The sequence below is a fragment of the Etheostoma spectabile genome, unplaced genomic scaffold (genome assembly GCF_008692095.1).
Source record: "Etheostoma spectabile isolate EspeVRDwgs_2016 unplaced genomic scaffold, UIUC_Espe_1.0 scaffold00018250, whole genome shotgun sequence".
NCBI lineage: Eukaryota > Metazoa > Chordata > Actinopteri > Perciformes > Percidae > Etheostoma > Etheostoma spectabile.
The window spans coordinates 132,815-345,032 of record NW_022604179.1 but is presented as its reverse complement, the minus strand read 5'-3'; the positions used below and the strand labels follow the sequence as shown (position 1 = coordinate 345,032).

The 212,218-nt window shown below is 39.4% G+C and overlaps 14 protein-coding genes and 2 long non-coding RNA genes across 28 annotated transcripts; 9 read left to right on the top strand and 7 right to left on the bottom strand.

Moving 5' to 3' along the window:
* The first annotated feature begins 516 nt into the window (after positions 1 to 516).
* LOC116679860 (unconventional myosin-X) lies at positions 517 to 53,409 on the top strand. 2 transcript variants are annotated; one of them, XM_032509346.1, is made up of 43 exons: positions 517 to 932; positions 13,673 to 13,771; positions 25,611 to 25,769; positions 26,860 to 27,047; positions 27,993 to 28,127; positions 29,495 to 29,619; positions 29,777 to 29,790; positions 29,911 to 29,995; positions 30,861 to 30,967; positions 32,028 to 32,157; positions 32,250 to 32,368; positions 32,480 to 32,626; positions 32,728 to 32,828; positions 33,326 to 33,392; positions 33,621 to 33,713; positions 33,819 to 33,887; positions 33,972 to 34,054; positions 34,764 to 34,866; positions 35,390 to 35,470; positions 35,579 to 35,703; positions 35,842 to 35,974; positions 36,143 to 36,249; positions 36,338 to 36,641; positions 36,750 to 37,610; positions 37,800 to 37,923; positions 38,036 to 38,177; positions 39,470 to 39,574; positions 39,684 to 39,779; positions 39,871 to 39,964; positions 40,207 to 40,262; positions 40,605 to 40,747; positions 41,163 to 41,357; positions 41,511 to 41,668; positions 41,761 to 41,881; positions 42,317 to 42,465; positions 42,595 to 42,743; positions 42,838 to 43,045; positions 43,133 to 43,269; positions 48,997 to 49,120; positions 49,370 to 49,720; positions 50,501 to 50,677; positions 50,790 to 50,981; positions 51,517 to 53,409. In XM_032509346.1, exons 1-43 carry the CDS (start codon positions 912 to 914, stop codon positions 51,619 to 51,621), a joined length of 6,282 nt encoding a protein of 2,093 aa, XP_032365237.1. In that variant the 5' UTR covers positions 517 to 911; the 3' UTR covers positions 51,622 to 53,409. The 2 variants fall into 2 exon arrangements, with proteins under 2 accessions (XP_032365237.1, XP_032365236.1); XM_032509345.1 differs by having other exon boundaries at positions 36,750 to 37,658.
* Positions 53,410 to 55,308: 1,899 nt separating this feature from the next.
* LOC116679863 (pituitary tumor-transforming gene 1 protein-interacting protein) lies at positions 55,309 to 64,545 on the top strand. Its single transcript, XM_032509351.1, has 8 exons — positions 55,309 to 55,410; positions 55,546 to 55,631; positions 56,477 to 56,529; positions 56,742 to 56,850; positions 59,745 to 59,847; positions 61,088 to 61,153; positions 62,381 to 62,427; positions 63,248 to 64,545. Exons 1-8 carry the CDS (start codon positions 55,310 to 55,312, stop codon positions 63,283 to 63,285), a joined length of 603 nt encoding a protein of 200 aa, XP_032365242.1. The 5' UTR covers position 55,309; the 3' UTR covers positions 63,286 to 64,545.
* LOC116679868 (uncharacterized) lies at positions 57,189 to 59,200 on the top strand. The gene is made up of 2 exons (XR_004329523.1): positions 57,189 to 57,515; positions 57,566 to 59,200. It is a non-coding gene; the product is annotated as an uncharacterized LOC116679868 (long non-coding RNA).
* A 1,738-nt stretch (positions 64,546 to 66,283) lies between the features above and the next one.
* Positions 66,284 to 70,007, top strand: LOC116679867 (small ubiquitin-related modifier 3). The gene is made up of 4 exons (XM_032509353.1): positions 66,284 to 66,450; positions 67,356 to 67,484; positions 67,653 to 67,724; positions 67,972 to 70,007. Exons 1-4 carry the CDS (start codon positions 66,430 to 66,432, stop codon positions 68,032 to 68,034), a joined length of 285 nt encoding a protein of 94 aa, XP_032365244.1. The 5' UTR covers positions 66,284 to 66,429; the 3' UTR covers positions 68,035 to 70,007.
* Positions 70,008 to 72,130: 2,123 nt separating this feature from the next.
* On the top strand, positions 72,131 to 79,644 carry LOC116679862 (thrombospondin-type laminin G domain and EAR repeat-containing protein). The gene is made up of 13 exons (XM_032509350.1): positions 72,131 to 72,484; positions 73,594 to 73,817; positions 74,324 to 74,685; positions 75,083 to 75,173; positions 75,287 to 75,443; positions 75,565 to 75,696; positions 75,778 to 75,848; positions 76,419 to 76,577; positions 76,685 to 76,886; positions 77,006 to 77,238; positions 77,959 to 78,137; positions 78,274 to 78,375; positions 78,608 to 79,644. Exons 1-13 carry the CDS (start codon positions 72,400 to 72,402, stop codon positions 78,759 to 78,761), a joined length of 2,151 nt encoding a protein of 716 aa, XP_032365241.1. The 5' UTR covers positions 72,131 to 72,399; the 3' UTR covers positions 78,762 to 79,644.
* Positions 79,645 to 80,124: 480 nt separating this feature from the next.
* On the top strand, positions 80,125 to 92,821 carry LOC116679861 (ubiquitin carboxyl-terminal hydrolase 40). 3 transcript variants are annotated; one of them, XM_032509348.1, is made up of 31 exons: positions 80,125 to 80,862; positions 80,979 to 81,046; positions 81,141 to 81,254; positions 81,882 to 82,046; positions 82,854 to 83,000; positions 83,234 to 83,377; positions 83,512 to 83,640; positions 84,003 to 84,119; positions 84,252 to 84,359; positions 84,504 to 84,704; positions 84,864 to 84,999; positions 85,184 to 85,265; positions 85,473 to 85,644; positions 85,738 to 85,822; positions 85,909 to 85,979; positions 86,097 to 86,509; positions 86,594 to 86,744; positions 86,858 to 86,963; positions 87,143 to 87,196; positions 87,400 to 87,488; positions 87,655 to 87,741; positions 87,834 to 87,870; positions 88,052 to 88,116; positions 88,774 to 88,848; positions 88,934 to 89,170; positions 89,539 to 89,657; positions 89,786 to 89,851; positions 90,004 to 90,214; positions 90,568 to 90,663; positions 90,746 to 90,840; positions 91,137 to 92,821. In XM_032509348.1, the coding sequence occupies exons 1-31, from the start codon at positions 80,667 to 80,669 to the stop codon at positions 91,243 to 91,245; spliced, it is 3,945 nt and encodes a 1,314-aa protein (XP_032365239.1). In that variant the 5' UTR covers positions 80,125 to 80,666; the 3' UTR covers positions 91,246 to 92,821. The 3 variants fall into 3 exon arrangements, with proteins under 3 accessions (XP_032365239.1, XP_032365240.1, XP_032365238.1); XM_032509349.1 differs by having other exon boundaries at positions 84,861 to 84,999; positions 86,858 to 86,918; XM_032509347.1 differs by having other exon boundaries at positions 84,861 to 84,999.
* Positions 92,822 to 93,681: 860 nt separating this feature from the next.
* On the top strand, positions 93,682 to 94,962 carry LOC116679866 (fatty acid-binding protein, brain). Its single transcript, XM_032509352.1, has 4 exons — positions 93,682 to 93,875; positions 94,010 to 94,182; positions 94,265 to 94,366; positions 94,681 to 94,962. Exons 1-4 carry the CDS (start codon positions 93,803 to 93,805, stop codon positions 94,729 to 94,731), a joined length of 399 nt encoding a protein of 132 aa, XP_032365243.1. The 5' UTR covers positions 93,682 to 93,802; the 3' UTR covers positions 94,732 to 94,962.
* A 2,444-nt stretch (positions 94,963 to 97,406) lies between these two features.
* LOC116679799 (trichohyalin) lies at positions 97,407 to 129,968 on the bottom strand. The gene is made up of 53 exons (XM_032509241.1): positions 129,514 to 129,968; positions 127,563 to 127,742; positions 127,390 to 127,473; positions 127,203 to 127,307; positions 126,943 to 127,098; positions 126,630 to 126,773; positions 126,370 to 126,513; positions 125,926 to 126,069; positions 125,706 to 125,825; positions 125,372 to 125,491; positions 125,219 to 125,263; positions 125,057 to 125,110; positions 124,924 to 124,950; positions 123,193 to 123,339; positions 122,391 to 123,100; positions 121,595 to 122,171; positions 120,128 to 120,187; positions 119,846 to 119,983; positions 119,107 to 119,493; positions 118,391 to 118,881; positions 117,727 to 118,201; positions 114,893 to 115,618; positions 114,368 to 114,460; positions 113,973 to 114,092; positions 113,553 to 113,648; positions 113,221 to 113,256; positions 112,833 to 112,877; positions 112,452 to 112,496; positions 112,136 to 112,201; positions 111,799 to 111,891; positions 111,420 to 111,515; positions 111,182 to 111,232; positions 110,919 to 110,984; positions 110,586 to 110,627; positions 110,436 to 110,483; positions 110,269 to 110,337; positions 110,115 to 110,162; positions 109,742 to 109,783; positions 109,595 to 109,663; positions 109,069 to 109,119; positions 108,898 to 108,942; positions 108,465 to 108,503; positions 108,306 to 108,338; positions 108,182 to 108,229; positions 108,007 to 108,069; positions 107,829 to 107,873; positions 107,616 to 107,657; positions 106,772 to 106,819; positions 100,153 to 100,188; positions 100,001 to 100,042; positions 99,877 to 99,921; positions 99,756 to 99,791; positions 97,407 to 99,623 (listed from the first exon to the last, which is right to left on the bottom strand). The coding sequence occupies exons 1-53, from the start codon at positions 129,521 to 129,523 to the stop codon at positions 99,538 to 99,540; spliced, it is 6,828 nt and encodes a 2,275-aa protein (XP_032365132.1). The 5' UTR covers positions 129,524 to 129,968; the 3' UTR covers positions 97,407 to 99,537.
* Positions 129,969 to 132,712: 2,744 nt separating this feature from the next.
* LOC116679857 (adapter protein CIKS) lies at positions 132,713 to 137,085 on the bottom strand. Of its 6 annotated transcripts, none has more exons than XM_032509338.1 (10): positions 137,036 to 137,085; positions 136,571 to 136,832; positions 136,341 to 136,468; positions 134,756 to 134,900; positions 134,359 to 134,555; positions 133,699 to 133,787; positions 133,549 to 133,617; positions 133,228 to 133,332; positions 133,070 to 133,144; positions 132,713 to 132,956 (listed from the first exon to the last, which is right to left on the bottom strand). In XM_032509338.1, the coding sequence occupies exons 2-10, from the start codon at positions 136,804 to 136,806 to the stop codon at positions 132,786 to 132,788; spliced, it is 1,215 nt and encodes a 404-aa protein (XP_032365229.1). In that variant the 5' UTR covers positions 136,807 to 136,832; positions 137,036 to 137,085; the 3' UTR covers positions 132,713 to 132,785. The 6 variants fall into 6 exon arrangements, with proteins under 6 accessions (XP_032365229.1, XP_032365231.1, XP_032365232.1 ...); XM_032509340.1 differs by having other exon boundaries at positions 134,359 to 134,522; XM_032509341.1 differs by having other exon boundaries at positions 134,756 to 134,858.
* Positions 137,086 to 137,748: 663 nt separating this feature from the next.
* On the bottom strand, positions 137,749 to 161,978 carry LOC116679832 (tyrosine-protein kinase fyna). 4 transcript variants are annotated; one of them, XM_032509302.1, is made up of 14 exons: positions 161,777 to 161,958; positions 158,149 to 158,290; positions 155,765 to 155,870; positions 149,770 to 150,026; positions 147,362 to 147,458; positions 146,055 to 146,153; positions 145,758 to 145,861; positions 144,738 to 144,887; positions 144,427 to 144,591; positions 143,534 to 143,713; positions 143,076 to 143,152; positions 142,273 to 142,426; positions 140,517 to 140,648; positions 137,749 to 139,322 (listed from the first exon to the last, which is right to left on the bottom strand). In XM_032509302.1, exons 4-14 carry the CDS (start codon positions 150,014 to 150,016, stop codon positions 139,114 to 139,116), a joined length of 1,614 nt encoding a protein of 537 aa, XP_032365193.1. In that variant the 5' UTR covers positions 150,017 to 150,026; positions 155,765 to 155,870; positions 158,149 to 158,290; positions 161,777 to 161,958; the 3' UTR covers positions 137,749 to 139,113. The 4 variants fall into 4 exon arrangements, with proteins under 4 accessions (XP_032365193.1, XP_032365196.1, XP_032365194.1 ...); XM_032509305.1 differs by lacking the exon at positions 158,149 to 158,290 and having other exon boundaries at positions 161,777 to 161,978; XM_032509303.1 differs by lacking the exon at positions 155,765 to 155,870.
* On the bottom strand, positions 153,763 to 154,680 carry LOC116679833 (glycine-rich RNA-binding protein 10). Its single transcript, XM_032509306.1, has one exon. It carries the CDS (start codon positions 154,478 to 154,480, stop codon positions 153,950 to 153,952), a length of 531 nt encoding a protein of 176 aa, XP_032365197.1. The 5' UTR covers positions 154,481 to 154,680; the 3' UTR covers positions 153,763 to 153,949.
* Positions 154,874 to 157,624, top strand: LOC116679834 (uncharacterized). The gene is made up of 2 exons (XR_004329517.1): positions 154,874 to 155,890; positions 156,647 to 157,624. It is a non-coding gene; the product is annotated as an uncharacterized LOC116679834 (long non-coding RNA).
* Positions 161,979 to 165,930: 3,952 nt separating the features above from the next.
* LOC116679854 (myristoylated alanine-rich C-kinase substrate) lies at positions 165,931 to 168,709 on the top strand. Its single transcript, XM_032509334.1, has 2 exons — positions 165,931 to 166,332; positions 167,373 to 168,709. The coding sequence occupies exons 1-2, from the start codon at positions 166,237 to 166,239 to the stop codon at positions 167,946 to 167,948; spliced, it is 672 nt and encodes a 223-aa protein (XP_032365225.1). The 5' UTR covers positions 165,931 to 166,236; the 3' UTR covers positions 167,949 to 168,709.
* Positions 168,710 to 173,356: 4,647 nt separating this feature from the next.
* On the bottom strand, positions 173,357 to 178,428 carry LOC116679850 (collagen alpha-1(X) chain). The gene is made up of 3 exons (XM_032509330.1): positions 178,333 to 178,428; positions 177,813 to 177,958; positions 173,357 to 175,832 (listed from the first exon to the last, which is right to left on the bottom strand). Exons 2-3 carry the CDS (start codon positions 177,940 to 177,942, stop codon positions 173,998 to 174,000), a joined length of 1,965 nt encoding a protein of 654 aa, XP_032365221.1. The 5' UTR covers positions 177,943 to 177,958; positions 178,333 to 178,428; the 3' UTR covers positions 173,357 to 173,997.
* A 16,241-nt stretch (positions 178,429 to 194,669) lies between these two features.
* LOC116679801 (transforming growth factor-beta receptor-associated protein 1) lies at positions 194,670 to 202,811 on the bottom strand. 2 transcript variants are annotated; one of them, XM_032509243.1, is made up of 11 exons: positions 201,983 to 202,811; positions 201,617 to 201,811; positions 201,271 to 201,425; positions 199,610 to 199,692; positions 199,098 to 199,445; positions 198,896 to 198,953; positions 198,664 to 198,807; positions 198,351 to 198,485; positions 198,122 to 198,266; positions 197,625 to 198,046; positions 194,670 to 197,513 (listed from the first exon to the last, which is right to left on the bottom strand). In XM_032509243.1, the coding sequence occupies exons 1-11, from the start codon at positions 202,668 to 202,670 to the stop codon at positions 197,367 to 197,369; spliced, it is 2,520 nt and encodes an 839-aa protein (XP_032365134.1). In that variant the 5' UTR covers positions 202,671 to 202,811; the 3' UTR covers positions 194,670 to 197,366. The 2 variants fall into 2 exon arrangements, with proteins under 2 accessions (XP_032365134.1, XP_032365135.1); XM_032509244.1 differs by having other exon boundaries at positions 194,670 to 197,510.
* Positions 202,812 to 204,055: 1,244 nt separating this feature from the next.
* LOC116679805 (four and a half LIM domains protein 2) lies at positions 204,056 to 206,643 on the bottom strand. The gene is made up of 5 exons (XM_032509250.1): positions 206,135 to 206,643; positions 205,743 to 205,917; positions 204,788 to 204,957; positions 204,434 to 204,620; positions 204,056 to 204,289 (listed from the first exon to the last, which is right to left on the bottom strand). The coding sequence occupies exons 1-5, from the start codon at positions 206,294 to 206,296 to the stop codon at positions 204,138 to 204,140; spliced, it is 846 nt and encodes a 281-aa protein (XP_032365141.1). The 5' UTR covers positions 206,297 to 206,643; the 3' UTR covers positions 204,056 to 204,137.
* Between the last annotated feature and the right edge of the window lie 5,575 nt (positions 206,644 to 212,218).

The following is a 212,218-nucleotide window of genomic DNA, read 5'->3' as shown; positions in this document are numbered from 1 at the left end:
CCTCTTTCCCCCTTTTACATCTGGTGTATGAAATCCAAGTCTCTGGTGCTGCTGATGGACAATCTGGTTCATGCAGGATCAACACCTGTAATTGGTCCAAATGGGACAGAGGCTCTGTCATCTGTTCTGGTCACCAACCAAAGTGCTCCATGGTGGTCTAGACAACACAAAAACTGGGTCCTTTTCCTGATTGGAGAAAAAAAAATCCAGATGTTGTCAGCATTGCCTACAGCAACAAAACTTTAAACCACCACCCTACATCTGCCGTGTGTGTGTGTGTGTGTGTGTGTGTGTGTGTGTGTGTGTGTTTTTGTATTGGAGAAGGCTGTCTGCACCGCCCAGTCGGTGTATGCAGCGTCAAGCTTGTTCTGCCCCCGGACTGGTCCTCTCTCTCAACCCCACACTATTCTCATCGCCCAACACACACACATGCATTTATGCACTGATCACACACACACACACACACACACACACACACACACACACACACACACACACACACACACACACACACACACACACACACACACACACACACACACACACACACACACTGAACACTGAACGAGGCAGGCCTGGAAAACCGGGACGCTTCAATTAGCGCTCCACGGACGGATCCCTGGCGTGGACATTTTTAATTTTTCATCACAGCCTCCTTGGATTTTTATTCATGTGGCTTTTTGCGCATAGAGCTCGAACGCTGTTGAGGTGTGTTTGAGCAACTGAGCCATTTCGGAGATGAAGACAAGCGCTCGGTGAATGGGAAACACCAACCCGGAGCCACCGCTACCTTTTCCACATCTTGACAAACACGCTCACCCTTCCGTTGGCGAAATTTGCGCACCCGAGACCGGAACCGGTGTCTGAGCTCTGCGGGGCCGGGCGCGCGTCGTCTGGGAGGAGTAGGGAGGATGGAGGCGTTTTTTACAGAGGTAAGCAATGGAGAATATGTCACCGTTATCGAGATAAACATTAATGACAGATTGAGCCTTTCACGGCGTGATGCAGTCCACATTTGCACCGATGCACGGCCTAGGCTGTATGGTGGAAGATGCTTTTACGGGTTTTCTTTTGATTCACAACGGGTTTGGTTACAGCAGGTGTTGCTTTGCTTCCGTCGACTGGAACCATTCCTCACCCATCTTAACAGAACCCACAAGGAATAGGCCTGTGCCTTAACGGCACGTCTATATCGATTAAAAACTAAACTAAACACCCCGTTTATTTTATAATCACAGAACATCGGAGCCTGATTGCCGGCTTACTGGTAAATTCATTCAGAGCAGAGCCGCAAATAAATTGGCCAAACGAGAGCTGACACGGGCTTTTGCCTCCATACGGCTGGCTCACGGATTAAACTCAATCTGTTAACGGAGGGTAGATCGTGTTGACTAGGCTTCGGCAAGAGCCCCCCCCCACACCAAGAGACCCTTCCTGTGCTTTTTAGTGCGCTGTGAATGGGATAGAGCATGGGTGGGTGTGGGTCGGTACATGGCTGCGGTAATTGAGAATGGAGGTGAAGGAGGAGGAGGGGGGGGGGGGGGGTGATGGGTATATACATACTAGGTGAGACAAATGGTTAATAACTGCTCATTCCAGTGCCACTGCCTACTGGGAAAAACTCATCACAGGCTTTCACCTCCAGCCTCCTGGAATTTATCTGATACACCATTATCATGTTTGTAAAACCAAATCTGTGGGGGTTTGCATTCAGGTCCAGAGGGATGTTTGGGCAATTTACCTTTCATATTTCTATTTCCCATTCTTTCTTCCCTCCATTGTACACTGTCACTCCCATCAGGAGAAACCTCTGTTACCTCTTCCCCCTCCCTCCATTTCATTTGTGTTTTGGTCAGTTCACTGCACAACATTCAGTAGCACATGCATCCACACAATCTCATGAAACACCGTCTCGTCCGCTGGCTTTAATGCCATTATCCCTCCTCTCCAAGCTACTTATTCTGCCCCCTCTTAAGTTAATCTGATATGGGTTTAAATGCCTCTCACATTGGCAGTGATGTCATACCATAGTGGGTGAGTGGTTGTGTGAGTATTTGTGCGGGTACCAGACCTGTGGTGAGCACTGTTGTCCAAGGCCCTTCATTTTCTCGCTGTTGCTGGGAAAACAGAGGTGTGATCAATTGAATCCTGGTAATCATGTGTCATATTAAAAATAAAAAAAAGGTCACAACAACTGTTTGGATGATCATACAGCAACAGCTAAGTGTGACAACCATTTCTCCTGCTCCATTTTCCATCAGTCTGTTTGTGATAAATTGATCATGTAGCATTGATTAGCAGACCCCCAGCCCCACCAACCCTGCAGCCCCACGCCGCACAGACTCTGAAAGCCTATGTGAGACCTGAAAATGGAGTGACTTATTGAGTTATGATGTTCAGGCCTATATATGGTCCTGCATAAACTGCATATCTGATACCCAGAAATATGACTGCACAAAGTAGGGTGCAGAGTAATCAATCCTCTCGGGTGGTGTCTGTCCAACATCCATTTAGTTTCATTCCTCCAAAATTTTCATCGCTCCATCCATCAATTTTACATCGCTTCATTCCTCCACTTCTCTCCTTTAAACCAGAAATAGTGAACAGCTGACCTCTCTCTCTCAACTCAGGCAGAAAACATGATAGCTGGCCGACCAGCCAAGCATAAGATGTCAGGTGGCAGTAGACTACTGTATAATCCCCTCATATTCAAACTGGATTGGTTAGTAGTGGATAGTTGCAGGGACATTATGTGTAAAAAATAGTCTTCTTCTGGTTAGGTTAGCTGAAAAACATGCATGTGAAAAGTTAGAGCATACTACTAGGGATAGAAAGGACCGACAGAGACTCGGAGCGGAAAGTTTCATTAGTGTCAGTTTAAAATAAGATAATTTGTTTATTAGTCCCCAATGGGGAAATTACTGCACTACACTCTGTGTACACACTTTTTGTTAGCACTCACACACAGGCCTGAAATACACACACATGCTCAGGACCTATACATGCACTATACATGGAGAGATGTCAGAGTGAGTGGGCTGCCAGCTGAACCAGCGCCCTGAGCGGCAGTGCCCAGGAGGTGAACTAGCATCTCTCCAGCCACCAATCCACGCTCCCAACTTTTTGGGTCCATACGGGGATTTGAACCAGTGACCCTCTGGTTCCCAACCCAACTCCCTATGGACTACTTTATTTAGTGTCATACATGACACTAAATAAACTGTAACTTCTTTTCTATGGCTTCTTCTATTGAACAAGTTGTTGTGCCGTTAGCAGTCTAGGTAGGGCATCTGGTATGTGCTCACAAAGAGCAGTATTTGGAGAAGTTGGAGATAGCAGGATTGGATACGGACCCTTACCTTCTTCCTCCGTTTTCACGGACCTCATTAACTCGCCGAGTCTGGCTGACTTCAGAACACACAATCTGTAACACTACGGGGTATCCCCATATACTGGTGCTGACCTCAAAGCTTTTAAAAGTATGGATGCTTTACCAGTTTTTTGTAGCTGGCTGGGTTACAGGTACGATGCTATGCTAACGGTGGGGGGAGGTACTGTACCTCATAATGGTAAAGATAAGACATCAATCTAGGGTTTATTTTGTATTAACATCTATTCTTTACTTAAAGAGGCTGTAGGTAAGACAGGAGGGGGCGGGGTGGTATAACTGCATGTCAATCACTGTTCCTTGCATTCATTCTCCCTCGTGGGGGGAGGGGCTTAGGAAACCGTTTGGGCTTTAGCAGAAAGGGGGCCAGGGATTGAGAAATTGTCGATGTTCAAATTCTTTGGCTTAATCCTGAATCCTGCAATGTTTTTCTCAATGACATGTGGGCTTGAGTTCCTGTACATGGGCCTAAATGTGTGTTCTGAGTAAAATGGATCATTTTGTGTGTGTGTGTGTGTGTGTGTGTGTGTGTGTGTGTGTGTGTGTGTGTGTGTGTGTGTGTGTCATAGATCTGGGCTGGATTACAGGTGCAGAGAAAACATGAACTGGTAACCGGGAGATAGACAGGTGTGAATGTGGAAAGAACAGCTTTGACACACGATCTCAAGCCTGCTGTCACTGTTGCTGTATCATATCTGCCTGTTCATAACCTCATTTTCTGTCCTGTCTTTGCCCAGCATACAGTCCTCTCTTCTTCTTTACTCTGGCGTTTCCCTCCGTCTGTATAACCCAACAGGCTGCACATAATAATTTACTACTCAACTGCAATTTGTTGAGTGGCCACACTACATAGCATATTGGGAATAGCTATTGAGCAATAAAAGCTTCCTCACACTGAAGTTGATTTTTCATGCAAAGAACAGTAAATGAATCCTCTGTATGCATTCTGTAGGCTGCCTGCATATAAGCTGTGAAACACTCTAAACAGACTAGCAAATCTCAAAGCAGCTTCCATGTTTGAACGTAAATGGTCTAATTGCAGCAAAATTCAGTCCTTTCTTTTATGCAATGGATTTTGATGTAACAGGCTTATATTCATTCAGCAGTCCATAGATTGTAATCCAAATTATGCAGGATTTTGTACATAGTGCATGCTGCAGGAAGCTGGTTCAGTGGAGGGAACAGTCACTGGAGATGTGTGACCTATATTCAGCAGCTCCAAACACATTTGTTCTGCTCAGGAACTGCATCAGCTTTGCTTCTCTCTCTCTCTCTCTCTCTCTCTCTCTCCCTCCCTCTCCCTCTCTCTCTCTCTCTCTCTTCTTTTACCATCCCTCTGATGCTCTCTCTCTCCGCGTGGCTGCTAACTTGGTGCTTCTCCACCTAACCAACCACTTTCGGTGCTCCTCTGCCAGTCTTCCTACTTCTCCTGGCATTTTTTACCGCTCTGTCTTTCCTCTCCTTCCTCCTTTTATCCCTGGCCGCCTCACTCTCCTTCTTGTTCTGCATGTGTGGGTGTGAGACTACAGTTTTGCGCCAGTAAAACCACATTAAAGCTTTTTTTTTTTTCTCCCAGAATCCTTTACAGCTGTGAGGGAACTGGGCAATATGAACCCAAATGTATTTATTTCTATAGGCTCACTTCTGAGTTTAAAGTTGATTTCTTTGAATTTCCAGACTTATACACTGGCTTGTTTGATTGGTTAAACTAGGGCTGCAACTAACAATTCCTTTCATTATTGAATACAATGTTAAATACAATTTTTTTGTAAAATTATTCAAATGTCTATTTATTTAACTAGCAGTCCAAAATCCCCAAATATTCAGTTTAAATGACATAAAAAACAAAAGCAGAAGATACTGACATTTGACAAGCCAGAACCAATACATTTTAAGGATTTTTGTTGAAAAAAGATGACCTAATTTTTTATTTGATCATCAAACTAATTGCTGATTAATTTAGTTCCAGCTCTAGTCTAGTTGTAGTACATGAATCAATTTTTGCAGTATGACTGAACTTAATAACAAATCAAATTTGAAATAATATCAAATAAAATAATAAAAAATATATGTTAGATTAGATAAAGTAAATTGGAATAAAATGATACAGGACCGCGTAGCTCACAATCTGCTGCCCCTGAACACCATCTCCCAGCATCCATCAATGCTTGGAGGAGAATGGCTGTTTCCATGGCGCCCTGTTTCCACACTGTTGCCGTGGAGTCTGGTTGCCAGGGTGTTGTTGTGGTGGGGGTGGGGGTGGGGAAGGGGGTTTGTGACTGTAGTTTAAAACAAGATCAGAGAGAAATGTGATAATTAGCAGGCTGCTCAAAACTGGCCTCTCAAAGAGGATTTACACTGTACACACACACACACACACACCACACACACACACACACACACACACACACACACACACACACACACACACACACACACACACACTAACAGCCGCTTGCAGTCTTTATCCCTGTTTGTAATTTAGCAGTTTACTCTCATCTGGTTTACTTTGGATAAATCATTCATGGGTTTGTTTTGGAAATTAGGACAGGTCAAATGGTTATCTGTCTAAAGCTTCAGATATTCCAGAATAACAGTGAAGCAGTCACAAAGGGAACACATTCCACTCATGCACTTACAGTACAACTCTGTGGTACTTCTGCATCTAAAGTAGCTGTGTGAGAGAGCTTTGACCTGATGCCTTCTCTGTGTGTGTGGGTGTGTGTTTGGGCCACATTGATCTCATGAGGATAGAAAGAAGAGAACATTTTGAAAAGATTTGGCTGTGCTTATTTTCATTATTGATCAATATGTTATATTTTCTACTCAAAATTATAGTTATTTCATCCATCCTATGGGACCTTTGATTAAAAGAAATTATCATTTGCTTGCGGACACAATTATCTCTTTTTGATATATTGACATATAGAAGTAATTTTCCAGAAAGGTAAACATTTCATTTTTGAGTTTGTGCATGTCTCCTCATGCCCCCTCCCAATTTTTGTATGTAATAATAATAATAATGTATTATACCTATAGTGTTGAAGTTTAACTGTAATCTCTTTCACTGACGGATGTCATATAGGGAAGGTGACACCCACAGTCACCCACCCGCAAACATAAACACATGTTGTTGCTCTCCTTCCAACCACCATAATCTGCTGAAAGCCTTGCTGTCCGGATTGTATTATCACCTTTAATGGAATATTACTGACATAGTTTAGGTCCCTGACACAGGCCGGGCTGCGCTAGAGGAGAAGGATCAGTGAGCTTTATCACAGTAGTGATGTAAAAAAAACGGGGAAAGCAGCGAGTCCCTTAAACCCAAACACACACACGATATTCACCTGCTACGATAGCCTCCATGACAGGCAAGGCTTCTAACAGGGCTTTCATACCAAAATAAGTACACAGAAAGGGTATAGACACAAATACCCTGACCTCCACAGTGTCAAAATGGATTCTGACATTGACGGGAGGCGGAAGTTATGACAGAGGGATAATGGAAAAGTTAATTTTGTGCATCTCTGAATTTTTTTTAATCTGAATATAACTACTCTCCAATCCTACTGGCACATGAGAACAACATCCAAAGCATGATAGGAAACATACAAGATAAGAATATTATTATTGTGATGATTAACATTTCAGTAGCAGACCGTAGTAGCATCCTAGTGAGCTGCTTTGTGTGGTCCTCTTGATTTTTCGTTTTACACTGCACAAACTGTTCGCTCTTGTGAGGGTGTATATCCAATATAAGAAGTCAAGTGCACAACATGCTTCACATTCAATTGGTTTATGTTTTGAAAACACTTGCAGCCAAAGAAGATGTTGCCTTACTCCCTTTTCAGAAATATGCGTTTGAACATTACAGTATAAAGCTATAATTGGAATTGAAGGCACCATATAACATCAGTTACAGAAACAAGCTCTCCATCCGGGATTGACAAGAGCCATATTGGCCAGAAGCCCCCCCACCCTCCCCTTCTCGCCCGATTAACTCATATAAGCATTACAGAAACAACCACACCCACATCAGCTCTCCTGTAAGACATCCGCCATTGTAGGCAGAGCAGAGCTTGGTGGAGTTCCGCTGATTTTGCGTTTTGTTCAAAATATATTAGAAACTTGTTTACCAGATTCTGTACCTCAAGTGTCAAAAAATGCCAAAACACAGAGAAGAAAGGAGAGGAGTTTAACAGAAAGGCAGCTGAACAGCATTGAATATATAATCATGTTGAATTATTGATGGCTGGTTGTGTTTTTGTGAGTCTTGGATGTGTCTCGGGTGCTGTTTTAACATTGTGGTGGAAGTAACTGTAGTTAATGAGTACACTAAAGCAGCCAGTCAGAGAGACAGAAAGTCATCTCTAAATGACCTTTAGTCTCCAAAGATCCCACTGTGTCCTCCCACCACCATGCTGGTCTTTAGTTTCCTTCCATTAGCTGGTGACTGATCAGCTGTTTCTGTCATCATTTATTCATCTGTCTGTCATTCTGTGTCTTTCTCAGCTTATTCTACCTTTAACAGTGACTCCCATTTTCTAGTTTTTGTGTATTTTCTACTATCATGACCTCTTTCTGCCTGTCTCTCTCTGTTCTCCTTTCAGTCGACGACAGCCAGGTTGTCAGATCGGCTACAATGAGTTACTCTTTTCTTTTTTTCTTTCTGTCTGTCTCTGTCAAAAGTTTGTCGCAGGCTGTCTTTGTCTTTCTTTGTCTTTTTTGTCGACCAAAGATTTGGACACATTTTTGTCATGAGTGTGACCTTTTGTCTCAGACAGCCCAAAGTCACACAGTGTAAAGGTTTTTTTGTTCTCGTTCTGAAATTACATTCCCCTTCTCTTCTTTTACCCTAATTGCTCTTCCCTTTTCCTTTATCAACTGTAACACCTTGGTGAATATTTGAGATAGTATATTTCCCTGTAGTAGATCACGTCTTGACTCAGAGTGACCTTTGTATGCATCTGTATGCCCATATGTGTTGTAATGTGGTGACGAGGTGTATTGATACTCAGTTGAGCGACTGTGCAGTTTGAAGTTAAAATGTGTGTATCCCTGCAGACATGAATCATATGTTTGGGTTTGTTGGGGCGTGAGAGGGAAGGGATCCTTCATTGGAGACTGTCTTTAGGGCGACGCCTTAATCAAATGGCACGGGCGTCCATGTGATCGCCCAAGCAGAAACAAGGCTTTTTATCAGACACACACACACACACACACACACACACACACACACACACACACACACACACACACACACACGAACAGCTGTTCAAGCGTCCGAGCTGAATGCTCCGGGGATGCTCTCTTTTGTATGTTCAATAATGAAAGATTATTAAATGGTCAGGATTTTCTTAATAGTTCACCCATTTTTCTTCTTGGTATAATCATATAATGATAATATAAACATCCCTGCCAACCTTTGCTCTGCATATAAGCCTTGACACATGGAGGAACAGTAGAGGTTAGGTATGTTTTAACCCATTAATTACAAACCTTCCTTTTACTTTTACTTACTTACTTTTGAATAAAAGTATAGATTTCCTTCTTTCCAGGGTTCTGTTAATGATTGTACAGCTTGAAAATGAAATGACTGAAATAGACAGACAGTCCTTCATACTGAATATGCTCTTGCCTTTATTGCTTCGTAGAAACCTTGGTTTTGTCTGGTGGTAATGCAGCTTCAAACAGGGTCTGTCTTTGTTGGGACTATCCAGGAGTTCCCAACAACCAACATTTAAGAGACAACTAGCGTTGCATTCATAATCTATGTTCTCAAAAAATCAAACAAAGAAAAAAAACGGTAAGCAAACATGATTTTGGTTATTTATTCCATTTAAAATTCTGTCAGGCAATCCTGCAAATCAGATTCTCCCAAGCTCAGCTGTCAGCATGCGATTTACTTCTTTCAAACAACTGTTTACTGTAAAATATAGGTTAGTGTTATACAAGGCAAAATCCTTTTCTTGCTTCAAATAGATTTAAAAAAAGGAATGCATTTGCCATTTCCTGAATAGCTGCCAGGTTGAACAAGTGGTGCAGAATAGAATCATGTCTGACTGAAAGAAAAAAGCTATCAATCATCTAATGTACTGTTATAGCTTTTAGGAATGAATCTACCGTTACCAAAGCACCAATTATGTTTTTCTAACTTGCACAAAGAAATTTGTCCAGTAGCATTCCTTGAGTGAGATGTTTTGGTACTCTTTCAACTCCTGTTGATTAGAGAGACTGGTGGGAGATATGAGGTCAGGGGTCATATTTGAGCGTAAAGTGATAATTAAGGCTTAATGGAGCTTGACGAAAAGGTGATGGACAGAGCTGGAGGCCCTGGTTTGACTGCAGTTTGGTTTGAATTTCATAGTGAGAATCAAAGAGGGAATATTTTCACCATAAATGGTATTTACATGCACACAGAAAGCACTGGAGTTTGTTGTCATGCAGGACCATCCCTGGCTGTCTGGGAAAGTAATAGATGGGGGGAGGGGAGAAAGAATACAAGGGGTTTGGTGGGTGTAGGTTGTAACACCGGCAGGTCATTTATAACCCTCTGTGTCCTCACTGCTGCATTTTCCCCAGAGATAACACGTGGCTTAGGCAAAGTACATCGATCTGGGACCAGAGACCAATTTATTCAAAGAGGAGACAGATAGAGAGCGAGACAGAACGCAAAAAACATGCATTATATTCTTATTCACGGAGATCATTCGGAGAAATTGGGGAGAAAAAGAAGAGTCACATACTAGTCCACGTGGGGTCAAAGGTAATTTTATAAGTTAAAACAGGATGAAGTGAGGTACTTGTGAGTATGGAGCCTTAGGCTGGGGTGGTCATCAGGTCAAATCACAGCATCGCCATCATTATAATGGCTCTGTGTGCTGGAATCTGACAGGCAGACAAGCTGGATTTAGGGACAAGGAGGGATGTCTGACTGCAGAGAGAGAGAGAGAGAGAGAGAGGAGAGAGAGAGAGAGAGAGGAGAGAGAGAGAGAGAGAGAGAGAGAGAGAGAGAGAGAGAGCTGAGGGAGGCTATATATAGAGAGAGAACAACAGGAAGGCTCTTATTTTTGTTAAAGAGTTGGTTCTTCTTACAAAATTTACAAAGTCTTACTTTAAAATTTTGAAAACAAAATAAAATTATTTGAAAAATGTTTTTTTAATTACAATTTTAAAAATACAATCATTTATATAAGACTGTTTCAAAGTACGCTGCCACAGGCTAAATTACATATAACTAGGGTTATTTGTGGCTGGGTCCACTACAGTAAGACATACACTGTGTACTGTCAAACTCAGTCATTTTTTTCAGCTAGCCGCATGTTTATATGGACGGCGGTTCAATACGTTCGGTCCACACTGAAATATCTCAACAACTATATAATAGGTTGCTATGAAATTTTGTACAGAATTTCACGGTTCCCAGTGAATGAATCCTAATGACTTTGATTATCTTCAGCCTTTTTCCTCTAGCTACATCATTATGTGACCAACATTGGATTTTGTCCAATGCTTAAGCTGTACTTTAGTGCGATTTAGCTATAGTAAGAGAAATAAAAAAAATACATTTGTTGATTTATCTCGTAATAAGCTCCACATAAACTTGCCTCATTGAGGACATTTAAGTCGATTTTAAAATAAACTGCATGTTACAGGTCACGCAAATTTACTCCAATCTTTGCGTCATCATGCCTCATGCATCTAGAATCACTGGCCAATCAAAAGTTGAATTCCTGAGCCATAAATTGCTCCATTTCTAAATTTACAGTAATACACACAAGGGTTTTGCAGCAACAGCCTTGCTTGGTCTTGTATAGCCAGTGTAACTTTGTGTGCGCATCTTAATTTCTGCCATTGATACAAGTTTATTTTTCCCTGAAAGGCCAAGCACGATTAAGTCTGTATCCAAAAACCATTCAGACATTTGTTCCCCTAAGCCTTACCTTGAGCTACCCAACAGTGTGTATATATACATACATATACACATATATATATATATATATATATATATATATATATATATATATATATATATATATATATATATATATATATAGTGTATTTTGTGTGTGCACATAGACTGCTGTGTGTGAATGATTTCTGCCTGGTTAACCCCACAGCCTGGAGACTGTGACTGTTTTTAAAAAACAAATTATCATCAGTGTGTGTTTGTGTGTGTGTTTGTGTGTGTGTGCGTGCTTGCGTGTGTGTGTGTCAGATTGATATATAGCACAAGAAAAAAATCTGAAAGATACCAAAAAAGAGAAGGGAGGGTAAAATAAAAAAAGAGAGATAGGTTTTCAGGGCATGCTTGGAGCTGAAGGACCATCTCTTGCTAAAACAAGTAATTTCCAGCCATCCTCTGCTGCTCAGTTCTTTCACATGCACACACATTTGGTGAGTCTTCTCAGGGCTCAAACTTCTTGTCAGGCTTTAGACTCCAGTAATTATGTCTGGAAAATTGGGTTCTTTAACAGTCATCCAAAAATGATCAAGAAACATATGGATACACATCGTAAGAGCCAATTAGTGCCCTTGGTATTAATAGGAAACAATCTTTGGTTTCTCAGGTGCAACCTGGAAGCACATACAGTTTTTGACCACACAGAGCAACACACACACACAAACACCAACACCACACAAGCATATACAAGCAGTAATTTGTCTGGACTACCAATTTATATCTCTTGGAAACAAAATGGAACCAATGGTGTTAACTGCAAATATTACTTTGACTTTCATTGCTTTAAAAGGTAAAAAGTGTGTCAATTACTCTACCAGTGGAACGGCACCTCAGGGGCTTAAAGCTCGGGCTTAGCCTCTACACACATTATTGTGAAGCCTGTGCACTCAAAACCTGGCTGCACATCAGTGAATTGTTTGGACTATAAAATGTCAGACAACTTATAACCCAAGATGATGGCTGTAAATGTCTTGCTTTGTCAGACCAACACCCCAAAACCCCTAAAACAATAGATAATAATCAGCAAATCTTACAATTTAGATGCTGATATTTTGGAATGTTTTGCTATAATTGCTGGAATTGTTTCTGGATTATAAAATCGACATGTGGTCCACATTAGTAGCTCTGTTAACTGCAACGTCTTCTTGTTTCCTATTCTGTCCCCTCCTGTTTCCTTTCTCTGTCACGCTGTGCCCCTTTTAAGGGTTGGAGGTCAGTTACTCCCTGAAAGAGTGCTTTGTCTGTGTAAAAAGGTCCTGGATGAGCACATATCCTCTGACCTTAGTTCACACCACACGCACACAACACACACACACACACACACACACACACACACACACACACACACACACACACACACACACACACACACACACACACACACACACACACACACACACACACACACAGATGTCAAGCATTGTTGCTTCACCTTGGTGGAAAGTCCAGATGTTACAGTCTTTGTCTCTCATTAAACACACGTGTGACATCTGTCTGTGCACCCATGCACACTCATCATACATATGTGTAATGTTACCTGTGAATGAATGAACTATTTCATATGAAGTGCTGTTCGACACACCGTCACGCAATCTCACTTATCGCAAGAGGATTTTATGCCATGGGTTTCTATGGTTAGCTTAGCTGACTATTACTGTATCATACAGAATCATTATGATACATCAGTGGAAAAGTCATCAATTCAGCTCTTAAAGCACAAGGAGATAATCTTATTTTACTGTAAACCTTGTTGCAGTAAGACATCTGAGTTGCATGTGCTTGGCTGCTGTCCACAGATACAGTTGGCTATGATGTTGTGTATTAGCGAAATCAATGCAACTCACTTGAAAGGCTGACTTTCTTACAGTCTTTTATTGTCAATCATCACTGGAAATCTTTTTTAAAGATTTTTTTTGGGCATTCTCAGCCTTTATTTTTGACAGGAAAGCTGAAACTATGAAAGGGCAGAGAGAGGGGTAAGGACATGCAGCAAAGGGCCCCGGGCCCACTGCGTTCAAGGAGTAAACCTCTATATATGGATGGCCGCTCCACCAACTGAGCTGTCTGTCCGCCCTCATTGCTGAAAATCTACGGACAGTCAACAGTCAAGCTCTGCTGAAACAACTTCATGTGTACACCCAAACACATGTACCTCTCAAATCAATAGCACACTGCTTTACTAACTCTGACTCCACTACAAGAGCTGAATACCTCCACTCTGTTCACCAGGACGTTCAGCATTCATTACGTACATGAAAAAGAAATATGTACGTACTTGTTGCGTTACCTAACTTCAGTCCTTGTGTGTGTCTGTGATCCAGGGGGCCCGCGTTTGGGTCAGAGAGAAGGAGCAGCTGGTTCCCGCCACAGTCAACTCCTGTGGAGATGGAACACTTATTGTCACAACCGACTATGGAGAGGTAAGAAATGTACACATACGCACACACGCATGCACACACAATAGAAAGTGTTCATCCTAGTTGAGTTTTACAATTCTTGCCCACCACAGAGCGCCTCTCCTGCGTGGCTGCTGACAGCACGGTCAGCCGATGAGGCTTTGACACTCAAAAATAGAGGAAGTTGTACCAGCGCCTGGTACTAGTTTAACCTAGTTTTTTTTAAAATTTCATATCCCCTCTTGTTTCCATCACAGTTAGTTTTGTTGTAATTCTGAAACCCGACTCAGTTTGTAAAGGTTCACAGCGTTGCACAGTGTGATTTGACTGTCAGTCTGATGATTCGAATCATCAACATTAAGGAGGCATACCTAAAAAGTTCCCAGCTTAATTTGAACCAGGGGTGTTGCTGTTCATGGTCGGCGCCTTAGAGAGGCAACCACGTTGCCTCAGTTACACAGGTTTTACCCTAAAACTGTGTTGATCTGGAAACATTTTAATTATTTAATGAGAAGGGGGCTGTTTATTTAGCAAACAGTATAAAGGGAAGCAAATTAAAAACACTCTCCTGACTGAAAACACATTTGCTGTTATTAGTTTAAATCAGACAGGTGAAGTAAGCAGTGACAGCATTAGATTACTGCTGAGCGAAAGATGCAGTATGCTTTTAATCTGGACGTTTTTTTTTCTTCAGAGTGAAGTTAAAGCAGCTAGGCTGGTTCATCCTCTCCTATGTGGATCAATAGAAACTCCTGGTCATGATGCTCCACTTTCCTGCTTCAGTTCCTTCCTCCTCCTCCTCTTCCTCCTTATACATATGCAAAATTCATCTCATGACACACATTCGGCATCCAGGGGAGAGCTACGGTAGAATAGATGAAGAGCATTATGGGAGCACACATGCGCATTTCAGGATGTCAGATGTCAGGAGAGTGTTGCCTGTAGTTGTTTTAAATGGCAAAGCCAGGCGGCTGCACCAGCCCTTTAACACAAAACTCCCTGCCAAAATAATGGAATGAATGAGTAAATCTCATTATGAATGTGTGTATGCGTGTGTGTGCTCTTCTAATCTGTGTCAGAGCAAGGGCATGCACACGTTGGATTTAATGTTTTTTTGATTGCTGATGTGTTTGGCACACACACATATACACAAACACACACACACATGCGCTCCAGTTGGCAGCATTTAGATGGACCTAATAATAGACTTGGTTCTTTGGCCCAAATTCAAGAGTCTCAATCCTCCCTTTATACCCCCAAAGAACATCCACATCTAGGCTTCTTTCACAGATGTACAACGAATTCATGTTTGGCCTTTAAGACACAAAATGGCCAAACGCTGCTCTTAAAAGCAGCGTCTTTCACCCTTCTTGTTCAGGGACACAGCAATGACAGACAAGCGTTTCCCAAAATTGAGGATTAGTTATATGAGCGGGCATTCACTTTTCTCTGGATTATGAATGTCCTTAACATCCCCGACCCCCATCCAGCTCGCTCTCTCTGCTAGCTGTTGGTGTTTACTGTAAATGTAAGCTCTGCAGGAGTTGGTGAATATTTGATAGAGAATCAGCAGGATGAGTGGCTTTACCCTGTTACAACAGGATCTGATCCATGCAAACAGTCCCAGTCCCCTCACTCCCTGTTGCTCTGCTCCTGGTTCCCATGATCATAAATACATGTTGATTCTAGTGAACCCTCAAAGCAGTTTAATAGTGGCTGCAGCGGTGGCTGGTAAAACAAGAAACATGCCATATATAACAGCATTTGACATTTCTTTTTTTGGGGGGGTCTGTATTACTTTCCTTTCTCATATTTTGCTCCTAGTTGCCATGCCACTCTGGTTCTGTAATCCACAGGCCCTGACCCAGTTCACTACATTACCAATTCTGGGTTACAAATGCTGTGGCTGCAAAACTACAAGCCTTAATGTCAAATCAGCTCAACTCACAACTACCAGGGGTATATGTGCAAGCCTTTACATCATTCATAGTAAATTTTACTCTGAGTGATTTTTTTTTTTTAGGAAACAGACAATATCCTACAAAACCACTGATGAGTTTACTGTAGATGTTTGGAGTGGCAGGCTAATGTTGAATGTTTTGTTTCTTCTGTCTTCTCATGTCAGTCATTTGTGACTGTACTGACTGATTATTTTGAACTTGTTACAACAGCAATGCACTGCAGTAGACAGTAGTCTATTGATGGCTTGGTACACAATCACCCACATATTAGCCTCTCTTCTCTGTTATATAAAGATGTCAGCATCTTTACTAAATTGCAATGTGGGAAGCAAAACAAGCCATTGGCAAATCACAAAGGTTCGACATGTATTGCTTGATGGAATATAAAGAATGTCTCAAATCTTTGATATTACTTGCAAATTAAAAAGCTTTGCGGATCTTTCTGTTGATGCTCAGTATGCACATTACAAAAGCACAATGGCCAGAATCACCACAATACTTCTTTTTTTTAATAGAAATAGTACTTTGAATGTCCAATTCAACTCATAGAAGCATCTCCGTGTAAATTACATGTATAGCAGCATGGCACTCAAGTCCAAGTATCGAGTCTCCACTTTTAGCGCAAAATAGTGTAAACCTTTCTGTATGTGATCCATCCATCCATCAATCCATCCATTCATCCATCCATCCATCCATCCATCCATCCATTCATCCATTCATCCATCCATCCATCCATCCATTCATCCGTCCATCCATTCATCCATCCATCCAGCCCAACCAACCAATACCAAAATTGATATTTGACAATCTGATTCTGCAATAGCAGCCAATATTAATTAAATCTGGTTATCAAAGGAATGACAGGAAGATACTGAGCCAAAAACGTTATAGTTGAAAAAATGAACTTGTCAGTCTTTTTTATTGCCATTTGTAACAATAACAGTGTTTCTTTAAAAAAAAAAACTTTATTTCTTGACAACAATAGCTTGTTAAATATCGGCTGACACGGATACAGGTACTGTGTGTCTGCAATAAGTCAATATACTGTCTGATTTATTGGACGGGCAGTACAAGAAGATTAGATCATCCTTCTTCTGGGACTGTTCTGGGTTGCCCACCCAGTTGGATGTGCCCAAAGGGAGGCCTCCCAGAGCTATCGTTAAGAGATGCCTTAACCGACTTAACTGTATTTACAGTATCATTCTTTCAGTCAAAATCCTGACCATGAATGAGGGTGAAGGGTAAATTAACCAGTAAAACTAAACCAATCTTCTTGGATTGGTAAAATGTCCGATCATGCACAATATCTCATTCATGTAAAGCTCACTGCATGGATAATACAATTAGATTAGATTAGAAAATATAATGAACCTGTGGTGAATCTAGGTCAGCAAAGAACTGGATATAGATAAATATAGAACCACTATAAGACTCCTGTAGTCATGATAAAACAGAGCTCCTTCTGGCGTATGAAATGTGCCTACAGATTAAAGTGAAACAATTAAATTAGTCTCTTTTAAAAAATGTACTGGTTCTTTTTTCTCAAATGTGAGGATTTGTTGCTTTACCTTGTACGTTTAATAGTAAACTGATTATAGGATTTAAAGTTTTCCTATGTTCTGACATATAGAAACAGTGATTAATTACCAGATTGATCCTTAATGAAACTAAACATGCAATCCTATATGAAAGTTTGTATTTCCAACCTCTTATTTATAATTAGACATTCGGCAATTCTGTTCCTGACAGAAATCTTCCTAGTCTGGTTGCCTTGGATACAGCCACAGAGTCAGCATCAGGCGCCACTTATGCTGTGATTGTAATGTCCCAATGCGTATCTCTATAGGACACATTTACACCCACACATGAATGTAGGCTTTTGTACATGTGAAAAAATGTAGATGCTGACAGACGTCAACACAAGAATAACACACACCTGCATCCTAAACAGTACACACGCAAACACAAACATGCATACGTATAGACACACCCCCAGGTTACGCTAGCGATTAGTTATGAACGGTGTGTGTTATGTGACCTGGATTTCAGTTGCTTGCGTGAAAGCGGCTGCGAAGGCTCACGCGAGTGCAGAACATGCTGCAGGGATGCCTTAGTCCCTGTGCACACACAAAATGATTATGGATGGACATAGACACACACACACACACACACACACACACACACACACACACACACACACACACACACACACACACACACACACACACAAGCACACGCACGCACACACACACACGCGCACACACACACACACACACACACACCACACACACACACACACACACACACTGAAAAAATTATACACTGTCAAATGCGCCTAATGAAAAGTGCAGAAATGCTATCATATAATGAGATTAAATTTGGGACACAAAAACACTAATATACAAACACACACACACACACACACACACACACACACACACACACACACACACACACACACACACACACACACACACACACACACACACACACCTCCCTATCTGTCTCTTGCTTTCTGTTTGTCTTTCACCATCCCTGTCCCAATCTCTGCAGTAACCCTTATAAGTGGAAAATGAAGCAGAGATCTCCCTTGGGGTGGGATGAGTGTGGGTTGCCAAATCCTGAAGGATGATGACATTTGAAAGGTGTTATACACCCCAGTGCTGAACGGGTGCTTTGGGGCAGTGAAGGCATTAATGGAGTTTAAAGCTTGTTTAAACTCCATTAAAACCTCCTTTCCCCAATCCAACTTACCAGGGATGCACTTTTAGAGGTGTGCATCGGAAGTTTGGAGTTCATTTTACACTGCACATCTCCTTCTTATGTTACCATTTTTTTTAAGGTTTTTTATTGTCCTAAAGTTCTTTTCAGTGATGCCAGAGCCTATGTTCTAATCAACGCTGGTGTTGTTGACAAATGCAAATTGATAAATGAAGAATTTCACACAACTTACCATAACTTTTACATAAGGAAATATGCTTTGTTGACCCTTTGCAATGTTTTGGATCTCAAAGGGTCCAATGCAGGATTCTTTTTCAGTTCATTAACCTGGCTCCTGTAGAAAGTACAAAAGAGCTAACTTTGGTTTGAAGATAAAGTCACTTGCCCAGCACTTCTGGCTGCAGCTGCTCCTTTAGCCTCTTATACCCTCTGAACTTAGCCATGACCCATGGAGGATTGCCAAATCAAATCCCAGGTCAGCCAAGAGAGCTGCAGGTGCATACAGTACTGTTTGATACTGTATCTTGAACTGAATAGAGGTCTGCAGCACATATAGGTCACTGTGCCCTCCGCTCTCCCTCTCCATGCTCTATCTTTATCTCTCTTGTCCCCTCTCCTCCTCACCCTGACTGCTGCTAATACGTGGAGTCAGATGAAGAGGCTTTTCTCCCCTGGCTCTCTTCCTGAATCATGCAATGCAGCTTCAGACATCAGAGGGCTTTACAGGAAGCGACTCCATGCACCGTATGTTTGTGTGAAAGTGTGTTCACTCGAGCAAAGCAGGTTAAAAATGCCATGATTTTCCTGCAAGTAAGAAGCAACAGAAAATTGTAAAAGGGAAGAGGCCGAGTGTGTGTCTGAGAGAGTAAATAGTATTTTCAATAAATCCTATGAAAAGAATCAATCCTACCAATTAGTAGGGTATTGCAATATAGCTTATTCTTCTTTGCTATAAAACCCCATCGTGCAACACCACTATCACATTTCTTGACAATCCATCCAATAATTGTCAAGGCATTTGTAAAACGAAAAACCTCAACTTCATGATAGCGCTAGGGAAAAACTCAGAAGATCACCAAAGTTATTAGGATTTCTTTTAACCATGATTGGCAATCCATCCAACAAATGTTGAGGTATTTCACCAAAGATTCATCCTCTGGGGTCCAGGAATGTCTTTATAAAATGGCATGGCAATCTATCCAATAGTTTAATTTCATTCTGGACCAAAGTGGTACACTGACTGGCTGACTAACTGTGTATTAATCCTCAACTGAAAATAGTACCCAACATACAGTATACAGTATTTAGTCTTAGTTGAGCAGCTACAATGCCCAGACATTTTAGGAAATGACTTGGGCCTAGGTGTTGTTAAAAACATGAAACCATAGGCTACAAAAGGGAAAAGTGTTGACAACAGTCATATTAATTATTAAAGAAGATAAATTTTAATGTTTCGCCATACGTCAGTGTTTTAACATAGATGCGTTCACTACTGTTGACAGGTAGCGTGCTTTTCTTAACTTCCGGTTTCTTTTCTCTACTTCGTGCTCATTCACAGATTATTTTCTCTGTAAGCCCTCTGGTTTCTTGGAGAGTACCACAACGAACAATGTGTTGAGCATAAATGTCTCTGTGCATGCTCGTAGCACGCGCGCCATTGATGGCAAACTGCGCACAGTGTGGAGCTCAAGTATGCTGAGACAGACTAACGCTTTGTTGGTTTTGGTCTTTTCATGGAATGTTTTTTTGCCAATAGCAGAAATACAGAATAACACCAGCTTTTTTTCTTCAACAAGCTTCCTCTCCCCTACATCATGTCAAAGTGAGAGATGTAACACTGAAGAGAAATCCGAGTTGGTTAACCATGCTCTACATCTACATTACTCTTATTCTGTGTCTCTCTCCCCCTTTCAGTCTATGTCACTAATTCCATGTATTTCTTCTGTTCCTCTTTCCAGTGAGGAATTATTGAATATGAGGCATCTCATTTTAGACTCTCTGGGTAGTCAAACTTATTGTATGTTTGCATGCTTCACATCCAGTACAGGTTGTCTGTGTCCTTTTTGTGTTGTTACAGTAATGTGGGCCAAGACGCACACAGAATGTGTGTTAAAACCCACCAGAGGGCAATGGAAGATGAAGATGGAGACATTTGCAAAACCCTTTTTTTCTCTTCCACTTCAGCTGCGTTTTATTTCAGTCACTGACATACTTTCTCATTTCATAGCATCCCCCCTCTCTCTGAATCATCTGCATTTTTGTCTCAAATGGTTTTTCCTGAACATTTTTGCTTTATCTGCTGTTAAAGGCCTTTATATTTGAAAGCATGCATCTTTGACATTAGAAGCTATTGTAAAACCCAGGAATTTATTTTCTTTAATCTTACAGTTTAATGTTTTTTTCTCTAGAGACCACCATTGGAGACTCATGATGAGTACTACTCAGCTTGTGAAAACAGTTCTTTACAGTAATCTCTTTTTGGGCTCGGAAGGGAGCTTTCTAAAGTCTGAGGAAATAATACTGATTATTTTTATAAATGCCGGCTGATACCAGCAAGCCTGTGTTATGAACTGTGGGCATGTACTTTGAAAAACATGGGCTTATACCAAGAATGGGAAGTCTAACAAAGAAATACTATTAAATTCAATTATGGGAAATGTAGGATGCAGTGTTTTTTATTCTAGTCACTAAAATGAAGCAAAACTGCTTAATAAAAGAGGATTTCTAATAACCACTGGTTATCCCCTGGTGCTGACCATTATAATGATAAGTTTTACAGAAGGAAATGAGACAGGTGCTGTGATGAATTTCAACAACCGAGACCCAGTCCTCCATTTCAGTTGTCCTAGTGACCTTCCTCCCTTAAATGTGCTGATTTGTGCGTGTGTGTGTGTGTGTGTGTGTGTGTGTGTGTGTGTGTGTGTGTGTGTGTGTGTGTGTGTGTGTGTGTGTGTGTGTGTGTGTGTGTGTGTGTGTGTGTGTGTGTGTGTGTGTGTGTGTGTGTGTGTGTGTGTGTGAAGCTTTATCTTCTGTCCCCTATAATTTACCCTGGATTGCAAAGGCATGCTTGACTTTCTGATTGAAATGGCTCTCAGTAAGCCTTTAATTACAGGCAGGGGTCTCAGAGCCATTTAGGCATTAAGTGAGTTATGTGTAAGTGAACATACAGAGATCCATGTACATTAGATAGATAGATAGATAGATAGATAGATAGATAGATAGATAAATAGATAGATAGATAGATAGATAGATAGATGGATAGATCAAAGTAACCAAAAATAAAAAGTACAAGAGGACAAATATAGGAAGAAAAAGGAAGTCATAGGAGGTTGAAATGTATGAAATGCAGTGTGGATAGTGCATTCATTTGCCCCTTGCAAATGAATGAAGAGTGGGATGATGAGTGATGGTGAGGTAGGGAGAGATTGAGAGAACAGAGAGGGACATGACAAAGAGGGGGAAGGGATAAAAGAGGAGTGATACAAAAAGGGAACGCGAGATGAGAGAGACTGAGGAGGGATGTTTGAGACATGAAGGCATGCACAGAGCAAAAGACAGATTTAATAGGGTGAGAAAATGAAGAGAAAAGCCTTATCTAAAACCAATGGACTAGGATGTAAAATGAGGGACTTTCTGTCTTTTTGTTCTCACATATATAAGAATGCACCCCTGGCCTAGATATATTACAGTCAATATGAAATCATATCTGCATGTGCAGTTGTCCAAGCCATGACTAACAGGCATGTTAAAGGAGAATTCCGGTCTATTCCAACATTTACAGTAGCTCTGTTGTTTTTAAAAATGAAAACAATCGGTGCTGTCTACACCGTGTTGTCCTCCTGCTAGAGTTAGCACCCAACAGGCTTAAACAGGGCAAGTTTTAAACGTGTTTCTAGACTCTAAACATGTTCAAAATGTCATTAAAAGTACCTCCCCATGTGAAAGGATTCCTTCCGAGTGAACACTGCGAATCTGACTGCTGTAGATGTGAAAGAAATGTATGAAAGCTGTGCTAATTCAGCTGTGTTTAGTTCTGGTGTTGATACTGCAGTTACACAGAAAAGACAAAAATATATAGGCTGTCAATTAAATGATTAAATAAGGTAGTGTCTCCAAACTTACCTTTGTTATAACTTGTCTCCTACTAGTTGTACTACAGCACTTACTTTAAAAAAATAAGCATATGCTTATTTTTGAAAATTATGTTTTTATCTCTTTTTGGTGTTTGGTGTAGTTTGTAGACGGTCCCGAAGCACTCCTCGCGGTATCAACACAGGAACTAAACACAGCTGAATAAGCACAACATTCATGCATTTTTCACAACTACTGCAGTCAGATTCAGTGTGTTCACTTGGAAGAAATCACTGCACATGGTTAGGCACTTTTAATGACATTTTGAACACGTTTAAAACTTGCCCTGTTAAAGCCTGTTGGGTGCTAACTCTAGCAGGAGGATAACACGGTGTGCGCAGCACCGATTGTTTTTGTTTTTCTCTCTACTGACAGCACTCCAAATTCACAAACAACAGAGCTACATGTTGGAATTGACCGGAATTGTCCTTTAATGCATCTCATCACACACACGCTAACACAGATACACAGATTTTAAAGTTGCCTGTGATCTCAACTTAGCATTCAAGGTTGAGGGTAGTAGCAGGAAAGATAAATTAATTAAACTGAGTTAACTTATTTTTTGGGGGGCTACAGAAACAAGCTGGGAACACAAGATTGATATCAAATTTTAAGCAAACTTGTTTGTTGTTGTTGTTATTGTTGTTGTTATTATTATAGTTAGTGATTACACACTAAGTTCACAGTACATCTTGAGTTATAAACTTTGCTTAAAATTGAATAATTAACACTAGAAAATGCAACCTGCTTTTACTGTCACCGGCTGGAACATATCTATATATTAGTAATTGTGCTTGGGTAGCAGCATGTCTGTGCCATGATTGAGTACAACGTTTGTAAAAAGGTAAAGACCAAGAGTGAAGTGGACAGGGTCGCAGTAAAGATAGTGAGCTACATAAGTCATGCTCTCACTAATGGAGGACGAGGGATAATGGGGTCATTTCATCACGGCTGAGTGAGTGTGGAAAGGTCAGTGACTTGATGGGTTTGACCCTCATCAACAGTTACAGAGTATCCACAAGGCGTCTATACTTCTACAAGACATGAAAGAGACGATTGGAAGTGCACAAACTGCAATTGGTTTCTATTTGTCGGCCACAAACAACTTTTTACGTGCAGACATGTTGGCAAACAAGAATACCGCTGTGAGTTCATTCGCTCTGAGAGAGCTGTCTGCACGCAACAGCTCTGTGCAGTGGAAGACACTGTTTCTGGAGTGAAATAGATTTATTTAAGAACAAGATGTCTGAACGCCTACAGCGCGCCCCTCTGCCACTCACAACAGACTCCCAACACATCTGTTACAGCAACACACACACACACACACACACACACACACACACACACACACACACACACACACTGCAGAGACTGGCTGACATATTAACAACCTGGTCTTGTAAAGGCCGTGGTTTCTATTTTTAGATAAGTGGATTTTGCTGGAATAAATGAACGACCTTTATGCTAAAATAGAATGACATTAGTTCGTGTGTGTGTGTGTGTGTGTGTGTGTGTGTGTGTGTGTTTGTGTGTGTGTGTGGAATGGTTGCAAAAGAGAAAGACCAACTTAGCAGCATGTGTGTGTGCATGACATGGGCAGCCTATACCAAACTGCTTTCACCTATCACGTCCTGCCAGATCTGTTCCTCTGTCTCTTCTTCTCTGCTTTTTTTTCCTTCTTCTTCTTCTTCCACTCCCACAGACGGGTTTCCAACCCATCCTGTCCTCTGCTCTCCCGTTGCTGTGGCGATGGATAACATAGATGAGGTTGGGGTCTGGTTAAAAGAAGAGCCATAAAGCTCAGTATTCTCATCACGTGTAACATGTTGCATCACAATGAGTCTGTCCATTCTAAAAATGGAAACGTTTGCAATGTTGACATCTTTAAAGGGACAATGTGTGCAACAGTGGCTTACTATTTACTCTGAACATCCTTTCTAATCCAGTAGGCCTCATGACAACTTAAACTCAAGTGTTATATCTACATTGAAAGAAGTATTGTGGCATATTCATTTTTTGCTTATTTAACACCAGCATAATACATGATGCAATGCAGTCATTCTTAGTGCAATTCAACACAGGACATCACACAGTTTCAGTGTGTTTGATATATCACAGGAGAACATCACTTTAAAATACTAATTGTGTTAATGGATAGTTCAACATTTTGGGAAATAGGCTTAGAATAGAATAGAATAGAATGCCTTTATTGTCATTATACACAAGTGCAGTACCTGTGCAATGAGATTGAAGCAACCCCTTTACGGTGTCGACACGAAATATAAAAATACAAAATATATGGAAATAAAATATAAAAATATAAAGTGTAGGTAGGTAGTACAGAGTGGAGTGCTGAGAGCAACTATATACATATATAAAATAGCACACATTGTGTGAAAAGTAGTTATTGACAACAAATAAAAAGATATTGCACTGTAGCAAAATACACTTTTGAGCCGAGAGTTGGATCAGCAGATCGATACCATTGCCTTGTCTGTACAGTAAATTTGATGCTACAGACAGCAGCTGATTAGCTTAACTAAAACTAAATATTATGACTAGCCTAAACAATATCCCTACCAACACCTGACCCATGAACTTATTTTATCCGATATGTTTAATTGTTTACATAAAATCAAGCTTAGTATCTACAAGAAGTGGTAGGTTTTGGGCTATGCAGAGGAATACGAAATCACATTTATGTTGATTAAAGCTAAGCTAACTGGTCTTGACAGAGAGCAAACCCAGCAACCGTCTGTTGGGTCTCGTTGAGCCATAACTGAGTGTCTGTCGCAAACCTGGTTCTGTGATTTTGCAAGTGTCAGGAATTGCTGTCACTCATCAGGCCTCTTTGGGAGCATGACTCCAAAATATTCAGGTGTTTTCTCAGGATTATAGAAAGCCACGGTGGGAAATGTAGCAAATGTAGGAAAGTCTCTAACTGATGTGGAAATTGATGTACCAGGCCAAGGTAAAAGTGGGTACACACAAAAACAAACATTAACAAATGTAGAGATAAATGATAGTCTGTATGTCTTGTTGTCTTCCAGGTGTTGTACCTGCAGCAGGCTGAGGTTAACAGGGAGCGCGTGTATGCTATGCACCAGTCCAGCATCGATGGGGTGGAGGATATGTCAGCACTGGCTGAGCTGCACGAAGCCGCCATTATGCACAACCTGTACCAGCGCTACCAGAAGGATAACATCTATGTAAGTGCATTCAGACAGACACGTGTCTATGTGTTTTTAAGCATGTGTGAGATGGTGAATGTATGTTACCAAGCATGTGTTTACGTTATGTTTGTGTCTTGATGAGCCCCCCTCTTCATTTTCCAGAAATCTTCACATGCATGAGGCTTTTAGTGGGAAACACTCTACTCTGAGTGGAATGGGTAGAGAGGCTGAGGAGAAGGAAAGGCTTAGAATGTGAGAATATTGCGGTAAATAAAATCAATGGTTAAAACTTTAAACAAACTAAACTCTACTTAAAAAAAAATTGTAATCCTTAAAATTTTAATCTTGGTTGATTTGGCGACATGTGAGATGACAACCATCACACTTTTACTGCTCATTATTGCAGTATAGACTGAAAAGACCATATTATCTGTTTGTGGTCTTGGAATGGATATTAGGATCATATAGAACTAGTATTTTTATGGTGAAAGTCAGACATCCGTAATGCCTGACAACCTGAAAGACAGATAAACATACAACAGAACAATAACAATCTCTCTGGGTGTGACCTAATCTAGATAATGAAATATTACTCATATATGGATTTCCCTTAAGATGATCATAAGAAACGGCCCTGCATGGGTCAGCCCTCTGTATCATTGTGTGCCTATGCATTTATGTGTATACGTGTCCTTCAGCACAGTTTTGAATGTGTAGCAGATAAATCGCACAGACAGGGTAATATGACACGATGGAGCTGACCTGCAGTTTTTGGTTTTTAGTGGAGAAGGATGGAAAGCAAGGTGATGGTTACAGTACAAACAGCTCAAAAATGCAAATCTATCTCCTCCATCATCTCACTGATTTGAACTCAGCTTTCAAACCTTATTTCTGTTGTTTGGTCAGTCCCACTGTCAGATCTCTACCCTGCTGTGTTCCTTATCCTCCAATCCAGATTAATATCAATACAAGACTGCTTTAAATGTCACATATTGGTACTGCATGTGTTCCTGAGAGCTTGTTGTTTGCATATCTATAACGAAGCAGATAAACAAAAGATACCAAAGGCTAAAAAAAACCTGATACAGATACACAGCCTAAATAGTTACTTCTTGACTGTGTCCAGACTAATATCGGCAGCATCCTGGCAGCCGTCAACCCCTACAAGCAGATCTCAGGTCTGTATGACCCAGAGAGGGTGGACCTGTACTCCAAGCACCATATAGGGGAGCTCCCTCCACACATCTTTGCAGTGGCCAATGAATGCTACCGCTGCATCTGGAAACGTCATGACAGTCAATGTGTCCTCATCAGGTGAGTTTCAACCACAAAGGAGTGAATATACTGGTTTACCTTTAATAAATGCTTTCATTGGACAGAAAGTGCACAATGGGATATTAATCATGTTGTGGATTTTCACGGGGGTGAGATGTATCCAATGAATTAAATTGCAGGGATTCTTTGTCCATCTTTTAGTCTAATTCTGAAGCCATCAATCATCTTAAATCCTGTGCCACAGGGGACCGCAGCCTATCCCAGCACGCATTAGACGAGGGGGTAGTTACGTTTTTAGAAAATCTAACAATTCCTACTGTCCTACTTATGCAAAATACACACGTATTTTTTAATGTATCTAAATGTTTGCTTCATCTGGTTCCTTGTCAACAGTTGTTAGTGAAGATTAATACCACCCCTCAGCCAGGAGACAGTTAGCATAGCATAAAGACACATTTTTACACTTTGTTTTTTGTACGTTTTAAACAAAGGAGATATTATATGTTGATTAGTGAGCTTTAAAGGAATTGGTAGGTGGATCTTTTTCAGCTGTTAGTACCCTGCCAATGCAGAGCCACTTAGAAAATGACAATGAAAATCAAGGTAAAGGCTGAAAGAAGTAAATTACCATTTCCATGTTTCAGACGTATTGATTTATGTCAGTTTAGAGAGAGATTGCATCTGCCTTGTTGGTGAAAATTAATAAAAGGCATTAAAGAAACGGCATTCCTCCACCTAACCACTCCGTAGGGTCAGACATCTGATCATGCTTTCAATTACAATTACACTCGGCTTTGTCTCTCCTGACATTCTAATTGAGACAGTCTGGGAGTTAATGCAATATCTGTGAAGCTATCAAACCTTGATATCAATTAAATGACCAGACCAATTTGAGACATGGGAATGTCGGAGAAGGTCACAGTGTACTTAATTTAAGTGGGTTGTGTGTGTGTGTGTTTGTGTGTGTGTGTGTGTGCGCTACAGTGGTGAATCAGGGGCAGGAAAGACGGAGAGCACTAAACTGTTGCTTCAGTTCCTGTCGGTGATGAGCCAGAATTCAGCTGGGACTTCTCCATCGGAGAAAAGTACACGAGTGGAGCAGGCCATCGTACAGAGCAGGTACAGAAGATCAAAATGAAGACGACAGAAACTTTCCTGTTCCTTGACTATTACTGCCCGAGCTGTTTTAGGGTCTTTTGGAACAAGTCTGAGTCCAGTCTAAACTTAATCGAAAGAAGGCTAGGGTAAGCTTTAAGTTTTGTTGTAGTAAAACATCATTAGTTTAGTAGAATAGTACAAAAACTCACACATTTTCCAAGAAGAAACCTTTAGATGTCCATGTTTTGTCCAATTTCTGTAACTTCCCCAAACCCAGTCTAAATTAATTTGACAGTGGTATTAAACAGAGAAAAGCAGTGTCCTCACATTTGAGAGGCTTTTGCATCAAGTGTTTGGCGTTTTTGCTTAAAAAAGGAAAACGATTACTCAAATTAACTTGATTGTTAAAAATAGTAGCAAATTACTTTTTTGTCTATGGACACATTTTCCCAGCTTTAATCGTAACCATTGAAATCACATTGAATTTGAATATTTTGAATAATAATGTAATATTAATGTTTTCACGTCACTAAGATCAAGTCCATTCAGTGCATAGCAGTAATAATTAAATATGTAATAAGTGTACCCATGTAAGGCGGTTTTATTTGTCTTTTAATGTTCCAGGATTTTAGCAGGTTGAACAGACTTAGGGAGAGTCTTAGGTCAAATCAAGCCTTTATGGAGCCAAAGAGCAAATCCAGATATGGTGGGAGAGCTAATCCGTGTTTGTATTGGGCACTAATGGATGTGTATACACGTGTATATTACATGAAGCAGAGCATTGCTGAAAAAGAGCATGAAGTAAACAATGTTGCTTTTGAAGAAACATAGTGAATAGCCTTAGCAACGGGTGGGTTATTCACTATATTCTGTACTGCATCAACACATTCTCATGAACGTGTTCAGATGCTATTGTACGAAAAGTTATGCACTCTAAAACGTATTAATATGAAAACTAGGAGACTTCCAGCTGGTCACATGACATTGGCTATAGAGCTTTGTGCTGCCGACTGCAGTGCTCCGCATTGCACTCCGTCAGGTAAGTGGTAGTTGGTGGTTCAGTTACCCAAGAATAGGTGACTGTGAGCTGGATAAAGAGCGTCGCAAGTTACCGGTCATGGAGCTCCGTCAGATCAGCAGTTGGTGGTTCAGTTACACCAGAATAGGTGACTCTGAGCCGGGTACAGAGCACTGCAAGCTGCCGGTCATTTCGGCGAAGATTACGGTTATGTTTAGGCAAAAAAAAAGTTTAAATCATACAAATTACAGTGCTTAACTTTTACGTAGCTTTTCAAACATATGGTTCATGAGAACAGGCTGACTGCATGCACAGATATGTTACAGACTAAACAAAATGCACTAACTGCAGGTTTTTACTCTCTGTGCAGTCCGATCATGGAAGCGTTTGGTAATGCTAAGACTGTTTACAACAACAACTCCAGTCGCTTTGGGAAATTCATTCAACTTCACTTTTCTGAGGGCGGCAACATCCAGGGAGGCTGCGTCATTGACTGTATCCTTATATGTATTTAAAAATACTGTAAGTATCTTTGTATCAAATGTGCCAACATTTCTATGTGCTTTTATTGAATAAAAAGGTGTGCTAAAGGAGTTGGCTATTGTGAAGCACTCACATTTTATTGTTGTTTCCTTGACTCTCTATCGTTCAGATTTACTGGAAAAGGTAACCATGTCTGCAGCCTGCTCATATCAAGTTATAATTCATTCAAGTGATTTGTCAGTTCTGCATTTTAACTCAGAATGAAATGGTAATGGTGGCTTTTCTGCTTTGGTTTTGCTTTAGAACCGAGTGGTGCGACAGAATCCTGGAGAAAGAAACTACCACATCTTCTACGCTCTGCTGGCGGGAGCTAACAAAAATAATAAAAGTAAGAAAAAGCATACAAATGTTCAATTATCAACAGTGTCTTAAAAGTGCTCTAAGCGTGTCGCGTGTTTTAGGCTACAACATTTGTCACATACAGCAAACATCTCCTCACTATCTGCAAGTTGCCTGTCCCCAGAACACACTGTAAAAAAAACAAATTGGCCAACCTGCACCACAAAACATACACAAACAGCGTTCTATTCAATGATCAACAAGAAGGATTTGGGGGTGGGGTTGGGGGATTAGTGTGCGGAAGCACAGAAGGGAGGGGCAAGCTAGTCTCGTTTTGTTTGAAAATACTTTGAACGTCACCCAATAGAGCACCTTTAATTAATGTGTCTGCTGTATTTTTAAAGCTACATTGTGTTAGAATTTCTCCCATCTAGCGGTGAAATTGTATATGACAACCAACTGAATATTACTTTGTAGCCCCTCCCATTCGGAACGCATTTAAACTCCTACGGTGGCCAAACGCAAAATTAGCATCCGTGAGAGTTCCTTCCAGAAACATGGCAGAATACATGGGAGCGAATTGCTCCTATCTATTCTGAATGATTCTGAATGGCAGGTTCTACGCTTATGAGAAAACTTTGGTTAGTTGGTGGAAGTATTTACACATGAATGAGCACATATTTGTGAAAGAACAAAAAAGTTTTTTGCTAAGAATCAACTCAAAGAATTACCCAATGGAGCTTTAAAAAGAATTCACAGTACATTTACAACAGATGGCAGCAGATCATGTTATAATAAAGCATGTTTGTGTAATTTCATTGCAACATTTCCAAACTACTGTATATCTAAGTGCAGTTAAGTATCTCAATGTGCATCCCTCCCAATATCACCCTGACATATATTTCCTCTATCAGGCCTCTATTTCCTGGAGGACCGTCCTGAAGCTTTCCACTACCTCAGCCAATCAGGATGTATGAAGGACAAGAGCCTGAATGACAAAGAACTGTATAACAGTGTTATGGTCAGTTTGACTGCATTTACAGCCACACTGGTCAACAGCTGTCTATGCACATTAGTTAAAGGGGACATATTATGACAAACTCTCCTTTTCACATTCATTTGGGTAGCTTGAGTGCCTACCAACCTAAAAACTGTCAAATAAGAGAACCCAGTCAGATTTTTTTGTGTACCTAGATCAGAAAACGTTGAATTCAGATTTGACTCCCCTTCTTATGTGGCGTGCAGGCTCTTGAGAATATACTACCCCCATCCGAGTATCTCCACCTACTGCTTGAGAACTACCTTTAAAAATGTGTGCCATATTTTTCTTACAAGCCGGGAGCCGGGATGAGGGGTGTAAAGAGACAAGCGCTAAAAGGTAGCGTTCAGGCATATCCAGGCAGACAGTGTGAGAAAAATATTGTGTTTTTGAACATTAAAGTGGAAAGTGGAAACCCAAAATACCAGCATGAACCTGAAAAGGAGAATTCACACTGTATGTCTCCTTTAACTAGTTAGATGATGACCTTTTCTACATTACCATGGTAACAACTGACTGTAAAATTCCCCAATATGTTTTTACCTCTGCCAGGTTGTTTTCCCTCTGTTATTGTATTTGTCAGCAGGATATGAACAGATTCCCATTAAATGTATTACACAAAAGCATACTGAAGGACATAAATGGTAATTGTGATCTGAATTTGAATATTGTACAACCATAACTACAAAAGTAACAGATTTAGAGACCTAATGGCGAATCCTATGGGGATATGTGCAGCCCGCAAATAGCATAATATAAAACACAACTGATAGAAATGGTGTCACATAAAAGTCACCAAAATCTGCACTCCTTACTAGCTTTTGAAATGCCTTCTACAGATTTCTTTTCCTTATAAACAGGGAATCTGTCGATTTGTGCAATAAAAATAAAAAAACACCATTTATCAAACCTTTGTAAGTTAGTGCATTGATGCCAAATCAACAACAAAACTATATTGCTTTTATTTTCTCACTAAGTGTTAAAAGCACCTCTTCCGTTGGTAGCACCTCACTTCTTTTGTCGGACTTATTTCTGCATGTAGGAGGCGCTGAAGGTGTTAGAGTTCACAGAGGAGGAGATCAGAGACATGTTTAAGCTGCTGTCAGGAGTCTTACAGCTGGGGAACATTGAGTTCATGACTGCAGGAGGAGCCCAGATCACCACCAAGCAAGGTCAGTGCACTGCTCCTGTAAAATTAGTTGGGAAAAGCAAAACTCAGAAAGATGTGTGGCATATGTGTAAGACATCTTTGTCCATCTATTAGTGGTCACTGATTCCAGTGAGCTGCTGGGCCTGGATGCCTTCCAGCTGTCCGAAGTCCTGACTCAGCGTTCTATAATCCTCAGAGGAGAGGAAATCTGCTCCCCACTCACAATAGAGCAGGTCAGCATATATCACACAGAAATCCACACATTTGTTCTCCCCCTGTTGATTGATCTCTGGTTCTTCCTGACACACTCACTCTCACCTCGGGTTTCCATGTCATCCTTACAGGCCGTGGATTCCAGGGACTCTGTTGCCATGGCGCTATATTCCCAGTGTTTCTCCTGGATCATCCTCAAAATCAATCAGAAGATCAAAGGGAAGGAGAACTTTAAATCCATCGGCATCCTTGACATCTTTGGCTTTGAGAACTTTGAGGTCAGAACTTTGACACACACACACACACACACACACACACACACACACACACACACACACACACGTACAGATCTGTATATAAGACGTGTCTGTGCTTCCAGGTGAATCGGTTTGAGCAGTTCAACATCAACTACGCCAACGAGAAACTTCAAGAGTACTTCAACAAGCACATCTTCTCCCTTGAGCAGCTAGAGTACAACAGGTGAACTTCTACATACAGTATATCTTTAAAGACCTGCATTAAAAAAGACTTGCATACAAGGTAGTCAATTTGTTAGTGACTTAATCAGTTAGATGACTTCAATATAACAATATGAAAAATATTAAATATAATTTTAAGGGATCAAGTAAAAACAGCATTAGGTCCAAATCTTGTGCTATACAGATAACACTATTATTATCTAACTTCTGCTTAAATTTTACACAAATCATGCAAGTTTGACAACATTATTTATATTTATATTATTTATTGTTAGGTGCTCAACAGTGAAACAAACACAACATTGTAATGCCAAAGTAATTAGATTGCTTTTCTTTTTGCTAAATGAGCACAGACATTCAGGTGGCGTCCCAGATATTTAGGTTGTGTGTTTGAGCTTTTTCAACCAGTATATACAGGTTGTGCAGTGATATGAAGTTACAGTAAATAAATACTGAAAAAAATTTGAATGTATAACTGTTTGTGTTTACTCTCCACAGGGAAGGTGTCCAGTGGGACGCCATAGACTGGATGGACAATGCAGAGTGTCTTGATCTTATAGAGAAGGTAGGATATTGACACGGCATCATAACTTGTAACGTGAACAATGTTTAGAGCTATCATAATGTCAGTTAGTGACTTTTAAGTTGGGCTGAAAAGAGTTAAAATAAAGGCTTGGTTGGACGCCTCAGATACTCTCTGGAAACTGATTTAATAATATTGGACTGATGTCTTAGAAAGTGGTGCAGATTTCATAATGCTGATGCAATCATCATGATGTCCCCCCCCCCTTAGAAACTGGGCTTGTTGGCACTCGTGAATGAAGAGAGTCGATTTCCCAAAGGAACTGACTTCACTCTGCTGGAGAAGTTGCACAGCAGACACTCAGTGGGTTATTTACACTGACAGCATTTATTATTTAAAAGAATGTTGGGCTCAGTATTAAACGACACATTATATGAACTTTTTGTGCAATTTTCCTTTTTTCTGCAGACAAACCCGTACTACGTCAAGCCCAGGCTTGCTGATCATCAGTTTGGTATTAAACATTATGCCGGGGAGGTAAGTCACTTCATTTCAACATACTGTATTTGTTATTGCAGTGAAGTCTGGGAGATTTATGACGAACCTTTCTGTCTATGTCAGGTCCTGTATGATGTTCAAGGGATCCTGGGAAAGAACAGAGACACCTTCAGAGACGACATCCTAAACATGCTAAAGGACAGCAGGCAGGACATTCCCTTACACTAAACACATAGTTTATCGGGACTGTTATAAGTTCTGAGATTGTTTTAAGTAATAGTTTAATTTTTTGTCACTCATTAAGCTGATATGAATCTTTGATGCAAATTTGTTCTACATATTACAATCACTAGTAGTATGTAGCTGTGGCTCAGTGGTAGAGTGGTCGCAATTGGAAGGTTGGTGGTTCAATCCCTGGCCCTGCAGTCCCACAGTGTAAATGTGTGTGAGTGTTTATTGGATGAGCAGGTGGCACCTTGTACACCAGCCTCGGCCACAGTGTATGAATGTGTGTGAATGGTGAATGGTTCCTGTATGTAAAAGTGCTTTGAGTAGTCGTTGAGACTAGAAAAGTGTCAGTCGATTTACATTTAGTATTACAATTTCATTGTTGGGTAATAACTATAATCCAAAATAATTGAAATGTCAACTTTTTAGGGACTGAAACATATAGGCTTGTGTCAATGTTTGACGAGCTTTGAAAAAAGTATCAAGAACCTGAACCTTCTAAAATTTCATCAAGAAATGTTAAATTTTCACAGTGTCATACAAAGAGTATAGGAAAACAGTTAATACGTTCCTTTGATTTCTGTTGTCAGAATTGTTTCTTTCAGAAGTTGATCCTCATTATTATTTCTACTGATATAATTTATCAAATGTAGGTGTGTAATCCATCCTGTTTCTGTTGCCTCTCAGACTGGACTTCATCTACGACTTGTTTGAGAAGGTCGGCAGCAGGAACAATGAGGAGAAGATGGGTACGGCCAGACGCAAACCCACCGTGAGCTCCCAGTTCAGGGTGAGTGATGCCAGCAGTTTATTGGATACCCAACGTAATATGAGCAACTCCTAACGTAAGATGGAAACGTCAGCATCACAGGGAGCGGAGAGAAAAGTTGTTTCTTAGTCTTAAAAATGTGAGAAATTTGTGTAAATGCCCTTCATGTTTCCCCAAAGCCTGAGGTGATGCCTTCAAATGTCCTGTTTTGTCTAACACACACAGTCCCAAGGCCAAAGATATTCACTTTATAGTGATGACAGTCAAAGAAAAGCAGTAATTCCTCACATTTGAAGAAACTGGAAGCAGTTCATATTTCATTTTTCTTTGATAGATAGTTTAAACGATTGTTTCTATTGCTCAACTAATAAAATTGGCTAGCTGTTTCAGCCCTACTAAGACATTAGAGCCAAAGATGAACTCTTTCAACAGACCATTTTCCTCTCTTACCGAAGATTGAAGGAGTAACGATGGCCATTTTTTTCACTGCCATACGAAAGAAATGCACAAACATTTGATTATTTTCCTTTCTCTATCTCCTCAGGACTCCCTTCATGCTCTCATGGCCACTCTGAGTGTATCTAACCCTTTCTTCATCCGCTGCATTAAACCCAACATGGAAAAGGTGGGTCTGCTTCTGTCTAAGATCTCAATCTCAATTCTGTCTTGGAGCCTGATTGGCAATGACCTAATAAAGTTCAATGTTAATTAATCTTACTTATTTTACTTGTAGAATCCAAGTGTGTTTGACCCAGAGGTCGTTCTGAACCAGCTGAGGTATTCTGGGATGTTGGAGACTGTGAAGATCCGTCGGGCCGGGTTTCCTGTCCGCAGAACTTTCAAAGATTTCATCTCTCGGTAGGTATCTCTAAATCTACCTTGATCTTATCTTTTATCTTATGTGTGTGTTTGTGTTTTTTTTTGTGTACAATTGTCTTTGAATTTTTATACATTTTTTACTGTTTTTACACGTCCTTTTTCTTTTCTGCCTGCCAGGTATAAAATCATTCAGAAAGATAAATCGTCATTATCATCATCAGTAGCAGCAGGCGATGATAAGAAGAGAAGTACAGACCTTTTAACCAAATATGACAAGACCAAAAAAGAGTGGCAGTTGGGCAAGACCAAGGTAAGATGAATAGTTTTTGGCAAAACCCCATTCAGACTCAAGAAAGCTTTCCTGACAGATGTTTTGAACCACCACCACTTGTAACAATACATGATTAATTTGCCGTTTAATAGGTTTTCTACATTGCATTAGACATCTTCCAGGTAACTTTTCTCCTTTGTTCTGCAGGTGTTTATGAAAGAGTCTCTTGAACAGCGTTTAGAGAAAGACAGGGATGAACTCCGACGCCAAGCTGCCATGATAATTCGAGCCCATCTACTCACTTTCTCTGCCAAGTAAGACCCTCCTATAAGGAACTAAAACAATTTGTGTGCCAGTTGTTATTCCCTATGTTTTATATATTTCTTTCCATTTTGTCCACAGGAAGCACTTCAAGCGTGTACGTGCCAGCGTGGTCACCCTCCAGAAACACTTCAGAAAGCACATCCAACGCAGACGGTTTGTGAAGAAACGCAAAGCAGCGCTGGTGCTGCAAAGACACAGGCGAGGTCAAGTGGCACGTACACGAGTCCGAAAACTCCGAGAGGAGAAAAAGAAGAAGGAGGAAGAAGAGAAAAAGAAAGTGGAGGTGGAGGAGAAGAAGACGGCAGGCGAAGGGGAGCAGGAGGAAGCGAATGAAGGAGCAGAGAAGAAGGCAGAGTCGTCAGAGGAAAGTGCTGGTTCTTCAGTGCGTTTTCTCTCTAACTCCTAAACACTTATATACATGATCTTATTCTACAGAATAAAGCAAATGTTGATGCCTAATATGCCTCTTCTTTATCCTCTTCCTGTTTAGGATGAGGCCAGACAGATGGAGGAGATCCTGCAGTTGGAGCGAGAGATCGAGCGCTTGCAAAAGAAGAGAGAGGACGAGGTGTCTCAGCTGTGTGAGTCCTCCAAACAGGAGCTGCAGCTGCGCCGGGATGCTGAGCTCAAACGGATGAAGAAGGAAGCGTCTCGCAAGGCCACGGAGCTCATCGACCTCCTGAATTTCGGAGGCGTGGACCCTTCGCTCGGACCAGTCGCAGCCAAGCAGGCCGCCGAGGCAACAGCTCCAAAAGCTGCGAGAGCCACCAGAGGTGCGTCCAAAGAAGAGGAGGTGGACGAGGGCTTTCATGCTGAGGAGGAGTGCATCCCTCTGCCTGACTTCCCTCCTCCTGCTGAGACAGACGCTCCTATCGATCAGGACATATTCGCTCACCTCCCACCTCCCCCTCCTGCTTTCGCAGAAGGGACAGTGCCTCCTGCACCACCTCCTCCCCCTCCGCTGCCTGCAGGCGATGCGCCTGTTGCTGGAATCCTCACCTCATCTCCTCTCCCTCCGCTTGAAGATGGCTCCCCTGTCATTCCTCCTCCACCTCCGCCTCCCCCTCCTCCAGGAGAGGGGGAGAAGAAAGATGGAGCCAAGGCAGACCCAGAGTGGAAGGTGAGCATGGTGGAGAGCCTAGGAGACGGGGAGGAGCCCATCTACAGCATGCCGGCCGACACCGAGTCCGATTACGACCAGGAGGAGGAGGATGGGTCCGTGACAGCCGGAGACGACAGCTCCATATCCGGGAGCAACCGCGGGAGCACCACCGTGACAGATGAGGAGCACCCGAGGAAGTCGACCTGCACCAACACCAGCATCGAGTCCTGCAGAGGCAGCTCTGACTCTGTGAGGACACACACTCACACGCATCCTCACACGCGAGCACGCAGATATGTATGAGCAGCTGTGCAGTGCAGATTTAAAATTGTACCCATTGTTGTTATAAATCTATTAATGTAATGTACTCATAAACATTTTCGTGTTCATTTGCTATTATATAAAAGTGATAATTGATGTTATTGTATGATTCTTCAGTATGCAGACAGTGACGATGAACACGATGGCATGATGGACACCGACGAAGAAGTGACTAATGGCAGAGTGACATTGCTGAATGGAAACGGACCACCATATTTCCACGGATACCTCTACATGAAGGGTGGGTATATATTATTTAAACTCAAAAGATGGCTGTCTCATTTTCAAGTTAAGCCATCTCCACCATTTGAATTGCATTATCATGAGAATATTTTTATTCTCTGCTCCCTCAGCTGGTCTGATGATCCCATGGAGGAGGCGGTGGTGTGTGCTGAAGGATGAAACCTTCATGTGGTTCCGGTCCAAACAGGAGTCTCTCAAGTCTGGCTGGCTCTACAAGAAGGGAGGAGGGCTCTCCACTCTCTCACGGAGGTTGTTGTAGTTGTTACTGAGTGCAGACTGCATGCTAATTAAACCACAATCTCTGTTGGAAATGCTGTCCAGTACAATTTTTAATGATCATTATGTAAATGACCATTTGTGTTGGATGAACCTGTGTCCTGTTGAGGTGTTGGATCGTGCGAATGTCTAACCCTATGCATTGAGCCCTCTGCAGTGCTGAAAGACTTCAGGGTCCCTCTCAAGACAGTGTACTGTGACTTAAATTCATAATCTACACCATAATCTAATCTATAGTTCATAATCTACAAGAGTCAAAAGTTAAACATTTGAGTTAAAAGGTTGAAAAGGACTTGAAAAAGTCCTTTTCAAAAAAGGACTTAAAAAGCACTATACAAATTCAATCTATTATTATTATTATTATTATAATAATAAACATTATGATTATTATTAAAAACAACCTACACCTATATATCCAAATATTAATAAGAAAAGAATAAAATAAAACTATAAATGGCACATAACACAAACAAAGTGATATGCATACAATTTACACAACACATTTTAAAATAAAGTAACTTTATTCTACTTCATATTGAAAAGGTTTTACAACAGATTTTGTGTATAGTTACTTCCACCTTTGTGTACATGTATGTACAGTATGACAGAGGTATCCTATTTCAAGAAACTACTTCACTTTGTGTTCAAGATAAAAATGTTGTCTATTATTTATAGTCAAACCTTATGAATAAGGTCTGGAATAGCAAAAATGTAGAGGAGCACCTTCAGGACTCAAATTGTTTGTTTGAGATGCTCTTTGGATAAAACAATCATATATAGCTAAAACCCAGGAAAAATCCAAGGCACTCTCACCAGAAAAATCAAAAAGGCTTTATTGTTATGGCTTAGTCATCTTAAACCTTTAAAAACAACTCTGACGCGTTTCGGCGCAAGCCTTCGTCACAGTCAACAGTTTTAAAACAGGAAAAGACTTTCTTACAAGCTTTCAAACCACCAATCAGAAGCCGCCATTTGGCAGAGGCTGGTTTAAGGTTGCAGTATTATACAAAGACCACTAGATGGCCTACTTGACACCTAATAGAACAGAATATTCGTGACTACACACACACGCACACACACACACACACACACACACACACGCACACAAATTAAATATAATGCATGCATTTCTACAACACATTGAAAAATAACACATTGAAAAATAAAGGATATGGTTTACAGGAAGACACTAAAGTATAGTCTAGTGGCCTGCAGTTAGGTCTAGAATAGATTGTCTTGGCCTTGTTTTTATTGGGTTCTCTTCTTAGAAACTGGAAGATGCGCTGGTTTGTACTGAGGGACAGCAAGCTGATGTACTATGAGAACGACAGCGAGGAAAAGCTGAAGGGAACCATCGACATCCGAGCTGCCAAGTAAGATTTCCAAATAAGTCCGGTGACAAAAAAATACACAATCCTTCCTTCACTGTTTGTGTTTTCAGCAGCTGCATGTTTCAGACGTGCACTGTTTGTGTTTTCACAGGGAGATAGTGAATAATCACGAAAAAGAGAATGCGCTGAACATTGTGACGGATGAGAGGACCTATCAGGTGTTTGCGGAGTCGCCAGAGGATGCCAGGTGTGATGGAAACTTAGGGATCTTTTAGATAATGACAACAGGTTACTGAGTAGATTCATATTTTTAAACTTGTGATGTTGTTTCTGTGCAGTGGGTGGTTTAATGTGCTCAGTAAAGTGCGTGTGTGCACTCCTGAGCAACTGCTGGAGATGTCCCATGAACAAGCCAACCCAAAGAACGCTGTGGTAAGTCTCTGACAACAACATGCCAATAACCTACAGTCATTCCTCTGTCACACATACATACAAACATAAGTTTTCTGACTTTTACTGTATAATGTGGCCTGTTTTTTAAAAAGAAGCTCTCCCTGAAGTTAAGTTCACTTTGGGTTAAGTTAGATCACTTTATTTTTGTTAATATGTCACTGTAGCAATATCGCACCATTAATTCACATTTTATTTCTTGTTTACCTCCTTTCATCCTTCAGGGAACTCTTGACGTGGGGCTTATTGACTCTGTTTGTGCTTCAGACAACCCTGATCGGTAAGTTGGATCAGTCGTCATGTTTTTCAAATCCTTTGAATTTTACAGCAGAATTTAATAAACTTTGATTTTGACGTCAGTCCCTCCAAATGAAAGAAAAAGACAAGCTCTTTACACTACACACTGTTTCTCACATTCTCAAAGCATGAAGGAAAAAAACTGTTGTAGCAAATGCATCTATCCACTGAGTGTAGTAACAGACTTGTCATCTCTTTGTTCCTTTTACCTGGAAAACCTAATACGCACTTACTATCCATCTTATTCATACAACCCTTAAGAATCAATAAGTAACTTAAGGTGGATTTTTTTAATTTTTAAGAGTCTATCTTTTGACTTTTGCAGGCCCAACTCTTTTGTCATCATTACGGCCAACCGTGTGATCCACTGCAACAGTGACACACCGGAGGAGATGCATCACTGGATCAGTCTGCTGCAGAAACCCAAAGGAGACGCCAGGATAGACGGCCAGGAGTTCCTTGTCAGAGGCGAGAATTCAAATCATAATTTTTTCATTATTATAAGCCATGTCACATAGGTACAGGTACAGATGGTGATAATTGGTGTTTTACATTGTGTGTCAGGGCCTTAGAAGAGATGAGAAGTCTGTTTACAGAAGCTATATTTACCATTATAATTTCATAAATGAGACTCTGTTTATGCATGTTTATTTCCTTTTTTGTAAGCTTTTTAAAAATACGTTTTCAAACATATATTCTCAAGTAGAGACAACCTGATATTGTGACTGATTTTGGCTAACAATATCTCAATATGAGATTTTGTCACAGTACAAATAGACTTGGGGATAAATGATGACATTAAACCATTGCATAACTCTGCTGTTCCTGTACAAATTCCTTCACTTTCCCTCCCCTATCCTCTCCCTGCCTCTTCACCGTTCAGGCTGGCTCCAAAAGGAGATGAAGACGAACGCTAAGAGCACCTCCCTGAAGCTGAAAAAGCGCTGGTTTGTTTTGACCCACAACTCCCTGGATTACTACAAGAGCTCAGAGCGAAGCTCCTCCAAGATGGGAACTCTGGTCCTAAACTCCCTCTGCTCTGTCATTCAGCCGGATGAACGCGTCCACAGGGAGACAGGTGGGAAAAGAGAAGGGAAGGAAAAGGCAGAAAGGGCAGGTTTAATCCGGGATTAGACATAGGAGGCTTGAGGCTACATGTAAAGAGATAATTCTGGTTTTAACATTCATGTAGGAATGTATTAAGCTTGCTGACTGAGTCCTGCTTTTACAGGTTACTGGAACATCATTGTGTACGGGAGGAAGCATTCTTACCGCCTCTACACCAAGATGCTGAATGAGGCCATGAGGTGGACAGCCGCCATACAGGGGGTCATAGACAGCAAGACCCCCATAGAAACCCCGACTCTGCAGCTCATCAGAGACATCAAGGTAAAACACACACATACACACACATCTAAAATCTAGCACTTTGAAATCCATCAACACACACACTAAGTGGAATTTGACCTTTGACCTCTCAGGAGAACAGTGTGAACCCAGACATTGTGGAGCAGATGTACAGGAGGAACCCCATCCTCAGATACACTCAGCATCCTCTGCACTCCCCTCTACTGCCGCTCCCTTACGGAGAGGTCACCAGCCGTAAGTAAATCTCCACCTCAGCAACCTAAAACCCTAAAAACAACTTTTCTTCTTCTGTTGCTTCCTTGTCTTCTCCTTCTGTTTTCACAATTTGTGTGCATTAAAAGCTTCCGTACATTTTACTGCCCTCTGCAGGCCAAAACCACTTTAACCATAGTCTCTATGCGCTCATATAATGAAACGATAACTATTGCTTCCGCAAGCAACCCAGAACAATTTGCAGACTTTCACAAATAATTGGCCAATTATCAGTTCCCATCTGTCACATATCATTTTTAAATTACTCTAAACCTCTAAATCATCACAATGATTCTCTGGTGTCATTGTTATTGCTGCCATCCTTGGTATGATTTATAAGCTACATGTTTTTTTTTCTTCTTCATCTTCTTTTGTCTCTGTTCACCTTTTTCCATTTGTATCTGTGTTTGTGTGCAGTACAAAGGCAGCAGGGCTATGCCAGTCTGCAGGATGAGGCAGTGCGAGTTTTCAACTCACTGCAGGAGATGGAGACGCTGGCGGACACAGTGCCCATCATTCAGGGCATCCTGCAGACTTGCCAGGACCTGCGCCCTCTCAGGGATGAGGTACTTTATTTACTTTGTTCTCTTTTCCACCACAACACAAGAACATAATGTTTCTGCAGAAGTCTGACATAAAATGTTGATTCAAACTTTACATTTTTCAAATTGCCCCTCCATATTTTGGTTCTTCAGGTATATTGTCAGGTGATCAAGCAGACCAATCATGTGCCTCAGCCTAACAGCCCAGCCAACCGGGCACACTGGCATCTGCTCACCTGTATGAGCTGCACCTTCCTACCCAGTCGAGTCATTCTCAGATACCTCCGCTTCCACCTCAAGAGGTGTGTGTGTGTGTGTGTGTGTGTGTGCATTATGGATTTATTTATATATATATCATTCATGAAATAAATGTATAATAAATGTGATCTGTGTCAGGGTACGAGAGCGTTATCCCGGCACCGATATCGAACGTTACGCCAGTTTCATCGGGGAATCTCTAAAAAAGACCAAGAGTCGTGAGTTTGTTCCCTCTCAAGAGGAGATCGCCGCCCTGCTGGTGAGACAGGAGATGAGCACCACTGTCTACTGCCACGGAGGAGGCTCCTGCAAGATCTCCATCAATTCACACACCACAGCTGGAGAGGTGCGCACATGACACATGATCATCCTCTCAGTCAAACAAATGTAATTTTATGGCCCATTTCAAGACGTTTTTCTGTTGCTGCTGTAGGTTGTGGAGAAGCTGATCAGAGGTTTGGCCATGGAAGAGAGCAAGAACCTGTTTTCTCTGTTTGAACACAACTCCTGCACAGACCGAGCTTTGGAGAGCAGAGTGATTGTGGCCGACGTTCTGGCCAAGTTCGAAAGGTATGCATACCGCTGCCGTTGCTGTTTGGTGGCCTTGATTGTCATTTAGTATGGATTTAGGCAAGGCAAGGCAAGGCAAGGCAGCTTTATTTGTATAGCACATTTCAGCAACAAGGCAATTCAAAGTGCTTTACACAAAATCAGTTAAACAGATAAAACACAAGTAAAAACAGTTAAAAATCACAAGCATTAAAAACCGGTAAAACACATGAATAGACAGTTAAAAACAAAGAGAAACATAAAACACAAGAATAAAATTTACAGTGCAGCATAAGAAATTTAAAGAAATGATTAGTCATTTAAAGAAAGGCAGCATCAAATAGAAAGGTCTTCAGCCTTGATTTAAAAGAACTGAGAGTAGCAGCGGATCTACAGGTTTCTGGGAGTTTATTCCAGATATGAGGAGCATAGAAACTGAAAGCTGCTTCACCCTGTTTAGTTCTGACTCTGGGGACAGAAAGCAGACCTGTCCCAGATGACCTGAGAGGTCTGGGTGGTTCATAGTGTAGTAGCAGATCAGCAATATATTTTGGACCTAAACCGTTAAGTGATTTATAAACTAGCAAGAGTACTTTGAAATCAATTCTTTGAGACACAGGAAGCCAGTGTAAAGACTTCAGAACTGGAGTGATGTGATCCAGTCTCTTGGTCTTAGTGAGGACTCGAGCAGCAGCGTTCTGAATCAGCTGCAGCTGTCTGATTGATTTTTTAGGGAGACCTGTAAAGACCCCGTTACAGTAGTCAAGTCTACTGAAGATAAAGGCATGGACAAGTTTTTCCAAATCCTGTTGACACATAAGTCCTTTAACCCTTGATATATTCTTAAGGTGATAGTAGGCTGACTTTGTAATTGTCTTAATGTGGCTGTTAAAGTTCAGGTCTGAGTCCATGACTACACCAAGATTTCTGGCTTTGTCTGTTGTTTTTAACATTGTTGTTTGAAGCTGAGCGCAGACTTTTAATCGTTCCTCTCTTGCTCCAAAAACAACCACCTCAGTTTTTCCTTCATTTAATTTCAGAAAGTTCTGGCACATCCAGCCGTTATTTGTTCGATGCACTTAGTCAGTTTTTGTATTGGACTATAGTCCCCTGGCGATAAGGTTATGTAAATTTGTGTGTCGTCCGCATAACTATGGTAACTTATTTTGTTTTTCTCCATAATCTGAGCCAGTGGAAGCATGTAGATGTTAAACAGAAGAGGCCCCAGAATGGAGCCTTGCGGAACTCCGCACGTCATATTTGTACGCTCAGATGCATAATTACCTATAGACACAAAGTAATCCCTATTCTTTAGGTAGGATTCAAACCAGTTTAGTACTGAGCCAGAAAGGCCAACGCAGTTTTCCAATCGGTCTAGTAGTATATCGTGGTCGACCGTGTCAAATGCAGCACTGAGATCAAGTAATACTAAGATTGAAATTTTGCCATTATCTGTGTTAAGGTGGATGTCATTAAAGACTTTGACAAGAGCCGTTTCAGTGCTGTGGTGTGGTCGGAAACCCGACTGAAAGGTATCAAAACTGTTGCTTAGTGACAAGAAATGGTTGAGTTGTTGAAAGACTACTTTTTCAATGATTTTACTTAAAAACGGAAGGTTTGATATTGGCCTATAGTTGCTCATTAGTGACTTGTCTAGGTTGTTCTTTTTAAGAGTGGCTTGATTACTGCAGTTTTCAGGGCCTGTGGAAAGATACCTGAAAGAAGAGATGTGTTCACAATCTGTAGAAGATCAGAAGTCAAACAATTGGAAACATTTTTGAAAAGTCCCGTTGGTAGAACATCAAGGCAACAGGTCGAGGTTTTCAGATGTTGAATAATGTCCTCCAGGTTTGTATGGTTGATCGTGTGAAATTCTGTCATATTGGAACTATTTTTGCTTGAACACTGTGACAACACATATCCTGGACTTGATATGGAGGCACTGACTGTTTGTCTAATCTTTTGAATTTTGTCTTTGAAGAAGGAGGCAAAGTCATTGCAGGCCTTGGTAGATAAAAGTTCAGATGCTACTGGTACTGGAGGGTTTGTTAACCTATCAACAGTAGCAAACAAAGCACGGGAATTATTATTGTTTCTAGAGATAATATCAGAGAAAAAGGACCTTCTTGCATTCCTCAGTTCCAAATTATAAATGCGAAGTCTCTCTTTATAGGAGTTATAATGGACCAGGAGATTTGTTTTTCGCCACCTTCGTTCAGCTTTCCTACACTCTCTTTTTTCTGTTCTCACCAGTAGGACATTTCTCCATGGAGATCTTTTCTTACCAGATACAACTTTGACCTTAGTGGGAGCAATGGCATCAATAACATTTGTGATTTTACAGTTGAAATTATCTACAAGCTCACTGACTGATAGCCCAGAGAGGGCTGGTGTGGAGGAGAAAAGCTGTATAAATGTGTCACTGGTGTTTTCAGTGATATACCGTTTTCTGATTATCTTTGTTTGGACACTTTTGGGCACAGAGATAGTGCCGTTAAAGAAAACACAGGAATGATCTGAGAGAGCAACGTCAGTCACCACAACCTTGGAAATGTTCAGACCTTTGGAGACAATCAAGTCCAGAGTGTGCCCCTTATTGTGGGTGGGCTCCGTCACATGCTGAGTCAGTCCATAGTTCTCAAAAACACAACACAGCTCTTTTGTCCCCCTGTCCTGGGGGCTGTCAACATGAATGTTAAAATCACCCGCAATGATTACACAATCAAAGTTAATGCAGATAATAGACAGCAGTTCAGTGAAGTCATCAATGAAGGTTGCACAATATTTAGGTGGCCTGTAGATATTTAGAAACATCGCTTGAGGGGAAGATCTTAATTGAAGAGCAACATATTCAAAAGAAACAAAATTTCCATAACATATTTGCGTACAGTGGAATGAGTCATTAAACAAAATGGCGACTCCACCTCCTTTCTTATTCACTCTATTCTCACTCATAAAACTGAAGTTAGGGGGAGCTGACTCGATGAGAACAGCAGCGCTGTTATTATGGTCTAACCAGGTTTCAGTTAAAAACATAAAATCTAGATTGTGCTTAGTAATAAAATCATTGATTAAAAATGATTTTCCTGCCAAAGACCTGACGTTTAGTAAGGCTAGTGTTAGTGTGTTTTCATTTTTTGGGACAGGCTGTAGCTGACGAGGAATGGATGCTAAATTTGCTAAGTTTGCAGTTAAGTGCTTATTCACCATTCTTTTCCTATTACCTATCACAACAGAAATTGAGGAAGAATTGAATCCACAGGGCCCGGGCTTGTCTTGAAAAGAGTCATTAGTATCACTAGTCCTGCAGCCAAGGCCCGGCACATATCAGATAGTGCTTGCCAGATTTTGCACACAAGCGTCCTTATCAGTCTGGGGGGGAAGGAGTTTTCTGACATCCTGGTAGTGGTGCTTGGCGTTTTACTTTTGCCCGGGGTTGAGCCATGGGGGTAGGAAGGGGTGCATAATTGATGGGGGAAATAAGGGAAAGGGTGTGTGGAGACATCAGTAGAGACAGCGATGAATCCTCAGAAGGTTCGGGGTTGGGAAGGTTTGAGGGGTGCTGGACGGGTGAAGAGGGGAGTGGAGGTTTCGTGTCTCTGCTCTCTGGTCTCCCATGGTCAAATCTTTGCACAGGCGGGGGCTGTGCTGGATCACTGCCGCACTTTGTTGTGTCTTCCTTTTGTTTTGTGACCTTGGCAGAGGGAGCAGATGTGTAGCGCAGAAAGTAAAGCAGATTAGAGGTGAACAGCTTTACTCCTGGCTTGTTAAGGGAAAGTCTATCTGCTTTAAAAAGATGTCTGCGCTCCCAGAAAATGTTTAAATTGTCAATGAACTTCAGAGAGTGGACGGTACATTCAGTTGAAAGCCATTTGTTTAGTCCCAACAGTCGGCTGAATCTCTCATCTCCTCTTCTGACTGACGGTATAGGACCACTGATAAACACATTTGCGCTTAGGGGGGTGACTGTGTCAAGCAGTTCCCTAAAGTCCAGTTTCAGCAATTCAGACTGTTGCTTTACAACATCATTTGACCCTATATGCAGAATAATGTTCTTCACAGTTGGGTGTGCTGCCACGATATCTGGGATTTTTTGGGTCAAGTCAGACACCATGTCTTTGGGAAAACATAGTATTTTGGTGTTTTTACTGTTTTTTAAATCTTTTACAGCAGAGTCACCCACAATCAGGGTTTGAGGCCCAGTTGTTAGCTTTTTACTTTTTGAATTGCTCTCAGTCCTTACCCTGCTGTGTGGTGATGAGACGCAGTCCCGGTCATCAGATGACTGTCCAGCGTCTTGCAGCAGAGGAGCAAATCTGTTATCCAGTTGCACACCAGGTTGTTGGGGGGGCATTTTGTTGCTTATTTTCCCTTTTGCAGCTGTCCACGGCTGTGTCCTACTAGGTACAGGGGTTGAAGAGGCGCTCTGCCCAGATGATAATGCAGGCCAGCCGGTCATATCACAAATCTCAGGGCGCTGTGCCCGGCCCGTTAGTCGTCCTCCCATTTCCCAGGAAAATGATTTACTCTTAGGCTTCGCACCAGACAAGTTCCAGGGAGGACCGCCACTTGTTGATTTATTACCAGTTCCACCCTCCTGTTTCTTTGTAGTCTTGTTGGTGCTAATTAGCCGTGTGTTAGCATACTTCTGTCCATTGTTATGGGTCCATGGTAAAGTGGTGTCATTTCCACAAGATCCGTTAACTTCCACGTTCACTTCTAGAAGGTGAACCTTGGTTTCCAGAAGTGCAATCTTCTGAAGGAGTTTGTAGTAGTCTTCTACGGAGAAAGGAGGCATCTTGCTGCTAATTAGCTTTAGCTACAATCACTGTAGGACAGGCTTGAGCTATTGGTAGGCCACGCTCACGCAGAAAAATTTTAAAATATGGCAATAGCCTACTATGTCTACAAAAAATGTATAGTCCAGTGTTTTTGAAGTGTCCAAGAGCCGCTGCTCATAGTTTCTCAGAGGAAAAGCACGATTATCAGCAAAAATATGCAAGCAGAAGCAGGAGCAAGCAGCAAAGCGTCTGCACTGTAAGAAGCAGGAAGCAAAGTAGAGTGACTTCCAACTGGTTAGTTTTGCTGTTAACTGTGGTGGAATTTCCAGAAACACCATGTTGTTGGTAAGATGAGACAAGGGGAAAACATAGGTAACACCAGGCCGCTCCTACATCACAGCTCAGGGATCGGCCGTACTCCATCACTTAACCTGTCCTGTGTTCAAGTATGAATTTATGTCTGTCTCTAAAAGTTGAGGGAGTTGAAGCAGGTGCAAGCTAAGGTAATGTTGTGTTCTGGGACCATCTCCTTTGATGGTCAATGGAAAACAGGCTTGGGGGCCATACACACCTTACTAAAAAAAACATACACATGCAGATAGTCTTTCCCCAGATAGAGATAAACTGGTCTTGCAATACTACATGATTTCGGGGGTTATCTGTCTTTGCGGTGCCTATGTTATGGCATTATTAATATCTTTGCTTAGCTCAAACTTGACAGCCTCAGCAGGAGATGAATGCCTCATAGAATTACACAGAGTTGGGATGGCACTACGCTGTGGTTAAACTGTACTTCTAAATCTTATATCTCTTCAATCGAGTTTTCATTAAATGCTTTTGTGTAAATCCTCAAAAGTCTACCAAACTTTCTTCATTTATACAGAGTTGAGTTTTCCCTAACATAAACAGTATGTTGGGATTGTTTTGATCTGTGGTTACTTAACCTGTGTGTACTGTGTTTTTCCAGATTGGCAGGCAGTGAAGAAGAGGAGGAGGAAGGAGAATGGAAACTCTACTTCAAGCTCTACTGCTTCTTGGATGTAGAGAGCATGCCAAAAGAAGGAGTGGAGTTTGCTTTCATGTTTGAGCAGGTGAGCTGCCGGACACAACTTTAATATTATCACATCTCTAAATTGAATTCAAATAACATGCATTAATCTGTTAATACATTAATCTGGCATCTAAAAAAACTACTTATTGAGATTCTTTTAGTAGTAATGTTATTAAATCAATGTATTAGGGTACTTATGTTACTCTTGCACTGCTGCAAAATGGACAAATAAAAGCCTGTATAATAATTTTTTTGTCTCTTGCTGTCAATCTCTTGTTTATTCTCTCAGGCTCACGAGTCTTTGATAAGTGGTCACTTCCCGGCTTCAGAGGAGACTTTGCAGCACCTGGCTGCTTTACGTCTCCAGTATCTCCACGGCGACGGGGCAGGTCGGGCTGGGTGGAGCCTGGGAACCGTTTATCCAATTGGACGTCTCCGCAATCGCATCATTCACTCCACCAAGCCGGGCGTGGGGACGGCAGGTGGAGCCGGAGGAGCTGGAGTAGGAACAGGAGATGGGAAGGGAATAGCAGGAGGACAGGGAGGTGTCGGGATCGGGGCAGAGAAACGAAGGACCCCGAGCTTCCTGGACGGCACCCTGAGGAGAAGCTTCAAGACTGGGTCACTGAAGAAGCAGAAGGTCAGTGGTGGAAGTAGAGTTTTAGCCCATTTACTGCAATGTACTTGATATTACACCTGCATGCATTCAAAAACGGTCCGAATTTTTTTACACATAAATCACTTTTGGTCGTTTAAAAAAAGATAACATCTTCAACATTTCAAGAAACTTGCCAAATGTTACTTAAAAAGAACAAATCAAACAATTTTTAAATAAACTCAATACATTTTTATTTCAATTAAATTAAGATGATTTCTTCAAACGTTCTCCCTCAGCAAAAATATTGATGCATTAAAAATGTGACTAGTTTTTTGTGTGTATGGATTAACATTAGCTAAAGGTAGTACACATGACACCATTTAAGTCTTAATATAGCATACAGTTCACTTAATAGCACAATTTAAAAAGTTAGATGAATGAACAGTACCTTTTACTGTCTCTTAGCCAAGCCGTCTCCTTGAGAAAGACTTTGTGGAGGCTCAGGGCGACTTACTGAATTGGACAATCATTAAATATGTAATCCATAATATTACAGCAGCGCCACATGGAAATATTTATTCTGAATATGTCATATCTGTGTTGTGATACATAGTCCAGGAGTTGTCTTTTCCCAGTTACTGTGACATGTGTGACGTGATGGATCTTTGCATTCTGCTGTATTACCTTAAGCCTTGTTCAGGTTTACTTAATGACAAATGGACCTCCCAACAAACTGGATTACTTTCTGATCGACCGACTGAATGATTGATAGTTTGGTGTGTTGAGGGTTCTTCATTGATTGGCTGACCGGTGTTGTTGCAGGTGGAAGAGGAGCAGATGCTGGAGATGTGGGTGAAGGAGGAGACGTCCGCCACACGGACCAGTGTTCTGGAGAAGTGGACCCGGCTACAGGGCATGCCTCAGCATCAGGCCATGCTTAATTACATGAGCATTATCAAGGAGTGGCCTGGATATGGATCTACTCTGTTTGATGTGGAGGTGAGGAAGTAGTAGAGGAAATGATGAATTACAGAGATTTGTGCAAAAAACATAAAATCCTGGGAAAGTAACTAGTTCATTTCTCTTCTCTTTTGTTACCCCTTCTCTGTAGTGTAAAGAGGGTGGTTTCCCTCATGATCTGTGGCTGAGTGTGAGTGCTGACAATGTATCAGTATATAAACGGGGTGAGCCTAAGCCACTGGAGACCTTTCAGTACGAACACATCACCTTCTTTGGGGCGTCACAACCCTTCACCTACAAGATCATTGTGGATGAGAGGGAGATGTTCTTTGAGACGCCACTGGTGAGAGCTCATTGTTCATTGTCTACCTTTTTTATTTATTTTTTATTTATCTCCTTTAGAGCTGAAACCACGTTATTATCATTACTTTTATGATTGATTGTTTGGTTGATATAATGTTGGAAAATGGAATATCTTTTTTGACCTGATTTGGATCCGACTGGGAATTTTGCTCATTCAGTCATTAAGTTGTTAGTTGTAAGTCAGTTTAACGTCATTTTTCAATAAAAAACAAACAAAAAAACAACGACCATCACAATATCACAATGTTAGGTCTTGTTTTTATGATTATTATATCGGGGAGGACTTTTATATTTGCCTGCTTGGCCCACTTCTTTTCTATGCCCTAAAAGTCAGAATATCTTGGCCCCTGCTACTTTGATTTTGATAATACTTTTTTTATTGTATCTTGTGAGTCCCCTTTTATGGACATGCAATAGCAATACCTCTTTCATTTTGCCAAAATCTGATTACTTAAACACATCCAGATTGGGACACATAAATTAATAACCCAACACTTTGTTTTGTGTCTCTTTAGGTTGGAGAGATCACCAAGATCATGAGGGCCTACATTAACATGGTGGTGAAGAAACGTTGCAGCACCATGTCAATGATCAGCATAACCAGTTCCTGGGTCAGGTGATTGCCACAAACCAGTCAGAGCCCTCGGTTCATCCAGTGGCAACAGATGCCTCGGCCCCAGTGCATTGGTTGGTTGGTTTTTATGGAGGCAGTCACATCAACCAGCTATTCTTCAAGGTTGAACCAAGAGTGGTGGATGATCGAATGGCGTAAAGCACGATAGAAGTGGACACAGAAGCCAAACGCACATTCTACTGGCCTGGGTCTCACTTGGGATAGGGGGGATTAGGGCGCTATTTAAAAATGTGCATGACAAAGAAATCAACCTGTATTTTGGGACAGTCCTTCAAATACATAACCCGCCAGTTGTAGTCCTGCATGTAGATGTTCAAGCACACTCCAAACTTCTCTCTGCTTCCCTTCCGGACAGATTTCAGTAATAACAAGCACAACTCAGCCACTCAATCCTAGGCTGCCCCCCACCCCTCCCACCGATCCCCCAGTGCACTGCCAGACAGAAGAAAGCAACACTTTCTCAGTTAAATCTGTTTCCTTCTTACTCCTCCAATTTCAAAGTCTCTCTCTGTCTCTCTCTCTCTTTCTATTCACATCCTCGCTGCTGTTGCATCTTTGTTTGCTGTGGGTATTACGTTATTATGCTCAATTCTTGCTTGCTTTCTCTCTGTCGTTCTCTTTCTGTCGTTTATCTTTCACATCAGCTGTATCGCATCTGTTTGTGACTTGAGAAAAAGGACTCAATTGATTCTTTTTCAGGGCTACTAAAGGGGGGAAAAAAAATAAACTCCCCGCCCAACATAGTGTTCACACGCTCACTCGTCAGTGCCACTGTGTGGCCACAAGAAGAAAAACACAGCCAAAGGACAAGGCTTTAAATATTTCTGAACAATATCAAATAGATATTCTTGGGAAGAAAGAGTAGAGGTTTTGCATTGGATGCTCTCTGGTCATGCTTGACGTGGATAGCCAGTGCATGGATAACAGCCTCACTCTGCCCTACAAGGAAAACAATATCAACCAGAATAGTATGAGACAAAACATTTCCCTATCTGTGTCTACGTAACACAAACTACATATATCTACTGTTTATTCACATACATGTACACATAAACTGAACCAACATGTGTTGTTTTGTACTGTATATCACACATTATAAGAGGTACTATTGAATGCCACTGCACTGTACAGTATATAGATGCCATACTAAATGCATTGCCACACCTCTCATGTAAAATACATGCAAGTGAATGGTGTTAATGGCCACTGTATGTCTGAATATGATGCCAACACTGTACATCATTCACTGGCTGTGCCATTATGTGATGTGACTCACAGAGAAACAAATAGTAATGAGACTGGCTGCTGTGGCGACCATGTTTTCACAGTGTTTTGATGATTTTATCTTTGTTGTTATCTGTGGGACTTACTCTGCAGCATTAATTACAGCCATACAATATTGTATATCCTTGTCTTCTCATGCTATTCTCACTTTATTTCTTTTATGAGATCAGTGACTTGGACAATAATGCATAGGAACTCTAGTTTGTCTGTGTTTACCAACCTGTTTATGAACATGCGATTTTTATTACTGATACTGTTGTTACTGTACTGTATGCCCTCTGCTATCATAACCACCCTGAAGTGCTGTGTGTGTGTGTGTGTGTGTGTGTGTGTGTGTGGGCGTGTGTGTTTGTGTGTGGGTGTGTGTGTGTGTGTGTGTGTGTGTGTGTGTGTGTGTGTATTTATGATGTAACAGGAAAGAAAAAGGAAAATAAGAAATAAGTGTGATTATAATGAGTGTATTCCTTGGATATAAGACGTATTTACATGACTAACCTTTGCAAAGAATGGTGTTGTGATTGTGAGTTAAAGGGAAAAGCATGGGAATGTTAGGGTTAGTGGTTATTTATTATTGTGCTGTATGTATCGCAAGGTGTGAAGAATAATGTATTACATATATAATGGAATTTTACAGTCTCGGTGTAGGAGGAACAGGTAAGACACTGTGAGGATACAAGCTCAGAGATGGTTTAAATTGTGCACTGGGTATGCTGACAGTCATCACTGCTTTGTGTGTGTGTGTGTGTGTGTGTGTGTGTGTGTTTGGACTTAAAGTGAAGTCACTGTTCTGTCACCTGACTCTGTGGCACTCCAGGGAGACCAAAGCATCCATAACACACCCTGCATCAAATATCCAGGGGGAAAGCTTAAATAACACTGAAAAATACTGTCTCATGTCCAAACACGATCCAATTAATTATCTAATTTGGCTAATTTGGCTTGGCTAATTTGGCATTTTTAGCTGAAGTTTCTAAACTAGTTTCTGTGTCAACATTTGCTTTGAAAACAGTTATCGTTTGCCAGATATTTCAGTAAAGGTAAGGTGAAAGTGTCTGTTGTCTATCTGGAGTGCCAACTTCAGGGCTGTAGCATTTGGAAATACTGAGGACATGAGAACAAGATGTTCAACCCCCCAACCCAACCGCTATTGACAATTAGATCAGCCACCAATAAACTAGATCTTAATTTGAGACATTTTATCTTCTTAAGATTCATACATGGATATTGTTAAGGATTTAATTTCCAACATGGTCTTAATGCTGTTTCAAACCTGCCCCATGTTACCTGGAATAACATTCTGTTGGAAATGGCAATGTATTTATTTATTTGGCCTGCAGGTTAAAAATTATATTGAGTCTTAAAATACTGGAATTAGCCAACCAAATACACCTTTTCCATTGTAGAATTTAACCTCCCTTCATCACCTTTGCTAAAATGCCCCCCAAATTCCTCAAATAATCCCCAAGGACATGAGCTCAGTGTCGTCAATAGAAGCTACAACCCTCGCTGCATACGATCAGCCCATTGGGATCCTACCTATAGAGTTAGAATGAGCAGAACTCACTCACAGGTTCCTATTTGAACTTTTGGTTATTTTAGTTTTAACTATAATGAGAGGAGAACCAGAAAACCCATAAGCCATAATTAAGGAGGAACCTGGAGCTGTCTGTTCTGGTTATTCTACATGGTTCTGTCTGTTACTGATATTACACTGAGTATGGAGAAGTTGCCCCATAGTGCTGAGTGGGATCAGTGTCTTTTGCTAAAAAGAGAACAATAAATTGAAGTTAGATTTCTGATTGCAAATCAGTTCAGGGCAACTTCATCACAAAGGGTCCTGTTATCAGCCGCAGGCGGCCAGAGTGGGGCCCATTCTTATCTTATGTTATGCCTATTATCATCATTAACATTATAGTAAAACATTGTGCTTGTTATACAAAAAGAAAAGAGAAAGAGAGAGAGATATGTGTGTTGTTCTTTATTATTTGTAACTGGCTTTACAAAATTATGCTTTAATAAATTATTGGAATTATTGTCCTCTATTTTATGTTGTCTTTGCGAATTTATTTGAACACACAAACAGTGGTAGAAAGTAACTAAGGGAATGTATTTAAGCACTGTAGCTACTTAAGTACAATTTTGAGGTACTCCATTTATATTTCCAAATTATACTACTTTAGACTTCCACTACATTTCAGAAAGCAACAGCAGCATTAATTTCAAATGATTCACTAACCTTATTTCACACAAAAAAGAGCAAAGGTTAGAGAAAAGTCACAAATCTTATGAACTCACTACCTGACTATATAGGCTATAAGGTGTTAAAACTAGCAAAATGAGTAAAATGCTGCTTAGAATTGAAGAAGAGTACTACAGCATCCAAGGAAAACATGCACACAGTGGCGCACACACACGCATTCCTCTCCTTTGTCGTTGCGTCGTTGGTGCGTAACGAGTGTGCGTCAGGATTCGGCGTTTGGCTCCTTCTCGGGTAAGTTCACTTCTCGAGTTTGAGCAACCAAAACGTTTCCTGTTTTTGCTCTCACGGGTTTTTCAAATCTTCTCGGACAAAAATTTTGAAGAATAACATTAATCGCAACAAGAATCTGGAATTCTCTTTTCGCAGTGGTGTGGCGATGGATTCACGGACTGCTCTCCTACTTCTCTTCGGTTTGGCGACAGTTGTCGCTCAGTCTTCCTCACCTGGCATAGGTAGGAGGAAGAATCATTAATGGCTGATCTGTGCTCTCCATTTGATTTAATCGCCTTTAGCTGCTTCGTTATTTTTACGAGGTCTCAGGTAAAAAGTAACTGATGCAAGTCCACACCTGATTTATTGAGGCTTTTCTTTGGCAAATCATTTTTCATAGTTCTCTTGGGTCTTACACTTTCTGTTGAACAGTGGAAATAGAACAGGACAATAAGCAACCAAAATCTTTAATTGAGCTTCCATTGTTTGTATTTCTCATAAAATGATTACGAAAAGTAGAGGCTATGTTTCCGCTTATAAGAGACACATGAAAACAAGATTATCAGTGATTGCATTGATATAATTGTGCTTCTGCCAGTAACATATCTTTGTGTATTGTTGAAACCTCTCAGCAGGAACAACGAGTTTTCAGTTCACAACCCCCCCTCAGGTTTTTTTGTTTGAGGAAGAAACCAGCAGGAGTAGCCACTAACAAACCAACCACATGAGAATGAGACTTTTGTTTACACCTCAATTTTACAGAAACCAATTTTAGACAAACCCAGCTCTTGTCTTGTGCACTGTGCTGATAATAATAACATAACTGGTCAGAAGCCTTCTTGTGTGTTTACTGTGCCGTGTCTCCTTGGAAAATGTCCCAGGAGGATTAGCAGTAGTTACCAAAACCACAGTGAGCACAGGCCTCCTTTAATCTGTTTCTCATATTTTCAGCTAATATTAGAGGAATTTCTCTACTGGGGCAAACACGTTTGTACCTCCACCATCATGTTGACAGAGTTTACTCCTTTATTTACTTTCTGTAGATTATTTTGGTTGTTTCAACTAACCAGACTTTTCCCCCCTACAGTGTGTGAGGCAAAGAACGGGACAAGCTGCGAGGAATGTCTGAGCAATGTGACGGTAAGTCCTGGGGAAGAAAATCTTTTGTGTGTATGTGTGTGTGTGTGTGTGTGTGTGTGTGTGTGTGGCTCCCCCTTCACCTCCACACCTGTTAGACTGGTTTGATGCGTAATAACCGTGTGTGCATGCTACAATTGCCCGAAGTATCTAACAATTCATTCTTTGTTCAAATAATAAAGAGGTAAGTATGTGCTTTTGTATTTTTTTTACAGTGCTTGTGGTGTCAAACAACCAAGGCGTGTGTCACATATCCAGGGAGGACCATCCTTCCACCCCATGCCCTCTGTCCACTGAATGAAGCCCGCTGGGGGCTCTGCTGGAGTAAGAGAGCAACACACAACACATACAATCAAACTTTTTTCTACGTATACTCAAATATACATTTTAAAGAAGACAAAAGCTTGTGCTGCTCAGGGCAAGGTAAACAGAATTGCCAATGGTAATAGGTTGGTAATAGGTTACTCACTTATTTGTCTGATGGGTTACGTAAGGTTAAGGGAACCCATAACAATTTAAAATGATATAAAATAGAAAAAGCAGTAAAGCAGTGTCTTTGCTTTTGTAAATGAATTCAATAATTAATCCATTTAAAAATAATAGTTGCTGAATTTTCTGTTAATCAACTTATAAATTAATTGACTAATCATTTCAGCTCTTCTCCGATGGCTGTAAGATAGAGATAGATAGATAGATAGATAGATAGATACTTTATTGATCTCCAAGGGGAAATTTAAGGTCCCCATAGCTTAAAGACATTACACACATATACGTCATAAACAGGATGATAAAAACAAATCCACATGAATAATATGGACAATAAAAGAAAAGATACTAAATACAAATCCACATGAATGGACTAAGGAATGTATAAGCATGAGATGCTTGCAGTGACAGGGCAGGGACTGACCCTGTAATTCAGTATGCATGGTAAGCTAAGGTGCTCTATGAAAGTGTGTGTCATGGTGGAAGTGCAAATAAGTCCAATAGTGCAAGGATAAAGTCTAGAAACCAGCATTAAACATCAACAATATAAGAGAAAAAACTATAGCAGTGCAAGGATAAAGTAAAACAAAAGACAGCGTTACATATTGGCATTATAAGGGAATAAATTAGATAATAGGATAGACACAAATCAACAGTCGATATTAGAGGTTTGAAGTAAGAGGGTTCAAGTATTACTCAGTCTAGGCTGGGTGAAGGTGGGAGGGAGGGGTTGTACATGGGCTAATATCGCCTGTAAACAGTGTAAGCTGTAAACAGTGGGCCAGTGGACAGTCAGTAAATAACTATTGTTATTGTTGTTGTTATAGAAGGTAATGGAAGTGGTGGAGGTGGAGGAGAGGCCCTTTTGTGAAGCAATTTACAGTTGTATGGCCCTGGGGACAAATGTCTTTCTCAGTCTGTCAGTTGTGTTGGGCGGTGTGCGTAGTCTTAAGCTGATCATGCTCTTCTGCCTTGTTGTAGTGCTGTGGAGTGGATGACATTGTCCAAAATTGTTGAGCAGGGTCCTTTTTTTTATCTGATATTAAAGTGATGCGCCCACAACAGAGCCAGCTTTCCTTGCTCTGAGAGATATGCTTACATACATGCAATTTACACAGAAAAGTTAAAGTGTCGGTATATTTAACCTTTTGCAGGAACGCCCTGATTACATTCACACAGTTACACAATCATACCTGGAAGCTGCCCAGTACAACCACAGTCTGATCTGCTGGCCACTGAGCAGCTCCACTGGAGTGTTTGGAGGTTAAGGGCCTTGCTCAAGTTACATATATATATGTAACTATAGTATAGTATAACTTTTTAACAAGGTAACTTTTGCAACTAGTCCTCTTTTGCAACTTTATAACCACTTGATAACCACTATAGACGGTTATAGACGGTTTACAAACCAACTAGTAACACTTAAAGTGTTAGGAATAATCATCAATTTACCATCTAGTAATGATGGCTATTATAAAGTGTTACCAGAACATGTTATACACATTACAGTGCGATATGAATATGCTAAGATATATACTTTATTTATATGTGGAGCAGTTATATTTGGAAAAATATATAGTGCAAGTACAATAGTGAGACATTGCTCACAATGGACAAATGCAAGGGTCCTTAACGTCTTTAGGCTAAAGACCTGGAGCTGAAAAAGAGACAAAACAAGGACCACCTACTAATACAGTATTGTATAAAATTAAGTTGTATAGTAAACTGGGCCTACAATAATGTGTAGGGTGGCCCAAAGCCTTTACACATAGCTTTTTATGGTGCATACAATCAGGGTTCAAAATTAACTTTTTCGTCCGCCAGCCAAATGCCCAGTGAATGTTTAAATTTTACCAGCCACTTAATAGATTGCCATTGCTTTTTGGCTAATGAATGAAGCAAATATACCAGCCACTTGCATATTCAACTAGCATTTGGCTAGTGGATTTCCTGAAGTTTGAACCCTGCATCAATACTAAACTATTAAATGAATTGCAGACATTCATATAGTTATACATCATGCTTTAATACATGTGGCACGGTGAATACTTAAGCTTAACTGTATCCGTGGATGGCTACCTCAGTTGCTAGCTTACCTATAAACCAGTAAGCTGATTTATCTTTGCCAATAATATGTTGGATTCATCTTAATGTATATTTTTGAGACATTTCAATAAAAAATAATGAACAAAAAACGTTCTGAAAAATGATCAAATAGTAATTTGGGCCCAAGACCCCCTGTTGAAGATCATTGGTCTAATACAATCCAATATATTTAAGAGACACATTTATGGTGCTTCATATGGTTAATATCCATGAGCCTTGGCAAGCACATTGAGGTCAGACTGCAGCAAAATGCTGCTTACACATTAACACAGAATATAATTAAACATTCTTCTGTTAAACTTTTGATTCACATTTTACTTCACATATTTCCTTTTACTTCTGAAAGCAGAATCCAGGACTTATACGTATGTCTTTCACTAGACTGACCTTAATGTCTCCAGTCTAAAAAATAACATTTCAATCAAGCAACATTACAAGTGGTTAAGATCAGTTGTATTCACCTTGCAAAATACGTAGAAAAAATAGAACGATTACAGTGATTCATGTCAGGGGAAAAAGCAAGAAAAGAAAAGGTACAATACGTATTTTTTCTATCATGAAGGTAGGTTTTTGACTGTGGATTCCCTCTTAACTTTGTCATCGTGTTTCTCTGTCTTGGTCTGTAGTGAATTTCCAGACATTGATAATCACCTTGGCAGTGCTCGGAGGAATTATCATCATCGCCTTCCTGGTCTGCCTGTTCTGCTGCTGCAAGTGTGAGAACTTTGGGTAAGTGTGCAGTGAGCTAAACAACCCTTATTGCTCGATATGACTGATGCTGAAAGGAATTTTCAACTATATTCATAGAGAACTTATATCATTAACTTTAAGTAGAAAGGAAAACTTGGACAATACTTATGTCTTGTTGCTAAATGACTATTTACTGTAACATGTCTCTTTTCTAGCATTTGGCATTAGACATTAGGCATGAATAAAGTAATATACAGTACACACATACAATAACTATAACAGCAATTGTATTTAAATAAGAATTCTTTCAAAATCGTAAGAAGAAACAATGTATCTATAGTAAAACTATTAAGATGTTTATCAGGTTCTGTGCTGGGTATGAGGTTTTCTTGGTTTTGGAAGTTAACCCCTGAACCCATCTCTACCACTCACGCTGTTCATTTATGTTTCTATGCATATCTAATCCAATCACATTATCAACATAGGCATCACACAGCCTCTTTAGTCAGTGGAATGGGGACAGTAGCATCTCCTGGGTGGATTATACTTGGAAATAAGTCTGCATGATGATATGGGATATGGGGGATATGGGGTGTAGCATGGGCTAAAGAAGAGCACATTAGAACTCTGGATATGTGACACACGCCTTGGTTGTACGACACCATAAGCACTGAAAAAAAGATGGCTAAAGAAGAACACATTTTGGAGCGGTTTCAAATCACAGGGCGGATACACAAATTATGTTTCACTTTTGTTAACATTGCAAGATAAGACATTTGTGTTGCATTCATGCAGTGTTGGAATAATCGGAAAAAACAAGTTCCCAGCTGGGAAAGTCGTACGTTGAGAGATAGGGCATGCCTTGGCGGAGGCCTGTGCTCTCTGAGTGCCCTTCTAGTTGTATCCGTGGCCTGTCAGAGATCAAAGTTACAAATAGTTATGTTTAGGTATACTGTAACTACAAAAATGACTGTGGTTATGTTTGGTTAGAACTGGTTAGGTTCAGGTACACACACACACACTTATTGTCACAGGTGGTAAAGTATGGGTTTGGTGTGTTAAGGCCAAAGTAAGAACTTACTGTTGGATGACTGCCTTTGTTAATCTCTCATGACTTCCTTCATATAAGTCTGGAGCTAAATTTATCACAAGGTAATGTTATGATTTGATTTCTGTTACGTGTGAACTATGTGGGGAGATTTTATTCTAATCGTGAAGATAATATGGCCACATCTTTTTTTAATCATAACCACACTTTGGTCTTGTGTTTGTGTGTCAGATCCAAGAGGTCGGAGGCCAAGATTCAGAAACAGGTCAATAAGACGAAAACCAAGCAGGAAGAAAGGTGAGAAATATTGTTCTGTGAATCATTTAGGGTGTAACACAGTTTCCAAGCCTGACTTGGTTTCTTCTTTTGTGAGTGTATATGATGCATCTCTATCTATAGTTTACCACCAGTGGCTCCCCTGTGCACAAAGATGTTTCAAGAGACATTAAAGCATTTCAGTCTGATTGTCACGCTGCATCTTAACTAAACTGTTAAACACAATCCGACCCCCCTCTCTCTCTAACGCCACCATCTTCTCCAAGCTCTCCCATCGCGGACGATTTACAGGTTTATCAACGACACAAGAACAGTTTCTTCCCACAGAGCTATCTCCCTCATGAACAAAAACAACTCACACTGCTTTGAAATAGAAGGGTATAAAAAAAAGTAAAGGTAAAGGTAATGCTGCTGAAATTTATTTCCTGCTATACTGTGGTCCCATGTTAATGTTTCCACGTACACAGTCAGAATCCAGCCAACCAGGGTTGACAGGGCCTGGGTCTATGCACATCTTAGACTTAGACTTCTCTTTATTAATCCTTTTGGGATGACTCCCGCGAGGAAATTGAAAGTTCCAGCAGCAGTTTTAGCAAGAAAAAGAAATAAAAAAGAGATAAAAAAGACAGTATAAAGACAACAAAATAACAATAATAAAAATAACAACAATAAGAACATTCGTCAAATAAACAAAGAAAAGACCATAAATAATTATTAAAGTGTCAGTGTTGAGTCCAGTGTTAAAGTGATAAAGTGACCAGGTGTGAATTTAAGTCCAGGTGTGCATGTATGTATGTATGTATGTATGTATGTATGTATGTATGTATGTATGTATGTATGTATGTAGGTATGTATTGTCCTCTCTGCCCTATTTCCTCCTCCCCCCTAGTGAGGAGTTGTATAGTCTGATGGCATGAGGGACAAAGAAGGGTGCATCTTAGGGTGCGTCTTAGAGTGCATCTTAGAGTGCATTTCAACATTTCTCTTGTTACAGCTCTCATCTGGTCTCTGTCTCAGTGTGGGAGATTCTCATCGTTTACAACCCACAGGACAGTGGACACGCCAGGTGTCCCGGTTACATTGTTGGTCCTGATCCATATCAGTGTTTTCCTTTATAACATACTGCCTACGTCACAAGGTTACCAGCCCAAACTGGTTTGGTGGCCACATAAGGAATGTTTTAGGAATGTGAAAAATATTATTGTATAGTCATTGTGTTGCTCAGAAGACAATGTTTTGTCCCTATAGGAGAACAGAAATGAAACAGAGACATGAAGAAATCCGGAAGAAATATGGTGAGCTCTCTCACTCGATAACATCCCTTTTTCTGTCTTTTTCATATAAATACCAACATAGTGCAGATGTGTTTCTCTGTTTTGTAAATGCTTAATGTAGGCTTTAAAAACTTTAAAATCTTTTTCTGGTTTACACTTGACAGAGGTTGTTAAAAAAAACATTTAGGAAAATTTGCTTATTTGCTTTTTTGCCCAAGGTTAGATGAGAAGAGTGATACAACTCTCATGTTTGTACAGTAAATACAGCATGAAGCTACCGCCGGTTAGCTTTGTGTTAGCCCTAAGTTTGGAAACAGAAGGAAACAGCAAGCTTGGCTCTTTCCAAAAGTAACAAAATCCACCTACCAGCTGTTCTAAAGCCAAAGACATTATATTTAGTTTGTTTTATCAGTACATAAAACAAAGGGTGAAAACTTCATGTTACAGGAAGTTAAGTATCAGATTTCTTTGTCAAGTGAAGTAACTTCCTGGAGTCTCCTCTGGTTGCCTTGCAACCTTACAGCGTCCCTAAAAAATGTTGTTTTTACACTTTGGTTTTGGATTTATACAAGTGCAGTATAACTCCTCAGTGAACTTTAGATTTTATTTCCTTCAGACAGAGCCAGGCTGGCTGTTTCCCCTTGTTTCCAGTCTTTAAGCTAAGTAAAGCTAACCAGCTGCTGGTGGTAAAGCTTCATAGTTACCTGACAGACATGAGGATGCGGATCCTCTCCTCTAACTTTCAGCAAGAAAACAAGTAGGCCTTCACGTATGCCTCAACATCTCACACTACAATTTTCAATCAATGCACGACTTTACTGATTTTGTTATTTTTCTCCAGGTCTAAGTGGGCAAAATCCATATTCCAAATTTGCATGAGAGGATCTGTAAACTGAGATTTACAACACGACCATTTTTTTTTTTTCTCACACAACCACCCATCAACATCCTGTCTAGTGGTTGTGAAAAGGAGATGTGTAAATTAATGTAGACTATAACTTAAGACAATTTGAGAAAGGTGACAGTAGTTTGGTTAAGGCAGTCTCATCTGGCTTCTTCCAGCCAACAGGAATGTTGTATATGATGTGATGACATAAGAGGCTGTATCCAAAGGCTAGAATGGACACTAGAATAGGCAGAAATGTTCTTCAAGACTATAATAGTCAATCCTGTGGCTCATATAGCATCAGTCTACTTGCTAGTTGTTAGAGACTAGACTGTAATGTTTTTAATCAATTATTTAAGCCAAAAATACTTACCTTTATGGGTCCGTCTGGTTGATCTGGCAGCCATTGTTGCCGGCTGCACAGTGTATTCCGGCGACCTCTTACTTTTAAGTAAGCTCACGGCTTGGCTTGAAAATAAGGGGTATGTCGCCCTTCCCCTTAGCCCTACCCCTCGATCAAAAGGGGTATTGGGACAGCCCTTACACTCACATTAACGCGCAAAACTAATGGGAAGGGGAAGGGGTAAGATAGAGAAATGAAATTCCGCCTAACTCTTGAGGTAATCGTACAGAATAGAAAGAATCCAGTTTGGTTGCTGTTTAATTCTTAATTCTTTCTGCATATTGTAGCAGTGTAACCTCCTATCTCCATGTTTCATCATTTGAATTTCTTTTCATAAATCAATGCTATTGGCCTTTTTCGTATGTGTGTTTCACAAATATTTAAACAGTGGCGAGGCAATTTTGTCCGACTTTGTCAAAAGTTAAATAGCTCAAAAAAATATTTTGAATTTAGCCTTTTTCTTCATTTCCTAAAAAAGCAACAGTTTTGGACATACAAGTTTTTCGCCCGAGAGCGACGATATGCACAATTTCAGATATGATCCATTTTGCTCCTTTGTGTTGCTGCTGATTTAGAGATATACTTAAGAAATGATAACCTATTTTTGTACTTTGCGTGATTTTAAATTGACATATTCCTATTCTGAATGTAGGAGGCCATGTTTATTGTACCTGCTGTATGTTCCACTGACAGAAATTGTTTTTAAGGTATTATGTTTGGTCAAAATTTAATCTTCACCCTTGCATCCAGAATTTGTAAGTAATCATTACCTTAAGTTGAATGTCTGCCTAAATTCACCTGTATATCCTGCATAAAAACAAAAGCCCAATAAAAGATTTGTAATTCATAATTCCTTCAGTGGTGCTGGACTTTTGTTGTTTCTACTATGCCTGTATTGCACTTTTACACAACATTTGCTTCATATTTAGTATTTTGAGCTATAAAAAAAGTGAAAGTAAATTGATTAAAACTGTAATGGCTCTCGTACACAATGCATCACTTGGGAAAGTTTAAATGCTGACAACACTTTGGAGGCTGAAGGCTGACACCTGCTGTGTGATGATGGATGATGTAGATTTTTTTTATATCTTGTCCCATTTTAGGCCAAATACTGATCATTTATGTCAGAATTTATCCTTAGCATAGATCAAATATGAAATGAAAGAACTCTAATAATAAATCAGCCGGCAATAATGTGCTAGTGAATTTTCCAAAATATTTGACATTGCTGAATCATATTTTTGTAAAGAGGTGATTGATATTACCAAAGACAATTAACAAGTTCTAGTGGTGACCCACCACAGTGATGGCAAATGTAACTCTGTACTGTTGGCATTAATATTTACATTTCTGAAAGAAAAGTTTTGTTTTTATTGTCAAATACTAGTTGGAGTCAGTACATTTTAATGTGCTAATATGATATATGATTATTAATGCAAAACATTTCATTTGTTTGGTTTTCGATAATACTTTACTGCAACTAAAACAGGGATTATAATAACTGTAATTGTTATTTCAAAATACCACATGGCACAAAAGCTTTAAGATGATAGAGGTATTCTACAAGGTTGTCCAATCAATCTTTTTTGCTGTAAATACTATAAGGTCACTAAACATTCAGAAATAACAACAGAAACAATTAACAGTATTAAGGTATGGAAAACAAAATGGATGCAGCTGATTAATGATGTTGCAGTATTTTTGTGTTACATCTCAGAAATGAGAAAGGCAAAGGGTTGTCTCAGAGTTATCACTTGTTAGAGGTCTGTGGTTAAATTGTAAAAGAAAAAAGCATCAAAAGATGTTTTTAAATACTTTACCTTTACTTTTTATACCCTTCTATTTCAAAATGTAAACCTGAAAAAGATTAGTCTCTTACCATGTACGTGTGTGCCTTGTATTTATTCTTAGTTCTCAATTCAAGACCTGTTAAAATGGCACAATGCAGTCAGTAACATGGGAAAGGAATTCAAGTTGTTAAAACTACCTGTGCCAATAACATTCTGAAGAAAAAACGACATGTTTAAAACTTCCTATTTTTGCTGGTGTATCAGGTAATTCTCTCTCTCTCTCTCTCTCTCTCTCTCTCTCTCAGTTCTGTGGGTGATGATGCAATTTTCAAAGCCATAAGGGAATTTTAGATTGAAATGTGAAAAGTATGTTGTACAAGCAAATCAATAAAATAAAATAGATCAATGTCATTCATATGTGTGTGTGTGTGTGTGTGTGTGTGTGTGTGTGTGTGTGTGTGTGTGTGAAATATATACACACATACAAGGTTCAAGGTTCAAAGTTATTTATTAGTCATGTCGTCATTTGTCATGTCATTGCAATACAATTCTTAGGCCCCACACCCTATAGTTCAAGTTAAGATGTTGGGCTAAAATATAAATCAGGTAATATAATTTTCGTAAACATTACTGCTAATTAATAAAGCTGAATGTAATGTGTGTGAATAAACAGTTTTACAAATACATGCTAGTGTACGAGTATTACCTTCATAGGTTCTTTACTTCGCGTGCTCGAGTATTTTGCCCAGGTGCGCGCTCACGTGTCCGCGCTCCCGCGGTTTAGTAGTCACGTGGTCCTCTCAGAGCCAATCGTTGATTTGTAACTTCGATCCAAAGCGCGCACCCGAGAGCGGAGGAAAAGAGAGGACAGAAGGCGGCACAAAGACAAATATAGCTCAATTAACCGATTATTTTGAAATCCCGCACACAAAAATACAGCCAGGATGTCAGAGGAAAAGCCAAAGGTAAGATATAAAGGTTTAAAGAGCTGTAGATGTTTAGTGATTGCTGAGTCGAGCTCCTGCCAAACCATTTCTCAGATGTGCAATCTAAAATGGCCTGGTTTGCACGTTTCTCTGAATCGGCGCAGTGTTTGTTTCGCAAATGAATGAGTTCACGCACAATGTACATCAATATTTACATTCACATGCGCTTACACACGGCTCTGTAGATGTAAATATGAGGTATTCCGTCCCGCTATCTAGAGTCACAACGATTGTGAGCAAAAATGTCAACTACAATGATTGTCATTTGCGGATTTTTTCTTTGTCGAAACGGGACCACGCTATGTCCGCAAAGCCGCAAATGCCGCTACTGCAGCAGCAACAAAAAAGCGCTAATGGAGGTGAGGTAACGTACGCATATAAAACCTAAAGTAACATAGCCGTGCTGTTCGAGTTGTTTTAAATGTGGCAGTGCTTGTTTTGCCTCAGCACAGCAGAACAAAATTGCTAGCAGCGTTAGCCGGAAGCTAAACTCAGAATCGGTCTTAAAGGGCTGTCGTGCCAACCACCTAGCCCTGAGCTAATCATGCTAACGTTAGCATCTGTGACTGAAGCAACATACTATTGTAACCTATTTAGCTGCCTGCATTATTTTGCTCAATGTAAGTTTGTTTTGGTTAAAATATGTCTACGAAACAATGTAACAACATTCCTTTACCACACATCGTGTTTATATCGTGAAATGTCTTCTAAGCAGGCTATATAAGCTTGAAGTCTGGCAACGTTTACGTTACTGACATAGCTACGTCTCTATTTTTTGTAGTGTATCTGTTGACTCTCGTGTAAGCTCCTGATTGTAATGTCTGTGGTATCTTTAACTTGTAACCTGCTGGTTTACATGATGTTAAACATGGTTGTCTCTGCAGGAGGGAGTAAAGACTGAGAACGATCACATCAACCTTAAGGTTGCAGGGCAAGATGGGTCGGTGGTCCAGTTCAAAATCAAAAGACACACACCGCTCAGCAAACTAATGAAGGCGTACTGTGACCGACAGGTGAGCTGAAAGCCCAGTGACTGATTTAAAATGTCTTCCTCTCTAACAACTCCCAACAGCATACAATTATTTGTGATTTGCTGCAACACATCAGGCAGCCACCCCATTAGTTGTACACTTCACAACAAAGTCCTTTACACATCCTCATGTCTGTTGTTGTTCCTGCAGGGTCTCGCAATAAGGCAGATCAGGTTCAGGTTTGATGGCCAGCCTATCAATGAGACGGATACACCTGCACAGGTAAGATGTTATGCTCTAGTCACCAGTATATTCTCTTTAAACATTGCAGAAATGATCTTTATACTTGACGGTAACACATTCGAAAAGCCTGTCACTATTGGAGACTTTTGTTTAACATTGACTCCACAATTTAGATATTCTGCCTCTCTGAATAGTTTTAAATCATAGTTTTGTTTTACATTTTTTTACCTGTTCAATTATTGTTCATATCCACTAACTGGAATCTCTTTCCCTCTGCTCCTTTCAGCTGGAGATGGAAGATGAAGACACCATAGATGTTTTCCAGCAGCAGACAGGCGGGCACTGCTAAGCCCTCCCCACCTCATTGACGGCCACCCTCAGACCACGCCCTCAGCCACCTTTACTGTCCCTCCCCTCCCCATCGCTCCTCTCAGCCTATTATTATTATTATATTATTATTATTATTATTATTATTATTATTTCTTCAGTTTAAAGATGTCTGTCATGGTTTTTCGTCAGTTGTATGGGGAGAGGGGGCTCCTCAGCTGTTTATGTACCGTCTCAGCCAGGACTGAACTTTTGTGCGTGTCAACAGTTTCTCTGCTGGCCAATCAGGACAACATTTCCTCCTGGTACCGCATGCTGTGATTGGACCAACAGCACGTCACAGCTGTTCCTGGTTTGTCAGTGCTTCTCATTCACTCTCCAGTGAAAGCATAGTATCCAGTAGTTTGTCACGGTTTTCATCCATCGGGGTTGAATGCGATGCTCCCCAAGTTTGTGCCCGGGGTCACAGTCAGTGGGCATGAAAATGTTTTGAAATGGAAGCACTATCTGAACTTAATACACACCCGCCTTCCATTTCACTTTGCTTTCATGTGTTTTTTGTCTGAACGGTGACTCCTGCTCCTCTGTCAAAAAGGTATTTTAATTCTCTGCATTTTAGGTGCTTTTGCTAAGGAGTTCTGCAATGTTTTTGTATTTTTTTTTGTTTGTTTATTCTTTAAGTATTAACACCCAGGGGTCTTGTTGATTTTCCAGTACAGAAGTATCAGAATGGATATTAGATAAAAGTTGTGTGGCTTTTCCAATACTCCAAAGACCGAACTTCTGTTTCATATTTGATGTACTTTGATCTCTCTAAAAGCAAACTGAAAGGTCAAAACTGTCACATTTTAAGGGAGTTTGTATTTCATTATTTGCTTCCTCTTTCATATCTACTTATTAAGAAAGGTTCTCTGTGGGTATCTGTAGTACAGACTTTTATTCGCTCATCCAGACAAATTCCTATTTAGGGGAGGGAAATATAATTTCTCTTTTGGTTGGAGTTGGTTGGTGTCTTCCTGACTGCAGTTTTGCCAACAGTGAAGATTTATACCAAGTGGTGTTAAGTGTCTCCAATATTTTAAAGTTCAGAGAATGATGCATGCAATTTGTTGCATATCGGGAGGTCAGGGAGGCCAACCAAAAGAGTTTGAGATAAGTGTTCTGTACCCACAGGGCCCCGTTCTTTGTATGCAGATAATGGCCTAACGTAAGCTTGGAGATTTCAGTTGGGTCAGGATTAAAATGTTTGTTGTTGAAGCAAGTAGTAAACCGTTTTCACAATTTTAATTTTCAGACAGGGCTACATCTTTCTTTAGAGGCGCTCATTGATTATTGTCATAACTGAACAGGGTTTGAGTTAAGCAGTCATGAAACAACAAAATAAAAGCAATGTCATTTTAAAAAGTAACTTGTTTGGCGTATTATAAACTCCTGTTTAGACAAATTGATTTACTAAAGATGCAACATGAGCTGCAGTTGCAATTGGCTATATAAATAAAAACCAATACATTTAAATATTTGACAAATGTTTAAAACAGTTTTATCTGTACTGCTATCTGCTGTGTCAAATATTCACTACTGTTTATTTGGGCCCCAATGAATATATAACTACATTTTATTTACTACCCAACTCTCATCCCTCACACAGCCATTGACAACAAGCATTTGACAAAACTGGTACAGAGATGTGCTAAATCTGCGTGTGATCACTCTATATAGGACGTGCCTCTGCACAAGCTAATCACAAGTAGCAATCTTGGTTTTAGCTTTCCTGTCTCACAAAATAAGAGCACAGTTATCAAGACAGCCTTCACTTCCATTTAAAGAACCGAGTTAGCTGGACAAAAATCTTTTGAGCTGGCTAACAAACAAGCTAAGCCATGTAATGTACAAAGAACGGGGCCCACTTCTTGTCATGTTATTTGTTTCTACTGATTTGTACATTATTTGTGGTCTTTTACTACTGTATACAATAAATATAGTTTGGTACTCAGATTTTTCTGTCGCATGTATCATTTTGTATTTGTGTATTCAAAAAAAATGAAAACTAAAATGTTTATTTTAAGCTTACAATTATCACTGGGGATAGGATGGTTCTTCTTTCTTTCAAAAAAAATAAAACCACTGTATACTTGTTTATAATACAAAAAATCACCAGGCAGCTTTAAAATGAGAAAATTGACCAGTTGACCGGTATTTATCCAATCTATTTTAAGAGTTAACTGAAGGAGCCTGCACGACATCCTCTGAAAGCTCCTTCCATGCCTTTACAGCGCAGGTAATAAATGAATGGCAATATATTTTAATCATTTAATAGGATTCTGACTCAAAACCAAATAATGCATCATTTATAGCCTAAATTAAATGACCGTCCCTTGATGTGCTTCTATAAAAAAAAAAAAATATATATATATTTATCTATGAAGCCTTTTTAAATGCAATCATTTAGCCTCACTGTTGGCTGCTGTACTGTACACTTTGTCACTTGTCAGCGCATGGCTGTCATTGAATTATAAATAGTTGGCATGTGGACCATTATGCAAAACAGGGTTTTGATTCCCACTGAGGCCCAGTCTGCTAAAAATGTATGCCCAAGTACTTGAGATTTAAACATTGCGTGGCTTGAGGAAAATCAACAGCTAGGTGGTGCCAGTGAGCTATGATAGTCATATTTTGTGTCTGGTTTGGTTTAATTATGTCATAAAACAACATCCACATAACACACTTAAACTGATATGAAACATGGGCATGCGGGACATAAGTAAGTAATAAAAGCAATAAAGGAGTTCTGCATAAAATTGAAGAATAGCACTGGATTTAAACAAAAGTTAAAATAACTTATTTCTGAACCAAAAACTTTAGATTTCACTTAAAGAGACAAAGGAACCCTAGATTGAATGCAACAGGCTATAAAAAGATATGCTGATGTATGATAATTTGGCCTGATTTAGAACCTTAGATCTCATCTGACACACTGAGTGAATGGTTAGGCTATTCAGTACAACTGGAACAGTGATAAGACTGACAGCAACAGTCGATGAGTCAAAGCAGGAATAAGGAAAAGCATGTGCACGAGTGGACAATGTACATGTACTTTTCTGCATTCAAACAGGGCCTTCTGAAACTCCATGCCTGGAAGGAAGAAAGATTAACGAATGAATAGAGGGGAGATAGTTGATATCTTTTATCCTGATCTGTGTGTAGTCTACGATCTTAATGTGGGCGAGAAGAAGAGAGACAGAGTGCATTTGCCTTGTAAATGTGCCGGTCGGTGGATGAGAGGATTCAGAGAGATCAGACACAAGCCGAGATGCCGACGTCTCTCAAAACACACTGATTATTACATGAGCACCTAGTAACCAACAAACCAGGGTCAAATAGACTTTATAATGCTATTAATATGTTGGGTGACCATCAACATTTTGTATTTAAGTAACTTTGTATTTAAGAGTCAAATTCCTATGCTTTACAAGTCATGTCATGTCAACTTTATTGTCAATTCTGGCAGACATACAGAGCAATTGAAAATACACGTACAACAAGTATAATATAAAAGATAAGTAATATGTACAAAACCCCAAGCAGGTTAAATAATGTAATAAAAGTATTATGTTTTATTATTGAGACTTCAAGCAATATGTGTAGATCTTTTAGGAAAACATCCTGGTTTGAGACTTTAATAGCTGGGTTTATGCACATACCTCGGTTTATCAGGTAATAAACTATGGGAGAACAGCTAATATGATAATAGCTCAGCTCATACCCATCTATCCATTATTAGTGGACCAAAGGTCACATTGTTTTTAGCTTGCCTTTTAATTTTGTTATGTCTGTTGAGGCCCCTTTCGTGTAATACATGTCTGGAGGAATTTTTCTTTTGACAGAATTGTTTTCATACTATTACATTAAAATGTTCTGCTGGTCTGTCAGTCAGTCAGTGGGTCATATACAAGCATGCACACACATACAGCAGCAGCAGCGGCAGCTAACCCCTCTGGCAGATCTGTGTCATCAGAGGCAGTTGAGGGAGGATGAGTGACAGGCTGGTTAGTGATTTGCATGTCTGTGGTGTTTAAAGGGAGCTGCAGGTGCAGGATTCTCCGCACAGATGAATGGATTCGTCTCCGAGCCCAGATGCTCTGGGTTTATTTTTCTGCTCTTTGTGAATCTTAGGTAGCTTGCTTAGCCTTTGATGACTTTAAAGAAGGTTTGTTGGCTAGACATTTTACTTTGGTTCTGAAGACTCACTTGGATCAATATGAAGAACACACAGTTGCCCGGTGTGTATTGTCACTTAAGATAGAGACAAAAGGAGCAACACAGAGAAAAACCTTTGAAATGGAGACATTCGGACCAACTGCCAACTGAATCAAACAGGCTTTTTGGGATGACATCGCTCATATTTATGCACTTCCTTCTCCTGGGGTTAAGGGCCATTGGCACCACCGCAGACACATGGAGACGCTGCACAGGTATAGTACCATTTTATTCTATTTTAACCTCAGCTTTCCTCTCCATTACCTCAGCTTACTTCAACACATCTGATGTTCAGTTAATGATTTGTTCAGTGGGATGGTTTATGGGTTCATCTAAAAACCCGGGAAACCCCTCCAGCTAAAATTCTTTTGGATAATTCCAACTGTCTATGTCTGCTTACAGTACAGTGGGTGGGTGTGTGTGCAGTATTGCTAGAATATTAACTTAAATTAATATCCACACACAAGTACAGACATAGGATGCGGTTAGGATTCCACAATATACGTACATCAGAATATCAGGACGAGCAGGATGCATGTTTATCCGATGCCTCATCAATTCCAGAGCAATTATCTTCTATTATTCGCTTTCTTTTTTTAAATAACAACCCCTCCTAAAACCTCCTGTAGCTTCACTTCCACCTGGGGCTATTTCTCACACACCAAGGGGGGTCAGGGACTCCCACATTAATTTATTTATTAGTTTATAGCAGTTGTACCGAACCTTTTTAACGTATGTCCCCTTAAAACAAAGCTGTGTCTGCTTGTGACTACTTTGTCAGTGGTAGAAGAAGTGTTCAGATCCTTTACTCAAGTGAAGGTACTACTACCACCACACTGTAAAAGTACTCCAAGAAAAAGCCCTGCATTGAAAATGTTGTACTTATAATCAGGAAAATCTACTTAAAGTATTAAAGGTAAACATACACAAAGTGTCATGTCATCAGATTCTATTACTGATTAAGTAAGTGCTTACTGGGTAAGCAGCTTTTTACTGTATATGCCCTGTAACTCACGATTATTTAAAATAGATTTATCTGCTTTTCCATTTTCTCTATGAATCGTTTGGTTTGTAAAAATACAGAACATTGTGAGATTTGTTTGTCACAATTACCCAGAGCCCAAAGTGAAACCAGAGATTTTGCATGAAAAAACAAGTGTAAGTACCTCGACTGTAAATACAGTGCTTACTCTGATTCCACCAATGCCTATGTATCACTTTTTGAAACCTGTAGAAAAATCTTAAGTGAAACATAATTTGAGTAGCAGATAAATTGATGGGGATCCCAACCTCCCTGACCTCTTTATTTGCTTATTGTCTGCAGATTTCCCCCCCCTGGATCTTCTGTCTTTTGTCCTCGAGAGGGACACCTCCAAACTCGTACCAGGGGTGCACATGAAGCAGGCTGGAGGAGCGAGGGGCGTGCATTTCTCAAGCCCTCATAGCTCCATGAGCTTTCCTTCTTCCCAGCTGCTGGTGAACTGCGACCTCTTCCCTAAAGAATTCTCCATTGTTCTGACATTAAAAGTCAGTAGCATTGCGCCTAAGGTGAGCATTCACATTTATCAGAAACACCCAGTACTGAATGCCACTGGTTGAAGAAGTACTCTGATTTTTACTTAAGTGAAAGTACCCATACCAGAGTGACAAAAGACTCTGTTACAAGTAAAAGTCCATGCAGTCTATGCAGCATTGTGGCTGTGGACGTGATTGTAACAATGCACTGTACTTTATAAACTCATTAAAAGTTTTTAATCTATTAATCTGAAAAGTGACCGGTAGCTATGACTGTTAAATACATGCATTGATTTGAAGTGTACATTTCTCCTCTGAAACGTAGTGGAGAAGAAAAAAAAATGCAATTGAAAGTATAGGGTTGCAGCTTACAACTATTTTCATCAGTGATTAATCTGCAGATTATTTTCTCGAATAATCAATTTATCATTGTTTAAAACTGTACTTAGGTACAGTACTTGAGTAAATATACTTTTTTACTTTTCACCCTTGCCATACTGTACAGTGTGTCTAAGTGGTTCTCCCCATTTGCTTTTCAGAGAAATGAATACATCTTTTCGTTAATGGAGCCAAAAAAAGTAGAGAAAAAAAGAGTGGGGAAAAAGGAAGAGGAGAGGGAAAAAGGGAACATTTTGCAAAGGAATAAAGAGAGGGGTGTCAGTGGAGAAGAGCAACATAGGGAGAGGCGAGTCACGAGTAATGAGGAACATGGACGGGTCATCCTGGGACTGAGGCTCTCGAGAAAACATCTGCACTTCCTTTTTAGAAGTCACAGAGGGGGGGTAGAGCGTTGGGTGTTTCGAGGCGACCGGCTGGCTGACAACCAGTGGCACACTCTGGTTTTAGTCGTCGGTAGTCATCACGTCAGGCTCACGGTGGACTGCAGTTCATCCCTGGAAATGTAAGTTCATATTTTCTTACTTGTTTTTCTCTGTTTACTGGGTGGGTCTGTCTCCCACCATCCTCTCTTCCTGTTGCCTCTGAATTCCCTTGAGGGATAGTAGATCCTTCACCACAATACAATGGCACTGCTCCAAATCTGCTCAAGCCCGGCAGTCATATCACAGTGTCCTGACAGTATGTGATAGATGTTTTTTAGTGGAAACTGCCTCTGGCACACAGGGGAGGAATATCAGCTCCCATATGGTGCCTATGTAATACTATTCCCATCTTAGTCCTACAAACAGAATAGACTACTTTAATTACAGATGCTGCATGTTCATTCATAGAAGGAAAACACCTTACTTCAGCTATTAGAAATAATAATTAATCAATATAGTTTTTTCTATGGCAAACAGTGTTCCCTCCAGGCCATTCCCCTCAGACCTCAACATTCAGGGATCGAGATTCCACATTGGTAGTAGGGGAAGATGGAAAGGCTTGTATTCAGTAAGATTCCTATTTTGTTATTACTAACTTTCATGAGAGATAAGCTGCTAAAGCACCCTTTTTTCTCTGAAACAGTTCAATCTTTTCCTTCACATCTGCTGCCCCATGTACAGGGTATGTTGCGACAGCTGGTTTTGGTGCCAGGTTTGGATGCCACCCATCACATCTGCCCCTCTTCCCACCCCCAACTAGCCGTTCTGTCGGTACCACCGCTTCTCTCAGACCTGCCTGTCATGGGGAGGGAGGGAGAAGACCACGTAACTTCTTATGGTAACTTGCAGACACATTTCACAAGACATTTGATACAGTCTGATTAAAAAGACATGCCATTTATGTTTTCTTGCTTCCTCGCCTCCTTGATTGTCTTTGTGTTTTGATCATGAACTGTCAGAAACAGAGGAGCAAGTATCAGTGGGGTTGGAGCGGCCATGCTCAGAGCCTCTACAAGGCCAGATGTGGTTCAATCCGCTCAGCAAAGGCCTCTACCTCTGCAACGGCATGGTGTGGATCACCGTGCTAGAGGGTGAGAATCCAACCATCCGATCATGAGCAAGTTGTTACTCAGTTTTACATTAAAACAATTCTCGCCTCTCCTTTTACTCAGATCATAAACGACTAGACTACTTGTTGGAACACCAGGTCCTCACTACCAGCTCAGAGACACATGATGTAGAGGTATCCTTCCATTTTGTAAAATATTATCGTACATTTGTTGCATCTAAAGGCTCGAGAGAGGGAAAATATTTCATCTTTAGGGAAGTCTTGTGTTTTTTAGGATCAGGGGTTACCAACCTAGGGGTCACGAGATAGAGCTATTGCGTCACATGATGAATACGACAATAGACAATTAAGTGTATTTTCCAGTCTTTATATTCTTTCATTTTGTTTTTGTCTGATGAAACACAAGATACGCATCATGTGACAAGGGGTCATGAGTAGAAATTGATTTGTATTAATGGATCACAAGAACAAAACAGCTTAGGAACAATTGTTCTACAGCACTTTGTTCCTTTGCTCAAATTTGAGGTTTTTGATAGATAGAAAGCTGTCCTAACATTGAATCTGGTCAATCTTAGTTGGTTGTGATTGATACTTTTCTCTGGTGCAATCCTACTTTTGATTTTCAGCATAAACATCTTGTGCAGCCTTGATTTTTCACTTTTATCTTGTGATTTTCTTCACCCATACATTAGCTGTCCAAAAAGTACTTTTTTTTCATTGTTTTGTTTTTCATCCAATCTTTAGGTGTTCCAGGTACCTGGCATAGGTCTGATGGCTGCTATGGCGCATAGGTCGACCTCTGGCTCGGCGGTCTATCTGTGGAGCCGCACAGGTTTCCAGCTCTACCAGAACATCAGCACATATGAAGCTCTGGCTTGGAGACACTTCAGCATGGGAAAAAAGGTATATGACAAAAAAAGAAGAGATGAGTTATTATGAATAGAGTTTATCCACTTGGTGAAAGGAGTGTGGAGAGCTGATATTCCTTGTGTTTTGTTACTTTGATCTAGATATATCTGGTGGTGTCTAACTCTGGAGGAAGGCCAGACAAGCCTCAAAAATCCGAGACAGACTATTCTGTTATTTACAAGTGGAGCAAAAGAAGAAAGCGGTTTGTGCGGTTCCAGACTCTGCAGACCCACTGTGCACGGGACTGGGAGGCCTTTAAAATCAACCGACAAACCTATCTTGCTGTGGCCAATCACAGACAAGGTAAAAACTAAATATCCATCAAATCACTACTTGTTATTGTTAACCTGCAAAAATCCTGGCATGACATTCAATAAATATCTAACGTGTGGCATTCTCTCTCTTTCTGGTTTGACTTGCAGGTGATAAAAATCACACTATAGACAGCGTGATATACAAATGGAACAGGTTAACAAAGTCTTTTGAGGTTTACCAGATGCTGCTGACGTCAGGGGCCTACGACTGGGAGTTTTTCACAGTCGGACCATACCATTTCCTGGTTGTCGCAAATGCCTTTGATGGAGTGACCACTTCTGTAGACTCAGTCATCTACGTTTGGGTTAATGGAAGCTTCCAGGTGTTTCAGACAATTAAGGTACGTGGATGAACATAAAATGGCAAATAAATGGAGAATTGGCCTGAAAAAAAAAGCCTGAAAAAACTCTATCCCAATCTACGGTAAATTTGGAAGGTGTTTGAGTGAGGGTGTAAATTACACTTAATAGCTCTTCAATGTAGCATTTTGCTGCATGATTCATCTTCTCTCCACCTGGGCTTTGATTTCCTCTGGTGAGATGTGTATCTTTTAGATGAGATCTTGTCTGTATGCACAGAAGGAAGGGAACACAAACGGGGAGAGATAAAAGGGTAATGAAAGAGAGATGGGAAGCAAGGAACGGGCGTGTCCATGCATTTAAGACAGGGCGCAAAAATAGAATGTGCGGTTTCCCATGATTTGCTTGAACGATAGCAGTGCTTTGACATGCAACTGATAGTGAATCGTATATTTGAATTTAGCCACATTTAAGGAGGTAGTGTTGACACATTAATAGTTACATGAGAAACCATGAGGAGATGATTTAGGGGAACTCCACAGCTGGATGTTAGGCTTGTTAAGAACACCTGGGGGCATCTGCAAATTAATCATGTAAAATAATCCACAAAAGAGTGGAAATGTATAATTTTGGCACTTGTTTGACATGTATTACTTTCTTTCCTGTTCAGCTCTCTGTCATTGTTCAAGCAAGCAATAGCCAAAGAAGTAGGTAACTTTACTCAAGAAAACCTTGGATGGTTTCTCTCTTTGTCAATCTAGACGTTCTGCGCCACAGACTGGGAAATGTTTCAGATTGGCAGTAGAGTCTTCTTAGTTGTCGCCAATGGACACAGATTCCATGGTAACAGACCAAGTCGATATGACATCAACTCCACCATCTACGAACTGGACATGATTGGACAGCTGTTTGTCCGCTTCCAAGATATTGTCACCTACAGGTACAGATGTGCAAACACTTCCGTATGCCAGGTGCACGTATACAGACAGACAATGAGAAGACTTCCTGTGTAATGACGTGTTGTTTGCTGCCATTTCAACCTCTCACCATCACCACATACCTTTCTGTCTCCCCAGTGCAGTGGACTGGGAGTTCTTCAGCCTTGGGGAGGAATACTATTTGGTTGTCGCTAACTCCTTTAATGGGGAATCCTACTCTCTCAACAGCATTCTCTACAGGTACTCAACTTGTTAACAACACTCCTCCCAGTGTGAAATAATTGATCCATTCTGATTGCCCTCAAACTTAGTTGTTGTAATGTACATTTATTATCCTCCTGTGAGCCAGACTAGTGAAAGCCCACCAGCACTTTTCACATTTGAGGATATATAAGGAACTAGTTAATTTTGTGTCTGGAGCCTTTGATGCAAATACACCTTAAATTGATTTCTCTGCTCTGTTTGTTTTTAGGTGGCAGGGATATGAAGGATTTGTTCCTGTACACTGGCTTCCAACGATTGGGTGCAGTGACTGGGAGTTTTTCAGCTCTAAAGGAGAATCATATCTGATCTATTCCAGTGCCAAAGCACCTCTCTCCAAAGTGTTTAAGCTGAAAACCTACTAGGCAAAAAAAAAAAGAGTGTGCATGTAGCTTCGTTTGTGTGTGTGTTCATGTTGTCATTCTTTGTAAGTGTCTGTATGTTACTGTGTGAGAACCGTAGACTGCATGTCAGAACATGTTTGCGATAATATTTGAAATGTGTGAGTGTGTTTAAGTAATGTGCCCTTACAACTGTGTTTGTTCTAAACTTACAGTCAGGGCTGTAGTAACCCTGACGATGACCTTAATATTGTTTTTGTTACTGTTTGTTGTTTAACAACCTGAGGAGGATTTTACATTCTACGATTAAACAGAAATTGCACATGGTGGTATTTGAAGAACAATTCTGATATTTCTTAGAGTAATTAAATATGACAGTTTTAGGCAAGAACTATTTATCAAAGTGACATTTGTTAAAAGGATTTAGGTTGTCTACACAAGAATTACAACATAGAATATCCTACGGTTTGAAACTTAGTTCAGACCATCATGCAGGGAGATAAAAAGTATATCATTCAGAAGTGAAATATATTAATAAAATGAGAACAAATATAAAGCAATGAGAAAATTTCCGAGATTTTTTTGTGGAGTTACCCCACACCGTTAACCATCAGTGAGAGGTCAACCACTACTGTACCTCATTTTAACAGAAATGTCACAAGCACACGATTTTTATGAGAATAGATCTGTATACTTGTTTGCATTGTCTGAAAGAAATGTAAATGGCTCAAGCCAGCCTCTGTGAGATGTTAATCTTTCTGTAAAACCATTTAATATGAATTATATTTGGCATTTTATCAACTAAAATGTATGTTATCATACAATTTTGACAGATTGTTACCTATTACAAGAATTATATATAATTATATTATATTGACATTACAATAAAACAGAATTTATATGTTTACATGCAAGACAAGAGCTGTTTATGCATTGGCTAATATTCAGCTATGTTCATTTAGAGCTTGTAGTGCGCCGACATGGGTGGGTGGCAAATATAACCTGCAGGATTAAAAGTTCACAAGATTTTGTTAGATGTAATTTTGTGGCCAATTAAACATCTTGGCGAGGTCTTTGATTGGTATGCAAGCTTACACACATGGCATGGCACCCTGGGGCACATAACTGCCAACCTCGAACAAACGTAAAACGTGTTTTTTCTAGAAAACTACAAGCCCCATAACTTCAAGACTAGCCTTCTCGTAAAGGTTTGTAGCTCCTTTTTGCTGTGAAAAGAAAATATAGCTATAAACATATTCTTTTGGGCTGTATCATACAGTGACAGTAAATCATTAAATTGCAATAAACCACACTTAAGATGTTTATACGCATTTGCCAAGTAGTGAAACTATCACCAAGTGTGACACTACAAGAACCACAATGCACCTTTCCATTTTCCGCCAGGAAGAAACATGGCTGCCTACTGTTCACCGACGGTACTTTTATTTACGTTTCGTTTGCTAACTGTTTTAAGACAGGCAGAGGGGGAAAGAGCCAGTGTCAGAAGCTACATTGTGTAACGTTTCAGTCGGTACAGTTTCGGTAAGAAGACGCCATTTTTCCAGTAGTAGTGACTGAGCGTTACAGTTACCCACAGCCTGATTTCTTTTTCATTTTTGCTGAGCTGTCAAGCTGCTCATCTGTGTCGGACGCGTTAGGACTGCAATTGTTTTTCCTTTGTTATCGTGCTAACCTAGCTAAACAACAGAACCGCGAGCCCAACGCATATATGCCACATCCGGTAATTGTCGCTATGTTTAGCCCTGTGAAGTCTTCTTATTTCAGAGTCAGCCCGGCCAGTGTCAACAGAGAACTCGGCAAAACCAAGATGAGATAGCAAGAGTGCATATCAGATTGCTAACACATGATTTACTACTAGGAAGAGCCCCAGCAAAACTCAAATAAAACGGATTAAATACCTCAAACGGCATGTTTGGGAATCTTTTCGAGGAAGAGGAGGAGGAAGGCCTCTCTTCGACTTCCTTTAGGGGGAGAGTTGCAAAGGGGGGAGACGAGCCACCTCCACCCCGAGGAAAAAGCAATCTGTGCGGCATCAAGAACCAGGGGGGGACCTGCTACCTCAACTCTCTGCTCCAGACCTTGCTGTTCACCCCAGAGTTCAGAGGTAAGGCCAGATCACATTCCTTGTGGGCTGAGATTGAGATACAACGGTGCAGTAGACAACTAGAGGGCTATTTATTTATTTTCTATTTACTCATTCACTGTTTGGTGTCTTTACAGAGAAGCTGTTCAGTTTAGGGCCAGAGGAATTAGGATGCCTAGAAGACAAAGAGAAACCAGGGGCCAAAGTAAGCGTTGCAAACTGCCTGGAACTTGGACCACAGATGTAATGTCTATATGTTTTTGTTACGTGTAATTATTATTTTTCTTACTTTTCCTCAGGTCAGAGTGATCCCACTGGAGCTACAGAGACTGTTTGCCAGTCTGCTGCTGGTGGACCAGCAGAGCGCCTCCACCGCTGACCTCACCAACAGCTTCGGCTGGAACAGCAGCGAGGTCTGTGTCCATTATCTCAGTCAGTGGGAAGGAGAGAGAAAGCCTCAGGTTACACTTCCTCAGTGATTGATTTACCTTCCAGTTATACCGGGAAATGCATGCTGAATAGGGCTTTGCGGTATGGATAAAATCACAATATCAGAATATTTTAGATCAAATACTTACATATATATTAGGACAATATTGTTGAGTTGACTATTGGTTCTTTCACCAAATATACCAAGGATATTTTTGATACATAATTATCAGTAATGTGGATACTGACTACGGTAAGTTGGTAAAGGCAATAATATAGAACAGCTAGAACAGTCAGGTGTGTTTAAAAAATGACATCAATATATATATATATATATATATATATATATATATATATTAGCAAGATGTGAGAGAAAAAAGCAAAGAACCATTTTGCTTTTTTTGATTAATTCACCTGTGCAATCTTGTATAATTTCCTTTTGGTTTTAAACTGAAATACAAGGCTTTCTTCAATAATAATATAAACACAAGATACTATGAAAAGTGTATATATAGTATGTGCTGTATAGCAGTGGTTCATAGGAGGGATCTGGGACACAGTGGATGTCTTTCTGGGCCTAATTAGATCCTTTTTCTGTTTGTTCCTCTCAGGGAACGAATCAGCATGATGTGCAGGAGCTGAACAGGATTCTGTTCAGTGCATTGGAGCACTCTCTTGTGGGCACCACTGGCAGTACATTTATCCACCAGCTGTATCATGGGACCATTGTCAACAGCATTGTCTGCAAGGAGTGTGGTAACGTCAGCCAGAGACAGGTGTGTCCATGTGTACAGGCTTTTCTGTCTCTCTGACGTAGCTCTTTTTTATGAAGTTATATTCTGTCTATTAGATACTTTTTTGAATACATTTTGTCTAGGGCTCAGTAATGGAGCTTACCCACTGCTAGTACCAGTTCTACAAGGCTTGGTTTGACTCCACTCGGCCGCGGTGCCCCGTCCTCCTTTTTTCCATTGCAGATTTAGTACCGCCTCATGTGTAAGGTGAGCGTGGCTGGTCGTCATAGCGACACCGCAGGAAACTGCCATGACCTAATGCGACACACACGCGCACACACACGCACACACAGAGAACGTCAAAGGTGTGTTGTTTTTGAATCTCGGCATGTGGCTGTTGCCACCGCCTGTTGACAAATTTCGTTTCAAAAGAAGCTGGAGGCAGCAAAAAGAACTGGCTGGCTAAACAATTTAAAAAGTTGAATGTGTGGCGAGTTTGTTCAGGACACCCCCCCCCCCCGTCTGTTGCTAGCAATTCTCTCCGACCAAAGGTAGTCTGCAGGTTTTCACGTCACCTTTTTGGTATCGCCTCAGCTCGCTTGGAACCTCGACTGAGATGGTACTAAAGCACCTATTGGGAGGTACCAGGGACCTTTTTTCATAATGGAAAAACAAAAAAGGCGAGTAGAGTTGAGGTGATTTGAGCAGGTACTATGTAATGGAAAAACGCCATAAGATTTGGCAAGACTGATGCTATGGGAGTTATTCTAGGGGAATAAGTCTCATCATTACTAAATGCTAAGACAAAGGTGACTAATGAACCAGTTGTGTTCTTTGTCTCTTCTTTAGGAGGACTTCCTGGACCTGACGGCGTGTGTTTGTGGCGTGTCTAGCCTGGAGGAGGCTTTGTGGAACATGTTTGTGGAAGAAGAGTTGTTTGAGGGGAATAACCTGTACCGCTGTGCAAAGTGTGACAGGCTGGTCACTGCTGCTAAGGTCAGGGCCAGCTTTCACACCCTTAAGAAATTCTTTCTTAAGGGTTAAAATTCTTTATTTCCCCATTTGAAGAAGCCTAATATTAAACAATTGAGTAGGAAGGAGCATTTAAACACATTTTATAGAATTCTACTTTGTATCAACATTTTGTTTTTCTTGTTTAGATAAAAGATTATGCATTTTTTTGCTGTTTCTCACTGTATTTTACTTTTACTTATTTTGTTATTATTCAGTCTGCCAAGCTAAAGAAGCTTCCTCCATTCATGACCATGTCTTTGCTGAGATTCAGCTTTGACTTTGCCAAATGTGAGCGGTACAAGGAGACGGGGCGCTACTCTTTTCCCTTAACCATCAACCTACGGCCATTTTGTGAAGAGGTACTTGAAATATTTGAATACGGATCTCCCTTCTTTTTAGATCCGGCACATTTCACTTATCTTTTCTTGGTTGTTGTTATTTGATACACTCAGATGTCTTGATAAGTTAACTACTATTTGTTCCTACCTGACAGGCCGAGGGCGACGACTCTGATTACTCCTACGAGCTCTTCTCTGTGATCATTCATAAGGGTGGCTGCTATGGGGGCCATTACCATGTTTATATCCGGGACATTGACCAGCTTGGCCATTGGGAGCCGCTGGTGAGAAAAAAAGAGAAGTTGTTATGTAATAACTGCTTATATTTATTTAATAATTTATTATTATTATGTATTATTATTATTATTATTATTATTTTATTATTATTATTATTATTATTATTATTATTAAATAAATATAAGCAGTCATTAGTAATTACTTTTAAAACGTATGTCAGGACTGGCTAATGATTAATTGCTCATTCACCGTAACATGACATAAAAACAGCTAACGGCTAATACTTAGATTAGCTGATTTTTTTTATTTTTTTTTGACTGTTTAGCAATGTAAAAAAAAAAAGTTTATCACAATCTGCAAACTTTTGAATGTGTGCATTAGGAAAGGCATCACCATTGTGTTTTGTTAGGAGGAGGAAATCAAACCCAAGACTCAGAAGAAAGTGAAGGAGGAGGTCAAGCAAATATGTGAGCTAAAACTACAAGAAGATGACCCTTTGTCTGTCATCACTGCCATTATTGCCCAGGTATGGTGACAGCAATTCTGAGCTTCCTTAGTCTTAATTTGTATGTAGTTTATAGATTTTGTTTTGACTTTGCTGAGTCATTCGTACAGCCATAGTTAATTAATTAGGTGCTGTGTGTATCCCGTCCACTAGGAGCCATCAAAGAGTGTCCTGTTGGACCAGCTGGGACAGAAACTCATGAATAAGATTGGTTCGTCCTGGAGCAATAAGTTCAGAAAACACTATGGACCCATAGGAAAGGTAAATTTTGGGCTCTTTGTTTTTACGATGTTTTAATATGCATTTTTAATCTTTAATATTTGCTGGTGTCCTTCAGGTCTCATTGCAAAATACATGTCTCAAACTATTTGTTGTTTCTTTTGATTTTTTTCTCTTCCGGTGTAGTTCCTGCAGTCCCACAGTGATGTTTTCATGTTGGTGTCCAATGGTACTCGAGTGGCAATGAAGGCAAACCCGCCAAGCCCTGTGAATGACCCCCTCGGCTCAGCAGAGCAGACCACTAACTCTGATCCTTCAACACCTTCAGACCCCGGAGTAGCTGACACACAACCAGGACGAGACCAGAAGCCGGAACCTGAACAAAAGGTTTTAGAGCCACAGTCCCATTTCTGAGCAAGAATTCAGGGTCTAAAATTTTATAAAAATACACCTTCTTAATTCTGTTTTTCATCAAGGTTTCTGGTGGGCATCATGTGATGCCTTGAATGCTCGTTTCTCACGGTGTTTCTTCCTATCTGCCAGCAGGGTAGCCACTGGTTTGATCTTAACGACTCCACAGTGACCTCCATCAGGGAGTCTGACATAGAGAAGCAGTTCCAGGGCAAAGAGAGCGCTTACATGCTGTTCTACAGAAAAACACAGCTGCAAAGACCCAGTGAAGGTAATGGACACCATGTTTTGCATTTGTATTGGAAAAGAGGATCACAGAAAGAGAAGACATGGTTAAGTGGGGTAATTTTAAATTGGGGTTATTACAACAATTTTTGTTAAGTACACAGAAAATTAAGTCATTAGATGACTAATATGTATCTATTAAAATGTGTTTTGTGTTTCTACATTTGCAGCTCTGAAAAATCCCAAATATAAAGTTCCTCTTAACCTCATCCAGATGGCTCAGGAGGAGAACGCCAAAGTGCAGAAAATGCGGTACAGAAACACCCATATTACGTTATCATCACATGAGGATTTAGCTGGTTATAGCTGTTTAGTAGCTTCTGACTTAAGAGTGTGACATTTCAGTGGTAGCTAAAATTCCTAAATTTGTGAGGATCAACGCTCACAAGAAGAGAGTTATATGAAAATAGTTTTCTTACATCAATTTATTAATATCAGTCAACATTGTTTTTGTTACAGCGAGGAGTTTGAAGCCTCTAATAACACAATCGAGCTGCGTCTACACCTAGCACCCTCTTTTAGGCTAGAAAATGGAGCCCTGCAACCAATCAGCAAAGAGCAAAACGGAAGCACCACTCTGAGTTTTGACCGTAGAAAGACTGTGGGAGATCTTCGATTAGCTATTTACCAGGTAACTTTTTTTACAGAAACACTAGCTGTTGTTTTAAAACGCTAAAAGAAATAGATAGAAATAAGTTGTTTTTTTGTGCATCTGTTGAAATAGATGCAAGAACTCTGGGAAGGCGATATGGCTCTGACTGTAGCCAGGAGTCTTCCGGCAGGTCTACACCTCTACAATACGGTTACAGGTGAGACATTTCAATGCAAAGTACCTCTTTAAGATAGATGTTTTACAAATGTATTGGCGACATTCTGGTTGTGGTTCTTTTTGCAGATGACAGTGTCTCCCTGTACAGTGCAGGCATTTGTACAAACTCTGACCTGTTTGTGTGGAACGGCAGAGAGGTGAGGACAACACATTCTCGTTATCACAGTATGTTTTTATTAATTCTAACCGTGCTCACTTGACAGGATCCCAAATGGTCAACTGGTTTCTCTTCCCCCCCCCCCTTATCTCTTCAGGTGCGTGGTGCGACTGTCCTAACTGGAGCCGAGTGGGAGCCAGTCCTGCTGAATGTAGTCCGTCCCTTTTTGGGGGAAGATGGGGATCAGGAAGAGGAGGTGGATGGGGTGAAGTGTGAGGAGGCAAGAGGAGGTTTTGAAAATGGGGGACCAGGGCTTAAAAGGGAGGCCCGAGGGTTTGCAGGTGCTGTGACTCTTGGGGAGGTGAGGGAGGCACTGGGGGAGCCTGAGGAGAGTCTGCTGTGCCAGGAGCATAAGGGAGGAAAGAGAGGAGAGCAGGGGGCAGGGGAGGGAGGAGGAGCAAGTGGATGGAGAGTGTTCCCCCCCGATGACATGCACCGGACGCTCAAGGAGCTGTCGCTGAAAGACGGAGATGCGCTGTTGGTGCTGGAGCCACAGTCCTTCGACAGCAGGTACAATCCCCTGCAGTGTGTGTGTGCGTATGTGTCGTTTTCTTCAGGTGTGTGTTTTACTAGTGCCTTCTTAACTTTGCTTAGCGTGTTCACTCTAAACGGAGACGTCGTCACTGTGACTACACCGTCTGACTGCCGCTGGCTCCAAGTGGAGTTTCCACCACATGGAGGAGGAGTAGAAGGTGATAAAGAAGAGGAGAGGAGGAAGATCAGGGTTCCAGCTACAGGAAATATGGTCAGTAATCTTAGGACTGCACTGTGCGGTTGTCCTCTTTGTCTTTCCATTTAAGCATCACATTGTTCTTTCTAAAAGTAATTTAGTTGTTTTTATGTGTGTCTCTCTTTTAGCTGCTGGGTGAGGTGAAACAGAGGGCCCTAGATGAGCTGCAACTACAGGAGCAAACCCCAGGCAAGATGCTCAGTGTTGACACCAAAGGATCAGCATTTTACCAGGGTTAAGATCTCAATAAATCATAATATGCCCATGATTGACCATGAAAACTGGTTTGGAACCTCCCTCATTTTTCCTCTCGGAAACATTTGTGCAGCATGTGTATTTGTGTTTTTTTTTTTTATATTCTTATTTATACATTCCTAAATCAGCTGTTTTTTTTTTTTTTTCTCACTGACCAGGTGCACAGTACTGTCTGAGACAGGCGGACTGCACAGGGAAACTCCTTCCTCCAGGTACTGTGATATTTGTTACCTGAGGTTGATTTTATTGGTGCAGATAACTAAGAGCTGGAAATTCCCCTCATTTTAACAAAAAAATTAGATAGGTATTCCTTTACACTGCCCTCCTCATAAAATGTTTAAAAGGTACTCCCCCTCTTTGAAGTTTTGGAGCACATTTACTAAGTGCACTTGTCTAACCCTGGTTTATCTGACAGTGTGTGAGGAGTTGAGTGTTCGAGATGCAGGGGTGCGACTCATGACCACACTGAATCTCTGTCCGGGAAATGCCCCCAAGGCATCACAGGTGTGTCTTTTATTTAAAATCTTCAATACATTCTTTGTACCTGCAGCTGCAACAGATTAATGTCACAATAAACCTATCCTACCCAACACTGAAAAACAAAAATTAAGAGTTACGGGCATTTAAAATGCTTGATTAAAGTTGTTGATGTGAGATTTTCTCTTTGCAGCTTTTCTTGCAATTCTCTGTGGGCACAGAGCCCTCTGCTGGCAAGGAGATGGACATCATTGTGGAGAAGACGTGCACTGTCAAAGAGGTGAGGAAACTTACTTTGCAAAACATTCATCATGTGCTTTTTACATGTATGTGTACTTTTTAAAACCATTATCTTTTGATTGTTAATTACAGTGTCTAAAGGAAATGCTGGATGCTGTTGGACTTGATGGTAAAACTAGTTTGTTTTTGATTTCCTCTTGTACTGTATGTAACTTGCATGTACTGTGACTTAATATTTGTGCGTTGAGTGTTGCTGTTCATCAAGATTATCTTGAACACCAATGTTTTACTTTAATACTTAGTACTACTGGTGAAATATCTGCTTGTAAATGTCATTTAAATGTTTGCAGGCACCTGTTGGCACCTAAGAAGGCTTGATTGGTGTGAAGAGGTTGGAGAGCCAATTATGGATGAGGTGAGTGGCAGACTACGGTGTGCACATCACACCTAATTACATTTTTTTGTCCTTTTACCCTGATTATTGGGTGTACGTTTTCACTTATTTCGCTATTGATATTTAGCACCATGCAAATTCATAGAAAGAATATTGTCTGAAAGCTTACAAAATACTGAACTGTAAATTAAAACTTTGTTTATATATATATATATATATATATATATGTGTATATGTGTGTGTGTGTGTATATATATGTATGTATATATATATGTATGTATGTATATATATGTATATATGTATATATATATGTGTGTATGTATATGTATATATATTTATGTGTGTATATATATATATATATATATGTGTGTGTGTGTGTATATATATATATATATATATATATATATAGTGTGTGTGTATATGTATATATGTATGTATATATATGTATATATATATATATATGTATGTATGTATGTATGTGTATATATATATATATATATATATATATATATATATAATATATGTGTGTGTGTGTGTATTAGAATTCAAAACCCACCAACATGACACAAAATGTTGTAGTGTTTTAAATATTTTTTTAAACTTTCTGCCATGTATTTGACAAAAATGTATACAAACTGTCCCACTTAAACAAACAAAAAATCCACCTTTTATCGTCAGGATGCTTCTCTGTCAGAGCTGAAGATAAACAACGGAGAGACATTAGTTGTCACAGAAGGACAACTTCCTCCAAAGGTACTTACATTTTTTGAGTTTTGTCATTATACGCAATAACTTTACCTCTCTCTATAACCTTTTGTTGTCTCTTTTTTTCTGTCAGGGTTATCTCAAGTTATCTGTGTGGCTGTATCTGGATCCCAGAAATAACTCTGCACTTTCCATGGATTTTAATCTCGCTGACAACGGCCTCACCAAGGAGCAAATGCTGGAGGTTGTGACTGCAGGCGAAATGCATAGTCACTCTCCTCCTCTGGGTGCCAGCAACATAGCAGAACTGAGAAATGCAGGACAGGTGGAGATAGCTGATGAAGCCACGCTGGAGGATCTCAAGATTCAGGTAGCGTATGAAGGTTATGTGTAAATTGCAAAGCAGTAGTTGATGATCGTTCGTACTGTTAAGATAATCCTGAAACACCCTAAATGAAGCCGGTTGGATTCTTTTGCTTCAATACTTAGGACCCAGAGAACTGCCCATTTCCACTGCCCGTTTTACCAGTTAATTATGAGACCAGGAGATACATATTCTTTGTATTGTGTGGGGCACTGTTTACTTTTAGGAGGCAAACTCAAACTAAACAAACTTCTCTTTTCTTTTGTAGAAGACTTATTATTCAGGTGATGTGCATGTGATTTTGATGGGTTTTTCCTAACCAAATGATTAAAGACTCTCCTCCTGCTCTAATTTATTGTCCACTTCTGTATCAGGTGTTGACGCTGCCTGCCCTTCAGGATGTATGTGTGCCGACCACTGCGTTCATGCGTGTGTGGCAGCTTGAGGGTCAGAGGCTGGCACGTATCCTCAGAGGACAACTGCTCACTCTAAAGTATGAACCCTTTCCTGTCACAGCCTTTAATCCTATATGTGTAATGTGATGACCACCAGTTTCTATTTATTATTGATACATGCCCTTGTTTTGACCTACGTTTTCTGTTTGGTTTCCTCCTGATTTAGAAAATTAAAGCTGACCAGTGGCACAGACCTTTGTGTGCAACAGCTATTAAAGGAAGAAGATCTTGGGTAAAGTTTGAGCTGTCACCAGTTTTCTGCTTTAGTTGTAATGTTATGTGGTGTTCCTCCATGATATAAGAAAGGACCCTACATTTCCAGTATATGCCTTTCCCTTATTTGAAAGTTAGCTAATTTCTGCTTAATGTCCTTCTGTTCCTAAGTCCTAAAGATGTGATGCTGAATGTTAAAATGGGAGTACCAGGGGAGAGGTCTTACTACCCTCCAGAGGAGCTTGTTTGGGATGCAACCCGGGACTCTTCTCCTCGCTCTCTACGCACTTGTCTGGCTGCACACTACGGCCTCTCCCCTGACTCTCTGCTGTTGGCCAAACACCAGCAAGACAAACACACTTGGGAGGAAATCTCAAGCTGGGTAAGATTTTAAGAGTAATTTCTTAAAAAACAAACTGTTTTAGGTATTTGTGGAAATCTATATGTAGACTAGCAGTGTCTTTCTCAATACACAAGTAGTTGAGAAAATGGTAGAGCTTCAGACAGTTTGGGAAGAACATTGGAAATAAATATTGACTGCATGTAATGTGGGAAAGAGTGGCTAACACTAGGAGAGTCTACCTTGATCATTCAGTTCATCATTTTATCAGGAACTTGCAGGATTTTTATTTCATAAGAAAAGAATGGAGCCCATAATCTTAGTATTCATGTATGTGTTGCTTATTCATTGTCACATTATCAGTAAATAATATGTCATATGTGTTTTACTTTTAGAGCCAGCAGGTTTCCAAAAAGAAAAAGAAGAAAAAGGCGGAATCCTTACTGGGAGCACCATTTCACCTCAAAGACGGCGACACAATCGGCATCAAGGTATTGGTAGAACGCTGCTTGTTTTAAAAATGATTCTGATTTGTTTGAGAAACACTGAAACCATTCTTGATATTTTCCCCAGAATCTTTTGATTGACAACAACCGGGACTTCCTCACCCTGGAGGATGAACGGGGCCAGCAGAGGCTCAGAGAGCAGGCGGAGCAGCGGAGGAAAGGGTGGGACTTTGTTACTTTGACATGTGCAGCTGCAGGGAAAAGGCTTTCTACTTGGTGTAACAAGTGTGACCACGGCTTTATAGATGTTATTGCTTGAACTGACTGCAGAGTACAGAGAAAAAAATTATGACTTGTTATGGCAGTTATTTTGAAATCTTGTGATTACAGTGATTATGTAGCTGTAATCCCACAGCACTGTCAATTACCGGTAGTTCAAATGATGCTTCATGTTATGCAGCTTTTATCCAAGATCCCTTTTGATTATTTTTTATTTTTTCACCTTTGCTTCTTTTCAGAGGGCAGGCTGCAAGCTCTGATGGTGTTGGACCACAGAAGAAGACTGGACCGACCAAATCCAGGAAACCCGAGGTAGCACTGTCAATCAACGTTGGGGTATTCAGATAGCACCCTGCTCCCATGGGTGCATGGACAATTCAGAACTACCTTTTTATACCACACATACACAAATGCCATGATGCGATAAGGACAATCCACTTGACGTTAGTCTTGTGCCATGTATTTCTTTGTCTTTCTAAACTGACTAAATGCGGACTCTCTTTGTTGACAGAAAGAGAAGGAAGTTCAGGTTGGCAATTTGATTTGCTGTTTTGTAACAACTGACTGTATTTGCTTTATATCTTTTAACATGTTCGTCTTACTTACTCTCTACAATGTTTTTAAATTACAACCACCACATGCCCTTTATTTCATCATTATGCATAATTTTTTTTTTTCTTTTCATTTCTGAGTCTTGTTTGAAGACAGTGTGTCCTGCCTGGATCAGTAGCTAATTTTTACCCTTAAACTGAAAGTATGAGTAGTAGAAGTAGTTTCTACTTACATTTCTTGTTATAACAGGCTGGCATTTACTGATGTTTCTATCTCATTACTGTTTTGTATAAACTATAGCAATCAGGGTGTAGAACATACTTGTGGCCACCAGTGGCTTTAACATTTAGACTTTGTTTAATAAGTTGTCCTGTACAGCAAGCCACTATAGTAGGACATCTAAGGTGTTTTAAGTGATGCTCATTTCTATGTGAAACCTGTCACTGTGCAGCGAGAACAACAAAGTTTATCTGGTTTGTGGGCTTGTTTTAGGTTGATAAAGGAGAGGAGAGAAAGGCCTTAATGTGGAGAAGCCTTAGTGCCGCTCTGCCCTTTCCTACCTCACTCTCTACCTCTCTCACTCTACCTCTGCTGCCCTGCTCTGTTAGTCAACTACGGCTTAAAGTAATTCAGTAATGCTATAATTTGTCTGTTTGCATTTTCCACTTAAGGTGTGAAGTCACACATTAACTCTGATGAGCATTTGTTTACTTCTCCCCTCAACCCCCCCCCCTTAGAGAAAAGCAAAGCACACTGTCTTCGCTTTCTCCAAAATCTATCATCAGTCAAACATTATTGTGTTATGTAACCATCTGTGATGCCAGGTGAATTTGCTGCTCACTGCTGCTTCACAAATATACTGTAAAACATTCAAATCCTTTCTGCCACCAGTTGTCTTGATAATGTAAAAGTAAAGATCCATAAGTGGCTCCATGAGTTTTCATTGGGCAACTTTTCATTTGCATGCACTATATGTGAACTACAGGGAAGTATAAAGCGTTCTTATTGATAATTTATTTGAAAAAAATTACAAAATAATTTTTGTTACTGTAAATTGTGAGGTTTGTTTTTTGATTAAGGGGAAATCTTAAGTTGTCATGAAATATTTTTATGCTGCTTGCAGGTTTTGTTTCATGTATAAATCTGGCCTTAAACAGTGCCAAGAATTTGCAAGCAGTACATTTTTTTGACTAAGTACTTGGCAATAGTAAAATTTCCTTTTTTATCATTTACAAGTGTTATTGATTACATCTTTAGTGTTATTGATGAGGAATGCTCTACTGTATATGGCAGTGGACATCTGTTTGTATCTGTAAAATTGTTTCCGCAGGAAATATTTTATCAACAATAAAGGTATGCAGTTATAACTGTCTGTCATGTCATGTCATGTAAACTAGGCTGAAGCTGTAGCTGTTAGTTTTATACAGATTCTAACAGCTTACTAGCCGTTCTAGAGGCATGGCTCTATGAATGGCAATGTTGTTTTGGTACATTCATGGTTTCCATATCATAAATCCTAATGAATTTGGGGATTCCCGGGCTTTTCCTTGAGCATCACCATGTGGTTGATGTTTGGGGTTTGATTGAAAAGTCTCACCAAATAAAGACCTTTTGTATAATTTGATATTAGAATCCATCTTATAACGCTAAAGGCCATGGTATTCTAGGAGATGGTATACCTGTATGTCACGCCCGTAACACCTCTCAGGAAGCCAGTGAGAAGTGACTCTTTTATTACATACTATGTTTTTCTAACCTGACATTTTAATGACATCATATAACATTTTTTATTACTTTTTATGCCATAAAATGCTATGACTTATTATGACACTATTTATGGCATATCTATGACATTTTTTTTACGACGTTTCAAGGCATACTTATGACTTATGACATTTTTTATGACATACTATACATTTTAATGACATACTATGCTTTGACTGGTTTATGACTTAATGAAGTACTCTCCTACGACATTTTTTGTGAAGGACTGTTAGAATGGATTAGTTTTAGCCAGCTGGATAGGTGAGTAAATGCCTATATAAACAGTCCGTTTCATGCACCATGTGAAACACATTGTATCTATGGTTTAATGTTTCTCAGGGAGACAGCACATTGCAGTTAATAGTTACCATCCATGTTAAAACATGTCAACCGAACATACCTCCGAACATTTTGCGATGACCAATCACAGCCCACTGTGCGTCTGGAAAATCCAATCAGCTTTCCCCCTGATGCTCTAGTCCCCGCCTTCTGTCATAGTATTAATTTCGCAGGCAGACACGCTCTAGGATTTACTGCACGGAGAACAGACACAGTTTGACACTGAACTGGACCAATAACTTCTGCAAAAATGGTTGATGCTTTCTGTGCTACATGGAAACTGGTCGACAGCCAGAACTTTGATGAATACATGAAGGCACTTGGTAAGATCATTTATTTTCTCCTTGAAATAAGAGCTAATTGGACTTTAGGTACAAAAAATAAGTAAAATAAATAGTTATTAGATTTGTGTCCAGCATATTGCAATACTAAAAAACACATTTTTTTTCTCCAACAGGGGTTGGTTTTGCCACAAGACAAGTGGGCAATGTCACCAAACCGACAGTAGTGATCAGCCAGGATGGAGACAAAGTGGTGCTAAAAACCCTTAGTACCTTCAGAAACACTGAGATATCTTCCAAACTGGGAGAGGAGTTTGATGAGACCACAGCTGATGACCGGCATGTTAAAGTAAGATGAATAAAAGGTCAGCAGGTAATCACTGTGCTCTGGCTGTAGATTGACCCTAAATTGTATGTGCTTGTGCTTTCAGTCTACCTTCACCATGGAAGGAGATAAACTTGTGCAAGTGCAGAAGTGGGATGGCAAGGAGACCAAGTTTGTCAGAGAAATCAAGGATGGCAAGCTGGTGGCGGTAAGATTAATCAAAACCTACAACCCCTACAGTGACAAGGGAAGAGAAATCTTTTTGTACTTGTAATTGTGGGTGCATTTATCAGTTTGTGGGTTCATTTGCATTCTGGAGTGCTTATGGAAAGCATTTTAAATTGCCCTGTTGTCTGAATGTGCTATACAAATGAACTTGCCCCACCTTTGCAATAGTATTATTACTGATGACATATGACCCCAACGATTTGTAGACCATGCATTAAAATCAGCTATATGTTAACTGGCATCATGTAATACAGTCTGTTTTTGCTTTTGCTTTCTTTCTTCTCTGCCTCACAGACTTTGACTTTTGAGGGAGTCGAGGCAGTCCGCACATATGAGAAAGCCTAACTTTACCATCTACTCGACTGTGCAAATCCTCCCTGCACTGCAATCAAATTTGTATTTTTGGATGTTTGAAACAGTATGCAGTGATATGCAATTGTCACATGAGATAAATATTTTGGGAAAACATTTGTAAGATATTTTGTAAGAATTACAGACTGTGAAGGGCCTAAAACGGTTTACTTCTGTGTATCACATGTGAAAAAGGGAAAAATAAACTGCTTGACCTAAACCTTCCTGATGTCTCTGGCACCATTTTTTAGAGCTCCATCAGTACCACTTTATCTTAGCAGAGCTATCTTTTTATATAGGGTGTTGTGTATTGTTTATTTCAAGCTACTTTGAATGCAGTCCTACATTTCTTTTTCAAATATGTCAACTTGTGGGAACAGCGCTTTCCCTGTGATGGGTCATTTCCAGGTGACAGCTGCAGGGTGACGGTGCAGGCCAGAGCCGACCGTGCAGCAGCAGCCTGTGTGACCATTGAACTCATGGGAAGTAATGTCCTCAAGTAACCCCCAGATGGTCCGAGATGACTAGGAGCGGGAGGGGATGGGGGTGCTGATGTCACTCGCTCAATAATCCGGTTTTAGTTGTGGTGTCATTACGTAGAGGCATCATTCGATGGTGTTCGAACCAACCGTGATTGAATGCATGCCGCTGGCATGACAGATGACAGGCAAGCAAGATAAGACATGGAAGGACACTGAGCCGGATATGGACAATTTGTAACAATTCAATATCCCACAGTTAGTAGTTCAAGGTCTACTATAAGAGTCTGTCAGTAAACCTTTGTGATCTGAACTGAACTGGTGAACTGTTAGTCTTTACATCTTAAATCAACAAGTTGAGGCTGTTTTAACGCTTGTGTATATTTTAAAATCCCCTCTATCTTTCTCACATTTTAAGAAGCCAAGCTAAAACCTCCCTGTCCTGCCCTGTGAGCTGTGTCTAGCCTACTGAACGCTGGGACTACAAGTGGCCATTCTTCTCATCTCAATGCACAAGCCGCTGAGCTTTTGGCCACCTCTGAATAGCATGTAACACAAAGAATCTATGGTAACTGGAGTGGAACTCATTTGGCTGTTGCTCACTGAATTAATTTCAATCAAAATCAGTCTTTATGCTCCAGTTACAGTATGCCAAAAAGTGCCTCGATTCTCACAAAACCCCTAAATACTTATTTGCATAAGTATTTAGGGGTGAAAACAGTTACAAGTTGTTCCTGTGAGTTTATCAGAAAAATATAAATTAACAGCAGCACAATCACACTGAATATGAAGAAAGGACCAATTATCACATTCCATGTTGGAGAAACAGTGAGAGCTAAACGTTTATTGTAGCTTCTTCTGTTCTCAGTATGCTTCCCAGGAACACACAGGGAGATTTCTCTTTGTGTGGAATCTATGTCAGCGGTGTAAAGTGGCCAGTAGTAACCCCTCTCTGGCCCCATTAGGGACATGTAGCGTGAAGAGCTCACCGTCAACTGTACTACAGTTGGTTTTACTTTTACTATTTCCCATTCAAACACATTCCTCAGGGCTGCAGCTGCTATTGAAGAAACTGGTCCTCATGCCATTTAAAAGGTTTTGCACTGTCCTCCATGTATTTGTTTTTTGCTTGTTTTTTGTATTTTAGGCCAATCTAGGGACAGACATTGCAGATTAGTTCAGGCTATGAATGCTGTGGTGTGGATCATAGGGTTAGGGTAGCATTAATGCTACATACGTGTCACAAACATACATTAAATAAAGACATGTTTTAGGATAACACATATTACACGTTAAGGTTTTACGACAGACTTTGAAAATGTTTGGGCACATTATCTTAAAATATGGCTTTGTTATAGGCAAAACAATTAACCACTACATTTACATACCTGGCAGAGTAGATTTGAGATGGCTTTAAATTAATATTTTAAGAGATAAAAATCACAGAAAATGGCCTAACTGAATAGTTAAATGTATGTACAAAATCAAAATCTTTAAATAGTCAAAATATTATACAGAGTTTGGTTGGTGGCTAGTCAATCCATTTCTTAGGTGGGTGGGGTTGCACTGGGAGAATTTGGACTTTTTAAAGTTACATATAAAGCCCTGGCAATTATGCAAACACATTTTTTTTTCATGTTGGAATCAAAAACCTTAAAAAGGGCAAGAAAATTTGATAATTTCAGCTACTCATGCAAAAACAATACCTTGGAGTTATCATGACCTCATCATTAGGCATCCTTCATCACAGATGATGATATAAAGAATTGCAATATCTGGACTGAAGAATCTTCTCCCACATGCAAAACTGTATAACATAAATAATATCCAATGTGTCAATAATTACTTTTTTGTTTTTGTTTTGTATTTTATTTTATGTACTTAGTTTTAACATTAACACTGCGACTACATAGACAACATATAGATAACATATTGTGGTTGGCAACTTTACAGCAAGACAAGACTTACAAAAGGAACAATTGTGTTGCTATGGTTTAATGTCAAATTGTTACTATTCACAAGCATGTGTTGAATTGAAAAATGATAATGTGATTTAACTGCAGTGAGGTGTTTCACTAGTAATGGTTAATGGATAAAACTATTTTTTTCTCCATTTATTGAACTGTATACAATGAGATCATTTTAAAGATGAATGGTTCTTGTACAAAAACATTGAGAGACAAATGTCAGTTATGATTCATAGTTCAAGTATTTAATGTTGCCATTCTCAAAGTTGGGAAAAATATCACAAAATTTGTGAGCATAAAACAAAAAAACACACACGTCATGCACATTTTATTCAAGGACTAACAGACAAACATACAGTGTGTTGATCACTGAGATATTAAAAAAATGCTTGTATTGCACATGTTTACCTGGTTAAAGGGAGTCTTTAGATACAATTCAGTTTTAACAATCGAAACAAATATTCATGTTTTGTCACCATGAATCAAAATATATGTTGTTATACTAGCAACCACATCTTTACCAAAATCCAATAACACAAAATAAATATTCAAAGTCATTTTGGAAAACAAAACCTACTGTACACCTACAACATTTGCGTTGTTCTAATAAAAAATTATAAGTGGATTTACTTTTGAGTAGACTTGAGTAATGCCACAAACTGTAAATCTTCAATGCAGCATATGGAGCATAATGTAAAGAGCAATTTGTAAACAACAGCTGGTACACGCTGTGAAATAAATTTGTTTACATTTGAAATTGTCTGCCCAAACGTGTGATTCCATCTGCATCAATTCAGCGTGTAATCGAATGCTGTGCAGATATGATCAAAGATATAAAGGTTTCGTATCCATGTTATAAATAACTTTGACTCTAATCACGTTGACAACCACATTCAGGTTGACAAATTAGACAAGCTGATTCGTGCAGCTCACTTGTCATCTTCTATCATTCTTCAGAGATTTCAAATACGTGACTTAAAAATCAATCTGAAATCCCACACTGTACATCACGTGCACAGGACAATCATAATCTGTATGAATCCAGTAACTGGTTGTTTATACAGTTAATAAGATGTAATAAAATAAAAGAGGTTATGCATCAATATCATGGTATATATGTTCAGAACCTGTTCAAAAGGTTGCTAAAATATATCATGTTTCTATGTTATGCACACAGACAAACAGCCACCGACCAAAGTTAGTGACGTTGTGTTTTGGTCTATCAAGAAATCGCTGTTGGCCACATCCCTTTTGATTATCAAAAAAGATCCATCACATGTGTCCTACTTTTATTGTCTTCTCATTTACTAAAACAAGTAGCATTATATTCTAATGCCTTAAGTAAAATATTGGAACAGAGTTAGCAGCTGGGAAAAAGACTTTTCCAACATGTCGTCCAATCATAGAATAAATGTAATACTTGATGGTATAAAAAGTATGTATGTCTTCAAACCTCATTCTGACAGTGCAGGCAATGCTTTTTTTAGCACCGATGTCAAAATGGGGAGCTGGTGCGCATGTCAGCCGTTTAATAAGACTTTAAAGGTAGTGTTTCTGTTCTGTTCGTTTGGGAGCTCTCATATACAGTGCGTGGTCATTCCTTTTTTTACACATAACAGACATAGTAGACAGAAACAGAAAAAAACTTTCCTTTCTTAAGATAGAGGGATATTTGTGAGGAACAAGCTTTCCTTAAAATGACTAAAACAACAGCAAGAACAATGGAATTATGCACAAAAACGCTATAAATGCTCAATTGTTCATTCAAGGGCTTTTAACAGCAGGAAGGTCAGGATTAGAAAAATTGCCAACTACAATGCAATGAAGGAAAAGGTAAAATTACACAGATGATGGTGCATAAAAATGTAAGTACGATAACTTTTTCAAGTAAAATGTGAGAATTGAACCCTTGTCCACCTTGAATCAGCAATTGTGGCCATGTTTGTAGTCTGTTTATAACATTATGTTCCTTCTTAAAAAAAACACACCATTTTACTTATTTGCATGTGTTGCTGTGAGGATCCAAATGAATGATCCACAGAGGTAATATCTGATACTGTTCCATCATTTTGATTATATCCACCTTTCAAAAACAATAAAATAATAATACAAAAATGAAAAGGAATGACACAAGCTGCATGTATTTGGTATGAGAGCTCAACCAAATCTGGAAGTGAAATAAAGTAGGTCCATCACATACAATCACCCCTCATCCTCTGTTGTCCAGGGTTTTCTCTTGAAGACCATCAGTGGACAGCATGCTGCGTTTCAGCGGTGCAGGGTGTGACGTGACTGTGTCATTATCAGTAAAATTGACTAAATTGTGAACCTCAGACTGGATTAAGACTGAAGCATCAAATTTGCAGCGGTGAGAAGGCGTAGAAAGGAAACTGGGCCTCGTCCTCGTCCACAAAGAAACACTGGAAGTAGGGCAGCTCTTCTGTGGAGGATAGTTCAATATACAGTACAGTTCAGTGCACTCCTCACCTCTCTGGCATCCAGACAGAAGATGGAGCATGCAATTTACACACTTATGCGATATTTCGGTTCTGAGAGGAGAATTTGTACTTACCTTCGATTTGAAAACTGTCTGATACAGAAGGCTCTGCTATCCAAATAAAAACACAATGTTAACCATAAACAATACAGTGTAATGTTACCCAAAATTGGAGCTTAGCTATACAGTAAAATACCTTTTATTTTCTCCTCCTTGGCAACTTTCTTCTCAGCAGGTTTTTCTACAACAAAAGGAGCATTTATTTGTGTGTAAATAAAGTTCAAATACTCAGATTTTAGCTGCTTAACAAACAGTTATACCTTTCTTTGCTGGCGCCTGTATCTCTTTGAGAACTCTGGCCTCTGTAAATAGCAACACAAGATTAATAACTATTATCAGTCAAAGATTTCTCAGACATTCAGCGGATTTTGCGGATTTGATGTTAATGTTCAAAACTGATTGCACACTGTACCTCTAGCTTTACCTTCTTTGGCTGCTTTCTTCTCAACTAGTTTTTCCAAAAAAGAAAAAAAAGGTTATTTTTGCCCATGAATAATTCGGGTCTACAGAAGCAGGCGTACTGTAAAATGTCTGGTCACAATGTTTCTTAAAAAACAAAAAAGTCATAGTATTCAAAAAAGTGATGAAAAAAATCATACAATAGTATGTTGACAGAAAGTGACAAAAAGTCATAGTATAGCATGTTGAAAAAGTCATAATCTAGTATGTCAAAAAAAGTCATAGTATAGTATGTCAACAAAATTGAAAAAGTAATAGTATAGAAGGTTGAAAAAAGTGATAAAAAAGTCTAGTATAGCAGGTCGAAAAAACGTCATGAAAAAACGTCATATAGCACGTTGAAGGAGTCATAGTATAGCATGTTGAAAAAATAGTATGTTGACAAAAAGTGATAAAAAAAAGGTCATAGTATAGTATGTCGGAAAAAGGGAGAAAAAAGTCATAGTACAGCATGTCAAAAAAAAGTCATAGCATAGTATGTCTGTTATTGTTTCCTGTTATGATTGTGCATTTGTTCTGTTTCCTGTTTTTTTTATTCTGTGTTTTATTTTGATAGTCTGTTTTCTGTCTAGTCTTGTCTGGTTTTACTACGTTCCTTGGGTTTTCCCGCCTCTATGATTGTCAGCCCCACCCTGATGTGTTTCACCAGTTCCTGAACCTCGTTACCTCGTTACCCTGTGCAGTCTTAGTCTTTGTGCTTCCCTTGTCTTGCGTCGGATCTTTTTTTGTTGTATGGCCCAGTGTCATTGTTTTGTGTATTTCTCTGCCTTGTTCCCTGATTTTTCCCTTGGCACCAGTTCTTCTTGTTTCTGCTTTTCTTTTTACCTGCTGTTTTTGGACACCTTCTGTTCTATTCAATTCAATTCAATTCAATTTTATTTATAGTATCAATTCATAACAAGAGTTATCTCAAGACACTATACAGATAGACCACACTCCAGAATTTACAAGGACCCAACAGTTCTAGTAGTCTCCTCCAGAGCAAGCAACAGTGCGACAGTTGAACAGTGTTCTATGGATTTTTTGTAGTTAAATAAAGACTCAAGCTTATTTCTTTGTCTATTGTCTCTGCATTTGGGTTCAACATTCACCAACACAACAATAGCATGTCAAAAAAGTCATAGTATAGTATATCAAAAAAAGTAATTGTATAGTATTTCCAAAAAAAGTATAGTATAGTACAGCATGTCGAAAAAAGTCATAGTAAAGTATTTAGAAAAGTGATTAAAAAATAGTCATAGCATAGCATGTTGAAAAAAGTCATAGTATTGTATGTTTAAAAAACGTCATAGTGAAATGTTGAAAAACTGATTTAAAAAGTCATTATATAGCATGTTGGAAATGTCATAGTATACTATGTTGAAAAAAGTGATAAAAAGTCATAGTATAATATGTCAAAAATAGTGATAAATAGTCATAGCCCAGCTTGTCGACAAAAGTCATAGTACAGCATGTCAAGAAGTCGTAGTATAGAATGCTGAAAAAGGCATAGTATAGAATGTGAAAAAAGTCATAGTACAGCATGTCAAAAAAACCGTCATAAAAAAGTCTTAGTGGCAAAAAGCATGGCAAAAAAAAGTTATAGTACAGTATGTTGAAAAAAGTGTTAAAAAAGTCATTGTATAATATGTTGAAAAAAGTCGTAGTATAGTATGTCGAAAAATGATAAAAAAGTCATAGTATAGTCTGTCAAAAAACATGATAAAAGATTTGCAGTATAGTATGTTGAAAAAAGTGATAAAAAAGTCATAGTATAATATGTCAAAAATAGTGATAAATAGTCATAGTATGGTCTGTCAAAAGAATTAAATAAAATATATAAATAAATAATAAATAAATAATTTGTAGTATAGTATGTTGAAAAAAGTGAAAAAGTCTTAGTATAGTATATTGACAAAAAGTGATAAAAGATCATAGCAAAGCATGTTTAAATAGTTATAGTATGGAATGTCAAGAAGTCATAGTATAGTATGTCAAAAAAAGTCATAAAAAAGTCATTGTACAGCATGTTGAAAAAACTGATAAAAAAGTCATAGTATAAAAGATCAAAAAGACATTGTATAGTGTGTCAAAAAATAGTCATAGTATGGTATATTGAAAAAAGTCATAGTATTGTATGTTAAATATTTGATTGGTGTCTGTCTTGTGTATCTGTATGTTTCTCTGTTGTTGCTTTTGTATTTTTTATGGACCATGAGTCTAAATAATAAAGGCTATCTATCTTAAAAAAATCATAGTATAGAATGTAAAAAATGTCATAGTATGATATGTTGAATACAATCATAGTAAAGAATATCATAAAAGTCACAGTAGGCTATAGTATGATAAAGTGATAAAAAAGTTAAATCATAGTATGTAAAAAAAAAGTGATAAAAAAGTCTTAGTGTAGTATGTTGACAAAAAGTGACAAAAAGGTCATGGTATAGCATCTCTAAATAGTCAGAGTATAGAATGTGAAAAAAGTCATAGTACAGCATGTCAAAAAAAGACATGGTATGGTGTCGAAAAAAGTCAAAAAAAATCATGGTATAGTCTGTCTACAAAAAGTGATAAAAAGGTCATGGCATAGCATGTCGAAATAGTCATAGTATAGAATATCAAGAAGTCATAGTATAGTATGTCAAAAAAAGTTAAATGTATATAATTTATATCACTCAACATCTTCCAATCATTCTCTTATCACTATAAGCTATCTAACCAGACAGCAGATGTTTTTTTTTTGTCTGTTTCACTTAGTGTTTTGGACCTCAAAACACACTGAAACAGAAACCAGAAACTCTTCCACATCCCTAAGCTATCTAACTGGATAAAAAATTTAGTTTTTTTGCATATTTGTCTCTTTCACTTAAAATATCGGCCCTCAAAACTTACAAGATTTAAACACTCAACCATCCATCTTCAAAACATACTATTATCACACTAAGCTATCTGCCTTGACACAAATTTTATGTTTTTGTAAATAAGTCATAGTATGACAAAAAAATATGATTAAAAACATCATAGTACAGCATGTTGAAAAAGAGACAAAAAAGTTATGATATAGCATGTTGAAAAAGTCATAGTATAGGATGTAGAAAGAAGTGATAAAAAAGTCATAGTATAGTATGTCAAAAAAGGTGATTAAAAAGTCATAGTAGTACGTTTAAAAACTGTTAAAAAAGTAATTGTATAGCATTTTGAAAAAACTGATGAAAAAGTCATAGTTAAGCGTTTCTGAGAAGTCATAGTATAGTGTGTTGAAAAAGTCATAGTATAGTACGTCCAAACAAAGTGATAAAAAAGTCAAAGTATAGCATGCCGAAAAATGTCATAGTATAATATGCTGAAAACAATCATAGTAAAGAATTTTCAAAAAGGTCATAGTATAGTGTCGTAAAGTGATAAAAAAGTAAAATTACAGTATGTCGAAAAAAGTGATAAAAAAGTGATAGTATAGTATGTCAAAAAAAGTGTTAAAAAAAGTCATAGTATGGAATGTTGAAAAAAGTCATAGTATAGTATGTCAACAAAAAGTTATAAAAAGTTCATGGTATAGTATGTTAAAAAAGACAGTATAGTATGTAAAAAAAATCAAAGTATAGAACGTAAAAAAGTCATAGTATAGTATGTCGAAAAAAGTGATTAAAAAGTCATAGTATAGTATGTCGAAAAAAAAAGTGGAAAAAAAGTAATCGTGTATTTTGTCGAAAAGTTAATTTATCTCTTCAACATAACCAGTTGGGAAAGAGACAGACAGGCACAAAACTTTTCTCTTTATCTACTTGAATTCTTGGTCCATGTAAAGTAGGTCTAGATTTGAAATATTAACCTTCCGTCTTCCAGTCATTCTCTTATGAACCTATACTAACCTGATTCACAAATTTATGTTTTCGTCATGTTTGTCTTTTACACTTAATATATTGGACCTGAAATTTTACTGAAAAATAAAAGATTTGATCACTCAACCTTCCGTCTTTTAATCATTCTCTTATGACTAAGCAATCTGACTTGACAGAAAAGTTCATGATTTTGGCAAATTCATCTCTTTCACTTAGTAAATAGTGGCCTTCAAAACTTGATGAAACATATAAGAGTTGATCACTTAACCTTTTGGCTACAAAAATCTCTTATCAGCCTAAGCTACGTATCTAGCCATGACGTTTTTGTTAATGAGTCATAGAATAGCATGGTGAAAAAGCCACCGTCCCACCAAATAAAAGGTGTTGAAAACAGTCATAGCTTAGTATGTTGAAAAAAGTGATAAAAAAAAGCCGTGGTAAGTCATGGTACAGTATATCAAAAAAAGTCATAGTATTCAACATTGAAAATGTTGATAAAATGTGAAAAAAAACATCATAGTATAGTATGTCAAAAAAAGTGATAAAAAAGTCATGGTATAGTACATCAAAAAAGTCATACTATAGTATGTCGAAAAAAATGATACAAATGTCATAGTTGAAAAAAGTCATAGTTTGGCATGTAAAAAAAGTCATAGTATGGTATATTGTTAAAAGTGATTAAAAAGTCATGTTACCCTACGTGTCGTAAAGTAATGTAAAAGTCATTGTCAAAAAGTCACAGTTAGTTTGTCAAAAAGTCGTTTTTCGACATGTTGAAAAAAGCAATAAAAAGGCACAGTATAGCATGTCAAAATTGTTATAGAATAGTAAGTTGAAAAAGTGATAAAAAAGTCAAAATATAGCATGTAGAAAAAGCAATAAAAAGTCATGGTATAGCATGTTGTAGTGTTATGAAAAAGGCACTGTGGAAAAGGTCATAGCATAGTATGTCAGAAAAAGTGATACAAAAGTAATAGTATAGGATATCAAAAAAAGTGATGAAAAAGTCGTAGTATTGTATATTAAATCATGTCTGTTATCTGTCCGCAAATTACTGTGGAAAAAGTCAAAATGTAGCATGTCGAAAAAAGTGATAAAAAAGTCACAGCATGGCATGTTGTAAAGTGATGAAAACGTCAGATTATTGTATATTGAAAAAAAGTCATAGTATGTCAAAAACATTCGTTAAATACTGTATGTATAGTGTGCCAATGAAAGCCTGGAAAAACATGCAATCTCCACACAGAAGCTTTTTTATTGGTTGCAGTGTTACAGAGCCACCATCCCAACAAATACAATGTGTTTAAAACAGTCATAGCACAGTATGTCAAAAAAGCAATACAAAAGTTATGGTACAGTAGGTCAAAAACGTTCATTAAAAACTTCAACACATAGTATGTCAAAGAAAGTCTGGAAGAGCATGCAAGCTCCTCACAAAAATGTCTAGCCCTGACTGGGGATGAAACCAGGGGTTAGAGTCTGCAGGACCTACTTTACGGTAGCAGCATTAACCACAGAGCCACTGTCCAACTGAGGAATGTATGTTTAAAACAGTCATAGCATGGTCGGTTGAAAAAAGTGTTTAACAAAGTCAGAGTATAGTACGTCAAAAAAGTGATGAAAAGTCATAGTATAGTATGTCAAAAAAGTGATGAAAAGTCAGAGTATAAAATGTCAAAAAAGTGATACAAAGTCAGAGTATAGTATGTCAAAAAAGTGATGAAAAGTCATAGTATAGTATGTCAAAAAAGTGATGAAAAGTAAGCCATAGTATAAAATGTCAAAAAACATTCATGAAACATTCATTAGTAGTATGACAAAAAAAAGAACATGCATGTTCTGTGAAAGAACATGCAAACTCCACGCAAAAAAGCCCAGTCCTGACTCGGGATCAACCCAGGGGCCAAAGTACTTACTGGTAGCAGAGTTAACCACAGAGCAGACAAAATAAAACATGTCCAAAACAGTCAATATGTTGAAAAAAGTTCATAATAAAATGTAAAAAAATATATATATAAAAAGTCATAGTATAGCATGTCAAAAATGTCATAGTATAGGATGTCAAAAAAAGTGATGAAAAAAAGTCACAGTATTGTATACTGAAAAAAGTCACAGTATAGTATGCCGAAAACGTTCATTGAATAGTGAATTTACAGTATGCCAATGAAAGCCTGAAAAAACATGGAATCTCCACACAGATGAGCCCATGCTTTTTTATTGGTTGTAGTGTTAACCGCAGAGCAACCGTCCTACCAAACACAATGTCAAAGCATAGCATGTTGAAAAAAGTGATAAACAAAGTCCTAATATAGTATGTTGATAAAAAGTAATTTAAAAAAGTCATGGTATAGTATGTCAAAAACATTCATTAAAAACGTCAACGTGTAGTATATTAAAGAAAGCCTGGAAGAACATGCAAACTCCCCATGGAGTAGAGACCTGCCTTGACTGGGGATCAAATTGAGAGTAAGAGTCTGCAGGGCCTATGTACTGGCAGCAGTGTTAACCACAGAACCAGCATCCTAACACATAAAATGGGTCTAAAACAGTCATAGAATAGTATGCTGAAAAAAATGATTAAAAAAAGTAACTGTGTATCATGTCAAAAAAGTCATAGTATAGCATGTTGAAAACAGTCATTAAAAAAATCAACTTATAGTATGTCAAAGAAAGTCTGGAAGAACATGCAAACTTCACACATATGAGCCCAGCCTGGACTGGGGATCGACCAGATTCCATGTACAAACACTTTACCTTTTTTCACTGCAGCACGTTTGTCCTTTTCTATGGGAGTCTCCGTTTCTGCAAATGTAAAACTTAGGTCAGACTCTGCCGATCGGGACACAGAACTTGAAAGCGGCAGCAACAACCAGCGAATTTTCCAACAATGCTTATTGCAGTTGGAGCTACAGCCTTACAACAAAATTTGATTTTTTAAAACTTAAAGCATCTTGCAGAGCATAAGCAATCTACAGTACATCTAATAAGCTGTAATTAGTGTTAGACACTCCATCGCTGAACTTTTTTAGGAGGCTTGTCTGCAAAAGCAATGAAGTGTGCTCTGGAAAATCACTCAACTAGTGTTGGTTTGTCACTTTTTGATCCTTAGGGCTCTGTGCAATGCCTGTTTCATATTCTCTTTTTCTATTTTTTTTTTTAAGTGGAATCTTCTACTGTAGGGCAAAGGGCATGAAGCGTCCAGATACATTCCACACATTTCAACATTAAAACACATTGTTAATGCTTGGTGGATGGCCTTTGCTTTGGCATCTCAGTTCTTTATTGTCTATCTTTTAGAAAGTAACAAAATCTGTGTATGCAGTGTTTTGCAGATCTACCAACTGCTCCTGTCTGAAGAAGCATACAGTGTGTCTCAGGATCACTGTGTAGAAACAGCTGTTTGCCTATGGAGCTGCAGTAGAGAAATCCCACTCTAAATGCATTTTTGATCTGATAGGCAAAATGCTTGTTTCTCTTCTGAGCATCCCAATCCGAGCTTTTTACAGAATGCAATGACCCGTATTTCGTGACTTGATCACTTTAACACAATCACACGTGGGTTATATGGATTACTCCTACTGAAGCACCACTAATGTACCTTTCTTTACATGAGCTGGTTTGGCCTTTTTCCTCAACAATGCTGGGAGAAAATGTTCATGTTAATAAACGTTTATCTGTAACAATGCTCAGTAAATAATTACAACACATTAAAGGAAGTTGCCAAACTGACACAGAGAACTGATTTGTTTTTTATTCAGTTTATTTATTTGCCACCAAACGTGACAATGTGAGAAGGATGTTGTTTTTGTACCTTTTTCACGAGCTGGTTTGACTTTGTCCTCTGGCACTTTGGGCTCTGAGTAAATAAGAATGTGAGCAACTCAGAAAGTAGCTTTGTGATCTAGTTTGGTTATAGTTTCTGAAGTAACACTATAGTAATAATTATTCGAAACTAGATGATCTGCAATCAGATGGCAGTGGCCGGCTACCTTTAGTCTTTAGAAGGGGTTTGACCTTTTCCTTCTTTGTTTCATCCTTTGTTTTAGAAGGAGCTAATTCAAATGAAGACAAAAGTAATTAGATTATGATTTGGTTTTTTAAATATAGGCCAATATATATGACGCCTTGCCTCTGAATTTGTAGTTGCTTTAACCAAATATTTACCTCGCTTCTCACGAGCTGGCTTAGGCTTCTCTTTTGCAACCTCAGGTGCTGGATGTAAAAAAAGAAGATTTGTGTTAAGAATAGTTAAGATTTGCCAAATGAATATGGATTGTATCTGCATTACCTTTTTTGGCGAGAACCGGCTTTTTCTCAAGTTCTACAGAGGCAGAAGAAAAAACACAAGTGGCGTGATGATGTACTGAAACCATATCATATTTCTTGAAATTGTGTAAAGTTCACCCACACTATATTCTATTGGACATAAAGTACAACTAATCAGCACCTTTATTTGAGACTTTTGCCTTTTCTTTCACAACAGCTTCTGCATTAAAATAAACAAGGGGAAATGTCACAAATCTGAATCTGAAATGCTGCATGCCTTTTTCAAGCCACTTTTCACAACTACGCAAAGCAGCTTAGATTAAGCATGCCATCTCTTCTGTGTGAAAAACATGCATCTCCAAAATTTCAAGTATTTTTCAGGTAATCCCAGTTTACTCACAGAGTTGTCATTTTACAGTAAAGCATATCCATTTTCAAGTTCAAACATGGAAATGACAACACTATGTTAAAGACAAATTTGTGGTAGCTTCCGCAACATCTTTGAAATGTAATTCATGATTATATTTTCAACATTGCTGTTTTAAGATGTCTCATCATCATGCGGCAAGAAAACATGAAGTCTGCATGAGCAACATGTTAACAGCTACGTATACCTTTCTTCTTTTCAGCAGATCTAGGTTTTGCTTTGATAACAGGTGCAAGAGAAAATACATGGCCACATTAATTCTAATATACACAGTTAAGTAAGAAACCAAAAAGAACATATTGCTAATCTCCAACCTGATTAAGAATAAAAGAATAAATGAAGAAAACACAATCCAAACCTTTTGAGGAAGTGACTGGCTTGGCCTTCTTTTCCTTGAGAACCTCAGCTCCTAAAGCAAACCATAATCACAAAAATAGGATTTAAGATGTCTGTTTACAGAACTTTATGTCCATGTTAATATAGCTCATTACAACTGCAGTTTATCTACACACTGAAAATGTAAGTATTGTTTGAAGTACCCTGTCATAATAAAAAGAAAATAATGTAACTTATTTACATATCACGTATAGATAGATATGAATATGGATGATATTTGGTGGGTCAAACTGGTTTAATCACTGCTGCAAACCATTATTGTTGGTGCTGGCTCTACTTTCCCTTTTGGAGTTACAGGCACTATGAAAGATCAAATAGGCCTATGGTATTAGTGTGCTAATGCACACCACTGAATAAAAAATAGATGGTTTTGTTATTTCTAAAATTCAAAACTCATAAAAAGATGTCAAACAGTTAGCACTTAAAAGGCATACTTTAGTGGTGAGCATAAGAAAAATATCAAAGATAGTGTAAATAAAAAGATGTACCTTTCTTCAGTGGCACAACCTTCACCTTCTCCTTTGTTATTGTGACATTTTTTTGTGGTACTTCTGCTTCTGTAGGAAAGACATAATCAGTGAGAAAATCTATTGCTTTAAATCTAAACGTGAAAAATGAATGTTTAGTGTCCTTACCTTTGACAAAAGGGACTGGCTTTGTCTTGAGGGGAGCAGGTTCTGTGTAAAGAGATTTTAGATGTGTCATTCCAGAAAATAAGATGACACATTGGAATCATAAAGCTAAATACAAAAGTATGTCTCACCCTTGGGGTCATGAACATTTTGACCTTATATTTATACGTTTTAAATTTATATTTAAAATGTGCCATTCCCTTGCTGGTGAGCTGCAAGCGCTGTTGTGTTATTGTTAAGTCTCCCCCCCTCCCGGTCTATCCTACCTGTGTATTTTTTAATTTTTTATTTTCTCTTTGGTCCTGGGGTGCGTTCCTATGTCCCAGTGTATTGTTTGTTAATTGTTTAAATATAAACAAAAAAAAAAGTGCCATACCTTTCTTTGCAGAAACACCTTTCACTTTCTCTTTGGGTGCCTTGACTTCTGAAAAAGATAAAATAAAAATGGGTGTAAGCTTAGGATCACTGACTCAATTCACTAAAACATACAAGAACCTGAAACCAATAAAACACAAACCAAAATAATGTACCTTTTTTCAAACGCACTATTTTGGCTTGCTGTTTAACCAGAGAGACATTTTTGGGAGTCTCCTCTTGTTCTGTCAGCAAAAATTTGGGAATAAAATCAAATACAGTAATTGCAGTTCCACATTAGTTTATTATGTTTTTAAAATAATATAACGTGCTCCTAGCTTACCTTTTTTCAAGATGACTGGTTTGGCCTTTTCTTTTGGAACAACAGCTTCTGCGTGACAATGGCACAATGTTTCTTACAGCAGGATAGTTTTAGTTTTATTGTGAAATAATCGTTTGATCTTTGGTGATGAAAACTTATAATGTGTGTTACCTTTCTTAGAAGGAGCCACTTTGGTCTTCTCCTTGGGAACTTCTGTGTCACAAAAGAGTGCGCAAAGTTAGCGGAGCTCTGCCTTTTGATTCATTATTTTAAAAAATGTACATCAAAAACATCTGCATTTTAAACTGATAATCTGATCCTTTTGCGGATTTAAATTTCCTGGTGCCTGAAAAGACAACATTTTGCCGAATCATGTTATTTAACCTACCCTCACTGACATAAATGGGATGGATAATATAAAGTTGTTGATTCAAGGATTTCCAGTGGTTCTGCTTTATTTATTTTTTTTGATTCCAGACTTCGGCATCAACAACTCTGCATTACCTGGTTTGGCGGCTTTGGCTTCAATCTTTTCCTTTTGTTCCTTCTTGGGCTCCTTGTGAAGTGCCACTGGTGGAAAATGATGATATTATATATAATTAAAGATAGTAATGTGATAATTATGTGCTCTAACATTATGTGTCAGCAAACATTCATTCTTGAATGGTCAGATTAAATGAGAGCTCTAACTAACCAGAAAAACAAAACCATCAGATTTGAAAAATTACAATAATTGACAATTGACAGGAATAAAAGCATGATCATACCTTTCTTTGCATGTTCTGTTTTGGATTTCACCTTAGAAATGTCAGGAACTTCTATTATTGGAGAAAATTAAAAATGTATCCTATTTTAGGTTCACAATAAACATACAATGGTTGCTGGAATTCAATCTATCACTTCTATGTTGGATTGATACTTTTTCAAGATGTTTTTTATTATGATCCTACACAACAGAGCTTTATGTTGATATGATGGTGACACAGAGTGAGGCCATTTACTCACCTGTTTTTATAACATTCACATACTCCTTTTTCAGGAGAGGAACTATCTGCATTTTTGCGGCTTTCTCCACTTTTACTACTTTCTTGGGTTTATCGGCTGAAATGAACAGCAGAAAGATTATGCAACGTGTTTCTATTTCACTTGCTGGTAAAGTCTGCTGTATTTTGCTGAAACATAAACTACTGTTAACATGTTGTGATTGCAATTTGATTTTTGTTGAAAACTAATAGAGACATGTAAACAGAGTTAATTTTAAGCTATTTGATCAAGTGACCAATAATATAATTTTTGGCATTTTTATTTTCTTTTGAAAAAATTCATCAATACTAAGGATAAAATGTCACTGTGGTCTGTTTTTCTACATGCTGTGTTATCTCACCTGCTTTTGTCACATTAAGATGTTCCTTCAGAACAGACGCAACTTCCTTCTTGTGTACTTTAATCCTCCTTACAGCCTTTTTGGGTCCAGCGTCTGGAATAAAAAGGCAAAGCCAAATGAACAGTTTCACATAATTAAACAGTGGAAAGAATAATACCCTACAGAAACGTAGCAATGCCTTCTTTAGGCTCTGGTCGGGCCTGTCTTTGTGATCTTCTATGAGTAAGCACTTCTTATGCTTTTACAAATATTGTACTGTCAAAAAAGCTGTCCATGTATCACAACAGTGTTTTTTAGCCATGCTCCCTGTATGGCTCTATGGATGGCTTTGCATTACCTGGTTTTACAGGTTTGGCTTTGAGTTGCTCCTTTGGTTCCTTCTTGGGATCCTTTGGAGCGGCCTCTGATGACGTTTAAGGTTTAAGGTTTATATGAAGATCAGTTTGTATTATGTGACACTTCTTTTAATATGTAACTTTTTATGTGTTTTACACATGAACATCTGAAAATGTGCATGTGCAAAACATCTAGAGTTTAATTCTCGATACATTTTTAGGTTACTGAGCATCTAAATTTCCAAATAACATCAGATTGAATTTAATTTTACAAATGATTTAACAATTGACAACATAATAATGAAAGCACGCTCTTACCTTTCTTTGCGTCTTTTGGTTTGGGTTTAGGGACTTCAGGAACCTCTATCATTGGGGAATATTCAAAAGTGTAATTCATTGACTCATCTTACAGTCATTTGCATTAAACATGTAATGGTACTCTATGAAACAAGGACAACGCTCTGTTAAAAGATAGTGGAATTCAATTTGTCAGATTGATTTTATATCTTCATGACTATATTTTAGTCCCAATCCAAAAAATAAAGCTGTTGGAAAAACATGCATCTCCAAAATAAGCATGTCTTTGAACTTATACTGAAGATGATGTTCTGAACAATACTGTTTTGATCATTTAATCAGCAGCCACATGTTGAGATAATAGCTACTAAAGCACAACAGAAACACACTTCCGCCGCGTACCTTTCTTCTTTTCAGCAGCTTTAGGTTTTACTTTGATAGCAGCTGCTAGAGAAAATACAAGACCCTGTTAATTCCAACGTATACAGTTAAGTGAGAAACCCCAAAGTAAACTACATTTGTAAAATACGAGATTCAAATTAAAGCAACACTGGAGAAGCTTTCCCGCTTCAGTCCCCAAACAGCAGAATGGTCCATTACATTACATCATGCAAGTTTGCCAGATCGGGTAGCGAATCTTTAGTTCGAATGAACTGGACAATGTAATGTAATGAACAATACCACTTCCAACCTGTGGGGGAGGACCAAAGCGGGAAAGTTTCTCTGGTGTTGCTTTAAAAGAGAAACAAATACATTATGAAATAAATCAACATACAGAGGATAAACAAACCTGGCTCTGCCTTCTTCCCCTTGAGAAGCTCAGTTTCTAAAACAAAAATGGCAGTTAAGTCAGGGTTCTTGCAGCATTTTTAAAGTCAAATTCAATGCTTTTAGAGACCTTTTTAAGTCCTCAAAAAAAACAAATTTAAGACCCAACAATGTTGAAATAAATTTTGCACCCTTCCAAGACATTTTGTGGCACAACATGAATGCAGTTTTAAGGAACGTGTATCCCACTATAACTTGTACTGAGAAGAAATAAATGTCTCCATATTCACAAAACATATTAGGCACAGTACATATAAAATTAAATATTTGATGGTAGGGTGGCCAGTTACTTACCTGTTTTTGTAATATTTGTTTGTCCCTGTTTCAGGACAGGAACTATCTGCTTTTTCACAGCTTTCTCCACTTTTACTACCTTCTTGGGTTCATCAGCTGAAATGAACAGCAGAAAGATTATGCTGCAATAAAGGTTTTTATTTTATTTTACATTGCATTGTATTAGTGATGAAGTCTGCTGTAGTAGAAATTGATGGTGGAATTGAATTATCTCAGACTGATTTTATATCTTCATGACATTGTTTTAGTCCCATTTAAAAAAAAAAAGCTGTTGGAAAAACATCCATCTCATAAATCAGCGTGTCTTTGAAAGTATACTCAAGATGATTCTGAACAATACTGTGTTGAGTATTAAATCATCAGCCACGTGTTGAGGTTGTAACTACTAAAGCACTACAAAAACACACTTCTGCCGCATACCTTTCTTCTTTTCAGCAGCTCTAGCTTTTACTTTGATAGCAGGTGCTCCCTGTTTCAGGACTGGAACTATCTGCTTTTTCACAGCTTTCTCCACCTTTACTGCCTTCTTGGGTTCATCAGCTGAAATGAATAGCAGAAAGATTTTCTATTTCATTTTATTGCACATAGTATTGTGTTGCTGGTAAATTGGCTTAAACATACCATATATATACATGTATATATACAGTATATACATGTATACATACTGTATATATATATATGATATGATATGAGTGTAACATAAATTTTTGTTGAAGACTGTTAGAGATATGTCAATATAAGTTGTTTTAAGCTATTTGAAAAAGTGACCAAAAACTTACCTGTGGCCTGTTTAGCTGCATCTTGCATTATCTCACCTGCTTTTGTTACATTCAGATGTTCCTTTAAGACAGATGCAACCCCCTTCTTAACTGCCATAATCCTCTTTACAGGCTTTTTGGGTCCAGTGTCTGAAATACAAAGGCAAAGTCTATTAAGCAGTTTTACATAGATTACACATATACGTAGCCCTCTTTAGACTCCAGTCAGGCCATCTACAGCCCGCTAGAAATACCTGTAAAAACTATATCAATTCCCATCTGCCTCAGTTGTACTTTGTGTTCAGTGCTAATTAGCACCCGTTAGCATGTTAACACACTAAACTAAGAAAGTTAAAATGGGGAACATTATCTGATACACATCAACACGACATAATAGTCCTGGTGAGCATTTAAGCATGATGATGTTGGCCTTTCACTCAAAGCATCCTGTGTAGTAGAGCCTCATAGAGCAGGTGGCATGGCTGTAGGCTCTTACTATTGTTAACAGATTAGGTAGGAATATTCAATGGATCCATTTTTTGTGTGATTACTAAAAACGCTGCTTTCCTGGCCTGTGCCTACCTGTCTTAGTATCTCTATGCTTGACAGGTTCTTTGTCCTCAGAAGGCTTTGTTGGTATTGTTTCTTCCTTAGTCTTAATCTTTGGTTCCTTGTCTTTTTTTGGAATCATCTTGACCACTGTCTTGTCTTTGGAGGGTGTCTCTAAAACTTCATCTTCTTGCTTTCTAGACGGTTCTTTTTCATGTTTAGAAGGTTTATCTGGTTCTTGTTTTTCTTCTGAGGGCTTTTTTGGTATGGCCCTTTCTTTGGAAGGTATCCCCTGAGATGCCATGTCTTCTTTTTCTTCTCTAGATGGTTTCTTGTGTTCTTTCTCTTCTGTTGATAGTTTCTTGACTTCTTTCTCTTCTTTGAGAGGTTTCTTGTCTGCTTTCTCTTTTTTGAGAGGTTTATTGTCTTCTTTCTCTTCTTTAGATGGTTTCTTGACTTCTTTCTCGTCTTTAGATGGTTTTGTGACTTCTTTCTCTTCTTTGAGAGGTTTCTTGTCTTCTTTCTCTTCTTTAGATGGTTTCGTGACTTCTTTCTCTTCTTTGAGAGGTTTCTTGTCTTCTTTAGATGGTTTCTTGACTTCTTTCTCTTCTTTGAGAGGTTTCTTGTGTTCTTTCTTTTCTCTAGATTGTTTCTTGTCTTCTTTCTCTTCTTTAGATAGTTTCTTGTCTTCTTTCTCTTCCTTAGATGGTTTCTTGTCTTCTTTCGCTTCTCTAGATGGTTTCTTGTCCTCTTTCTCTTCTTTAAGGGGTTTCTTGTCTTCTTTCTCTTCTTTAAGATTTTTCTTAACTTCTTTCTCTTCTTTAGATGGTTTCTGGTCTTCTTTCTTTTCTTTGAGAGGTTTCTTAACTTCTTTTTCTTGTTTGTATGGTTTCTTTTCCTCTTTCTCTTGTATAGATGGTTTCTTGTCTTCTTTCTCTTCTTTGAGAGGTTTATTAACTTCTTTCTCTTCTTTAGATGGTTTCTTAACTTCTTTCTCTTCTTTGGATGGTTTCTTGACCTCTTTCTCTTCCTTAGATGGTTTCTTGTCTTCTTTCTCTTCTTTGAGAAGTTTCTTGTCTTCTTTCTCTTCTTTGAGAGATTTCTTATCTTCTTTCTCGTCTTTAGATGGTTTCATTACTTCTTTCTCTTCTTTGAGAGGTTTCTTGTCTTCTTTCTCTTCTTTAGATGGTTTTTTGACTTCTTTCTCTTCTTTGAGAAGTTTCTTGTCTTCTTTCTCTTCCTTAGATGGTTTCTTGTCTTCTTTCTCTTCTTTGAGAGGTTTCTTAACTTCTTTCTCTTCTTTGAGAGGTTTCTTGTCTTCTTTTTCTTCTTTAGATGGTTTCTTGACCTCTTTCTCTTCCTTAGATGGTTTCTTGTCTTCTTTCTCTTCTGTGAGAGGTTTCTTGTCTTCTTTCTCTTCTTTGAGAGGTTTCTTATCTTCTTTCTCGTCTTTAGATGGTTTATTGTCTTCTTTCTCTTCCTTAGATGGTTTCTTGTCTTCTTTCGCTTCTCTAGGTGGTTTCTTGTCTTCTTTCTCTTCTCTAGATGGCTTCTTGACTTCTTTCTCTTCTTTAGATGGTTTCTGGTCTTCTTTCTTTTCTTTGAGAGGTTTCTTAACTTCTTTCTCTTGTTTATATGGTTTCTTGTCTTCTTTCTCTTGTTTGGATGGTTTCTTGTCTTCTTTCTCTTCTTTGAGAGGTTTCTTATCTTCTTTCTCGTCTTTAGATGGTTTCTTGTCTTCTTTCTCTTCCTTAGATGGTTTCTTGTCTTCTTTCGCTTCTCTAGATGGTTTCTTGTCTTCTTTCTCTTCTTTGAGAGGTTTCTTAACTTCTTTCTCTTCTTTAGATGGTTTCTGGTCTTCTTTCTTTTCTTTGATAGGTTTCTTAACTTCTTTCTCTTGTTTGTATGGTTTCTTGTCCTCTTTCTCCTGTTTAGATGGTTTCTTGTCTTCTTTCTCTTCTTTGAGAGGTTTCTTAACATCTTTCTCTTCTTTAGATGGTTTCTTAACTTCTTTCTCTTCTTTGGATGGTTTCTTGACCTCTTTCTCTTCCTTAGATGGTTTCTTGTCTTCTTTCTCTTCTTTGAGAGGTTTCTTAACTTCTTTCTCTTCTTTAGATGGTTTCTTAACTTCTTTCTCTTCTTTGGATGGTTTCTTGACCTCTTTCTCTTCCTTAGATGGTTTCTTGTCTACTTTCTCTTCTTTGAGAGGTTTCTTGTCTTCTTTCTCTTCTTTAGATGGTTGCTTGACTTCTTTCTCTTCTTTGAGAGGTTTCTTATGTTCTTTCTTTTCTCTAGATGGTTTCTTGTCTTCTTTCGCTTCTTTAAGAGGTTTCTTAACTTCTTTCTCTTCTTTAGATGGTTTCTTGTCTTCTTTCTCTTCTTTGAGAGGTTTCTTAACTTCTTTCTCTTCTTTAGATGGTTTCTTGACCTCTTTCTCTTCCTTAGATGGTTTCTTGTCTTCTTTCTCTTCTTTGAGAGGTTTCTTATCTTCTTTCTCTTCTTTGAGAGGTTTCTTATGTTCTTTCTTTTCTCTAGATGTTTCTTGTCTTCTTCTTTAAGAGGTTTCTTAACTTCTTTCTCTTCTTTAGATGGTTTCTTGTCTTCTTTCGCTTCTTTAAGAGGTTTCTTAACTTCTTTCTCTTCTTTAGATGGTTTCTTGTCTTCTTTCTCTTCTTTGAGAGGTTTCTTATCTTCTTTCTCTTCTTTGAGAGGTTTCTTATGTTCTTTCTTTTCTCTAGATGGTTTCTTGTCTTCTTTCGCTTCTTTAAGAGGTTTCTTAACTTCTTTCTCTTCTTTAGATGGTTTCTTGTCTTCTTTCGCTTCTTTAAGAGGTTTCTTAACTTCTTTCTCTTCTTTAGATGGTTTCTTGTCTTCTTTCTCTTCTTTGAGAGGTTTCTTATCTTCTTTCTCTTCTTTGAGAGGTTTCTTATCTTCTTTCTTGTCTTTAGATGGTTTCGTGACTTCTTTCTCTTCTTTGAGAGGTTTCTTGTCTTCTTTCTCTTCTTTGGATGGTTTCTTGACTTCTTTCTCTTCTTTGAGAGGTTTCTTGTGTTCTTTCTTTTCTCTAGATTGTTTCTTGTCTTTTTTCTCTTCTTTAGATAGTTTCTTGACTTCTTTCTCTTCCTTAGATGGTTTCTTGACTTCTTTCTCTTCGGTCGATGGTTTCTTGTCTTCTTTCTCTTCTTTAGATGGTTTCTTGACTTCTTTCTCTTCGGTCGATGGTTTCTTGACTTCTTTCTCTTCTCTAGATGGCTTCTTGACTTCTTTCTCTTCTGTAGATGGTTTCTTGTCTTCTTTCTCTTCTTTAAGAGGTTTCTTAACTTCTTTCTCTTCTTTAGATGGTTTCTTGACCTCTTTCTCTTCCTTAGATGGTTTCTTGTCTTCTTTCTCTTCTTTGAGAGGTTTCTTATCTTCTTTCTCGTCTTTAGATGGTTTCTTGTCTTCTTTCTCTTCTCTAGATGGTTTCTTGTCTTCTTTCTCTTCTTTAGATGGTTTCTTAATTTCTTTCTCTTCTTTAGATGGTTTCTTGACCCCTTTCTCTTCCTTAGATGGTTTCTTGTCTTCTTTCTCTTCTCGAGATGGTTTCTGGTCTTCCTTCTCTTCTTTAGATGGTTTCTTGACTTCTTTCTTTTCTTTGAGAGGTTTCTTGTCTTCTTTCTCTTTTCTAGATAGTTTCTTGTGATCTTTCTCTTCTCTAGATGGCTTCTTGACTTCTTTCTTTTCTCTAGATGGTTTCTTGACTTCTTTATCTTCTCTAGATGGTTTCTTGACCTCTTTATCTTCTTTAAATGGTGTCTTGACTTCTTTCTCTTCTCTAGATGGTTTCTGGTCTTCCTTCTCTTCTTTAGAGGATTTCTCTACTTCTTTCTCTTCTTTAGATGGTTTCTTGTCTTCTTTCTCTTCTCTAGATCGTTTCTTTACTTCTTTCTCTTCTTTAGATGGTTTCTCAACTTCTTTCTCTTCTTTAGATGGTTTCTTTTCTTCTTTCTTGTCTCTAGAGGGTTTCTTGTCTTCTTCCTCTTCTTTAGATGGTTTCTTGACTTCTTTCTCTTCTTTAGATGGTTTCTCGACTTCTTTCTTTTCTCTAGATGGTTTCTTGTCTTCTTTCTCTTCTCTATATCGTTTCTTTACTTCTTTCTCTTCTTTAGATGGTTTCTCGACTTCTTTCTCTTCTTTAGATGGTTTCTTTTCTTCTTTCTTGTCTCTAGAGGGTTTCTTGTCTTCTTCCTCTTCTCTAGATGGTTTCTTTTCTTCTTTCTTGTCACTAGAGGGTTTCTTGTCTTCTTCCTCTTCTTTAGATGGTTTCTTGACTTCTTTCTCTTCTCTAGATGATTTCTTGTCTTCCTTCTTTTCTTTAGATGGTTTCTCAACTTCTTTCTCTTCTTTAGGCAGTTTCTTGTCTTCCTTCTTTTCTTTAGATGGTTTCTCAACTTCTTTCTCTTCTTTAGGCAGTTTCTTGACTTCTTTCTGTTGTTTAGGCTGTTTCTTCAGTTCTGGTTTTTCTTCAGAGTCTTTTGTCACTCGTCTCTTCTTTTTAGGTTCAGCTGTTTCATCCTTCTGCTTAGAAAGCTTCCTTACTTCTGCCTCTGCTGTGGATGGTTTTGTAGATTCTTCCTTGTCCTTAGGCTCTTTTTCTAAAAGCAATCATCAAAGTGTCAATGTTAAATGTACTCTACGATGTCTGGAACATACTTAACGTGGAACTGCGTTGAAGCTGGACAAAGAATCCAGTCTTTTGTGGCCAGAACACTAATACTGACACAACTTTATTTGAGAAATACAACATGAACTGCTCTCCATGTTGACACTTTTTGCAGCCTGTCCCAATTTTGCTACAATATGCATTTAAAATATAATTAAACAAATATGTGAGGCAGCATTCTTTCTTCATTTCTTTTGTTACATAGAAAGTAACAGCCGTGTGTTCTTTTTTACATTATGTACTTTTGAAGAATATTTTGTACTTTCATTATTAAGTGTTATTACCTTTGGGCTTCAGTGGTTTCTTTTCAAGGGGTTTGTACGCCTCCTTTAGCTTTTCTTCTTTTAGTTTCATCTCTATGGTTTCCTCAATTTTTAGCTCCTCTTCTCTTCTCTCCTTTTCAGTTTCTACAGCTTTGAGGTCTGTAAGCAACCAAAAAGGCAAAAATATCAGGTGCCTGTGTGCGAAGAGTACATTCTTGTTTTTAATAAATTATAGCAAATTAATGTAAAATTAAATTTTGGAGTAAGCAAAGTGAAGAAGGCGCACAATTTCAACATTATTACCTTTAATAATGGCATCTTTAACGTCTTTCATCGCATGTCTTTCTTTTGCTTCTTTGAGAACTAAAGGATAGCATGCAGAAAGGTGCAAAAATTATAAAGTACAATATACAGTGCAACTCTGATTGGCAATAATGATAATGATAATAACAAATACTCATGCTTGCATAAGCACTATAAGCACTACAGCACTAAAACACTATGATCAAAAACACCCCACAACTAAACAATATTATATTGATATTCAACAAACTTGTTCAGTAATTATTTTTCATTGGTTCATTGGTACACTGTGGAGGGAAGATCATGCATCAGAATATTGTTTTGTGTCATCCAGAAAACGATAAATGTTTTTTTCAGCCTCTCACCGCCATCTAGCTGCCACTTGGAATATTGGCTGACCAAGGCAATGACTGTTTGGTCCAAAGTAGGAACACTTATGTACAATTAGCACCTTGGGAAATAGATTTGTCTTTAGTTAGTCATCAAAAAGAAAAGAACACACTTAAAGGAGCTATTTGGGTGCTTACGGGTTCCTGTCTCTGTATTGGTCCTAAGATCCTCTTTCCATGCAGCTAGAATGAGTTTCTGATCTAACTAAAACTACATTTGTTTTTTTCTGTTGTCAGATGAGAAGATCAATATCAGTTTAATCCCAATGTGTGCAGTACAGAGATTGTCAGGTACTCTCAGACACAAACCTAATTTTCTAGAATGGGCCTAGGGCCATATATAGAGATATGAATGACAAAGGTGAACATATTTCCCACAAGCAAGAGTATATTATGATCCCAGAGGCATGTGAGTGCTCAGACTTATTTCTAAACTATTTACAAGCTACACTGTTGTATGGTCATTGCAAAGACATGCCTTGACTTGATCAGCATCCCCCTTTGGCTACACAAAGGGTGATGAAGACGTGTCTGGGCGAGTATTTAGCTCAACTGCGGGCTACAACTTGAGCCCTGGTATTTTTTTGCCTATATTTGTTCACAATTTTGCAATTTGGAAAGTTTTTAAAAGTATGCTGATTCAGGCTATCTATTAGCAATTCCTGCTTACAATGTAGGCTACCCGTGGTTCTGGAAGTGACATTTGTTTTTGTAATTTAGCTTGTTCAGCTATTTATTTTATTTATCGTCACCTATTCTAGATAAAACATCAAACAATGTTTCATAAATGCTGGAAAGTTTCTCTAATCTGTAATGAAAAACCTTTTGTGATGAAAATCATTCTGTTGGTTTACCACACAAAATGAAAATGAACACAATGTTAACAAAAATACGCACTGAAATGTTGTTATTGAATACATATCTTTTCCAGCCTAATAACTTTATTCAAGTGGACCTTTGAAAACATGTTAAAACATGTAAAGATGATAATTTATTAATAACACCCTCACCATTCAGAAACATTTTTATTATAATGAAAAAAGACAAAGAATATGTGATGATAATAGTAAGTGTGTACCTTTCTCATGTTTGTGAAGGTGATTTTTTTGAGCAGCTCTGGATCCAAGTTTTCTGAGCCTCTCAAACGGAGTATGAACCTTCCTCTTTTGTTTCAGTTCAGTTTTCCCACTTTCGCTATTGTTGTTGTTTTCATCACGATGATCGTTGATGATGTCATTGTATTCGTCATGGTCGTGAACCAGTGTTTCTTCTTCTTCCTCATCATCCGATTCAGGCACTACATCGGCATTATCAGGTTTTTCAGCTAACAGAATTTTCAGATCAAGTTGTTGGACAAATGGCTCTTTGCCTTCATCATCCACCTCCATTTTGTCCAGTTGTTCTCCTTCTTCCTCCTCTTCCAAAGCCTCATCATCGTCCAGATCTAAAGCCTGATCGTCTTGGTCAGTTTTTACAAACTGAGCTTTGACATTGGTGTCAGGTATTTCAATGTTTTCTTTGTCCATTTCTTCACCAACTTGAAGATCTTCATCTTTAATCCCGTCCTCATCAGCCTCTTCCTCAGTTTTTGTGTCCTCCTCTTTCTTTTCCTCCTTTTCATCTTCTACCAGAACGTCAGTTTTTGTGTCCTCCTCCTTCTTTTCCTCCTTTTCTTCTTCTACCTGAATGTCAGTTTTTGTGTACTTCTCCTTCTTTTCCTCCGTTTCATCTTCTACCAGGACGTCAGTTTTTGTGTCCTCCTCCTTCTTTTCCTCCTTTTCATCTTCTATCAGAACAACAGTTTTTGTGTCCTCCTTTTTTTCCTCCTTTTCTTCTTCTACCAGAACGTCAGTTTTTGTCTCCTCCTCTTCCTCTTCTTTAGCTTTCAACAAATGGTCTTCAGTTTTGGTCCCCACCTCCATCTCCTCTTCCTTTTCCTTGTCCTCATCTTCTACCACAGGTTGTGTTTTTGTCTCGTCACCTGCCTTGTCTTCTACTGAATCTTCTTCAGCTTTGGGCTCCTCTGCCTCCTCTTCCTCCTCCTCTTTCTCCCCATCTTCTACCAAATCGTCCTTAGTTTTTGTCTCCTCCTTCTCTTCTTCTACAATATCTTCGGTTTTGGTCTTTGCCTCTTCTTCTACTGCATCTTCTTCTTTTGTGTCCCCCCCATCTTCCTCCTCCTCCCCTTCTACCAAAACTTCTTTAGCTTTGGTCTCCTCCTCCTCCTCTTCCTCCTCCTCCTCCTCCTCCTCTACCAAATCTTCCGTTTTGGTCTCCTCTTCCCTCTCCTCATCTTTTTCTGCATCTTTTTTTGTTGTTGTTTCCTCCTCCTTCTCTCTTTGTACCAAAACGTCTATGGTCTTCTCTTCCTCCCCCTCAGCTTCTACCACCTCTTCTCCAGTTTGTGGCTCCTGTGTATCTTCTTCTTCAATTTCTGTTTTAATATCTCCCTCTTCTTCTGTACCAAAACCTTTCTCCTCTTCTTCCTCCTTGTCATGAGCAGCATCCTCCCCCAAAATGTCAACCTCTTCTCCTTCTTCCAGTGATGGTTCATGTTCAGTTTCTTCAAGGCCGACATGTTTCACTAGTGATGTGACAGTAACAGATTTAATGCTTGTTATTGATCTTGTATCTGACTAATGAATGTGGCTAATAAAGAAAAAAACGTATGAATACCATCCTCCGCCTCTTTCCCATCAGCTTCACTGGTAGTTTCAATGGGAACTTCAGCCTCCTCCTCGATCTTTGAGTCCGGCGCTTCACTTAACTCTGCAGCAGCAGCAGCAGCAGCATCATCTTTGGCAGCTTTCATAATCTCTGTAACTGTATCATCAACCAATTATGCAGTAGTTCTCCCAGTACTTTGCAACATTTCTACTGAAGATGTAAATCTTTTTTTTTTTAAATGCATCACGGATATATAGCCCAGTTTAATTTGTCCATTTGTTGTGGACTATTTTCAGTGGCATGTTCAGCGGAGTATTATATACATTTGGTGCTATAGTGAGTAGGCCTATTTATGGCAGCAGAACAGTGTATGTTGGATTAACTCATATAAACGTTACAATGTTCATCATAGTGAAGGAAAATGTCACCCAGTGAAATAATGTGGCTCACTGATGTGTTTTTAGTTTTTGGACAAAAGTGGAGGTGTACCGTAGAGATGGGTACAAGTAATAGATTAATGGATTACTAATCGCTCATGTAGGCTACATGGTCAACTTTTCTAAAAACACTGTAAATACTGTTCCTTGAACATCAGATATTTTATTGGATGGAAAGAGTATCCTATTAAGAGTGTCACATTATGGGTTGTTTGGCTAGCAAGTTTCTTAAAGTCTCAGTCTGCAAATACCCTATTTGTGAAAAAACATGAGAATCAACAGTCTGATGGCTCAGATAAATTGAATATATCAGGCTTTTGAAAAACAGACAAGCCTTGTTAGCTGACATTCATTGTTGTTTTGTCTTTTCAGGGGATTTGTTGATAAAAAGAAAAAAGCTTTTCTCCCATGACCGCTTTCCAAAAACTTTACCATTCACAATGACTATGATATTCCAAAGGCTAACTTTTGAAACACGTGGTGTAGACCTGTATTGTTCCATGAAAAGATCAAATGAAATATTCCACAGGAAAACACACGTCATCGAGTAGGCCTACAACAGCCTGTTCTCATAAACCATACATTTGAAAATCTACGAAAGGTTAAGCACTGTAATACGTATTATTAACACATTTTCTTTTGCTGTGTGAACCACATTGTATGTGTAAATGTATGTAAAAGCTTATCGTAGAATATTAGCCAACAACCAGTTCTTGAGAATGCGTTGCAGTGAATACAAACAATCGAGTATAAGCCTATCACAGATGTTTAAACTGGTGAAATGCAGATTGCAGTTTCTCAGTCAGAGGAATGCAACTCCAAAGGACATAGACAATCCATCATGCTCAATATAACATAGAAATAAAAAATTTATATATATATATTAACACATAACACAAAACACAATGACTGAAAAAAATAAATAATGGTAGAACACGTCGAAAATGTCACATCCAACAAACAGGGAAACAGAGGGAGAGATGCAGTCACCTTAACCTTATATATTTATATTAAGGCATTTATTAGGCTACAATAAAAGTATAAAGTAGGTTTGATGCATAGTTGTTGAAGGGAAATTAAGTTTATTCAAACAAGTTGGACAAGTTTCATCGTAGTCTACTTCAGACTTGCTGTATTACAGTGAACACGACATGAGGCAGACTTGAGATCAGTTCATGCAAAGTGATAAGAAAAACTAAAAATCAATGCAAACATGCATGAAAGGCAACTATTTGCTGCACGCATTTCCCCTGTCCAAAATCCATTTTACCGCATGTCTGCAATACAGGTGTTGTTTTCTTACCTTTTTCAAAAGGTGGCAGGAATTCACCTACATTTCAAAGAAAATTTGGTAATAAAATACAATTAAGTTAATTTTCAAGAACCACTTTAGTGTTGCAGTACTGAAAAAGGGATCCAACATTGTAATTGCTTACCTTTCCTTTGTACCAAATGTATATCAGATGGGGATCGGGGAGCCTCAGTTTCATCTAAACAAAAAAAAGAATGAAAGAAGTGTTGTGCAAATGGGTGTAATTTGCCGTAATATGCTAGTAAGATGCTTTTAGGTGTATTAAAACTGTAATAAAAAGTTTCACCTTTTTCAGAAACAACATTTATAACAGGTGTGGCAACAGGTTCACCTAAAACAAGAAAAGAACATCTGCATCAAGGTGTCAGTGTATTTTGAAGTGCCCGCGTGTATCTTTAGTTCAAGTTATTATTGTATAACTAATTGCAAATGAGCATACCTTGATCACCAACAAGCATGCTCGACATGTAAGCTACGAACAAATCTTTCTTGTCTGTGAACTCCAACACGGCATCTTCAACAACTTTCATGGGGTCAACAGACACTTCAGGCATGACCCCTGAAATATCAGCACAGCGCAACGTCAGTTAAAGCTGCTGTTCATTCAATACCAAAATAAACAACATCTGATTGTTTACTATTTCTTCCCTTACAATACTTATTCATATCTTAGTATGAGTAATTACAGCCAATCTAAACATAGTGATATACCAGAAATAGAATTGTAATGTGGCTGATTTGTAAATTATGTGTTACCATATGTTCAAACAGACCTTGTTCACCAATCAGAGTTGTGGAGACGTAGCTCCAGAGCATGTCTATCTCTTCTGTGATGATTTCTGCTGTTCTCTTCAGAGCTGACATGGGTCTGAATCCCATAGCGTGCTGGATGTCTGATCAACAGACAAGTCAAAGTGAAAGTTAGCAAGGTCCAGTGGGACAAACATACAGTGAGACACATCAATAGATTAGGTAAAAGGTTAAATACTGTACCTTCTACTGTGTCCAGTATTACATCCAAGATGGCACAGAGCACGTCTTGGATGTATCCTGTTATTCCACCCAGAAAGTCGTTAGTAACACTGAAGACATTTCTGCCAACAACCACAGGGTCAATGAAGCTAATGTCAGTGGTTCCTGAGAAGAACAAACACATTCAAGCCAAAGTTCCAGTGAGTAACTTCATTCAAACAATTCAAAAACCTTTTTTTTCTGTTATACAAACATTTCAAAAGACAGTTAAAGGTCAATGGGAAAAGATGTTATGCAATCAATCATTTTCAATAAAAAAACAAAGTACTACTATACACCCATGACAAACACAATCTAAGTTATTGAGTAATTATGTTGATTTAGTAATGAGTAACACACACAAAAACAATTAATGTAAATAGTGCACCACAAACAATACATAAGGTTAAAATATGGCGCAGGTACCTTTTGTTATATCCAGTATACTGTCTATGATGGCACAGAGCACGTCCTTGATGTAGCCCACTATTCCACTCACGGTTTCATCAGTAGCACTGAAAACGTTTCTGCCAACCACCACAGGGTCCATGAAGCTTATCTCCGTGGTTCCTGAGAAGAACAAATATGTGAATGTCTAAAAAAAAATACTGTATGCTGTGTTACATTGTCATATTAATATTTTCAGGTTACAGATTAGAGAGATGTCAAACGAAGAGAGTAAATACCTTTCCCTACATCCAGAATTGTGTCCAAAATGGCACAGAGCACATCTTGGATGTAGCCCCCAACTCCACACACAAAGTCATTAGTAACACGAAAGACACCTCTGCCTATAACCACAGGGTCAGTGTAGCTAAGGTACATTTTTCCTGAGAAAAACAAATGATGACAAAGTTATTTATTAATGACTACACATGCACACCAAAAATGATTACAGTTTAACTTTTTACTCAGTTAATTCGGATTAGGATCATTAGCATGTTATTTAACTGTGAATGAAAAAGGGAAGAAAAAAAACATTAATAATGAAATATGTACCTTTATTTATATCCAATAATGTGTCAGATATAGTGTCCACGATAGCACACAGTGTGTCCCTGAAGGTGCCTGCATATCCATTTATGAAATCATTGGTTGAATGGAAAGCTTGTCTCCCGATGACCACAGGGTCAACATAGCTGAGGTAGAATTTCCCTGTGGATTTAGAGGTAGATTATTAGAGTCATGGTTACATCACATGTATTATAAAAATGGTGATTTTTTTCTCTTTCTGATTGAGCATGAGTGTGATTTTATACCTTCGTCATCTGAAAAATAGCGAACAAATCCATCTTTTGCGTCCGATATTTCCTCAGCTGCGTAAGTGGCAGCTGACATGGGGTCACTTAAATCAGGAGCACATTCTAGGGGCCCAGAGATGAGAGTCATTTTCTTGCTTCAGCACTACTAACAAGGCGTGGCATGCATGCTGTCTCTCTCATGTACCTTGAAACTTATTGAACAGACTGGACACTTCATCGACAGCATCGTTTACAGCTTGCACGGGGTCTGAAACTATTTGCTGAATGTCTGGGGAAAATAATGGATTTATGGATAATTGTGCATGTTTGATGATTTAAATTCTAATCAAGATACATCTTGGGGTATTTGAGACTTACCAGGGACTGCCTTGTACTCCACGAAGTCGAACATCACCACTCCCACCACCACCCAGGACAGGAGAGCAGCCAGGGCAATCAGCAGCTCCGCAGACATTTTCAGCTTCCCGAGTAGCCCCAGACCTTTGGTGGACTTAAGGGAGCTTGTCTGCGGTGCAGCTGCTCTATTGGCTCCACTGGCTGCGGAGGAAGACGCAGATTTGGCTCCTTTATGTGTATAACCCCCCCCCCAACAAAAAGATACAAAAGTCACTCTGAGAACTCCCACATCATCAAGATGGCCCTGTTCTGGTTCAACTTTCGCTGCTTGTTTTTTAGTCTTTAAAGTATCCTTACATAATTTGGTCTGCCTTTTCCAGTCAGAACCAATTATTAACCAACAAACAAACAAACAAACAAACAAACTAAGAGTTACATGCATGTCAACAATAATCATAATTTTCTGGAGGCTACATTCATAATAGCATTAAGAAAGTGTTGTATGCAGGTATTTTTTGTTCCTTCATGGCATGTATACCTTTTTGAAAATGTTATACCCAGATCTATATCTCAGGAGGCCTGATATATTGGCCATATTGCAAATATATCAGCATCTGCATGTATGGCGGCACAGAAAGGACACACCAAAATGTCCTTTGCCAGAGAGTGCTGATATGGTTGTTTTATTACTGTAAAATGTCCCACTCAGTACATATCTTGGTAAAAATTGTATTAAAGGGCTCCTTATGACAAATGTTTATTTATGTTATGTGTACCTAAAAATAAAAGAACTATAATACAGAAAATACAATGAAATGGATACCATTATTGGCCTTAAATTTGTAAAGTCTAAAGTCTAAAGAATATTATTAGTCAGGCTTCTCAAAAGACGCTCTGACACAAAATTCTCTTTGCCTTTCTCTATCTCTAAAATTAAATTAAATATGCTTGAACAAATAGGCAAATATCCTAAAAGTTTAAACTAAGCCCACAGACACGTTAACAGGCCTTAGTTAAATCTCTGAATAGGAAGTTCCTGTGGCATGTTTGGGATAACAATGTCCTTCCATAGCCAGCTTTCCAGTTCCATCCACACACTACAGCTAAACCATAACAGGTGAAGGATATTTTCTTTGTGTTCAAAAGATGTAACCTTAACACAGTGCAGACACAGTAGGTCTGATCTGACAACCTTTGCATGCCTGTGCGTTGCATCAACATGAAAGATCATTTTCTGATGTTGAGGGGATTATGTAAATTTGATTAAACTGATGTCAAATTAAATATCAGACAAGACAGGAATCATCTGTCTTTCTCATTTCATCAGGTTATCTAAATACATGATCCCATCCTGTTTAGTCCAATGGAAAATTATTATGATGCATTCAATGACATCCTCGCCATCATCAACACTGACGTACTTTCCCACTTGGACCTGGTGCCACCAGCCAATTATAAACTCTGAGCATGCCTGACTCATGATTCCATTCCTTGTTATACAAATGCTGAGTTATGCCAAAACTCAAAACAGTCCCTTCAGAATCAGGGTGGACAGGTGGTGTCACTATTTCACCACAAATGTACATGGAACTGTACAAGGAAATCTGCCTGTTGTTGCTCAATTCATCCTGGCCCAGAAGCTTAATCAAACAAAAGATTTGCTTAGAAAACTTGTTTGAGCAGATTACATAAGAAGCCTCTGTTTATTTTAAATGGCAAAAAGAAAGTTGAAAATCAGAGGTCAGCCCCAGCAGCAGCCGTGTCTGTCACAGGAGAGCAATGCTAATACTTTGGCTACATGATATCCAGTATTTATAGCAACCAACTTTCAACACAGTATCCTATGAGAAAATGCCTTGTCAAAACACTGACATTCATTTTTTACATAACATATATCACTTAGGCTTTATGTGCTATGGCAAATAGTAAATGTTGTTATTTTCAGTGCTGATGCCGGTGTTAATAGTCCTACCTTCAGCCATGGTGATATGGAGACAAATTTAGCTATAATCCTTTGAGTTGGGGGTCAAGCCTCCTCATGCAGAAGCGAATGGGAAAAATCACAGCTTCAGTAAAAAATCAGGTCAGCGTCCACTTATCTGTAAAACTTGTCCAAGTTATTAAATAATTCCATTTCCACTCAATGATCACAGTCTTGTTGCCATACTCGTGTAATCCACAGGTGAAATTTCTTCAAGAAAAAAAGAAAAGAAAAAAAAAGAAAAGGAAAATCAAGCATACATTGAAAGATTCACAGGTGTTGCAGAATTTGGACCTGCCAGTGTGGCAGCATTGGGACGGTGGGGTAAAGGAAAGCAACGCAGGGGAAGGAAAAAGCCAAGCTAAGCAGAGGGCTGGGTAGGCTGAAAGGGAGCCGACAGAATATACCACCCAGTGTTATTGGTGCCTCACATGGGTATAGGTCAGAGTAGAGCACAGAGAGGCTTCAAGGTAACTTTATCCCCCAGAAGGTCCGGGTTATTCTTAGCTGGAGCTCTGCACACCAGCCGCTCTAGCAGGCCTTTTTTGGCGGTTGAAAGGGTGTGAAGATCAGCTGGCTGAATTGGGCACCCCTACTGGTGGGGCACTTTCATCTGCACACTGAAGCGGTAAAAAATATCAGGTGCTCAAGATGAGGAATGGACAACATTACCTGTGAAAACCTTAAAGCAGCAGCAAACGCCGTGGTGGCAACATTTGTGGCCTCTGTCTCCTGCTGCCTCTTATGTGAGGGACTACAAATTATTTTATTTTGTTCAGGTTTTGTTTTGTCATTACTCCTCACTTTTTATATTCTCACCTTTGGTTGTACGTGGCAGCTTCTAAATAAGCATGTTTCCAAAATGATGAACTACTTTACCAATTAAGTAAACAGAAAGGTCTAGCATGCGCATCCATCTTGTGATCTTTAGCAATTGCCTCATTAGAGTGGTGTGTATACTTTGTGTACATCAAGCTCTACAAACGGTTTACAAGGTAAATATGTGCAAATCTAATAAAGGAAATATGTATCGCATTTCATTATTATTCTCAAGTATGTAAACATGATGTTTACAATGTAGTCCATCTCAGTTTAGTGTATTAGCATGCTAACATCAATACTAATGCTAGTTGTTAATGCTAATTAGCACTAAAAAAAGTAAAGGTAAGGCAAATGGCAATGCTATTAGTTTTGCTGAGATTAAAGTATTTATTGGACAGCTACTTTTTTACTTGATGGTGGTGCCAAGTGGAAAGCTAAGGGATCCCCAAAGTTATTGCAATGAATCCTGAGGGGGACGTTAATGTAAAAACCAAATGTTATGACAATATATAATAGCTAGAGACATGTCAGCTTAAACTACAGATTGGGTCGTTAGGTTTCCTTCTTGGGAACATGAATGTCAAAATTTCACGGAAATTCATCCAATAATTTGATTTTGGAATAAAGTGGTGAACATGTGTTAAACTTTATTGAAACAACATTTCAAAATTTTAAATCAATCAAAATTTATTTATATAGCACTTTACAATTACCAGCAGGCATCCAAAGCGCTTTAACAAAATGAGTAAAATCACAACATACAACAGAAAGAGTAAACACAGAAAACAATAAAATCAGAAAAGGTTACAAAGAAACAAAAGGATGAAATTGTCACACCACTGCTACGTATTAAAAGCCAGACTGAACAGATATGTTTTGATTTTGGACCTGAAAAGAGTGACATCTGTAACAGTACGTATATCAGGGGGTAACTTGTTCCATAGTCTCGGGGCAGCAACTGCAAAAGCCTGATCACCCCACCGTTTATACCTGGACCTTGGGACTTCTAAAACCAACTGATTTGAAGACCGCAACGACCGGTTGTGTTCCCGCACAGTTAAAATTTCAGACAGATACTCTGGGGCGAGACCATTTAAAGCTTTAAAAACAAACAATAAAATCTTAAAATCTATTCTAAAACGCACGGGAGCCAATGCAGGGTGTAGAGAACGGGAGTGATGTGGGCACGTCTGGGTGTATTTGTTAAAAAGCGAGCAGCAGCGTTTTGAACAAGTTGAAGACGTGAGATGGAGGTCTGAGTCAGACCAACATAGAGGGCATTGCAGTAGTCCAACCTTGAACTGATAAAAGCATGAACGGCCTTTTCTAGGTCATGCCTGTTCAGAAAGGGTTTAACTTTAGCCAGCAGGCGAAGCTGGAAAAAGCTCATTTTAACAACGTTACTGATCTGCTTGTCAAATTTCATGCTGCAGTCAAAAGTAACCCCCAAGTTTTTGACAATAGATCTCGTGCAAGATGCCAGAGCTCCCAAACTCACAGCTGGGCCATTCTGCATGCCTGGAGTACTAAAAATAATACACTCCGTTTTATTATCATTCAAATTAAGAAAATTGTCTGAAAGCCACAACTTAATATCAGCGATGCAGCTTAGCAGGGAATTTAGTGCAACACTGTCATTTGCTTTAATAGGCAAATAGATTTGCAAATCATCCGCGTAGCAATGAAATGACAGGTTGTGCTTCCCTATAATCGCCCCTAAAGGCAGTAAATATAAAGAAAACAGAATAGGGCCAAGGATGGATCCCTGTGGTACCCCACAAGAGAGAGGAGCAACTGACGAGGAGAGGTCACCAATCATAACAGAAAAACTCCTATTTGACAGATAGGAGCTGAACCATTTAAGTGCCAAACCTTTGATGCCTACACAATTCTCAAGGCGTGAGAGGAGGACTGCATGGTCCACTGTATCAAACGCCGCTGTGAGGTCCAAAAGGACTAAAACAGTAGGATTCCCGGCATCTACAGATAGGGCAATATCATTATGTACCCTCAAGAGTGCAGACTCAGTGCTGTGGCGTGATCTAAAACCAGATTGAAACTTTTCAAAAACACAGTTCAGTTGTAAAAAAACTTGTAACTGTATAAAAACAATTTTTTCTAAAACCTTTGAAAGAAAAGGCAGATGAGAGACTGGTCTAAAATTGGACAGCACTGTAGGGTCAAGACTAGTCTTCTTAAGTAGGGGCCTGACCACAGCATGTTTAAAGGCAGCTGGGACAGAACCTAAAGTAAGACAGGAATTAAAAAGAGTAAGAAGACTCGCCCCAATGGTATTAAAAACATTTGATACAATACAATACAAGTCATTCACTTCACAAGTGGATTTATTCAGAGATTTTAAAACACACAAGCTGCACCATACTCCTAATAAACTCAGCCAAAAACAAATGTTTAAACACATGCATAAACGCCGTGTGTCTTTACAGTGTAGGTGCAGCACTGGGGGCCACAGGCCTGATGATGAGGGTGAGCTCCGGAGGAACAGGAGGAGGAACGTATCTCTCCTCCCTGAGTAGCCGCAGTAACACATCCTCAGCGTCCTGCGGCCAGCGGTAAACTCTCGTGTTCTGAAGCCAACTTGGGACGTGTTTCTGTAAGGGGAGTGCATATACATGTTTGCTTTTTTGTAATAGAGAACGGCTTAAGGGAGAGAAATGATGAAATCTGCGAAACATTAAGTTATTAAACAAAATTCCTTTCTGACCTGGGATGCGTTTAAGAAGAGAAGAGGTATGAATCTAAAATTCAAGCTGCCTTGCTGGATGAATTCATTCTGCATCTGGCAAAATTAGATTTCACATTTAAGTACCTATTATTAGCAATTCTTCTCAGAATGACGTCTCATTTAAACAAATTTCTCACCATGGAGTGAATGTATTTAGTGTGTAGATCATGGCTATCCACTACACATCCTTCAATGTCCATCTTGTACTTTGGACTAATGGCGATGACAATCAGGGCTGACTGCTGTATAAAAAACTGATTTTAGACACATTCACTGTCTGAAAACACAAATTTAACACAAATGTTGGATTTGTTTATAGTATAAATTCACACTTTGTGTAATTTTGTTTTCTATGTCTTTACTGATTATCTGGTACAACTGCTAACACAGATTTTATGTGACAATATAACAGAAGAAATACAAAAATGTACATGAATCTGATAAAATCCGGTTCTTACATGTTTCAGGTAACTGTCCTTCCACTTGTTGACATCCATGTTTCTCATGGGGTTATCAAATATGTCAATCTGTAAAATGTAAGTGACCCATCACATTCTTTGTTTTTTGTTTTAAATCCGACTTTTGATTGAAGAGGTTGTATAGCTTACAGCTGGTCGAAAACCGTGCTTTGTGAGAAAGTCTACAAAGGGAACTATCTCTGAAGAAATGTCTGAAGAATGAGTTATAAAAACGTTTCCTGAGAAGAAGAAAAAGATAAAAACCTTCATGTTAATCTCAGAATGTATCAAATTGTAGTTAGTTTCATGAAAAGATATGTATGTAAAGCCATGCAATGGATGCTTAAAGCATTGCACTGCCTGGTGTTTGTCTCACTGGTTATCTTACCCAACATGGTCTATTATTATTAATAGCTTGCAACAATGCAAATCAAAAGGCATTCTTTTTATTCTACTTCTATTGTGTTCTCTGTTGTGGAAATAATGCAAAATGTGTGTCCTCATGATGGGTGAAGCACACTAAAAATCAAAATATAGAAAATAAACGTTAGATTTTTGTGAAACTCACCTCCTGCATATACAACAGGGGTGGCAATTTAGTACATATTTTATTTAAAATATATTTTTATTTCCCCTAAACAGACCTGGCAGGTTTATACAGACAGCACCCAATAGATCACACACCCTGTTTCCTGTTAACGTTCCATAACGTTGGATTTAGGCGTATTGCCCTAAACAATTATTTTTTATTTATTCGTCCTTTAAACATGAGCACATTCCTTTTCAAATGAGAGAATGAAAATGACTCACGGCACTCTTCAGGCAGACTGATGGTTCTTCTTTTCTCGTGTGGATGTGAGACCAACCCCTCTGCTCTTGCCGAGCTCAGGTTCATCACACTGACCTGCAACACGGCCTCCACAGGGGGCACGGAGAACTGAGGCACGTTAACTGAAACACTTCCCTGAGCCACGCTGTCATTCATAAAGTTACCTTGGAACCGGAGCCTGAAGCAGGGAGAAAGAAAAATAAACAAAATGCTCTTCCATTGAATAGGCTGACATGTGATAAGTCTGTGTAATATGCAAAGTAGTTTTAGCACCAGGTTCACTGCATTCTTTTCAAAAACATTAGCTTGAAAATAACTTTGTGGATTTATTTACTGTTTAATAAGGGAGTAGTCTGTATTTCGAAATATTATTTTTACCAGTTTTGGGAGTCATCCCAGGGTCCTCTGTACTGACAGGGAGCAGCGTAACATGACTGAGGAGGGAGTGTGTTGATGGGATTGAGGTTGCACTGCCCTTGTCCTGCAGAGTGATAATACCTGACATCCATCGTATGATACAAGTCTGTGGATATGGTTTAAGCACATGATAAAGGCTGAAAATGACTAAGTAAGGCTAGAGTGAAAGAGGTTGACAGCTTGAGCTCAAATACAAGTCGACTACATGTTAATACAAATACACATGCTGCTGCTCATGACAGTGGTGGAAAGTAACTAAGCATTAACTCATACTGTACAATTTTAGGTACATGTACCATACGTGATCACTTTCTGCTATAGTTCAGAGTGACGACATACTTTTTTACTCTGCTGCATTTATCTGAAATAAACAGTTACTTTAGACAAACAGTAAAATAGACATGCAGGAAAGGAAGGAAAGAAGGAAAATGGCTGTTGGGATGAAGGCGTACTCAAAACTTTTAATCTTTTAATCCTCCCTACCTGTCTGTAGAACAGGTCAGGTAGCATACATTGCTGTACCCCCAAGATCTATTCTATACTATACTGGATAGTGCTTTTTTGGCCTTGATGCTAGATTCCAGAATCAACAGACTAAGGAAAAAGTTAAAACAGGTTCAATATAACATCTGTAAAATAGGATCATGAGGGTATATCCAACATAAAACTAAGATAGCTACACAGCATTCAGTGTTACAATTCAAATTCAGCTCGTCATCAATAAAAATCCCCAGTGACTTGTAGTTGTCTACAGAGTTTACCACCTTCCCCTTGATGATAGTACTCTGAGCGGTTAAAGACTTGTTATGACGGAAATCAATATTCATGTCCTTAGTTTTCATAACATTAAGTTGAAGAAATGCACTGTCACACCACCGTACAAACATATCAACAACAGGACAGATGCTGTTTCAATCGGCACAGACGAGACTGACTATAACAGAGTCATGAGCAAACTTTAAAATTCATCTGTTGTTGTGACGGCTGCGGCACTCATTAGTATACAGAATATAGAGGAGCGGAGAAAGGACACAGCCCTGAGGGGACCCTGTGGATAAACACAATTCTCCTGACATGCATCTATTTAGCCTCACTTTCAGCGTTCTGATAGTTATGAAACTGAGGATCCAGCCCACAATAGTAAATAGTTAACCAAAATAGTTATGGAATAAAATAGTCAACAGTATATCCAGTAGTTAGAATTAGTTTTACCTCGACTATCTACAAAATTAAAGTGCTGCATACACATTCTTTTACAATAATAATCCAATGCAGTTCTGAAAAGGGGAATTCTGATGCGTAATGACTACTTTCATGACTACTTTTATTTTTAATATGCTACCACAAGTGTAGTTTTGCAGATAATACTTCTGTACTTTTACTTGTAGAATTTTGAATTGTAATGTGATGAAGTACTTTGTATTTGAACGTTGTTGTATTGACACTTTATTTAAGTAAAAGTTTGGAATACTTGCTAATGGCATCTTTTTTTTTTTTTTGCTTCAAACTCACTGCATATTTACTATTTTTTGAGGGTTTTTTTTACCGTAGTTGTGCATGTAGTGGTGAGGAGGTGGAGGGGGTCTGTAGTTTGGACACTGATCATCAGATCTTAGTGGCAAGGGAGGCTCAAGATCCTCCTCATCACTCTGAAGCTGAGAAGCGGTTTCACCCCTGAAAATAAATAAAATAGATAGAATATTTAATTCCAAATGAACCTTGAGTTATATACAAAGTATTTTCCATTTTTTTACTTATTTTCTAACACTCAGGCACCTAGTTGTGTCTCTGTTTGCAGGCTCTGTTGTTCCACACCGGTTAGGCCCACAGACACAACAGCAGCACTCTCCTCTGGTGTCACCTTCCCTGGTCTCTGCAGGACGAGGTCCATGATGGAGATTCATAAAAGGCGGGAGACGCTCCTCTATCTTCTGGCTCTCTGTGTGTGAATTTTCTGACTTATTTGTGGGGGGAAAAACTTTGACCTCTGGTAGATTTCCAGATGTCTCCATCTTAAACAGGTTACTTCAGCACATTCCTGCAAGACAAAAGTGGAAAAGTTAGGGATTTCCATGCATTAAGTGAGAAGAAAAAACACAGAATTACATGGTAGTTGGCAGTATACTTAAATATAGTATTTTTTGGTACATGCAGCTATTAACGTAAAAACGTATTCTCAGATCAAATGTCTTTTCTAAATACCAGGTCACAAGGACTGTGAAAGAAGGAACAATGACTTACCTGTTCCTTTCTGGATTCTTTTCACTGCTGTGGGTGCAGAGGCTTGTGTGTGCTCCAGCCTGCTATATGCAAATTTTTCATGCTTTGGCTTTGTCCAATCAGAGACGAGAATGAAGTGTTCCGGTTGCTCAGCCAGATTGACCATAAAAGATTGGTTGAGTAGGACAACATTCAAAAGTATTATTCTTTGACTTTACTATGCAAAAAAGTTTTTTTCAAGTTTGTGTTTATTTGTTTACTTAGATACATGTTTTCAGTTATAGAGGTAGCATTGAAACAAGAGCTAGGATACTTTAAAGCTTTACTTTGCCGTGTCATATGAATAACAAGGCTATGTTTAAACAAAATTCCAAAAAACAGCTAATGTTTAGTCAGAATAGAAATTCCAAACAATGAAAAAGCAGAAACCATTATGAACATATTTTAAACTAAAGATTGCTCCCATAACCTGTTGAGTGCTCTCTAATTGCTGGGAAGAAGGAATTTGCATATGTTCTGAGCTCAGTCATGTTTTTCATTTGTCAAGTTCAGCCTGAGGGAAAACCACAAAGACTCAATCAGTTATACAAACTCCTTAGCCATTTAAGCTGCATATTTTGCACAAGAGTGATGGATTTCTGCTTTTAATTTCCCCCTGTTGCTGCATGTTCTGTAAGGAAATCTGGCAGTCACTGACACATGATTATTGTTTTAAAGTGCAGAGTCCACAGGACAATGGTGGCAATATTATTTATTTCAAAACCAGATGTGTACAAGTAACAGACAGAGACAATAAATAATGCAGAGACCAAAAACATGTTCTGTATATCTACTGAATTAGGGCAAACAAAGTGATACAAAAACTAGGTTTTGCTCACTTTTCCACCTGTGAAAAGCAATTTAAATACAAATAGAAATGGTGTATTGTCCTGGAATGCACACAGAAAGAAGTTCGACACCAGAGATGCAGATTTTGCTGGAAAGAATCATAGAATTACATAACCTCGAGGACACATAAGACTGGCTGAAATGTTAAGCAAAAATAATACAGTGAAATTAACACGTTTGGTCTCGTAAACAACATGTTATTCCCAGATACACATTATGGGGGGACAAATACAAATCACTTCCCTCATTCGCGTCATGTAAGTGGAAGTTTGTTTGGCTGCTTAAGCTGAAAGACAAGAATTCCTACACAGCCTGCTGCCATACAATAATGCAACATACATTTTTAAAATCTTGCCAGTATAATAAGCAGCCAGCGGAACAAAGGCTGCAGTTGGAAAGGAAGTCAGTCTCCCTTTCAACTACAAAAAGCTGAACTAAAAGTCACTTTAAGCCGATCTAGAAATCATTGGCTGAAGCTGAAATGCAATGAATGCACTTAATATTAGCGCAGATACCGTACAAGTTTGGGTGGAAGATTCTATGAAAGCATGAAGACATTCCCTTACATTATAAGAATATTACTAAACATGAAAAGGCAAGAACAGGTGTTATAGTACATCTAAGTTTCCTTGAGAAGAGGAGAGCAGTATCGTTATATTCACCTCGTAAAAAAGGTCAGTGGACTCCCAGAAAAAAATTCTGAGATGCTTCTGTCCACGATGTCTAACTATTTTCCTTCTTACAATTATTATGCAACTATTTGTTACCAACTGTGAGCCTCACACTTTTTTTCTACAAGCCGTAAATCTGAAATAACTTTGACCCCGGATTAAAAAAAAAAAAAAAAATACACACATTTCCAAAATATCAAAAGTAATATAAAATGAAACAAAAAAGAGATAAGTAAACAAGCAATTGATATTTACACTACATACAAGTTACACAAGATGACTCATCTCGTTCATTCATGTCATTTTTAACTCCTCCGTCATCTCAGCGCCCCCTCCCACCTCCAAAAACCTCCTTGGATTTGATAGTCAGAATGCTGTCAGAGAAGCAGCCGCCCCTGTTCGTATGAAGATTGGAAGTCAAGAAGTCGGTCGATGAGCTTTGTAGTGTTACAGCCACAGGATGAGAGAGAGAGAAAAGGTGGAGTCTGGCTCCCTCTGTAGGAAAGCCTGTGAAATGACATGTGATAAGGGCAGCGGCGCTCAGAGATTATCCCCTGGCTGGTACTGAGGCTCAGTGGCAGTGAAGTAGTCCTCCAAAAAGGCTTGCAGGTACTCAAAGGTGGGCCTCTCCTCCGGGTCTTTCTTCCAGCACTGCACCATCAGCTCGTGCAGGGATGAGGGGCAGTCCTGCGGGCACGGCATCCGGTAGCCTCGCTCCACCTGCTCCAGCACCTCACGGTTGTTCATGCCTGGAGAGAGGAACACAGAAAAATGAAAACAAATGTGGCTAAAAACTTCAATCCAATAACCACCTCACACTTCATAAGCTTTTTAATAAAAGATAAAAAAAAAAAGTTTTATGAGGCTTCTGCATTCACAGAAACAATGTCAAGACATTCACCAGCAGAAAGAATAACTGAGTGCATGTATCCAAAACAATTCAGTTCAAATATAGAGTAAATGCAGAATGTAGACTAAAAAATGCTGTTGAAATCTCTAAAAGCTAGTAAGTGGACCTTTGAGCTGAGATTAGTCTAGTAGTACTGTGTATTCTACAGAGTACTAGAATGGACTCAAATATTACACTAATAAGAAGTAAGGAGAGCCGAATAACTTTTTTTTTGATTGGATTTTTGAGAAAGTTATTGATATTAATATTTCAGCATTTAAAAGACCTGCTGGCAATAGAGTGACATATGTATATATAAATATATAATCCTTTGGAAAATATGATAACCTGCAGTATTTGTTTATTGTCAGTTGCTTTCTAGAGCTAGGCAAAAAAACATTTCACTGCATGTTGTACTGTGTATGACTCTGGATGTGACAAAAAAAACATGATTTGATTTGAGTTTTGTGTTTTGTCTGTTAGTTTTTGTGTCTTTTGTCAGAGCTTGAACTAGAGTTTGGTAAAAAATAATTTCACACATTTTCCAGCCTAGCTCCAACCGACTTCCACCTAACGAGAGCTTTAGTCATCCAGAGAATTTGAAAAGCGTGTGGGTGTGCAGGGCCCAATGTTAGGTCCTTGATAGAGTAGAAGTATTTACAACAACTACTTATATATAGCAAAAACTGTACTAATAGTTATTTTCCACCCATGTTATTAGGTTTATAACAATTTAAGTAGTCTAAGAACTACTTATAACGTTTTTTCTTTTCAACTCATTAAAATGCCTAAGAAATAATGTCAAAAATGTGTATATCAGATAAACAACAAATTAATTAATTTTACATATTCACAGTCTTTTGTGAACATTGCTCTGCATAATGCACAATGTAATGTACATTATGCAACATGCTGTTCTTTTTTTAGCACACAGAACCAGGGCTTCATGCCACAGTAGACCTAAATGCTCTCACACACTCTGTATTAATGACATATACGCAATCATCTGGAGTTAAAAAGAGATTACATAATCCACAGGGCAGCAAACTCCCACCTGGATAGGGCACCCTGCCCTTGGTCACCAGCTCTGTCAGCAGAATGCCAAACGACCACACGTCCGACTTGATGGTGAATTTCCCGTAGAGAGCAGCTTCAGGAGCGGTCCACTTTATTGGAAACTTTGCACCTAAAAGAAATTCAGATTTGGGATTTTTAATTTTCAAGACCTTCTCAAACTCCTGCAACATTTTTGTTACTTTACTGTGGCAATTCCAGCATAAAGCAACAACTTTTACCAAAACCTTAGGAGTAAGTAGGTCAGTCTGCTCAGCGAATATTTTCCTAGTCTGTGATTTCTTCAGTGCAGTGCACTCAAGGACGTGATGATATCCCACCAGGGGAAGAAACTGCACAATTCCATTATCTCTCTCTGTCTTAGTTTGTGCATGACCCAAGATAAACAAGTAAATATTTAAAATTGCAAACAAATGAGTGACTGAACATGTTGACAGAGTGACTAATGGAGTCAGCGAGTCCACCGGGGGTATTTCACCTCTGCCAAAATAATCAGGGGAAAACAACATTTGAGTGTTCAAGTGGTAGTGCCACTTATTCCACATCATTCCAATGAGATACACAGAAACAGATGGGCTGTGTGGGTATAACATGCTCTGTCTTAAACCCTGCACTGTGCCCTTGTGTAAGTTTGATATTCTGTTGCCTTGCAACAACCACATGTGCTTCTGTTTTCCACTGGTATCACCAAGAAACATTCCTGCTCATTTACTGTACCTATTCTGGAAAGTAGTGTGTATGCATATGTGTGTGTCTCTGTGTGTAAAATGCCTCTTGGAATCGACTAAATGGAATAAGTAATCTGCCAGCGCGCCAACCTTTTCCTCTGACGTTTAGGTTTTCAGAAGATGCTGTGATTGGGGATGAATAGAACGCTACAGAACAGGTAAACAAGTCAAAATTGATATCTATTATGACTAACTCCTTGTACAACAACGTTTCCAGACAGTGACCAATAGATTAAATGTAGTCTCTTTAAAATGGTGGCTGTAGCTGTTTAGAAGCTCAAACTCAGTTATCAGCATCAGTTATGTGCACTGCCATCAGCCTACATTTGTTTACATTTTGGGACCAATAAAAGCAGAAATCGCTATTTCCAGTTCTTGTCTTGTGTATGCGTGTATATGTCTTATATGGAGCATTTGTATCCTATGATTTCTAAGCTACTTTATGGACTTTTATTCGCAATGGACATCGGAGATAATGATATCTGCAGGAAGGTTAAGTCACACTGAATCTAAAAATGTGTGTCTGTGTATTCAGACTTAGATTGCAAGTAGAAGTTGGATTTTGATGCAAATTGCGTATCCTAATTGCCTCAATGAGCAGTTTCCCACTGCCTCTGGTGTAAACGGTCCAGTGTGAATCTTGCTCTCCCTGAGACACATATTCCTCCATGTATGCATGTATAAATAACAAAAAGTCAAACCTACATTTACAAAGCTTTGGCAGTTAATTTCAATATGTCGTTTGGCCTTCTAAAACTTGTATTGTTGTAAGCTATGTTACCATTTATGATGCTACAATGACTTCCTGTTTACATAGATGATTGCATTTGATTGGGCCGTGCACAGATGTTTCCCAGCAACCACTTTGCACAGTACTTAAATCTTTACAAGCTAAAACATTCCTCACGTTTTAATGGTGCAACCCAATTTAGTAAATAACTAGTCTGAAACTGGCAAGTAGCAGAAGGCTTTATAATAAGCTGGGGCAACACATCCCAGTAGTCCTACCTTGTCTTGCTGTGTATTCATTGTCCTCAATGAGTCTGGCCAGACCAAAGTCAGCGATCTTACACACCAGACTTTCTCCGACTAGGATGTTGGCAGAGCGTAGGTCTCTGTGGATGTAGTTCATCCTCTCAATGTATGCCATGCCAGCTGCCACCTGGGAAATGGAGTTATTTTTTCCAGTGAACATCATAACACTTTACACTTTCAGCGTGATTGAATCTGTGCTAAGTAAAATTTGCACGTACATTTATAGCCATTTTCTGAGCCTTAAAAAAATGGGGCTGCAATAGAGTATAAGCTTTTAAACTGAAAACCTAGATTTGCTCTATTTGCTAAATAAACTCCAGTGTCAGGTATGATTACTTTATGGACTCGTAGGAAGTGATGAATTATAGCTTCAGAATAGAATAACTGCAGCGACTGAGTGCTCCAACAGTAATGCTAAATTACTAACTTTAGATTTGTATGTATGTATGTATGTATATATATATATATATATATATATATGTATATATATATATATATATATATATATATAGTTATCACAGAGCAGCCAGACTGATAGGTAACAATGTGCTAAGTTCAAACCTTTGAAATACTGCCATTTAGGCCTGCTAAAATGAGAAGCTGCCTAATGAAACTGTAAACACCGGCATAACATCACCATGGAAATGGCCATAAATATGCAACACTGAGCGTAAATGAATACATTGGTAACAGCTGGAGATGATTTAAGTCAATAAAGCTCTGGTAACAAATCCAGTGTTCAGCATCAAGATTTCAAAACGTTTTTAGCAGCATACCTGAGCTGCCATGTCCACTAGATTTGGCAGCTTGAGGCCTCGTCCTTCTCCATCTTTAAGGAAGTCAAGCAAACTACCTAAAAAACAGACAAAAGGGATTTAGGATCTGTTGTCTCAAATTGGCTTCAACTGCCAGATCTGATTTGCATCAAAACTGAAGTAAAACATTGCATCTAATGTGACATCAACTCTAGGATTCCTGCCACACGTTACACTTGGTTCAGACTGTCTGTTATTGCTGTGGTAACTGAGAAGCGCTGTTATTTTTTAAAAACAAAATTACCCCTGTACAACCACAATTTGTTACAGTATAGTAATGTGACATGCTGTGAAGTAGGACACATACTGTATGGTCCATGCAGATGCATAAATTATGTACACACTGTGTAGGTGTGTGCACAAATGCATGCATGTAATATTCAAAGTGATTTTAAGTGTAAGTTTAAAATAGCATCTACCTTTGCACATGTACTCAGTGACGATATAGATGGGTTCTTCAGACACCACGGCGTAGAGCTGCACCAGCTTGTCGTGTCGGAGCTTCTTCATAATCTGAGCCTCCTCCAGGAAGGACTCGGGTGACATGGTGCCGGGCTTCAGAGTCTTGACTGCCACCTTGGTGGTGCCATTCCACGTGCCTGACAAGCCAAAATAAGGAAGCTGTTCAAGGCTAATTCTTGGACTGGCACTAATTTGCAATGGGAGATATTCACCAATTAAAAAGCATGACACATATTCTGACAAAATGGTATGGAAGGACATAAAAGTACATGAAAGTAATGTGTGACTAAAACCTACTGAAATAAACATTAAGATTTACCTTGAGATTGTATTCGCCTGTGTGAGTTTAAATAAAGTGTAGAACATTTTTAGAGCAAAGTAAAGCAAAGTGTTGTGCAACAGCAGGAGGATAACTGAAATGAAGACTGGCTATGATCCCAGCTTATCCAACTTTTTGCTTGACTAGTTTTCTTGACTTGAATTTAGCTTTAAACAAGACTAGGATTTACTTAATCCATGTTTGGGCTTTGTCACAGAAACCCAATGAGACAAAACAAATGTCATAAATAATCACATACAATAAGTTTTAACTGGTCCAAAGGCCTATACAGATCATGAATCCAAGCAGATATCTTGGAAAGTTCAAAAATCGTATTCCTGTCCAAATGAGATTCAACCGAGATCAAAATGAAAAACAGAGTTCACTGAAAGCAAACACTCCTCCCTATGGGTAACATTAGCTGAGTGTTAGTTTTGAATGATCCAACACAAGTAGTATGTTTCAAAAAAACATCTCACAGCTGTCCAAATCTTAATTTCTGCCTAAGAAGAATGCCAAAAACATACACACCCATCCAGACCTCTCCAAACTGGCCGTTCCCGAGACGTTTGATTAGCTGCAGCGACTCCCGCGGGATCTCCCACACGTCTTTGGTTTTGACAGACAGGTCAGTCAGACGAGGCATGCCTTTGTGGCACGGTACAATCAGTCGGCAGCACAGCCCCGCAGCCCTGGCTGGATCAACCATGCAGTTTGAATTTTAAATGATGTCAGTGTAGTGGAAAACCATATGACATTGTAATTTTAAGGAAGGAAAAGCAGATACAAATACATCATGATGGAGTTTATCTACTTCAACCATAACGGTATCATAATCTCACCCGAGTAGTGCTGCACTAGCTGCTGGAGTGTCTCAAACTGGGCCCTGGTGGTGATGTAGTAGCCCCCACTGTCCAGCTTACGAATCTTATAGTGTTTGACGTGGTCTCCCTTGACATCATCCCAGTCCTGGATGGACAGAGAGTAGGCCCCTAGAAGAGAGACAAGTTTAAATGAGTGTTGTTGGATGTAAATCCTGCTCCATTCTCAGGGTCCATTCAATTAGTAGTCAAAATCTCAGATGTGGATGTGTGAATCCATTTTATTACATAGGATATCCTAGAGACAAATACAGAGTCGACCTAACACGGCTCAACCCCAAATTTGTCTGACTCTCTGCTCCTGGACCCCCTGGTCTTATTCACAAAGGGTGGGGTCTCCAGGTCACAGTGAGGTGATGTGTTTGTGTGCTTAATCGTTATCTTTTCAATTGGAATGTGAGTGAGTGTTTATGACCCTCAGAGCAGTGGACTGTAAAGAGGGACTGGAACCAGATTCAGGATGTGTCTCTCTGACATCATCAATTCAACTTCTGACACATTTGTAGAGCTGGGTTATAACAAAATATACCAGAACATCTTATATTATAAAACAAAAGTGTAACAAACAACAAACTATATACTTATAACAACAAACTTAATGCATGACCAACATGTCTTCATTTATGCTGAAATAATGCTTTTACCTTTTAGCTTAAATGTATAATGCAAATCACACACACATATGCACATATACAATTTTAAATTCCAACAGTGTATATGAAGCACATTGTGCATAAGATTTGGGGCACTGAATATGGAGCAACTGCATAGCTAATGACATGATATTAAACTGAATTTAAGATGCACTGATGGTCTAATTTTCCTGTGAGTTTGTCTATAAATAAACTGCTTCTACTCCCATCTTGCACAGTTAAGTAAAGCTGTCCTAAATCTTATTTATTCACAAACACTTCTGTCTCTTTCCTAAACTTTAAAAGCATTCAACATGTAAGCATGTTAGCTGCAGCTCGGTCAGAGTACCTTTGGTTGTTTCACTCTCACGGATGAGGAAAGTGCCTCTGGCGTTGCCGTTGGAGAGCAGTTGCCTCTCTGCGTCCTTTCGGCCTAATTTACCAAAATACCAGCTGCAGAAAAAAAGAAGTAGTCAAACTATGGGAGTAATATTTGGTTTAAACTGTTTTTTAAATATTTTTGTATCTGTACGTGCCACTATGCCTCAGGTAACAAAAGGTGGTGAGATGAGGTCTCAAATATTTATAATATACTTTCTGCTGATGCAGCTGCTGTGTGTGCTCATATAAAACAAGTTTTACTCACTCCTCAGCTTGGATTGAGTCCACCGGAGCGACGTAATTGCTGGGAATGTAACCAGTTCCACCTGTAGTGAGAGAACGAGCCTCCCACCAGTCGCCCTCGCTGAGGAGAGAGAGATGGGAGGATGTAGGCAGGTTGGAATAAACAGATCAACCATTTACGCATAATGCAGACAGGTGCAAAGAAACCCTCAGCAGTGGATCATATTTACTGTATTTCTAGTATCTGAGAGCTGAGCAGAGAGCACAAAAAAACAAGCTACACAACAAATTGCTTTTCTAGTGTGTGGGCCCCTGAAGCTTCAGTGAATCATCTCCAACTGAAATCACATGTAGTAATCCCTTATGTTAGTCAAAAAAGTTAGTTGTTTTTTATTGTTAAAAAAAGGGGGGGGGTGCTCAGGTTAAGAATGGGATATAGTTTGGTTCAGATGTATGTAAGGGGAAACACATATGAGCATGAAAACAGACTTTAACACAACACCGGCTCTAAGATGGCCATCTAGAAACCTTAAAAAACTATACACAATAGCTGCCGAATTATTGCTTGTTTATATTTACAAAAAATGCAGAGAATTCGAATTTCAGTTTGACTTAGGATAGGATCAATACCAATGGTATAAAACATGCACTTCAAGACACACCACTTACTGTATGTATGGTGTAAAGCAGAGCAATCCTGTCACTATTTCTACACCATAAATCTAACAATGACATGTTATTTTTCAGAAAGCTGTTGTTAAAACATGAAAAATCTGCCAGGCTTTCCATGCAACATAACCAAGGGCTGGGCGATATCAGATTTCACTATATTCTTAACCAAATACATCAATATCAATATTGCGACAATATTCTAGAGTTGACAATTGGTGCTTTAACTAAGTATCTTCACACTTAGATTTTAGATAAATAATCATCAGTAATGTGGACATAATGTCTAAGTAGGTAAAAGGCAAATAATAGAGCAGCTAGAACAGTCCGGTAAGATCAGAAAAGTACATCACTGTACTGTAATGCAGCCTTTAAAACAAGGAAAAGACAACACTTATGTCAAATTACCATATTACAATATCCAAAATTTAAAAAGACATCTAGTCTCATATCACATTGATATTGATTTAATATCAAGATATTTTCCAGGCCTAACGTAACCCTCATGAGCCGAGACCCGTTTCCACTGCCTGTGCTTGTGAAACAACATGTCAGTCAAAATGCAGCATTCAGACATTGCTGACAGACAAAAAAAAACAGAAAGTGGGGAAAACACATCCACCACCCTTCATGCTGTCATGCAGATGTTTCCACACTTACGTGCTGTTGAGGATCTGGAATCTCTCCCCCTTTCTGAAGCTGAGGTCATCCTCGGTCCTGGCTTCGTAATCGTAAAGAGCCACAAACAGAGTCACCCCTGCAGGGAAACAAAAAGGGACGAGTGGCGGTTAGGGTGAGTAGAAGTGAATTGTATGGATGGAAGTATTATGTTAAGATTTCCACTGTGGTTTTATTGTTAGGTTTGTTCGTCCGTCTCACGCATGGGCTGCATATTATGGAAAAGCAATACGAATCACTGCCCTCTTCCTTTACTTCTTGCATCACGTCTGCTGCAGTTTTTTAAAACTTTAATTTATTTTAGTTTCTAGACATGTACATTAAATACAAGATACAATTCAGAAAGAGAAATCTTCCAATTTTATTTTCAAACTAATTCACTTAACCTCCTACAGAACACGCCTAAAAAAGACATTGTAACTTAGTTTTTTAGTTGGTGAGTAAGGCAATATTTGGGCTTTTTTCCCCCTCCTGTGCATTACATGACATGCTTATTGTTATTTTTAAGTTATTTGTTTGATTTTAAAGCTGTACTTGTCAATAATTTTCTCTCAACAATGCATAGATGTAATGTGAAAGGGGTCGCTCCCAATGACCTGACTCTACAAAACATTTTAGCTTAGCTTAGCTTAGTTTTAGCTTTACTCGCAACACTCTTGCAAGCATTGTTTTCGGTCGCAGCAGGCAACTGTTCAACAAAAAAGCTCTGATAAACCCTCTGTTCGCTACATGCTCAACATCAAATTGCAGACAGACACAATTAGCGACTAGCTGGTGAACATACTGGAGCATTTAGCATCCAAAGAGACTGAGATCGCTCAACTTGTAGGTAAAAGAAAAGCAAATTTTAAATGTTTTCATGTGGTCTTTATCTGCTGAATTTGTAATTTAGCAGCTGTTGGCTAAGGCGTACACCTTAAAAAGTTAATAAGCTAATAAAAGGCAAATGGTTAACATCAAACAAACAAAAAATCAATTATTACAGACATACAAATAATTAGAACTCCGTGTTTTGCATAGCCTACAAAAAAAAACACAAGTCTCATCAGACAGAACATCCTCTAGAACAGTTAATGCTGCCAAGGTCTAGATTAGGACAGCCAATCAAATTTATCTGATGGGATTTGGAACGGCCCTAGAGTCCCTGTATCTCTTAATAAGCATGGAACTGTAAAACGATTTCATTTTCTGATTTGATTTGAATCATTCCTGGACAGTCAGAGCTACACTGTTGCAATAAAGCTCTGCGTGTTTAACAGTCAATGCAGTGACCTCTGAAACCCAATGACCAACACTGCTCAGGCTGGGTCGAATGAGGTTTCTGTTCTACTCTGTCCTAGTTGACAGTTGTTTGGAGGATTTTATTTCCTTCTCTTCCTAATCTCAGATGTGAATGTTGTGTGGTGCTGCCCACCCTGAGTAATTTTTTATTCGTACATGCTGGTGGTGCTAATTCCACATATGCATAGTGTTTATCCGTGCTAGGGAGGGCAAAAAGCTCCAAGTAGTGTACATCAAAGCAAAACATGCTGTTAATTTATGCACTGCACATCATATGTATCTTTAAAATCCTGAGTGAGAGACGTAAAGTCCATTTCTCCACTAATCAGCACAATGTCTGATCTTTCTGGTTGTGAAATGTGCTTCACAGAGCAACAGCGATAATTTAGGTCACTCTGTTTTCTATTAACTCTCAGACAGTGGACATTCATCTTCTGCAGACACATTAATTCATCACAAGCCCACAGCATCAGCTCACATCACATATTTACTCGGAATACAGGAGGAAAAAAAGTTTCAAAAGAATCTTAGTTCCAAAATTCCAACCTTGTTGAACCTTACTTGAGAGTGAAAACTTCCTACTAGACAAATCATGCATGTAATGCGTGACAGTGTGTGGTCTTCAGAGAAGTTTACAGCTATACTTCTTAGACTGACATTTTATTTCCCATTAATTGCTCTGTTTAAAATTTGACCCCTGTTTAATCACAGCAACATATTTCCTAATTACACTGTCACCCTGTCTTAAAGGAACAGTTCAACATTTTAGGAGTCACGCTAATTTGATTTCTTGCAGTGATTCAGAGAAGTTCAATACCCCTCTTATGTGTATGCAGCTACAGCTAGAATTATAAGTGGAGAGTTTTATTGTTACACTACATTGTGGTCTAAACACATTGACAGACTTTTTTTTAAAATTGAGGCCATTATGCTAAATACATATAGGTATAGTTTGGCATGGAAAATAGTATGCCAAAATATATATTTTTAAACAGCAACAGTCTTTGAAAAACCTGAACGAGCCAAATCTTATAGATAATAAACTGCTGCCTTACATTTCAACCATCTTAAACACTCCACAGACTTATTTAAAGCTCCTTCAACCTCACCTGTTCCGCCTCGAGACCGAAGCGTCCCAGACTGCGAGGACGTGTGGACTCCTCCGAACACGGTCACCCCCTGTGAGGCGCCGCTGTGGAAGTTGTTGTAGTTGGGGATAGTGGTGACCCCGAAGCTAGGGTAGTGCTGTGGCGTGGGGTCGGACCCATAGCGGTACCCCGAGTTGTGTGAAAGGCTGGTCTCCCGGTCGTCAGTGAGTTTTGCTGCTTCTTTATCCTTACATTGGACACAGCCCATTCTCTACTTTCTGTGGGTGGAGAGAAAAAGAGACAGAGAGGAAATTAGTATTCGAGTGAAATAAAAGCTGTCTCCGTTGGGGAAATTACGATTCAATATTCCATTATTTCAGAGCTTCCTCTGAGAGTTACAGAGGGCCCTGTGAAAAATATTTCAATTAGGCTGAAATTAAACACGGCACTCTAAACTCCATCACTAATTATAGGAACATAATGTGAAAGAGCTGCAGTGCATGGACAATTTCACTGTTCGGTATATGTGTATAATACAGATGCTTTATGCTGAGAATATCCAGCTTAATTAATGCTACACTATAAAAGCCACGTTTAGCTCATGGTCCTGGAGTCCTTTGCAGCGGCCCGGGTTCGAGTCCGACCTGCGGCCCTTTGCTGTGTGTCATCCCCCATCTCTCTCCCACCTTTCCTGTCTATCCACTGTCTCTAATAAAAGGGAAAAAATGCCCCCAAAAATAACCTTTTAAAAAATTGCTACACTATAAAAGAATTTAACAGCACTACTTATCATGGTTTACTTTTACAACTTATTGCACAACCACACTTACAAGAAGAATTTACACCCAGCCACTGCGTTTACAAGTTGGTAAGCACTGTATTTTTGTTTTCTTTAAAAAAAGGAGCCACACACCCATCTATAGATTCAGTTAAAACTTATTGAAGCCCTTAACAGCAAACCACTCCCTGGCTGTGCACTCAGAGTACGCTCTGAGTCTCATGAGGGGGACTGACCTAACTAAAGCAAAGCTAAACCAGATTCTGTTGTGAGTGATGCAATCTTCTTTGCCAATTAAAAAGAGCCTTAACGTCTTTAAAGACCCAGTTTACGAATGCACATTTGGGCTCACCGTGCACCCCTTTAAGCCCTGCAAGCTCATGAAGCCCTAGCTAGGAAGAGACCGCTGACGGCACTGTTGTCTTTCATCAGCACTAGCGTCCGGCTGACTTCGGTGACGGCTAATTGGAAACACACTTGTTTACAGTCACTGTGGATGGAGCTAAGAGAAAGAGCCAGTGCTGCAAGAGACAGAGGAGGAGGTGAAACCACCGCACCACTCTTCACAGCTAAAAGATTCAGATCCACATTAACAGTAGGCCTACAGTTGGTTCACTCCCTGGTTCTTTTATGTCAGGAGTCATTTATAAAAAATAAAGAAATATGATTATCTTATGAGAAATGTTTTGCAATTGATAAAGACAAAACATGAGGTCATGATAAGTGTACTATGTAGATGTTGAAATACATGTTAAATGTAGGCCTAATATAAAATAACATCACACAAGAGAGCTAAGATAATATTGGAGGTAACCGTTTCAGCCGGAAGATATTTTTTAAGTCTCATCACTTTATTTAGAGCTTAAACAATTAGTCAATTAATAGAAAATTAATAAGAACACAATTGGGTACGTTGGCTGGGGTATCATAACAATGTAACATGTCAGAAAGTCCTTTATGCATGTGGCTGCAGCAATAACAAATAACTACTTTGTGACGCAGACCAGTATATCTCTTTTTTACCTGCTGCTCACAGGTACAGTACATGGAAGTATAAAATACATGCCAACCAAATGCAGAATTCACCTATTGTGCACATCATTTTCAGTTTCTCCAGTCCTTTATTTTCTCCACACTGCTGTAATGAACAGGACAAAGCCGCTGCAGAGAGGTGATTCATTACTGCCAATAAAACCCCATAGAATCCCCAGAAGAAGAAACAAGCCAGCAGTAGCATTACAACATAAGCCTAAAGCTGTGAGACCACAGACTGAAATACAAGGTAGAGGACTGCTGATTCTCTAATCTATATAATCTTTAAATTACAAATAATCTAGATATCACCTAACTTCTGGTATTCACAGCACCCTTCTCCACACGCTATAGCAGGTATAATGAAAGCGAAATACACCTTTAAACACAGTGAAGCCTACAATTTCAATTTAGGGGGAAAGGCACTCCAGGAAATGAAAAAGCAAAGTTATTATTATTATAACCTCAACATGATGAGCTATCAAACATTTTATCAATTAGTCAAGAAAATATTTTCAAAAATAACCCACAGATTTCCCTTGAATGAAAACTTGATTAAAATATTAACTGAATTGACTGGGGCAACAGAGGTAAAGTATGTTTTTCTGGTGAACCCTTTTTTTTGTCTGCAGTGAATGAAATGAAAATAGCGCTGCATCCTGGGGGGGGGGGGGGATCAGGAGGGGGGAGGGGAATCTTATCTGTTGTTTGATAAAAAAAGGCCTATCTGTAACCATTCTGCTGCACAGAACCTATCCATAGCCATCTCGTCTTGTTTATCTATAGCCCTATCCATTTGAGATATTGCAGCGTCTGCTTGGTAACCATCCACACATGAATCATGTATGTGAGCACTGTGCTGCGACTGAAGATGCCCGATGATTAAAATCCACCATCTTATGACATAGGAAATGTGTGGTTTTTTTTTTTTATATATTCATCTAGTTTATAAGCGCATTCGACAGCGTGTGCACATGTAGGCTCTCACATTTATCTCAATTAGGTTATATAAAAAATACGTTGTTTTTCAGATCCATAAGACGACTACTCTGCATTTATACAATAAAACATGCATCGACACTATGTATCATATCTCAAAAGACACAGAGCTTTGCAAGATACTGATTTTAGTTGCGTTTAAGGACACTATACATCGTAGGCTGCTCCACGCCTGGCTTGCAGCACAACCTCCCCTCCCCCCAAAAAGCAGATGATGGCATTGCAGCCGGGGCGGGGGGGGGGGTGTTCCTTTCTTGTTCCTGTTGGCACGGCCTGCGGATCGTATGACCACCTCGGCCTGCGTAAACCGATTAAAAAAAAATTTCAAACGTGGAATTGCGGGAGGAATGGCCTTTCACAAGAGCCAGACAGAGCCGTCATATTAAAACTCATCTTGATTGGCTCTAGATGCAGTCCGTAATCAGACTATGGTGTCGGGCAAAATCTGTTGAATAGTAGGCCTAGTCCCGGCCTCGTCAAATCTGCTGCGAGATTGATTCATATCAGGAAGTGAAGAATGTAATGAAGCCGTAAACATCAAAAGTGAAAGGGTTAGTTATATCCTACTATACCAGCCACAGATGTTGGGCTCAACTGGAACTTAATTTCCCCAAACGACTGCTTTTATTTTGAAGCGGTAGCGTTCCGGGCACACGGGTTAATTATATAACACCAAAACTAAACCATGATAACAGCCTAATTCGCCGTTTACAGTCTACAAAATATCCTACAAAACTTTTCCCGGTTGAGATTTCGAGCACCTAAACCACATCAGACTATTTAACAGCACTTTAAAAATGCAGCTAAGCAGGACACGTGTTTTTAAGCTGCGATTTGCTACTTCATGAACAGCCGGCCATTTCGGAGGCGTACATCGAGTCTGAAAGGGATTTACTCTTTTGGAAAATTGGGGAAAAGCAGCATTTACTAGACCACGTTTTTAATAGTTTAGAAACTAAACAAACATCCCCCAAAATGATGTAACGTTATCGTTAAAGTATTGAATTTAAGAAACGCTAAAACCCGCTGAACAAAGGGTATCCAGCGATGGTGGCTGCTAACCGAGAAGCCACGTGGAGAGGAGCCGTTGTTCTGCTCTTTTTTTTTTTAGCCGAGTAGTTTTTACACCGAAGCCTTTTAGTTATAATACGACCTTTTTAATAAAATAAAAAGATTCCCAAACAAGCAAGGTAGAGACTTTAACATGCAATTTGTAACATGGTTTATTAAGAAATGACAAACTCATGAGTACATTTTTCGATGAGAAGATTCTTGACTTACAACAGAACTACAAAAAAACGTATTGGTCAGCAATAACACGGACATTTTTTTTCTTGAGGAGCGCATCTGAAATTAGCCAGTCAATGGATGATCTGGAATCAGCGATGTTTACTAGTCGTGTTGATCGCGGTATCCCCCGGAGCGCTCGCCATATCCTCCACTCGAGTATGATCCGCGACTCCTGTAGCCGCCTCCGCCACCACGGCCGCCGCCGCCGCCGCCATATCTCCCCTCGTTACTGGAGCTTCTGTCGCCGTAGCCTCTGTCTCCCCTGTCTCCGTATCCTCCTCCGCCACCGTATCCTCCGCCTCCTCGGTCACGGCCGCCGAATCCACCGCCGCCTCGTCCTCCTCGGCCCGATCCGAAGCCGCCTCCTCTGGAGCGCCCGCCGCCCTTTCCCGCTTCATCGACGCGAATAGTCCGACCGTCTAGAGTCTTGCCGTTCATGCCCTCCATTGCATCTTTGGCATCTTCTGAATTATCGAATGTCACAAAGCCAAAACCGCGGGATCTCCCCGTCTCTCGGTCTAGGATCACGTCCACTTTCTCGATGTTGCCATATTTGCCGAAGGCCTCAGCCAGAGAGTCCTCGTTGGTGTCGTAGCTCAGTCCACCGATGAACAATTTACCATCTTCCGACATTTTTAGTGTTGCTTTTCACAAGCAGCAGTCGAGTAGTTGACGAGAGGAGCTGCTGGTCGAATGAGAGAAAGGAAAAGGGGCGCTTCGCTTCTTCTTTGTGTTTTTTGGCGGGCTGCTATACCAAATTTAGGTGCACACAGTAGCGCTTAGCTTCCGCATTGTGTTTCCTTCCGCATCGTGTTGCCTTTGCCATCGCTTCTGGGTCGGAAGTGACGTCCGTTGCAAATCAGCCAATGACTGCGCATGTCCCAGAATGCATTGCATCACAAACGGCACGCCATCGATGTATTATAAGACGCAAGCTATTAGTAACTTTGTAGCTAAGGAAAATAGTTAATACTACAGCTTCCTCTCGCTGTGAATCCTGGCTCAGCCTCAGACCGACAGGCATTACAGCATAAAACCAACAAACAAGGTTGAGTTTAAACAATATTTGAAGGGCATCATATCAACATATAGGCTATGTCAGTGATCTCACTGAGGTTGAAACATGTCACTATATATGTTATTTATATTTGCACAGGTTTGGGGGGATATTCATATATTTATTGTATATATTTGTGGGGCGATTGCTTACAAAAAACAAGTGTCACACGTAAGTTCAGCACTCTGATGTGAGAGGAGCTTTTTGCAACAAATCATGCCATTTCTAGGCTGATAGTCTGTAGACTGGAGTCAGAAAACTGCATAATTTAAACCTCATTGCAGTATGCAACTATTAAAATACTGGTTATCTGTATTCAAGATGTTGTACTGCTAATTGTCAATATTAAATTAGCGTCCTATTACAGAAGTATTTAGGTATTAACCAGCCTAATACTAAGAATAACCAAGTTAGTTAGCTAAGTTATTAATATGTGACTCTGTTTACTGTGTCTGCAGATGGCATTGCCTATGTTGATGTGTGATCATCAGACAAAACTACAAACTGTTTGAAACCATTTGTTCAGCAGCTGTAGCCAATGGGAGCTCAGATTAGACTGCAGCGCACATTTGCACTATATTGTATACCATTGACTGTATTTACAGAAAATGAATATGTATACTTTGCAAAACTTAAATGCCTTTTCTCTTATAGGTATCAAAAACATTCAATAAAAAGGCACACATGTATTCTTCAACGACGGTCACCCAGCCACATGGAGGAAAGCCAAGGAATGAGATGTAAGGCTCGTCTCTGTGATCTTGGTAGGCTGGTAAGAATAACAGAATTGTGTACTTTTTCAACTCAAATTATATATTTTTTGATTGTATTGTTATAAAGATGATGTTGTTAATCATTACTTGATCTCTTTGTGGCTTATATTTGGTGAAATGACGTCCCGATGTTACGACGATGGGGTGTATGGGGATGAGGAGTTGCATCCGGCCTTTCATGATGAAAGCAATCCTGTGTTGAAGAACAAGAAAGTGAGTAGAGGCAAAATTACATGAGATGTTTATGTTGGTGTCACAGTTTAAACTGTCATTGTAAATCAGCGTTGGACCACTCGTCGTCAATCCATACATTGTGCTGATTTTGGATCACTGGCCGAGGTCTTTTCTTAATTCATGATTGGAGAGCTTTATTCTATTCCCCAGCTTTTTACACTTCACCGTTGTACTGACTATAGAGAAAAATCCACACGTCCTTGAACTAGAACCTCTGCAAAATGAAATGTTTAGATTTATTACACAACCTAATTTCCTTAATATTTCTTCCTAAAAGAAGCTAGCGTTACTGATAAATGATTGATAAATTTAATTTACTGGAACATTGCCCATCATTATGTTAGAAGAGAGTGGAATAGTAATAGCCCTGCATTCAAAAGATCAGATTGTATAGTACAGTTCAAACGCTGTGCCATATAATCTGATGTTGACATGAGAGAGAAAATGGAAAATGACAATGAATTAACAAGGTCTTGAATATATTTCAGCACTTCTAAAAAAAAAGAAAAAAAAGAAATAGTCTTTAAACATAAGTCAAAATATGTATTTTAGCTTCAGAAATGGTGAACTTTTGAACTGTTAAAAGAAACTGGTACCCCCTTACAGAAAATACCCAAACCGTCAGTTTCTGCCTTGGTACAGCATGTTCTTTCACTCTATCCGGTGACTCTAAGCGTGTTGTCTCAGGTTCCACTGATGGAGGTAATAATGTGTTGGAGGACTATTTCTCCTCAGCTTACCGCCACCTGATTCAAAAAGACCTCCTTTGCCCACCCATGGAGAGAGACATTCAAGATGAGAAAACAAAGAAGTGAAACCTTTGGATGAGAAACTAATAGTAAAAGGAAGAGGAAACTGGAAAAAAGCAGTGAGCCTTAAGGTCATCCACAACGGGACGTTTAAGAATCTCTGCCTGCTTTGCAGAGTCCACATGCCAATGTTACACTTGTGTCTAAAAAGAAAAACAAAGCCCCGAGCTATTTACAAGCACCAGTACAAGTCCAGGTGAAGCAGTGAAACAGAAGAACATATGCATCAGTACAACCAACAGTGTTCACAGAGGCTTAAATAAGGCTAGAAAATGTATATTAATAATAATTTTCCTTTTTATATTCATCATTATGGCCTGAACAAAACTAAATAGTTCTAATGGCGTTTGAACTTCCACAATGGTGGAGGTTTTTACATAGGTCTGTAATCCCTGGGTCATGTGTGTGTTTGCAACAGAATCATTCTAATCAGGGAAAACTCATTTACTCTTCCTAGTTTTCTGGAGGAAAATTTCGGGCTCATATTCTAAAAAGAAAATTAAAAAAATATTAATTTTGATGTATGAACTGAACTGAACTGAGGCCTTTTCTAGAGGAATAGTCTCGTAGTATATCTGTGTTTGTCTTTAGGACTCTGCTGTTCCAGTCCTGTGGTCCATTACGGTTGGTCCTGCTATGTTAGCCTCCGCAAAAACCTACTGGACCGCACCAGGACCCCAGAGAGCCGGTTTCAAAGGAATGTGTCATTTCAAACTAATCTGTTGTCACTATTATATGCTTCATACTAATTGTATACATTACTTTTACATAATTGTATTAGTTACAATATGCAGGTTTTTTTTTATGGTACCAATATTATTGTACCATTTATATGATACTAACAGGAACTGATCAAACATGTGCCTTTTTGGATATCAATTAAACGGTGACTTTACTCCTTCTACTACTGACCCACCGCGATCATCGAAACACCAAACAAGGGGAATATGTTTCAGAATAAAAAGACGTTCACCCTTTCAGTAGAGTTTCCGCATCTGAAGCCGTTCTCGAGGCCTGTGGTGGACCAACAAACTATTAAAAGACTTTCCTATATGTTGGTTTTGGTAGTGCTGCTGTTTTATATCTTGCATTACCTCATTTAGTATGAAACAATAAGATACAAATGATTCTCTTTGCTGCATGGCAAAAAAAAACAAAAAAAAAACATGAGACATTACAATTAATGACTGCTTTCAAAAATAACATTTGTCTCCACAAATAATGTAGCTATCCAAGCTGTAAAGACTTTCAAATGCGTATTGTACATTGAATACTGTTTGACATATCTGTGGCGGTCTGTCTGCAAAGACGATGAGATGTCTGTCAAAGTAGGTAGTAAAAAATGTTGAAATATTACTGAGGTAATTATTACCGGAGTTTTTAAAATAGGAATTTGCACCTGGACACCAAAGAATATGAAAAGGTCACCTGAAAATGTCAGCATGGTAACATATTCAACAAGTTGAACCTCAGTCCAGGACAGTCATGTCTGCTGGAGCTCGCTCAGTGTCAGTGAGGGAAGCAGTAGATACTCCTACCCCAGCTCTGCAATTTTCATGTGAAACGTCACCTGAAAAACATTTCCATGGGTTTGACCATGGTTTTAATAAAGTGACAGAAGGTTGTTGAACATGAAAAATAGGCTACACAAACACCATCTTTTCTCCCTTGATTGATCTAAATAAGTCGCCGCCATCAAACTGCAGGAAAATTGTAACTTGATGCTCCGGACTGTTTGTCAACTGCTGAGCAAGGTATGGAAACTTGTGAGTTTGGCCAGAATCCAAAATCAGCGCCACGCATTATAAAACAATATATTCTGTTCAACCACTTTGGACCCAAACCCAACTATGTTTTACATAGTAATGTGATTGTCAAGAGAGACAGAAAAATGTAGCATTAATACTTCTAAAGAGGTTAGATGATTCAATTGTCGAGGTTTAAAGTAGACTTCTCGGGTGACTACATTATAGCATTGTGTTTTCTTTCACAATCTGTTTGATGGCCAATGAAGGCAAACTGACAAATAAAAAAAACAAAATGTTGATCATGCAGAGAACATAAGCTGCAAGATCAATACACTCAATTAAGGACAGACATGTCAGGGTCGCACTGCGGGACTGATGGATCACATAGAGACAGTCAGGTCAGGCCTGAGAAACAGACATGTGCGGCCTGAAAAACCGATACGTGTGGACTGAAATAACAAAAAGCACTGGTGCTGATTCATTTTGGAGCTGAAATACTTTCTTGATTAATCAATTAGCTACTAAACAGAGAGCTAAGTAACAATTTGATACCTGATTTATTATTTCAAATAGTTCTGGATCCGCTGTAAAAAAAAAGAGTTTTCCCTCTGGTCATCGATAAAGTCTTTAGAAATCAAATCACCCGGTGTCGAGATGAATCAATGCTTTTGTCCATCAAATATAGAAAAAACAGGAGTTTGTTTAGCTTTCTTGAAGAATGGTTCAAAAATAACGGCTCTTTTCTAAATTAGTCATTCTTTAAACCTTCCATATTTGACTTACAAACAATGCTCAACTGGTCATTACATCAGAGAAAAGCTTCATTAAGTTAACTCTGATGGACTTTTAAATCTCTCCAGGCTAACTACAATCAATTCAACACAGATTTAACAAGAAAATCTGTGACATTTGAGGCGTTTGGTCCCTTTATATTCAGATCTTTGACATGGCACAACAAGGTCAAACCTCACATACCCGCCTACTGAAGCCACACTCTCTCCTGCCTTATTCAACTCCGAAACAACTTTCTGTTCATTCATCGAAGAAATGATGTAAAAGAGGATCATTTTCTGTTGTGTGCCATTTGAATACGTATGAAACTCCCTCCTGTGTTTGCTGGATTTGGTACAACACTGACAACTCCCCCTTATGGCTGCCTATCTCTGAATAGTTACAACATTTGCTTGTGTTGAACAACTGAGTTCATTCAGTGTATCAACAACAAGACAATGGACACATTTTACTCTGCGACAAGATTAACAGCACAATAAAATGCAGTGTTCAGGCGTTCAAAGCATTCTTCTCGTACTGAATGAAAAGAGCTGGTTATAAAAACCCACAGCTGAGCTTCATACACTATGTACGTGTGGGTTTAAAACCTTAACTGTGTATTGGTGTCACAATGTTCACAGTTGAGTATGTTGACTCATGTTGTTAAATCACTGAGCCCATTATAAATGCCCATTCAGTCAGTGACATTTGTGCCAAGTAGATGCATATTTTCCAAATTGGAGAAAAGGGCAAATTACAAAAACAGTAACTTTTTTTCTCTCTTTTTTTTTTTTTTTTTTCTTTCTTCTTCTTCTTCCACAAACAGGAGTAGATTCTCGCTGCTTCTGCCTGTCAGTTTAAACGGTTCTTTCCAGATCTCGTGCCAGCGGAGGACAACAGTCAATGTAAGAATTAACTGGAAATAATGATATGGTGGGTCTACACCAATGGAAGTTGCAGGTTTTCTGGTGGAACTGAATACCACTTGAGTTGATAATACTTGGGCACGAGCCTGACGGTGTATGGCTGCTGTATGTAGAGAAGCAGTGATTAGTTGATAATCAGTCTCAACAAAAAGTTAACTGGCAACTATTTTAAAAAGTTATTTTTAGTAAAAAAACGCCAACAAGTTTCTGGTGTCAGTCTCTCCAATGTGAGGATTTGTTGCTCAACTCTGTTTTATAGCATTATAAACAGAATATATTTGGGTTTTGGATTGTCGCTCACACAAAACAAGACATTTCACCATGTCAGCTAGGATGTGATTATCGATTAGTCTATAAAATATCATAAAATAAAAACATGCACATCAAAACTTTCTAGAGCCCAAGGTGATGTCTTCTCTTCTCTTCAAATGAGTTGTTTTGTCTGATCAACAGTCCATGACCTAAAGACATTCAGAAACAATAAAATGTTTAGCAATTTTGGTTCAAAATGACTTCAATGACTTCGCAATTATCAAAACAGCTGCCCAGTGATTTTGTGTTGATCCACTTATTGATTAATCAACTAATCTAAATGCAAATAATCATTCGATGCAGCCCTACTGTGGCTGCATGTGTGACATTTGTTGACTACTAGATATGTTGTAAATAAACACATTTAGCTTTCACCAAAGTAATCCATTAACCCCTTACCGGATTAAATATTTCATCTTTGTGATGACACACTAAAATCCTTAAAACACAAGTATCAGCTTATGTGCCAGTGTGTTTAATAAGCTAAACTTTACGGGCAGAGAGGGCCTGAGGGGCAATCCACATGGTTCATGAACCATAATATGAATCTCCTTTCACTCAAAATGCATACACATCACGCACGCCAGACATGTATGTCTTAGACCAGGGAAGGGCTGAATACTCAGAGCTCCAGGGTGCAAACCAACACACAACTGCTGCCTAACTTAGTGGACATGGATAAAAACCGAGGCTCTATAGCTGCCAGCTACACACACTGTAGCCCACATCATCCCCGGTGTTTGCCAGCAAGATGGATGGCTGCACCTCCAGAGACAGATAACCCGATTAGGACAGCTCTAATTAGATATTTAACAGCGTGGTAATGCAATTAGCTGAAATCGTATGACAATTATTTTGGGGTGACTCAATACGTGGCTGTCTGCGGGCCATTGTGGCGTTTGTGTGTGAATGGCCTCAGTGGTCAGCTCTGCAGCGCATCCATCCCTACTGCTGCTACTGCTGCTGCAACAACACAGATCCCCCTTTCCACAACCACAGCCCTGCAAACCATCCTCCACAATACAAGACCCCTGGCACCCTCTTTGCCGTTACCCCCTCTAAAGGGAAAAGTAACCCGTCAAATAGCCTACACGCACGCACATCTGCAGAAAGACTGGAGGGACTAGCCTGGCTTGATCGCAGCGAGCCACAATGTGTTATTCATCTCCTCTGCTCTCTCTCTCTCTCTCTTCCCCGAGATGAATTCACCTCGCAGTCTACAGCGCAAAATAGGAGACGAGGCGGGTGCAGCGATTGAAATTCAACACGGGGGAGAAAAAGAAGAAAATGCGTGCTTACCGCGGACAATCAGATTAATCCATCAGAGTTTCGTGCGGGAAATCGCCGATGTTGTTCCCCGCTCTGTGAGTGTGTTCTCCTCGCAGTGAGAGAGAGAGAGAGAGAGAGAGCAGCGCCGGGATACCCTGCCGTCCAGGAGCTGCTGTGGCCGCCGTGCGTACTGAGGATGACGATGGCGACCAGAGTCAAGTTCCCAACAATAACATGTACAGCTCCCTGTCGATCCTGTCAGAGTAAAACTGGTCTTCTCACGTCGTTTCAAGGTGAAAACAGGAATAAAGGGAGGTTTTTTTTGTTAAGCAAAACTGAACGCATTAGATAGTAATCATACTAATACTATATCAGTCGGATTTTATTGAGCACGCCCCTTACCTGCATTCTAAATGACTAACCGTCGTGCTTTTATTTTGACTTGCAAATAGTTTTTTTTTCCGGTTTATCTCTTGAGGTCTTGACGCAGCTGGGATTGCGTGCAGCTGATGCTGAGCTGTGATTGACACCCCTTTCCTCCAATTACAATGCATAGTGGGACACCCCCCCCCCCTGGTTTATGGGAAAAGTAAAACCAGAGCGTGATTGGCAAATATTCGGTTTTCGTTCGAGAGACGAGAGCTCTCTTTACACTCTCAGTTGAAATATTTCATTTCATGTGAATAAAAACAGAGTGCACACAGAATCTCATACATCTTATAAAAAATGATTATATCTTTAATATGTTGGTTTATCGGCCATTCTCTAGCTTACTCACATTTATATCTTCATATATAAGGGCATTGTAGGTAGGCTCCCATGTTCCTTATCACATTGTCTTTCTTTTAAACAGAGTACTCATGGTTTACGGTCCCAGGACACTATTACGTTGAATGTACAGGACAGAATTGTTCAAAAAGGCTTTCACGTATGCTGCACCTTACTTAGAATGAACTACAGAAAACACTGAAACTACAGTAATTTCCTCATATGAGTTTAAAGGTTATGTTAAAACCATGGAACATGAGTCAATTCACACGTGCAAATGTTTCAAATAATGGCACTTTAATTTAATTGAAATGCACTTGAGTTGTCTTTGCCTCTTTTGTGATTGTTTTGTGATTTTTGTTACATGTAACTAATTTGTTTTGCCATCTTGCCCAGGTCTCTCTTGAAAAATAAATTTGAAATCTCAGTGAGACCTGGTTCAATAAAGGTTAAATAAATAAAACCCTGTTGTAGTCATCAAGTGTATGTGGATTTGTTTTTACTTGGGTTGGGCGGTAATATGGTAATATGGTATACCGCAGGGTCTTAAAAATAGGCACCGGTATCAGGTTCAATATGCAAAAATTGCAATGCACTTATATAGGAGAAAAGGACTAAATATTAAATATAATTTATTTAATGCCTAAAAATGCTTATGTGTGGTTGTCATCAGGTGTCAGTGTGGAGGAGAGAGAGAGAGAGAGAGAGAGATTTCTGCAGTTTGGCAGCCTTTGGGGTTTCGGTATCAAAATTTGGATACCGCCCAACTCTAGTGTTCACTCCAACTCAAATCTAAAACACACTACTGACCCTCCATGGCACATGACTAATAGCACAGCAGAGCAGGCTGGAGGTCTCACCCTAACAATCAATAGGCAAAAACTTCTAAAAAAAACCTAATTGGTAGCTTCTTATTTCAAAAAAATATTCAGGTGGTAAACCTTTCTCACTGGAATCTTTCCCAGCAACTTAAATTGGAAAACAGTATCTCTTTTTTGTATTAATGAAAACATCAGCAACATTCAGCCACTGAGAGACCCTGTTGGGTACGAAATGCAACGTGTATTGCAACAATTATGGCAAGCAATCCTCACCCAGATTAGAATATGTCACTTTTATAAGGATGAACAGCGATTTCAACCTGGTCAGGAATGCAATTATGAATCCCAATGCTGACCTCTGAACTCCATTCATTTAACAATCTTCCACCAGTTTTGCAGCTTTTTGAACACTGTTAAGGCTTTCATAAACCAAACACGTAGTCCAGGTTTATGTATTGACTGAAAATAAAAATGTCTGAAAATAGTTCAAACATGTCCGTCACAGTTTCCTAGAGTACAAGGTCATGTCATGTGGGACAAGCAGTCCAATATCAAAAAACAATATTCCTTGATCTAAAACGTGAACAAAAACGAAATGAGTACATTTTCACTTTTACTTGATGACTTAAACTGGCTGGTTATTAATATTCTGTCAGTTGACTTAACTAGCATTTGTCAGTTCCAGCTCAAAACCCTTCAGTTTTTTTTTTTAAAGTTTGATCTTTTTTTGTGTAACGTGAAATATATAAAAAAGTATAAAGATTATTGTTCTTAATCTTGGGTGGTGCTTCTAATACAGTTCCAAAGTCTTTACTACAAATCTCTCAGTAAATGATCAAAAAAAATGATCAATGTTCATGCCAAATGTAAAATCTTGATGTGTCGTTAAAAATGTACTATACTCTACTGTAAGTGGACATGTTACTAACAAAGTTAGGCTATACGTATAGGTGGACATCTCAACTGTTTGGTAGAGGCTCATAATTTAAAATGTGTGGTAAATTAAAACATCAATAATTGATTTTTATTGTTAGTATACCCAAAGAAATAAAAAAAAATGCAGATTTCTTTTCCGTTGTTGTAATGTTTTTTTTCTGGATGGGACTATTAAAAGTGTTATATTCAACATGATAGACAGTATAATGGAAACCTTTGCTTAACATTTTCTGCCTTTTTCTTGCTTACACACAAACACGCACACACACACACACACACACACACACACACACACACACACACACACACACACACACACACACACACACACACACACACACACACACACACAATCTAGGATCCTGACGCCACACAGTATCTTCCTGACAGGTGAAGTTATTATGTCTGAATGTCTGGGCTGCACGGTGGTGTTAAGACCGCTTCATGACCTTCTGGCTTTGTCCCCCCTGTTTACATATTCATGGCATCTCACCATAATAATTACAGCTTTGCATGTAATCAGAATATCACAACAATGAGCGTGGCCCAGTTAGCCTGAAGAAGGGAGGGTGGGTGAAAGAAGTCACCCTAATCCTCAAACTGGTGTCTGCTCTGTTTTGAACTCACTCTCACCCTACTTCTCCATAACCGGGAGTCATGATCGCTAAAGCCCTCGACGAGCAGCCTTTTCCTTGGAGCCATTTTGGACTGGTAACCATGGAGATGTGGGTCATGCAGAGGGATGGCAGAGAGGGGAGACTTGTGGCTGGTGGTGGAGTCAGAGCACTGCAAGCTGCTGGAGCTGAGAGGGCCACAAACTCTCATTATATCTGGGTCACTGGGATGCTCCAGCTGCAGCAAGCAGACAAGACCCTATTATGCAAGAAGAGCAATGAGAGAAGTAGTGGGTAGCGTTGTCAGCTTATAGTTACAGGAGACGTCTGTTTACGGAGTGAGGCATATGTCAGGAGGGTGATATAACACCAGACCAGCTGGGCAGTTCTTTCTCAGCTCAGCTGTCCAGAACGTGCTGTTGTTTTGGCACTCGCATATCAATTTTACAGTCCATACAAGGCCATTTGTTGCAGCTCTGTACATCCAGAAATAACTCGAAATTACGTTAAAAATGTGAGCGATGTTTTACAATCCACACAAAATATTAAATAATTTGGTAGGCTATATTGTATATGTTATTGCATGTTGTACCGTGCATTATTGTAGGCCTTTTAAAAAAAAAAAAGCTCTTGTAGATGATGTCATATTATAGAACTGAAAGACATTTGAAAATATTTCCCAGTGGAGACAATCGATATTTCTAAATTGAGCGTCAACCTACCTGTTAAAACACATCTCGGCCCTTTTTGTTTATTTTAGTAAGGGCTTATCAAATATTTCTGGGACATTCCCTCCTTGGAATCAGCGTCTAGTTAAATATGCAAGACAATGTTAAGCTCTATACAATCTCAGTTGTGGTTTCAGTCAAATAAAATCATCGTTTCTGCACTCTAATACTGGAATAAAACAAGTTATTGGCCATGTTGTTGTGTCTCTGCTATTGTCCACGGCCTCCACTCCACGATACCCCCTCCCCCCCCCTCACTCATTGGATTTCGGACTTGTGATTGGTGGAGACGGGTTGGCTATGTCGTCATAGCCTCATTGCCCATTCATCGGTGGATTTGGGCGTTGTACTCCGCATCTAATTTGCGGCTGGGCCAATTTCTCCGTTTACAAACTCCGCTCGAGAAAAAAACAATTGTAAGAATCCGCGTTTCTTTTTTGCGTCTTTGCCACAGTTTTACGAGGTCTCACGCGTCCCTTCGTGGTCATTTTGGTCTCGGCCTGATTCATCGGCTACGGTTGGAAAAGGAGGTGTCGGCGCTTGACTTAAATTTTTTTGGGAAGGCAGCTTGCGGTCTTTGTTCATTCATTTGATCGGTTGGGTTCCTTTGTTGCACCAGAAGCATGGGAGCACAAATTTCCAAAACCGCTGGAAAAGAGGAAGCTGCGGTCGAAAAGCCAGCAGAAGGTGCAGCTGTTGCGGCTAAGACAAACGGACAGGTAAGGGTCCATTTTAGTTATTGGAAGTCTTAATTGCTCAAGCGGTATTCGTCTCGTTTTAGCAATGTGTTGCGTCAATGGCGTGCTCCATGTTCCCTGCAGCTCATCCCCACGCTCACCGGCATTCAGGGAAAGTGGCCACATGTATCCATTTTCCCCGGCGTGTGCATTGTTACAATTGTATCTTTTCAAAAAAATGTTTGTTTGTTTTTGTTTTACAACGCAACATTGTTTATAATGGATGCATTTTTATTTTGAAGTGCTTTAATTTGATATTGGTGTATTTTAATCTTTTTGAATATGAATATCAGGCAGCACAACTAATCTGCTTGATGTTTAATTTATCAAACCATTCAACAAATTGGCATTTTTGATTTTATTAATATACATTATTTTGAGGCTTTAGCTTCCTTTTTAAATTTTGCGGCTGTTTCTAATTCCTTTGGTGAAAATGTGTGTTGCGGGGGTTTGTGGCCACTCTCAGTGGCATGGCCATTTTAAAAAAAAAGATACCACGCCTTTGTTGCCAGATTTCAAGAAAGGAGCCACGTTTTCGTTGAAACGCAACCCACAAAATCAACCAATTATTTTAAAAAAGCTCAGTGTGTGATGAGGGCAGTGTATTAAAATTAAAATAACATTGTTTCACTGCACAGGTAATCAAAAGAAGGGGGGAAAAAAATCCCCAAATTCCCATGTTGTATCCATTGGCTCCACACTGAATGGCACCTAGCGGATCCCAGTGGTACTGTGGTCTAACATACTAGCCTACCTCTGAAAGCCACATATCTGTCGTCACTCTCCTAGTAACCGATGTTGCTGCAGTTTTAGGGCAATTTTCCTACTGGTTACCACTAGTCATGGCATTTGATTAAATTCCTCAGTACGCCTTATTTAGCGGGAGGTAGTCTTTGGACACACACATGTTCATATGTTGTCTAGTGTCAGATGCATGATTACAGATCAACAAAGTCTAAACTGCTTTTCAGTTAAACACCATTGTAATTTGCATGTTCAAGAATTACTACTTTTTTTTTCAGGAGAATGGCCACGCCAAGACCAACGGGGATGCCTCTCCAGCTGCAGAGGAGGCCAACAAAGCAGATGTTCAAGCCAACGGCAGCACTCCCACTGAGGAGGTGCCAAAAGAAGAAGGCGAGAAAGTAGAGGTTGTTGAGGCCAATGGTGAGAAGGAGCCCGCCGCCACAAACGGAGAGGCTTCTGCCAAGGCGGAGGAAGGCACCCCATCCAGCAGCGAGGACGCCAAGCAGAAGAAGAAGCGTTTCTCCTTCAAGAAACCCTCCTTTAAGCTCAGCGGCTTCTCGTTTAAGAAGACCAAGAAAGAGTCTGAGGAGGCAGTAGAGGAGGGAGAAGGAGCTGCTGCGGAACCGGCCGAGGGAGAGAAGGCGGCATCAGAGGAAGCAGCAGCCGCTGAGGAGGCCAAACCAGCTGAGGCTGCTGAGGAGGGAGCCAAGGAGGCTGAAGCTGAGGAGCCAAAGGCTGATGAAGGGGCCAAGGCAGAAGAACCACCAGCAGCAGCAGCAGAGGAGAAACCCGCTGAAGCTTCACCTACTGAACCAGAGACTGCAGCCAGTCCAGAGGCAACGGCTGAGTAATCCTGCTGAACCAGACACCGGAATGAAGGAGGCGACGGAGCCCGTCTGAAGAAATGCGAGGACTTGTCTAAAACCAGGGATTTGTTTTGTTCATTTTTTTTTTTTTTTTTTTTTTTTTTTTTTTTTTTTTTTGGTGTTTGTTTACTATTCTGCAACCATCTCATCCTTAATGACTGCAAGGTCCTTGGCAGTGATGGGCAGGAGGTGTACTGGAGAGTGTGCCGCTTCCTCGCTGCTCATTGGTGCTTGCATGTGTGACATTGGGCGAGTGTGACAGTGCGAATGTTTGTGTGAATGTTTTTTTTTTTTTTTCTCTCTAACATGAAACCATGACGGTGTTGACACGTTGCTGAAGTATTTGGTGCTGGGCAATTGGATGTAGCAGCTAAAGCTGTGTCTGCAAGATTTGACACATTGTGATATTTAAAGGGAAATACCTAAACCAAGTCTTAAATGTTGTCTTTGCAGTGCACAGTTGTTTACAACTCTTAAACTCGACGCTCCTGTGGACACAACCATTCCTGATTGAGGTAGAATTAGTTAACTGTCAAAAATGCTATGTGCTCATCACTTCCCCTTAGATTCCACCATTTCAAAACTCTGTAGTAATGCACATTGTATAGACTTTGATATTACTGGTTTTATGACTGAGATGTACCTAAATGACTGAAGTTTTTAACAGATTACCCATTGTAAATGAAGTTTTTCTTGTTTTTCACCATTTGTAAGATTGAATAAAATTGGGAGATGTTTTAAGCAAATTTTGCTTCAAGCTGTGATGACTACTTAAAATCTACACAAGGAAGCACACATATTCAAGGTTTTTGGAGCAATCTTTAAACCGGGTCCTTTGTTGTATAAAATAAGGCTTCACTTTATTCAAAGTGGAATGTAACATTGCCCACAAATTTCACTGAAGAATAAAGGAATAAAGTGGCACATTGAGCTCATTTATTTATGTTTAGCATTAAATACCAATCTGTTACCAAACCAGGTTGTGTGACTTAGATCAGCTACTGGAGGAAAGAATGCACACATCTAGTCTTTGCTTTACAGCACCCTCATGTGGTGCATTGTAGGAAGAATTATAGGGGAAGTCTCCATCACTGCATTGCAATTTAAAATCCATTGGGAATCTCTTACTATAATTAAGATGGCACAACATCTCACATTTGGAGGAAAACCCATCAATTGGAGCACAGTTAAATTCTTCAGCAGGTTATGTTAATCACAGCAAAAGAAAGAATTCTACACATCCTCTAACATGGAAAAAGGTAACTTTTTGCAGAGTAAATACATTTAGACAAAAACAAATTGCATTCCAATCATGTTACGTCATTGAATCAAAGCAGAAGCAATGACACCGCAGTCGGGATGTGATCATCACAAGCATCAGTCTTTCTCTAATCCAGCCTAATTGGCAAAGAGAAATTGAGATGTGCTCTGTGCCCCGCAGTATTTTTTAGGAAATGACTGATTTACTTGTGGAACAGCAACAACATCATTATGTGATGGGATTCGGGGTAAGGTTTTAGCTGCTGGCTTTGCACCATAAATTATAGTGTTTTTAAAACAAAAAATGTCAACGTCTAGATTTTAAGTATCTACAACAAACAACTGCAGCACATACCTAACTGATGCCCGCGCTAACCATCGACATGTTGGGATTCCTTCTACCAAAACCTATAAAAACACCATGATTTTTTAAGAGTAGAGGATTGCTGAAAACGTCTCCAGGGTGTTTTTGGTCACCCACATTTGCACCCATGCTCATTTTCAAACCCTCTATTTCCTTAGCACCCAGTTTACCCAATGTACTGCAGCTTTGACAACCGCAAGAAGGGTGTGTTTTACAAATAATATTTCTATTTCTGCTTCCTGGTCTGTGTCCATATTGGTCTGGATTTGCTGCCCATTTTGGCCCTCAGTGTGCCTCACATGCAGTAAATCAGTAAATCTTCCTCAAAGTGTCTTCAGGTTCTTTCCTTTGTTAGCTTCTTCCTAAATAAATGGATATACATGGGCTACAAATAAATAAGGACAGCAGGTGAGCCTGCTGAAAAACTAAAATATATCTTTGAGTGCAACTGATAATTTTGGAGTGTGGCTTGTGGAGACAACCCGAGGCAGTGCTCCATCTGTGCTCCTGTCTGTTCCACCTCATGCACCAACCGCAACCCGTCTGTGAATGGCGGTCCCGTCAGATGGCAATCCCCGGCGGTTTTCTTCAACTAGATTCCTCTCTCTTCTGTCCCTCGGGGCCCCTCACCTAACCTCCGCCTCGCTCTCTCTCTCCCAGGGAAGATCAAACAGCCGCTGCCCTGCCACAGTACCATCCCTGTCCACCATCCCACATGTTAACTATTTTCAGCACACCCATATTCAGACTTGCACGACAGAGTAGCATTTTGTAAACTTTGGCTCCTAAGCAGGCAACCAGTGGCCATCATGTGGGGAGAAGTTCATACATACTACTCATATTAGCAGCATACACACATTTCACATGTGATTTATAGCACACAACAGTATAATGTAGTTTTAGTGTTAATCACTGTACAGTATTTGTCAGAATTGTAACTCTTCTGTGAAGATATATTGTTACAACTGTGTTTCACTACATATACATATACATATATATATATATATATATATATATATATATATATATATATACATATACATACAGTGGTGTGAAAAAGTGTTTGCCCCCTTCCTCATTTCCTGTTCCTTTGCATGTTTGTCACACTTAAGTGTTTCGGAACATCAAACCAATTTAAACAATAGTCAAGGACAACACAAGTAAACAGAAAATGCAATTTGTAAATGAAGGTGTTTATTATTAAAGGTGCAAAAAAATCCAAACCATCATGGCCCTGTGTGAAAAAGTGATTGCCCCCCTTGTTAAAACATACTATAACTGTGGTTGTCCACACCTGAGTTCAATTTCTCTAGCCACACCCAGGCCTGACTATTGCCACACCTGTTCACAATCAAGGCATCACTTAAATAGGAGCTGCTTGACACAGTAAGGTCCACCAGAAGATCCTTAAAAGCTACACATCATGCCGAGACCCAAAGAAATTCAGGAACAATTGAGAAAGAAAGTAATTGAGATCTATCAGTCTGGAAAGGGTTATAAAGCCATTTCCAAAGCTTTGGGAATCCAGCGAACCACAGTGAGAGCCATTATCCACAAATGGCGAAGACATGGAACAGTGGTGAACCTTCCCAGGAGTGGCCGGCCGCCCTAAATTACCCCTAGAGCGCAGCGACGAGTCATCCAAGAGGTTACAAAAGACCCCACAACAACGTCCAAAGAACTGCAGGCCTCACTTGCCTCAGTTAAGGTCAGCGTTCATGCCTCCACCATCAGGCAAAGACTGGGCAAAAATGGCCTGCATGGCAGAGTTCCAAGGAGAAAACCACTGCTGAGCAAAAAGAACATCAAAGCTCGTCTCAATTTCTCCACAACACATCTTGATGATCCCCAAGACTTTTGGGACAACATTCTGTGGACCGATGAGACAAAAGTGGAACTCTTTGGAAGGTGTGTGTCCAAGTATATCTGGCGTAGAAGGAACACTGCATTTCATAAAAAGAACATTATACCAACAGTAAAATATGGTGGTGGTAGTGTGATGGTCTGGGGCTGTTTTGCTGCTTCAGGACCTGGAAGACTTGCCATGATAAAAGGAACTATGAATTCTGCTGTCTACCAAGAGATCCTGAAGGAGAATGTCCGACCATCTGTTTGTGTACTCAAGCTGAAACAAACTTGGGTTCTGCAGCAGGACAATGATCCTAAACACACCAGCAAGTCCACCACCGAATGGCTGAAGAAAAACAAAATGAAGACTTTGGAGTGTCCTAGCCAAAGTCCTGACCTGAATCCTATTGAGATGTTGTGGTATGACCTTAAAAAGGCCGTTCATGCTCGAAAACCCTCTAATGTAACTGAATTAGGACAATTCTGCAAAGATGAGTGGGCCAAAATTCCTCCAGGACGCTGTAAAAGCCTCATTGCACGTTATCGCAAACGCTTGGTTGCAGTTGTTGCTGCTAAGGGTGGTCCAACCAGTTATTAGGTTTAGGGGGCAATCACTTTCTCACACAGGGCCATGATGGTTTGGATTTTTTTTCACCTTTTAATAATAAACACCTTCATTTACAAATTGCATTTTGTGTTTACTTGTGTTGTCCTTGACTATTGTTTAAATTGGTTTGATGTTCCGAAACACTTAAGTGTGACAAACATGCAAAGGAACAGGAAATGAGGAAGGGGGCAAACACTTTTTCACACCACTGTGTATATATATATATATATATATATATGCTTAAAGCAGCTTACTTTTTTGCCTGGAAATTGAAAATCCTCTTTCCAACAAGTGCTCCCTTAAGATCAAAGGCCTTTCAGAAGCTGTGTTTTCTTGGAACCTTTGTACAATAAATTAAAAATGATAAATAAAAACTGTTTTATATACATGTACATTTTTCAAAATAAAATTGGATGTTTGTTGCTATTGACGCCCAGAATGAAGTAGAGTGAGTGTGTCGACCAAATAGAGAATTTCTATAGATCTCCAACTGTAGCAGTAATAGTCTATGGGATCTACAATATATGGGTCCTATAGTTAATTATACAGCATTATACATCCATGGATGTAACCCAGTGCCATTGCTGATGTAGTATTGTAAGGTGTACACCCAGGGCACATTGAGCATGAATGTACAGTTTTGATTGCATTTAGACATATTTTATGTAATTATTGACAGGGAAATGTACAGAAAGGGATGTTAGGATAAAGGCAGCTTGATCAGCAAATAGATAACCAGAACGTGATACATGTGCATGTTCTTGTAATACATCCATGGTGTGCGTAGGCAGAGCTACTGGTTTTTCAGGCAGCCTTGGATGTGTAAATGAGTGTGATTTGGCCTCCTGATGTCTCATAACAGACAAGAAATACATTGGAGATGATACAACTAACTTTTTGGAAAGAGCCTTATTGAACAAAATTTGAACCGTTTTTTTTAATTTGTGTTAGTTACAGTGATTGGTTTTGTTTTTTCTGATTGCCAACAATTTCAATAGTCAAAGGTATTGTCTTATGTGTGATTTCAATACCTAGAACTAGACTGGTCATCAGAGGGATGAGATTGCACAATCATTATCACACAAGGAAACCAGGCAACCGAAAATACTTACATGAACACAGTCATACTATATAAAAGTGGAGTGACTTTTCAGACAGAATATTTAGTGTGTGATTCATAAATTAAGAGCCAATAGTCTTTGTATTGTTTTATATATAACCTTCAAGGACACACTGTAATTTGTATATAGGATATTTAGTAAAATGTTTGAATAAAAAAAGGAGAAAGAAAAGAAGTGCTTCTGACATAAAACATTTGTTTAGACATCTTTTATTTTGGTCATAATGCTTTACATGACATAATGCATGTTCAGGGATATACCGATGTTGCTGGTAGTTTGTGTTTGCATGTCAGTATTCTAGTGACTTATTTCATCATAACGGTCAATTTGACCATTACCATTTCACAATATTCAAGTCACATACAAGGATAACAGTTACAACATGTTGCACAGAAAGTATTTGTGTACTTTGACTTAACAAGATTATTGGTCACCCAGAAAAAAACAAGCAGGTACAAAAAAAACAACAGACAAACACTAAATTAAGAACCACCAGTTGAACTCATTATTAAAGTAATAGAGTGGAAAAAGAAAAAGTCAGGACACAACACAGTTATAACATCTCAATTTCACATGCTGTCTGTCTCCATTTCAAAAGCTCACTGGTGGATTGCTTCCCCCATCCCTGATCACCTGTTTTCATAAATTAGTTTTCCTTCTTCTTAGCACCTATTTCTTGTAGTTTCAAGTTGAGATGCTACTATTCTTCAAAAAAAAAAAGGGCAAACTACCTGTCTGCTTGGTTGAGGAAAAAATGAACAGGGAGTTTACTTTAGTTTGAGAAATAGATTGCAAATTTAGTTGGTTGACTTTTGGGAACTACTGTATCATTGATCACGTTGAAGCAATGAGGAACCCGGAGAAAGAGCAGTGGACATTCTCAGCGGCAAAGACCCCATTTGCCTCATCGTCGGGGATCTGGACGTAGACTGTGTCCTGCTCATCGAGCAAGAGGACAGCACTACCGGACATCTGGTCCAGGAAGCCCTTGCTATACTCATCATAAGTGAACATAACAGGCTGGCCGTTCTTATACAGAGCCACCAGGGCATGAGCTCCATTAACATGGATGCTGTAGGAGAAATAGTAAACTCCAGGAACATGGCAAGTGAAAATGCCAGATTCAGGGTCATAGTGATTCTCAGCATTGTAAACGATGTGGTCAAACTTAATTGGGCTGCCAGCAGCAGGGTATGGGGTGGTCAGAGATGCAGTGAAAGCAGACATGGGGGACTTGACCATAACCTCACCCATTCCCATGCCTTTCTCAAACACAACCTCACCAGGAGGACCAGGGGGACCAGCAGGGCCAGCTGGGCCCATCGGTCCATCAGCACCATCCTGACCGGGTGCACCAGGGGGACCCTGAGGTCCGGGGATACCCTTAGCAGCCAAACCAGCAGGGCCGGAAGGACCAGGGAGACCTGGGTGTCCCTTAAGGCCGGGAGCACCTGCGGGACCTGGAGACCCAGCAGGTCCTCTGGGACCTGGAGCACCATCAGAACCAGAAGCACCTGGCTCACCTGCACGGCCCGGATGACCTTTGGGTCCAGCAGGGCCTGGAATACCTGGGGCACCTGGGGTACCTGGGGCACCTGTATGACCTTTGTCACCTGTGGGCCCAGTTGCTCCTCTGGGCCCAGGAGGACCAGCTGCACCTGGATAACCCTGCTTGCCTGCGAAACCCTGTGCTCCCTGATCTCCCTTGTTTCCCTTAGGTCCTTGAGCTCCAGTTGCACCTGTGTCACCTTTAGAGCCAGCAACACCGGGCTCACCAGGAAATCCTGTTGCACCCTGAGGTCCAGCAGGACCAGTGGGGCCAGTTGGGCCAGTAGCACCGGTATATCCTGTTGGACCTTGCTCACCCTTTGCGCCTGTAGCACCTGGGCTACCTGTATTCCCCCTCTCTCCCTTCTCTCCATTTGCACCTGGCTTTCCATATCCGGGGACTCCAGGGGCACCAGTGGCTCCAGCAGGTCCCTGATGGCCTTTAGGGCCAGCTGATCCAGGTAGACCTGGGGCACCGTTCTCACCTGGTTTACCTGGCATACCTACACCTGGGGCACCAGTGTGTCCCTTAGGTCCCTGTGGTCCCATAGGACCTTGGGCTCCATCCCTACCTGGGCTACCTGACTTTCCTGGCTCACCGTCCGAACCTGGTTTTCCTGGCTTTCCAACTCCAGGCTCACCTGGTTGTCCAGGTGCGCCCACAGGTCCTTGTGGTCCTGTCTCACCCTGAGGTCCCTGATATCCCACCCCTCTATCACCCTTAGCACCTGGCAGACCAGGTATACCTGGATGTCCTTTCAGACCAGGCTCTCCTCTAGGTCCCATTGATCCAGGAAGACCTGAAGGTCCAGGCTTGCCAGAAGCAGAGAGGCCAGCGGGTCCAGGGCTTCCAGCGGATCCAGGGACTCCCCTTGGTCCCTGAGGGCCAGTGGCTCCAGTGTCTCCCTTGGCACCAGGTGCTCCATCGCTACCAGGTTTGCCAGGTCCCCCTGGGGATCCAGGTTTGCCAGCAATGGAGCGTCCAGGAGCTCCGGGAGGTCCAGGAGGTCCTTGGGGTCCAGGCAGACCTACGGCGTCCTCACCTGGGGAGCCGGGAGGGCCAGCAGGTCCCTCAGGGCCAGGCTCACCTGGAGCACCAGGCTCACCTGCCACTGACACCACTGTGACAAGCAAAACAGAGTCCAGCATCAGTACCACCACAACAAGAACCTAAAAGTACTTAAATCATTACAACTACTCAGAGTTACAGAGTGGACTAATCTAAATAGTTTTAGTATGTTTTAAAACCTCTTATTCAGTTTTTGTATGACAATGTTATTGAAATGTTTGTACTTCAAATTCATACAGTACAACGAAATCTTAAAAATACAGGGTCTATTATCTCCAGTGCCTCTAATTACATCCAATTGAAGTGATAGAATGTACAAGAACGTTGATGAACTGCACAGCTGTCAAAGCTCAGTATTACTACGAATGGTAGTATCTTGTTGATGAGAAATGTGGTTGTTTATCAGTTAAAATGTGAGATGATTAACACAAGGAAAAATGCTCACATGAATGTTGCTCTCATTCGTTACTCTTGTGTCTTTCACAAAGATAAAAATGGTAGATGCATTATAAAAAAATGTATTGATTGGTCAAAATTCATTGATAATTGATTCCTGGAGGTGGTACAAGTTTGATCCCCAGGAACTAATCTTGTAGTTTTGAAGTTTGACTGCATTGTGCTGATTCACTGGCACAGTTAAAAAAAATCCTTTGCAAAACTTGCAAATCCTTTAAAATAAAGAAAGTAATTTGTCCCTGCTTTTCTTTTCTTTCTTTTTTTTTTAAATTTGTTTTAAATAATATGATTAATAGCATGTTTTATACTTTGCAGATCAAATAGCTTTAAGAGACAGTTTGGGACTTGTTTGTCAAACAGTAGATCTATATGAGAAGGAGCATTTTTTTATTTGCTGCCTTAATGTGGTCACATGTGTTTGAGTATAAAAGGCTCGCTCCTTGGCCCAATTTGGATAAAGCCAAACAGATGTTTCTACTTCTGTGTGAAGCAGGCACACCCAAAAACCACACTGCTGGGTGACTGGACTGTAATTGTCAGTGTCAAACTAAAAATAATTCACTAATAGCTACTTTCCCAAATAAAAATAGTATGTTGATTCACACAAAAAGCAACATTTCATATTTTGTATTGCATTTTAGCAAACACTTAAGATCACACCATAATTAACCATTTGAAAGTGCAGCATATATCTGAATATACTAGAAACGAGGATATTTTTCTTTTTTGGGGAATGGGGGATATTTAAAAAAAGCAAACTTAACTTGTGTTTGAAACAAACTGAAATGTGAATTGACTAGCATGATCGTCTTAAAAGCAAACAAACGGGCAACATTTACAGTTAAAAAGACTAAAATGAAACACACCAAATGTATTGAAAACACCATTCTCACAACTTTATGCTCCAGAAAACACAAGTGATTCCTCTGAATTTCTGCTCATGCAATGGACTCATGCTCATGCAATGGCAGTCTAAAAAAGTATTCAAATTGTGTCTATCATGTTAACCATCATGATCACAAAATTACAAAGTCCCCAAATCCTTTTAATTAAAAACAATGTTGCTAATGTGATTGCCTTGGCTGAATAAAAGAACCAATAAATTAAACTACAAACAATTGGGGAAAAAACACTTTAGTTAGGTGCATGTTTTAAATCCTATAAATTTGAGAAAAAGAAAACTACTAAGCTCTGCACTGAGTAAATAATCTTTGTTATTCAAATCACAGATCTAAATGTGATTGGAGACACATGCACTCTGTTGCAGCCAATCAGAGCACAAGGCAGTTCCAGAGCAAGGTGGAGTTTAGTTTTCAGAGTAAAGTGCAGCTGGCTGTGGCCAGCATCCATCTGGCTGCTTATGGTGCTCCACTTTGCCACAACAATGATGCTAGTTAGCAAGCTGAAGATTCAAAGGTAAGGCAACATTGTCACGAAAATGCTGCTTAGGTAGAAATCCTCTTTAAAGAAAATCTGACAACTTTTGTGAGGACAGACTAAACTAAAACCGGAGAAGTGCCAGCATGTTCTATTGTAAAAACAATTGTATAGAGAGCAGGAGGCTGTGTTTTCTTACCATGGCTCTTCACAGAGTAGGGCTCGTACTGAGGGGCGGCCTTCACCACTTTCTTCACCACATACCCCTTCCCATGGGCTGCTGCCAGGGCCACCATGAGGAGGAAGATGCATGCTACTCGTAGGTCCATCTTGTCAAAGTCAAATCTGCAAGGGGACAAAATGAGACAGTCAGGACAAACACTCTTAAGGTACAAAGTGTCAGCAAACTTTTTTTCTCTAAGTGTCTCTATCCAAAAAACTCTCTCGGATAAGTGTACAGGCTGAGCATCTTTACTGAAACTCAACAGATAGCAAACAAGATAGAATAAATTAGAGTAACTGTGTGAATATTTTTAATTTTTGATTGAGCTATCCTTTAGGACTCTTTGAATGTCACACAGGAGGCTCCAAGAGAGCCAAAATCTGCCACCCTTTCCCAGCCTGCCATATGAACAACTCAAGGCCTAGACAAAGCCTAAATGATCAATGCACTCATTCAGAGATAGAGCTGTTTAGAAAGAAAGAGAAAACATACATACCAGGTCCAGAGGGGTAAAACCAATCTCCTCAGCACCAGTGAGCTCCTGGTACTGCTGTATATCCTTAGGGTAGGAGCACAACTGAGGATATGCTGCCTTACAGTACAATGATGTGGGTATTTATACCATATCTACCCCTCGCATCATTAAAAAAAATAAAAAAGCCCCCATCATGTAAGTACCTCCCTCCTCAGAGCTAGGCTGTAATTAGCAGACAGATCTGCCCAAAGCGGGCATGTCACATCAGGGTGCCTCCATGTCTTGAATATCCAGACACATGATTATCACTTATTTCAGTCTTCTTCTGAACTACAAAATAATCATGTACAAAGCTAAAATAAACAAATACAAAGAACACAAACAAGTTTTGCCGATGGAATAAACTTCATCTGTGATACCTTTGCATTTTCGTTTTCTTGATTCACTTTTATTACCAGTTTTTCAGCAACATTTTTTTTGTAATGCTCAGGACATGTTTGTATTTCTGAATGCTCATAAGACCCCCTGTATAAATATGACAACGTCTGAAAATAGTGAAAACACATCTATAAAAAACATCAGATTTGCAGTGGCACCTGTGTTGTTTCACAAAGCTTGCATTGAGGATGTACAGTACCAGACACATCTGCAAATATACAGTTTGTCCAGCTGGCTGGCAGAGACTCGCCTTTACCTTTCCTGACTGCCTGGGCACCTCTACGCCTGCCATGATAAGATAAACAAGGGAAATGGTGGGGGGAAAACTGTCCAGAGTGCCATGGAAGGCAATAGAGATTTGAATTGCTTCAGAGATGTAAAGCAAATAATGATGTTTAGTCCTGATGTATCATAAGGTATTCACGTATTTTGTTTTTCATATATTTTAGTTAAGTACACTTCCTGGGTATTATTAGGTCAGCTTATCATTGTGGCTAATGGAGGACAAAGTGGCCTTGATTTCAGTCTCTATTTAAGGATGAACACTTGTGCCACCCTCAAAACAACTAATAAAACTATATAAGGAGCAGCCGGAAAATACAGCTTATTTCTGTGCCGTCTTGTGAATGCAACCCAGAGTGACCTCATATGCAGTATGCATGTTTGGACACCAGAGGGCAGGTTTTGCTGTTGCACAGCACCTCTCCAGGACCGAGCTGCTGCTGCTGCTGCTGCTGCATAGAAGGGGCCATGCCCCTGTGGTTACTTGTTATTTTTGGTTCCCTGAGTGCATATACATCATCAGAGGTTTCAGGCCTATTCCTACAATTACAGCTAGTTTCTGTCATGATGTTGTATTTCCTCAATCAGCGCTATCCTCCCGTATTATCCTCCCTCACCCTCCACCTTGCCTTGCTTGCTGTGAGATCCTCCAACTATAATTTCTCAATTTCAGCCTGGCCACATAGGAAATGCATACACCCCAATAATCACATGTTCTCAAACACACAAGTAGCTATACACGTTGTGTAGGTTCCTCTGTATCCCATCCTGGAATCTTACACATCATAGGACCATTTATGGCACATGCTCTTCCTGTGTTCTTATAATGTATATACATATTGCTGACAACATGTATATATTTGCAGAAAGGATGATGCCTGATTGAGTCCTTCACCAAGTTTCTATATGTGGCGTCTATACAACACATGATTGTGACAGGCGTCTTTCACCAGGGGTATAATTAAAGATTCTAACACATGGGGCTTGTTTGAACTTTTTTTTTTTTTTGTAAATTAGACTGAATTATCTGCAATTTTCCAAAGTGCTACCTTCACTGGCTTATAGCACTTAATCATGTCTGGCAAGCATTGTTGAAGTTTGTTCTTCCTGTCATATAAAACATAATCTAATTTGTGATCTTCATTTCCAAATGTTTGAAATTCTGTTCGTGACCGAGACAGGAGCGACGGCTCACAGCAAAGGTGCAGACTAACTACCTGATGTTGTGTGATGACAGAGGAATGTCAAATTACATGCGCACGCGACACATGCAACTCAAGCAACCTCACGTTTGTGCCAATGTCGTGAATGCAAGGCATCTTCTTAAACTTTGATTGCACGTTTACCAGCGGAGCAGAATCCTGTTTAAACTTTTGAAGTACTCAGCAGTTTCATATTTTGATTGATTTGCTTGTGGCTGCCATGTGTTTCCAGTTTTGATATCTTTTATTTATACTATATTATTTTAAATTCTCATTATGCTTGCGCTCCAAGAAGAGGCCTAGTTGTGCCAGTTGTTTTCAAATTTAGCTGAAATGACAGAGCAAGAGAGGGTGGAGTTAGGATTTTATAGGTTCAGACAATTTCTTGTTTGTTTATGTTTTTCAAAAATGGCTAGAACACTGCAGAATGGGTTCTCCGTTTTTAGTCTGACCTTCTGAAAATAATGAGTCATCTCTTTATACATAAAATGTAACAATAACCTGCATGTTAGCCTAGGAAAAGACAGAAACATTCATGCTGAACCAGAGTATACTTTGGCTTGAGGAAGAGTTGAATTACCAGTGTAATTTGGATGTTGTTTATAACCTTGCAGCATCTTTTTTATTTTTTAAACAAGCCACTGCATTCATTTCAAAGGACACTGTGTCCTTGTGCTTATAGTGGCAACATTGAAGGCTACAAAAGTGCATGGCAGATCTCTCTCTCTCTCTCTCTGCTCAGCTCATTACAGTATGGCAGCAGCTTGATGTGGTCGGCAGGCTTCATTGTAATAACCATTACCAATTACAGTTAACAATATTCAGGCTGAAGGCGGTGACGTCGCTATGCTCTTATATTGTGGAGGGCCATCCCTGTAAAATATGCTTTCAGTTTCATGTCACTTCATACACTTGATATGTGACATAAAATGCTTTTACTGCATTCAGAGAAATAAGAAAATGGCTAATTGTGAATATGACACACCCAAAGGTCACTGAGAGCACAGCAAAGCTGCACAGTCTCTTGTTTCAGGATCAAATTGAAATCAACTTTCGTTTTTCTTCTGGTGGAAAGTAACAAAATACAGTACTTTATAAGTACACTTTTTAGGTACATGTACCTTCCTTGAGTATTATTTAAATACTTTATACTTTTACTCCACTACATCGCAGAGGGAAATATTTTGTACTCGTCACTCCACTGCGTTTATCTAACAGTCTCAGTTAGTAAGTTTAGTTCATTTGCCGATTCAAATTGTCAATACCAAATATAATCAACTGACAAATGAATGCTGTTTAAATATACATTAAGTTATCCAGCAATATATAAAGCAAAAAAAACTAGCCCCACCTTAACCAGCAGCCACATCAAAGTGATGCATCATAGTTGACATAGTTGCATTACCATAGTTTCAATAAATCCAGTAACATAATGGTTTATACTGAAATGGGTCATTCTGTATTATGATAATATTGACGCCGATACTTCTGTACTTTTTCCTGGGATAGAGTATTTCTGCACTCTAGTATTGTTTGTCAAATATCTGATTATGCTTTCACCACTTGTACCATTTAGAAGGATAACTCAATGCAAATTTATCATCCTCAACAGAATAGATGGAAAGTTAAAAACAAGCCTGGAAGTTCTGACAGGGCAAATTTTCTTTGTCTGACCTTTCTGCAGAGGACATAAGCTGGCATTCTGAGGACCTGCTTGTGTTTCAGGCCTTCATCCGCATATAATAAAAGCCTGTAGATTTCACTAAATTCCGCACAGAGTACTGCTGGAAAGTGTTACTGGCAATGTTAGTGATGTTTGTGCTTGTACTCTACAATGATAACAGTGTTCAAAAGAAAGGTTTTCACATTTTGTCTGTTTTTGTTCTCTCCACTGCCCAAGAATTGAAGTTTCTGGTTTCTATGCCATGCTGACCGAGACCCAACCCACACCCAAGAGGAGAACATAATTGGCGGTTGATGTAAGAGGAACTGGTTGAGCACGTGAGTCAAGCAAAGGCTAAAGATACACCATCACGGCTGGGATACAAATTTAATGTTTCAATAAACTCCACGGACCACTAAGAGCTACTTTAAACTATATGAATGGCAGACTTGACGGGGGCCCTTGTGAGTGATTGGTGGAGGAATTACAGGGTCCTGAAAACAAACATGGACCCAAAAGGAGCCGGAAGTGTAAAAGTAACTGAAAAATGGCAGTGGTGGTAACATAAAAGATGAGGGCTGATGTCTGGTAGGTCAACAGTTTAAAACCCCAGAATGACAGGAAAATGGGGGTACGGATGAGAAAGCAACAGCTGGATGTCCTTCAACAACTCCCAGGTGTAAATGCGTAGCTGTACAAATGTGAAGCAGTGCATTGCCATGCATGCAAAGTTCAACAACCAGCTAAGAACCACTAAAATATTCAGAATCTTACTTCAGGGTGTAAACCCTTGAAATGGACTATGGAATTAGTTTCATGAGTTTGAAAGATTGTCACACTCACATCTGAAAGTAAGAACTTGCTTTTTGCCAGTCTACCAAGTGCTGCTTTATCTCGACTGTGAGATTTGATTGTTTTGTTTTCCATAGTACATTTACTTCATTTCTGGAAAAGGTCTGACTCAGCTGCTGGTTTGAAGCAGCGTTCTTAGAGGAAATCAGAGTTTTGGAGTTGAAGTAGCCAAGAAGTAATATAACTCTTAAGCCAGACAGTTTATGAGGTGTGGCGTAACAGCACTTGTGCACACAATGTACTACAAAGGTAAAAGGTCAGAACATCATATCTAAATATTGTTTTCATTCTTCTTCTTTGGTTTTCCAGCAAGGACACAGTCTTTGTTCTTCATGACACTGTATCTTTCAACTATTCTCTGGATCATTTTTCATCCAAATCATCAATCATCAGACAAAGTATCTGCTTATTGTGGGATCATTCAAGAAATCCAAGTTAAATGAAACCACCTAAATGGGATTTTCGGTGCTTAAGTGTAGGTGGTGGAGTCCTGTATTTAAGGATAATGAATAATCCGCTACATCAAGCTTGCGAAAATTTCAGGTCTCATGGCTGTATCAGGCAGCATCGGCTATTTCACACTAAATGCCAAAAACCCACAACTTTCAGTCGTGTGTGGAGAAGTCTTTGTGAAAGACAGGATAAAGAAACACCCAGCAGAGTAAACTGCATCAGAACAGAGGTGGCTCTATATTTGACTTGTCAGTTCATAATTACATTTGACTTAAGCACACACTGCACTAAGAATGTGTGGGAGGGGAATTGCACTTTTTGTTCCTGAAATGCAGAGTGACAACCAAGAAAGAACAATGTTTATACAACACAATGTCACCTCACCTTCTGGAGCAGATAGTTAGCACTGCACCACAATGACTTGCGGAGAGACAAGACAAGTGTTGTTTTTGTACACTACAGTATTTTGCTTCCAGCTATGTCTGTCTCAAAAAAGGGGTTGGAGTTAACTGTTAGTTAGTGCCTACAGAATTCACATATCTTTGCACATGATGTTTGCATATAAAGGCATGACCACAGGAAGTTAGCTGGAGTTTGACCTACAGCATGTCCATAACAATGCTGGGGTCGAGTCTCGATCCGGTGTGGTTTTGAGGTTTGTTTTGCTGGCTGATGGACGCTGTGTGGGCTGATTCTCTGGCCGGGGCCAGAAACCGTGGCCCTTACTGAGTCTAAATGGGAATCAGTCGACATTATATAATATACACAAACAATATCATCCTTTGTCTACTCTCTACTAACATCCATCCATCCATCCATTATATCTGCTTATCCTTTTGGAGGGTTGCGGGGGGCTGGAGCCAACCCAAGCTGACAGCTATAGTAATAATGCATAAAAAGTTCTTTTTCCTATTTGTTTTAGGTTTAAAATTTACATATTGCCACGGGTAGTTCAGCAGTGAAAAGACAACCAATGAACTGCTTAAAATGCTTTTTACAGACCGAGTTTCAGCTCATCGTTTAGCTGTCCGGCCCATAACTTCACTGTTTTGGTTCACTCTCATTGCTGCAGGCAGCTGTTTTCAGCTAAAAAGCTCTAAAAACCCATTGTACACTACACACACTGGTTCCGAGAGGCGGCGACTGCTTAGGCCCTGGCATACATGCGTGGAAGTCTAGGTTTTATGATTGAAATTGGAAAGAAATAGAAACCACTTGTTAAAACTGTACTTGACATCACAAAAACCAACAAAAAGTCACACATTCACTCATCTCTACAAAATTAAAGTATTATAAAATTGCAAAAATTGCAGTTGGTTGTCAATTGAAATCAGATGCGAGCAAGAACGTTACAAAGTGAGTTTGGCTTTCTATCTGAAAATAAGACGGCGGGTGGCTTGCTGCTGATGTTTTGGAGTTTGTTATTGGTAATCCACAGACACAAGAACATCCCAGAATAAAATTGGGATGAGAATGCACAAAGTGAGGTTTTCATATGTTTTGCATGTTGGTAGCTGGCTTCTGGTTGTGTTTGTTTAAAGGGTTTAGGGGACCAGACTTCATATTTGCAGGATATTTTGAAGAGACATGCCAAGGGTGGATCCTGAATGCAAAACACTTGCATTTTGAGTTTTTCTAGAGCCTCACATGGCCAGTGATTGTGGACCATGGAGAGCTGTCTGACACAGCATGGCCCCAGGTATTTCTTGCCATCAGTGTATCTTTTGAACACCCACCATAAGAGTAACCATAGAGCATTAAACAAGTCTAAACACAGGTCATCTGAGACTGTCCCTGACTTTTAGACAAAACAAATCTGAAGTCAATGACTAAAAAAGCTCACAGGCTAAATTTGGCTGTGTGTTGTGTAGTGGACATTTACTCAAAACGTAGCAGAAACACAGTGAATGAACTTCTGTTCTCGCAGTTCTGCAGGATGCTGTGAAATTACAAGTAATTTAATCCTTTTTCACAAAGAAAAGTCATGATCAACCACATCTTTAAAGGAGCTAATAGACCTGCTTTATATGAAATGAGCTGTTAAACCCTCTTTTTTTAACTGGTAACTCCAGTACTTAGAATGATGTAACTACAGGAAACATTCACATTTGTAAACCTCTAGCTTTTAACATTAACATGCATTTGTGAATAAGGCTGATGTGTCAAATGGGCTTAATCCTTGCTGGGTTTTGTTAAATGATATATACAAGCAGCTGTAAATATATAGGTGAAAGTTATTGGAAATGTAATTGTATAAATCAGAGTAGCTTCTTGGGGGGTCTGGAAGATTTATTTTTGGAATGGCTTCATAAATATACCAGCGTGGCTTTTTTCTTCCTGTGTAAAATTCAGGGGTCACATTTTTTTAAATTTGATCAACATTTAGTGACAAAAATAATAAATCCTTCGAGGTGGTCTGCAGGGCCAATGTTGTAAAGCAGAACAAAGAGTTTAATTGTTTTGATGTGCCAACAGTTTTCTCTGGGAAGAAATTGTTTTACTGTCACATCCCAAGCAGAGCCAAGTGGTCTTAAACACAGAGAGAGTGTGTCATTGTGCTCTGTAATTTCGACACACTGCAGATGTCATAAGTGACCACGGCTGTAGACCTGTTAACCCGAGTGATCCATATGTAAAACTTTCCCTTCCTCCTAACATAATAATTATATCACTTTCCAGAGCTCTCTCCGTAAATTGCAGCATGTATAAGTTTAACTACAATGACAGCTTGCTACAAGACATTTCTAGGACAGGCCTGATGACTATTTTGGGTCTCTGACCTTCTTTCCCGACAAAGAGCTTCTGTTAATCTCTTCTACAATTCCTGTACCAAATCTTTTTTTTCCAGGATAATTCAGCTACTGTAAATACCATTTTTCCAAGGGTATGGGATTTGCTTTTAAGGCACATCTAAAACCTGTAAGTATATGTCTCTCTCTCTCTCTCTGGTGACAGAGTTGGAGGTGGACAGTTGAGTCTGGATGGTACAAGGTGAACTGCTAGTTCTGCTGAATGGTACATATAAGACTATATATATATATAGACTTTGAAGAGTTTCCAAATGGTCTTTTTTCAGCTATTTGCAGTATTTCAAACAAAATCTCCAAATGTGGAAGTTTGAGGTCTGCGGTAAAAGAAGAGAGCATTACAGTCCTAATACTGGTGCACTTTTTGCTTTTTACAGTGTTTACATTGGTCTAGTCACATTCTGGTCAGATTGCAACAGCTCGTGGTTGAATAAAACTGTGGTTGTAGCTGCTGCTGCTGCTTGAATGCCATCTTTGCCAGACAGACAGGTGGACTCAGACTGTGTCTGGAAACTCCTGCAGTAGCATTTAAATGACAGCAGCTTTCTGAAGTGGTTGGCTACAGAAGGGACAGAACATTTGATCAAACATGTTTTCCAAGATGGAAACAGGCCTCACTCAAGACTGTGATGCTGTGTGTGCATCTCATCCGGCGAGCCAAACCAGCTATTTCCAGGAGGCTGTAAGTTGTGGTTGTCAGAGTAAATAAATGGTATTTTTTATTCATAGCCATCTCTTTCCACCATCTATTTCCATCAATGATTGGTTTTACAATACAGAGATGCATCCATTCCTTTATTATCTTAAGGCAAACATGTGGATTTTATATGACTGTAGCATGTTTCAATCATTTTAATAGTCTTTGCTTTTCATAAATTAGACAAACCTTGTGGAAATAGGTGAAGTCTACAGTAGGCAACATGTTGCTTTTAGCTTTTCATTTCAGTGTGCCCTGGTACACTTAATGGGAGTAGGAGGGAGGCAGTGTTCATTGCATAGTAGTTTTAAATCTGCCTTAATTGATACATTTTTGCCTCCTGAGAACTGTGCAAAAAGCCTAAAACATACCTTATATTGATGTGTGATTGTTTGCAGTTGCCTTTTATTCACCTACAATATCTGTCACATTGGCATTAATGTAGAGTGTTCCCTGTCAATGAACTTTGGTGAATAGACGTCCAATATCGACTCTCCTTTTAGTTCTTTTTTGGTCTCCACCAACTCCTGACTGAAATATCTGGCTCTTCAGCTGCTAAATGACCCACTGTATGCACAAGCCAGTCGCTAACTTTATCTTTCTGTGGGTTTATCAGAGCTGCTATCTACATCTGCAACACAGCTAATGACAGCTGTGAGAGTGATCCAAAACAGTAAAGTTGCCATCTATAAAACCAAAATAATTAGCTAGAAGAAGCTAAAATGTGTTGTACAGCGGAGTTGAACTGCAGAGCCATTATGAGTCGGGTGTTGGAAACCACAGAGAATGAAACCCACTTTCACATTGTAAAAATAAGACTAAGCTAGCTTTCTGTCATAACATGCTCACACTGACAATGCTAAGATGCTAATGTTAAGCAGATATAATACCATGTTCACCATCTTAGTTTAGCGTGTAAGCATGCTAACATTTGCCAATTAGCACTTTACAAATTACAAAGTAAAACTTTGACCTGATGATAGCACAAGATGAAAAGATGATTGTTGATATTTCAGTCTGGACCAAGTAACCCGCCGACTGACATTGCCATCCAAACAGCAATGCTACCAGCATGGCTGAGTATATTGGTTTTAGCCGCTCTCATTATTTTAAACAAACATTTTTCATTTGAGTTACAGTGAACATCACATTACTTTTGCAATGAAGGCCCAAGTTCACAGTGAGCTGGAGTACTCCAGAGTGAGGAATCTTACTGGTAATATACTGTACCTACGGAGGCTTTTCTTTAAACTGATGCTGATTTAATCAACATTTTGTACAAAAGGTGAACGAGATTTTTGTTGTTGACCCAAAAATAAGGTCATAATGAGTGATTTCACACAGATGCCAAATGTTTGTAGTCAGGTATTACGTTGCATTTCTAATGACAGTGTTATCCTCCCCTGATGCTCTGTTCTTAAGTTAGTGGAAATTGCACACATTTACTATCAGATGCGAAATAAGAGATTTAAAACCTAAAGGACATTAGTTTCATGTTGGTATTCTTATTTCAAAGCCCTTCACTTTCTCTTTATACACAGTGTGAAGCCCCCCTGTTGATTGCAGAGTTTGATCCCATACCTCACAGACAAGTGGTTTGCTTCATTGAAATTAAGCTAATTATATTCCACGCCTGTACTCATGCAGCTACTGTAAGCTATACTTTCACCCCGCTATTATCTCCCTTAGGTTTCGTGACTGTGAACACCCTCTTCAAATTAAAGGTCGGAAATGTGCCAAAACCTGACATTATAAACTATTGAGCTTTTTTTGGGAGTGAAAAGATGCCCAGTCTCTTGAGTCTGTTTGACAACTGAAAACTTAACATAAGCTACAGCGAGTGGAGATGAGCCTTCTTCTCCAGTCTGTACAGAGATCAGGAGGGCTGAAGTGAGCTCCTTCGAACCATTTAAGATTTTCTGCTTTGTGATGAATGCAGCACCTCAGTCAGTCAGTCAGTCAGTCAGTCAGTCAGTCAGTCAGTCAGTCAGTCAGTCAGTCAGACACACGTCTCTGAGTTGAGCAGGCATTTCCTTGAACCTTTTCCACTGACAACTTATTTAGACATATATTCCAAATCATGTCCAATTAAGTCAAAGCAAAGGGTCTGTATATTTTACTACAGTTTTTTCTTTTTAATAAACATTAAAAACTCCTGTTTTCACTTTGTCATCATGGGGAATTGAGTGTAGATTGATGAGGGGCCCAAGAAATTTAAACAGTTTTAGCAAAAGGTTGCAGAATAACAAACTGTGAAAAAGTGATGGGGTCTGAATGTACGGTTGTCTTTGCAATGACAAGCCTCACAATGATAATGACAGTGATCCTACTATAGTAGGGAATTTTAGATGTCAGAATATAGAGAAATGAAGATATCTATCAATAATGTTCAATAATGTATCTGCTACCAAAAATTCTTTAAAGTTCCATTGTGCATAAAGATCAAGACTCAAAAAATATTCAAGCACACTTTGCCTCAGGATGGGAAAACAGCATGCATATGTACAACCCTTGGTTTTTATGGGCTTAAAGGACATACTTACTATGGTTTACTTATACATATAATAGCGGCTGTTGCCATGGTTTTGTTGCTTCATTAAGCAACATGTTAAGCATACACAATGTTATGTTATAAACCTTGGTTGTTGGTTTTGGTGTTTAGACAATGGAAAGCTGGAAAGCTTTATTTAGGACGATGTGATTCACTGTCGCCACAGTGATGACTGCGCTTTGATTTACTGCTGTATCTGGACCCACAGGGTTTGAACATGTGCTGAAAGCTGACTAAATACATCATTCAACAAATCCTCCATCATAGAAAGGGCGTGTGTCAGAGGCAGGCAGGACCAAACAGGGGTGTCTCGATCTCTTTCTTAATTAAAAATACCAGCACATCGAAAAAACCCTCCTTGTACAGAAGTATTATTTGCAAAATGTACTTTAGTATGAAAAGTAAAAGTGCTTGTTCTGCAGTAAAACAAGAAATACCTTTTATTCCATACACTTTTGTCCTTCTCAAGACCTGGGGTCTCATTTATAAAACTGTGCAATGAATCCTTACAAAAGTGTACGTATGCCTGAAAGGCATGAATGGTGTACAGCAAAGAGAATTCAGATTTATAAAACCGTGCGTACACACATCTCTAAGCAATGTTCCGTTTATAAATCACAGATTACCCACAAGTGTGCATACATGAATCAGCCTCTTATCCCACCCTGTACACGCCTATTTTAACCATAAAAAGTCACGCTCGGGAATTGCTGCAAATTGATTAATGTAAATTTAATAAATAAAGTAAAAATTTAAATATGTAAAGAAAATGTGCGTGACTTTAAGGCACACAAAAGTTACTGTTTTTGAAAGGGTAACAAATGGGTAGTTACCCTTTTTCAGAAGGGTAGTTACTTTCGGAAAAAGGGTAAGTACCCTTTTGAAAAAGAGGGACTACCGGCCTAAAAAATAAAAACTACCCTTCTGAACAAATGTAACTAATCATTCGTTACCCTTTCAAAAAAAGTAACTACCCTTTTTTGACGCCCCCAAATTCTTTTAATTTGCAAACTTATAGTCTTCAGCCCCAACCAGCACTGACTCAAATTGCTGGTTAAGGCAATATATCAAACGTTGTACGGCTCCCTGCTGCGCCTCAAGAGGTTTTATACAACTGTTTCACATATGCAGCAGTAGCTCTCCCTAAGACCTGTAAACATCAACAACTGGACCAAGTTAATAGCTAAAATAAACAGAAATGAAGGAAAATATGACACAAATACACTTGATTTAAGAACAAATATTTGCTTTTCTTGTATACTTTTTAGTCAGAGAACATCTTGTACTCTTTTGGAATTGTTCCCTGCATTTTTTTTCTATTTTTTTTTTTTAGATGCAAAGTGATGCTCGGGCCACTTCTGAAATACCCTCAAGTATGGGTATGTGTTGGTGCATGAAACCACAAAGTGCAGAGATGTCGTGCAGCTTCACATCAGCTGAGAATCGTTTTATTCTTCAACGCTCCAAAATGTAGTTAGAGCTCATGAACGACTTAATGAAAGCCTTGAAATATCCTCTATTCAATGTTTCCAGAGATATTCAATCTGTAGAAATAGAATTGTAATTTTATCCTAAAACACAATACCTCTCATTTGTCCGAGCTGTGATTGGAGCTTTGGTTGCTAAATGTAAGTTCATGATCACTCAAGGGACTTTTTTCTGCCCTAAAATACAGATTGTTTGAGATTCCTATGTGATTGTCACAAATAAGCAAGGTTGTTCAATATCTTTGTATTTTCATATGTATGTACTCTGCCGTTTAGGCTACAAGGAAAGTGTGTGCCTATTTAGTAGGGTAGACACACAAATATTTGTGTGATGTAAACAGCTTCACTAAACGTAGCATTCGCTGGGCACCATTTAGGTAATGTTGTTGTTGTAGCTTCGTAGCCTAAATGGCAGAGTATACATATGAAAAGAAAAAAAAATAGATATTAAACATTGCTTGTGTATGATAATCCCATAGCAACAGTAATCCTAATTAGCCAGGAACCATGTTTTACTTCATTCTCAAACATACAAGAACTTTCCTCCTCCTGCTCTATTTGTCTCTCACACACACAACACACACACACACACACACACACACACACACACACACACACACACACACACACACACAACACACACACACCACACACACACACAGTCAGTTATGTATTTGCATTTGTGTTGTGGCTTTTTTTGTTTGTTTTTTAGCTTTTGTATGTGTTGAACCGTCTCGGCCAGCGCACTATGGGGTTAGTATGGTGCCTTTATTGTGTAGGTTACAGTAAGTTCAGTCCTAGATAGCCAGGGAGGGCGGTTTTGACTTATGTGGTTGATATCAGGGGGCGCTGGGACATTTTTAACTCCTTGGCTTATCTGTTGTGGTGAAGGGTGTGTTCATTTGTGGAGAGGATTGGCGCTAAATGTCTAATTATGCGTGATCCCACGTTCTTAACTTTCCCAGGGTACAGTAACAGTTAATGTGGCACATGCTCTGTAATCAGTGATGTCAAACTTTACATGAGGCAGAGTCTCGCAAAGCTCAGAAAATATCAGGGACCCTGCGGTGCAAAGCATAGTCCTCTCTGTTATCAGAGCTTTAATTATGGTCATTTCACACGGGACCATTTTATGCTACTACATTCATCACCTGCAGCTTGCTAAATAGTCCTCCTTGAATGTCAACTCTCAACTTAGATTTACATGAGCACAAATTAAGGCCACTTGCAAGTAAGATTCATTGACTTGTTTTCACTGAGTGGTGGGAAATCATTCTTAATGAAAGGTGATACAATCTTATTTGTTGTCTCACATTTTGTGCTACTAAAACCTCTTCACCATATGGATGATAAAGGTAATTCTTGTATGAATGGGAGTGGAACAACGAAGCAATAACTCTGCCAGATTGCAGTTCCCGGCCCAACTTTCAGATTACTCAGCAGGTCTGTTTGTTTGTTTCTGTTCCCAGAAATCTAAATGGTCCAGAGATGAAAAGGTGCTGGAAATGAAACACACGCTTCCAGATTCAAGAGACCCAGGTGGACGACCTCTTGGGCCAAGCACTTATCTCCCTCTGAAATTCACTCGAGAAAAAAGCAGCGTAAACAAACGATGCTGCCAGAAAGCCTTCCAAAAATAATCTCTCTTTCTTCATCCAAAATTGAGTCATTAGTCATACAGGTCATTAAACTAATGCCCTGTAAGTTGTTTAGGAATACATCTATTTATGGTTGACTTCAGGTTGGAGGGAGAGAAGTGTTTACATGCACATCTGAAGCTGCTTTTGATATTTCGGTGATATTTCTGGCATGTTCATTGCAAAATGGAAAAGTTTTTATTCACTTAAGGGACTGCATGAAATCGAGGTAGGAAGGGGGGGGGGGTATTTAATTAGATGGCTTTAAAGAGTTCAGGGAGGTGGATGGTGTTACATTTGGACTGAGCTATTTGGGATCCACACTTTATGCTAAGCCAACATAGCGAGCTAACTTGACTTTGTAGTTATTGTTCAGACGTGCGGTATTGTCCTACTCGTCTGACTTTTGGCAAGAAAACTTATAAGGCTGTGTTCCCACACTGTGTATTTCCAAGAAATCTCTACAAAAGGGAGCACACCTGTACTATAAAGCTAACTCAGACTTCACTGAAAGAATATCTGGAAGTTGCACCTGTAATTAATGCAAGGTTTCATAGGGTAAGGAAGAAGGTGGACACGTTAAAGCTTTATGTCTTACCATTGTCTGCAAAAGAATGAACAATAAAGTGTGTTAAATTAAATCACTCATGGACTGAAACATGCTTGCACAACAGAGGCATGCACGTTCGCCAATATGGTTATTCAAAATGAAACTGGTGCGTGAACACCCTGCTGTGTGCGCAAGCGCACTGCCCTTTTATTATCAGAGTTTAGACGCACGCTGATTGGGTAACATCTCTGACAAAGCCACCAAAGGAGAGAAAACGTGCGGTAACACTTTACTTAAAGGTCTCTACGTAAAAGTGACATGACAGTCATGGACTCTAACCACAATTTGTCATGACATTTACCAAAGAAGAGCATTGAACGTTGTTTGACAAGTTCGTGACCCCAAGGTATGTACAGGATTTTAAACAAGTATATTTTCCTCAAAATGCCCAGTCAATTGTTTTGTCTCTTTCAGTTTTGAGCACTGAAACAGACAAACAGTGAACAATATCAGCCTGTGGACATGGTGACACGACTCCCTATACCATGCAGTACGATGTATATAACTCATGTCTCCATGCAGCAGGGCAGGGTGGGTGTCCGTGGTCACCGTCTCTGCCCTGTGTGTCTCCAGTGGGCCATACACATTTCTCCCAGTGGCATTCTCTGCCAAACCCCAAGGTAGCAAGCCATGAAAATGAGTGTGTTGCCTTTGGAGTTATAAAAGATATGTTTTGAACAACCTCTTCAGCCATTTATTCCCATACTTCTGCTATATCTATAGAATTAGTTTTGCGGGGGAAAGTGGAAATTAAAGTTCAATCTTCTAGGTTTTCTGCTACCTTACCATTATTGCTACCAAAAGGGTTGCAAATTGAGATTCTCCTTGTCTCTCAGCAACCACTAAGACTAAAAAAAAAAAAAAAATGCATCATGAGGGACATGATACAGTAATTTGTGGTTTTGGCTATAAATATGATGCATGATACACAGAAGCATTGTGTATTCATTTTTCCCATAGGCTTTATTTAGTCAAGTACTTGATGACATTTTCCTACTCCTGAGGCAGCATTTGCTTTATAGTTTTTTTTGTTTGTTTTTTAAACACATATATATGCATTTCTTAATTTGTAGACACCCACAGACTCCACCACTACATAATTGAAAAATCAAACATTAGCTTTTTTGAATATTTTATTTTCTACTTATCTTATTAAAACCCAAGTGTAGTTGTTTTATGTCCACTTACACTGCCAGACTTGAATCCAAAAGCACAACAATGCAACAGTTGCAAGGACAGTAAAGTTTACTTATCAATGTCCAGGAGACATCAACACCAGCAGATCAGTCACATAGGCTAATAAATCCAAAGAAGGCAGGCAAAATATTAAAAAGGCCAAATAAACAGACTAACACAGAACAGGAAGCACTGGCACACCGGCAGAAACACACAAGACAATCTGGCCAGAAACATGGGGAAGTGGACTGGTTTATATATTGAGGGCCTAACGAGGGAATGAGCGGCAGGTGAGGAGATGGGCAGGAAAGACCAGGTGAGGTGAATGAGTTGATTGCATGGCCTGAGAAAGTTCGTGACAATTTCATGACAGTCAAGTATTAAAGTAACACTTTCCCCTTTACCACAAACTGAGATTGTACATTTGATGGAAGGTGATAATATGTGTAAATGAACAAAAAACACAATTTTCTTTGTTATGTGGAAAATTAATGTACACATTGTTTGTTTGCCAAAGAGTAATTTATTGACAAAGAAATGTACAGTACGTTATTCTTCTCCTTGACATTATTTAAGGTCAATTAGACCCCAAAGAGGTCTTCCCTTTAAGACCTCTAATAAACAAACTATTATAAAACAAATGGACTTATTTGGGATTAAGGAGGGCTAGTTCTTCTTAAAAATACTGTCAGCACAAAACACACTTGTAGAGCATTTGTACATATACACCATGCTTTACAGTTGGAGTCTCCAAGAGCCCAAACTGTAACAAATAATGCATTGTTTTCTGTAGCAATTCAAAATCATGTTCACTCTCATACAATTATGAAAAGCCATGAACAGTTAAACGGTTGAAACAATGTTAAATGCTGTGTGTTTTTCAGCAAGTTATCTGGGTCTCCATGACCCTCAACGGAGCATTAGCTTCAAACAGTTTATACAGTATAAGGCACAAAAGGTCCTGTGCATCTCATAATTACTTTCCTCCTAAACCATACAAAATGAAACTATGTTAACAAGTAAACAGTTACATACTACAGTCCAGACAGACGCCTTTTTCCCCCTTAAATTTAGAAAAGCACAAGAAGAAAATGTTCTTGTTTTCCTTCTGTGGTGGAATGGATATATATATAATGGGAGACCAATGTATGTATAGCCCACCATACTTTCCGCCATAACTGTCCATTTTTACATCCAATCCATTCCCCCTCATGTGTAAAATGTCCATCTGGCCGGATGCACCCCAGAGAACTCTGCAGTGACCCAAAGCCCCGCCTAGTCACACACTGAACTCCAGATTGCAAGTGCTACATTCACATCAATAGGAGCTACTGAGATCAACTCCTCCTACCAAATATGTTACCTGGGGTCTTAATTTAGGTACAAGAATGTGTACTTGTACTGTGTTTGTATATTTTTATCTTTTGGTTGCCTTTGGCTGTTGGTTAACATCGAAGATGAGAAAAGGTTTCTAAGGCACAGCAAAACTGTAATTGTTCAAAACAACATGAATGCTCCCTAAGGATGTCTGTGAGAGGGAAGGAGAGGCCTCGGGTCAACCCAGTGGTTACTGGTCATCAGGCACGGCCCAAAGATCAGCCAGTCACAGAGCAGCAGCCCCTCCAGTCAGTCCATATAAACCGTGGGAGGCTCCAGCCCATCTCAAAAGCATCATCAGAGAGAAGTTGACGCTTTGTGTTTTTCTCTGCACTGATACTTTTCAGATGATTATCCAGGAGTGCTTACAACGGACTGAACAGTAGATAACAATTAAATGCATAGATTATCGAAATTACAGGGAGACAGTATGGAGGAGTGCACACGCAACCGTACATGGCAATTTTTCCTGAAACCACATAAAAGACAAAAGCTAGGAATGTGGTATTCTTGGGTTTTCTGAGATATAATTCTGTTTATTTATATGAGTCAAAGGTTACATTTACACTCCAAGTGAGAAATATGAAGTCAAAGCTTAAATCAAGTGTATTCTTGTTAGCCTTAATTCGTTACACTCTCAGAGGGTTACCTAACACCCACACTTTGAAACATTAAATGAACACAACTCTCAGACCCCCAATGAGAAGAATGAAAAAGTCCCACGAAAACCTAATTTGGTGAGAAAAACGGTAGAAATCTGGGCAAGGGCCTCACAAAGACATAATCCCTTCCAACATGCTCATAATTCACTATTTATCTACACTGTAATTAGTCACTCACCCCTTGGCCAAAAATGTACACTAAAAACTTGTAAGCAATCCAGCTAAATGCACCAGTTACTCTTCCAGCCCCTTTAGGCGTCTCCCAAAATGCATCAGGATAAAGAAATACTCAGTTGTGGTTAGCCTTAATGACAAAATAATAGACAAATACATCTCAAATGTCATCTAACTTAATGATATGTGTTTAAGTTTATATACAAGATGTTCATACTGTACATGTACACACTGGCATTTGTGTGCTATTATTTAGTTAACACATATTTCGTGTTCCTTAATAGGTAAGATGTTGGTAAAAAAATTATTCTTGTTATTCTGATTTCATGTAACATACACAACGCTGACATGTGATTTGGTCACTTGTGAAATTACCCTAAACTCTGCTGTCTGTTTTAAACCTGTAATTATAATTTTATTGTTGTATATTAATGCATGAGCGGGGAAAAAAAGGTCTCTTACATGTAGCCTCTGAGTTGTTGACTTTCTATTTCCAGCTCTATGCAGACACATTTACACAGTCAGTGGAAACCATGATGGCGGGGATGCATATATACAGCCATGGAGGATGGTCAAATTCCCTTTGGTCATCAGGTTGACCACAGGTGGTTTCCATGTTAAACACCACCGTCTGATCAGTGAATATATGCCCCTGAGTGTCCTCCACTTTATAGCTATTGCTGTCTACAATGTCTCTAGGAAATGGCTCAGACATGCTGTCCTGAAAAAGTGCACTGCTTGCTCTTTTGCATTCTGAAACCAGTTATTAGAACAATGTATTTTCTTTTTTTCTAATCAGGGAAAGTGTCTGGTCTGAGGTTCATGATTTGAAACCTTGTACAGAGTTTGTCTCAATGACACAGTGTAATCTAGATAAAATATCAGGTAGAAAGCAGACACTTATCTTGCTAGAAATGAATGGGATTCACAAGAGTGCAGAGCTACAAACATTTGCCTAAACAGACAAAAGATTGCTATATTGGTGGATCACGATGATGAATAGCCAGTGCAGCTTGTGTGCATCAGCTCACCGTGGAAGTTAAAGGCAAATTGTGGCTCTGCAAGGTCTCTCTGACAAACCTTGCACTTCTGCCCCTTGTCCAGTCTGAACTTTTTATTTGAGGCCTGCATCTGCAGATGAGAGAGAGAAAGAACAACAGGGTTCAGAATAAGAAGGAAACAAGAATGCACACAATGTTCATGGAGTGAAACAAATATGAAATACCGGTATATCATTAAACTCACCCAAATGGCTTTGTGCCGCATGCACTCTACCTGGCCCAAAGCCTTCTGCAGCCTCGCCATCTGCCGCTGGTGGAAGGACTCTCTGAGAGATCTAACTAAGAACTGGGAGACCAGTTGAATGGACCAGGAATCAGGCAGGAGCTGAATGATCTTCTCTGCCACAAAGACCCGAGGGTTGTTGTTGAGCAGATCCACGGCAGCGCTGGTAAGCGCCTCAGAGCTCAGGTAGATTTGGAGCAGCGTGAGCAGCAGGGTCTGCCTGAACTGGGAGTCCCGGCCCTGGGCAGCCCTGCAGCAGTAGGCCTCTGCAGCCTGCAGGTCTCCCTCCTTGTGAACAAGCACTTGCAGTGCCTTACAGTGTTCACCGGTCCTACCGAGGAGAATGGCTTTCTCCATGTGCAGGGCTGCTGACTTGACTCTCTCTGCGATTAGAATAATTCAATATAATTAAGTCACAATTCAGTGGTGATTTATTTTCTCATTAAGCATCAACATACCATATACAGTGGAGACATCATAGCATTTGGATTCCCATAGCAGCTGCTGCAACTTTCCTCTGGTCCTCCTCAAATCTGCTTTTTCTTCCTCTTGCAGCGTCTGAGTAACATATGCTAGGGCCAGACGGTTGTGATGTCTCTCCTCCTGGGGGGGCAGATTACACCAATCATGTCTTTATTTGATAAAGGTGTCAGGGATATGAGATTAGGAAGCTGCCGCGGTACCCACCTTACTGTTCAAATCATGGATTAAGAACTCAAGATGTAAAATCAACGCCAGTGGGTACTTCTCCAATAGAGCAAGGACGTTTTGAGCTTCAAATTCACCATCTGGTGGACGCTTGTTGAAAATCCGCACCCCTATCTTTTTTCAAATAAAGAAAAACTGTTATTGGACATTTCATTGCCAGTAATTGTCTAATGAGCAAAGCAATGTAGGTAATAGGTGGCATTTTGCTGTGTTTAGATCCTAACACATAGTTGAATTGTGCAACTCTGCCCTCTGCAGTTAAGTTAAGAGCATGAAAAAGGAAAAAAGGCACCTCCTGGTTTCTCTGAAGAGTCCAGTCTGCAAATGTCAACACAGCATCTCTGTCTTGCAGCTGACTGAGAGTCCACACTATGTGTCCATATACATCTGAGCAAGAGGTGTCTTTGTGGAAACCATCTGCAATTTTTACCCAAGTCTGAAAAAAATATAAAAGGCTAAAACACGCTACTTTTATACATCAAGTTTACATATAAACTGTGTGCAGTTGTTTTAGGAAAGGATACCTCAATTGCATCAAGTTGATGTCCATGGCTTTGATAGAGAGAACCTAATGCAAAAAATCTGTAAATAAAAAGAGATCAAACAGCAAATGATCCATCAGAAATTGAGCAAATTGGAGAAAATGTCTCAAATGTTGATTTGTTGTTGTTTCTTTTTAAAGAATAATTTGTCCTCATCTCAACAAACAAACTTTCATGTTTTTACCTGTTGTGTTGCTCCAAAACAGGAACACAGTGGTCCAGCCTGCACTCATTGGGAGATGCCACAAGCTGCTGCAGATTTTCTGTGTCTCCCAGTTCTAAGTACAGCCTCAGGAGGGCGCAGTCCACCTCCTGAGTACACTTCAGGCCTTGCTCCGTTCCCCTGACTGCTCTAAGAAAATCTCCCAGGAAGGCCAGGTATTGATGAAATGTGTTCCTGTTCTCTTGGCAGAGCACCTGAAGATCCCTGCCTTTGTTCACTTGATCGAGCTGGGACTTAAAGTCCTCACTGAGACACGACTGCATGTCAGGGTAGAGGTGAATGATTTCTCTGGGGTCCAGCTCACCTGTACTGTTCAAGTAAGTGATGAGTATTGATTTGTGTTAGACTTAGGTGTAGAATTCAGCAGAAAAAGACTCACTATTCACAAGATTCACATAATACTGCACAATCTGCTGTGGTTTAATAAATGTGCTTTGAATTTGGAGTGTCGTGAAAGGGTTTTTTACTCTCACATGAATAGTTCTTTGGCCTCGGAAAAACCCTCCCGGTAAAAATGAACAAATCCAGCCAGGCAAGTGATGGCCTTCTGCAGCTCCTGCCAGTAAAAAAAAAAAACAGGCACACAATGCATTAACATATTTAAAGCACCAATGAGCCGAAATCATTTAGGCAGAAAACTGTGTCACTATCCTTAAATCTCCAGGGCAATTTATGTTTCATGTTAAGAATTTTAAAATATCACAAAACCAAATGCTAATTCTTCACCCTGACCTCTAACCTGTAACCTGAGATGTGGCAAAGATAACCCTAAATCTCAGGCACCATCTGCTGTCCTCACTTGCATTCATCCAACTGGAATACACCTACAATAACAGCTTGTAACAGTGTAGTCAGCCTACACCTCAACATCCTGGTTCAATCTGTTCTACAGTGATGAAATATTAAAGTCAAACACTATGAAGCAATGCCAGCCGGGATTGTAATGCATGCATATTACATCTATTAATTTATAAAATGGCAGCACTGAATGTTACAAAAGCAGACAATGCAGAAAAAAGGAAGTTGAGAAAAGCGTTTGTTTAAAAAAAGAGTTTAAAAAGCATGGGACAGCTATGTGAGTTGTAAAACATGAATTATATGCTTTTTTAGGAAGAGTATTCCCCTATAAGAAAAAACAATACAAAAGTGTCAACCTGTACTCTGGACAATATAAAAGAAATCTAAGCTTGGTTAGTTTGCTTTTAGCAAGACTAGTTTATCCATGTTGCCATACTTTCTATGATTTAGTTGCTGCTTTTTTTAATGTGGTAAACCTAACACTGAAATGTTCATCCAGACTGAAATATCTCATCAACTAATGGATGGATGAAGGTTGGTGCAGTCATTCATGTTCCCCAGTGGATGAATCCAACTGACTTTGGTGATCCTGTGAGAAAGTCAAAGTTTTAACTTATATCCTGTAAAATATTTCAACATCTTAAACATGGATTGGACAGTTAGTACAGGCAATCATGGTTTCCAGACTCTATATGCTTGTGACTTTGGTGATCCTGTGACTTTTGTTAGCACCAATATGAATTTGATTTGTAGTTTTCAGTGACATTTTTTAACAACTTTTGGATGGATTGCCATGAAATTTACAGACATGTACTGTATGTCCCCAATTTATCTAATACTGTTGTTCATGACCAAACAGCTGTAAAACTGTAAACATTGCCATCAGCCTCAGTGGTACTTGTGTTCAATGCTAATTAGCCAATGTATGCTAACACCCTAAACTAAGATGGTGAACATGGTAAACATCAAATCTGTTTTATCATCAGAATTTTAGCATTGTCCTTGTGAGCAAGTTAGCATGCTGACTTTAGCATTTTCCTCAAAGCACGCTAAGTATTTAAAAAAAAAACGAAGCATATTCTCAATGTTGACCAAATATGTTGTTGCTGCATTCTGCCTTTGAAGGGCATAATAGTTGGGCGGGTTGTTTTTTACTCAACGTGATTATGGAGAAGGAAGAAAAGAAGAAAAGAGCAAAAAGCCTACTATAAATGTGTCTGTCTCATTTTGTTATCCTCAAAAACTGTGTTTTATAAAGAATGCGTTTGTTGGCAACCTAGATATTAAAGCAGTGATGTATTTGCGTCCTGCTGTGTGTCTATAAATTGAATTTTACCTTGTATGAGTCACATGGACAGTGGCCTTGAACTCCGTTCAGCAGTAACAAGGCCTCCTCGATCCTCTCATGCCTGACAAGTGCCTGGATCTGCTGATCGAGTGGCACCAGACGCAGGCTGAAAATGTCTCTCTCTGTGAACACTAACACACCATCTGAGGGGACATTTGTTTTGGGTTTTCAGAAACAGCCAGTGAGTAGGAACAGTAGATGCAAGGATGATTGACTGAATCAGTGCAAACTGAGACAGACACAGCGACATCTTTAAAAACTAAAACACAATTTGACAGCCTTTCGGTCTGCAATCTGCCAAGATTAGATGATGAATTGATGTTGCCTGATATACCTGATGTGGAGAGCAGACCCGTTGCTCCGCTGAGACTCACAGTCTGTTTGATCTGCTGATCCACCATGCTGTAGACAGACAGCACTTGGGGCTCTAGGGTTAGGATGTAAGGGAAACACACTCCGGCTGCCAGCACCTCCTGAGGCCACTGCAAGGGGGGGCGCTGGCATATCCCTGTCTTCATCACAAACATGCCTGAGGGATGAGGATGGAGCAATGATATCTTAGCAAGACAAATATCCCCTGGCTAGATGGATATATATGGGGGAGGGATAGGAGATGATATCATGTAATGTTAACTGGTTTGAAAAGGAAGCATATAGCCGGGAGAACAACATGTACCATAAACATTTTAGCGGCTCTTACCCAAAGATTCAGGTCCGTTTAGGAGGAATTCCCCTCGTCCCACGGAGGTAACAATAACACGCTGCCTGCTGTGATTGTGAGGGAAAAGCTCTTCACTGCTCCCAGTCCGAATATCACAGAGGAGATACCTGTCGCTGGTGGCTACACAAACACTGGCACCGTCTACTGCCAAGGCCACAGGGTCCTGGAGCAGAGGGACTTCCTTAACAACGTCCCACCTGTCCACTCCAACAACGTGGATCTGGATCACCTTCCTGCGACTGGAGGAAGTAACCATTTCCACACATGCTGTCTGGGCTGCGAGCAACGAGTCGCAAACCTCAAACAAAGACACGTGCTGGATCTTCTTCAGGGTGGGAACAGGCTCCAAGGAGAACATGTTGAGGGCAGTAACGCTCCGGTCCCACAGGACCAGCAGATGGTTGAAAAGTGGGACTACCCTTAGTTGGGCTACATGGTTGTTTGAGCCTAGTTTTCTCAACCTACCCTCTCTGAATTTGCTCTGGCCAGGACTTGGGTCTCCATTTGTGCTACTGGGAAGGATGAGATGCTGGACTGTTGCATTTTTGGTCCCTATATACACATTTTGGTTACAGCACTCAAGGCACTGAATGCTGGATTTGTCCTTTTCTTTTGGGGATGATTGCTTTTCATAGATATGTATTTGTGTAAATGCTCTAAAAGCCATTGCAGATATTTAAGGAACTTTAACTTTTGCAAGGTGAAATACAAATGCCTAAATGATCTTCTGTAAAATATGTCAAATAAGACGTCCCTACCTTTCTGCTGTTCTCCCTTCCTCTATGATTCCTCCCCAAGTTTCTGAAGTGTAATGTGGTTTCACCTCTCATGTGACTATATCCTGACAGGAAATCTACGTCAGCATTTTTACTCCACTCATCCAACCATGTGAGGACACTTACACAACCCATCCAACGGCCTCACTTTTACAAGTGTAAAAACAATTTCCAACCTGCTATCACAGCTACATTTGTTACGCTGAACTTTGTGTCGCTGAACTTTGTGTCCGTCCTAAACTGACATGTGCTGACTTCTCCTCTGGATGGCGTCATTAGAGCAGAACAAGTCATGTCAGGATGAGCAACAATTCCCTACAATGATTTCCATTTCAGCATGGCATACATAGAAAGGTCTTTTCTTGGAACAACCAAGTAAGTATTTCACGAGACAAACATAAATCATGCATCAATTTGTGTTTCTGGAGTGTAAATACACTTATCTAGGCAATCATAATAATGTAAACTAAGCATACAGCAGACATATTTGTGTAATGAATGTTGACCTGGGAAATATAAGGGAAATATGTTATGGTGCTGTAACTATCTATTGTTTTCATCATAAATTTAAAAATAAATATCGAATATCTGTTAATTATTTAGTCCATAAGTAAGGAAATGGTGAAAAATAACTCCAAAGTGACATCTTCACAGAGTCTTTTAATTCAACCGTAAGTCCAAAATCTGAACATATACAGTTCGCTGTCATAAAGGAGACAAAATGTCAAATCCTAACTAAGAAGCTGAAACAAACATTTGTGTACTGATTAATCCATTACTTGAGCTTTCGCTTTCATCCCTTATAAAAAAAAGAAAACAGGGATTTTTTTAGTTTAACCAACAAAGAAAACATTCATCAACAATGGAACAATGGCGCCCTAACTTTAAAGATACATTTTTATCTTTACGGAAACATCACCGTTTTTGTGTGTGTGAGCAAAGTGAGAGAACTATTTAAATAACAACAAAATAAGTTGACATTCAGACTGTTTATGTGTACATGCCATGCAAAGAAGAAGAAATATTTAGGAATACACAGCATCTGCACTGCAAATTATTTGGTTCTTACCAAGATAAAAAAATCTTAGATTTAGAAGTGTTAGATAATTTATCTAATTTTAAGAGTAATGTTTCTTATTTTAAGTGTGCAACTTTACACCATAATCTAAAATCAAGCAAGCTTGCCAAGTGAAATTATCTTGCTGCATGGACAGATGATTTCACTTGTTTTGAGGACTTTTTCCCTCAGATTTAGTGTATTTATCTAGTTTTTAGACACCTCTCATTTTCAGTGTGTATCGGAACAGGAGCTTTCATTACTATTGGGATAAACCTGTGACCCCCCCTTCATGGAAAGATCACTTCTCCCTGCCACAGTCGGTGCACAATATGTTGTCGCGCTGGGTGAGGAACCCGCGTCCCACCAGCGACACAGAGCATTGAATGCAGGTGAAACACTCGCTGTGCCACTGGCGCTCCTCAAAAGAGATGTACTTGGCCCCTGCCAGACCTGCACACATCACACAAAGATCCAGAGATGAATGCAAGATCTTCACCTCGTTAATCTGACAGGTCCTACACAAATGCAAACACATATGAGCGGGAGAACTGCAAGTCAGAGTGAATGAAAACATGAGCACAGCCAGTGACTCACTTGTGATGGGCTTGGTGCAGCCCACACACTTCTTTGCATACAGGTTGCTGAAGCATTCAAGGCAGTAGGGGTAGTTTTCCCTGGAGGTGAAGCGCTGACCCGACAGCTGCTTCTTGCAGCTGATGCATAGGAAACACTCGCGGTGCCAGGGCTTGTCTTGGTAGGTCACTCCACCTGTTGTGATGGCCTAGAGGTAACACAAGTCCACAGAAAGTAAGAGTGAAAGAAAGAGACACACAATGACATTCCTTGCATCCTTTTATTCTGCAGCCATGTGAGTCATTTTAAAACACCAGAGTCCGGGGGATTTACTGCAGCAGTCAATACTTATAAAAGACTCAGCTGCAACCCTACCTTCTTACAAGCACAACATTGGTAGGCAAACTGCTTCTCAAAGCAGGGCACGCAAAAGTAGCCGGTGTCTTTTGGGATGAAGGACTTGGTTCCTATTGGCTGCTGACAGCGGTGGCACAGGAAGCAGGTCTCATGCCAGCTGTTCCCCTTGTATTCCATTTTACGGGATCCTGGCACAGGGGACGAGAGCAGCTTAGTCAGCATATGGTACCTCTACGACAGAAACACACTGCGGCCCAAATTAGTCCTGCTTTATCTGCAGGGAGAAGATGATGGTGCGCTCTTAATAATCTTGTATCTTAAAGAATTTGGAGAGAGGAAGAAATGTCATTGTTGTCTAATGTTTAAATTATTTTTTGAGATATTATATATGTGTGTCGTGCACAATTAGATATGATTGTTATACCATTTTCAAGCAGCCCTCTTTAGCAGATGAACTTGCCTATTTGTCATTGAATTGCAGATGTTCAAGCATACATATTTTTGAGCATTTTAAGGACTTCCCATCCAAAACTGAGTTTAAAAAAATGTATACTTGATCTTGGAAAGAAGAGTTCACAAAACAACCTAACCACAAGGTGCATTAAGCAGTTCTGGAGCATTGCATTATATTGCAAGATCTTCATTAAGCAAGTACCCAGTTGTCATGTACTTGTAGATGTTTAAATTGAGGGTTCATTCAATCACAACCTTTAAGCCAAAAAGTCCTTAAAGTGCTCAAAAAAATGGAAATTTGAATATCTATTTAAATCCCTCTATTGAGAAGGATTGTGTAATATTTGGGGAAATTTGTTTTCCTTTTCTTGGACCTTAAAACCCCAAAGTGTTGTCCTTAATTTTTTTCTCTCAACAGATTAAACAAATGAGATACAATGTGTTCATTTGTGAGCCTTCAGAGGTGATATTGTCTAGCCCTATTCATCGGCATCATCATCATCATTTGTACATACCATACCTGGCATGACAGTTTTCTTGCAGGTGGTGCACTTAGAAGAATAGTCGTGGGCGTAGCATTCGGTGCAAAGCAACAAATCATCCTTAGCGGCAAAGGCCTTTTCCACCAAGGATCTGCTACACTTTGCACACTTGAAACATTGCTCATGCCAGTGGAGATCCTTGTAGGACAAGTCCTGTTGATGTTTAACACATTACTTATTGCACTTGTCAATATTCTGTAAAATCTGATTTTTATTTATGTGCATGGATTGAAACAGGTAAGAACAACTTTTGTTGACAAGTTTTTAAAATGTCTCACCTTTAGTTCCTAATATGAAAAGACACATACTTAGTTAAGAAATTACTGAAATCAAAGCCATTGCTATCAGTGTAACACGGGTGCTTCCTTACCTTGCAGTTGCAGCCAATTGCCAAAGAGCAGCTCTTACAGCAGTTAGCGAACAGGTTCTCATAGCACTTAGTGCAGTACTGCGTGTCCTCTTTCATTATGTACTTCTTCCCCAAAAGGGAGTCTTTACAGTAATGGCAGTTGAAACGCTCGTTGGTGGACATTGTTGTGTTTTTTTTTTAGCTGCAAGTCAAAGAGAGCAGGAGGAGGAAAATTGGACAATAAGGAAGAGGATGGAAGGATGGAAAATACCCCATAATAGTCCAAGCAATCTCTCCCCCCTCTTATCAAGTATGTAAAGAGGCCAAGAGATTTTTCCCCCTTCTTTTGAAAGAATCTGAAAAAAGCAGTGCTGTGTTTAAGAAGTCCGTACCTCAATTGGTATGGGGCGAGAGTAAGACTGTGGCTGGGGGCTGCAGAGAGTGAGCGGTCCAGGCACAGGGGATGGGGCAGGGATGAAAAAAGGGTGAGGCAGGATTAGGGGGATCCACTAGGGGAGGGGGTGGTCTTCTATAAATACTGGCCCTCTTATTAGCGATAATCTCTGGGGAGAATGGACATGCTCCACTGCATCCTTCTGCACCTTTTAAGGGAGCTGATGGTGCACAGATTGCTAAGCCTTTGAAATGATTGAATCGTTGCTTTATTGCAGGAACAGTTTTAGGACTACAAGATTGATCAGTTTCACATAAATACACACTAAGGCAAGATGAGATTTGAGACTAAAAATACAACATATTTTTCTTTTCCACACACTAATATCAGTTTGCATTTTAGTGCCACAGAAGAGACAGTTGGCCATTTGGATGCTGTGACGTGTCTGGACACACTTGTGGCCTTCGTCAGTGCCTGCTACACACACAAGCAGTTGCAGATGGCCGATGAGAGGTAGGCGCCAGCAGCTTCGTGGTTGCCAGGTACTGAACTATATATTGCCAGGACCTCTCAGTAGCTATTGAGAGCGCCTTGGCAGCACTTCAGAAGAGGAAAGCTGCGGGCCTGTGGATGTCCAATCCATCCACGGCAAAATAAAGGAGGAGGAGCAGCAATTAAAGTTTGATGGTGACCATCTTGATGATAACAATGCTCAATAACATACAACAATACTATATAACTAAATAGCAATACTACACTTACACAAACCTAGGTCAATTTTTACAAGTACCAATTGATTGTTTTGACCCAGTGTTTGTGTTATTTTGTTACATTACTGTTGAATGAAAATACAGTAATTTTGACTCTGTGTTAGACATGACAAGCTCATGTTTTACCTTAAAACTGTCACATGTATTGTTAATTGTACAAAACGATGTCATCCTAAAACTGCAAAGTATACGTAGGAGAATCAGTGATAAATAGTGGCATGCAAGTAGATCATAACAGTTTGCAATCATACCAAACCCAGTAGCATTATACTATCACTGGGTCAAAACAACCCCTTGTCTTGTCTGGTAAAGTTATTATGTTGGTTCTATATTAACCCAAATTTGATCAATTTTGACCCAGTGAGTTCAGCACTGTGCCCAGATCAATGTAAAATTCAATTGCCTCTGAGTTGTTTGCATGTATGTTTGGCTCAATCCCCCATACCAAGTTTATTCACAATTGTAGGTGTCATAAAGGATGCCAAAAAAAGTATTAATTCTCCTTTACACCTTAAAAAGAATCACAGTTCTTCAGCATCTCTGACTAACAGTTGACTAATTACATTTGAATCTTGGAACATGTGCTTATATCAGTTTTCCAAAAGGATCAGGGGGCGGACATCTTCATAAAAATAGCCTGGAGAAGACCACCAGTCAGTCCACAGGCCTAATCCCTCGTATACACACACAGGAAGGTCAGTGACAGGGATGTGGCTAAGAGGAATGCAACTCAATGTACTCTGTCTTTTCTCTCCATTAAATTCAGTACCACTCCTTGTACAGAAATTCATCTAGAATTACACTCATGTGAATACATAAAATGTAATCTATTTTTGGATCAACAGATGATGTTAGAACACAGGCCGGCGTTGCATGTAGGTGGTATCTACAAACCTCAGAATAATGTAAGACTGTTGTTTTTGCCCTACAAGCTGCGTGTTATGTAAGGCTTTCAGCACAAAATACCCATACCATGTCAGAAATTCAGATGTAGGAAATATTTGCGATTTGAAGTCATGCCATCCTTCAGGTTTTACTTATTTGTAAGTAGGTGGATCCACCGGATTACACAGTCATCTACTGCTCTGGATTAAATTACCACTGTATTTTACCCTTGCTCCCGGCTGGTGTCCAGATCAGCGGCTGCAAATCACAAAGCCATGCAGACCTTAAATAAATCCAGAACCAACTGTGGGGCAAATAATAGTCATTGTCTCTCAAAAAGCGTCTAATCTTTGTTGCATTGGGAGCTGCTGCACAGTTTGTCTGCCATCGAGTGACATGAAGCCAGGGGTGGAGGTGACCTATATTCCCCAGCAAACAAAAACTCTCATCTCTTCAAGTGTAATATAATAGGAAAAATAAATTGTGTGTCAACAGATGGTTTTATTCGCTAGATATTAAAGCAGAGATTATTGTATATTGTGTTTTACTTATTTTGTTTATTTGTGGGGCATGTATGTAGCATAAACCAATGCCACACATCATATCTTTACGTTCTCAGTGTTGATCTGCATTCATGCATGCCTGCTTATAATTTTATCATAACCGCTCGGATTTGTATCTGATAGATAACAGGTGCTGGTCTTTGTCTCTCGGATTATTAACTTCTACACCAGACAGTGCCAACTCTGCAGAGCAAAAAGCTTGCTGATCTTGCATATTCCTTTTTGCCTGCTTAATCCTCTGAAGTCAACTAGCGAGCAGCTGCCAACAGATTTCGTATGCGGCCTGTCGAGCCCGACTAAATAGGCCTTTATTTGACCTGGACTCGGGTGTCCTCTTATCTTAATGCATTCAGTCTTTACAATAAGGTGGCAGTAGCTTTCCCCCCCATCTTAATCAAATGATCTCAGAGAAGAAGAGAAGCATTTACTTTGGTGGCTCCTTTGAGGTGGTGACTTGTCGGATCAACACAACACAGTTGCATTTCTCTAAAGCACAAAAGCTTCGCTGCACCAGAGTTGACAGCTGGTTGGCATGGTGATGACAGCATAAGTGGGATCCATTAGGACGAGATGAGGGGCAAGTCTAGTAGTTGATGAGAGGACTAACACAAACCCGACCCTTTGAGCAGGCCTCTGTACTCTGCTGGGACGTGGGGAGCTCGCTTTCGATGCACCGTTCTCAACTGTACATGATAGTCACATGGGGGGTTCCGGCGATACAATCTACTAAGCCTACAGTCTTGCAAAACCTAACACCCCTTCAGGGAGGCACTGTAAGCACCCAGGTAATGCCTCTACTTACTCTGTCACCCCCTCCCCCCCCCCATCCCAAAATGAGTCATGGTATGAGTGGGTGACAAAACCTGCCACATAGCCAGACATATGATCTCCACTTCTAAAGAGGAGAGAAAGTTGTCTACTCCAAGGAATGCACAACCCATTAAAATGCTCTCCTCTTCGATCCCTCGCCTCATCCCAGCCCACAGATTCAGTTGTATTTGGATTAACTTTGTAGTCGAAGCTGCTGATTACCTTTGGGCGCCAGCAGCAGCCAATCAGAGCACAAAAAACTCAAAAAAAAGAAATTTTCTGCCTAGAATGTTGATCAGTTATTAACAGGCTGCAAAACAAAGCTAGCATCTGAAATAAAAGATAAAATCTAACATACCTGCTACAGGATGAATCACAATCAATAGTCAACCTCAGCTTCAGAGCCCAACAAGACTTCCTTTATTCTCCAGCTATGAAAGACGCTCTCCCAGTAATCATCACTTCATTCTCAGTGCCTTGTACTGAAACACAAACAGACACATTCTTACAGTAAATGTTCCAGATTATTAGATGGATCCAAAAAGCACAGCAGTCAGGAATCTGATCTGGTCCTCATTTTCTGATCTGCTACGGTTCAAAACATAACAAATAATTAAATGGTAAAATGTTTGTTTGTGAATGTGACTTTGAGATTTTGTTATATCTCAAACCGGGAATAACTTTTAGTCACTTGTGTGCAGTGAAAACTAACTGTGCACAGAACTATTGTCATCTTTTAAGACAACGGCGAAAGCGTCCAGTAGATATGGAGCAAAATCATTAATTTAACTCTCTTCTGGCTCTGTTTTAGTCTCCAGTCACTCCTAAAGGAATTATTTAGCTATTTAGCCGTTTTAGCCTTGTCTGTTTGCAGTTAAACGATGCCAAGTTTGTTAAATGTGAACCAAAACAGTAAAGTTGGAGGCTGGAAAACCAAAACACTGCACTCAATGCGCTAAATACCTTCTTTTCGAGCTGAGGGGAACTGCAATCCTTTCCTGTGGCTTAGTCTCTACAAGACACACCTTGATATCGCAATGTTCTACTCCATGACACCGTCTTGAGTTCAGACAAATGGAGGGACAAAGCCCACCCCCCCCCCGCCACCTGAACTTTGACATTAATCCCCGAGTGACATCGATAGATTATTTGCGCCACTGATCCCACCATCACAAATACATGTATCACACACTTTGACCCGCAGCGTTAAGCAGAGAGCAGTTGACAAATATGTGTCATCCCTGTGTGGTGGAGGAAAGGACTGCAAATGCCAAAGAGCTAACGAGGATATGGGGTAACTAACAACAGCCAGAGGATCGAGGCGTAACCAACACAACACACTCTACTCACTCTCATCAATCATGTATCAAGGCTTTTGGATAGCTATTTATACCGCCGCTGCATTACATGGCACTGGAGAACCGTGAGGACAACATCTACGGAAATTATATTTGATATAGATGCAAGAACACTATATTAGGTGGCAACTTTAAGACTTTGAGACTTTGTCTAACTTGAACTCAAACTTTTACATACAAGAAGATCTGTGTAAAATGGTGGAAGTACTCAACTTTAAAGGAATGGTTTGAAAATTTAGGAAATGGCCTGACTTACTGGCTTAGATTAGAAGAGAAGGTTGATGCCATTTTCAAGTTTGAGAGTGCTATCAATCAGCAGCATATACTGTACATGTATTTCCCAAAAATGTCAAACTATTCCTTAAAGAGTGTTTTTTGTTGGAAAAATGGTTTCGGCAATTTCATACATTTACCATTAACTACTTCATCAGCTGTCTCTTTACAAAAAAAACTGTTCTGTTTACTCATTTGTCCATATCTTTATTTTCTTTGACACTATCAGACATCTACAGTTAAAACACAACATTTGGCAAAATACATTGATTTGGCAAAAAACTTGTACTGATTGACTCACTGACTTTTTTTTCAGTGAACTGGCAGAAAATGAGCATTTCTGGAGAAATTGTCATGTTCAACCACACACAGAAATGTCATCACACTAAGGACTCCGGCAAAATCAGTGCCAGATCAGACAGTGTCCAAAGACATCCTGATTCAATCTCTGGTGCTGTGACACACTCACAGACTCCGAACACGGGGACAGAGAAGCCACAGCCCCTCATGTTTGTTTTTGTGCAAAAAAAGAGAGAAAGGAAGAGAAAATGAGAAACAGACGACACAAAGAAAAAAAAACATTTTGTTTCTTAAAGTCACCATCCACAGTGGACAAAAAAAAATCTTTCTTTTCATACATGAGATATGACTGTACAATATGAAACCATGAGTGGCAGTGTGACAGTTTTTGTACTCACAATAGCTCCATCTAAAGACAGCCACCAGCACAGTGAGTCACACAACTCCACATGAATAAAAGTGCTATATCTCTGCTGCATTTTGGCACAACGTTTTCAATTAGGTCGTGCCGACAAGATTACCGCCTAATCAAAGTTCTGTGTAAAATTCCCCCACTTGATCCACTTCAACAACGTAAAACCATTGTCTCTGATGCTGGTTATCCTTTTTAAGTGTGTCTCTCTTTTCGCATTAATTCACAGCTTCTTGAAGCACCAACATTACCTACAAAGGTGCAGAGAAATCACATTCACTGCCTGACAACACTTGCATGTTATAAAGAGATCTAAACATTAAAAATATTTACAACACAT

Excerpts from the sequence above, each read along its gene's own strand:
- LOC116679860 (XM_032509345.1), top strand. The coding sequence starts at position 912 with ATGGAGGCGTTTTTTACAGAG. Across the intron at positions 35,704-35,841 it reads TTCAAAGATTTCATCTCTCG|GTATAAAATCATTCAGAAAG; the intron begins GTAGGTATCTCT and ends TCTGCCTGCCAG. Across the intron at positions 43,046-43,132 it reads CACACACCACAGCTGGAGAG|GTTGTGGAGAAGCTGATCAG; the intron begins GTGCGCACATGA and ends TTGCTGCTGTAG.
- LOC116679863 (XM_032509351.1), top strand. The coding sequence starts at position 55,310 with ATGCACACAGTGGCGCACACACACGCATTCCTCTCCTTTGTCGTTGCG. Across the intron at positions 59,848-61,087 it reads TGCAAGTGTGAGAACTTTGG|ATCCAAGAGGTCGGAGGCCA; the intron begins GTAAGTGTGCAG and ends TTTGTGTGTCAG. Across the intron at positions 61,154-62,380 it reads AAAACCAAGCAGGAAGAAAG|GAGAACAGAAATGAAACAGA; the intron begins GTGAGAAATATT and ends TTGTCCCTATAG.
- LOC116679867 (XM_032509353.1), top strand. The coding sequence starts at position 66,430 with ATGTCAGAGGAAAAGCCAAAG. Across the intron at positions 66,451-67,355 it reads TGTCAGAGGAAAAGCCAAAG|GAGGGAGTAAAGACTGAGAA; the intron begins GTAAGATATAAA and ends TTGTCTCTGCAG. Across the intron at positions 67,485-67,652 it reads AGGCGTACTGTGACCGACAG|GGTCTCGCAATAAGGCAGAT; the intron begins GTGAGCTGAAAG and ends TTGTTCCTGCAG.
- LOC116679862 (XM_032509350.1), top strand. The coding sequence starts at position 72,400 with ATGACATCGCTCATATTTATGCACTTCCTTCTCCTGGGGTTAAGGGCC. Across the intron at positions 76,887-77,005 it reads TGTGGCCAATCACAGACAAG|GTGATAAAAATCACACTATA; the intron begins GTAAAAACTAAA and ends TTTGACTTGCAG. Across the intron at positions 77,239-77,958 it reads AGGTGTTTCAGACAATTAAG|ACGTTCTGCGCCACAGACTG; the intron begins GTACGTGGATGA and ends TTGTCAATCTAG.
- LOC116679861 (XM_032509347.1), top strand. The coding sequence starts at position 80,667 with ATGTTTGGGAATCTTTTCGAGGAAGAGGAGGAGGAAGGCCTCTCTTCG. Across the intron at positions 80,863-80,978 it reads GTTCACCCCAGAGTTCAGAG|AGAAGCTGTTCAGTTTAGGG; the intron begins GTAAGGCCAGAT and ends GTGTCTTTACAG. Across the intron at positions 84,705-84,860 it reads AGCCGGAACCTGAACAAAAG|CAGGGTAGCCACTGGTTTGA; the intron begins GTTTTAGAGCCA and ends CCTATCTGCCAG.
- LOC116679866 (XM_032509352.1), top strand. The coding sequence starts at position 93,803 with ATGGTTGATGCTTTCTGTGCTACATGGAAACTGGTCGACAGCCAGAAC. Across the intron at positions 94,183-94,264 it reads CTGATGACCGGCATGTTAAA|TCTACCTTCACCATGGAAGG; the intron begins GTAAGATGAATA and ends TTGTGCTTTCAG. Across the intron at positions 94,367-94,680 it reads AGGATGGCAAGCTGGTGGCG|ACTTTGACTTTTGAGGGAGT; the intron begins GTAAGATTAATC and ends TCTGCCTCACAG.
- LOC116679799 (XM_032509241.1), bottom strand. Across the intron at positions 123,101-123,192 it reads TGGGAAAGAGGCGGAGGATG|TGAAACATGTCGGCCTTGAA; the intron begins GTATTCATACGT and ends TCACATCACTAG. Across the intron at positions 111,233-111,419 it reads TGTGAATGTTATAAAAACAG|AAGTTCCTGACATTTCTAAG; the intron begins GTGAGTAAATGG and ends CTCCAATAATAG.
- LOC116679857 (XM_032509338.1), bottom strand. The coding sequence starts at position 136,806 with ATGGAGACATCTGGAAATCTACCAGAGGTCAAAGTTTTTCCCCCCACA. Across the intron at positions 133,618-133,698 it reads AGCACGGTTTTCGACCAGCT|ATTGACATATTTGATAACCC; the intron begins GTAAGCTATACA and ends TACATTTTACAG. Across the intron at positions 133,145-133,227 it reads CTAAATACATTCACTCCATG|ATGCAGAATGAATTCATCCA; the intron begins GTGAGAAATTTG and ends TAATTTTGCCAG.
- LOC116679832 (XM_032509305.1), bottom strand. The coding sequence starts at position 150,016 with ATGGGCTGTGTCCAATGTAAGGATAAAGAAGCAGCAAAACTCACTGAC. Across the intron at positions 146,154-147,361 it reads TTCCAGATCCTCAACAGCAC|CGAGGGCGACTGGTGGGAGG; the intron begins GTAAGTGTGGAA and ends CTCTCTCCTCAG. Across the intron at positions 140,649-142,272 it reads TGAATACACAGCAAGACAAG|GTGCAAAGTTTCCAATAAAG; the intron begins GTAGGACTACTG and ends AATTTCTTTTAG.
- LOC116679833 (XM_032509306.1), bottom strand. The coding sequence starts at position 154,480 with ATGTCGGAAGATGGTAAATTGTTCATCGGTGGACTGAGCTACGACACC.
- LOC116679854 (XM_032509334.1), top strand. The coding sequence starts at position 166,237 with ATGGGAGCACAAATTTCCAAAACCGCTGGAAAAGAGGAAGCTGCGGTC. Across the intron at positions 166,333-167,372 it reads CGGCTAAGACAAACGGACAG|GAGAATGGCCACGCCAAGAC; the intron begins GTAAGGGTCCAT and ends TTTTTTTTTCAG.
- LOC116679850 (XM_032509330.1), bottom strand. The coding sequence starts at position 177,942 with ATGGACCTACGAGTAGCATGCATCTTCCTCCTCATGGTGGCCCTGGCA. Across the intron at positions 175,833-177,812 it reads CTACTCTGTGAAGAGCCATG|TGGTGTCAGTGGCAGGTGAG; the intron begins GTAAGAAAACAC and ends TGCTTGTCACAG.
- LOC116679801 (XM_032509243.1), bottom strand. The coding sequence starts at position 202,670 with ATGGCTTTTAGAGCATTTACACAAATACATATCTATGAAAAGCAATCA. Across the intron at positions 199,693-201,270 it reads GTCCATGTGACTCATACAAG|GAGCTGCAGAAGGCCATCAC; the intron begins GTAAAATTCAAT and ends TTTTACTGGCAG. Across the intron at positions 199,446-199,609 it reads GAGGCCAAAGAACTATTCAT|TACAGGTGAGCTGGACCCCA; the intron begins GTGAGAGTAAAA and ends TTACTTGAACAG.
- LOC116679805 (XM_032509250.1), bottom strand. The coding sequence starts at position 206,296 with ATGTCCACCAACGAGCGTTTCAACTGCCATTACTGTAAAGACTCCCTT. Across the intron at positions 205,918-206,134 it reads CAATTGGCTGCAACTGCAAG|GACTTGTCCTACAAGGATCT; the intron begins GTAAGGAAGCAC and ends AAACATCAACAG. Across the intron at positions 204,290-204,433 it reads CTGCACCAAGCCCATCACAA|GTCTGGCAGGGGCCAAGTAC; the intron begins GTGAGTCACTGG and ends TGATGTGTGCAG.